The following is a 220,000-nucleotide window of genomic DNA, read 5'->3' on the forward strand; positions in this document are numbered from 1 at the left end:
TCCCATGTCTCAAGAATGAGCTAATTAATTAAACCTAAAAATTGCACTGTACTGTTAATCCACTTACATGAACTAAAATGGGCTGAAACTATCCCAAACACGTTTTTATCTTTCATTGTAGACAAATATTGATAAAAAATTATACTGTGATCTCAGGAGCATCAGGAAAAAAAAAAAAAAAAAAACTCTAATGGGAGCTGCTGACAGAGATATAGGAAACACAGGTGATCTGAGAAAGCTTATTAAATAACTTTATATGCATTTTTCACAATATATTTCACCTATATCATCATGCATCTTTAAAACCTAAAAACGTAAATTCTCGTTTCTTAAGATTTATTTGTATGTTCTGTACATTATTCTTTCTCTTTTCTGCATTTCACCTCTGCTGTAGTTTATTTCTAATAAACCTGACATTGTATATTTGTCAGTCCTGTCTTCCCGTGTCTTGTGTTTCCCCTCCTCTCGTGCCCTTATTTGGTCTTCCTGTTCTTGTTTGTCATCATTAGTTTATTAGTCCCCAGCCCTGTGTTAGTAATTATCTTGATTTCCTTGTGTTTATAAGCCCTGTGTTTCCCTGTCTCCACGTCAGTTGTTAATTGTCGTTTGGTGTCCTGCCTTCCTGTGTTCAAATAAAGTCTGTGTTTTGAAGAAACTCCTGGTCCCCGTGTTTCCCTGGCTCCAGCAGGACCGTGACAGAACAACCGACCCAACCGTAACCTCTTCCGTTTAGTTTTCCCGTTTTGTCAGTTTTTTGTTGTTCCTGTTTTTTGTTTCTCCCCCGCGGCGATGGAGGTCGCTGCAGAGTTCGTCACCCTAGCCTGCAGAGATCTCCCCTTCGTCGAGTTCGCCTGGGAGTTCTGCAGGCTCGCCGCGGCGACGGCCCACGCAAGCCCGCCGGCAGAGAGTATGGCAAGCCCGCCAGAGAATCGCAAGTGCCCGCCAGTGCCTGCTCCTCGCAAGTGCCCGCCAGTGCCTGCTCCTCGTGGAGCCCTCCTGCGTCTCCGCTGGTCCCGTCCAGCTCTCCGTCGTTCCCGCTTGTCCCGTCCAGCCCTCCTACGTCTCCACTGGTCCCGTCCAGCACCGCGCTTCCAGAGCGCCCCCCAGTGCCTGTGCCACGAAGGCGCTCCCAAGAGCCTGCGCTTCCAGAGCGCCCCCCAGTGCCTGTGCCACGAAGGCGCTCCCAAGAGCCCGCGCTTCCAGAGCGCCCCCCAGTGCCTTTGCCATGAAGGCGCCCCCAAGAGTCTCCGCTGGTCCCGTCCAGCACCGCTTCAGAGCGCCCCAGTGCCTGTGCCACGAGGCGCTCCCAAGAGCCAGCGCTTCCAGAGCACCCCAGTGCCTTTGCCACGGCGCCCCCAAGAGTCTCCGCTGGTCCCGTCCAGCACCGCCCTTCCAGAGCGCCCCCCAGTGCCTTTGCCACGAAGGCGCCCCCAAGAGTCTCCGCTGGTCCCGTCCAGCACCACGCTTCCAGAGCGCCCCCCAGTGCCTTTGCCACGAAGGCGCTCCCAAGAGCCCGCGATTCCAGGCGCCCCAGTGCCTTTGCCACGGCGCTCCCAAGAGCCCAGCGATTCCAGAGCGCCCCAGTGCCTTTGCCACGGCGCCCCCAAGAGCCAGCGCTTCCAGAGCGCCCCAGTGCCTGTGCCACGAGGCGCTCCCAAGAGCCAGCTTCCAGAGCACCCCAGTGCCTTTGCCACGAAGGCGCTCCCAAGAGCCAGCGCTTCCAGGCGCCCCAGTGCCTGTGCCACGAAGGCGCTCCCAAGAGCCCGCGCTTCCAGAGCGCCCCCCAGTGCCTGTGCCACGAAGGCGCTCCCAAGAGCCCGCGCTTCCAGAGCGCCCCCCAGTGCCTGTGCCACGAAGGCGCTCCCAAGAGCCCGCGCTTCCAGGCGCCCCAGTGCCTGTGCCACGAAGGCGCTCCCAAGAGTCTCCGCTGGTCCCGTCCAGCACCGCGCTTCCAAAGTGTGTTAGCCCAGCCCTGTGTTAGTAATTATCTTGATTTCCTTGTGTTTATAAGCCCTGTGTTTCCCTGTCTCCACGTCGGTTGTTAATTGTCATTTGGTGTCCTGCCTTCCTGTGTTCCTGCGTTCAAATAAAGTCTGTGTTTTGAAGAAACTTCTGGTCCCCGCGTTTCCCTGGCTCCAGTAGGACCGTGACAATATTAGGTATTGTTGGCTCTGTGACAGATTGTTTATGTTCCTATAGTCTTCCATGCTGATGGCCGTGCAGCAGAGTTGGAGGGACCTCTTGTTGAAGAACATATCCAAGACACTATGAACCATCTGACTAGTAAGTAAAACCTCAAACATTCAAAAGTTTATCAGATATAAAAAAAATATCAAATGTTTTTTGAGTCCTATATGTCTTACAAGGCCATCTCATTTAACACTGCATTGAGGACACTACAACCTACAGAGGGGTACAACTTAAAAAAGTTTTGAAATGAAAATTAATAATGGTAAGAAAGAACCGAGTACCATGACTGTGCCTCACTTCAAAGTGAAACAGTCTGTAATGGTCATCATACAAGATCGATGGTGAAGGTGGGGATTAGAAGTAAGATTTTCTAAACTTTAAATGTAGTAAAGTGTTTGTTCAAGTAGACTTCGTCTTATTCTTGATTTTATTGATTATAGGCACCTTCTCAATGATGACAACCTAATACTATTGATTGATTTCAAAACAGTTATGACGTAATGAAGCCTCGTTTACTGAAATCACGTGTCTTTGTTGAGTCGCGCACTCTGAACCACTGTTTCGAAACAAATGATTCACAAAAGATTCGAATCTTCACGAAGCAGCTCTGCGCCCGTCTCTATCCTGCGCATGCGCACTTTCACTCTGGGCTCTTCCTGTGTGTCAAACCGAAAGTAAACTAAGGAAAAGCGCATTTTGAAGATCGCCGTTAAATCCAAAACAAAGAGACGAGTTTTGAAGCCTTAAAACGGTCAGAAACATCACACTACAGTAAGTTCATTTATTGTCTTCTGATATTATGTTGTATTTTGTGTCGCTGTCAAACTCGATCTTTAAACATTTAAGCTTCAAAAGTTATCCGCCATTTTGTGGAGTTGTGACTCATGTAGAAATGAACAAATTCATCTTCAGGATTATAATGATATCGAGCTCTGTGGATTCTGCTTTTAGTTCAGATTCATTACAGTCTAAATTATACAGAGATGTAAACATTTAAATATCGCAGTCATTCAGGTTTAGTGATATATATTCTCTGATGATGTTCGATCCTCGAGTTTTTTCTCGGTTCTCGAGTTTACTTTTACAGCCTCGTCGCCCGCAAAGTGCAAGAAATGTGTGGCACACTGCACTTTTCTGACTTTTTATCAGTCGTTTCCATCAGGAGCGGGTTTAATATCTGAATGCACATCTTCCAGTCTTCTGTGAGATTCACTTGGAGGTGAAGGTTGATGGTGTGTTATTGTGCAGTCTTGAGTAATTGTTTATTTTTATGTTCATTTATATTGATTTTTGTAAATTCAGGATAAATTTAAGGGTCATTGTACAGAAACGTCCACTTTTGGTACGGCAAGATGCTTTGTATTTCTTTTTTAACATTTAAACTTAGACCACATTATTAGATTACCTTTTGACTTTATGAATACATATAAATTACAGCTTATTTATTTATTTAGCTTTTTGTGCAATTATTTCAAGACCACATGTCACTGGTGTTACCTTCTTTAGCAATATTAAAAGTTTTTATGAAATATTATTTCTTGATTTTTTTTTTTCAGCACATGTAGTCAGAGTTACAGAAAAATAATGACAATGGACGAAATAAGTAGATTGTGTTTTATTTATTTAATGTGACAGAAAAAAACAGTACAGTAACACAGCACGGTAACACCAGTGACATACATTAGACCTGATACACTGATCTTCACTGGTGTTACTCATAAGGTAACACAATTTTCATGAAAAATGCATTTTATAAAAAGTCTGCTGCAAGATATCAAGCCACCGGTTGTCAATCATGGTATACTCACTAAATTAAGTAGTTTAATCCATTTTTATTATTTTTTACAATTCCCTGACAATAAATAGGTCACACCAGTGACATCAACTAAAGCTTCATATGAAATCATGAGATAAATGAGAATTTCTGATAACTGAAAAGAGACAGTTGACTAAACATGGGCCTTTCTTCACAGATCTTCAGGAAACAGGAAGAAGGAAGTCTACACAAAGATGTAAACATGTAAATATGAAATATATCTCTTCTGTAGGCCGCGGCGATCAGGTTTAGTGATAGTTTGATTCTGACATGGCTACAAGTGACCTGTGCTGGAAGAATGAGTGTGAATGTGCACGGGCTACGTTACAGGCAAAAACTGAAAACGAGAAAAATGTCAATTTAGGTTGAATTTGAGATTTTCACACAAATGAGTTCATTAAGCTCTAGTCTAGCGATCCCATGCTCCAAATAGTAATTAAAGATCTAAAATTATCTTTATTTGTACGGTTTCTGAGAGATCTGCCAAATCTTTCCTTTGTTTTGTAAAGTTTGTCCGTGGAAAGCAAAGCACTTGCGTCTGACGTTTTGGTTTTTACATTTAACAAAAACACACCAATTCACGATCTCAACAAATTAGAATATGATGACATGCCAATCAGCTAATCAACTCAAAACACCTGCAAAGGTTTCCTGAGCCTTCAAAATGGTCTCTCAGTTTGGCTCACTAGGCTACACAATCATGGGGAAGACTATATGCGATTATAACGAGATTTTGACAATATTGCGATTAATCTTTACCTCATGTAAACGCAATACTTCGATCTAAATAATGCGATTAAGCTCATAATCGCAGCAAGCATAATCGTATTAACATAGGTGGCGTACGCCGATTTTAATCGAAATATACAGGCATGTAAACACCTTAATCGCAGTATTGCCGCTCTGACCAAAGTGCGCATGCGCTTGTGACATATATGAATAACGTGACACGCACCTGTAATAATACAGAGATTAGAAACGATGGAGGGGAAGAAACCATCGCATTCTGAGGAAAACACAACAAGCTGCCAGCAGTCTCTGTTCCTTACCCTCATCCAGAAACGGTGATCAGAACGCGACGGCAGCGTAGGCAAACATATTCCATCATATTTCGATGGCGCCGAAAAAGCATGGAATACAGCCATACAAAATCATTATGCATTAAACATAAATAAATTAAAACAGCGACCAGTAACACTGCTCTTTCTGAGTCCATCATTTGTGCTGTCCAGTGGGGTATGTGAATAATGTCAGTAAAAAAATTAACCACAATTCTTAGCGAATAATAAGAATAATGAAAATTGCATGTAAATGGGAGTAAGAGCTTTGCTCTTGACATGTAAACATTATAATGTGATTAAGTCCTTACTCTGATAATTGGAAATAATCGCATTATTCGTGCGCATGTAAACATAGTCATTGACACCCTTCACAAGGAGGGTAAGCCACAAACATTCATTGCCAAAGAAGCTGGCTGTTCACAGAGTGCTGAATCCAATCATGTTAACAGAAAGTTGAGTGGAAGGAAAAAGTGTGGAAGAAAAAGATGCACAACCAACCGAGAGAACCGCAGCCTTATGAGGATTGTCAAGCAAAATCCATTCAAGAATTTGGGTGAACTTCTCAAGGAATGGACTGAGGCTGGGGTCAAGGCATCAAGAGCCACCACACACAGACGTGTCGAGGAATTTGGCTACAGTTGTCGTATTCCTCTTGTTAAGCCACTCCTGAACCACAGACAACATCAGAGGCGTCTTACCTGGGCTAAGGAGAATAACTGGACTGTTGACCAGTGGTCCAAAGTCCTCTTTTCAGATGAGAGCAAGTTTTGTATTTCATTTGGAAACCAAGGTCCTAGAGTCTGGAGGAAGGGTGGAGAAGCTCATAGCCCAAGCTGCTTGAAGTCCAGTGTTAAGTTTCCACAGTCTGTGATGATTTGGGGTGCAATGTCATCTGCTGGTGTTGCTCCATTGTGTTTTTTGAAAACCAAAGTCACTGCACCCGTTTACCAAGACATTCTGGAGCACTTCATGCTTCCTTCTGACATTTTCTGTTGATTGGAAATTCTTAATTATTGCCCTGATGGTGGAAATGGACATTTTCACTGCTCTAGCTCTTTTCTTAAAGCCACTTCACTAATTTGTGAAGCTCAATTATCTTTTGCTGCACATCAGAAATATATTCTTTGGTTTTTCTAATTGTGATGGATGATTAAGGGAATTAGGGCTTTGTTTTCTCTTCTATTTATATTTCTGTGAAACAGCAAGCCATGGCTGGATAATTTCATGTTCATAATCACCCTGGAGTGCTCAAAATTGTGAATATGAATGGGAATATACTTGAGATTTTTCTCATAAGAATTTCTAGGGGCTAATTTATCTCAAATTAGAATGTTGTGGAAATATACTTCAGAGATATTTTACTCATAAGAATTTCTAGGGGTGCCAATAATTGTGTCAAACGTGTATTTGAGAAAAACTTTTATTTCATAAATGATATTTCCCCCCATTTTAAATTCTTATCCAATGAAACGTTAGATTTTTGTGAATTTTTTAAATAAAAGATCAAAAGGATTAACAATGCAGATTAATGTTCACAGCCTTCTTTAAATATATTTACCAAGGGTGTCGATATTTTTGGTCATGACTGTTTATATATAGGGCTGGGTATTGGTTAAAAATTTTCGATACCGATATCTTGAGTTCGATACTGGTTCCTGAACGATACTTTTTCCGATACCAATTTTATGAAATCATTTTTAACAAGATTACATTATCTCAAAAAAACTTTGGTTTTATTTTTTCAGCTTGTTGACATTTATACAGCCTCATCTCCTGAGCCACTGCACAAAGGAATAACATATATCCAACGCAATAAATCAGTGCAAATAATTTTAATAAAGTTCAAATAGTTTTTGTAATGATGGGTCAGAAGCGTGTGGATCCATTTGCAGCTTCACTATAATAATCTTTATCAGGGTCAAACAGGCAGAGGTAACACAACAGCAGTAGGGATATCAGAGGCAGAGAAGAGACGTAAACAATACCAGGCAGGAGTCAGGGCAGGCGGCAGAGAATCAAGAGTCGTCAACAGTCCAAGATCAAACACAGGGAAACTTCAGAGTTCAGAGGAAACGCTTAGAATGTCAGCCGGGGCAAAACAAGACTTCGCAATGATTGAGTGGGAGTGTGCTGCTTAAGTAGAGCAGTGAATGGGGAACACCTGTGCAGGTGATTAGTCTCTGTATGGGGTGCATGGGAATTGTAGTGTGAGAATGTCAGTACTCAGGTGAGGGTGCCCTCCGGTGGCCATCGGAGAGAGCCACAGAGGTCTGATTCGTGACAGAGCCCCTCCCCTGCGAGCGGCTCCGGACGCAAGGGGCACTTCGGCGCCGAGGTCGTCCACGAGCACGAGGTGCAGGTTGGTCTGGATGAACTTGGTGAAATTCGGTTGTGAGTGTGGGATCCAAGATGTCTTGAGCATTGACCCAGGATCGTTCCTCTGGGCCATATCCTTCCCAATTGACCAGATACTGCAACACTCGTCCTCGACGTCGAGAATCCAGAATCTCCTTGACCTGGTAAGCCTCCTCGCCGTCCACAATGATGGGAGGGGTACTCCCATCATCCTGGTCCCTCTCTCCTCTCGGACCACCGGCGGGCTTAAGCAGGGAGACATGAAAGGTGGGTGAGATACGATAATTGGCAGGTAAAGCCAAGCGATATGAAACTGGCGTGATTTGTCTGAGGATTTTGAACGGACCCACGTACCTGGGACTTAGTTTCTTGCTTGGCAATCGGAGTCGTAAGTCTCTGGTGGAAAGCCAAACCCATTGTCCAGGTGTATATTCAGGTCCCGCCCTTCTCCGGCGATCAGCTCGTTCCCTAGTTCGTCGAACTGCTCGTTGTAGATGTACGTGAGCAGCATTCCATGTATTTTCGCTCCGCCTTAGCCAGTCGTTGACTGCAGGTAGTTCAAAGGGTTCTCCTGACCATGGAAACAGGGGCGGTTGAAAGCAGAGCACACACTGGAATGGGGTGAGACCGGTTGAAGGTTTGCGGAGCGAGTTCTGGGCGTACTCGGCCCATATCAGGAACCGACTCCAATCGTTCTGGTTCTTATGGCAGTAGGATCTTAGAAATGGAGTTATTTCTTGGTTGAGTCTCTCTACCTGGCCGTTAGATTGGGGATGGTAGCCGGAGGTGAGACTGATATTGATGTTGAGTTGTTGACAGAAGGATTTTCAGACTCGAGACGTGAACTGCGGACCCCAATCTGAGACGATATCGTCGGGGAGTCCATAGAGTCGGAAGACTTGCTCTAGGAGAGCCTCTGCGGTCTCGAAAGCTGTAGGGAGTTTGGGCAAGGGTATGAGTCGGCAGGCCTTGGAGAATCGGTCGATCACGGTCAGAATGGTTGTATAATTCCTGGAGTTGGGGAGGTCAGTAACAAAGTCAATGGCAATATGAGACCATGGGCGCTGAGGAATGGGCAGAGGCTGTAACAACCCTGCGGGGCGTTGGTGAGATGATTTGGACATAATTGCAGGTTGGGCATTGTTGGACAAATGCAATTGTATCAGTCTGTAGGGATGGCGCAATCACTGGGCCGATGTGGTGGAAGTTGAGAGGCCCTTGACTTGCTGAACGCTTGAGAGAGATCTTGATATTCTGCTGGAAGATCTGATATGACTGGGGTCTCTGTCGTCGAAGGAGATTCGGGGTTTGTGGCATGAAGCTGGAACTGCAGGCATTTCTTTTGACAGGACTCTGACCATTGTTGAATTTGCTTAGTGGTCCAGGAAATAAGAGGGTTGTGTCTCTCTAGCCAGGGCAAGCCGAGGATCACTGGGTTCTGTGGTGAATCAATGGCGAAGAGACGTATGAGTTCGGTGTGGAAAGAGCAGACTTTTAGAGTGAGGTCTTGGGTGGTAAATTTGATCAGTCCTGTGCCCAATGGGCGTCCATCTAGCGCTGCCACTGCCACCCGGGATTCACATGGAAGAGGAATTTTGTGAGAATTAGCAAAATTGATATCAATGAAGTTTCCCGCTGCCCCAGAGTCGATTAGAGCCATCGTCTCAACCGTAACATTTCCATTAGCTAGAGAGATGGGTACATCTAAGATATTGGAAGAAGCACTCACCGCAGTAGTATCTTTGGTTGCTGGTCGAGTGGGGCAGTTGACTCGCAGGTGACCAGATAGCCCACAGTACAGGCAGAGGCGGTTTCGCATCCTGCGTTCCCTTTCCTCCGGTGACAAACGAGTGACTCCTACTTGCATGGGCTCAGGTTCTGGGGTCACAGTGGAGGCAGAAGTTTGAATGGGAGAGTGTCGTGAAGAACATCGAGAGCGCAGTAGATTGTCGAGGCGGATAGCGAGATCGATAAACTGCTCCAGCGTTTTTCCTTCATCACGACATGCCAGTTCAGCTTGAAGTTCAATCGATAATCCCTTACGATATAGTAACTTCAGGGGACCGGTACCCCAACCGGTCTGAGCTGCAAGAGTGCGGAAAGTGAGAGAGTAGTCAGCAGCCGTGTCCCTTCCTTGTCGGAGTGTGTGCAGTTGTTCGCCTGCCTCTTTGCCTCCAGCAGTGTGCTCGAACACTTCTCGAAACTGTCTGAGAAAGTTAGTGAAAGAGGGGAATGCCATGCTTCCTCCAACCCATACTGCCGTAGCCCATTCTAGAGCTCGGCCAGTTAACAAGGAACAGATAAATGATACACGACTATTGTCAGTGGTGTATAACAGTGGTTGTTGATCCATAAACTGAGAGCATTGTAACAAAAATCCCTTACACTTGTCCGGGGAGCCGTCAAATTTCTCTGGGAAGGAGAGTCGGGGGCTTGCTGAGGGAATGTTCAGGTTAGAGCTGACGGGCTGAAGCTCAGGTACTGGTGGGGTGGTTAGCCGAAGCGCTTGCAGTGTCTTCACTAGATCCTCAGTGACAGACGTGAGGCGTTGGAGTTGTTGTTGATGTGACATTAACATAATGGCTTGAGCTGAAACCTCGGAGGTGAGTTGATAAACGGCTGCTAGATCCGTGAGTGGCGAAGTCTTCTGTAATGATGGGTCAGAAGCGTGTGGATCCATTTGCAGCTTCACTTTAATAATCTTTATCAGGGTCAAACAGGCAGAGGTAACACAACAGCAGTAGGGATATCAGAGGCAGAGAAGAGACGTAAACAATACCAGGCAGGAGTCAGGGCAGGCGGCAGAGAATCAAGAGTCGTCAACAGTCCACGATCAAACACAGGGAGAGTTCAGAGGAAACGCTTAGAATGTCAGCCAGGGCAAAACAAGACTTCACAATGATTGAGTGTGAGTGTGCTGCTTAAGTAGAGCAGTGAATGGGGAACACCTGTGCAGGTGATTAGTCTCTGTATGGGGTGCATGGGAATTGTAGTGTGAGAATGTCAGTACTCAGGTGAGGGTGCCCTCCGGTGGCCATCGGAGAGAGCCACAGAGGTCTGATTCGTGACAGTTTTCAATTTACACATCTTTTAGGCTACATTTACACTAGTGCGTGTTCATTTTAAAACACATAGCTCAGACAGACTCATCATTTCTATTCATTTATTCTAGGTTGTTAAAAACTTCAGTGGGTGTTTTAGTTTCTTTCACCATATGTTTTATTGTTATTAAATTCTGGTGTAGTGTGTCTAATTATTTGAATGCATAAAAACTTAGTTTATTTAAATTTATTCTTAAAATAGCCTTATGAAATGCTTTATTTTTCCTCAGAAATTCTGTGTTCTGGTTTTCAAATGACGGCGTACATTAATTTAATTTATCTTTAAATTATTGAAAATCAAAGTTTATTTATTTATTTTGGCAAACTAAGGGGTTTTACTATTAAATTTAAAACGGAAGAAATTTGTGATCATTACTTAAAAAACATAAAGTTGTAATAATTTTAATAGTAGTCTAGTAGTAGCAGTATGTACATTCTGCTGAACAATAATAATGTATTTCTGCCGCAGTGTCTTCTAAGTTAAACCAAACTTTTATTTTGACAGGTTGCTGTGAATACCTGTACAGTTCTGTGTGTATATGATATGACGCTAGTTTTACTCAAATCAAACAGTAAAATGCTCATGAAGTGACTCTCAGAGCAGTTCTGGAGATGGGTTCATAGGTTTATGTCCACATTTAGTGAGACGAACATCAGTGTTTGTGGCTCATCATTGACTGAAGCACAGGCTCTACTCTCCTCCACAATGGTGACCCACAAAACTACATTAAACTAACAGATCTCTCTTGTGCAAAATAATACAGTTCAGTTAAATATTTACTCTCCTTATAGATAACACCTGCTGTTAACAAGCAGAATCACTGAATGAAAGAGAAACAAGAACTACAACTGACTTCAGCCACAGCCTTAGATGAACTCAACTGAAATCATTAAATCTCTCAAGATCTGATTAAACAACTTCACAAACAGCATTACCAGCTTCACACATTACAATTTGACTTTATTTCTGTCATATGTCTATAAAAATGATTTGAAAATTAACAGAAGTTTAGTTGTTTTATTGAAAATGTTTAGTTTGACCTCACCATTGTGGCGATCAGGGTTTGCTTTAGTTGGGCTTCAGATCTTCTTCACTACAGTCAGTAAACCATTGCTTTATGGATTCAGAAGAAAAGGATCCTGCACAAACTTCTCTTCAATCTCATCGTGTGTGTAGCGTTAAGATTTACTGCAATAATCATCACAATATTATGTGTCATTTGTGCTCTTATGTCTCCATATGCAGGTGTGAAGTCAGTTTGTCATCATGGAGAACAGAGAGAGATCTTCATCTCCTGATCACAGCTGTGTGTCTCTGAAGAGTTACGGATCCATGCAGATTCTTCCTCGTAATTTCAGTAATGATCCAGTGACCTCTGACCCCAGGTGAGACACAATTCAGTATATGACACAACAGACTGACTTGTAATAAATGAAACAGCCGATAGAACTAAAGGATGAGTTATGTCTGTGTTTATCAGGATCTTCAGGAGGAGGAAGAGGAAGAGATCTTCATCTCCTGATCACAGCTGTGTGTCTCTGAAGAGTGATGCATCCATGAATCGTCCTCCTCCTAATTTCAGTGATGATCCAGTGACCTCTGACCCCAGGTGAGATATAATCCAGTGTTAAGGTCAATTCATGCTGCACTGATAAACACTGGCCAGCGTGAACAATCACCGGATCACAGTTCATCATTTCTCAGACGCTCCACGAGTCAACAAGTGCTGCTTCAACATGTTCAATCAGAGAAACACACACTGAGCAACAGCAGCAGATTCAGACACACACTGATCCACAAACCAGAACAAGAGTGTGTTTCCACTGTTAGTGAACCACACACTGACTCACAATTACAGCTGCTGATAACCAGCAGTTCAGAACAGACTCATCTGAGGATTATTACTGATTCATTGGATGCAGTTTTATGACTCATTATATATGTTTTTAAATTAAAAAGTAAAAATGCTATTCCTCATTTTGTGCAAAAAAGGTTAAAAATATAAGCATTACATTCTAAAAAAAAAAAAAAAAAAAAAAGACACGTGACAATTTGATAAGTGCGACAAACATCTTCCCAAATTCACAATGAGAATCATCTAAGGTAACGCTTTATTTCGATAGTCCACTTTAGACATTCTACTAACAGTTAGTAACTTTGCAACTACACGTCAACTAGCAGTCATTAGAGTATTAGTAGACTGTCTGCTTAATATCTTCTAACACTTTATTTTGACGGGTCCACAACATACAACAAACTGACTATCAGAAACTGTGCAAGTATGTGTCAACTTATTCTACTAACCCTAAACCTACCCTACTGAGAGTTAGTAGACATGTAGTTGCAAATTAATGAGAATTAGTTGACATGTAGTTACAAAGTTACTTATAGTTAGTAGAATGTCTAAAGTGGACTATCAAAATAAAGTGTTACCTCATTTAAATATCTGCATGCTGTTGTCAACAAAAAGAAGCACTAAGATCTTCCTGCGGGTTTCTGCTAAAATAAAGTCTAAGAAAAGGCAACAACTCCATCAACATTCATAAATGTTAGTATTGTAATTTTACTGTTGTTCTGTAAAATAAAATAAAAAAAATAAGACAATAATAATGATAATAATAATTACCCTACAACAGCTCTATACATTTATTATAACATTCACAATAGTGTTCAAATTGGGATCTGTAATATGTTTTAAAAGAATTCTCTTCTGCTCAGCAAGCCTGCATTTATTTGTACAGTAAAAAATAAAATAAAATACATGCCTGATTCAAGAAGGGGGTCTCAAAAATGGCCAAAAAAATTATTTTAGTAACTTATTCATTTTAAGTTAAATTGTGCTTTGTTGGTATAATGTCTGATAGAATTTTAAAAAATGTTCAGTGTTAAGTAAATATTTTTAAATTGTTGTTTTGTAATTGTTTTTTTGTTTTTTGAAAAGCAGGACAAAACAGTAAAAAGCACATTTTGGCTATTTAATTTATGCAGTGGTGAAAAAAAAATATAGGAAATATAGGCTTGCATGGGGGAAAAAATGTGAAAAACTGTGTTCGGCCTTCGGCCCAGTGTTTCATTTTGTTTGGCTTCGGCCCTAATAGAAATTATATTCTGCTGCTCCAACAGACTGACATCTCTATCAATTTAGATTTTAATTTATACATCCTTTATTGTTAGATATGTGTAATCTGTTGTTCTTGTGATATTTCAGCAGAGCAGATGGAGAGCGAAGCATCTCTGGAGGAGCCTCTGTCTTCTGTCTGAACAACACGAGCGTTACAGCGTCTCTGAATAAACATGATCAACCAGTGAATGATGAACTACAGAGAGTCAAAGACCAGCTCAAAACCAGCATGAAGAACAAGTATGAGAGATTATTTGAGGGACTGAACCTCCAGGAGAATGAAAGCCTCCTGAACAGGATCTACACACAGCTCTACATCATAGAGGGAGAGAGTGAAGGAGTGAATGAAGAACATGAGGTTTTACAGATGGAGAAAACAGCCAGAACACAACACTCACAAGACACTCCAATCTACTGCAATGACATCTTTAAAGCCTCAGCTGAACCAGGATGTGAGGAGAAAGACCAGATCAAGACTGTTCTTACTAAAGGCATCGCTGGAATCGGAAAAACCGTCTCTGTGCAGAAGTTCATTCTGGACTGGGCCGAGGGAAAAGCCCATCAGGACGTAGATTTCATGTTTGTGCTTCCATTTCGAGAGCTGAACTTGATCCGAGATCATCAGTACAGTCTTCACAGACTTCTGCTGGACTTTCATCCTGAACTTCAAGATCTGGACTCAAAGATTTATGAGGAGTGTAAAGTTGTGTTCATCTTTGATGGTCTGGATGAAAGCAGAATCACACTGATGTTTTCAGACACTCAGAAAGTTTGTGATGTGACTGAGACTTCATCAGTGGGTGTGTTGATGTCAAAGCTCATGAAAGGAGAGCTGCTTCCCTCTGCTCTCATCTGGATCACCTCCAGACCAGCCTCAGCCAATCAGATCCCCTCCAAATACATCAACCGTCTGACAGAAATTCAGGGATTCACTGAGCCTCAGAAGGAGGAATATTTCAGGAAGAGAATCAGTGACCAGCATCAAGCCAGCAGAATCATCTCACACATCAGAAGAGCAAGAAGCCTCCACATCATGTGCCACATCCCCGTCTTCTGCTGGATCTCATCCACTGTGCTTCAGAAGCTCCTGGAAGAAGATCTGAGTGCAGAAATCCCTCAAACTCTGACTGAAATGTACATCCACTTCCTGCTGATTCAGATCAACATGAGGAACCAGAAGTATGAAGAGAGAGATCCAGAGAAACTCCTGCAGTCCAACAGAGAAGTGATTGAGAAACTTGCTGAAGTGGCTTTCAAACAGCTGATGAAGGGCAATGTGATGTTCTATGAGGAGGACCTGATTGAGAGTGGCATAAATGTCACTGACGCCTCAGTGTATTCTGGGATTTGCACTGAGATCTTTAAGGAGGAATCTGTGATTCATCAGAGGAAAGTCTACAGCTTCATTCATCTGAGCGTTCAGGAGTTTCTCGCTGCTTTCTATCTGCTTTACTGCTATTTAATGAAGAATATGGAGCCACTGCATGAATTCAGATCTTACAGATTTGAGAATGTACATGAATATGGATATGATATATCTGGTAAAGACTCTCTGTATGATCTACTAACATCAGCAGTAGATAAAGCTCTTGAGAGTGAGAATGGACGTCTGGATCTGTTTCTGCGGTTCCTGCTGGGCGTCTCACTGGAGTCCAATCAGAGACTCTTACAGGATCTACTGACACACACAGAAAACAGCTCAAAGACCATCAGGAGAACCACACAGTACATTAAAGAGAAGATCAAGGGTAGTCATCCTCTCTCAGCTGGTGAATCCATCAATCTGTTCCTCTGTCTGCTGGAAGTGAAAGATCAGACTCTGTCCAGAGAGATTCAGGAGTTTGTGAAATCAGACAAACACTCAGAGAAACTCTCTGCTGCTCACTGCTCAACAATCTCCTACATGCTTCAGATGTCAGAGGAGCCGCTGGAGGAGCTGAACACCATGAAATACAACACATCAGATGAGGGCAGAAGAAGACTGATACCAGCTGTGATCAACTGCAGAAAAGCTCTGTGAGTGTTTCATCATTAACTAAACTATCATATTTAATAATGAATCTGACACCTTTATAATAAATGTTGCTGAATGAGAGATTTTCTCCTAAATAACAGTCCAGAATCTTAAAGGAGTCACGACAGGTATTTTAATACAGTAGATAGTGAAGTAAAATGTCTGTTATCACCGCTGTAAATACAACACAGTCACATGAGAAACTCGTTCATTAAATCAGCAGCAGGTGGAGCAAAGGGACGGTCGACACCATTGATCAGTAAAGCTGCAATTCAGACATTTTCACTGTGAATGAAGATAAAATACTGACACATTACTGGTAATATTAATAGTAATAATAATATAGCATTATAACCTTTAATCTTCAGTAATTATTGATCATAAATGCTTAATTTTCCATTTGATTTCCAGGTGTGTCTCTTCATCCCCTCGTCTTGTATTGTGCATTTAAAGAGTGTTCTGTTCTGTAGTCCCTCGTCTACTGTTAAATGTCTTCCTTGTGTTCCTTTGTTGGATGCCCTGTTGATTGTATCATTAAAGATCAGTTCATGTTGAAGAACTCCACATCTCCAAGTTCCACTGGGCGCGTGACAAGATGTTTTGACTGTTGATGTGTGTGTTCTGCTCTCTTTCAGTCTTGCTGGCTGTAATCTCACTGCTCAGTGTTGTAAGAGTTTATCATCAGCTCTTCAATCCTCAAACTGTGTCCTGAGAGAGCTGGATCTGAGTAACAATCGCCTGCAGGACTCTGGTGTAAAGTTTATTTCTGATGGACTGAAGAATCCAAACTGTCAGCTGCAGATACTGAGGTATTAACAACATATAAGAGATTATTTACAGTCAACTGATCACAATGTTTATGTGTGTCTGTAGATGATCTGTGTGTGTGTGTGTGTGTGTGTGTGTGTGTGTGTGTGTGTCTGTAGAAGATCTGACTGTGTGTCTGTAGATGATCTGTGTGTGTCTGTAGATGATCTGACTGTTGATGTGTGTGTTCTTCTCTCTTTCAGTCTTGCTGTCTGTAATCTCAATGCTCAGTGTTGTGAGAGTTTGTCATCAGCTCTTCAATCCTCAAACTGTGTCCTGAGAGAGCTGGATCTGAGTAACAATCGCCTGCAGGACTCTGGTGTAAAGATTATTTCTGATGGACTGAAGAGTAAAAACTGTCAGCTGCAGATACTGAGGTATTAACAACATACAAGAGATCATTTACAGTCAGCTGGTCATAATGTTGATGTGTGTCTGTAGATGATCTGTCTGTGTGTGTCTGTAGATGATCAGACTGTGTGTCTGTAGATGACCTGTCTGTGTGTGTCTGTAGATGATCAGACTGCTTGTCTGTAGATGATCTGTCTGTGTGTCTGTAGATGATCTGTCTGTGTGTGTCTGTAGATGATCATACTGCTTGTCTGTAGATGATCTGTCTGTGTGTGTCTGTAGATGATCTGACTGTTGATGTGTGTGTTCTGCTCTCTTTCAGTCTTGCTGGCTGTAATCTCATTGCTCAATGTTGTGAGAGTTTGTCATCAGCTCTACAATCCTCAAACTGTGTCCTGAGAGAGCTGGATCTGAGTAACAATGACCTGCAGGACTCTGGTGTAAAGATTATTTCTGATGGACTGAAGAATCCAAACTGTCCGCTGCAGATACTGAGGTATTAACAACATATAAGCATTTACAGTCAGCTGGTCATAATGTTGATGTGTGTTTGTAGATTATCTGTCTGTGTGTCTATAGATGATCTGACTGTGTGTGTCTGTAGACGATCTATCTGTGTGTCTGTAGATGATCTGTCTGTGTGTGTCTGTAGGTTGTCTGGCTGTATGGTGTCAGAGGAAGGCTGTGGTTATTTGTCTTCAGCTCTGAGTTCAAACCCCTCACACCTGAGAGAGCTGGATCTGAGCTACAATCACCCAGGAGATTCAGGAGTCCAGCTGCTCAAACACAAACTGGAGGATCCAAACTATAAACTGCAGATACTCAAGTATGTCAAACACTAATACTGACATACTGAACGTGCGTGTGTGTGTGTGTGTGTGTGTGTGTGTGTGTGTGAATGATGCAGATCTACATTAATGTGTGTGTGTGTGTGTGTGTGTGTGTGTGTGTGTGTGTGTGTGAATGATGCAGATCTACATTAATGTGTGTTTGTGTGTTTATAGTGTGGATCATGGAGGAGAGATCATGATGACAGCTGGACTACGAAAGTGTAGGAATATAAACACACACACACACACCAGGGGGCTCTTTTACTCTCAAGGATGATTTAAGAAGCAAATCACTACATAATGTAAACAGAACAATAATATGTGGATTCAGCTTTAGAGTCACGTGGAAATATCTTTATTTTAATAAACAAGGATTTATATTTATTTAATTACTGTTTTGGACTCAGACATCATACATTGATGGTAATGACGTGTCTTGACACATGACTATTAATTTAGATCCATTTAAAAAAAGTCATTTTCATTTTAAAATGCTCTGTCCACACTAGAGTTTACAAGTGTTTTCCAAAAGCTTCTCATCCACACTGAAACATCAGAAACACTAAATTCATCTTACTGCACGTGTGAAACTATAAAATCTCACTGAGATGATACAGACGAACAGATATAATAAAGTTTTCACGCTGTTCTTCTGTCAGGATCATTTTATTTAGTAAATTAACCCTCTGGTTGTGTTCGGACTCCAGTCACACCTTTCGTGTTCCCGTCCAAAAATGACCGGGCTCCAAACAATTGCTTATAAATCTGTCATTATGCTATATTATCACTAAATATTGGATTCATTCTTTTGTCAACTTGTTTTCTTTCATTTAGGACTGGTTTTGTGTTTCTATTTGCATCTGATTAATCGTAGGCCTCATTTATCCGAGTGGGCCCCCTTTTTGGGGAAAAATGATTTTTATGAATAATTTTCACATTATGAGATAAAAAATTATGAAAATTTGCACGGTTTCTCACACTAGTGTGCTTTAATGATTAATCAAGAAGTTTGGTTTTAAAAGCTTTTATTTTGTACAAAATTGCAAAAGTCACACTTGTCGTGTTCGGTCAAAATGACCGGACTCAAAAATTGCTTATAAATCTGTAATTATGCTATATTATCACCAAATATTGGATTCATTCTTTTGTCAACTTGTTTTCTTTCATTTAGGACTGGTTTTGTGTTTCTATTTGCATCTGATTAATCGTAGGCCTCATTTATCCGAAAGTGGGCCCCCCCTTTTTGGGGGGGAAAAATCATTTTTTATGAATAATTTTCACATTATGAGATAAAAAATATGAAAATTGCGGTTTCTCACACTAGTGTGCTTTAATGATTAATCAAGAAGTTTGGTTTTAAAAGCTTTTATTTTGTACAAAATTGCAAAAGTCACACTTGTGGTGTTCGGTCAAAATGACCGGACTCCGAACAATTGCCCATAAAGCTCTCATTTTACTATATTATCGCCAAATATTGGATTCAATCTTTTTGTCAACTTGTTTTCTTTCATTTAGGACTGGTTTTGTGTTTCTATTTGCATCTGATTATTTGTAGGCCTCATTTATCTGAAAGTGGGCCCCCCCTTTTTGGGGTGAAAAAAGCATTTTTTATGAATAATTTTCACATTATGAGATAAAAAATTATGAAAATTTGCACGGTTTCTCACACTAGTGTGCTTTAATGATTAATCAAGAAGTTTGGTTTTAAATGCTTTTATTTTGTACAAAATTGCACAAAGTCACACTTGTCAAAAATGGCCGGCCATTGAAAGTGAATGGGGAAGAATGAAAATAAGAGAAACAACTACCGTAGTATTCAGGAGCATGTTGTGCTTGCAAACATAAAGGCCTTGGACCTGTGCGTGTGTGGATGCATGTATACTCACGCTATCACACACACACACACGTGCGCGCACACACACGCGCACGCGCGCACACACACACATCTATGCATACAAACTATTGTGAGTATTACACCTATTTCATCCTACCCTGAACTGCATGCAATATGCTTTTATGAATCTGATATTATCTCTCTCTCTCTCTCTCTCTCTCTCTCTCACACACACACACACACACACACACACACACACACACACACGCTCAAACTGCCTTGTCTTTGGCCTGCATTGACTTCAAAATAATATTTTTTCCATCCTTTGACCAGAACGTTACATCAACTTCAGCTGGTCCCTCAAAATCAGAAGATTGCTCCTCTTCAGTTGTTGCAAGGTTTTCAGCTTGTTCAGTGATGTTTTCCTCTTCCAATATATCTTGCAATGCGTCTTCACTGTAAGATTCATCTTCAGTTGTCCCTTCCTAGGCATTTGTATGCTCTAGCATTTATTTGTAAACTTTTGTCTACTCTGTGAGAACACGAAAGCCTCAAAACCTATTGTCATAATGTTTTTTCTAGAATGTGGTGAAAGAAAAGATTCTTTTGAAGTCAGTGCAGGCTAAAGACAAGGCAGTTTGAGCATGTGTGTGTGTGTGTGTGTGTGTGTGTGTGAGAGAGAGAGAGAGAGAGTTATAATATCAGATTCATAAAAGCATATTGCATGCAGTTCAGGGTAGGATGAAATAGGTGTAATACTCACAATAGTTTGTATGCATAGATCTGATATTATCTCTCTCTCTCTCTCTCTCTCTCACACACACACACACACACACACATGCTCAAACTGCCTTGTCTTTAGCCTGCACTGACTTCAAAAGAATCTTTTCTTTCACCACATTCTAGAAAAACATTATGAAGTTTGGTTTACAAATAGTAGACAAAAGTTTACAAATAAATGCTAGAGCATACAAATGCCTAGGAAGGGACAACTGAAGATGAATCTTACAGTGAAGATGCATTGCAAGATATATTGGAAGAGGAAAACATCACTGAACAAGCTGAAAACCTTGCAACAACTGAAGAGGAGCAATCTTCTGATTTTGAGGACCAGCTGAAGTTGATGTAACGTTCTGGTCAAAGGATGGAAAAATATTATTTTGAAGTCAATGCAGGCCAAAGACAAGGCAGTTTGAGCATGTGTGTGTGTGTGTGTGTGTGTGTGTGAGAGAGAGAGAGATAGATAATATCAGATTCATAAAAGCATATTGCATGCAGTTCAGGGTAGGATGAAATAGGTGTAATACTCACAATAGTTTGTATGCATAGATGTGTGTGTGCGTGTGCGCGCGTGTGTGTGTGTGTGTGTGTGTGTGTGTGTGTGTGTGTGTGTGTGATAGCTTGAGTATACATGCATCCACACACGCACAGGTCCAAGGCCTTTATGTTTGCAAGCACAACATGCTCCTGAATACTACGGTAGTTGTTTCTCTTATTTTCATTCTTCCCCATTCACTTTCAATGGCCGGCCATTTTTGACAAGTGTGACTTTGTGCAATTTTGTACAAAATAAAAGCATTTAAAACCAAACTTCTTGATTAATCATTAAAGCACACTAGTGTGAGAAACAGTGCAAATTTTCATAATTTTTTATCTCATAATGTGAAAATTATTCATAAAAAAAGCTTTTTTCACCCAAAAAATGAGGTGCCTACTTTCGGATAAATGAGGCCTACGATTAATCAGATGCAAATAGAAACACAAAACCAGTCCTAAATGAAAGAAAACAAGTTGACAAAAAGATTGAATCCAATATTTGGTGATAATATAGCAAAATGAGAGATTTATGGGCAATTTTTTGGAGTCCGGTCATTTTTGACCGGGAACACCACAAGTGTGACTTTTTGCAATTTTGTACAAAATAAAAGCTTTTAAAACCAAACTTCTTGATTAATCATTAAAGCACACTAGTGTGAGAAACAGTGCAAATTTTTATAATTTTTCGCTTAATATTGTGAAAATTATTCATAAAAAATGTTTTTTTTACTCAAAAAATGAGGTACCTACTCTCAGATAAATGAGGCCTACGATTAATCAGAAGCAAATAGAAACACAAAACCAGTCCTAAATGAAAGAAAACAATTTGACAAAAAGAATGAATCCAATATTTGGTGATAATATAGCATAATTACAGATTTATAAGCAATTTTTAGGAGTCCGGTCATTTTTGACCGGGAACACGACAAGTGTGACTTTTTTCAATTTTGTACAAAATAAAAGCTTTTAAAACCAAACTTCTGATTAATCATTAAAGCACACTAGTGTGAGAAACAGTGCACATTTTTATAATTTTTCGCTTAATATTGCGAAAATTATTCATAAAAAAAAAATTTCACTCAAAAATGAGGTACCTACTCTCAGATAAATGAGGCTTACGATTAATCAGATGCAAATAGAAACACAAAACCAGTCCTAAATGAAAGAAAACAAGTTGATAAAAAGAATGAATCCAATATTTGGTGATAATATAGCATAATTACAGATTTATAAGCAATTTTTAGGAGTCCGGTCATTTTTGACCGAACACGACAAGTGTGACTTTTTCAATTTTGTACAAAATAAAAGCTTTTAAAACCAAACTTTGATTAATCATTAAAGCACACTAGTGTGAGAAACAGTGCACATTTTTATAATTTTTCGCTTAATATTGCGAAAATTATTCATAAAAAAAAAATTTCACTCAAAAATGAGGTACCTACTCTCAGATAAATGAGGCTTACGATTAATCAGATGCAAATAGAAACACAAAACCAGTCCTAAATGAAAGAAAACAAGTTGATAAAAAATGAATCCAATATTTAGTGATAATATAGCATAATGACAGATTTATAAGCAGTTGTTTGGAGTCCGGTCATTTTTGACCGGGAACACGACAAGTGTTACTAGTTGAAATAAAACCCACAAAAAAATCCGAAAATTAAAAAAAAATTTATGAGAAGTACTTATACCCTATGTGAACAAAGTCAGTAAGTTTGAGTCCAATGCGATAACGTTAACTAGTATTTTCGGAAAAAAGAAAATCTTCTTCGGGTCAATTTGACCCGAACACAACCAGAGGGTTATCTCAGCATTCACTGATGTGTCCCGGTCGCACTCAATCATCATTATATGTTTGATCTTAAACGCAGCTGCGCTCATGTTTTGCTGCAGGACAGCAGCTGTGAGTGAATTTTCTGTTATCTTTGCAGGACTGTGAAATAAAGAGTGAACAAAGTAACATATCTTTAGCAACAGTGTGAAAGTGAACAGCACATAACAGACACAATACTGATATAAACACAGATATCTATCAGTACAACACACGTCACATGACTAAACATGCATCAGTGTTTCAGATATCTCAGTTTTCACAGTCCACACTACAACACCAAAACAGTGTTATCACCTTCATCCACTCGGGAGAACGTCTTCAAAAAGATCAGTTTTCACAAAAACAGCATCTCAGTGTGAACAGAAGACCGAAACAGAGAGAAAAAGATGTGTTTCTAATGAACATGTATTAATGTGAACAAGACCTGTGGCTTCCAATCAAAACTCTCCGTCCAGAGCAGAAAAATGACAGAAAAAGCAGCAAGAAGAATGTATATTATTTTCTATTTTAAATTGTTCTTATTTTAGTCAATTAATTAATAAAAAATTTACATTAGTCCACTGATGAAATGTAATTTATAGTTTGTGTCAGTACATAACAATAATCAAAACATTCTTAAATGTACTTCTGTGGTGGCTGGTCAATAGAAGGCGCCACGCACACAAGATAATAATAATTATTATAAACTATATAAATTGATATCTGAATAAAGATAAGCAGCTGGTTAACTTCAGCTGAAGCTCGTTTGATGTTGTGGTGTATAGAGACTCTTGTGATCCTCACAGAAACCTCTCCTGCCTCGTTCTTGTCAGAAACTGAGAAACTAAAGAATTGCAACACCATAAATAATGATAGCGGCATTAAAATACAGTTTCATGTTATTAAACAACATATACTTTTATATGCTGTGTCTGGTAATCCCAGGAGACCCAGACACGTAATTGATTTAAATGCTGACAAATAAACATTATCATAACAGTTTAGTCTAACATTAGCTTCTAATGACATCTGTAGTCTATTCATTAGCTTCTAGTCTAACATCTCCCAAACGACATTGTAATGGTATTCTTGATAATTGATAACTTACCTTCATAATCATGAACACATTCTTTAAACACTTATAATATTTTAAAGGCTTTATTATGTCACAACTCTACAGCTATGCAATAAAATTCACTTTAAAATTCACTTTTCATTCATGAATATATATATATATATATATATATATATATATATATATATATATATATATTAGTGCTGTCAATCGATTAAAAAATAATCACGTTAATCACAGTCATGGACTGATTAATCACAAATTTAAAATACTAGGATTTACCTGTAAACGTGTTGAAATAAAGAAATGCATGAAACTAGTTTAAGGAAGCAGAACCTTTCACACTTCCGCCAGGTATGAGACATAATCCTTATTATTCTTTTATCATTATTCTTTTGTTTTTATTCAGCCATTATCAGCCTTTAAACTGGCAATAAAACGTTTACCAAGCCACATCGCTTCAATCCCAGTATACATTTACCCAACTATTATCAAAAGTATTTATAAATAAATACAACAAAACATTCTTGCGACCTTACGTGAAGTATTATGATAAAATGCATTATGAAGAAGAATTGGATCTGTTCTGCAGCTGCATTAGAGCTAATATTAGCATCATGCTACATAAGACAATTTATGATATTAATAGTACACTTTTACTCAGAACTCACTTCAAACCACCATCGAGTGTTTGTAATAACTTCCTTTTACGATCACACGTGTATATTTGGGCGGCCGCGGAACATTATAAAAGTAGCCCAAAAAACCGCAACCCACGGTTCTGTAATTTTTCCCGCGACTGTATTTTCAAAATATCGGTAAGCCCCGCCCCCCTTAGTTACTGTTGCTCCCTCGGACAAACAAACGTAGTTGCTCACTGTCTTACAATGACAGCTGCAGAGTGTGAAAACCTTGTCCCACGATGTTGATGTCTCATACTGTGTGATAATGTTTGATTATCACAAGAAGAGCTTGAATGAAGTGTGTTTGACTCTAAATATATATATAAATATAAATGGAAAATACATGTTTAAAATATACATGGAACCAAGCCAAGGTCCGGACCTGAAGTTTGCATATTTAGAGAATTATGTAATTTTTGTATTTTACTTCTTGAGTAATCTATATTTATCATGCTTTAGTTTCCTCAGTAAATCACACATCTGAAAAATAATTTCATTATAGTTTTTCTGACAGATGTGCAGAGCTCCAGTGATGGGAATAAAGGTGTTATAAATAAACGGCGTTACTAACGGCGTTATTTTTTTCAGTAACGAGTAATCAAACGAATTACTGTTTCCTCCGTTACAACGCCGTTACTGTTACTGACAATAAAATGTTGCGTTACTATATTATATTATATTATTAGAATTGAATTTTTCAGTTCATCTGAATGGATGCGCAGTGTAGCTGTATTTGATGTACCATAAACTCTAAACTCTAGTGTGAAGCGCACACCTCGCCGTCACTTTCTCTCACATACACGCGTACGCAAAGAAAGATACAGAGCACGAGAGTCTTTCATAACATGCAGAAGTGACGCGCTACATGTAAACAATATTCTTTGTTGTATTTTTCTGTCAAAATAACGGAGTTACTTTGGAATTCTTCAGCTTTTAAGAACTGCCGCTTTCTCTGCTAGTGGGCGGGGCTTATGCGCAAGCAACAATCTCATTGGCTGGCGCTCACCTATTATCATCCCTGTTTTGATTTCAGCAAATCAATTCGAGCGAACGCAGACAACGTGATTAATATTCATGAACCCAGCAGCTCATTAATCCTTAGTGCGTTTTATATTGATGACAAATATGCATTCATACTTGGTTATTCTAATTACTAAAGTTCTATCATCATATAATATTAAATTATCATAATATTATATTATATTGCTTGACTGACTGATACTAAGTGTCAGTAGATAAATAGTGTAGGTTAATGTACAATGTTTTATAATAATAATTTATTCTTTTTAGTGTCCATTTCATTAATTTAACATATTTAATATTGGGGGCATTCAACTCTGCACACAATCATCAAATGATCATCCATACACACAGCAAACTCCACACAGATGAAAGGAATGTAAAACAGGACTATCTTGTGTGTGTGTGTGTGTGTGTGTGTGTTCAGTGTTCAGTGGAGTGTGTGTATGAGCACAAATACACTGTATACAGTCTGTCTGCACAACTGATGAACTTTACACTTACTGAACTGAACTGAATCAACACTGAACTGACTCGAGCTCTAGAATCACACTATTGGCTTGTTAGAGCTGCTTTACAGCACAATCTCAATCTGTTACTGCTTTGAAACAAGCTGTACTGTAGAAAGTGTTATAGAAATAAAGCTGCCTTGACTTGTATTCATGATAAACCCACAACCGCTGCTTTACACAACACTAGTCTGTAGGGTGACCATATTTTGATCACCGAAAACCAGGACACTCGGCCCGGCAATGAGATACTCAAATCTCAAAGTTTACTCAAATATGCCTTATTAATTTCAATACATTTAAAGTATGCCTCCTCTGTATGGATAGAAAATTGTTATATTACAAAATACTAGGCCTATCTATAACCAAAGACACAAATTCAGATAGGCTTGTCAGAGGTTACTCAACAACATGTTTTATTATGACAGGTTTCAAAAATAATGAATGAAATAATGATAGAAATAATGTCTCTTCTGTATTAGAAAAATAAATAAATAAATAATAAATAACTGAAAAATACCTCCAAATTGAACAAAAATATATGTATGAAATGACAATGCACCCTCCGCTGCATTCACAGCATCCTCAGATTTCCCGGGTCTCACAAAGAACTCCGTCAACTTTGTTGAACTACTCTCACCTCACACAAATGTTTTATGTTTTCAGTGTCCATATGAGCTTTGAGATCTGTGGCACCCCATTGGACACCGAAGCATATGTGCCAGGTTTGCACACGGTGCACGCAGCCTCCCACAGTTGCCAACTCTCGCGAGACAAATAAGTAACCGCAGCTTCAAAAACAAGCCCAAAACAAGCCCAATATTTTTTTGATGATTTATTATCATCAATATTATTTATTATCAATTATTTATTACCAATAAATGAGCCTGCAACATATTAAACTGAAACCACTCTTTTATCTGAAAAGCAAAAACAGAAGCTATTTTACAAAAATGAGCAAACTTCAACAAAAGTGGGAACAAAACTCGTCTCCAGTCACCTGTGAGCAGAATAGGATTGGAGAGATGGAAAAGGAGAAAAACACAAGAGCTTCAAAGGGGAGCCGTAACATAGCCACATATTTATAGCCTGAAATATATAGGGGTCATTCTATGGAAATGTAAATTTTTCTGTCCCTAGCCTTTACAGAAATATTACACTTGAAAAACACTTGGTTACAATTTTTTAATATATATTTTAAAATGAAACAATGTGTTATTTGAACAATTACACCTTCTTGAGCCGTCAATGTGGCAATATTTGTTTTTAATTAATTATAAAGAATTCCAAGCACCAAAACGTCTCGTCCCCACAGCCATGTACAGCGGGAAAGAGCTTTATTCTGAGGTCAAAAACAGGTTTTTCTTCCATTTAAAATAAAATAATGTATACATAACTATCAAATAAATGACATAAAAAAACAAAATGCCACATAAATATTATAGAAAAATATATAAAATATTATATTAAATTATAATATATATTATATTTAAAAAGAAAATGTTATATAATAATATTAAAAGATGATAAAAAAGATAATTAAGCTGTCATTTATGTGTATTCATGAAGTCAAAAGGTAATCTAATAATGTGGTTTAAATGATAAAAAAAGAAATACATTTTAAGACATCTTGCCATACCAGGCTATTCGAACCAAATGTATTTACTCAGTATTAGGATATGACTACTTGTTTTTTATTACAGCCCGTGATTATTAATACATTACAAAACATTATAAAAATTAAGCTAAAAGAAAGTCATCCCACTCCTTTACGTCTACTTCTATCATCGCTTGGATTACAGCGTCACGCGCTTCTTTCTGAATGTGATTTTTCTCCAATGAGGGGGAGGATTTGGCGAATTAAGCTACAGCACTTATATTATTGCACTGGTTTGCTATTAACTGCGAGCAGACAGAGTGTCAATCAATGCATTGGAGAATACGGCGAACATAAATAAAGAGACGAAGTTGCTTGTCAGATTTCCATAACAAGCAACCAGATTTTTTCAAATAAACCCAAAAAGCCGCACCCGCGACCAGGGATTTTTTCCCGCAACTTTACAAAAAAAGAAGCCCAAAGTCGCGTATAATACGCGGACTTGGCAACTGTGGTCCCGACCGGGAGAATAAGTGGGGAATTTCTTCTGTAACTTGTTGGTAAATGTGCATGTTGCAGGCAGAAGTGCTCGGACGGCTGTGTCTCGCTGCGAGTGTAAAGAGAGCCGCCCACACGGCAGCCTCTCAGGGATTACTAGTGCCGGTCAATTTAATGGTCCAATGAAAAATAATGAAAACCAGGACATTTTCATCACTTTATAAAAAACAGCCAAGACGGCCAGGATAGGACGTGAAAACAGGACATGTCCTGGGAAAACAGGACGTTTGGTCACCCCACTAGTCTGCACTGTTTTAGGCCTGACAGGGTTTTTCACAGAGTTTTGTTTGGGCTCCAGAAGTCTAGGACCAGCACTGCTAGTGAGATCTGAATCACGAGTCGCTCTTCAACAGCTTTCACTATATTAGTGAACACATTTGAGAAGAGTGAGGACAGTCTGGACTTTAGCTGTAAACACACACAGACATCTTCACTGTTGTGTTGTTCTTGATGTTTCTCTCTTCTTGTGTTCAGATGCCTGTGATCTCACACTGGATCCAAACACAGCAAACACTCGACTCATTCTGTCTGATGAGAACAAGAGGATCACACGAGTGTTTGAGCGTCAGCCGTATCCTGATCATCCAGAGAGATTTGATGAGTGTGAGCAGGTTCTGTGTGTTGAGAGTCTGACTGGACGCTGTTACTGGGAGACTGAATGGAGCAGAGCTGCTGATGTATCAGTGTCATATAAAGGAATCAGCAGGAAAGGAGAGAGAAGACTGTGAGTTTGGCTGGAATGACAAATCCTGGAGTCTGTGGTGCTTTAATAACAGATTCACTGTCTGTCACAATAATAACTTCACTGATATACCTGCTGACCGTTCATCCTCTAATAGAGTAGGAGTGTATGTGGACGTGTCGACCGGCTCTCTGTCCTTCTACAGCGTCTCTGACACACACACACTCACACACATACACACATTCAACACCACATTCACTGAACCCCTCTACGCTGGATTTGGGGTTGATTATGATTCCTCAGTGTCTCTGTGTGATATTAAACGATAGAGAGACTCTGTAAATCTTTCTGATGTTCACATGCACACAAACTCATCAAATCTCACATCATTACATTTGTATTCATTCATAATTAAATAGTTTTTCATTATTAATCTAGAAGTTATAAATCTAGATCAGACTCATACTGTTCTGAATCTTAAACAGATGAATAAGTTTGCTTTAATATTTCTATTGTAAACTGATGATCAAATGTAATAAAAGTGTATTAGTGACTGATTTAATGATGAAGTGGTTTCTGAATCTGATGTGAACTGATGACAGTATGAATAATGATGAATGTGATTGAGATCAGCAGAATGAAACACAGAATGAATACATCTCCTGATCGTCTGCTTTATTTTTCTGTCTGCGCTGATTTAATCATATTCATTACTTACTACAAAACAGAAGTCAGAAGAACACAGACTGCAGGAAAGCAGGTTGATGAATGATGGTTTGCATCAGTCACTGAACCACTGAGGAGACTGAAGGGCTGGCTTTAGTTCACCACTGACTATATTAAAATAATGTCATTAAAACCTCAGTATATAAGTCTGCAATAGTGCACTGTTCTCTTTCGGTCGACTCCCTCGACATCTCACTATAGGAAACGCCTCTTGTGTGGTCATCTGTGATGCCCTATACAATCACACCCACAGTCCTGCGCTCTCGGAAGCCCCACCTCTTCCTATATAAACAGCAGCGCTGGCTCAGTATGGCATCCTACATCTCTTCACTCGTGTCATCTAAGCTATGAGCCCTTGTTTTCATTTGCACTCAGTGTTACTTTGGCAAGACTAAACTGTCCGGAAAACAAGTTACCACTTGTTGTAGGACGTCAGGCTATAAGAACATTAAGTGTATTGAAACGCTTTACCAAGCACATAAAGTAGACAAAATCAGCTTACCAGTTGAGTTATGGCTTCTTCCACGAAGTCAAACAGGTCTAGAGCACCTTCCCGACCTTGTCCTGGTGGATGCGGATTCACTATCGCAGCTAAAGATCTGCATGTAGTATGTCCGGCGTATCTAAGCCTGGAGCATGCCCAAGCAGCATTACAAGCACCGATCTCTTGTAATCAATGCAGCAAACTGTCTCCTGGGGTGCTGCGCAGGAGAGCGGTGTTTGTGCAGGATGTGTGCAGCGATCCCGTACAAGGGAGAGACGCAACAGCATCCTCACAGGAAATGGAATCTCCCATGCCGACGACAAGTTGGGCGGACCAGCTTATTCCTTCAGATGAGCTGGGAGAACCCGTTCGCTTTCGAGATGGAAATCGAGTCATTCCCTAAGATCCTACCGGAAGATGATTCAGTTTCCATCACAGCATCGGGGGATATGTCAGATGATGATGAGGAGGACGAAGAGTCCCCTGGTTACCAGCTAGGGGTAGAAGTACAGCAGATAGTACAGGAGGTAGACTGGGCATTGATTGGCCGTCTGCTCTTCCTGCCGCAAAACGCTCGAGGCTAGATGGGAAGTTCCTTGTTCCTACAACCTCAACAGTTCATCAAGCACTTCCACCTTTCCAGGATTGTATGGATGATCTGACGAAATATTGGGAAAGACCACTGTTATCTAGAGTTCCAGTATATGGGTTTTCCTCGCTGGATATGGCAGGCATGCAGGAGAGGGGCTGGTCTCACATGCCGTCAATGGAGGCATCACTGGTGGGCCATCTAAATCCCCGATCGGCAGTAGGGCTATCTACGATCGCACCTAAGCTGCCTCAAAGATCTTATCGTTTTTCTGCTTCGATTTTTGAGAAGATTTATAAATCTTCAACTCAGACGGGGCGCGCTACTAACGCAATCACTCTTCTGTTGGCTTACATCACCGAACTGGAGGAAGAGATGACAAGGGCCTTGTCGCAAGGAAATGACGTCATTGAGCTGTGGACTGAGATTTGCACGGTAACGGATCTCACATTGCACTCATCAAGATGCCTGGCTCAGTCATATGAGCACACAGTGAGGGCGCTGTGAGGTTACACTTTTAGCTCACTGTTACCTCACATTGTGACCTCATCACGAGTATCCTGGGAGATCATGGTGACATCATTGTGAGATCAAATTGTTGACTGGGCAATTACGTTACCTAATGATTTTAATATTTAATTGCTATTTAATTTACTAGATGACTTAACTGTCACATATAGATAACTCACCTTATACAAGATGTAGAAGTACTATACATAATGAAATACATTACATATATATGAATACATTTTCTCACTATATATCTTCATATTTAGCTTTAAAGACTAATTAGTCGGGTTGCACAAAATGCATCAGAAAACCAGAATATAAATAACTGCTTCAGAATCTGTATGTTACGGGAAGCAGACCAGACACAGAGGAGGATGGAGTATACACAGAAGTTTATTAAGATGAGCAGACGGGTAAGTATTGCAGGATGGATGAGATGTAGTTAATGGTTTTGAGGACTGATAAAGGATATCGTTGTTGATGGTTGTATTGCCAGGAACTCGTGGAGGATTGGATGTACACACACCTCGGCTTTTGACAGACGGCTGGCTGGGATGATCCGGGAGAGGAGGTAAGTATCCAGACATTGGGTGAGAGTCCACTTCATGAAGTCGAGATCGGACAGTGACTGATGTGAGGTGTGTGCTTAAGTAGTGTCGATCTGATGAGTGTTGATGGGGTGCAGGTGGTTTGGATTAAAACTCAGGTGACTGTGATCACTGTGTGTGACTGGTGGAGGAGCCTGGTTGATCCGTGACACTGTACTTTTCTTACACTAGTTTTAATCATATTCATAAACAAACAACATCATGTGTTATATTTCTTTCACTTCAGAAAATACTTCTACAAGAATTGTTGGCGCGGGACGCCTCTTCATTCTGTGGGTTAGTACTGTAAAACCTAACAGTGAAATTCGCTAAATGAAATGAGTTAATTTAACTCAAAAATTTTAAAAAGTTAATTCAACTCAATATATATTTGTGATGTGAACTCAAAAGCTAATTAGGCTAAGCAGAACTCAATCTAAATAAGTTACTATAAATTATTTTAATCTGTTATTACCATACAGTCTATGATTATTACATCTAAATGGCAGACCACAAAATATTTAAAAGAAATGAGCTTAATTCATTATATCTAACATTGTTTTTCGAGAAGTCACGTTTGTACAACATAGGGCTATAGGTTATTATGCTTTATATCTACTAAACTAAAAGATATAATACCTTTCATAACTAATTAAATAACTAAGCCATAATATAATAAATACATAAATTAAGCATAGATGAATCCTTTTAAAGTAATTAATTTTACTCGAGACAAAATATTATCCGGTTTTTACAGTCGATGTCCGGGTGTTTTTCAAAAACCGCGCTTTTTTCCGTCAGTCACGTTGTCACGGGATGGTCGAGAGATGAGGCGAGGACTCAAGTGCAGGAGAAAGTGGGTCTTTTAATAATAAAGAGAACAAAAACCACCCGAAGGGGAAAACAGGCAGGCAGGCAGAGACCACAGCACATGTAAACGAACCCACACACGACATGAAACATCTGACATAAAACAACGACACAGCACAGGACTGCAGACACCAGGAGACTATATGGGGAGCCAAGCGAGGAGGACACAGGTGAAGGAACTGAAACAATAATGAGATAACAAGGAGGCGGGGTCAGACAATAGACAGGAGAGCACATGGCACAAACAACAAACAATAAGCCATGTGCTGACACACACAGTGACATCTGGTGGCCAACCGGGCACACCAGCAGGGCCGTGACACAACCCCCTTTAAGGAGCGGATTCCAGACGCTCCACACACTAAAACAGAAACCAAAAATGTCTGGGAGGGAGGAGGGCCGGAGGCGGATCAGGGGAGAGATGGTGGGCCAGGCCCATGTGGCGGCAGAGGGGACCTGGGCACTGAGGCAGCGCCCGGCGGGATGGGGACCCAGGGCAGAACCAGCGGCCACCACAGCAGTGTGTGTGGAGCTGCCACCCTGAAACAGGCAGTGGCTGGCTCCGCTGCTCGGGGCCTTGTGAGCGGGCGCCGCCGCCTCGGGAGGATCGTGAGAGGCCACCGCCGCTGGGAGCTCTGTGGCGGGCACCGCCTCGAGAGGAACGTGAGAGGCCACCGCCGCTCGGGAACCTCGTGAGCGGGCACCGCCGCCTCGGAAAGGCCTGAGATGAGCCCGCCCCTGGAGAAAAGCTCAGCGGACACCACCGCCGGGAGCTCTGTGAGCGGGAACCACCGCCTCGGGAACCTCGTGGCGGGCACCGCCGCTTCAGGACGATCGTGAGCGGACAAAGCCGCCTCGGGAACCTTGTGTGCGGACACCGCCGCTTCGGGACGATCGTGAGCGGCCACCGCCGCCTGAACCTTGTGTGCGGACACCGCCGCCGGGGATCCTGTGAGGATCGTGAGCAGCCACCGCCGCTTGAGGATCCTGTGAGGATCGTGAGCAGCCACCGCCGCCTCGGGAACCTTGTGCGGACACCGCCGCCGGGATGATCGCGAACGGCCACCGCCGCCTCGGGAACCTTGTGTGCGGACACCGCCGCCTGAACCTTGTGCGGACACCGCCGCCTGGAACCCTGTGAGCGGGCGCCGCCGCCTCGGGAGGATCGTGAGAGGCCACCGCCGGGAGCTCTGTGGCGGGCACCGCCTCGAGAGGAACGTGAGAGGCCACCGCCGCCGGGAACCTCGTGAGCGGGCACCGCCGCCTCGGAAAGGCCTGAGATGAGCCCCGCCCCCTCGGAGAAAAGCTCAGCGGACACCACCGCTTCGGGAGCTCTGTGAGCGGGAACCACCGCCTCGGGAACCTCGTGAGCGGGCACCGCCGCTTCAGGACAATCGTGAGCGGACAAAGCCGCCTCGGGAACCTTGTGTGCGGACACCGCCGCCGACGATCGTGGAACGGCTACCGCCGCCTTGGGAACCTTGTGTGCGGACACCGCCTCAGGAACCCTGTGTGCGGACACCGCTGCCTCGGGAACCCTGTGTGCGGACACCGCCTGAACCTTGTGTGCGGACACCGCCGCCTCGGGAACCCTGTGTGCGGACACCGCCTCGGGAACCTTGTGTGCGGACACCGCCGCCTCGGGAACCCTGTGTGCGGACACCGCCGCCTCGGGAACCCTGTGTGCGGACACCGCCGCCTCGGGAACCCTGTGTGCGGACACCGCCGCCTCGGGAACCTTGTGTGCGGACACCGCCGCCGACGATCGTGAACGGCCACCGCCGCCTCGGGGCGATCGTGGAACGGCTACCGCCGCCTCGGGAACCTTGTGTGCGGACACCGCCGCCGGGGATCCTGTGAGGATCGTGAGCAGCCACCGCCGCCGGGAACCTTGTGCGGACACCGCCGCTGGGATCCTGTGAGGATCGTGAGCAGCCACCGCCGCTTCGGGGATCCTGTGAGGATCGTGAGCAGCCACCGCCGCCTCGGGAACCTTGTGTGCGGACACCGCCGCTTCGGGGATCCTGTGAGGATCGTGAGCAGCCACCGCCACGGGGATCCTGTGAGGATCGTGAGCAGCCACCGCCGCCTCGGGAACCTTGTGTGCGGACACCGCCGCTTCGGGACGATCGTGAACGGCCACCGCCGCCTCGGGAACCTTGTGTGCGGACACCGCCGCCTCGGGAACCCTGTGTGCGGACACCGCCGCCTCGGGAACCCTGTGTGCGGACACCGCCGCCTCGGGAACCCTGTGTGCGGACACCGCCGCCTCGGGAACCTTGTGTGCGGACACCGCCGCTTCGGGACGATCGTGAACGGCTACCGCCGCCTCGGGAACCTTGTGTGCGGACACCGCCGCATCGGGAACCTTGTGTGCGGACACCGCCGCTTCGGGACGATAGTGAACGGCTACCGCCGTTTCGGAACGATCGTGAACGGCCACCGCCGCCTCGGGAACCTTGTGTGCGGACACCGCCGCCTCGGGAACCCTGTGTGCGGACACCGCCGCTTTGGGACGATAGTGAACGGCTACCGCCGTTTCGGAACGATCGTGAACGGCTACCGCCGCCTCGGGAACCTTGTGTGCGGACACCGCCGCTTCGGGACGATAGTGAACGGCTACCGCCGCCTCGGGAACCCTGTGTGCGGACACCGCCGCCTGGAACCCTGTGTGCGGACACCGCCGCTGAACCCTGTGTGCGGACACCGCCGCTTTGGGACGATAGTGAACGGCTACCGCCGCTGAACGATCGTGGAACGGCTACCGCCGCCTCGGGGAACCGTGTGCGGACACCGCCGCCGGGACGATCGTGAGCGGCTACCGCCGCTGACGATAGTGAACGGCTACCGCCGCTGAACCCTGTGTGCGGACACCGCCGCCGGGAACCTTGTGTGCGGACACCGCCGCCTGGAACCTTGTGCGGACACCGCCGCTGACGATAGTGAACGGCTACCGCCGTTTGAACGATCGTGGAACGGCTACCGCCGCCGGGAACCTTGTGCGGACACCGCCGCCGGGGCGATCGTGGAACGGCTACCGCCGCTTGGGCGATCGTGAACGGCTACCGCCGCTGGGCGATCGTGAACGGCTACCGCCGCCTGAACCTGTGTGCGGACACCGCCGCTGACGATCGTGAACGGCTACCGCCGCTTGGGCGATCGTGAACGGCCACCGCCGCCTGAACCTTGTGAGCGGACACCGCCGCCTCGGGAGGAACGTGTGCGGACACCGCCGCCTCGGGGCGCGAGCCGACCACGCTGCTCGCATTGACATCAGTGGGGTTCCTGCACGCCCGTATCAGCCGGGGCGCTCTGGGAGCGGGCTGGAGGTACTGGGTGCGGCAGGCGAGGCCTCTGACGCCTTTGATTGTCGCTGGGGCGCTGCAGCTTCGCCGGCCGCCACTGGGCGCTGCGGCTTCTGCAGCTTTGTCAGCCACCACTGGAGGCGCTGCAGCCGGCGAGCACTGCCTGAGGCCCTCCAGCCACCCTAGCTGGGGAACGTGCCAGGAACTCCACAAATTCCCCAAGCGTCAGGTGGTCCAGCCCCTCATCCTCCACCATTTGAGGGGCTCCTCAAGGGCACTATTGAAAAGGTCCTTGAGGGCCGCATCGTGTACCCCAAACCCTCTGCTGCACCACAGAACCTCAGGGCAAATTTCCTCACGTCAGTATCCTGCTGACGGAGGGAGCTCAGGGCCTGGAACTGGAGGATGCGTTGGTAGAGGGGGCTGCTGACGTTAGCGGCTGGTGGATGGTGTGAGCCCATTCTCCGCTGAGTCCTCATTTTGGCTGTGTCGTTCTGTCACGGGATGGTCGAGAGATGAGGCGAGGACTCAAGTGCAGGAGAAAGTGGGTCTTTTAATAATAAAAAGAGAACAAAAACCACCCCGAAGGGGAAAAACAGGCAGGCAGGCAGAGACCACAGCACATGTAAACGAACCCACACACGACATGAAACATCTGACATAAAACAACGACACAGCACAGGACTGCAGACACCAGGAGACTATATGGGGAGCCAAACGAGGAGGACACAGGTGAAGGAACTGAAACAATAATGAGATAACAAGGAGGGCGGGGTCAGACAATAGACAGGAGAGCACATGGCACAAACAACAAACAATAAGCCATGTGCTGACACACACAGTGACATCTGGTGGCCAACCGGGGCACACCAGCAGGGCCGTGACACACGTCCGCTCATCCCCGCTGCAGCTCACTCAGTCACGGGACCACAGCCGGACGGCTCGCGACGCGCTCACGGAAAATAACAGGTAAGCATTCAAACTTCTTTATTCCTGTTTAAAGCACTTTTGAACCGTTTTGTGTTTTGTAAACTTTATCTGAAGATTAACCAGCTCAGTTATCATGTGTGTAAGGCTAGCTAGCAAAAAACCAAGAAGCTAACGCGCCATTACAGCAAAGTTATCAACGGCAAGCGTTAAATATGCTGTGTTATACACAACAGTTTGTCAGTGGTGGTAAATTAAGAGAGATTTTTTTTGTGGTTTCTCACAGCCGGACAGAAACCCGCAAATTATATTTTTAAACCAGAGAGATGGCCGACAGATCTTCCTCATCTCTAACCGTCGCTCGCGCCACAGATCTGAAAGCGGGGTTAAGTTGGTTTTGTTTTCGATATTCGTGACACATTCGGCGATAAACGCCAATAACTTCAAAACGATTTGCCCTAAAAAAGTCTAAACGGTGTGACCGCCAAAAGGGCAAAGCTGATCATGTTTCACAGCCTTCTTTTACAGTATGTTCGCTCTGTATAATAAGCACTGTCCCGCACAAGCCGCGCAATGTGCATTAAGCCGGGAGAGCTCGCTATCAGCGGAGCTTTCAATAAGGGACCGTGGGGAAAGTGCAAGTTTTCTTCGTTTTTTGCTATAGCTCAGTGGGCGTTGTTTTTGTAATAGCTTCGTAGTTAAAGGGCCTATAGACATGAGACCAGTTCCATTCAATAGAGGGGGACAGTGGACATTTTTCACAACCTTCCGTTTTACCCCTAGTGGCTGATTAAGGAATTGCATGTCCAAAATTAACATTCTTTTTTTAATAACTTTCGTCAGCAGGAAGATAGAGACATGAGACCTGTGTCAATCAATAGAGGGGGACAGTGGACATTTTTCACAACCTTCCGTTTTACCCCTAGTGGTAGAAAAGGGATTTGCATGTCCAAAATTAACATTCTTTTTGTAATTACTTTTTACATCAGGGAGACAGAGACATGAGAATAGTGTCAATCAATAGAGGGGGACAGTGGACATCTTTCACAACCTTCCATTTTACCCCTAGTGGCTGATTACGGAATTGCATGTCCAAAATTAACATTCTTTTTGTAATAACTTTCGTCAGCATTAAGATAGAGACATGAGAACAGTGTCAATCCATAGAGGGGGACAGTGGACATCTTTCACAACCTTTCATTTTACCCCTACTGGTAGAAAAGGGAATTGTATGTCCAAAATTAACATTCTTTTTGTAATTACTTTACTCAGCAGGAAGATAGAGACATGAGAACAGTGTCAATCAATAGAGGGGGACAGTGGACATCTTTCACAACCTTCCATTTTACCCCTAGTGGCTGATTAGAGAATTGCATTTCAAAATTAACATTCTTTTTTCAATAACTTTCGTCAGCAGGAAGATAGAGACATGACAATAGTGTCAATCAATAGAGGGGGACAGTGGACATTTTTCACAACCTTCCATTTTACCCCTAGTGGCTGATTAGAGAATTGCATTTCAAAATTAACATTCTTTTTGTAATAACTTGGTCAGCAGGAAGATAGAGAAATGAGAATAGTGTCAATCAATAGAGGGGGACAGCAAAAGACATGCAATAAACTGCCATTATACTACAGGGCTGTTACATCTTGAATCTGACTTGTTGATGAACATTGTAAGGTGTGCAAGTTATCATCTTTACTGCATTACATATCCATAAGACTACGCCAAATGATTTCAGTATTTCAGGTCCTTAGGCTACATAAATCAAGTCAGCTATAAATTTTGTTACATTAAATGGAATGAGATGATGCAACATTACAAATCAAAATGACAACATGCAAGAGATTTTCTTTTGTTAAATTTAAACTGACATTTTGTTTTCCAGTTGTAAAGGTTAAAAAAAGCTTAAAATGACAAACAGTATTGTTTGGTTGGATTTGAGTCCGACTTGGCCAATTTTTTACTCTGACTTGAGTGGTGAAATACTCTGATTCGACTCCGCTTGTCTACCTAGTCATCATCAATATTGTCACCAGATATGTACAATACCACTGGGATCTACTGAACAAAAAATGAAAATACTATTTTGAAATAAGGTCTTATGTGTAAGTCGATTTTAACACACACCGGTATTATGGGGATATTCATAGGTATACATTCCAAGCTGTATATTATGCCCCACTACATTACATTAACCCTACCTTTCTACCCAAATATACAATTTTCAGAAAATATAAATCTGTATGATTAATATGCTTGTTTCCTAATAGGGACAAAAAAAAAAAAAAAAAAGTAAAAATTTTAATATCTGTGGGAACATTTCGACCCCATAACTAGGGGAATACCAGTATAACACATTACACACACTGTAACTGGACAAACAAGATGAGAGACGTGCAGATCCATTTGCAAGCTTTATTAGAGGGAGATGTGGTCAAAAACACAGACCGGGTCTAAACATAAGCAAACAGGTATAGCATATGCGAGACACAAGAATAATCCAAACCAAGCATGAGTCAGTAGACAGTGAATGTTATTCTGAGGGCTTGACAAGAGGGGTAATCCAAGAAAACAAGCAATAATCCAGGCGAGGAACGGCAAATCAATTGTTAATTCAAAACAGGCACAGGAATTTATACACAGGCAGGAATCAGGAAACGGGCAATAAGAAGACTAGACTAAATTAAGAACTGAGACTAGGAACTAAGACAGGGAAAACTAGAAAGGGCTTTGTAAAACAGGGAAAACTAGAAAGGACTCCGTAAAACAGCTATCACTTGGTGAACTATAAACGCAGAACAATACTGGAGATTAAACAGAAACACAGAATGGCTCAGTAAGGCAGCTAACACTAGGAGAGCGCTATACGCAGAACAATACTCGGCAGTTTGAAAGAGGAAGTCCAATGATTATAAAGCATGTCTGATTGATTGTAGTGTGTGTGTGTGTGTGTGTAATTGGTGCGTGGTGTGATTATTGAAATGGCTGCTGGGAAATGTAGTCCAGGGTATAGTGTGTAGTGTGAGAGTCTGTGTCTGGGATTATAACCTCTGGTGGTAAATTCATGACACACACACACAATTATTTTAATAACAATAATAATAACATTATATAATAATAATAATAATCACTTTTCCCTCCAAATCATGTCCTGCCACACTTTAACCTTGTTGAACTACAGAATTTTTTTCTGGTAAAGATTCAAGGCCCTTACTGCTTGTAAGCAAATTTACCAAAGAATATGGCAGCACATCCCAGTACACACTTATTAAAATCTGTTCATGCATTTGCTGTTAAGCTGCTTTGAAATAATATTTATTGTGAAAAGAGCTATAAAAATAAATGGGAATTAATCCACACAGAGCTGGGAGTAATGAAGTTTCTATTTAGAACCTATGCATCCCGGGAACACTTTTATGCTGAAATGGTTCTTTTATTACCGGACCTTTTTTCCTCAAATCCTTAACTGTCAAATAACATCATTACTGCTTTTATGGCGATAGCAATCCAACTACACAGAGTCTGAACACATTCCCTGCAGGTAAATGATTTTATTCATAATTTTAAATACAGGTTTAACTTTGAAATTGTAAATGTTTTCTAAACAAATGTGTTCTGTCCTATTTTTAGGTTTTTGATTACATTTTGTTCACAGTGTGAGCAGCTCTGACAAGCTGAGTATACTTCGCTCCTCTTCTCCATTAAGTAGCTAATTAATATTGTAAGCCCTTGAACACAAGATTTGGTGAGATTGTATTAATTATGTTTTATTAATTCTCAAACAGTACAATATGAAGTACGATTCTTAACATCGTAGGTGATAGTTTAGTGACATATTGACCAATTGTAAATGCAAGAATATTCAATTCTCACATATGTTTAGACAATACTTCAAGATGCGACAGATAGTTCATAATAAAACAGACTGGGTGGATGTGAAATGGACAACAGGTGTCTTGACCCACAACATACAGAAAGATGGATACAGCTGTGGCATTTATGTCATGCAGGTAACTACAATTTAATGTAGCCTTGAACAACACTCATTTTGCATAACCTCAATAGTGTAATATATAAATTTCCTATTCTGCTATGTCTAATTCATTTTGCAAGTTTATTTTATTACATTCATGTAACCAACAGATGGCTAAGGAGACAGTGGAGGCTTTTCCAATGATACCATCCTGTCAGAACTGCGTAAGGAGATGGCTGTAACAATCCTAGAATCATCAGGTATGTATTGTATGCACACAATCAATAATACTCAAGCACTGATCTTTTACTGTGGGTGTTCTTTTACTACATATATGGGCGTAAAATGCCAAGCCTCCTTCAAATTGATCAATAGAGATTTGAATGTGTGTATAGTTTAATTTTCATTATTATGAAGGCTTTAGAATGGTACTAAGAAGACACTGTTTATTTATTCTTCTTATTATGGGTCAAAGCACTAGAACCATGTCATATTTGCAGAGATCCTTTGTCAAGACATCAGACACCAAAGCCATAAACGTTTTCTCAAAGTTGATGAAAAGGATCTAAATTAACCCCATTGCTCAGGCACCCAATCAGACACTTTTCAGAACTGTAGTAGATATATTTGGTTTTTCAGTTTATACCTCTGTAATCATAATGGCTTGAATCAAAATTATTTTCAAATGAATACTTCATTCAAGGTCAAAAAACATTTTTCAAATTTCTATTTTTTATTTACCTCTGGAAATTCTGTTTCACAAACCTACACTATAGGGACAAAAATATTTGGGATACCATTTTCTAATTAATAGGTTTTACTACTTCTGAAATTTCCACATGTACAAATGTTACTGATAAAGCATATAATGATATTCCACATAGGTATTACAGCAATAGATTGTTCCCTTTTCTATTCTAACATGACAATGCCTCTGTATATAAGGCAAGGTTCCAAAAGAAATTATTGATTCAGTCAGAAAGCCACATCATAAATCCAGCTGAACACCTCTGGTTTGACTCTAAACGCAGACATTGAAACAGACTCATCACTAAACACCAATGACTTGTACATACACTATATGGACAAAAAGTATTGGGACACCACTTATTTAGAACAGAAATTTTGGCAACAAAGATGAAAACGAAATCTATGTATTTAAAAATTGTATTTCCATCTCTGTTGCTGAAGTTTTAAAATTGTCTAAAATGACTGTACCCATATGTACAAGTCATTGTTGTTTATTGATGATTTTTTGGCTCACGGTTTGCATTTAAAGTCACTCCAGAGGTGTTCAGCTGGGATTGGGATGTGGCTTTCTGCAGACTATTCAAGTTGTTCTGCACTGACTGAATCAATCATTTCTTTTTGAGAAATGATTCATGTTAGAATAGAAAAGGGTCCTGTCCAAACTATTTCTATAAAATTAAAAAAAAAAAAAAACTAAATTCTCTACATTAAAATTATATGCTTTACCATTCACATTTGTACTCATGGAAATGACTGAAATAGTAAATCATGTTCATTAGAAGAGTGTGTCCCAATACTTTTGTCGAAATAGTGTATCAAGTTCTTCTGAAGACCATTTAAAATACACACATTTCTTTTGATTGTTTAACATGAAATTAGAAAAGATGAACATTTTTTTAGATTTCTTTTTCCTCCATGTTGTCCACTAAAGTGACACAACAATGTCTATGCAACAATCAGGAAGTGTGAATGGAAGATTAACTTAGGTCATGCACGTAAATGCATTTGTAGGATGGTACTTCTTCAAAAAATGTATTCTTATTTTATATAATTGTTTTGCTAATACAGTCCAGAACGCTTGTAGTTCATGAAATATTAGCTTCTTTTTGATAATAGAGTTTAACGTAAATGTTAATATATTAAGAAGAGCATTTATACATACATAATCATATCATTTCATGTCACTGTAATTATCAAAATGATTTGGTAACACTTTACAAAAGGGAACACTTATTCACTATTAACTAAGACTTTTCCCTCAATAAATTTCTAATTTTCTGCTTATTAATAGTTAGTGCGGTAGTTGTTAAGTTTAGGTATTGGGTAGAATAAGGTCATGTAGAATAAGTCATTAATATGTGCTTAATTACTACTAATAAATGGCTAATATTGTAGTAATATGCATTCTTATAAGCAACTAGTTAATAGACCTTGAAATATAGTGTTACCAATTATTTTAATTAATTACATTTATTTAATTTGCATGAGTGAATAGTTTTTTGTGGTTTGGTTACTACTTATTACTCATAAAGTGTTTTCACTTCAAACATGGTGATGGTAGGTCTTAAGATCTCAAACCTTTAAAGAACATTATATTTAGTAGTTTCACACTGAAGCTAGGTTGTAGAAAAATGTGCACATAGGGGGAGATTCAGAAGGTATTTATTCCACATGAGTCATGACACAGAAAAAAACGTATTCACAGATAGAAAACATGAGGTTGAAACATTAACTGACAAAGTCAAACTGAAAGCACAAGAACGTAACTAGACAGAACAAATGAAATAATTAGCAACACCACAGGTGAACTAATGTAATCAAAATGTGAGAGAAAATATAGGTCAAATGACAAAGCATGACAGACAAGTCCAAACTAACAAAATTATGATAAGTAGAGTTAAGTGTTCATTATGCTTATAAAAACATAAAGCATAGACATAAACCATACATTGTTGACACAATTACAGGAGTATTTTGTAAATATACAAAGTATATGCTGCGTGCATGTGGATGGGATAAATGCACAACTCCACAAATTCCAAGTATGGGTTATTATTATACTTCACCATCATGTCGCTTTACTTCACTTCACTGCATATAACACAATCCTTGTCAACAATGTATGGTTTTATGTCTGTGCAATTACAAATAAAGGTACATTGAAAAAAAATATATATATATGTATTTTAATATATCTATTTAATGTAGGTATATATGCATACATTTATTTAATGTATTAATAATGTAAAGACTACAATATATAAAAGTACTACTTAACCATAAACTAACTTAGATCATGCTGTATGTCAAGATGTATCATTTAAAAAATATATATATATTAACTATAAGTAATTTTTATAGTTCTCCATGACCTAATGTATAGAGAAATGTGTATTTATAAAAGTTGTTAAAGTATAAAAATCATTGTCTTTGTCTTTACATATCACCTAATTGAACTATTTTGATTGCTGCACTATTTGTATATAGACTTTTAATATATTAACAGTTAAGATACTAACATATATAAATCATAAATTAAGTGTTAAGAATCATTTTGTTACTGTATAGTCTTATTAAAAATTGTAACACAATTTTTATTCCCTCAGGTACTGGGTACAAAATGTAAGACATAAAGTAGCTTATTGTTGATATTATTTTGATCATGATATGACAATCTTTCTATTCTTGTCATTAAAGGCCATTTCAGTTTGATTAAAAGATGCATTCATGCGGACACAATTGCAAACTTAATGGATCATATTGAAGCAGAATTACAGCAATTTATTTATTTATTTTTAGCACTCCCTTTTTGCAGAACTGTGGTGTTTTTGATGTATGTTTTGTTAAGCCTGGATTTTGCATTCCACACATATAGGTCAACTTGCCATCCCGCATGGCCATTTAATTAACTAGTATCTTCCTGATGCTTAAAATTCTAAATTGTTTTAATAACTATTGTGTCATGACAGAATAACGAATGAAAGGTCTATAAGAACTTTAAAAAAAAAAACGAAATTGTCTAAGATCAAAGATTTATTTGGCACCTGATTGTCTGTGCACATTTATGTATTAATTATGATCTTCCTGCTAGTAAATCTATCAATCTACCTCTCTTACTCTAACCATACGCTCATCTATACAGTGGTGAAAAAAATATTAGAACACTATAATTTTCAGAAGCTTTAAATTGTTTAAAGTCAGTTATCTATATCTTTATCTGTAGCTGTCAGTAGAAAATTTCAGCGTACATTTCCACACTTTCATTTAGCAATTACTTTTAATAATGCAGTCAGAATTTTGTGCTCCACACAGTGATCTGATCTCATCATCATCCAGTCTGTCTGAAATGACATGAAGAAACTGAACAAACTGAGACAGAATAAATCCAGAAGAACTGTAGCAACTCCAAGACGCTTCAAGAAAGCTACCTGCAAAGCTACTGAGAAACTATGCGCAAGTGAACCGAGGTCAAAAGCTGAGTTAAACACAAAGTATGGTCACACCAAATGTTGATTTACTTCAGTTAACAGAAGTTAATTGATAAATAAATTATATTTATGACAATTTTTGACATCATCTTCATTTTACTGTGTTTTTACACAAGTTCTATTGTACTGGACTGTATAGAACTGTTTCTAATTAGTTTACAGTACTAACAGGAAAATTCTGCATTACATAAATTTCGTCATTGTAAGGATGTAAATAAGGTATGATTTGTAAATGCAACTACCTTGTGCAACAGTAAGGATTAAATGTGAGGTTGTGTAAGTTGACCACTGTTCACCATTAAGTGAAAGTGAAAAAGTGAAAAAAAAGTGAAAAAAAGTGAAAAAGTGAAGTGACATACGGCCAAGTATGGTGACCCATACTCAGAATTTGTGCTCTGCATTTAACCCATCCAACGTGCACACACACACAGCAGTGAACTCACACACACCGTGAACACACACCCGGAGCAGTGGGCAGCCATTTATGCTGCGGCGCCCGGGGAGCAGTTGGGGGTTCGGTGCCTTGCTCAAGGGCACCTCAGTCGTGGTATTGAGGTGGAGAGAGCGCTGAACATTCACTCCCCCCACCTACAATCCCTGCCGGCCTGAGACTCGAACTCGCAACCTTTGGATTGTGAGTCCAACTCTCTAACCATTAGGCCACGACTTCCCCAACTGACACTGACACTATTAACTGACACTGCTGACACTATTAACTGACACTGCTTTCATATCTCCCTGGTGGAAAATGCCATTACTAAATTAAAGTACAAATTGCTTCAAGCTGCAATGACGAGCCCAAGTCACCAGTGCAACCGCCATCCTCCAGTGTCATTGGGAACATGCATTAATATTAACCATGTGACAGTCTGGTTTTAAGGGTTACAACAATTAAATGGTTAAACAACACGCACACAGACAACAAAATATAAACCTTTGATAATGCTTTACAATAAGGTTTAAAGGTACACTCCCCTTATTTTTAGAAATAGGCTCATGCTCCAACTCCCCCAGAGTTAATAAGTTGAGTTTTACCGCAGTGATATCACTGCGCCTGCTGCGCTTATGTTACGGCTGCACAGTTCCTTGATTATTACGCCGGAATGAGAGTATAGTTCCTAATCATATCGGCCTATAAAATCACAAAATGGAAGGTTGTGAAAAATGTCCACTGTCCCCCTCTCTTGATTGCCACTGGTCTCATGTCTCTGTCTTCCTGCTGACAAAAGTTATTACAAAAAGAAGGTAAAATTTTGGACATGCAATTCCGTAATCAGCCACTAGGGGTAAAATGGAAGGTTATGAAAAATGTCCACTGTCCCCCTCTATTGATTGATACTGGTCTCATGTCACTATCTTTCTGCTGACTAAAGTTATTAAAAAAAGAATGTTAATTTTTGGACATGCAATTCCCTTTTCTACCAGTAGGGGTAACACGGAAGGTTGTGAAAAATGTCCACTGTCCCCCTCTGTTGATTGACACTTTTCTCATGTCTCTATCTTCCTGCTGATGAAAGTTATTGCAAAAAGAACGTTAATTTTGGACATGCAATTCCTTAATCAGCCACTAGGGGTAAAATGGAAGGTTGTGAAAAATGTCCACTGTCCCCCTCTATTGATTGATACAGGTCTCATGTCTCTATCTTCCTGCTGACGAAAGTTATTGCAAAAGAATGTTAATTTTGGACATGCTATTCCTTTTCTACCAGTAGGGGTAAAATGGAAGGTTGTGAAAAATGTCCACTGTCCCCTCTATTGATTGATACAGGTCTCATGTCTCTGTCTTCCTGCTGACGAAAGTTATTGCAAAAGAATGTTAATTTTGGACATGCTATTCCTTTTCTACCAGTAGGGGTAAAATGGAAGGTTGTGAAAAATGTCCACTGTCGCCTCTATTGATTGACACAGGTCTCATGTCTCTATCTTCCTGCTGACGAAAGTTATTGCAAAAGAATGTTAATTTTGGACATGCTATTCCTATTCTACCAGTAGGGGTAAAATGGAAGGTTGTGAAAAATGTCCACTGTCCCCTCTATTGATTGACACTGGTCTCATGTCTCTATCTTCCTGCTGACGAAAGTTATTACAAAAGAATGTTAATTTTGGACATGCAATTCCCTTTTCTACCACTAGGGTAAAACGGAAGGTTGTGAAAAATGTCCACTGTCCCCTCTATTGATTGACACTGTTCTCATGTCTCTATCTTCCTGCTGACTAAAGTTATTACAAAAGAATGTTAATTTTGGACATGCAATTCCGTAATCAGCCACTAGGGGTAAAATGGAAGGTTGTGAAAAATGTCCACTGTCCCCCTCTATTGATTGACACAGGTCTCATGTCTCTATATTTCTGCTGACGAAAGTTATTACAAAAATAATGTTAATTTTGGACATGCAATTCCCTAATCAGCCACTAGGGGTAAAATGGAAGGTTGTGAAAAATGTCTACTGTCCCCCTCTATTGATTGACACAGGTCTCATGTCTCTATCTTCCTGCTGACAAAAGTTATTACAAAAGAATGTTAATTTTGGACATGCAATTCCGTAATCAGCCACTAGGGTAAAATGGAAGGTTGTGAAAAATGTCCACTGTCCCCTCTATTGATTGACACAGGTCTCATGTCTCTATATTTCTGCTGACGAAAGTTATTACAAAAGAATGTTAATTTTGGACATGCAATTCCCTAATTAGCCACTAGGGGTAAAATGGAAGGTTGTGAAAAATGTCTACTGTCCCCCTCTATTGATTGACACAGGTCTCATGTCTCTATCTTCCTGCTGACAAAAGTTATTACAAAAGAATGTTAATTTTGGACATGCAATTCCTAATCAGCCACTAGGGGTAAAATGGAAGGTTGTGAAAAATGTCTACTGTCCCCTCTATTGATTGACACAGGTCTCATGTCTCTATCTTCCTGCTGACGAAAGTTATTGCAAAAAGAATGTTAATTTTGGACATGCAATTCCCTAATTAGCCACTAGGGTAAAATGGAAGGTTGTGAAAATGTCCACTGTCCCCTCTATTGATAGACACTGTTCTCATGTCTCTATCTTCTGCTGACGAAAGTTATTACAAAAGAATGTTAATTTTGGACATGCAATTCCTAATCAGCCACTAGGGTAAAATGGAAGGTTGTGAAAAATGTCTACTGTCCCCTCTATTGATTGACACAGGTCTCATGTCTCTATCTTCCTGCTGACGAAAGTTATTGCAAAAGAATGTTAATTTTGGACATGCAATTCTAATTAGCCACTAGGGTAAAATGGAAGGTTGTGAAAAATGTCTACTGTCCCCTCTATTGATTGACACAGGTCTCATGTCTCTATATTTCTGCTGACGAAAGTTATTACAAAAGAATGTTAATTTTGGACATGCAATTCCTAATCAGCCACTAGGGTAAAATGGAAGGTTGTGAAAATGTCCACTGTCCCCTCTATTGATTGACACAGGTCTCATGTCTCTATCTTCCTGCTGACGAAAGTTATTGCAAAAGAATGTTAATTTTGGACATGCAATTCCTAATTAGCCACTAGGGTAAAATGGAAGGTTGTGAAAATGTCCACTGTCCCCTCTATTGATAGACACTGTTCTCATGTCTCTATCTTCCTGCTGACAAAGTTATTGCAAAAGAATGTTAATTTTGGACATGCAATTCCGTAATCAGCCACTAGGGTAAAATGGAAGGTTGTGAAAATGTCCACTGTCCCCTCTATTGATTGACACTTCTCATGTCTCTATCTTCCTGCTGACGAAAGTTATTGCAAAAGAATGTTAATTTTGGACATGCAATTCCTAATTAGCCACTAGGGTAAAATGGAAGGTTGTGAAAATGTCCACTGTCCCCTCTATTGATTGACACTATTCTCATGTCTCTGTCTCCCTGATGTAAAAAGTAATTACAAAAAGAATGTTAATTTTGGACATGCAATTCCCTTTTCTACCAGTAGGGGTAAAATGGAAGGTTGTGAAAAATGTCCACTGTCGCCCTCTATTGATTGACACAGGTCTCATGTCGCTATCTTCCTGCTGACGAAAGTTATTGCAAAAAGAATGTTAATTTTGGACATGCTATTCCCTTTTCTACCAGTAGGGGTAAAATGGAAGGTTGTGAAAAATGTCCACTGTCGCCCTCTATTGAATGACACAGGTCTCATGTCTCTATCTTCCTGCTGACGAAAGTTATTACAAAAAGAATGGTAATTTTGGACATGCAATTCCCTTTTCTACCACTAGGGGTAAAACGGAAGGTTGTGAAAAATGTCCACTGTCCCCCTCTGTTGATTGACACTGTTCTCATGTCACTATCTTCCTGCTGACTAAAGTTATTACAAAAAGAAAGTTAATTTTGGACATGCAATTCCGTAATCAGCCACTAGGGGTAAAATGGAAGGTTATGAAAAATGTCCACTGTCCCCCTCTATTGATAGACACTGTTCTCATGTCTCTATATTTCTGCTGACGAAAGTTATTACAAAAAGAATGTTAATTTTGGACATGCAATTCCCTAATTAGCCACTAGGGGTAAAATGGAAGGTTGTGAAAAATGTCTACTGTCCCCCTCTATTGATTGACACAGGTCTCATGTCTCTATATTTCTGCTGACGAAAGTTATTACAAAAAGAATGTTAATTTTGGACATGCAATTCCTAATCAGCCACTAGGGGTAAAATGGAAGGTTGTGAAAAATGTCTACTGTCCCCCTCTATTGATTGACACAGGTCTCATGTCTCTATCTTCCTGCTGACGAAAGTTATTGCAAAAAGAATGTTAATTTTGGACATGCAATTCCCTAATTAGCCACTAGGGGTAAAATGGAAGGTTATGAAAAATGTCCACTGTCCCCCTCTATTGATAGACACTGTTCTCATGTCAATATTTTCCTGCTGACGAAAGTTATTGCAAAAAGGATGTTAATTTTGGACATGCAATTCCGTAATCAGCCACTAGGGGTAAAATGGAAGGTTGTGAAAAATGTCTACTGTCCCCCTCTATTGATTGACACAGGTCTCATGTCTCTATCTTCCTGCTGACGAAAGTTATTACAAAAAGAATGGTAATTTTGGACATGCTATTCCCTTTTCTACCAGTAGGGGTAAAATGGAAGGTTGTGAAAAATGTCCACTGTCCCCCTCTATTGATTGACACTGGTCTCATGTCTCTGTCTCCCTGATGTAAAAAGTTATTAAAAAAAGAATGTTAATTTTGGACATGCAATTCCTTAATCAGCCACTAGGGGTAAAACGGAAGGTTGTGAAAAATGTCCACTGTCCCCCTCTATTGAATGGAACTGGTCTCATGTCTATAGGCCCTTTAACTACGAAGCTATTACAAAAACAACGCCCACTGAGCTATAGCAAAAAACGAAGAAAACTTGCACTTTCCCCACGGTCCCTTTTATTGAAAGCTCCGCTGATAGCGAGCTCTCCCGGCTTAATGCACATTGCGCGGCTTGTGCGGGACAGTGCTTATTATACAGAGCGAACATACTGTAAAAGAAGGCTGTGAAACATGATCAGCTTTGCCCTTTTGGCGGTCACACCGTTTAGACTTTTTTAGGGCAAATCGTTTTGAAGTTATTGGCGTTTATCGCTGAATGTGTCACGAATATCGAAAACAAAACCAACTTAACCCCGCTGATCTGAAGCGAGGTAAAGCAAACACACATTCCCTGTATTACAACACGCTTAAACTTTTTGTTAATCGTTATTTATTATCCGCTTTGTCAGTTTCATCTAGAATATCCATGTGATGCTGATCAAGTTTACTAAATCCGTCGAAGCCCCGGTGAACAAAGGGGCTGAGGACCGTTTATAATGGCTGTTTTGTTAAATTTAGTTAACATGTTACACTGTTATTTGCTCCTCACTGTCTTATTTAATATTCATACTAACAAATTGTTGTCGTGCTTTTGAAATCAATCCTTTCAGAGCAAAGGCAGCGAGGGGTGGTGTGATGTCACTGGCAACAGGAAGGCTGCAAAACTAATATGAGCCTAAAATGAAGTAAGTAGAATTCACATTAAACAAATCTATGGGCTTTAGTGTTGTACAAGATGTAATTTGTCACGTTATAAACAGTTATTTAAATACATCGTTTTTCAGTTTTTATTTTTTGATGAATTGCTATTAATGCAGATGTAATGATGACCAGCAGCACAAATGTTAAGTCTTCAGAAGCAAACTATACTTTTTTGTGAATATTAGATTGAAATTTAAACCTAAACATTGATCAAATCATGAATACACAGCACAGATGAAAAATCACAAACCTCAACTAACAAGAATGACATTATGACATCTAAAAACCAGTCATGTTTGATATAATGTTATATAATTATATACTTCACTAATATAGATGGAAAAATTATCTTTTATATTTCTACTTTCACTGATCCTAAAGTTGCCAAGTTGTCAGGTAATTGCCATTGCTAAGTTTGTAGTGGTTGAAAGTTGTCTTATTATGATTCATAAAAATAAGCTGTCCATAAATGTTGCTTAATTGTGAGTTAAATTTCTGTAACTTTGTGTTTTGTCTTCAGGAACAATAATGACATCAGTCATTCAACCTAGGATCCTGGCAGATCTACTACTATCTGAAAAGAAGACTTTTTTTTTTTTTTAGGACACAGGATAACTTTATATTTACTTGGCAACATTTTAACCTTTTAGCTGAGATCTGCAGAAATGACTGAATAGTTGAACATTTGAGTTGTCTTAAATGGATAGTCCACAAAAAAAAAATGTAAATTCTGTCATGGTTTACTCACCCTCATATTGTTCCAAACCAATTTTGAATTAATTTTATTCATCTTCAAACAAAAGTATATATTTTTGATATTCTTTCGTTTTTGTCTATCCATTGGAAGTCTAGGCAGTCTTTATTTTCAAGCTTCAATAAGTTTTTAGTTTAGGCTTTGACTCATAATAAAAAACCCTTAGCTCAAGCTTCTCAGTTAATGTTTGTCTTCTTTAGAAGACTTGAATGAATCCACTTCATGCATATTGATAAACTTGTCTTTAAGCTTAATATTGATTGCCTAGACTTTCAATGGATTGACAAAATGGTGAGAGAGTTTTAAAAAATCTTAATTTTTGTTCCATAGATGAATAAGATTCGTATGTGTTTGGCATGACATGATAGTGGGTAAATGGTGGTAATTTTCATTTTGAGGTGAACCTGTCCCTTTAAAGGGTTAGTTCCCCCCAAAAATTAGAATTCTGTCTATAATTACTCAGCCTCATGTCGTTCCAAACCTGTAAGACCTTCGTTCATCTTCAACACAAATTAAGATATTTTTAAAGAAAACCGAGAGCTCTCTGACCCTCCATAGACAGCAACACAACTGAAATGTTCCCAGACCCAGAAACACAGTAAGGACATTGGTAAAATAATCCATCACTGGTTCGACCTCAATTTTACGAAGCTATGAGAGTACTTTTTGTGCGCAAAGAAAACAAAAATAACGACTTTATTCAACAATTCTTCTTCTCCAAATCACACCTTCCAACATTATCAAGAGTACCTCTGCATGTAATCAGCTGTTGCTGACGTAGAACATGCATGCGCTGAGGCTTGTATACGTGCAGAGAAACGCACACGCATGCATTGTGATACTCTATAAGGGCGCACTAGGGTGACGCAAAGAAGAACTGTTGAATAAAGTCATTATTTTTGTTTTCTTTGCGCACAAAACGTATTCTCATAGCTTCACAAAAATTGCGGTTGAACTACTGTCACATGGACTGTTTTAACAATGTCCTTACTGCATTTCTGCACCTGGGAACATTTCAGTTGCATTGCTGTCTATGGAGGGTCAGAGAGCTCTCAAATTTCATCAAACATATCTTAATTTGTGTTCTGAAGATGAACGAAGGTCTTGCCGGTTTGGAACGACGTAGGGGTGAGTAATTAATGACAGAATTTTTATGTTTGGGTGAACTAACATTATAAGCACCATTTTTCTTTCTATTTTGTAATAAAGAACCTTAGGTTGTCACATTAAATAATGTAAATTAACAAATTCAATTCAAGCTCTAAAACATTCAGCTTTTATTCAGCCCTGAAAATCCTGCTGATAAACAACTCTGGAAGTTATGATGTGAAAAAGTACTACAGGGTTTTAAATGGGCACATACTTTATTGAATAAACACTTCCCCGATCTCTCACACCTTTATTGTCATTTATGAAAATTTAAATATGATGTCCGCTTTGTTTAAATATGATGATATTTGGTGACATACACTTAACATATATATATATATTTTTTTTTACTGCATTTAGAAAAAGGGAGCCTGATCAGGTACAGAAGGCAGCTGTCTCCATCTTTGCTGTTAAGGAGGAAGAGGGAACATTGTCTTTAAACCCACTGGATGTTTTGATTGTTTTTGAAGATGATGACTGCCAAGTCTTGGGTCAGTGTACTGGTGCTTTTTTTTTGTGGAACTAAAGTATTCCCGTAGTTACAGTATACAAACTACTTAAAGTTTGTATATAAGTGCTGTTAATCTTGAGGAAAGTGTTTTTAATTTTTTTACAGAAAAGTTATCCACTGTGTTTCATATTATTTAGCAGTTATTTATTATTATTAATTATATTTAACATTTAAAATGGATTTTGTTAAACATTTCCTTGTTTGTGTGGTCGTTATTTATTTGGTGAAAAGTCTGATAAGATAGCTTAAAGGGGTCATATAATGCCATTTTTGTACAAGCTAATATGATTCTTTAGGGTCTAAATTGAAAGTTTGTAATATACTTTAATTAAAAATTCTCATTAGTATTGTAAGAAAACACTCATTTTACCTGCTCAAAAACAGCTCTCTGTTCAGCACACCGTTTTAGTGCGTGTGTTTTTAAATGCTAGTGAGCTTTGCTCGCCCCGCCCCTCTGTTCTGTGGGGCGTTTTTGACACAACACAGGTGGAGTGTTGCCTTGACAACAGTTGAGGGTAAGATGTGCTTGCCTATACAAAAGTAAATATGTGATCAGATAACATAACTTATTCTGGCATAATATTGAAAAACATCAATTAGAGTATTTATAGTCTTGGATCATATGCATTTGCAGGATGTAAACACTATTTTGCAGGTATTGTGTTACCATTAATTTTCATGCAGTTATAACTGTTTTTTATTTATTTAAATTTTTTACATTACTTCTTCACAGACACCGTTATAAACCATCTACAAAAGTAAGCTTAGTGTAGTGTTATAATGTTAACTTCAATATCTGCGTACACAGTTTGTAATAACACAATAACCATAACGTTTTGTTCATTATAAACGTGGGATTATTAATTATATTGAGAACGTCTTAAATAGAAAACATGCATGTACCCTGAATGTAAACATTAGCCACATACATCGTGAAGCGTGCTAGCGATTTGCAAAGATTAATATAAAGGTTAGTTAAACGTTACACTCGCTTCTTCTGGAGGTTCAGCAGGAACACGAATAGTTGGTACCGATCCTTTTTTCAGGAGCAGCTTCTTAGCAAAACCAGCTTTATACTGACCTTCATTTATAAAGCAGTCTGGTGAAAAATGGATTTTTGTTAAAATTTGTTAAACAAATAAGGATTTATGACGACAGAGCATTACATTAACATCTCCCTCAGACATGCACATTCTGAACTAATACATTATAGTGTTTTTACACAATTATATTTAATGACTTGTGTGCAGTCTACTTTAAGTCTGTCTGGTTAAAGGTGAATATTGAGCTATTGTGTGAAGCGTTTGGGACAGTCACTGTATTCGGGGTAAAACTGACTGAATGATGTATATTGTGTAAGCTGCTGAAGAACAGAAGGAGAGCAGGGTTTCTCTGTCGTTCGTTCACACGCATCTGTCGGATTGGCCTTCAGCGGAGGTTTCTGTCACTGATTATAGGTTTGTTGTTTTCATCCTGCTTCACTCTTTTCTGCAAAGTGTTCTCCTTCTTGTTGTTTGTAGAAATGACCGTCCTAATGTTAAAGGACTGACAGTAATATTCAGACTACTGCTCATCTTTGGTGAATTTCTCTAAAGCTGCACAAACACTATAACTACTAGAAAGACAGTCACATCAGTCCTCTGCTCTTTGAGATGTTTTTACAACATTTCACATCCTTACATTTCAGCTGCAGGTAGATTGAAGCCGCAGGCCACTGCTGCATTAATAATGCTTACTATTTCAGCAAACTACACTAAGTATTAACTGAGTATTAATGACATTGATATTGATTACAGCACATAAGTCTAACTATATGTGACGGTTTTGTAAATATATTTATATTAGTATTATTCATTGTTATTAAAGTTCCTTTACCTTCATACAGAGCTTTATTCAGTCCAGACGAACCTGAAAACAGTGTTGCCAACTTAGCAATTTTGTTGCTAAATTTAGCAACTTTTCAGACTACCCTAGCAACTTTTTCTTCCAAAAGCACCTAGCAACAAATTTAGCTATTTTTAATATTTATTTGGCAACTTTTAGCAACTTTTGATAAGTGACTCAAACAGTAAAAGGCATGCATTTTCCGTCTAAATTACATAAAGAGGAAATTAAAGATGCTTAGCAGTACACACATCTTTTAACATTAAGTTAGCTGCTGTTTGCAATTGTTAAATTTAATAATCATAATAATAGTTGAATAATTGAATCATTGTTCATTTATGATACACCTCGTTAGTAGCTTGTACCTACGATTGTTGATCAGTTAGTACACTGTAAGAAAACTGGAAAATATATAATATAGTAATTTTCCAGGATATTATCCGTTATCCATTATCCGTTGTAACCCTGCACTCGAAAACACAAAATACAATACGTAATTTAAAATGCAGGTAAAAACCTGTGAAAAATCAATAAGGAAAATTCTATATAATAACATAGATTGTGCCCTATTTTACAGACTTTACTTAGAGTGGAGCACACTAAATAACTACTAATACACTGTTAAAAACTATAATTGTTCAGAATGTGTAGTTTTAGTTTACTAACTAATAAGAATATAAACATTTTGTAAATTTAATCATCATAATTGTAAGTTTATTAATTCATTGAATTATTGAACAATAATTCAATTTTGTATTTAAAAATAATAATATTTTAATATTATATTAGCATTTATATTATTTTACGAACAAATCTAAATTAACATATATAAAATATATTTTTTGACTGAGATTTGATGTAGTGACAATTTTGCGCCGTGATTACGTAATGACGTCATCGCGCAATGACATCACAAAGTCATTTAGCAACTTTTAGCAATAAATCGACCTTCCTTTAGCAACTTTCCCTGAAAATTAGTTGGCAACACTGCCTGAAAATAATGATTCAGTGCTGCAGACAGAGACTGAAGAGACAACAGTGTCATTGTTCAGTTCAGTTCAGTTCATCTCTGCTGGAATGAGTTGAATTCATCATTAAAACAGCTCTGTTTCAGCAGATCTCGTCCAACAGCGTCAAACCGCCTCCAGGTGTGTCGCGCACGCGTCACGTGATCTCGGGAACGCGCTCCGCAGGTAGAACAGGTAACACATCTTTCTGCTTCAGGAAACACTTCAGATCAAAAACAACAGCGATGAGAAGACATTAAACATCACACTTCATGGTCAGTTCAGTTATTTTATTCTGATATCGTGTCATATTATCGCTTGTGTGTCATTATATTGCTGTAACTCTCCGAGAAAGAAAGCAGATTCATCAGTTGTTCTCCTCGATATCTGTCTTATTTTCCACAAAAAACTTCAACCCAGTGAGGAAAACAGTATTACTGATCAGTTCTGAGCCCAGACAGACTGATCAATAAGTGTTTAACTGGACTGCTGCTGAATTTCATCATTAAATGAGCATTAATGATCACCGCGGTCAAGTGAGCCGCCACCTGGATTCAGCTGCACGTCTATTTGTGGTATTACGGTACGGAGACACGGAGCGGCCAAACAGCTGACTAAGACCTATGTTTCAGCGGTTATTAATTAAATGTGCCCCAAAACACAAACAATAAAATATACAGTTATATTATGTTCAAATATATTATACTGTGGAGTTTTCCATAAAAATAAAGTCTGTTAAAATACATTATAGCACTGATTATTTCCTACTATTTTCTACATGCATTATTCAAATTAGTTAATACAAAAATGTCAATAAATTATTTTTCTAAAATAATAACTTTTAAAATTCTTTTATAAAAACTTTGAAAAATACTTACTGTTCAAAAACTTTTAACTGGTAATGTATCATATTATAACGTGACATTGATCCCTTTTTCTGGCCTGTCAGCAATATGCTGCCGCAAATTAGAAAAACCTTTCTGCAAGATGAGCCTACCTTCTGAGATGACATCATGCCAGCGTGTATGAAGAGGGCAGGGTACATGGCAGGGTCTGGAAGCACAGAAAAGGGCACAGTATGAAAACATTGCAGTACGGTGTTCGTTTCTAATCAAAGAAAAGACCAAATGGGTGCAAAAAGAAAAGACAACTGTAAAAAGTTAATTAATTAATAACTTATATTATTAGAAAAACAACCGAAAAGAAAAAAAAATCTGATCCACAAAGGTCTTGTTAAATCTGAGCATGGTCAGTTAAAAACTTAACATATTTACAAATCTTTTATATCATTACGATATAATATAAATTATTTTTTAAAATAATTTTATCTATAAGCAATTTACATTTTTAGACACCTTAACGGTAACCCTCTCCCAAACCCAAAAAAACGCATTTAATAACGAATATAAAACATATGAAACATAATAGACAGAAATATGTAAGGAAATGACCATTTTAGTAACAACATAGCATTACAAAAAAAATATTTTTGGGTTGCTAATCCCATTCCTACCTTTAACTACAGCCATTTCTTACAGCAACGTAATGCTATAAATAAAAGCATGATGGACAGACAAGTGCAATCCCAATAATTTACTGCAAAATGTCAAAAACATTACCAAAAGTAGTCCAAATGATGATGCGTTGCAGCCGCAGGTGAAATACAATAGTTTTGTGTGAGGTGCCAAAGCATTAAAGTCTGTTACAATCTGCACAAAGTATAATATTTCAGCTTTTTTGTAATGAAAACCAAAAGGGTCCCAAGGCTTTTCTCTCTCTCTTGAATTTATTTTAAGTTTTTGTTACCCCTGACTCAATTTTATTTGTATTTATTTATTTTTATTTTTTTATTTTTTTTAATTATTATTATTATTTTTTTTATTATTATTTTTATTTTTACTTGCTTTTATTTTACTTCCCTTCACTGGCTTTTTGTCTTTTGTATTAGTGTTTATTTTTGCTCTTAATTGTGACACTGTACTTGATGTTATATTTGTTCAATAAAAAAAAATAAAAAAAATTTAGTGTGAGGTACAGAGCAGAATTTAAGTTGATGATCGATGGAAATATTATTCAGATCAGCATCCGGATCCACTCCGTGAAAGCTTGCATCATTCAAACGAACCTCACCAGAAGCACGGCATGACGCAATCTGTGACGAAGCAGGCGAGGACCAATGAGCGTTCGATGTTACTGCTGTAGTCATGTGAAGCGGCAAATTTTGAATTTGAATTTAAAGTCGCTGTGGATTGATGACACAGTTGCCAAATCCGCGTATTATACGGGACTTTGGGCGTCTTTTTTTTGTAAAGTTGCGTGAAAAAATCCCTGGTTGCGGTTTTTTGGGCTTATTTAAAAAAAATATGGTTGCTTGTTAGGAAAATCTGACAACTTTGTTTCTTTATTTATGTTCGCGGTATTCTCCAGTGCATTGATTGACACACTGTCTGCTCGCAGTTAAAATAATATGAATTATCACGGGCTGTAATAAAAAACAAGTTGTCATATCCTAATACTGAGTAAATACATTTGGTTCGAATAGTATGGCAAGATGTATTAAAATGTATTTCTTTTTTTTTCTTTTTTTAAACCACATTATTAGATTACCTTTTGACTTCATGAATACACATAAATGATAGCTTAATGATTTTTTTTTATCTTTTTATAATATTTTTAATAATTTTATATAATATTTTCTTTTTAATATAATATATTATAATTTTATATAATATTTTATAGTTTTGTATTATTTGGCTTTTTAAATTGAATTTATTTGATAGTTATGTATACATTATTTTATTAACAGGAAGAAAAACCTGTTTTTGACCCCAGAATAAAGCACTTTCCTGTTGTACATGGTTGTGCACAGCAAAAAAATGTTGGGAGATTTGTCACCATGGGTGTTAAAATTAACACTTTCCGGGTGAACATACAGGTCCATCTTTGCTAGTGTTAAAACAACACTGACGAAAGTGTTTATTATACCAACACTGTGTTAGTGTTTAATTTTAATCACTAAGGGTGGTAAGAAATTATTACTCGCAAGTATACACATTTAACACTTTATTGTGATTAATCCTACGCACCCAGTGTATTTATTTAATGTTGATTTAATGTAAATATTGTAAATACTTATTTTAAAATGGTAATGCAGATTAAAACATATACCTACACTGCAAATTTTAAAGAGTGAATTTAACTCCCTCAACTGGTGAACACTGGACCAATGTTCAGGTAAAAATATAAAAAAATAAACCCACAAAACAATACACTTTTACAATTATTAATTTTTAATTGAAACATTGTAAATCTTTTTCCCTGAGAAAAATGTTTTCACATTCAGTGTTTTCAATGCATGTAAAGAACATGTTCTTACAACAATTAAAACATCATAATGTCAAAGCAAATCAGTGCAAACATATTCTTATTTGGTCCATATGTACACTTAATGTCACGAGGTTTATAATGCTTACATTTATCAGCTTAAACAACAGCATCCCATTCATTAGCATCCAGGCAGAATGCATGTTAATGCTAACTGAACAAAGTCTCTGCTAATGGTGTTTGGACCTCCTTGTAAAAGAGTAGTTTTCAGCAAGATGAGATGTGTTTCTCTGCAGTTTTCAAGCAAGATACCCATGTAACGTTATGAAAGGTTTTATCCTTCATTTATAAATTTTAGCTTTAGGGAACCAAATCTTAGAAATTGGTTTTGATCTGATTAATTGATATTAATCAAAACTGTATAATTTATACCTTATTAACAACTCGTCCAGCGAGTATTAATAAAGTATACATTCAGCAATGCTTCTTATTACTGATAAGAATACAGAATTAATTGGGAAATTTTGCCTGAGCAACAGGTAACACGATCTATGGCAAATAGTTTAACGATTTGAAAATCAAGGCACCAGACTATTCATTAAAAATGAATCAAGCGTTTATTTACTATTCTAAGGCACAATACAAGTAACCAAAACACATACACACACATACACATATTATGGCAAGATCAAAGCAGTTTGAAGGAAGTTAAATATTCTCTTTTGTTGAGAAATAAGGACGACCTTATGGGGACGTCACAAACGGAAGACTCAGTTATTGTTATCTTTTAACGATTCATTCAATTCAACCAGCTTCAGCGAATAAGAGATTTGTTTGTTTACTTATCGTGCGTTGAATTGAAGGCTGTACTTCTTGAAGGGTTGCTGAAAGGGGACCCAGGACTTTTCCTGCTGACGTGTTGTTGTCGCGTGACGTCACTCGGGATTTCCCCTTCGGATTTGATGACTCTCTGGCAGCGCGCGAATAACGAGTTTTGAAGTTATCTTATGCAGCCGCTTGCAAGTTCTCTTTGGTGGTCAGACGTGGCAAGTGGTTGAAGTCTTTTGATGATCAGCTAGATGTTCACAGCACGATCGAGGGGCAACGCCCAGACTTTCAGCCAAGTCTCTTGCAAGTTCACCAGTTGTTTCACCCCGTTCTTTGTTTTGGTCTGAGCATTGTTCAAAGTTGGGGTGTCTGTTTTATGGGACAGGATTAAGTCCATCCTAGTCACTGTCTGACCCAATCATAATGTCTGTGTAGGGTGGAGCCCCGCCCCACAAGACTAAAACTTTGTGCATACATTATCTGCTCATAAATATGTCACCTAAGCCACAATATCCTAGCAGATTTCTACAAAGTGTTATAATCATACCTCATGAGGATAAAAGTCAACATTCATCTATTTCAATGTACTGGACTCATCATAACGTGAAATTTAATACCAAACATGAGATAGTTATATATATTGAATACCTATAATTTTTCCTACCAAATGGTTTAAGTCACAGATTAAAATATACTGAGTTCTGATAACTACAGTCAGATATATGAAACAAAATACCACATTCATATACAAATATCGTCTCTTGAGTATATTGCTTTTTAATAGCAGAAGTCCTGTCTGGAAGATCCTTTGTTCATACAATGTTGGGTGTTCTTTCCCTTTTGGAAAGAAGAGAAAGGCACATTCCTTTGGAAGGCAGGAAACCAGAGCTGAGGTCGTGAGGTCATGAGGAGTCTCACGTTGCTGTCTCTGGTGATCTTCTTTGCTGAGACGAAGTCGTAAGTCAGTCAGATTTTGTTTATCGGAAAAGTATTTTATGTTTGTTGGAACACAAAAATAGATATTTTGAATAATCAACAAAAGAAACTGTCATACATGGCATCTGTGGAAAGGCATGAGTACAAGTAAACATTTACTGTTCACTTATGGTTGGACTCCTCCTACCAAAATGATTGCACATAAATGGGACAGTACATAAATAAATTACAATACAAGCATACCAAAAACTTACATTTGATGCATTTTTTATTAAACATTTTTAGAAGGAGATCAGACTCTTTATTATTATTGTTTAATAATCAAAAAAATTAAGCATGACAATCAATAATCTTAAAATATGCAATTGTGGCTTACCCATGTAAGCTCTTCTCATCCCACTTAATGTATTGTTGGCTTCATACTCTTCAAGCACATCATCTCCTTTCGATTTTTCTGTTAAGCCAGCATGAACCATCTGTAACAATATTAAAGGAACAGTTAACTTAAAATTGTAATTCCAAACCTATATGATTCACATTTGCTGAACACAAAACACGTTCATGATTTAAAAAAAATAGTTTATGCGACTCGTGCCATATTTCAAGACTTGTGAGGCCACAGAATCACTTTGAATGACGAACAATTTAACTCACTCAGTGTTTTCCTTGAGAAGACCAACTTCCCTGTCCGCTCCGCATCGCCTGTGAAAGAAAATGTCTCTCTGAGAAACGTTTAGAGCGCACAACACATACATATCGCTATTAATCAATATGTGATGTAATAAAACACAAATTTTAAATGAGGTAAAACACTTACTACTTATGTTTCCCCTGTTAAAAGTGGCTTCCGGGTCAATGCACAGCCATTCAAATGCATCTGTGAGAAACGTTTAGGCTTGTTTAGGCGCGCACAGCATAAAAATATCGTCATAAAGTAATGTTATTTTATAAAATACAAAATGTAAATGAGGTTAAACACTTACGTTCGGTGTTTTCCATGATAAAACCAATTTCCTGAGGAAAAGTTTAGGAGTGCACATCACACAAATATCGCTATAAATCAATATGATGTTGTGAAATACATATAAATGAGATAAAACACTTAACTTTCGGCGTTTCCCTTTTAACCCTGGAGAACCCAAGAACCCTTTTCTTATTTGGAAAATTATGAACTATGCATTAAATTACTGCTATAAGTTCACTGAATTTGACCCCGTGGGTTCTCCAGGGTTAAAAAGAAACGTCCTCGTCTGGTCCGCCTCGCGAGTGGAAGAAATGTCTTTAAAAAAAAAGTTTAGGCGCACACACCTCATAAATATCGCTATAAAACTATATGATATTACAAAACACATATTGTGATTAAGATTAAACACTTAATTTCGCTGTTTTCCGTCCTCATTATGCTCCGCATCGCGAGTCTAAGAAAATGGCGTCTGTGAAAAATATTCCAGATGGGTCAAGCGCGCACACGAGCAAATGTCCCGGATGTGACTAACAACACTCAACAGAGTGTTATAAGAGTTTCTCTGTGTATTTACACCGGCCAGAGAGTGCTGTTTACACTAGCTAGTGTTACTCCCCTAAAGTTCAACACCACAATTTTAACACTTTACTCTAAAAGTCCTTAACACTAGGATTTCAACACTGGAGATTTTGCTGTGTGGGGACGAGCAGTTTTGTGGTGCTTGGAATTCTTTATAATTAATTAAAAACAAATACTGCCACATTGATGGCTCAAGAAGGTGTAATTGTTCAAAAAAACACGTTGTTTCACAAAAAAAAAAAAAGTCATATTGGGAACGTTATTGTTAACGTCCCAAATGTCCTCTTTGTAACGTTCTTATGTGACCAAAAAATAACCAAAATAGAACGTCCCCCTTAAGTCACATAAGTAACATTGAGCACCAGCACTTTCATAACCAAAAGAGGACGTTTTAGGAACATCCCTAATGTTCTGTAGAGGTTCGGGACTTTCGTCACCTTTAGGGAACTTTTAGGGAACGTTGCGCAAGGTTGCGAGAACGTCCCCTCCTACGTGGGTATTGCTTATGTATTATTATTATTATTATTATTATTATTATTTTCATCTGTTTACTCCAAACCGCGCCAGCGATACTTTCGGTTTAAGCTTGTGAGAGAAATATAGGTTTATAGGCTAGAGATTTAATGATGGTGATAATAATTAATAAAGTACTATACTTGAAACTGAATATAATGTGTATTGGGGAGAATATTTGCTCGTTATTGTCTAATTTCACCAGAAGATTTAAATAAGTACATTGGTTTACTGGATATACACGTTTTAATATTTAGAGTAAATGCAGTTATTCAAGTTTTAAAATATATATATTATTATGAAATATTAAATATTATTATAATAGCCTACTACGTATTAAATAAACACACACACACACACACACACACACATATATATATATAAATCAACAAAAGGTGCTCCAAATATATATATTTTTGTTGTTTAAATTGTTGTTGAGAAAAGCTGTCAAAAGTAAAAGTATCTTCAGCTGAAATGTAAACTGATCCTGGCCTGCAGAAACACAAACATTATGTGACTGAAATGTCATAAAAGAGTTTAAAGGCAAAATGGGCTTTTAATAAACCTTCTCTGTCAGTGCAGAAGAGAGGTGAAATTAGTCTTGAAATCAGTGCAACATGAGAAGAGAAAACAGAGAGAAAGTGCTGTGATGTTCAGTTTTCTCAGAGAGATAGAGAAACTAAAGCACTCATAATGCACTGGGCTGCTCGTCCTCGAGGCTCCTCTGTTAATCTGACTGTTAGTTAGCGGGATAGGAAAAGTACTATCTTGTAGTTTGAACAAGTTTTGAGTTTTGAATTCAGCTGAAACTTTCTCCTTTCTCTCAGAGGAACAGATGTCATGATTGCAGACACAAAACACACATTGATCGCCTGAAACACTCAGACTGTGCTTGAAGTGCAGAGGTGATTATTTATTATCATCTTTCTCATCACTATTATCTGAATTCTCAATTATCTGTGTGTTTTTAAAGTGTAATGGATATACTGTTAAATAATAAATAACTGAAGAACTAGTGGATTTGTTGTCTTGTGTAATTTGTTTTGTTTTGTGTTTGTATATACAGGCCTCACATCTGTCTGTCATTATGGAGATCAGAGAGAGATCTTCATCTCCAGAACCCATCAGAGAGACTCTGAAGAGAGACAGATCCATGAATCCTCCTGAATCCAGTGATGATCCAGTGACCTCTGACCCCAGGTGAGCTATATACTGCATTCACGCCATACCTTAATTACCGTAATTCCAAGATGACAACACGTAACTTTCAACTCGGTGCTGTTCACGTCCTCGGACTGGGGATTATTATTCTTTAGCGACAGTCAACAAAATGAAGCCGCGTGAAGGAAGAATGCTGTGTTACTGGCAGCTGTCAAACACATAATTACATTTCATTACATTTGTGCTGCTGCTAAATATTGCAGAACACAGAGAGTGTGTCCGGTAAAAATAATTACTCACTGTTTGTTTGTTGTTTGTTATTATTAATGACGGCGATAAATGTGTTATTGCTAACCTAAACACACAACAATATAATAATAACAGTATGAACACTTACATAATGTTTTTATTTGTTACGAAAATAAAAATATAATTTATTTAAGGACTGAAGTCACATAGAAATAATAAAGAAACCATAAAAAAACAACTATGAATTGGAAAACGTCAGTAATGTCAGGGTGTAATGTAAGATGCATGAATGTAAGGAAATGTAGTGTACTGCAGTGTTGAAGGTGCCAAAGCAAAAGCCAATCAAACCAAAAGTCCAAAACCGAATCTGATAGCAAACAAGTGTTTCAAACGGCTGCCAATCAAGGTAATTTGCGGGCTCAGCGGCAGTTCCATGAACAAACGTCAGGGGTCGTCACATATCTTATAGTACATTATAGTATCTATATATGTATCTATTTTCAGGTGCAGCGGTCACATGGTACAAGCCGTAGTTCTCAGAAAACTCCCAGTTCACAAGATGTAATTACGAGTTCTGCGAGGATGTGAACGCGTTTTACAAGTTGGTATCTCATAATTACGGTAATTACGATATGTCGTGAACGCACCTATAATCCAGTGACCTCTGACCCCAGGTGAGATACAGACTGAAGATGTTTGTGGCACTGCAGCACATTATTGTGGGAACAATACAGTGGAAAAAGGGAGGAAAAAAATCCACAAAATAAGGAAAAATGTCTTGTGCCTTTGGAAATCAGAATGAAAAAAACATGATTTTCATTTTTACAGAATACCATCATCGAAGACACACTTTGAAGCTAAACAGACGTTTATGGTTGCAAGCATTAAATCGACTGCACTGATGAATAAAGCATGAATTTAATAAAATCGATCTACATAATATTCATATATGCAGTTCGTAGAGGAAATAGTATATTAGCCCTACAGTTACAGCATGAAATAATATTTAAATAATATTTAAACCTAAAACATTTGCCTAGACTAGACAGCAGTAGTTGTCAGCGTGAGGGATGAGGCGAGGACCCAATTGCAGGAAGGAAGAGCTTTTTATTAATAGTAAAAATAAACAGAAATCAAACTGAAACTACTCCGTGGGGGAAAATAGACCAGCAGCTAGACTGGCTGGATTTGGCTTGGCAGGATAACCACAACACAAGAGGGAATATTCAACAGCGAACTGGCACAGGACTGTAAACAGAAGGAGAATAAATAGGGAGCAAACAAGGCAGGTAACAAGGGAAACACAGGTGGGGCAAATGAACCAATAATCAGGTAATAAGGTGGGCAGGGTTAGACAAGAACACATGGAAACAAAACAAAAGCCATGTGCTCACACAAAACAAATACACAAGCACATGGCCAGCAAAACAGATCACGAGCCATGTGCTTGAACAAAACAAGACATGAACACGCAGCTAGAACACTCATAAGCTACGTGTTCACACAAAACATGACGACGTGAAAGTACGCAGCCAATGAAAAACACAAGCTGTGTTCTACACAGCACAAGACAGACAAAAACACATGCGGCCAAACATGAACCTCGTGCTACACAGAACACAACACAACACCACACGCAGACAGAGGAGCGCACGGCCGAGCGAAGTCAAGACCTCACACTCATAGAGCAAGAGCAACATGGAGCGCAAGTTTACGAACCCCGACACCAAACCAAAACTCTACAAGACATGAGTGCTGGGATCTGAACACCACGCTTCAACATGAACCAAGAAAACACAGCACACAGACGACAGCGTGCACGACTCGAAGCAACACACTCACAAGAGAACAAGACATGACAGGAGTGTCAGAGCTCTGTCACAAAACCATGAATAAACTAGACCGAAGTGACCGAACCCTGACAGTAGTAGCAGTGTTTTCTCATGAGGAACAATTACTAGCACACTAACACACACACATGTACAGTTCACTGTTAGTATACAGCTGTTTGGCTGGTTTATAATAGTGTTGCAGAGCTGCGGTTTGTGTCCTTGTCACTAGTTCTTCAGTCTGTAATACTCAAAAATCATTCGACAAATAACAGTATTCAAAGTCCTGGACGTGATCACAACATACTAAATGATATGCTTATAGAGAGATTTGAATGCCTTGAGCTTTTCTTTCATATTGTCATGAATCCAGTCTGTGCACTTCCGTTCATTCACCACCAGAGGTCACTCGCTCATCATATTGACTTTCACACCACACATCTCAATGGACTGCGTTTCCCATCAGCCATCTCACTAATCACACGCTCACCTGATCACACGCACACAGCTGTAACCAATCACACACACTATTTAAGCCATGGACTTTCTCTCCCTCGTTGCCGAGTATTGTATGCATTATCGCTGCCCTACAGAGCCCCGTTAGTTTCCCTTGCCTTGCCTTGCCTTGCCTTGCCTTGCCTTGCCTTGCCTTGCCTTGCCTTGCCTTGCCTTGCCTTGCCTTGCCTAGCCTTGCCTAGCCTTGCCTTTGTCGGATTGTGTTTTCCCCTGCCTGGACTATCGCTGACGTCTTGGACTACCTCTCCTGTCTCGCCCCTTGGATACTGTTCGCCGATCATCGACCCACGCTTGTCTTAGTTTACTCTGTCTCACCCATGTTATACCTGTCTGCCATTGTTCGACTCTGCCTGTTATGACCACGTCTCTGTCCAATAAAAGTCTGCATATGGATCCGCACGTCTCACATCTCGTCAGCCCCGTAACACATATAAACATTGGATATCATAACATGCTTTCCCTTGGCTCACTGGTTCCTGCACAGTTTGTAAGGGGTAGGTTTAGGTGTAGGGTTGGTGTAGGGCAATAGCACATACAGTAAGTACACTATAAAACCATTACGCCTATGGAGAGTCCCCACTTTTCACAAAAACGAACGTGTGTGTGTGTGTGTGTGTGTGTGCATTTCTTTTTATCTGTTCTCTTTTTTTCTCAGTGAGTCTGAAGATGATCAGACTGGAGGCCTGGATTCTCTTCAACCAGTGAATGATGAACTACAGAGAGTCAAAGACCAGCTCAAAACCATCATGAAGTACAAGTATGAGAGATTTTTTGAGGGACTGAACCTCCAGGAGAATGAAAGCCTCCTGAACAGGATCTACACACAGCTCTACATCATAGAGGGAGAGAGTGAAGGAGTGAATGAAGAACATGAGGTTTTACAGATGGAGAAAACAGCCAGAACACAACACTCACAAGACACTCCAATCTACTGCAATGACATCTTTAAAGCCTCAGCTGAACCAGGATGTGAGGAGAAAGACCAGATCAAGACTGTTCTTACTAAAGGCATCGCTGGAATTGGAAAAACCATCTCTGTGCAGAAGTTCATTCTGGACTGGGCCGAGGGAAAAGCCAATCAGGATGTAGATTTCATGTTTGTGCTTCCATTTCGAGAGCTGAACTTGATCCGAGATCATCAGTACAGTCTTCACAGACTTCTGTTGGACTTTCATCCTGAACTTCAAGATCTGGACTCAAAGATTTATGAGGAGTGTAAAGTTGTGTTCGTCTTTGATGGTCTGGATGAAAGCAGAATCACACTGAGGTTTTCAGACGCTCAGAAAGTTTGTGATGTGACTGAGACTTCATCAGTGGGTGTGTTGATGTCAAAGCTCATGAAAGGAGAGCTGCTTCCCTCTGCTCTCATCTGGATCACCTCCAGACCAGCCGCAGCCAATCAGATCCCCTCCAAATACATCAACCGCCTGACAGAAATTCAGGGATTCACTGAGCCTCAGAAGGAGGAATATTTCAGGAAGAGAATCAGTGACCAGCATCAAGCCAGCAGAATCATCTCACACATCAGAAGAGCAAGAAGCCTCCACATCATGTGCCACATCCCCGTCTTCTGCTGGATCTCATCCACTGTGCTTCAGAAGCTCCTGGAAGAAGATCTGAGTGCAGAAATCCCTCAAACTCTGACTGAAATGTACATCCACTTCCTGCTGATTCAGATCAACATGAGGAACCAGAAGTATGAAGAGAGAGATCCAGAGAAACTCCTGCAGTCCAACAGAGAAGTGATTGTGAAACTTGCTGAAGTGGCTTTCAAACAGCTGCTGAAGGGCAATGTGATGTTCTATGAGGAGGACCTGATTGAGAGCGGCATAGACGTCACTGACGCCTCAGTGTATTCTGGGATTTGCACTGAGATCTTTAAGCAGGAATCTGTGATTCATCAGAGGAAAGTCTACAACTTCATTCATCTGAGCCTTCAGGAGTTTCTCGCTGCTTTCTATCTGCTTTACTGCTATTTAATGAAGAACAAGGAGCCACTGTATGAATTCAGATCTTACAGATTTGATGAAGACTCTCTGTATGATCTACTAACATCAGCAGTAGATAAAGCTCTTGAGAGTAAGAATGGACGTCTGGATCTGTTCCTGCGGTTCCTGCTAGGCGTCTCACTGGAGTCCAATCAGAGACTCTTACAGGATCTACTGACACACACAGAGAACAGCTCAGAGAACATCAGAGAAACCACACAGTACATTAAAGAGAAGATCAAAGATACATATGATATTTATCGTCTCTCAGCTGGTGAATCCATCAATCTGTTCCTCTGTCTGCTGGAAGTGAAAGATCAGACTCTGTCCAGAGAGATTCAGGAGTTTGTGAAATCAGACAAACACTCAGAGAAACTCTCTCCTGCTCACTGCTCAACAATCTCCTACATGCTTCAGATGTCAGAGGAGCCGCTGGATGAGCTGAACACCATGAAATACAACACATCAGATGAGGGGAGAAGAAGACTGATACCAGCTGTGATCAACTGCAGAAAAGCTCTGTGAGTGTTTCATCATTAACTAAACTATCATATTTAATAATGAATCTGACACCTTTAAAATAAATGTTCCTAAATGAGAGATTTTCTCCTAAATAACAGTCCAGAATCTTAAAGGAGTCACGACAGGTGTTTTTAATACAGTAGATAGTGGAGTAAAATGTCTGTTATCACCGCGGTAAACACAACCCAGTCACATGAGAAACTCGTTCATTAAATCATAGGGGTGTAACGATAAATCAATTAATTTAATGTATCGCAATTCTCTCTGAAATCGATTCTGAGCTTAGTTTTAACAGCAGATGGCACTGCATGCTTTAGAAACAGTTCAAAAAGGAAAGTTCAAAAAGGTTGAAGCGAATTACAAGAGTGTTCACAGTGGGTTGTGTTTACATTAATCTTGCAAACAGCAAACAGTATCCGAAGGGGCTTGACGAGAGAGGTTATCTGAAAACGAAGCAATAGTCCAGGCAGGGGAAAACACAATCCAAAACAGGCAGGGCAAGACTAGGAAAACTATCAGGGGCTCTGTAGAGTAGCTACGGCTAGGGGAGCGATAAACGCATACAATACTCGGCAGTGAGGGAGAGAAAGTCCATGGCTTAAGTAGGGTGTGTGAGCAGTGCAATCAGCTGTGTGTGCAATCAGTGCAATGGATGATGGGAAATTGAGTCCAGTGTGATGTGTGCTGTGAGAGTCAATGTGGTGAGCGAGTGACCTCTGGTGGTGAGTGAACGGAAGTTCATAGACAGGATTCGTGACAATAACCTTTAATCTTCAGTAATTATTGATCATAAATGCTTAATGTTCCAGCTGTTTGACTGCTGTTATAGTGAACTATTACAGTGAAGGCAGTGCTTGAAGTGTGTTTACTCTTTACTGTACAGCACTTGGCAGTATTTTACATTCTTATACATTTAAAGAGGTCTGCATTATGTCATAAAATAAATAAAACAATAGAAAAGGTGAATTACTGTGAATGGGAATATTATGAGTGATGTAGGTCTATTTTTTTTAACTCATATTTACTCTGTCACAGTGACGGCGCTACACCGGGGCTAGGGGGGGCTATAGCCCCTTCAGAATTTTGAATAGCCCCGGTTTATCCCCCCCAATAGGGTGACCAGATGTCCCACTTTTTCCGGGACAGTCCCATATTTCAGAACAGCCTAATCAAAGGTAACCAAGCTAGTCGTAGAACAAAATGACCATCCAATCACAATTCGTTATCGATTAACTTTCAGTAAGCGATTCTGGGATAGGCGGAATCATGCTGAATGGCACAACTGAAGTGCTCTCTCTCTCGCCCGCTCGATCATAGTTCCTCGATCCTAGTTAAGTTCAGACAGCGTGCGATCAGTTTTCCTTGCGCCCGAATTGTCAAATACACACACAGTTGTCAAATTGTCCATCATGTGGACTATCTGACCTAAATACAGTCGGTTATGGCTTAAGTTAACGTAAACAGGTGGGCGAAAACCGGATATGTGTCAGTATATTATCATTCGGGAGAAAAGGGATAGCAGCCTAATTAAATACCTGTCTGTGTCATTAATGTTAATCAAACAACAATAAATATTAAATAAGCCAACTATATACTATATTTTGTATCTCTATCTTAGGTTATTTTTCTTATGGTTTGTAATTTGCTTTCGAAATAAAATTAAAATACAAATTAAAATAAATACAAATTCTCAATTAATTTTCACATTGCCAACCCATCCTGTATTCCACCATGAGAAAGGGATAGCAGGCTAATTAAATACCATGTGTCATTAATGTTAATCAAACAACAAAAGATGTATGTTAATTAAACCTACTGTATTTGAAAAATGAATGTATTTAATTATCTTTATCATAGGTTATTTTTCTTATGGTTTATAATTTGTGTGTATTTGTAATTCGCTTTTGAAAAAAATAAAAATGTAATTAAATAAATAAAAATTCTCATATCATTGTCATATTACATATTACACGTCCCGTATTCCATCATGAGAAATCTGGTCACCCTACCCCCCAAGCAGTTGAGAGATGGACCGTTTTTTAAAGAAGACGACAAGAGTGCAGGTAGGAAACCCTGTCTCTGAGGGGGGCAAAGAAGGAGAAAAGAAAGATGAGTCAGAGAAAGAAAGTTTTGAGAGACAAACTCCCGAGCCAAGACATGAGGGAGAGCAGGAGCAGTTTGTTGCTGCTGATAGCTGCTCCAGAGGTGTGGCCGCAGCTAGCGCTAGCATAATTATCGCGCCGACAGATTTGAGCCAGTCACCAGTGGAAGAACCAAGACGCCCTCTTCTTCGACATTATCCAGCCACAAAAGATGGACTGCAGTATCGCTACTTTAATTGTAAATGGTATGAAGATTACAGCTGGCTGGAATATTCTATGTCAAAGGACTGTGCTTTCTGCTTCGCATGCTGCCACTTTCAACGTCCAGGAAACCATGGAGAGAAGACAGCATTTACCCAGGATGGCTACCAGAACTGGAAAAAGGTGACAAGTTCGTTCAAGACACACAATGCTAGTGTAGAGCATAAATATGCAGTGGCAACGTGGAATGAGTGGACTGCTCCGAGTCTGGCTCAACAATATGCAATGCTCTGAGTGATGGCCATGAGAAAATAGTCCAAGAGAACAGAGAGTATATGAGAGCAGTTGTAGAGTCATTACGTTATACAGCATACCAGGGACTTTCACAGAGAGGAGACACAGAAAACGATATGGCTGTCAACCAAGGAAATTTCCTTGAACTTTTACAGGTCATAGCCAAATTCAACATAACAGTTGCACAGAAAATATCAGACAATCCTAGAAATGCTAAATACACGCATCATGACATACAGAAAGAAATACTGGCCATTATGGCAAACATGATTCCGGATCAAATAAGTGCTGAAGTACAAGATGCTGGACTATTTGCATTGATGGTGGATGAGAGTAAGGACCTCAGCAAAACGAAACAAGTGTCTGTGCTGGTGCGCTACGTAAAAAATGATGAAGCTGTGGAAGAATTTCTTCATTTTACTCCAGCTGACGGGTTAGATGCTGAGTCGCTTTTCGCTACCATCAAAGAAACTCTTAGTAAATGTAACACTGATCACACTGCCTGTATTGCTTAGTGTTATGACGGCACTGCTGTGATGTCTGGTGTTCACAACGGGGTCCAGGAGAAAATCAGAGAAGAGGTCCCTCAGGCAATCTACATTCATTGCCACACACACTGCCTCAATCTTGTTTTAGTGGACTGCGTCAGAAACGTGAAGGCAGCAGGCGATTTTTTTTGTTTGTTTTTTTTTTTGTTATTGTGCAAGACATTTACAAGTTTTTCTCAGGCTCATTTGTCCATGCCCATTTCACTAAGAAGCAAAGGGAACTGGAGCCTTCACAGCAGCCCATTGAACTCAAAAAACTGTGTACCACTCGCTGTGGGCACTGCAAAAAACCCTGCCAGCCATCATTGCAACTTTAAAGGACATTATTATCATATATTACTCTCACTCATTGTTGCTGAATTCATCCTCCACCTTATCCTGTTTGAGGATATGTTCTGCTCTGCAAAGTTTTTGTCTGACACTCTACAGTCCCCTGATCTTTTGCTCGAGACTACCACTGACCTTGCACACTCAGTCATCGCCAGCTTAAAAGAAAAGCGCACAGAGGACTCCTGGAGAGTCGTGTGGAGCAAGGCAGAGGCCCTTTGCGCAAATGTTGGTGAATGAAATGACCCGACGGTTTTCTGCAGAAGCAGGTGCAGTTCTCATAGGAACGTCAGCCCTCAACTCCAAGCATGCTACATTCCTTCAAAAGGAGAGCCTTGTGCCCATGGCACAGCACTATGGAATCAGAGAGAACAATCTGCTGGCTGAGGTGCACCAAATGCACCGGCTTTTGGAAAGAAAAAACGTACCTGAGAAACAGAAGGGCAAACCCTTGACTGAGCAACCTTGCCTGCCTGTCCATACACGCAGAAAGAACCAAGGCCCTGGATGTTGAGAACATCATAGACTCATTTGCGCTAAACCACGGTAACAGATGTATCGTCCTTCTGTAGGCTACATGTAGCTAATCCATTACATAGTCACAGGTTGTGATGTGGTGATGTTCATTTTAATGTTTTATTTAAGTTTGAAGTATGCACAGTTCTTATTATGCATATAAATATGAATTGTGTTGTTAATGCTGAGTGCATGGGTGCTGTCCTGTGGTGTTTGCACATATTTGTTACACAGTAACCTCTACGTCATTTGAGCACAGTTTCCTAAATTAGGCTACATTTAATGCATTACATGATCACTAAGATTGTGATTGTGGTGTTCGTTTATTATTTAATTTAGGCCAAGTGTAAAATATGCACAATTCTGAATATTCATCTGAATTGTTTTGTTAATGCTGGGAGCATTAAAAGGTTGCATGTAAGGTGGTAACACTTTATTTTGATGGTCCCTTTTGAACATTCTGTTGACACAAAGTAATGTTGCAACTACATGTCAGTAAACTCTCATTAGAGTATTAGTAGACTGTCTGCTTCATATCTGCTAACTCTTTATTGTGATGGTCTCCCAACAGACACTCTATTGACTAAGTAAATTTCCAAGTACGTCAACTTATTCTAACCCTAACCCTACCAGTCTACTAATACATTACTAACACTCTAATGAGAGTTAGTCGAAATGTAAGTGCAATGTCACTTATAGTCAACAGAATGTGTTAAAGGGACCATCAAAATAAAGTGAAACCAAGGTTTTTGTCGTTGTCTTACACTTACACAAAAGCTTACACTTTTCTTTTTCTCTGTGTGTAAACAAACACATTTAAGTGCTTATCAAACAAAGAAAAAAAACAAGATAGTTGTTACAGGGCTGACGAGACGTGAGACGTGCGGATCCATATGCAACCTTTTAATGAGAAGAGACATGGTAATAACAGGCAGGGTCGAACAGTGGCAAACAGGTATAACACGGGCGAGACAAAGAGTAAACAAGGACAAGCGTGGGTCGACGATCAGCGAACAGTATCCAATAGGGCAAGGCAGAGAGATAATCCAGGTACGAATCAATAATCCAGGCAGGGGAAAACACAATCCGAAACAGGCAAGGCAAGGCAAGGCAAGACTAGGAAAACTAATAGGGATCTGTAGAGTAGCTAAAGCTAGCACAGTGATAAATGCATACAATACTCGGCAGTGAGGGAGAGAAAGTCCATGGCTTAAGTACGGTGTGCAAATGGGAATCAGCTGTGTGTGATCAGTGCAATGATCTGTGTGCGTGTCGTCAGTGCAATGAATGATGGGAACTGTAGTCCGGAGGTGACGTGCAACAGTTAGTGTAGTGCAAAAGTAACTGTGGTGAGTGAGTGACCTCTGGTGGTGAGTGAATGGAAGTTCACAGACCAGATTCGTGACATAGCCCCCCAAGGAGCGGCTTCCAGACGCTCCTATACAATTCAGGAGGGTGGTGGAGCGGAGGCGGAACAGGGGAAGGGATGGAGGGTCAGGTCCACGTGGAAGTGGAGTGGCCGGGGACCAAGGCAGAGAAGCCAGGGTGGAGTCAACGGAACTAGAGCCCACCAGGGTGGAGCAGATGGGACTGGAGCCCACCAGGGCGGAGCAGAAGACCACCAGAGCCAGACAGCAGACCACCACGGCGGCGCAGACAGAACAGGCGGAGCAGAAGACCACCAGAGCCAGACAGCAGACTACCACGGTGGAGCAGACGGAACAGGTGGAGCAGAAGACCACCAGAGTGGAGCAGACAGACCTGAAGACCACCACGGCAGAGCAGATAGAGCAGGAGCACACCACGACGGATCAGAAACCCACAGCAGAGACTGGGACCTAGGGCAAACTGAGACACAAGGAGGAGAAATAACATGCACAGACACAAGGACTGAGGTAGGGAACATGGGAAGTCTATGAATATTTTCCCTGGTGGCAACTGAACGGGCAAGCAGTCCATAACTAAAAACATTGGTGGGAAGGGGACAGACAAACTGTTCATCAACGATTTCTTTGGCAGTGACAGACAAGACAGACAGTTCACAATCAGTCACCATGGCTGGCTCAGAATGGGGCGAGAGTTCAGAGATGGCCTCCATAGCCGTGACAGGGCAGGACAAGGAATCACAGACAAATAACATTGACACCTCTGGAGGTTCTGCAACAGTTGCCGCCACCTCTGGAGGTTCTACAATGATACACTCTGGACAAAGGAAGAGTTCAGTAACGGTCTCTTTGACCGCAACACAACAGACTGAGAGTACATTGCTGGGCGCTACCACCATACAAGGAGGCGAGCCCCATCGCTTCTAAAGGTTCTGCAGCACGTGCCGCCACCTCTGGAGAAGCTGCAGTGGGTGCAGTCACCCTAACCCTAACTAACCCTGGACCCCCTCCTAAAATCTCACCCTACAGCACCATTATAATGGATGTGTTTGGAGACGACTCGCCAGCTTTCACCGGTCTAAAAGGCTGTGACACTAGTGCAAGCAACATAGATGTAGAGGAAGAAAAGCAAGTTGAAGCTGAAGAGGATGCAAGTTTTTCTTCCATGTCAAATGATTCATCAGACACCAGTTATGAAGGTAACATTATCACTTAAAATAGTGGGCTAATAAATAGTTATAGGATGTAGACCTGTTTACACTGACTACGGAGTAATCTACACAAATTTCTGGAGCAAATTGTATTTTAACAATGCATTCAATTTCTGCAGATAATCCCAACCCGCGTTTAGCCCCGCGGACAGCTCCAAAAAACACGACAGCATTACCTGCTCGAAGGACAAGGGAACCGGATCTTCAGACTATGTTACTGGAGAAGGAAATTATGAGAGTGGAGATGGAGACAGAGAAGTTAAGGGTAGAAAAGGAGAAGCTTGAGCTAGAGAAACGGAAACTTGCCTTAGAAATCCAGCTGTTAGAGCGAAGGGCCAGCTACACAATCGAGAATGACAGTGTGTTTTGAACATCTAAATAATCCTTTGATCTAAAGAAATGTTCTGTATGTTTTAAATCCGTAATTAAATCCTAAACGCATCTTGATATAAAAAAAAAATAATTTCATAACACACTATTTAATCAATAGCTAAATTATTTATTTTTACATGCCAGCAATCATTTTGTACAGCTTTAGTTTATTCACTTTGCTTATGCTTTGTAAGAGTAGAAAAACTTTCAAATGTTGAAATGTAAAAAAAGGGAAATGTAAAATAAAATAAATAAAGTGCATATTTATTTAAAGCAGATACATTTCGTTTTCTTTTTATACATTATAATATACGATCTTTATATGTTACATTTGCCCTATTGCAAGCTGATTAGCCGAATTATATTGCTTCGGATGAGACGAGCTGCCACATCCTCTTCTGCGACTTGTTCCCTGATGTGTTCCACCTCTGCCTCCACTGGTACTAAATCCTCCGCAGGAAGAGGCACTCTCTTGTCTATGCAAATGTTGTGCAAGACAGCTGCTGCACATATAATGGTGCATGCCCTCTCTGGCTCCATCCTGATTTCACTGTGCAGGCAATAGAATCTGCAAGGAAGAAAATGCAGTAGCTATCCCGCAGGGGTAAACTATAGATTACCATTGCCAGTTTAAGGTAGCTAAAATAAATAAGGGCTGGCAGCTTCATAGTTAAACTAAACATGAACCACACACCTGCGCTTGAGCACTCCTATGCAGCGCTCAATGATCGACCTCGTCCGTGAATGCACATAGTTGTACTGCCTTTCCTGCTCCGTTCGTGGTACCATGACAGGTGTCATCAGCCACTTCTTCAAAGGGTAGCCACTGTCACCAAGCATTATGCCAGGAAGCCGCCCCTCCTCACACAATTGTGCCAGTGCACTCTCCCTCAAGATGCGTGCGTCATGTGCAGACCCATACCAACGCGCCACCACATCTATCAATTTCATGTTTGCGTCACACACAACCTGTATGTTGATTGAGTGAAAGCCTTTCCTATTTACAAAAAGGTACTCATTTTTAGATGGTGCCTGAATGCGCACGTGAGTACCATCAATACAGCCAAAAATACCGGGTATGCCAGAATCTCTTCTAAATTTGTCCTTGGTACGTGTGGCCTCCTCCTGGGTGGGTAGACGAACATGTATTTGAGCCCGACTTTGAAGGGCCAGAGACACTCGTCAGATCGCCCGGCAGGCTGTACTTCTGCTTACATTTACCATATCAGCGAATGTATTTTGGAAAGATCCACTGGCATAAAATCGAAGAGATATCAGCACCTGCAGTGCTGGGGACAGCGCTCCGTTCCTATCTGTTACGTGCTGTAACTGCGGTGATAACTCGTTGATTAATTCTAACAGTTCAACCCTGCTGAAACAAAACCTTTCAATAAGTTCTCTGTCTCCATATATATCTAGAGGATTGGTGCGGTCTCTCATTACTCTTTCACGCCTGAAAGCCCGCCGATCGTGTAGCCTGTATATCAGACGCGCCATTGTCTTTTAATTGTTTTTATTTATTATATTTATTATCACTATGGAAACAAGTCAAGGCTTTTCACTTTACACCTACCTTTGACTAGGCGTAAGATTTAGTCTCAGACGTGCGCTACGCCCAAATGGTGCAACAGGTATTAATTCTACGCAGGACTTAAAATGCATTTTACGTCCAGCCTAGCCTTACGACCGGGTGTACGTCCAGCTGGTGAAACCGGCCCATGAAGATCAACAGTGACTTGACTTAGCTCATGAAGATCAGCTGCGACTTGGCTTGACTCGTGAAGATCAGCTGCGACGTGAGGATCAGCTGTAACTTGGCTTGACTCGTGAAGATCAGCTGTGACTTGGCTTGACTTGTGAAGATCAGCAGTGACTTGGCTTGACTCGTGAAAATCAGTTGTGACTTGACTTAGCTCGTGAAGATCAGCTGCAACTTGGCTTGACTTGTGAAGAAAAGCTGTGATTGGCTTGACTCGTGAAGATCAGCTGTTACTTGGCTTAACTCATGACGATCAACGGTAGCTTGACTGGATTAATGAAGATCAATGGTGACTTGACTTGGCTCTTTAAGATCGACGGAGACTTGACCTGACTCATGACTGGCAGTAAGGACATGATGGGGTGTTGTTGTGGCCGCCATTTTGTGAACGGGCTCCGCTGTCGCCGCTTTTAACAATACAGATTGTGTCAAAGCACTTAACAGTATCAAATTGGAGGATAGAGTGTCAGTAATGTATAATGATAGGATTAAACACTCAATTTTCAGTTAAAGGCATTTCATTATTGAATTCAGAGATGTCATTGTCTAGCTCAGTTTAGTTTAAATAGTATCTGTGCAATCAAATCGGCGATTTTTGTGTGAGGAGGGGGATCCTCATTTTGTCGGATCCCCCTCCTCACACACCAGTAGTAAATAACCGCCAGCATGTGCCAAAAAGATTTATGGCTTTGACGTTTTGACCTTTCCCCCTCCCCCACATGGCACACCCACATAGTGACCACCCACGTCATGTTGACCCCGTGACCCGTTAATGCGTTCCAGATGTGAGGATCGGCATGCGTGAAATTCCGACGTCATCCGGGGATGAGATATGTTGTTTGTACAAGTATTTTTATGTTGGTAAAACCATAAATGAGCTGTCGAGTAATGTTTTTGAAGATTTTATGTTCATCCGAGCGTGAGTTATTTTATCTTGATTTGGGTTGCTTGGGCTTTTCTCTTTTAAGTGTTTGATACCTGTTTGACTTGTCGGGCCACGTGCTGCTGCTCACTGTGGGGGCAGCATGACGGCCCTACGGTCACAGGAGTTGAGTAATCTCACGCGGCGCCATGGTGTGAAAGTGGCGTCCGCGGTGAGTGTGGAGGACTGTTGTCTGACTGTTGTCTGGTGAGGTCGTGGGGCATGAACACATCATGTCGGCCTCCAGGATGAACAGTGCCACAGTTGTTTTTCTTAGTTCGGTTGAGAAAGCAAATGAGTTAGTTGAGACTGGTATAGTTGTTGATAACTTTTTTACTCCTGTACTCCCGCTTTCTATGCCATCTAAGAAAGTGTTGTTGTCCAATGTCCCGCCTTTCGTAAGTGATGAAACTTTGGTGAGAATTATGTCCCGTTATGGTAAACTGGTGTCACCTATTAAGATGATACCAGTTGGCTGCAAGTCCCCTCTTTTGAAACATGTGGTTTCGTTTAGATGCTTTCTTTTCATGACTTTAAAGGAAGATGAAGAACTCGATTTGTCACTGCATCTTAAAGTTGATGATTGTGATTATATTATTTATGCCACAACGGAAAAAATGAAATGTTTCAATTGTGGGGAGGTGGGTCATTTAATTCGCACATGTCCTAGTAAAACAAATGAAAACAGGTCAGTGGCCGATGATAGTGGGGGTAGAGTTGGTGAGTCGGTTGAAGCCGGACCATCAAACGCTGCTCCGTCTGGGACAGAGTCAGGTAAAATAAAAGGGAGGGTTGACGTGAGTCTGTCCAAGACTGAGTGTGTGACAGCTCCGGTAACTAATCCTGAGACCGTGATTGAAAAAAATAATTCAGCAAATGCTGATACTCCGATTTCTAAATCCATTGTGCAGACGGACATGCAAAGAAGTGATGGTGCGGTTAATGTTTTGCAGTCCCATTCGCATTGGGATGGCACTGAAATGGAGGCAGAACAAAGCCAATTCAAAGTTCCAACAAAGAGAAAAAAGCTGGTGATTTTCAAGCTAATAAAGCAAAGAAGGCAGATGTGGAGGATGTCTATTGTGACGATGGAATGGAAAGCGGTAGTGAGTCCTCTGACTCGAGCGTTAGTTTGTCTCAGAGTGACTTTTCTACCCGCAATTATGAAGTTGATGACATTAAACTCTTTCTTAGGGACACTAAAAATAAAAGAGGGGTGCGTGTAACCGAGTTTTTTCCCGACGTGAAACAGTTTGTTGACAAAACTAGGCTTTTCATGTCAGAAAGTTTGTTTACAAACAAATAGATATATAGATTAAAAAAGATAGTGAGAACACTCTCGTCTGGTGATACAAATGAAGACAGTGAAAAAGCTTAATACTATGACCATGAAAGGGTGTGTGAGTGCAGTTTTGCTATGTTTTTTTTTTTTTCTTCTAACATGTGTGAGGTGAATATTACAACAATTAATGTAAATTGTTTAGGGGTAATGGAAAAAAAGTGATAAAGTTTGAGGTGGTTAAACCAAAAAAATTTGATGTTGCCATGTTGCAGGAAACCCACAGTGATTTAAGAAATGCTGCTGATTGGGCAGCGGAGTGGGATGGAGTCTCAGTTTTGAGTCACAACACCTCACTTAGTGGAGGGGTTGCCATTCTTTTCGCCAAAAGTTTTATTCCACACTCTTATCAGGTTGAAGAAGTTGTTAAAGGCAGACTTTTAAAAGTAAGAGCTACTTTTGAAAAATGTACTTTTGTCTTTATTTTTGTGTATGTCCCTACTTCAGCTGTGGAAAGGATGGTGTTTTAAATGTACTTTATTCTGTTATGCAAAGATGTTGTGTGGAAGAATACTTATTTCTGGGTGGTGATTTTAACCCTCTGGGGTCTAAGGGTGTTTTGGGGGCCTGGAGAAGTTTTGACATGCCCTTTGATATACAGAAAACAATATATTGATTTAAAGATTCTAAGTCACTTTTTGAGTGGAAAGGCTCTATGCGAGAGGGCGTGACAAGGGCGTGACTCACACCTGAGAAGACAAAGGCCCGCATAATGAGCTCCATAATGAGCCATTCAGTCAGGTGTGAGTAGTAAATAGGGCATGGCTTGTGACAAAAATGATTTATGACCCTTGATTTATGGCTTTTTTGACCTTTGTGACCTTTCCCCCTCCCCCACATAGCGACCACCCACATAGCGTGTTGACCCCTTGACCCGTTAATGCGTTCCAGATGTGTGGAAATCGGAGAAGCGTGAAATTCCTACGTCATCCGGGGATGAGATATGTTGTTTGTACAAGTGTGAAACCATAAATGAGCTGTCAAGTAATGTTTTGAAGATTTTACGGTGGGGGTTTGCCCATCTGTGGACCACGTGGCAGTGGTATCTGGTTGCATTCCGAGGTCTGGTGTGTTATGGACTCTTTCTCTCTCTCTATGGGAGATGTATGTAAAAGGATGAACAGATTAAATTTTAACAGGTCAGTTTTAAGACAGACATATATTCTGATGACTGTATAAAATGTAATTAAATAACACTCTAATAATGAATTGGGAATGAATTAAAACCCTCTTACATTTTTCCAAGAGAAAAATATTTCCTCCTCTCGCAAGGAACCCCATTCTTCAAATGAGAGGTTTACCAAAAAATTGTGTTTAGTTTAAGTTGGAAAAGTCCTCTCTCTCTCTCTCTCTCTCTCTCTCTCTCTCACTCTCCGTCTCTCACACGCACGCGTGCGCATTCAATCGTCCCAGTCTTATTTTCTTCTATTAAATGAAAATAAATAAATAAATTATGCAATTACACGCAATATAAAACATTTACACTAGTTTTAGGTAACAAAACATTTTGTAATGAGGAACGGCGACGTCGAAATAAGAAAAGGAAAACAATATATATATTTTAACAGGCCAAACGATAAGGGCCATTGTGGACCCGACACGCCCAGACATGACAAATTTCTGTGTTTTATTCACATTTATTTGTATATTTGTACTTGTATCACATAAAATTTAAGTTTCTACATTATATTTAGAGCCTTTAATATTTATAGTGTATCATCCCTAAACCTACCCAGCACAGTAAACTTTCTTATTTTTACATTTTCATAAACATCATTTAGTATAATTTAATAAAAAAATAAAATAATAATAAAAATTTATTTAGCTAAAGCTAATTTATTAAAATGTTTTAATTTAATTTATAAAAGTGCTTATGGGTACAATCATTTGGAGTATTACTACACTCCATAGACAAAATTATTTTTACTGTACACCTACCAAAATTCTGCATACAACCATTTTTAATAAAATATATATTTTTAAGCGTTCTGAATTATGAGGACTCAAGAAGTTTCATCATAAACCCCATTGTCATATCAGTGTAATACCTATATCATTATACAATTTTGTATCATGATAAGTCATATAAACAAGCATGTACTTAAACATTTCAAGCTAAAGAGACTTATCTCTATTTTAAAGAATATGGTAATAAATTATTATATATGTCATAGTAACAAACGTTACTGAAGTAAATCATTTATCATACATTTTGATGTATTCAACAATTAATTAAGTTCACTGAACTTATAAAACACATAATTCTCTTCTTTTAAAGAAGGTGGTAAAAATAAATAAATAATGTGATTATAAATAACATACTGTATAAAAATAACCATTTAGTTTTACATTATTCTGGGAGCGATGATGATTGTCCGAATGAGAGGTCGAAGTAGGAAAAGCCCCTCTGTCCCCTTTCTCACCCTCACCCTCTTTGTTTCTCTCTCTCTCTCTCTTTCTCACGCACACACACACACACACACACACACACACACACGAACGAGCGTGCTCATGTTGGTTTTTATGTTTTCTGGGGGATTTTGTACTGTACAAACTGTACACATCACACAAAATGTTCTGCATATGCTTTACTTTTTTATTATTAAATATCATTTTAAGCAATCTGAATTATGACGATTCAAGAAATTTCATTATAAATCACATCTACATTGTTATATCAGTGTAGCTTCCATGACACTATACAAATTTGAGTTCTGATAAATCATATAAACAAGCACGTACATACATAAACATTTCAAGCTAAAGAGAGACTTATCTCTATTTTAAATAATATGGTAATAAAATGTATAGGACACCATAGTAACATGTTACTGAAGCAAATCATTTATAATACATTTAAACATGTATTTAGCATTTATTTAAGTTTATTGACCTTATAAAACACATCATTATCTTCTTTTAGAGAAGATGGTAGCAAATAAAACTGATTATATATAGCACACTGTATAAAATAAACATCTACTATAGTTTTAGATGACAATATAAAACGCCTTACATTTTTCAGAGTGCTTAGAGGTAGGCTGGATCTTTATGCAATGACGTCTATTCCACGAATGAAATGTGTCCAACAAAATAGATAAATATAAAAATAAAACAAAAAACGTTTAAGTTATAAACTTTATTAAATATAAAGAAAACTCACAGATCCTCCCAGGGCTAAACATAGTAGTGAAATGGATTGAATGCTTCAAGGCCCACTCAGAGACCGGGAGGAGTCTCTACGGACCATAACAGCTCATGTGTCAAGTTAGTGTGCTACCCCTTTTCAGAGTGAACGAAGACATCTTAAAAAATTTATTATTATTATTATTATTTAGGTATACTCTTAAGAGTGTAAATAAGATCTTTCAAACTTAAAAGACTGTTTAGACGGAATCTTACAGGTTTTTAATAAAATATTTTACTTATCTGTTTGCAAATTTAACCTTAATTATGATTTTTATTCAACAGTACCTGTTCAAATTTTAGTTTATCATTTAAAATTGTACTTAGTTTATTTGATTTCAAAGCATTTTCCGCTTAAAAGGCTAAATAAAATTGGACTATTACTAGGGTGAGCCTGTGATCTAGTTCGCGCTTATATAGTTGTACATGTTCATACTTTTTGAACCGACCTTTATCAGCGTGATAAATATCATAGGCCTATACTATCAATATACTATTGGTTATCTACTGAATAATATATGTAGAAATATACAAAATGTGATGTATCCGTTTTGAAGAGATATTTTATGACTTTTGCAGGAACCAATTCTTTTACCCATAACGTTCCGGCTCATTTAAAATGTTTGTTTAAGTCAACTACAGACCACGACACGCATTCTTTGGAGTTGTAAACTACTCTTGAATGAATCCGCACATGTGAGGAACACCTTATGCGGAGCAATGGGGCCCCCTGAGAATATTTAATTACGCTTTAAAAGCACAGAACAAGCTAAATGAATGTCAGACGGTATGAAAATACCTACATTGTTAAAACCTATCTACAATATGTATTAAACATATGCTTTGTTGTTAAGACTGCTTATTAATAGTGGTAATACTGATGTTCAGTTTTAACGGTTCACAAGTCTCATAAATCTATATCATTTTCATTTATTCATTTATTACTTTTCTTATTTTTACAAAGGTTTCAATTCCTAGTAAATATAAGGTCAAAACATGATATTACAAAAGAAATCAGCTTGACAAATGTTTTTAAAAATAGGGAATGCCAACTCCAAACAGATCCTCACACCCACACCCACCCAAACACACACACACACACACACACACACACACACAGAGGCACCATTCAGGAAGGTCAGCAGTTCAGATCAGAACTTTTTCCAAAATCAAGTATTGTGCATTTTTATAAGACTTACTGTTTTAAAGCATAAACTTCCTTTAAAGCTTGAATAAAAGGCTACCAGTTGTAGTTTCATATCCGTTGTGTTCTAACAAAGTCATTAATCGGTTCTCTTTGATTTATAAGATTTACTTTTATTACTGCACAAAGGTTCCCGCTACTTTTATAAGTCTGATAAATATGTGATGAATACACGAGGAAGTGAGAATCAGGTTACCAATTAAGTTTGACACAATGTTTTTAAGAAAGACAATTTATTTATTTTATTTTTATTTAGGTATACTCTTAAGAGTGTAAATAAGATCTTTCAAACTTAAAAGACTGTTTAGACGGAATCTTACAGGTTTTTAAATAAAATATTTTACTTATCTGTTTGCAAATTTAACCTTAATTATGATTTTTATTCAACAGTACCTGTTCAAATTTTAGTTTATCATTTAAAATTGTACTTAGTTTATTTGATTTCAAAGCATTTTCCCGCTTAAAAGGCTAAATAAAATTGGACTATTACTAGGGTGAGCCTGTGATCTAGTTCGGCGCTTATATAGTTGTACATGTTCATACTTTTTTTTGAACCGACCTTTATCAGCGTGATAAATATCATAGGCCTATACTATCAATATACTATTGGTTATCTACTGAATAATATATGTCGAAATATATAAAATGTGATGTATCCGTTTTGAAGAGATATTTTATGACTTTTGCAGGAACCAATTCTTTTACCCATAACGTTCCGGCTCATTTAAAATGTTTGTTTAAGTCAACTACAGACCACGACACGCATTCTTTGGAGTTGTAAACTACTCTTGAATGAATCGGCACATGTGAGGAACGCCTTATGCGGAGCAATGGGCCCCCTGAGAATATTTAATTACGCTTTAAAAGCACAGAACAAGCTAAATGAATGTCAGACGGTATGAAAATACCTACAGTGTTAAAACCTATCTACAATATGTATTAAACATATGCTTTGTTGTTAAGACTGCTTACTAATAGTGGTAATACTGATGTTAAGTTTTAAGGGTTCACAAGTCTCATAAATCTATATCATTTTCATTTATTCATTTATTACTTTTCTTATTTTTACAAAGGTTTCAATTCCTAGTAAATATAAGGTCAAAACATGATATTACAAAAGAAATCAGGTTGACAAATGTTTTTAAAAATAGGAATGCCATCTCCAAACAGATCCTCACACCCACACCCACCCAAACACACACACACACACACACACACACACACACACACACATACAGAGTCACCATTCAGGAAGGTCAGCAGTTCAGATCAGAACTTTTTCCAAAATCAAGTATTGTGCATTTGTATAAGACTTACTGTTTTAAAGCATAAACTTCCTTTAAAGCTTGAATAAAAGGCTACCAGTTGTAGTTTCATATCCGTTGTGTTCTAACAAAGTCATTAATCGGTTCTCTTTGATTTATAAGATTTACTTTTATTACTGCACAAAGGTTCCCGCTACTTTTATAAGTCTGATAAATATGTGATGAATACACGAGGAAGTGAGAATCAGGTTACCAATTAAGTTTGACACAATGTTTTTAAGAAAGACAATTTATTTATTTTATTTTTATTTTATTTCTTTTTTTCTTTTTTAAACACAGCTAAACCAGATAAAAGATTCTTCTTTCTTTTTGACAAACCTACATTTAAAAGTATTTGATCTTAAAATTATTTGCTCTTATTTTCTAAGGTCCAATAGACGAACCTTCTTAACTGAACAAAGAAAACATATTTTACATTCATTCATCATATTTTATTCAATATTTTTGTTCGTGTATCGTGGTTTCATGCCTTTGTCTAACGCTTTAGGTGAGGCCTTCTCTCTCTTAGAGCGGTCAGCATTCAGTGTTTATAGAAATAAATGAAATTAAGAAAATTTCGACTTGAGAGCGTTTGACTAAGTCCGTATTACTTTTTAGGACAATTATCCATATCCGTAGGATGTTAAGTCTTGTTGATTTACACATACAACTGAAGCATATCTAGCCATCGCTCTGAAAGCCACACATTCAGTAAAGTTGATGTTGTACATCTTCTTGAAAAGGTTACAGACACAAAATATCGAGGAATTTTGTGAGAACAAAAAAAAAACCCTATGTATCTCAAGAGACACAGTTTCTAAGAAAATCGCAGTATGAATACAGACAATTACGCTCGTGGGCATTTGTGTATATTTTTTTCTTACGTCACTAGATTTAGACCTCTTGTTCAAGTTAGCTGATGACGATATTCACATTTTATTTGTCTTACCAACGACTCGTTTCTTTCAAAGTTTTCCGTTTGCTATTAAATATTAGGCCTATGCGTACTACCCTTATAAGCATAAGCATCTGCCTCTTGCTAAAATTTTGATGTTTTGTCCACTTTTTGGCAGATTTGGTAGAGGTACTATGTCGACTCGTTGTAATGTGACAGTAATTAAGAACCATAACGTTAAACTACATGCCCATGAAAAGGTCACAGACGTAGGCTTTTATAGAGGAAATATGTTTGCACAACAGAAATATGTATCGGTATAACAGATACCTAATACTGAAATACTCTCTTTTAAATATATTTAATGTTTTTAGTTTTAGTGTTGATTTGACGGCCCACCCCAATACCTGATACCGCGCTATACTTTTTTCATTGTTTTTGTACAGTTTTTTTAGTTGAAGACCATCCTCAGAGTTTGGTCAATCATGCGGCGAGTGAAAACGAGAACAAATACAGTATAAGATAATTAAAGGAAAGTCAAGAGAGTGTTTAAACGGACATTGTGGTGTACATATTACTGGTCTGTCTACAAAGAGGCCACGCAACACAAGGCCTCGATCTTACTGTTTTCTCTGTTACATGTACATCTATTTCATTTAGAGCTCATACAGTTACGCATTACAATTTGAAGATGGTGTGAAAACAATATTTTCTTTGTACGCATATCTAAACGTGACTTTAATAAGTAAATCACAAATGTCATGTAGTTGATTCATTGAAAGGTGCATGTTATTGTCCGTTTTAGACGGTCTGCACCAACACACAGACACATGATTTAGGTATTCATCTGACCAAAAGTTTTGATCTTGGGGAAACACGCACAACACCAACTGAGAGTTGTCATGATTGTCTGCTCTTCTTTAAGAAAACATGCGGTCAGCAGTTTTAACACGCCTTAATTCTCTTAATTTTTCACAATCGCAAATGTTTGTTTAGCTTAAATATTAGTTGTTGTTTGTTTTTGTCAGTTACAAAAGTGGCAGGCGTGATGCTTATATGTATTTTTAAATAATTATGACAAAGTTACAGGTTTCCGGTACTTGACGAACCCTTGACAGAGTGTTACTCGATCAGTCCTCTGCGTTGTCTTTTAATAAAATATTCCATTGAATGTCACTAAGACAAATTCTGTAAGAGCATTCATAATTGTATATAAATGTACAAATCTTTATAGAGACAATAAGAACAATACGGTCTAACATCACAAACACAAATGCTTGTTCTAACTCTTTCACACACCAGACTGGTCCCTGGTAAGTACCCTAAAACTGAGAGATATCTTGACTTTGCACATTCTTTCTGTTTGAATTTGTTTACCGCTCTTGTTGTATTTTCCCCATCTGATGGTAATTGTTAGGCCTTGCACTTTGCCCCCTAGATTTTTTGCTGTCTCTTTGTCTATATTTCTGCTAATTTGCTTGATTTAATAAAACACGGCTTCAGCCCACCCGTCATCTTCATTCGAGACATTTACGTTATATTATTAATATTGTCCTAGTTTAGATATCAGATACGAGACCTATTTCCGTCTACACACAGATTTTCTTTTTAGAAAATTGATTTGAAAAATATATTTGTAAATTGCTCATATGTAAGTAGCATCGTATACACATTTTAACTTTTAACATTTTATTGTTGAATATACATTGATTTCAAATTGCTGTTACAAACAAACAATAGCGATGACATTACAGGCGGTCTAGCCAGAAAAGAAAATCTCTGCAAACCAACATGTTTTGCTGTAATAGAAAATCAACCAACGATCCGACAATTTCACAGGTCATGGTTTCATAATTTTTTGAGACCAGTGACATGCATAAATCTGTTACATAAGTACACAGACAGAGTACCTCGTTAATGTCCATATCATCGTCACATAACATCCAGAATTTTTCTGGCGGTTAAAGAGACTGAGCCTCTGCGGTAATAAATAAACATGCAGACATGGGTTATTTTTCAAGCTTAGACAAATCATTTCTTTCTTGAGATTTTTTACACATTTAGTGTCGCCTGTACAGTCATGATTCGGATTGCACGCATGCTCGATGACCGCGGTCATCAGTTCGATCATTTGTCCTCTGTAACGCTGTTTAAACGCAGAGTCTATGGCGCTTTTACAGGACACGTTTTCCAGCGCCGCAGTCGCACTCCAGTTGCTCATCCTCAGCGCCAGAGTCGAGCTCCATCGGCTTTTGCGCGGTGTCAGACATCCTTTTCAGAACTCGATTCTTTCCAAAGATAAACTTTGTCTCCTAATCGATATAGGCGTTGTGCGTTTCCTAGAATCTTGATTGACTGTTTTAATCTCGAATGAATTTCAGTTTCAATTTCCGGTTTATGGTTCAGATCCGCCAATATTAATTGAAAAATTGCAGAGCGAGTCAGGCTCAGGCGATTTGGTTTCTTGTAGCTGATTCTGTCGATCCATGTAGATAACGTTTGACAAGATCTTAGTAGTGGTCTGTCAAAAGTATTAATCTAGAGTTTATCCGAACAGCGGCTCTTTGCTCGCAGGGGATGAAGCGTAGCCGTAGTGACGGATCTTTTGTACATTCGGGCGAAATAAATTGTTGAGGTCTTGTTTCTACGTTTCAGATATTGGTTGGTTGTTGAGATGGGGGCGTTGCACTCAAAAGCGGAGGGCTGCGGGTTCGTGTTTTGGTCAAAGAGAAATAGTTCTCGAAAGATATTTTGGTTCTTATATTAAGATATTTTAGGATTTTTGTTAAGACGTTGGCAAATTGTTTCAAGTAACGTAACGTACGCAGACTGAATCAGTTCATCTATCATTGAAAAAATATTTTAACAGTATGATCGAAATATAGATTCATTTTAACACAATGTCTTCAAATAAAGTGATCATAATCAGAGTCAGTCGCATCAGAGTCAGACTTGTCGCTGCTTTGAGACAAAAAGTTTTTGATTCTTTTGTCCCATCATGGGATAATTTTGGTCATATGATGCGTTTTGTTCCAACAGGATGTAATGCATATGTCTGTTACAGACAGGTCTTGTTTCAGGAGCTATCTGTTATCGATCAGTATTATTTAAATGTCTGAATGCATCAAACAAAGATAAATGTGTTTATGATGTTATCTCAAAATGATTAGATCATTTATAATAATAGTAGTTCGTGAAACCTCTGATTGCGGTATTTATCAATTTTCTAAAAAGAAAATCTGTGTGTAGACGGAAATAGGTCTCGTATCTGATATCTAAACTAGGACAATATTAATAATATAACGTAAATGTCTCGAATGAAGATGTTTTGAAGCCGTGTTTTATTAAATCAAGCAAATTAGCAGAAATATAGACAAAGAGACAGCAAAAATCTAGGGGCAAAGTGCAAGGCCTAACAATTACCATCAGATGGGGAAAATACAACAAGAGCGGTAAACAAATTCAAACAGAAAGAGTGTGCAAAGTCAAGATATCTCTCAGTTTTAGGGGTACTTACCAGGGACCAGTCTGGTGTGTGAAAGAGTTAGAACAAGCATTTGTGTTTGTGATGTTAGACCGTATTGTTCTTATTGTCTCTATAAAGATTTGTACATTTATATACAATTATGAATGCTCTTACAGAATTTGTCTTAGTGACATTCAATGGAATATTTTATTAAAAGACAACGCAGAGGACTGATCGAGTAACACTCTGTCAAGGGTTCGTCCAAGTACCGGAAACCTGTAACTTTGTCATAATTATTTAAAAAATACATATAAGCATCACGCCTGCCACTTTTGTAACTGACAAAAAAAAACAAAAAAAAAAAACAACAACTAATATTTAAGCTAAACAAACATTTGCGATTGTGAAAAATTAAGAGAATTAAGACGTGTTAAAAACTGCTGACCGCATGTTTTCTTAAAGAAGAGCAGACAATCATGACAACTCTCAGTTGGTGTTGTGCGTGTTTCCCCAAGATCAAAACATTTGGTCAGATGAATACCTAAATCATGTGTCTGTGTGTTGGTGCAGACCGTCTAAAACGGACAATAACATGCACCTTTCAATGAATCAACTACATGACATTTGTGATTTACTTATTAAAGTCACGTTTAGATATGCGTACAAAGAAAATATTGTTTTCACACCATCTTCAAATTGTAATGCGTAACTGTATGAGCTCTAAATGAAATAGATGTACATGTAACAGAGAAAACAGTAAGATCGAGGCCTTGTGTTGCGTGGCCTCTTTGTAGACAGACCAGTAATATGTACACCACAATGTCCGTTTAAACACTCTCTTGACTTTCCTTTAATTATCTTATACTGTATTTGTTCTCGTTTTCACTCGCCGCATGATTGACCAAACTCTGAGGATGGTCTTCAACTAAAAACTGTACAAAACAATGAAAAAGTATAGCGGTATCAGGTATTGGGGTGGGCCAAATCAACACTAAAACTAAAAACATTAAATATATTTAAAAGAGAGTATTTCAGTATTAGGTATCTGTTATACCGATACATATTTCTGTTGTGCAAACATATTTCCTGAATAAAAACTACGTCTATGACCTTTTCATGGGCATGTAGTTTAACGTTATGGTTCTTAATTACTGTCACATTACAACAAGTCGACATAGTCCCTCTACCAAATCTGCCAAAAGTGGACAAAACATCAAAATTTTAGCAAGAGACAGATGCTTATGCTTATAAGGGTAGTATGCATAGGCCTAATATTTAATAGCAAACTGAAAACTTTGAAAGAAACGAATCGTTGGTATGACAAATAAAATGTGAATATCGTCATCAGCTAACTTGAACAAGAGGTCTAAATCTAGTGACGTAAGAAAAAATATACACAAATGCCCACGAGCGTAATTGTCTGTATTCATACTGCGATTTTCTTAGAAACTGTGTCTCTTGAGATACATAGGGTTTTGTTCTCACAAAATTCCTCGATATTTTGTGTCTGTAACCTTTTCAAGAAGATGTACAACATCAACTTTACTGAATGTGTGGCTTTCAGAGCGATGGCTAGATATGCTTCAGTTGTATGTGTAAATCAACAAGACTTAACATCCTACGGATATGGATAATTGTCCTAAAAAGTAATACGGACTTAGTCAAACGCTCTCAAGTCGAAATTTTCTTAATTTCATTTATTTCTATAAACACTGAATGCTGACCGCTCTAAGAGAGAGAAGGCCTCACCTAAAGCGTTAGACAAAGGCATGAAACCACGATACACGAACAAAAATATTGAATAAAATATGATGAATGAATGTAAAATATGTTTTCTTTGTTCAGTTAAGAAGGTTCGTCTATTGGACCTTAGAAAATAAGAGCAAATAATTTTAAGATCAAATACTTTTAAATGTAGGTTTGTCAAAAAGAAAGAAGAATCTTTTATCTGGTTTAGCTGTGTTTAAAAAAGAAAAAAAGAAATAAAATAAAAATAAAATAAATAAATTGTCTTTCTTAAAAACATTGTGTCAAACTTAATTGGTAACCTGATTCTCACTTCCTCGTGTATTCATCACATATTTATCAGACTTATAAAAGTAGCGGGAACCTTTGTGCAGTAATAAAAGTAAATCTTATAAATCAAAGAGAACCGATTAATGACTTTGTTAGAACACAACGGATATGAAACTACAACTGGTAGCCTTTTATTCAAGCTTTAAAGGAAGTTTATGCTTTAAAACAGTAAGTCTTATACAAATGCACAATACTTGATTTTGGAAAAAGTTCTGATCTGAACTGCTGACCTTCCTGAATGGTGACTCTGTATGTGTGTGTGTGTGTGTGTGTGTGTGTGTGTTTGGGTGGGTGTGGGTGTGAGGATCTGTTTGGAGATGGCATTCCCTATTTTTAAAAACATTTGTCAACCTGATTTCTTTTGTAATATCATGTTTTGACCTTATATTTACTATGAATTGCATCTTTGTAAAAATAAGAAAAGTAATAAATGAATAAATGAAAATGATATAGATTTACGAGACTTGTGAACCCTTAAAACTTAACATCAGTATTACCACTATTAGTAAGCAGTCTTAACAACAAAGCATATGTTTAATACATATTGTAGATAGGTTTTAACACTGTAGGTATTTTCATACCGTCTGACATTCATTTAGCTTGTTCTGTGCTTTTAAAGCGTAATTAAATATTCTCAGGGGGCCCATTGCTCCGCATAAGGCGTTCCTCACATGTGCCGATTCATTCAAGAGTAGTTTACAACTCCAAAGAATGCGTGTCGTGGTCTGTAGTTGACTTAAACAAACATTTTAAATGAGCCGGAACGTTATGGGTAAAAGAATTGGTTCCTGCAAAAGTCATAAAATATCTCTTCAAAACGGATACATCACATTTTATATATTTCGACATATATTATTCAGTAGATAACCAATAGTATATTGATAGTATAGGCCTATGATATTTATCACGCTGATAAAGGTCGGTTCAAAAAAAAGTATGAACATGTACAACTATATAAGCGCGAACTAGATCACAGGCTCACCCTAGTAATAGTCCAATTTTATTTAGCCTTTTAAGCGGGAAAATGCTTTGAAATCAAATAAACTAAGTACAATTTTAAATGATAAACTAAAATTTGAACAGGTACTGTTGAATAAAAATCATAATTAAGGTTAAATTTGCAAACAGATAAGTAAAATATTTTATTTAAAAACCTGTAAGATTCCGTCTAAACAGTCTTTTAAGTTTGAAAGATCTTATTTACACTCTTAAGAGTATACCTAAATAATAATAATAATAATACATTTTTTTAAGATGTCTTCGTTCACTCTGAAAAGGGGTAGCACACTAACTTGACACATGAGCTGTTATGGTCCGTAGAGACTCCTCCCGGTCTCTGAGTGGGCCTTGAAGCATTCAATCCATTTCACTACAATGTTTAGCCCTGGGAGGATCTGTCAGTTTTCTTTATATTTAATAAAGTTTATAACTTAAACGTTTTTTGTTTTATTTTTATATTTATCTATTTTGTTGGACACATTTCATTCGTGGAATAGACGTCATTGCATAAAGATCCAGCCTACCTCTAAGCACTCTGAAAAATGTAAGGCGTTTTTATATTGTCATCTAAAACTATAGTAGATGTTTATTTTATACAACGTATTATATATATATATATATAACCAGTTTTATTTGCTACCATCTTCTCTAAAAGAAGAGAATGATGTGTTTTATAAGGTCAATGAACTTAAATAAATTCTAAATACATGTTTAAATGTATTATATATGATTTGCTTCAGTAACATGTTACTATGGTGTCCTATACATTTTATTACCATATTATTTAAAATAGAGATAAGTCTCTCTTTAGCTTGAAATGTTTATGTATGTACGTGCTTGTTTATATGATTTATCAGAACTCAAATTTGTATAGTGTCATGGAAGCTACACTGATATAACAATGTAGATGTGATTTATAATGAAATTTCTTGAATCGTCATAATTCAGATTGCTTAAAATGATATTTAATAATAAAAAAAAGTAAAGCATATGCAGAATATTTTGTGTGATGTGTACAGTTTGTACAGTACAAAATCCCGCAGAAAACATAAAAACCAACATGAGCACGCTCGTTCGTGTGTGTGTGTGTGTGTGCGTGAGAAAGAGAGAGAGAGAGAGAAACAAAGAGGGTGAGGGTGAGAAAGGGGACAGAGGGGCTTTTCCTACTTCGACCTCTCATTCGGACAATCATCATCGCTCCCAGAATAATGTAAAACTAAATGGTTATTTTTATACAGTATGTTATTTATAATCACATTATTTATTTATTTTTACCACCTTCTTTAAAAGAAGAGAATTATGTGTTTTATAAGTTCAGTGAACTTAATTAATTGTTGAATACATCAAAATGTATGATAAATGATTTGCTTCAGTAACGTTTGTTACTATGACATATATAATAATTTATTACCATATTCTTTAAAATAGAGATAAGTCTCTTTAGCTTGAAATGTTTAAGTACATGCTTGTTTATATGACTTATCATGATACAAAATTGTATAATGATATAGGTATTACACTGATATGACAATGGGGTTTATGATGAAACTTCTTGAGTCCTCATAATTCAGAACGCTTAAAAAATATATATTTTATTAAAAATGGTTGTATGCAGAATTTTGGTAGGTGTACAGTAAAAAATAATTTTGTCTATGGAGTGTAGTAATACTCCAAATGATTGTACCCATAAGCACTTTTATAAATTAAATTAAAACATTTTAATAAATTAGCTTTAGCTAAATAAATTTTTTATTATTATTTTTTATTTTTTTTTATTAAATTATACTAAATGATGTTTATGAAAATGTAAAAAATAAGAAAGTTTACTGTGCTGGGTAGGTTTAGGGGATGATACACTATAAATATTAAAGGCTCTAAATATAATGTAGAAACTTAAATTGTATGTGATACAAGTACAAATATACAAATAAATGTGAATAAAACACAGAAATTTGTCATGTCTGGGCGTGTCGGGTCCACAATGGCCCTTATCGTTTGGCCTGTTAAAATATATATATTGTTTTCCCTTTTCTTATTTCGACGTCGCCCGTTCCTCATTACAAAATGTTTTGTTACCTAAAACTAGTGTAAATGTTTTATATTGCGTGTAATTGCATAATTTATTTATTTATTTTCATTTAATAGAAGAAAATAAGACTCGGGACGATTGAATGCGCACACGTGCGTGTGAGAGACGGAGAGTGAGAGAGAGGACTTTTCCAACTTAAACTAAACACAATTTTTTGGTAAACCTCTCATTTGAAGAATGGGGTTCCTTGCGAGAGGAGGAAATATTTTTTCTCTTGAAGAAAAAATGTAAGAGGGTTTTAATTCATTCCCAATTCATTATTAAGAGTGTTATTTAATTACATTTTATAAAACCAACAGAATATATGTCTGTCTTAAAACTGACCTGTTAAAATTTAATCTGTTCATCCTTTTACATACATCTCCCATAGAGAGAGAGAAAGAGTCCATAACACACCAGACCTTGGAATGCAACCAGATACCACTGCCACGTGGTCCACAGATGGGCAAACCCCCACCGTAAAATCTTCAAAACATTACTTGACAGCTCATTTATGGTTTCACACTTGTACAAACAACATATCTCATCCCCGGATGACGTAGGAATTTCACGCTTCTCCGATTTCCACACATCTGGAACGCATTAACGGGTCAAGGGGTCAACACGACGCGGGGGGGTCGCTATGTGGGTGGTCGCTATGTGGGGGAGGGGGAAAGGTCACAAAGGTCAAAAAAGCCCTAAATCAAGGGTCATAAATCATTTTTGTCACAAGCCATGCCCTATTTACTACTGGTGTGTGACTGAGAGAGAAGAGTTACAAGAAAGAATGTGAGGAAAAAAGAAATGTGTATACGTATAACTATCACATAAAATAACTTGAGATTCACTTGTGAGTGCAGTTAAACAGTTTATTAGGAACAAACAAACAAATAAACAACAGAAGAGTCAAGACATCGTGGGTGCAATATCCAAAATATCCAAAACAGTGGCAGGAAACTGGAACCCAGGAAACAGCAGAAACTGCATGAGAAAACACAAAACAGACGTGAGCAACACAATGAACGGACAAAGACAAAGCAAACATGGTGACAATACATACACTACCAGTCAAATTATTTAAACAGTAAGATTTGTGTAGAACAGTAACAGTAAGAAGTGTCTTCAGCTCACCAAGCCTGCATTCATTTGATCCAAAGTACAGCAAAAACAGTACATTATATTTATTATAATATATAGGCCTACATATTTTTACTATTCAAAATAAATAAAGCATAGAACATATAACTATCTTCACGTCGTGCAACATTTAAATGCAATGAAAGGTTGCCTATCATATTTCAAAATGTTGCACTCGATTTTACACATTTTATTCTGGAGTTATAGTTTGGGACAAGTTCACCAGTAAATGCGTTCAACTTTGTCACAACAACACATTATCGAATGCCAATAAGAAACATTACTTACTCGGTATAAAGTATCTCCTCCTCCGCCGCCGCCGGCTCCAGCTGCGCTCGCGCTCTGTTTGTGAGATAAACAAAAGCTTTTTCCTCTCAGCGTGTCTTCTGGGGGTAAATACAAGGCTTTTTCCTCTCAGCGCGTCTTCTAGGGGTGGAGGTTTGTAATAACAATAGCGCGAGCAGCACGTGGGCGTGACCTAATTAGAGATAATGAGACCAGACGGAAAAACTGGACATGTCCTTGGTTTCATACGGATTACTTTATCACAGAATATTTGTTTTCGGTATGACTTGCTTCATTTAACAGTAGACATATCAAGCTTTCTATAGATATATTTCTCATGTCTCTGTGTGAAGTATTTGCTGAGTTAGTGACGTGTTTCAAAAAGCAGTTCGCGGAGACGGAGAAGACAGAGAGCGCACCCTGTTTGTTTTCTTTATTCTTCAAAATCACAAAGTTTAGTTTTTATTATGAGTGTATACAAATAAAAGTAGACCCCTTACAGATTCGAATGGTGTATTGCTCTTATCTGTACGATCAAAAATGGCAGAGTAATTCAAGCTCATTTCGGCCTTATCAGGAAAATCTGCCTCAAAACGCATATATGCGTTTGTCGACCCCAGAGGGTTAACTGTACAATGTCAAATTTGGATAGGAATCTTTTTGAGCCCCATTTGCCCTCTCGTAATCGTTTAACTCAACTTGTTAAGGCACATGAGTTATGTGACATTTGGAGGCAGTCTAATGGGACACAAAGACAGTACACCTGGACTCATGTTCGTGACAGTGTTATCTCTCTGGCTAGGTTGGATCGGTTTTATGTTTATGAGCATCAATGCAATATTGTAAGTAGATGTTTAATCACCCCGTTGGGTTTTACTGATCACAGTATGGTGCAGTGTTGTGTGTTTTTAAACTCAATTAAACCAAAGAGTGCGTACTAGCAGCTAAATGTAAACTTGTTAAGTGATATGTATTTTGGAGATACTTTTAAGGTGTTTTGAGGCAAATTTAAAACCACAAAGGGATCTTTTAATCCCTTACGACAATGGTGGGATTTTGGAAAAATTCAAATGAAACAGTTTTGTATACAGTATACTCAAAGCGTCACTAAAGAGGCTACTTTAGTTATGAACACCTTGGAGGCCGATATTCAAAAACTTCAGGAATTGGCTGAGTCAACTGGTGTCCAAAGTTATTTTGACACTTTGGCTAATAAGAAGACACAGTTTGGCTGATTTGCTGGGTTTTAAAGCACAGGGGGTCACTCTGGTCAGTTCACGGTTCCTGAGTGTGAGCCAGATGGATGCTCCTTCCAGGTTTTTTTTTAACTTGGAGAAGAAGAACGGCCAGAGTAGAGCCATTCATGCTTTGCGCTCTGAATCTGGTATATTATTGACAGACCCTGCAGGAATCTGCAGGAGAGCAGTTATTTTCTATGAAAATTTGTACAAGAATGAACTCGGAGCAGGATATGAGGGTGAAAGTGACTTTTTCGACGAATTGCCTCAGGTACCGGAGGAAGCCAATGCTAAAATCTCAGGTGCTTTGAGTGAGGCAGAGTTGTATAAGGCCCTCCAAGGAATGGAGTCGGGAAAGGCTCCGGGAATTGATGGTCTGCCAGTTGATTGGTATAAGACGTTCTGGGCTGAACTGAAAGAGGATCTGCTGGAGGTATTGTATGAAAGCTTGGCTGAAGGCCGGCTGCCTCTAAGCTGCCGTAGAGCAGTGTTAACCCTCTTGCCCAAGAAAGGTGACCTTACTGACATCAAGTGTTGGTGGCCCGTATCTCTGCTCTATAGTGACTACAAACTGCTCTTCAAAGCATTGACAAATCGGTTAGCAGGGGTGATGAGTTGTGTCATCCATCCTGACCAGACCTACTGTGTTCCCGGCAGATCGATATTCGATAATGTTTCTTTGGTTCGTGATGTATTTGAGGTCTCCAAGATGCTTAACTTGGATTGTGGTTTAATTTCTCTGGATCAGGAGAAAGCTTTTGATCGTGTGGAGCATTGTTACCTTTGGAGAGTTTTAGAATCTTTTGGTTTTTGCCAAAAGTTTATTGATTGTATCAAAGTTCTTTATAGTGGCGTTGAGAGCATTCTTAAAATCAATGGTGGTTTATGTGCTCCTTTTAAAGTCTATAGAGGTGTCAGGCAAGGGTGCTCATTATCTGGCATGCTTTAGTTGCATCCTCATTATGGCACAAATTTGCATGTGTTGATCCGCCCATTCATCTGTTAGCTAAAATCCAGGCTACTTTAATTGATTTTTTCTGGGATAAACTCCATTGGGTCCCACAGAGTGTGCTGTTTTTGCCTAAGGAGGAGGGTGGGCAAGGCTTAACCCTCTGGGGTCTGAGGGTGTTTTGGGGCCCCGGAGAAGTTTTGACACGCCCTGACATTTGTGCTTTTTTCAGTTGCTTATAAACATTTTAATGGCTAAAGTCTAAAACCACTGTATTCAGCACAAACTGGGCTACAATAATATGTGAGCAGCATGTACGTACGTGATTGTGTTTTTGAGAAAACAACATTTATGCGTGGTTGGAAAAAAACTACAATTTTAAAGTAACTGAAATAAGGCCATAAAACACATACAGAACATTTGCTCACAAGAATTTTGAGAAATGGATCTTGTAGCCTAGAATATTTGCTTCAAAATTATCTGAAAATAATCTAACTCACTCATTCAGAGAAAACAATATATTGATTTAAATTTTCTAAGTCACTTTTTGAGTAGAAAGGGTCTATGCGAGAGGGCGTGAACTTTCCTGGATAATGCTGTGACTCACAGCTGAGAAGACAAAGGCCTGCATAATGAGCTCCATAATGAGCCATTGAGTCAGGTGTGTGACTGAGAGAGAAGAGTTACAAGAAAGAATGTGAGGAAAAAATAAATGTGTATACATATAACTATCACATAAAATAACTTGAGATTCACTTGCAAGTGCAGTTAAACAGTTTATTAGGAACAAACAAACAAATAAACAACAGAAGAGTCAAGACATCGTGGCTGCAATATCCAAAATATCCAAAACAGTGGCAGGAAAACGGGAGAAAGCAGAAACTGCATGAGAAAACACAAAACAGACGTGAGCAACACAATGAATGGACAAAGACAAAGCAAACATGGTGACAATACATACACTACCAGTAAAATTATTTAAACAGTAAGATTTGTAATGTTGTTGTTTTTTTTTGTTTTTTTTTAAGAAGTGTCTTCAGCTCACCAAGCCTGCATTTATTTGATCCAAAGTACAGAAAAAACAGTACTTTATATTTATTATAATATTTAGGCCTACATATTGTTACTATTCAAAATAAATAAAGCACCCCCCCCCCCCCCACAATAAAATTAATAAATTAATTAGTAAGCATGTTGATGGGCTTATCAGGAGCAACTTGTTACGACCCTGGTCTAGGGTCAGGAAGCCAAGATAAATAAAGAATTCTGAGATCTGATGTTACTTTGTATTGGTGAATTTATTTTCTTATTTTAAGTCTCACTTGTAGTAACACAGTAAAAAGGCTCTCTCTTCAGGATTGGGCAAAGCCAAAACAACAAACTAAACGTAACACTAACTATACCCAGGGAGTCTAAATAATCTAAGTAAAGAAAAAAGAAACAAATGACAGCATTCTTCTCTGACTCCCTACCTAAACCAAAAACAGGAGAAAACGTAGTTTACAATAAAGAAAAACGGGACCCAATCCCTACAGCCTTGTTAGTAAACAAAAAAAAAAAAAAAAAATTTAGTTAAAAAGTCGAAACCAGGAGACAATAATCAACACTATAACAAAGATCAAAGTAAACTCAGTTATACACTACACAAATTATCCACTCAGAAAAGACCAATACTATGTCACCACAAAGACCAATCCACAACACACGACAATGCCAACAACTCTCTCTCCGATCTCTTCCACTTCCGTCCCACTATTTCAAAAGATGCTGGATTTCCCCGGGACGAATCAGCAGATGCGTCTTCACGTCCAATTAGGGCGGAGTCACCTAAGAGCGAGAGAGAGAGAAAAAGAGAGAGAGAAAGAACTACGTCCCCGGACGTAACAAACTACATTATTACATTAGCAATCACCAATATTGCTCACGTGATTTTATAACATAGATGCACACATGCTTTGCATGTATTATCATACAATACAAAAACAACATTTTATAACTGAGAAACTAAATTATTATTGTTAAGCTTATTATAAACATGTTTGAGCAGGTATTTGCAAACAGAGTAGGCTACTTCACAGTAAACATTGGTCTAAACTTTCTTAGACATTACTTTTATATCATTGTTTATAGAACATATAACTATCCTCACGTCGTGCAACATTTAAATGCAATGAAAGGTTGCACTCGATTTCACACATTTTATTCTGGAGTTATAGTTTGGGACAAGTTCACCTAGTAAATGCGTTCAACTTTGTCACAAAAACACATTATCGAATGCCAATAAGAAACATTACTTACTCTGTATAAAATATCTCGTCCTCCACGGCTCCAGCTGCGCTCGCGTTCAGTTTGTGAGGTAAACAAAGCTTTTTCCTCTCAGCGCGTCTTCTGGGGGTAAATACAAGGTTTTTTCCTCTCAGCGCTTTTCTGAGGTAAATACAAGGCTTATTTCTCACAGCGTTGTAGGGTTTGATACATAAATATAATTTAATTTAGCTCAAAGGGAATCATTTATGATTTTACAGGGAATTTGAACAGAATCACTGTTCTGCGGCTGATCACAAGATATTAAAATCCAAAATATAGTGAAAACACTATTAATAAGCACAGTAACAAGATTGGCAGATTAAGACATTAACTTGTAAGCACAAAACACAAGATACTTCTCTTTTCAATATAAATAAGACTTTATTTATATAAACCTAAGACATAAACTAATCTAACATGAACACACGCATTCACACATTCACACGTTGCAGAAAGAGAGAAAGGATGAGTTTAGAGAATGAGAATGTGAAATCCCAAGTTTATAGCAATATGTGCTATCGCATAGACCTGAACAAACCATCAATCACTTAATTAACCCTCGCATTGAGTTTCTCAATGAGGCTAAAATTTATATTAAATGCACCACTTCAGTTAGACCTGGAGTTACTTGCTTGCGTTGCCTTTGTGTTACAGGGATTCCCTTCTGTCATCGTCGTTGCAGGAAAGGGGTTTTCCCGAGTTGGTGATAGGCTGGAAGTTCAGTAGTCTTTGAAGGGATGTCTTGGGCATTGGCTGAGGATGCGGAGTTGGTCTGGTTGAAGTTTTGAGGCGGTCACAGGCTCGAGTTGAACTCGGAGACGAGGCGTGGCGGCAACCTTAACTTTTGAACACGAGACTCAACGGAAAGAAAAGAAACTAAAGTAAAAGAATAAAATGAGTAACGAGACTAGGTTGTTTTTCTTCTCATCGTGGTGTTAAGTAGCAACTGGCCTGTAGGCCAGAGCACGCTCAAAGAGCACTAAAAGCAACAGCGTCAAAACGCGGTGGCGAGAAGAGAGAATGGCGAGAAGGGAAGAAGATTTGATGGTGTCCTGAGTTTTTAAACTCGGCTTTTGGACACATCCCATCTGGTGTCTTGACCAATTAGATAGGCTATTATCTTAGCTAGGGTTGTTCTTTCCATCATAAATCAGCATGTTATCAGTCACATGGTCCGAATTTTACACACTCTTGCAAAGTATACTTTTGGATGTGATTTTTATAACCAGAATATGATACATTTGACAAAGAATCAATCGGAAGAAACGTGTCAAGCTAGAATTGTCAAGCTCATACATACCAAACACGAATACCTTAAAGTCATTCAATAGTTATTAAAAAGACATACATAATATGTGCTTAAAACATGATCGTCTAATGTGTGGATTACATACATAATATAGTGTTATGCCTAGCAATGTCCTTTTAGGATGATTTTATATGCATATGAAAAAGAAAGTCTCTGTGTAGTTCTATGTAGGACATAGGGACATGTTCGGTGAAGACCACAGAGAGGTTAAAAGGTCTCCTAAATAATTTCAGTCTTAGTCTTTGTCTTGTATGTGTGGGGGAAAAGTCCATCTAAAGAAGCTCGTGATTTCTCTTGTGGAACACATGTGATGGCCATTTCTTTGACCATTAATCTTGATTAGTTGTCCCAAATTTGACAATCTCCTTCCGGCATTGTACTTATCAATAAGTATTCTTTTGTCTTAATGTTGCGAGCTGTTCTGTGAAAGAGGCTTGTTGGTAAGGCTTGCTCCAGATTCATGGCGCCAGAGTACCATGGACAGATTTATGAGTCCTGTTGGGCTTCTCTGGAATTTCGGCTCCTCGTGTTTCGATGTTCTGATCGGATCTTAGTTTTGTCTGACTCGTTCTGATCCTACAGCGTGTTCTTCCAAAACTGAAAAGTATCCGAGATGAACGCATTGCTGCTTTGTTTACGGTGGTGTGGGCGTTTAAATGTTGCGTGTCTCGCGTGGAGATTTGTAATAACAATAGCGCGAGCAGCGCGTGGGCGTGACCTAATTAGAGATAATGAGACCAGACGGAAAAACTGGACATGTCCTTCCCAGTCAACACGTGAGATCACGTGATGATCACAGTGACATCACACCATTCTCATACGGTGATCCTCACAGAATGAGTAATATGTGAGCTCATTGTGAACTCAAAATGTTGAGTAGGTTGAGAGGTGGCAGTTCAAATATCAGTCGCTGGGGGACATTCTACTTCCTGTTTCTCAACATTATCACAGAGATATCACAGTGCTCTCACATGATGAGCTCATGAGTGCACGCCCAGCTAACAGATTTCTGCTATAAGAACCTTCTCCAAACATACAACTGACTTCCAAGACACAGCCTTATATTAAATCAACTGAAATAAAAGAATACATTAAATCTCTCATGATCTCAGCAGAGAAAGATTAAACAACTCCACAAACAGCATCACCTGCTCCACTCATTACTAACCAGACTGACTTTATTTCGGACATCTACAAAAGCGCTTATTGAGAATTAGATGTTTTTATTGTTTCGTTTGATGTTACCATCAAAGTGATTAGTGTTTGCTTTAGTTGGGCTCTTGACCCTTGACTTTATAGCATTATATTTTTTGGGGCTGCTGTAACTGTGTTTGTAAAGCACATTTGTCATGGTAAGTAACACCAAAAGACACTGCAACCAGGTGATATTGGTTTGTTGTTGTTGATAACAACAAAATCATCACCTAGATTCAGTATGCAGTCTTTGTGAAGTGTTAATAATCTGAACGTTTTAATTATAACAGCTTTTTGATTATACAGTATAGGGTCAAACAGTGTAATAATTTATGAATGATTTTAAAAGAATAAGTCACAAACATTTTGAGCTATGGTGTCATTTAAAAAGAAAAGAGAGACATCAAACATCGGTGTATGAATCTCAGCAATGGTGACAGTCAAAAGCTTCATGCTGCAATGCATGCTGGGTATCTAGTCTCTGTTCAGTGAGCGCACTTTGACCTTACATTGTGACCATAGTATGAGCTCACAGTGAGGGCGCTGTGAGGTTACACTTTTAGCTCACTGTTACCTCACGTTGTGACCTCATCACGAGTATCCTGGGAGATCATGGTGACATCACTGTGAGATCAAATTGTTGACTGGGTTGGTTTCATACGGATTACTTTATCACAGAATATTTGTTTTCGGTAAGACTTCAATTAACATTAGACATGTCAAGCTTTCTATAGATATATTTCTCATGTCTCTGTGTGAAGTATTTGCTGAATTACAGTTCATTTTAGTGACGTGTCACAAAAAGCAGTTCACGGAGACGGAGAAGACAGAGAGCGCACCCTGTTTGTTTTCTTTATTCTTCAAAAGCACAAAGTGTAGTTGTTATTATGAGTGTATACAAATAAAAGTAGACCCCTTACAGATTCGAATGGTGTATTGTTCTTATCTGTACGATCAAAAATGGCAGAGTAATTCAAGCTCATTTCGGCCTTATCAGGAAAATCTGCCTCAAAACGCGTATACGCATTTGTCGACCCCAGAGGGTTAATACATCTGCAAAGCAGAATAGCAGCCTTTCGTTTGCAGCGTATTCAAAGACTATTAGTTGGTACTGTTGATTTTAAATGGTGTGCTGTTGCATATGTAATTTTTACATAAGCTTGAGAATCTGGGGCTGGATAAAACTATTTTTCTGTTGGACCCCAGGAAACTGAACACTTCTGGTTTGCCAGTGTTTTATAGGAACATTTTTAAAGTTTGTAGTCTTTTTGTTTTCAGACAAACAGAAGACCCACAGTCTCTTTATTGGCTTTTGGAGGAACCTTTAGTTCGTGGAGCACGTCTGGACTTATCTGCAAATTGACTTTTTCCAGGACTTAACAAGGCACTCGTTGATAATAAAGTCATAACTTTGGGATAGTTACTGGGATAATGGGGTCGGAAGTGGGAGATTTCTCGCGGTTAACACTCAGGCATGGTTGTAAATGCATGCCTGATGGCCAGGTGTCAGTGGAGGATTGCCTGATAGCTGTGAGTGCGGCGGTCGGTGGCGCTAATATCAGATCCGCATCTCGTATGAATAAAGCCACCGTGTTTTTTCTTAGTGAAAGCAAAATGGTGGATGACTTGATTGAAACTGGGTTGATAATTAAAGACACTTTTGTGCCTGTATTGCCTTTGTCAAGCCCATCCAAGAAAGTTGTTTTATCGAACGTACCTCCATTTGTTAAAAATGAAAAGTTAGAGCAAATACTCCAGAGGTATGGCAAAATAGTGAGTCCCATTAAAATGATTCCACTCGGATGTAAAAATCCTGATATTAAACATGTAATGTCTTTTCGGCGTCAGGCTTTTATGATTTTGAATTGTCAGAATGATTCGTTAAATCTGTCGGTGAAACTGAGCATCGATGGCAAAGATTACACTATTTTTGTCAGTTCAGACTCTATGAAATGTTTTGTTTGCGGTGATTTTGGACACGTTAGACAAACTTGCCCGAATCGGGACAGGCCGGCAGGCCTTCCTGCTGCTCCGGCTGCAGGTGCGGAGAACAGCGAGAGGGCGGCCGGAGCTGAAAACACCTCACCCGGCTGAGGTTCTGATACCCCAGCGGCCGAAGCAACATCCACGCTCTCGCTGTTCTCCGCACGTGCAGCCTGCAAGGGTGACTTGCCCGAGAGGCCGGTGCTGGTTGCCTCTAAAGACGGCCTGGTGGAGACTGCTGAGGAGGCGGCCGGGCCGAGTCATTCCGCTGTGCCACAGGCAGAGACGAGCCTGGAGCAGGTGTGCCTGAGACTGATTCGTTTTGTTTTGAAAAACAAAAACGGCTTGACAAAATTGAGAGTAATACACCTATTGATGACTCGTTTAATCAGAGTCAAGATGACGTTTCATCTCAAGAACTTGTGGATTTAAAACTACAAATGGATGATTCCGACAAGGAATGTGAAGAAGATGTAGAGATAATGGAAAATGACGCGATGGATTCAGATCCAGCCTCTGGAGGTACGACTAAATTTTATTCTGTTAAACAGATTAATAACTTTCTTGATATTACAAAGGGGCTTCGCAAACCCAAAATTGAGTCATATTTTCCTGATTTGAAAGTGTTTTTGCTGTCTGGTACAATGGCTATGAGGAAAGCTTCCTTTGATGAGCTTGATAAACCCAAACGGTACCGTCTTAAAAAGCTTCTTAGTAATGTTAGAAGTTCCTTAAATGTGCAAGGCAAAAAATGAGTATGGCTTGGTTACCTGGAATATTGAGTGTCTATTTTATACTTTTCTTTATGGCACCTTTAAGAATTAGTTCATTGAACATCAATGGGTGTCGTGATGCTATGAAAAGGGCTAGTCTTTTTGATTATATTATGATGAAGAATGCTGGTGTGGTGTTTTTACAGGAAATACATACAGATGTGAATAATCAGACACAGTGGTTGAGTGAATGGAAGGGTCAGGCGATCTTGAGTCATGGCTCTAGTGTCAGTGCAGGGGTGGCTATATTGTTGGCACCTGAATATAAAGAGCAACCTGTTAGTATTTTTGAACTAGTTTCTGGTCGATTGCTGAGAGTTGATGTAACTATTCATGGCGTTGATTTTTCTTTTGTTAATGTGTATGCACCCAATATTGGGTCAGAACATGTTATTTTCTTTGAAAACTTAAAACATCTTTAAATCATGGTTTTCATGATAGGACCATTGTATTGGCTGGGGATTTTAATTGTACTTTAAGTCATACTTTGGATAGGAACCATGAAGAACCCCATAGTAAATCAGCTGATGTGCTTCGGTCCCTGATTGTGTATCACAATCTTGTTGATGTTTGGAGAGAATCATTTCCCCAGGTTAGGCAATATACCTGGGTGAAAGTAAATTCCAATATGGTATCTGGGGCTAGGCTGGATAGGATTTATGTACAAAAAAGTAAAAGAGGTCAATTTTATAACAGCTGTATATTTCCTACTGCTTTGTCTGATCATCGTTCTCTATCTATTGATGTCATCACTGTAGAGAGCACTTTCAAGTATTCCTATTGGAAATTTAATAGCAGATTATTATTAGATCACAACTTTGTGCACTCTTTCACTTATTTCTGGGAGATCTGGAGAGAGAAAAAAACACCGTATAAGTCCCTGAGCCAGTGGTGGGACATTGGCAAAATTCAAATCAAATTGTTTTGCCAGAGTTATTCTGCTTATATTAAAAGTTCTTTGGACAATAAGATGGCACAGCTTGAGCAAGAGATACTTCAACTGAATATTGAAGGGGCCATTGTTAACACCGCTGAGTCTTTGGAACGCAACAAATTTCTTTTGCGGAATCTATTGGAGGAAAGAGCCCAGGAGATGCTTATTCGCGCAAGATTTGTAACTTTTAATAGCATGGATGCTCCTACATCTTTTTTCTTTGACTTAGAGAAGAAGACTGTGGATAAGAAGATTTTGGGCTGTTTGAAACTTCCAGAGGGGAGGACGATCACTGATGGTCATGAGATTATTTCTTATGCATTGTCTTTTTATGAGGATCTTTACAGAGCTGAACCTTGTGATGAGGAGATGGCTGATTTTCTCCTTAAGGATTTACCTCATTTTTCGGAAGGGGAGAAATCTATGCTTGATAAACCATTGACTTTTGATGAACTCTCTGTAGCTGTTCAAGAGATGTCTTCTGGCAAAGCTCCAGGATTGGATGGAATTAACGCTGAATTTTATAGGCACTTTTGGCCTGTTATTGGAAGGGATTTGTTTTCTGTTTTTTTGGAGAGTTTTAAAAGAGGTACACTTCCAGTGAGTCTACGTAGAGCTGTGGTCACCCTGTTGCCTAAAAAGGGGGATCTTGAAGACATCAGATGCTGGCGTCCAGTCTCTTTACTTGGAGTTGACTATAAGATATTTTCAAAGTCTTTAACTAATAGACTGAAACTCTACATTTCTTCAGTGATTCATGCAGATCAGTCATACTGTATTCCAGGAAGGACTATTTTTGACAATATTTTTTTGACTCGGGACTTGATTTCTTTTGCTAAGGTACACAATCTTAATATTGGTTTTGTGTCTTTGGACCAGGAGAAAGCCTTTGATCGGGTGGATCATGGGTTCCTGTTTAAGTGCCTTGAGGCTTTTGGTTTTGGCCCATCTATTATTGCCTATATAAGACTCTTGTATACTGACACATATAGTATGCTCAAAATTAATGGTACCCTTACAAGACCTTTCAGCATAAGTAGAGGCATAAGGCAGGGGTGTGGTCTCTCAGGAATCTTATACGTCATTGCTATTGAACCTCTTTTAGTTGCACTAAGAAACAAGCTAGGTGGCATATCAACGGTGTGTCCGTCTACTTCAGAATTGATAACTGTTAGAGTTAGCGCCTACGCTGACGATGTTACTGTTATCATTAGATCTGCTCAAGATGTTATGGATTTGAGAGAATCTCTGGACATTTATCAAAAAGCCTCCTCTTCTCGAATCAATTGGCAAAAGTGTGCATCCTTTTTAATGGGTGAATGGGAGAATGGAGGCCCTCCAGTACTTCCGCAGAATTGTTCTTGGAGTCTGGAAGGGTTTAAAGTGCTGGGAGTTTTCCTTGGGACCGACCAATATATTCAGAAGAACTGGGATGGTATTTTTTTAAAAGTTTCTGGACGTTTACAGAGGTGGAAATGGATTCTGTCTAAATTATCATATAGGGGAAGAGTGCTCATCATTAACAACTTGGTAGCTTCCATGTTGTGGCATCGCTTAAATGTGCTTGACCCACCAAAAGATTTGTTGCAACGTTTGCAGAAGAATTTTGTGGATTTTTTCTGGGATAGCTACCATTGGCTTCCCCCTGCAGTTCTTTACTTGCCAGTGAATGAAGGAGGCCAAGGGTTGATTGAATTGGCAGCCAAGGTTAAGTCTATGAGGTTAAAGACGGTCCAAAATCTACTTTACCCTGTTGTGCTTAGGCCATGGGTGTCATTTGGTCTTGCTTTGCTCAGAACTTTTGGTGGGTTCTGCCTTGATAGGCAATTGTTTTTAATGTGTTCTTATGATGGGAATTTTTCAACTAATGTAAAATTTTATGGTTCTGTGCTAAATGTTTGGAAAGGTTTTAAACTGATTAGACATGAAAACAAGCACTTTGGCCTTGAAGAGCCACTGTTTTACAACTCTCTTCTAGGAGATAATATTTGTACATCTAAGACAATTGTTAAAATTTTTATGGAAAAAAGATTGACTAAAGTTTCAGACTTGGTTAACACTTCGTCTAAAACATGGAGGTCAGTGGTGGACATTTGCAATCAGGCTGGTTTTAGATCAGTCAGGATGGTTGAGCAGCTCATAGGTGGGTTGAAGGCAGCTCTTCCTTCCACACTCCTCCTGTTTGTTAATAGTTTTCTGTCCGGAGGCCCTTCTAGAGTGTTTTTTCCTAAGTTATTTGTGTCTCCTAAGGTTTGTGTTGAAGGTGGTCAGGAAGGAAAACTGTTGAAATTTGATAGATTGCAAGAGCTTGATTTCCAGGCTGCTGGAAATCAAAATGGATTATTTTCAACATATTAAAGACAGAAGTGATACAAAATGGAGAGTATTTTTAACAGTACCTGCTGACCTTTCTCCTTCTTGGAGGCTTTTTTTATAAGAGTCCTCTACCTAAACGATGTGGGGATTTGCAGTGGAGGCTACTACACTGTGCACTGCCCACTAATTCTCACATTTCTAAATTTAATTTGAATGTTTCGCCATCTTGTATCTTTTGTTCTTTACCGGAATCTGTTTTTCATGTTTTCACTGAGTGTTTTAGATTGACTCCATTATTTACATTGATAGAAGGTTTACTTGGGAACTTGGGTTTTGGTTTTAACAAGACACTTTTCATCTATGGATGTAAGTATTCAAGCGTGCACAGACAGCAGTGCACTGTAGCAAACTTTGTAATCGGACAAGCCAAATTATCCATTTGGAAGTCATGTAGACTGGCTGCTGAAGGGCGAAATATAAATATCATTCAGCTGTTTACTGCTTTGGTGGAATCCAGAATAAGAGTGGAGCACAGATTCTTTCAAATGACAAATAACTTGCTTGAGTTTGAGTTTAAATGGTGTGCAAATGGTGCTTTACTGTCAATTTGTGAGGATGGGGAAATAATGTTTAATTGGTGATTTATGGTTGTCTTTTTAAGCAAAAAATTGCAATGTGATGTGTGGGGTATAATGTAGTGGTTTTATTTGTTTTAAATAAAGTGGGTTAAAAGTCAAAAGTCTCTCTCTCTCTCTCTCTCTATCTCTATGGGGTCGGTGAGAAAAACAATAATGAACAAGCAATATTAAAAATGAAAGGAAATTAAGAGATCAGTTTTAAGACACACATATATTCTGTTGGTTGTATAAAAATAATTTCAATAAAATAGGTACCATGACTAATAATGAGAAGGGATAAAAAATGTTTAGTTTAACAAATAAAATGGTAAAAAAATATATAAATGGTCTTAAATTCTTCAGGGGAATAGAGAAAATATGTCTTCACGCTATTCCAGTTGGTCTCAAATGAACTGATTACAAAAAATGTTTAGTTTAAACTTTAATTCTGTATTTTTCTCTCTCTCTCTCTCTCTGCATGCGGGAGTGTTTGGGTGTGGGTGAGGGTGCTCACGGAGAGGTGCTTGAAAGTTTCCTTTTCTTTTTTCTATTTTGGATTTAAAAGGGGGAATTTGATACATAATATTTTTGTAAAGCTGCATTTAGATTTTTAAAGCCACGTGTTGGTGGTGTTCGCGGTGGCGTCGGAATGGCGTCACCTCTGACGGGGGGAGAACCACCTGTTTTCGCGGCGTCATGGAGTCCGGTGCGTACCTGCTCAGGGTGTATCGGTGGAGGATGTACTACTGGCGGTCGGAGAAGAGGTTGGATATGACAACATCTCTTCGGCGTCCAGGATGAATAAAGCGGTAGTGATTTTTGTTAAAGAGGATAAGTTAGTAAACCGCCTGGTAAGCAACGGGATTGTGGTAAGTGGTGATTTTGTTGTTGTTTCACCGCTTGTTACACCTACGACAAAAGTCTATATATCAAATGTTCCACCATTTATTGGAAATGAGGATATTGAACGTGCATTAGCTCAGTATGGTAAATGTGCTAGTGCGATTAAAACTATCCCATTAGGATGTAAAAATGAAGCATTGAAACATGTGATGTCTTTTAGGAGACAGGTGTTTATGTTTTTGAATGTGCCGGAATTAGATGTGTCTTTCAGAGTAGTACATGAAGGGAAACCATATATGCTCTATGTTAATACAGGTAGCTTGAAGTGTTTTGAGTGCGGAGATATTGGCCACAAAAAGTTGTCATGCCCGCTAATGAGGAGGCCGCAGGGCCTAGTGGTGTTTCTGTAGCCAAGGTAAATAAAATAATAATGCAGTCTCAGCCTGAAGAGGAGAGTCTCGCACAGAATGATGAATCACGTGAAAGCATAGACAGAAATCAAAACAAAGAAGATACATCGGTGAATGTGGTAGAGGAACATGAGGTTTTGGAATGTAGTGCAGTCATAGTGGCAGAGAAATTGGGTGAAGGTGCTCCTTGTGAAGTGGTTAGTAGGAAACTACTGAAAGATCAGATGATGTTGGAAAGAGTGAGGATATGGAATGAAGGATGATGATACATTGTCTGAGGTATCTGACATGTCTGAGTTTGGGTCACAGAATATAGATGATACATACTCAGTGCAAGAGATTAACGATTTTTTGGACTTGACGTTTGGAAAAACTGTTGAGGTGAAGGATTTTTTTCCGGATATAGACAAATTCATATGGTCAGTGGTGTCAATGCAGAAAGTTGTTAGCTACGAAGCCTTATGTAAGAAGAAGAGGTTCAGATTGAGGAAGATTTTAGCCAAATTGCGGAAAGAGAAAAGAGCTTTGCAAAAATAATATGTTCAAATGCACAGGGTTAATCTGATATTTTATTTTTTGTATTCGTTTCTATCAATCTTTCTTTTTCTATCTTTTATGGACATCTTAAAACTAGGTTCCTTAAATATAAATGGGGGTAGAGATAGGAATAAATTAGCCATGATTGCAGAGTTTGTTAAACAATTTGATATAGTTTTTTTGCAAGAAACACATACAAGTGATGATAATAAGATTCAGTGGGGAATGTGGTGGGAAGGAAGTATGCTCTTAGCCATGGTACAAATATAAGTGCTGGGGTAGCTATTCTTTTTCCAAAAATTTGAATGTTAACATTTTAACAGTGGAGGAAATTGTAAAAGGAAGAGCACTTTTAACTAAAGTAGAGTGTGAAGGAATAATTTTGTTTTAATCAATGTATATGCTCCTAATAATGGACATGAGCGTGTGGTTTTTATGGAATTGAGATCAGTCATTCAGAAGTTTGATGATGATAATGTTTGCATGGTAATTGGGGTGATTGGAATTGCACAACCAATTTTATTGTTGATAGGAATGGAGAGGAGCCTCATAATCAATCAAGCATGCAGTTGTTAAAAATTATAAATGAGTTTGACTTAATAGATTTGTGGAGAAATAGAAACATTGAGTTAGACAATATACATGGTTAAAGGTATCAGATAATCAAGTTAGTGGTGCAAGGTTAGACCGTTTTTATTTGGGGAAGATTTGGAATAATAAGGTAATGAATGTTTCTATTTTGCCTAATGGGTTTTCAGATCACCATATGATTAAAAAAAGTGGTTAAACCCTTTTATCTTTGGCATTTTAATGTTAAATTGTTACAAGACATTAGTTTCTGTGAAAAATGGGATAAGTGGAAACTCCAGAAAGACACTTTTGAAAATCTTGGTCAATGGTGGGATGTCGGTAAAGCAAATATTAGGATTTTTGTCAAAACTATACTTCATATTCTACTGCATTGATGAAAAGAACAGTTAAAAGTTTACAAAGAGACATTGCATTTTTGGAAAAAGACATTTTGAATAATAATGGGACTGTGAATAATGAAAAGTTAAATAAGAAAAAAGAAGAACTTGGATATTTTTTACAAGAAAAGGTAAAAGGAGCACTTATAAGATCAGGTTTTGTTCAATCAAAGATATGGATGCTCCTAGTGCTTTCTTTTTAAATTTGGAAAAGAAAAGTTTTCAACAAAAACAGTTGTGTCATATAAAACGTCCGAATGGAACTGTAACTTCTGACCCTATGGAAATGAGGAAAATGACAGTAGATTTTTATTCTAAATTATATAGTACTCATAATTGTGACTCTGGAAGTATTGCTGAATTGCTTTGTGATCTGCCTCAGTTGAGAGATGAACAAAAAAAATCACTGGATGAACAAATAACTTTGCAAGAGCTCACAGATGCAATGAGACAATTATCTCCTGGAAGATCCCCTGGAGTGGATGGTATACCTGTGGAGTTCTATCAGGCTTTTTGGGAATTAATTGGACGGGATTTTAATGATCTACTGATGGATTGTATCAAAAGAAAGACATTACCCACAAGTTGTTGTAGGGCAGTTCTATCCTTAATTCCTAAAAAAGGAGACTTGGGATTATTAAAAAATTGGAGACCAGTGTCGTTGTTATGTTCAGATTACAAAATAATTTCTAAGGTGTTGGCAAATAGACTTAAAAAATATTTACATGTAATAGTTCATAGAGACCAGTCCTATTGTATACCAGGTAGATCAATTATGGATAATTTATTTTTATTGCGTGATATGATTGATTTTAATCGAAGTAATAATTTTAATTTAGGGGTTCTTTCGCTTGATCAAGAAAAAGCTTTTGATCAAGTTGACCATAAGTATCTTTTCACTGTATTAAAACAATTTGGGTTTGGTGAGAATTTTATATCATGTATAAAATTGTTGTATTCTAATGCATTTGTTATGGTCAAAGCTGGAGGTGGTTTGAGTGCACCTATAATGATGTCCAGGGTATCAGACAAGGATGTCCTCTTTCTGGACAGTTATATAGTCTGGTAATTGAACCTTTTTTTGTGCAGATTAAGGAAGGATCTAACTGGAATTTTACTTCCAGATTTAAAGAGTACATTTAAAGTATCCTTGTCAGCGTATGCTGATGATGTTACCGTGTTTATAAAGAGCCAAGATGATGTGAGAGTTTTAATGGGAATTATTGGAAAATATGAAAAGGCATCCTCAGCCAGAGTGAATTGGGGAAAAAGTGAGGGATATATTATTGGTAAGTGGGAAGATGTAGGACCTCCAAATTTACCATGTGGTTTACAATGGGGCAGAGAAGGGTTAAAAGTATTAGGTGTTTTTTAGGGAATGAACATTTTCAGATAAGGAACTGGGAGGGATTGCTGGAGAAGGTGTCAGCTCGATTGTCTAAATGGAACTGGCTATTACCACAATTGTCGTACAGAGGGCGAGTCTTGGTCACTAACAACTTGGCAGCCTCGACACTGTGGCATAAAATGACTGTTATGGAGCCTCCAGTTGAGTTGGTTTGTAAAATACAACGGACAATCGTGAATTTTTTTTGGAGTGGGGCACACTGGATCCATGCTGCAGCACTTTATTTACCTGTCCATGAAGGTGGTCAAAGGCTGGTGGATGTGAGAAGTCGGTTGACAGCTTACAGAATACAAACAGCACAAAGACTTTTATATCACAAAGACTTAGCTTGGGCTCATACTGCAAGACTGATTTTGAAGAACGCAGGTGGACTTGGTTTGGATAAACATTTGTTCATTATGGACTTGGAGAAGGTGAGTTTGTCAGAGATCACTCCCTTCTATAAGTCAGTGTTACAGTCCTGGAAAACAGTTTCTAAGGTGGATCGGAGTAGTGATGACACAGGACACTGGGTTTTGGAGGAACCATTATTCTTTAATCCAATGATCCAAACAAGGCTTTTGTCTTCAGTGAGCGTATGTACAGTTTTGAAGCGGAATGGTGTTGTAAAAATGAGACACCTCTTGGATGATGATGGGTGGAAGCCGGTTGGTATCCTTAAAGAAATGACAGGATTGAAATCTGAACGTCTTGTATCAAAACTGATAAAGGAGATTTGGAATGTCTTACCAAGTGGCCACAGAGAGTACATCAAAAAGGTCAGTCAATGGACTTAAGAGATACAGAAAAGGAATTTCCAAAATTAAAGTGTCTCCAGTTATGCTGGAGGAGAGTGTGGAAGTAAACATGGACTCAATTATGTCTTTTGATACACCTCAGTTGGACTATTTTGAATCAACATCAAAGAAAGCAATTTACGATTCTTCAGTAAAAGTCATACATCAAATTTTTCTCAAGAGAATTAAAGTGGCCAAGATTGTTAGGATCAGATTTCCTCGTGAGGGACAGGTGGAGAGCCCTGTATAAGCCTCCCATAGAGAAGAGGACAGCAGATCTACAGTGGAGGCTTATTCACGGGCAATAGCTACAGACAGACATGTGGCGCACCTGAACTCAGCAGTGGGTGGTGAATGTAGATTTTGTGGAAAACAAGAAGATTTAGAACATTTGTTTTTAAAATGTGGAAGATTACAAGATCTTTTTAATTTTCTTAAGGATTTGTTTAAAAATTTGATGAGGAGTTTTCAGATAAAATATTTATTGGGGTGTTAAGTATAGGTATTCAATGAGAAGGATGACATGTTTATTAAATTATTTGTTGGGAACAGCTAAATTAGCAATATGGAAAACGAGAAAGAATAAAGGAAAACAACTTGGGACTATTGATGTGGACATGATGTTTAGAAAATTAGTTGGTGGAAGAATCAAAATTGAATTTGCCTATTATAAACTTGTTAATAATGAAGTGTTTTTTTGCAATATCTGGTGTTTTAGAGACATCTTATGTGTGGTTTTTGAGGGTCAGTTGTTTTTGAATGTTTGATTATTTTATGAGAATTACTATTGTTGTGAATTTGTATGAGAGGTAATTTGTGATAAAATAAAAAGTGTTTTGATCCTCTCTCTCTCTGCAGAGTGAGCATGCTCGGACCTGTCTGTGTGACTGTGTGTGTGTGTGTGTGTTTGTTTGTTTGTGTGTGAGATGCAGGCCCCCACCGCTCATGCCATTTATGTCCGCTGTGAGTGAGAAAGCTTTGCAAACATTTTAAAAATGAGATGTATAACATTGCTTTAATGTTTCCCTAATACGTCTGAAGTCCTTATTTTAACTTATTTCACATCAAACGATTTCTTATGTCTTCAAAATTGTAGTTTCCCCCCCCCCACACGTGGTGTGATGAAACATGCGAAGGCTTTCTGTATGTTTTTTAAAAATAAAACTTGTAACATTTCAGTAATCTTACAGTGGCATGATGGTTCGGTGGGCTACGTTGCTGTGACGCGATTAGATGATCCTTTTGATCACGTTTCTAATCCCGGCCGGCTTCAAAACTTTTTAAATTATTTATCTAAAATTACAACTAATCAACCTTTATGCTATGAATGCTGGTTATGTTTATTTCACAACCTTTCAGAAAATCATTCCAGAGAATTCAGACGTTCAGTTTAGCCTAACTGCACTGGCATTGTTGTTCTGTTTAGACAGATGCAACCCGAGAGCCGTGGACTTTGTCAGCGTAATTTTACGTTTTGTTTTAAGAAGTTTGTTTAAATAACAGTTCTATGTGTATGTACATGTGTTTCGGTTCTATCCGTGACTAAATAAATATTTCTAATTAGACATGCTCACGAACAATTTAGCGGTCCTAAGCTTACACAGGAACAAGCAGTCACAATTTATCAATTTTATGGAGTTTTACACATGTTGCTATCCTCTCTCTCTCTCTCTCTCTCTCTCTCTCTCTCTCTCTCACATTCACACACACGTACGCGTTCAATCATCCCGAGTCCTATTCTCTTCTTTGAAGTGAAAATAAATCAATAAATTATGCGATCACATATTAAACAAAGCAAAACATCGACACTAGTTTTAGGTAACAAAAATGTTATAATGAGGAACCAGCAACATCAAAATAAGTAAAGGGTGAAAAAAATTAATATTTTAACAGGCAAACGGTAAGGGCTATTGGGGTCCTCGACGTGTCCGGACATGTCATGTTTGAAGGCCATAAACATTATTTTTCAATGTTTTATTTCCATAGACATATTTAAATTAAATTTGCGGTTATTTGTATATCTTTTTCACAAAACAAATTGTTGCAAAGCAGTTTCAGAGAAAAGTAAAGTTTCTACATCATATTTACAAACTTTTATATTCATATTTACATTATATTAATGAATTGTATACTGTATCACCCCCCTAAGCATTCATGATGCTAACATATTATTGTAACTCAGTTCTACTGAATACACTATAATCAGACTTTAACCATTAATATATTTTTAAGACACTGAAAACACAAATGTCAAAACTTCTTCAGCACTCCATCAATTACATGTAGCATACAATATAAAAATAAATATTTCAAGCTATTTTTTTTTGTTTTTTTTTTAAGTAACAATCATGTTTCAGCAAAGCAAACCATTTATCACAGATTTTAAACAAGTATTTTAGTTTTTCACTAACCACACATAAATGCTGTTTTTCTTAAAAACACAAACATGTACGTTCATGCTGCTGGCATACTATTGTAGACCAGTTTGTGCTGAATACAGTATAATCAGACTTTAGCCATTAACATGCTTAAATACACTATATTATATTAAACCTGGATATTCGACAGGACGGCCATTTTTGCGTAATTTTGTGTGTATTTGGCCACTTAGGCTCAACAACAAACTACGAAAAATAACTCAATATGATACTCGCTAGGCGGCTTTGGATGTGACTGTGAGCGCTCAGCCTTGAGACCGCCTCTGGAGCGCGCAAGTACCGATTAGCTTAAAAAGACGTGCATTTTTGTGACGATGCTACCCGATTAAGCAAGTGACAATTCTGTCAACTGTCCCGAAATGCGAGCGGAAGTCTTGGATCAGCAACAGCGTGCAGCAGCTCGTTGTTGCAGACGAGATGCGCTGATGTGAAGCCGCTTTGAGAAAGTGAAAGAGAGAAGACGCGGTCCAGCTGAATCACTCACGCTGTTTTCACGCTAGTTTGTGTGGATTTATTTACTCATATAACCTACTTGCTATATTGAATAAATGTTTGCAGGAATTTCCCTCATTATAAACTTGAAAGCTGCGGGGATGAGTAAAACTATGTGATATACACACAATCCCCCACGAAATTCTGGACAGGATTAATTATAATTATTACAGAGATTTGTGAAATAAAATTCCTTTATTTATTTTTATTTTTCCCCCCAGGCCTGGAAATTGCTCTTGGCCTTTTCAGGTTTTTTTATGTACGAACCCTAATAAAAGCAACTGATGCACGCTGTTAATCACTTAAGCTGGCCCACCAATGTGATTGTCTGAATCCTCCGTTACATCTCCCTCCTCTAATCACATGCCGGATCCGTCACCCCACTTTGTTCCGGGACCTCGAAATTTACAAATTAAGCACTAGGTTAGGCTACTCATGAACTGAATATGCGCTCTGCAATAATAACGTGATCGGTGCCTATGGTCCACGCTGATGTTCCAGGGCAATTTTTTTGTTTTCATCTCCATAAACATATATAATCTATATAGCAGTAAAGCTAATACAGTGGCTGCAAATCTGTTTATCCTTCGGTTCCACGTCCTTTCCCATCTTCATAGAGAACGTCCACGCATTTTTAGATGAACAGGGAAATCTATTTAGAGCACCTTATTGTATTAATTAAAATATCGATATTTGGCACCAGATATCGATTCTCGTATCGCATGGAGAAGGATCGCGATATATCGCCATATCGATTTATTGTCCCACCCCCTAGTGTGTATGTGACCGTTAGTCCTCTTAGCAGCATGAAAAACAAGTGTTTTATACAAATACTGAATGGATTATATCCAGCCTGGAAAGCATTTTTATTAACTGCACAGATGTCTGGAGAATCTCTCAAAACTTATAATTTGTATACCCTCAGATGGCTTTGCTACAAAATTTTAAATATTCTTTAGCTGAAGAAACAGTCAGGAGCTCATCTGATCTCACACTGTAACAAAAAAAAAAAGAAAAAAAGTTGACCTAACTAAAAAAAATAAGGCAACCTATCGCAATCAACTTTTTAAGTTAACTCAACTGGCAAACGACAACTTAAAAACTTTAGTTCATCTAATGAATAAAAGTCAGTGTACTGAATCAATCTGAATGATAAAATGATCAGATTATCTCACTCTCAGGAGCTCATTTTATTGTAATTCAGTGTTCAGATCATGTCATTCTTTGTTCTCTGAGGATGGGCAACCCTCTCTACATGTCTGTATTGTTTTGTTAACCCCTTAAGCTCAGGGGCGTTTTGGGGATTTTCGCCTAAATTTGACATTCTCAAATTCAAATGTTTACCCTACACACATTAGGGGTGTCAAAATTAATCGATGCATTGCGATGCGGACTTGGACGATTCTGCATCGATGCAGTAATAGACCATAATCGATTATAGCCTATGACGTCATTCACATACACACTTGTCACGCATTAAAAATGCGCTCTCTGTTTTAAAATCTGAGCATGGCTTTTTCTCGCATAACAACACGTGTGTGTGCTGAGACAAACGCAGCGGGCTTCATTGCACAAAATATGCGCTGTGAGACACATACACATTGCTTAACAGTGCTTCCACTCCCCTGCAAACATACCCTTGCTGGGCCCATGCTGGCTTTTTGCGGGCACAGGGGGTTAGGGCCAGCCCACACCAAACCTAAACAGGCCGAGTGCGGGCTTGCCCAGCTAAGGCCCACAGCTTTGGGCTCACCGCAGGCTCTTTGTGAGCAGCCCACACTATGGGTCTGCCCACATTAATCCAATGATGGCCCAGTGTGGGCCAGACATGAGCCAGTTAAGAAAAATTTTGTGGGCAGTTTTCTTCCTTACCACTAGGGATGCTAGAGTGTTTTAGGTTTCCTCATGTAAAGCCATGTGGTAGAGAAAGATGAAGTAATACTTAAAGCAATATTGGATCTTTTTAATAAAATGTGGTTAGAAGGTCAACTGCCTTTATCATGGAAACAAGCTGTCGTAATTCCTATTCCCAAACCAGGAAAATATTCTTCAGTAGCAGGAAATTATAGGCCAATTGCTCTGACATCTAACCTTTGTAAAGTGATGGAAAAAATGATTGTTAACCGTTTATATTATGTGTTAGAAAGCAGAGGATTAATAGCTCTCTATCAGTTTGGCTTCTGGCCAGGTAGATCTACTTCAGATGCATTATTAAGACTGGGAACTGATGTAAAGAAGGCATTAGCAATTAAAGAGGTGTTAGTGGCAGTGTACTTCGACATTGAAAAGGCATATCATATGATATGATGTGGAGGGAAGGAGTGTTATTAAAGTTGCAGAGAATTGGAATTGTAGGAAGATTTTATAATTGGGTTTTAAGTTTCTTATTTGGTCGAACGATTCAAGTCAAGGTGGGTAGTGTATTATCTCAGATGGTGAATGTAGGAAACAGAACCTATATATATATATATATATATATATATATATATATATATAACAAGTCCTATATTAATGTAACCTGATGATCAATGATATGTTTGAAGGAATTCATCCAGGAATTTCAAAAGCATTATGTGCTGATGATGGAGCAATGTGGAAGAGAGGGAAAAATGTTAAATATATTGTACATAAAATTCAGGAATCAATAGAAGGTGTAGAGAAATGGTCTGTGAAATGGGGATTCAGATTCTCTGTATCCAAAATTTGTTGTCAGTTTTTTACAAAAAAAAAAAAAAAGGGATTGCAGAAAATATTAAACTTTATTTATATAAACAACCATTAGAAAGGGTAACAAAATTTAAATATTTAGGTTTATGGTTTGATTCTAAATTAACATGGAAAATCCATATTGACTACACTGAAAAGAAATGCAGTAAAGTACTAAATCTAATGAGAATGGGGGGCAAATAAAAAATCAATGATCACCTTATACTGTGCACTTCTACGATCTGTTTTAGATTATGGATGTATTATATATGGATCTGCATCAATCAGTATGCTTAAAAAGTTAGATCTTATTCAAGCACGAGCTTTGAGACGTATTACAGGTGCAATTAAAACAACTCCAATCTCAGCAATGCAAGTTGAAACAGATGAGTTTCCATTAGATATAAGACGTAAACAATTATCTGTTGCTTACTGGATCAATTTACAAGGGCATAATTCAGATCATCTTACAAAATCAATATTAGAGGGGAGTTGGGAGACAATAAACTTAACAGGAACAGGGTTTGCATGGGAAGTTAAGGATTGGGCTGCAAAAATGTCACTAAATAATATTACATTTTCATCAATAGTTACAATTTCCCCAATACCTCCTTGGTTTTTCAGTCAACCTGAAGTTGATTTACAAATTCATGAATGTATTAAAAAAGGACAGATTGACATTAATATCAAAAGCTATTCAACAGAATATATCAGAATGTCACAGATCAGCCAGGCTCCACCACCAATCCATCACAGCGATCCCAATCACCTGAGTATTAATTCAGAGCACCTGCACCTCATTGGCATCCAATCACCCAGCACTACTTAAGCACACACCCCACTCCAGTCAATTGTCCGATCTCATCAGTATGAAGTGGACTCTCTCTACTCTTCGCCTACTACTTACCTTATACTAACATGTTTGTATACTTACCTCCAGTTATCTCCATCGCTGTTTCCCGGATCCCCATTGTCTGATCCACTCTGCGGATCATCCACTCTCTCCTCTTCCAGAAATCTGGGGTGTGTACTTCTCCTCAGCATCCACGAGTTCCTGGAAAGCTACAAGCCACGTCGGTTTGTCCATTCTCCACACCTTCAAGTATTTCAAGACTCCACTTACCTCAATTGACCCCTTACCCTCTGCTGAATCAAATAAACATCACGTTGTATTATAATCCTCTGTGTCCAGTCTGCTTCCCTAACAGAAGATCAGACCTAAAGACACAGTGATTCAGCATGAGTCAACCAGATCCTTTCCAGGAACTCGTGGATAATCTCCGACGAGTTCTCCGTCCCGCACCTCCACCAACACCACCGAGCACTTCCACATCCACCACCACTTCTTCGATGCCTGTGATCGCCAGTCCCATGGCCCGACCACCGCCCTTCTCTGGTGTGGCGGAGGAGTGCAACGGCTTCCTTTTGCAATGTTCGTTTGCCATCGAAATGCAGAACTCTCTCTACACCACAGAAAGATCAAAGATTGCGTTCCTCATCTCTCTTTTATCCGGCAAGGCACTGCAATGGGCAGAAACGATCTGGGCTCAAGAAGGTACTGTCACCCAGTCATTTGCTAACTTTGTCGCTCATTTCAGAGAGGTTTTTGGACGCTCAGTGGATGATTCATCCGTCAGTGACCAGCTTTACCATCTCCGACAGGGGTCCCTACCCATCACGGAATACGCCCTCAAATTTCATACCCTTGCCGCGGCCAGTGGTTGGAATGAGCAATCTTTGGTCACGGGGTTAGAACCCCAATTACGCCTCCAATTGGCCGGTTATGATGATACCTGTGGATTGGAAAGTTTGATTCAACTCTCTATCCGCTGTTCTAATCGCATGCAGTCTTGCTTAGAGGAACCATTCCCATTGAGCCGTTGCACTCCTTCCCAACGTCACCCAGCGTCCAACCCTCCTCCAGAACCAGTCCCAGAACCCATGGTAACCGACAATATGAGACCATCATCTGCTGAGCGGCAGAGGCGTCTGATTCAAGGATTATGCCTGTATTGTGGGTACGGCGGGCATGTGATCTCAACATGCCCCATTTGTACTCCTCGAGTGCAATTCAACCCATACCTCAAAATATGAATCCTCTCTCTATTGTGGTAATGCTTATTGCACCCAACCTATCTGTTCCAGTCCATGCCCTCCTCGAACTCAGGGTCAGCCGGGAACTTTATATCGGGGAACCTCTGCCGCCAGCTCAAGATCCCTACAATTATCAACCCCAAGATCTACAAGTCCACTCCATAACCGGGAAACCTTTGAGCCATCATAATATCAGACTCGATGCTGGTCCTGTACGCCAACGAGTAGGTCTCCTACATGAAGAGGATATCAGATTACTGGTTCTGGAGGAAGCCACTACGGACATCATCCTCGGGAGGCCTTGGTTCGCCCTGCATGAACCCCAGATATTCTGGCGCAAGGAAGACGTCCTGAAGTGGGGTCACCAGTGCTTTCCAAATTGCTTTCCTCACTTGACCCAATCACCATCGCCAAACAAACCAATCCTAGATTTGAATTCCACCACCATCGAAAGCCCTTTGGAGAAACAATCCATTGATATACCAACCTGTTATACCCACTTCAGTGACGTCTTTTGTCCGAAGAAGACCTCCCAACTCCCTCCTCACCGGCCATGGGACTAAGCAATAGATCTTCTACCAGGTGAGCCAGTGCCCAAAGGGAAAATCTATCCTCTGTCACTTCCCGAATAGAAGGCCATGGAGGAGTACATCGAAGAGGCACTCAAGCAAGGCTACATCTGCCCTTCCACATCCCCTGCTGCTTCAAGTTTCTTTTTCGTGGCTAAGAAGGACCGAGGCTTGAGGCCTTGTATCGACTATCGGACCCTGAGCAAGATCACTGTCAAATTCCGTTATCCCCTTCCTCTCGTCCCAGCAGCCTTGGAACATCTCCATGGTGCCACCATCTTCACCAAGCTAGACCTCCACAGCGTGTACAACCTCATCCGGATACGTGAGGGGGACGAATGGAAGACAGCCTTCTTAACCCCTACCGGTCACTATGAATATTTGGTTATGCCGTATGTCCTGGTCAACGCCCCCTCCGTATTGCAGGATTTCATGCACGAGGTGCTCCAAGAGTATCTCCATCGGTTCGTCCTAGTCTATATTGACGATGTACTCATCTACTCTTGGAGCTTGGCCGAACATCACCACCACGTTGCGGAGGTCCTCCAACGACTACGACAGCATCAACTCTTCCTCAAGGCAGAGAAATGTTCTTTCCACCAATCCACAGTTCAGTTCCTCGGATATCATATTGACAGTAGTGTCATCTGGATGGACAAGGGGAAGGTGGAAGCTATCAGGACCTGGCCAATTCCATCTACCGTCAAGGAACTCCAACGATTCCTGGGATTCTCTAATTTCTACCGCCGTTTCATCCAGAACTACAGAACTCTTACCAATCTACTTCGCAACAAGCCCAAGTCTCTTTCCTGGTCCCCAGCAGCCAACGCTGCCTTCGAAAGTCTGAAAGAAGCCTTCACCCAAGCTCCTATCCTCATACATCCTGATCCCCAGAGACCGTTCATTGTAGAGGTGGATGCTTCAACCACCGGAGTCAAAGCCATCCTATCCCAGCAGCAGGGGAATCCCGAGAAACTCCATCCATGTGTCTTCTTCTCACGAAAACTCAGCCCGGCAGAACGTAACTACGATATCGGCAATAGAGAACTTCTTGCCATCAAACTGGCCCTGGAAGAGTGAAGGCATTGGCTGGAGGGAGCTCAACTCTCTTACCACTCACACACTTACCACTCTCCTGTTCCTCCCTCCACAGAGCCTGGCCCAAGTACGAAACCCCCTCTCCCACAGATTCTGGATCGCTAGCCGTATTGAACTAGCATTTAAAGAGCAGCAAAGCACTTTGAATTCGGTTGTGAATTCGGCAGTAAGAGATGCGATGGACTCTGTACTGATTCCAGCATTGCGCGAACTGCGTGAGGACATACAAGCGACCAACAAGTCTGTTAAAGAGCTAAGAGAGGAGTTTGAGGCCATAACTACCGCGGCGAAGCAGACACGTGACCGCGTTGATTCTGTGCAAGCAGATGCACGTGAGGATAGGAGGGCAGTCACGGACGTAAGAAATCAGCTGGAGCGACTCACCGAGAAGATGACGGATATGGAGGACAGGTGCAGGAGGAACAACGTACGACTGGTGGGGCTGCCAGAGGGGGCTGAGGGATCCGACGCGGCTGGTTTCCTCAGAGTTCATCTTCCCAAGTGGATTCCTTCCTTGAGGGGCCGTGACATTGAGATTGACCGGGCGCACGCGTGTATGACGGAGGGAGAGGCTCCGATCGGCCGTGCACTCTTATCTTCCGTGTACTGAGATGGCATGACAGATCAGATATCCTGAAGGGTGCTCGGCAGGCCTATCCGGTGAAATGCGCACAGAACAATGTCACACTACTATTTTTTCCCGACTTTAGTCCAGCTACAGCGATCAGGAGAAAGGCATTTGGTCCGGTTTTGAAGAAGATGACAGCGCTTGGCCTCCACCCCTTCCTCATCTATCCGGCGGTGGTTAAACTACGGCACAAAGGGGAACAGAAAAGCTTCGATTCCCCTCAGAAAGCGGAGGATTTTATCAGCTCCCTGTCTCAGCAGAAGTCATATGCCGTGGCTCTGCAGGGCGGCGACGGGGGAACAGCGGCCGCTGTCTCTCCGGTCCAACGGAAGGAACTTGATGGCCGGGATGGACATGGTCCTAGCTGCCCAGTAGGGGATGGTGGTAGGATGGACATGGACGCTTGCTAAGTCTATTTTTGCTTTTTCTTCTCTCCTCTACTACCGAGATATTGTCCCTATATATCCGGTACAACGATCTCGTTGCTGGTAAGACTGACACTCCTTTTTTTTCTCTCTCTTTTTTGGAGGGGACTAATTGAGAGTAGGTTTAATTAAAAATATTTTTTGGCTGTGTGGGCCTTTCGGGAGACATGTCTTGCGTTGGAGTGGATCGGTCACGAACCATCACTATTTTGTTGCTCAGTCAGACCTATGTTCTCGGTAATGTGCGGTCTGAGTTGTTCCTTGTTTATGGTTGTTGGTTGTTCAGGTTTTTATGTTGTTTTTACTTTTTACAACAGACATTTATACTGTTATTTATTTTATCTTATTTCTAAAGGGATTTTTCATCTAGGAGGTTTGGTATCTAAAATGCACATCAGCGTTTACATGCTACTTACAGAATGGAAGTGCTTCTGTTTTTCATTTATTGATTACAATTTTGGGATTATGAATATTCAATGCATACTCTATATATTTTATCACTGAATGTGAATGGTTTAAATTCTGCTGTTAAACGAACCCGTGTGTTAGAATATTTACACCGTAAATCTATTTCCTGTGCCCTAATTCAAGAGACGCATTTAAAACAATCTGACGTGGCACGTTTTCAGAATAAATATTATAAATTAGCGGGGGTGCTTATCCTTGTTAATCGAAAGTTAAATTTAACAATTGAACACCTTGGTAGTGATGAGAAGGGTAGATTTGTTTTTATCCGATGCAAAATATATTAGCATTGGTCTCTATTTACGGTCTGAATGAGACAGACAGTGCGTTCCTTACACAGATTTCCAAAACATTACTTGAGCAGACTGACTGCCCATTAGTTGTGGGTGGTGATTTTAATGCTGTCATAAATCCTGCTTTAGATAAATCTCAATCTGATACAACAGCCAATCCATCTTCTAAATTACTGAATAAATTTATCACGGAGCTCAACTTAATCGATCTTTGGAGAATTCAGAATACTAAAGCTAAGGACTTCACTTTTTTCTAATAGACATAAGACTTTCTCTAGGATAGACTACATATTTCTCAGCCCATCTTTAATTTCGTCAATTCCTCCATTTCTATATTACCAATTTTATTATCTGATCATTCTGCTGTGTTGTGCAGTGTTCCTCTCCGATGTTAAAGCCAAGTCCCTAGATGGCGCTTTAACATATCATTATTAAGTAATCAGACTTTCATTACTTCACTAAAAGAATATATTAAGGAATTTCTTGAAATCAATATGCCCTCTGATGTGGATCCTCAAATAATGTGGGAATCGACTAAGTGTGCCATACGAGGATTCTGTATATCTTTCTCTTCTACTCTTGCCAAAGCGAAAACTCACCAGTTTACACAATTAGAAAATAAAATCCAATCATTGCAAAACCTACAAAACAACATTTTACTGAGCAACAGGCTACACAGTTGTCCTCTTTAAAAGAAGAATATGATTTACTTTCACACTCAAAGGCAGAATTTATTTTACATAGGACTAGGCAAAAATATTATTTTGAATCAGAGAGACCTAGTCATTTATTGGCCCTTAGGTTGAAAGAATGCGAGTCTAAGGCATATATCAGCGCAATAAAATCATCGGATGATCAGGTCACCACGAACCCTGCAGCAATTAATGACATATTTAAAGGTTTTTACATGAATCTGTATAAAGCCGAAACAGATTTTGATGAACCAATTTGTAAGCAGTATTTAGATAAATTGGAACTGCCTCGAATCTCACAGATGGATAAAGAATCTTTGGAGGCCCCATTAAGTTTGGAGGAGCTGCACGTCTCTCTAAAAGGGCAAATCGCCAGGTCTAGATGGTCTCCCCCCTGAATTATATTTAGAAATTTGGGATTTGGTAGGGACACTTATGCTTAATTCATTTAATTTTGCAATTGAACATGGGGTATTTCATAGAGATCAAAAAACATCACTGATTTCATTACTTCTTAAAAAAGGGAAAGACCCATTAGATTGTTCCAGCTACAGACCGATTTCGCTTATCCCATGTGATCTTAAAATCTATGCTAAAGTTTTTGCTTTTCGTATGGAGAAGGTAATTCATAGTTTGATCAAGGAGGACCAAACTGGTTTCATCAAGGCGCAATGCATCTGACAATATCGTCGACTCCTTCATATTCTTGACTTTGCAGACTCCCACCCGACCCCTTGTGCAGTCTTTTCACTTGATGCAGAAAAGCCTTTGACAGGCTAGAGTGGAATTATATGTGGGCAGTTCTGCAATGTTTCGCTTCGTGAACACTTCATTTCTATGATTAAGACATTATACCACTCACCTGCAGCATCAGTCATAACTGGTAATATTATTTCCCCATTCCCTTTGCAGCGGGAACAAGGCAGGGATGTCCGCTTTCCCCTTATTGTTTTGTCTATCTCTTGAACCCTTAGCACAAGCCATCAGGAAATCTGAAGTATCGATTAAGATTCATGATCATAATCATAGTATTTCATTATATGCTGATGATATTATTCTATATTTAGACCACTTTGATGTTTCAGTCTCTAGTATAATTAAGGAATTTGATAATTTTAGTAGCTTATCAGGATATAAAATAAATTGGAGCAAATCTGCTTTAATGCCAATTAACAATGTTAAAGTTAATTCTTCTATTCCCTCATTTATCCCTATTAAGGAATCTTTCATCTATTTGGGCATTACCATATATAAAACATTCATAAGATTGCCAGAGACAATTTTAATAATATTTTAGTTAAGGTCAAAATGACATTCAAAGATGGAAGAATCTTAAAGTCTCTCTTCAAGGAAGAATCTCCACTGTTAAGATGAATTTGTTACCTCGATTTAATTTTTTTTTCTCTATGCTACCACTTTCTCCCCCTCCAGGTTACTTTAAGGAGATCAACTCCATAATTTCTAAATTTATCTGGAATGATAAATGCCCCAGAATCAAACTTACCACATTACAACATCCTAATAGCGCAGGAGGACTGGCTGTACCAAATTTTGAACTGTATTATTGGTCGTTCCAGCTTAAGGCTCTTCATAATTGGGTTGATCCTCAATCTACAGTTTCTTGGAGAGTGATTGAAGCTGACAAGGTTAAACCAAATAGACTCCAAGATATGTTATTTACTGGCACAGGAAAAAAGGGATAATTATAAATTTGGTCCGGTTGTGGCCAACTCTATTAAAATCTGGAAAACGGTGGAACGTCGGATAGGAGGAACCTTCAAATTTTGTAACAGTACACCTTTATGGCACAATTTTAATTTTGTATGCGGAAATCGTCCATTTGTCCAACCCTCTTGGTCCTCTTTGGGTGTAAACACATGCGGTGATATATATGATAACCAGGGCCTATGTTCATTTCAGACATTAAGAACCAAATTTTGTCTACCAGCATCCGCATATTTTGTCTTTCTTCAATTACGTTCTGCTCTCAAAGCGTATGGAGTTCCTTGGGCATCTCCCATCTCCTCTCATCCTATGCAAGATTGGATTGCACCATCTGTTGGTCGGCCGTCTGTTTCTTTAATATATAATAAGATTATTGATTGCATTACAAAACCTCTTTCTATTAAAACTATTTGGAATAGGGAATTATCTGACCTTAATTTGTCTGTCGACTGGGAGAGAGTGTGGTCTAATCTCAGTTTAACATCTAAAAATCTGGCTCATCGTCTTATTCACTTCAAAGTCATTCATAGAGCATACATAACTCCTTACAAAAGATTTAAAATGAAACTACAACCGAATCTCAACTGCCATATATGTAATACTACATCATCAGGTACTTTTCTGCATATGTTTTGGGAATGTCCTGTCGTCATCAGTCTATGGACACATGTAAACCTGGTTCTATCATCCTTACTGCATATTGATTGGTCTGTTAATCCAAGTTTGTGTCTTCTTAATGATGATTCTGGCCTCTGTATAACTTCAATGCAAAAGAGAATGTTGTTTGCTGGTTTTACAGCTGCAAAGAAGACAATAATACAAAACTGGTTTACACCGCACATGTGTGGAAAAACATATTGGATCCGTAGCCTCCTGCAAATAGTGACTTGTGAATGTACAACAGCACGAATCAATGGGGCCAAGCCTTCTACCATTGATGCTTGGCAGTGCTTTCTCTTTGATATACGTGACTGTATAAAGGAGTGACTTTTATGTTTTTCTTGTCCTTCCCTCTCTCCCTCCCTTTGACTGGACTTTGAGATATTGAGTATGTGTCTGTTGTTGTTGTTTTTTTTTAATTATTATTTTGTATTTTTATTTATTTGTTTATTTTTTTTTGGATGTTATGTATGAAAAATAAAAAATGTTGATAACAAAAAAGAATAGTGGACATAAGAATATAATATAGATATCATAATATACACCTGAAATCACTTCACACTCCAGCACAGGAGGTGGCGGTATGCACCTAAAAAGCTGGTATGCAACCCGCCATTAAATCCACGGAAGAAGAAGTTAGCAATAGCAAGCAGCAGCAGCCAGCATGGCTCACCTGCTGAACACATTGTGCTGTGTCCTGGTTGGGAAATGTGTCATTTCAAGCCCAGTCTAAAGGAGTTGTTTTTTCTATTTAAAAGTGTACATTGCTGATGTTTTTTGCAGAAATGTTAGATGTATGTATGGCCTATGTTTGGATTGATGCTTAGAGTTTAAATGTATTTAGAAGGGCTCTTTATTGGTGAGGTCACCACATCATGGTCCAGTTTGAATATGGATTTAAAGTTCTTTTCGACCTGAGACCATAGTCTGGACTATTTTTGATTATTCCTGGTTAGGAAGAGTCTGGTGTTTGAGAGCTGTGGCATGTTTTCATTACAAGAGGTTGGATTATTCATTTGCTATCAGCCAACTTCAGATATGGACAGTGTTTGGACATTGATGTACTACACATCAACTTTCTCATGACGAAATCCTACAATCTTACATTGCTTTGTTTTTTTTGTACTTTTGTGTATTCAGATGTTTGGCTATATGTAGCTGTATTAACCTGAATTGAATGTTTTATATTTTGTATTTAATAAATCCATTGATTTGAAATCCCTTTGACTACTGTATATTTTTGACAATATAGACATTAGTTATGTGGTGACTGCATCCATTTCAGATGGAAAATAACTGTTTTTCCCAAAGACTTAAGTTATAGTAGCAGGAAAATATTGATAGTGAAACAGATGTATTGTTGTAGATCAGGGGTGCATCCTGTTCCTGGAGTTCTACCTTCCTACAGAGTTCAGTTCCAACCCCGATTAAACAAAATTAATTATCAAGTGTTACTTCAGATCCTAATTAGTTGGTTCAGGTGTGTTTGATCTGGACCAGGTTGTAGATTAATAGTGTGGGCTAAGTGAGGGCTGCCCGTGCAGGGCCAGTACTAAGGGGGGCCTTTAATCAGTCCGTTCCCAGGGCACCGCTGCATCATAATCCATCCCTGACAGTCAGTTGTGTTTTCAGAACTGGACAAAACATCTGATATGTGGAAATAGATCTGTTCATTAGTGTGAATGCAGTCTATTAAAGCTGCTAGTGTCTATGATCTCATCAGTAATAATCAAATGCTGAGGAAAAAGAAAAACCCATAACTATGATTATCTGTAAACTTTCGATACTTAAAGCACTCCCAGAGACTGAAAGTGCTTTTTGTTTATAGTTTGTAATTGTCTTTTCCCCCTTTTATTACTTTATATTTGCTTGTATGTTTTGAAGCTTTACTTTTAATTCTTAACATTAATTAATTAATTAATTAATTAATTATACATTAATTAATATATTAATTAACATAATTATTTAAAAAAATTGCCTGCTTATATAATTTAATAAAATACACAAAATAAATTTGATATAATTGTGATGCTTCATGATATTGAATTGGAATTGAATCATTGACATGATAATCGTAATCGAATTGAATCGTGAAACCAGTGCCGATTCACACCCCTGACACACATACAATGGAGGAAATCAATTTAAAAAAAGGTTTCATTGTAAAGGAAACCCTTTGAACTACAAAATATGAGTGTAATTCATTATAAATAACATTATATATGTTTCAAATATTACAATAAACACAAAAAATAATAAATTCTGTTATTCATGATCTATTTGGTCCTGCTCTCTGCAACTTACTTTGTTTGATGTCACTAGATGCCAAAATGTACCAGAAAAAAAAAAAGAATCTTTCAGATAACAACTTCTAAACAGGAGTTATTGCATTATTAAATAAGCTAGTAAAATGGTCCTTTTTTGCATCTACAAGTGTCATTTGCAAAAACAGGTTTTATGAAATACATTACCCCCAGAATCCTATTTTACTATGTGCCATAAGCACTTTTCTTGATTATTGATTGAATTATGTTTCATTTTTATGTTTTTCTAGGTAGTAATATACAAAAATGGCATAAACGAATTGGACCAAATTTCACATTTTGTGTTTCCTACAATCAGTTTTATTCTTTCAGGAGACACACGACTGTATAAATTATAAAATAGATCTGGTCTATTACAATCTAAAATAGAACCCACATCCTCCAGCTTTATGTAATTCCATTTATGTGCATTCTGTATTGTTCTACTGTTTGGAGCATCAGCTCATCTTCACCTGAGCCCTGCATCACCTGCTGCCTCCTAGAGACAAGAAAACAGCTCCTCCGTGCTGCTACAGCTGCCTGTTACTGCTCTCTGATCTTCAGAACGTCAAACAAACAATAACTGTTCATCCACACAGCACTGTAATAATCCATGTATATTTACTGTATATTCACCGAAATGCATCCTGTACTGTACTACTGTACTATCAATCAACACTTCATCAGATTGTTAGCTGTGCTTTCACGTTTCAAAGTCAAGATTATCTCAAAACGGGAGAAAAGTGCTCATAAACCCTCACCAGATGTGCGTCTTCTCCTCTCCACGGCGCCGCTGATCGTTCTTCATTATCTGTAACTTTTCTTTTCATAACCACAGATCGCATTTATCCGTGACGCCGATGCTTTAGCCTTTCAGCGTGCTATTCTCTCCTTAAAACATTCATACAAACTACAAATCCCAGGCGCAACACAGCTTCAGCGCTGTCCTGGAAACTCTCTACCCATCCGCTCACCCGTCCCTCTGCTGACCCAATTTTGTCGCTAAATTTAGCAACTTTTCCTTCTAAAAGCACCTAGCAACAAATTTAGCTATTTTAAAAAATTTATTTGGCGACTTTTAGCAAGTTTTGATAAAGCACACATTTTCCATCCAAATTATACAAAAAGAGGAAACCTATGGAGTCAAAACAGTGCCGCATATATTTGCAAGAGAATTGAAGTATTGCAAAAGAAAATAAATTTTTTGCAAACGAAAATGAAAGTATTGAGAAAAATTGTGCTTTTTGTAAACAAAAATAAATAATTGCAAAATAAAATGAAGGGTATTGCAAGAAAAAAAGAAGTTTTGCAAACAAAAATAAAAAATTGCAAAGGAAAAATGAAAAGAGCAAAAGCAATGATTTTGCAACACGCCGATGAAGTCACTTCCAGGGAGGCATGCCCAAGCCTGTTGTACACGCCCCCATACCCTGACTCCACCCCCATGTCAAAACAGCGCCACAAAGTGAGACGCGCAGAAACGTGAAGCGCAAATAGGAAAACAGTATCGCAAACTCAAACTTGACTGAAGCGCAAAATAAAAGCAGCGTTGCAAATAAATTAGTAGATATGGCCATGGAAAATATGTATTGCAAAATCATGGCTTTTGCTCCATTTCATTTTATTTTATTTTTATTTGCAAAATTTCTTTTTTTCTCACAATACTTCATTTTCTTTTGCAATTCTTTATTTTTGTTTGCAAAAAGCACATAATTTTTTCTCAATACTTTCATTTTTGTCTCAGTTCCTGAGAATGAGAGCTTTCTTGTGGTATACTGTATGACTTGACTTTATTGTGAAAAATATAAAAAATACACATTCTTAGGAAAAATGATTTGCAATCGTTAAGCGGAAAATTTGCTTAATTTTACTGCTTTATGCATCATAAAACCACAAATGGTATTCTTTGTAAAGAAGAGACCCTAAGCCTTCAAATGATACCATATATGGGCTGATACCATATAAAGAAGGCTTTGAAAATGAGGCATAAACATTTTTAACACGAATTCTTAAATTTTATTTAATCTGTGTGTCTGTAGATGATCTGTTTGTGTTAATTCTTAAAATGTATTTAATCTCTTCCAGATTTTCTGGCTGTGATCTCTCAGATCAGCATTGTGAAATTGTGTCTTCAGCTCTTCAATCCTCAAACTGTGTCCTGAGAGAGCTGGATCTGAGTAACAATCACCTGCAGGACTCTGGTGTAAAGTTTATTTCTGATGGACTGAAGAATCCAAACTGTCAGCTGCAGATACTGAGGTATTAACAACATATAAGAGATTATTTACAGTCAACTGATCACAATGTTTATGTGTGTCTGTAGATGATCTGTGTGTGTGTAGATGATCTAACTGTGTGTGTGTGTGTGTGTGTGTGTGTGTGTGTGTGAGCGTGTGTGTGTGTGTGTGTGTGTGTGTGTGTGTGTGTGTGTGTGTGCACTTGTACAGCTATCTTTGTGAGGGCCGGTTTGAGTTTTAGACCATCAGAGTGAGGACAATCTTGTAAAGTGAGGACATTTTGGCCGGTCCTCACTTTCTGGGACTCCTTTAAAGGCCTGTTTGAGGGTCAAGACTGGGTTTTATGGGTCAGTTTATAATTGGGTAAAGGGTAGGTTTAGGGTAAGGGTTTGGGTGAGGCACTTAGTTCTGAAGGTTAGGGTTAAGAGCTAGAGATCGCATTGTGTCAATGTATGTCCTCACAAAGATAGCTATACAGTGTGTGTGTGTGTGTGTGTGTGTGTGTGTATGATCTGTGTGTCTGTAGATGATCTGACTGTGTGTGTCTGTAGATTATCTGTGTGTGTCTGTAGATTATCTGTGTGTGTCTGTAGATGATCTGACTGTGTGTGTATATTGTGCTGGACTAACTGAGACTTGTCATGGCACTTGTATACTGCTGCACTCTCGATGGTCTGATTAGTTCTATTGTTCTCATTTGTACGTCGCTTTGGATAAAAGCGCCTGCTTATTGATTAAATGTAAATGTATATGATCTGTGTGTGTCTGTAGATGATCTGTGTGTGTGTGTGTGTGTGTGTGTGTGTGTGTGTAGATGATCTGACTGTGTGTGTCTGTAGATGATCTGTGTGTGTGTGTGTGTGTGTGTGTGTGTCTGTAGATGATCTGTGTGTGTGTGTGTGTGTGTGTCTGTAGATGATCTGACTGTGTGTGTCTGTATATGATCTGTGTGTGTCTGTAGATGATCTGTGTGTGTGTGTGTGTGTGTGTGTGTGTCTGTAGATGATCTGACTGTGTGTGTCTGTATATGATCTGTGTGTGTCTGTAGATGATCTGTGTGTGTGTGTGTGTGTGTGTGTGTGTGTGTGTGTGTGTGTGTGTGTGTGTGTAGATGATCTGACTGTGTGTGTCTGTATATGATCTGTGTGTGTCTGTAGATGATCTGTCTGTGTGTGTGTGTGTGTGTCTGTATGTATATGACAGTGTTACTCATTGCGCGGCTCGCCAAGCTTTACTTTGTGGCTCGCATGGCAGTAAATAATACGATGATATGATCATGCAGTCAATACAGATATTTCATAAAAGCATTAAAAACAAGCAGGGCTATAACATAACCCATTAAAAAACCATGTCTAAACCGGACGCAAGTTGAGCGATCCGACAAAAGACAATAGAACCCATCAGAGTAGGTGAGCGGAGTGGACCCAGCCAGCAAACTTATGTGGGGCCCAGATGGGTGGCACCTGGGCTATCTAACTGGGCCCCAGACAGTTTTGTCCTTGGTTTCCATGAGGGCCCCACATGGGTCAGCCCAGATGAAACAATGAAATGAACACTGCTCAGTATGCATACTACAGAGTGCTAAAAATAAGACTGAAGCAGCACTGCAGTTCATTAGATAATTAAGTGATTAATCTAGTACTGATTGAGCTTTAGTGACGAACACCTGCTTAAGAAGAAAGAGACGAGCAGAAACACAACAGCTACTATTGACTTCCAGCCACAGCCTGCAAAACAACTGCAAATAAAAGACATTAAAACTCTGAAGATCTCAGCAGAGGAGGATAAAACAACTCCACAAACAGCATTACTAGCATCATTATTACTAACTAGACTGACGTTATTTCTGTCAGATTGTCTGGAGAAGCTCTTATTGAGAAATACAGAGGTTCAGATGTTGATGTTTTATTGAAAGTAAGAGTTTGGTTTGAAGTCACCATTATGGTGAATAACGTTTGCTTTAATAGAGCTCTTGACTCTTATGCTCCTCTGTATGCTTGTTTTCTATGCCACAATGCATTTAGAAAACATGTTGTGTGCAAAAACAGTTAGACTCAAAGGTTATCAGTTGATAATAGCTGTTCATTGATAATAGTACAGATTTTAATGTTATAAAGCAGTCTTTCTCATCGAGCTCATCACTGTTTGGAAGTGGCTTGTTATGATCAACAAATTAAGTTTTCACATTACTAACCCTGAGGAAAAAAAAAATGAAATTCTGAATTTGGGTTTTTAACTGTCAGCTCATTCAGGCACACAGACATCAAGAATCAGTGTACGAATCTCAACAACGGTGATGCAATTCATGCTGTAATGCATGCTGGGAGCCATGGTTGACTTTTGTGTGCTGCACCCAGAATGCATTGCAGCATGAATCATGTCACCGTTGTTGAGATTCATACACTGATTCTTGATGTCTGTGTGTTTGTGAGGCAGGAGCTCAAAGCATTTTGTGAAAAATATATTTTAATGTTCTTCTGCATTGTTGAATGTGTATGTGTACGTGTGCGTGTACACATTCAATTAATAACATTAAGTGTAATGTTATATTATAACACTTAATGTTAATTAATAACATTAAGTGTTATTAATGAGAAGTTATTATCACATCATATATACCATCAGAAATTAGTCTCTAGAATCAGGCCATTACTTGATGATTATATCTTCATCACAGTTTTTCTCGCTTGTCTTGCCATAACAAACACAGTTAAAGCAGCCAGAAAAAAACTAAAGTTAAAGCTTTAAGGGCCAACCACCCAACTAAAACAAACGCTATTCTCCATAATGGTGACAAATATACTTTTCAATTTAACCAGCATCTGTACCTCTGTAATTCTCAAAAACTTTTGTAGAAGTCTGACAGAAATAACGTCAGTCTAGTTAGTAATAATGATGCTAGTAATGCTGTTTGTGGAGTTGTTTAATCATCCTCTGCTGAGATCTTCAGAGATTTAATGTATTTTATTTGCAGTTGTTTTGCAGGCTGTGGCTGGAAGTCAATAGTAGCTGTTGTGTTTCTGCTCGTCTCTTTCTTCTTAAGCAGGTGTCCGTCACTAAAGCTCAATCAGTACTAGATTAATCACTTAATTATCTAATGAACTGCAGTGCTGCTTCAGTCTTATTTTTAGCACTCTGTAGTATGCATACTGAGCAGAGTTCATTTCATTGTTTCATCTGGGCTGACCCATGTGGGGCCCTCATGGAAACCGAGGACAAAACTGGCTGGGGCTCAGTTAGATAGCCCAGGTGCCACCCATCTGGGCCCCACATAAGATTGCTGGCTGGGGAGCGGTATGATTTTGACTGGAGCGAGGAGCGGATTTTTTAAAAGTCGGAGCGTCGTGGTTTTCACTCGCTCCAAGAGCGCTCCACCGCCGCTCCATCACGAGTACAATTCATGCCAGCGGCCCGTAATATAACTGCATATTTAGCAAAATACCTGCTGATTTTAGCTTGTCATGTGGTAGGAAAAAAAGTTTGCACACTTCCAATAAGCCACTTTGACACTCTCCTGTTATTTTATTTTCCTCTCTTCTTTTACAACCCATTCTCACTCCCAACTCGTCACATATTGAAGCTTGTTCAGGACCAGTTTGCGTCGATTTTTGACGCTCAAGGTACCCTTTAGCTTCACTTTTCGACGTGAAGGGTCCTCCGTTGTTTTAAATAGGAAACCCTTAGCGTCAATATGCCAACACGATACTGGGAATTTTATCGTCATAATTAAATGATATATTGGGTAATAATATTGCCATTATTGCATATATGTTGGGGTGTGATTTTTCAATATAAACAGTCAAAACAGTTTTTAATTATATTACATTATTTACACATTTATGAGCACATAACCCAACCCCTGCCTCTAAACCTACCATCTGTCAATAAAACACAAGATATAGCAGGCACATACAACTACCGTCATAATTTATTTAAAAAGTATTAATATTCCAAGTCTTCCGAGGCAAAACAATTGATTTGTGAGAGGAATAGACGCGATCACCGTCTCCGTCCGCCATAAAGCTCTTCCTGTATGCTGCAGGCTGTGCTCGAATTCAAAAAATACCGCCAGAAGAAACCTTATGTCAGCTTTGGTTGTGAAATGACGTTTGTGAAAAGTGTCTCGTGATCAATTGCGTCATGCTGTTGTGACAGGCTACTGGCTCTTGTGTGTCTCGTGACCGACTGCGTCATGCTGCGGGACGGGAGTATCTTTTTGAATGAGATGTGAGCACGTTAACGGAGCGGGATCATTTTCAGCGATTAAAACCTTGTGTTTTACTCTCTTCTTCGCATAAAGACTTTGTATGGCTTCAAAAGACTTGGAATGCAACACGACTTGTTTGTAATGTTTTTATACTGCTTGTTTATTGTCAGTTTTTGCAATAAATACCTGTGACTGCACTTATATTTGCCTGTGTGTGTTTTATATGGTTCAGAAGTGGGTAGGTTTAGGTTAGGGGTTGGGTTAGTGCTCCAATGAAAATAAAAATGTATATAAAATTATTTCAATTTTTTACAAATGCATGCAAACCATTAAATTAAGACAAACAACTGAAACAACGGAGGACCCTTCACGTCGAAAAGTGAAGCTAAAGGGTAACTTGAGCGTCAAAAATCGACGCAAAACGGTCCTGACCAAGCTTCAATATGTGATGAGTTCGGAGTGAGAATGGGTTGTCTTTTAAAATACGTTATGAACAGAACTGTGATATTTCAAACATACTGAAATACTTTAGACACGGAGCGGCGTTTCTGATATCAGTGAGCGAGGAGTGGAGCAGGAAATGGTGAACCCGGAGCGGAGTGATTATTAAATGCTCGGAGTGCGGAGAGGAAATTGTTGGCGCTCCACTCCGCTCACATACTCTGGAACCCATTGATGTTGTCTACCCTGGATGTGGCGCGGCGCGATGCGACACGATCCCCATCAGTATGATGTCTCATTCTATTTATGACGAACTGTACTGACTCCAAATGTGCGCCGGATGGTTAGATAATATATACATGATGGGCTAGTATAGAAAAAAAAATAACTTGAGGTCTTCCCAGCATTAAGGTAATCCTGCTTTTTTTTTTTAAATCATCTTGTAGTTACAAATTTGACTGGTAAATGATAAAGAATGATAGCCCCTTTTGCATATCAGGGATGACAGATTGATAAAAAGACATGCTATTTATGACTGGATGTAACTTTTGATACTTCGCGATTGACTTTGCCCTGTCAGTGCAGCTCCCATGAAAAGAATAGTGAGGACCACTGTTATATGATCTGTGTGTGTTGTGTGTGTGTGTGTGTGTGTCAGAGCCGATCCTCCCTATACGCAGAATACGCAAGCTGCGTAGGGCCCCCGAAACACCAGGGGGCCCTTGCTCTCAAAGATGTTTTAATTTTAGTTTCGTTTTTGGATTTGGCCAGCGGTTATGAAAACATGAATGATCATTTCTTTTAACGCGGTGCGCTGTCACCCTCTCTACGTAAATATCAGTCAAATCATGTAACGTGAATGTTGTACAGTCAAAAGCTTGAGAAAGCGTTTCGAGCCGCGGAAGAGATACTGTATCCCGAGCACTTTCCGTGAGCGCGAATCGAGACGGAGCGAAACACGGACAAATGCGTTTCCCCCTGATCTGTGTGTGTCTGTATATGATCTGTGTGTGTCTGTAGATGATCTGTCTTTGTGTGTGTCTGTAGATGATCTGAGTGTGTCTGTAGATGATCTGACTGTGTGTGTCTGTAGATGATCTGTCTTTGTGTGTGTCTGTAGATGATCTGAGTGTGTATGTAGATGATCTGTATGTGTCTGTAGATGATCTGACTGTGTGTGTCTGTAGATGATCTGACTGTGTGTGTCTGTAGATGATCTGACTGTGTGTGTCTGTAGATGATATGTGTGTGTCTGTAGATGATCTGACTGTGTGTGTCTGTATATGATCTGACTGTGTGTGTCTGTAGATGATCTGTCTTTGTGTGTGTCTGTAGATGATCTGAGTGTGTCTGTAGATGATCTGACTGTGTGTCTGTAGATGATCTGACTGTGTGTGTGTCTGTAGATGATCTGACTGTGTGTGTCTGTAGATGATCTGTCTTTGTGTGTCTGTAGATGATCTGACTGTGTCTGTAGATGATCTGACTGTGTGTGTCTGTAGATGATCTGTCTTTGTGTGTGTCTGTAGATGATCTGTCTTTGTGTGTGTCTGTAGAAGATCTAACTGTGTGTCTGTAGATGATCTGAGTGTGTCTGTAGATGATCTGACTGTGTCTGTATATGATCTGTGTGTGTCTGTAGATGATCTGACTGTGTGTCTGTATATGATCTGTGTGTGTGTGTGTGTGTGTGTGTGTCTGTAGATGATATGTCTCTGTGTGTCTGTATATGATCTGAGTGTGTCTGTAGATGATCTGAGTGTGTCTGTAGATGATCTAACTGTGTGTCTGTAGATGATCTGACTGTGTGTCTGTAGATGATCTAATTGTGATCATCTGTCTGTAGATGATCTGAGTGTGTGTCTGTAGATGATCTGTTTCTGTGTGTGTCTGTAGATGATCTAACTGTGTATCTGTAGATGATCTGACTGTGTCTGTAGATGATCTGACTGTGTGTCTGTAGATTATCTATCTGACTGTTGATGTGTGTGTTCTGCTCTCTTTCAGTCTTGCTGGCTGTAATCTCACTACTCAATGTTGTGAGAGTTTGTCATCAGCTCTACAATCCTCAAACTCTGTCCTGAGAGAGCTGGATCTGAGTAACAATGACCTGCAGGACTCTGGTGTAAAGATTATTTCTGATGGACTGAAGAGTCCAAACCGTCAGCTGCAGATACTGAGGTATTAAGAACATATAAGCATTTACAGTCAGCTGGTCATAATGTTGATGTGTTTTTGTAGATGATGTAACTATGTGTGTCTGTAGATGATGTGACTGCGTGTCTGTAGCAAGGGTGTAGGTTTGCTTTCGAGATTGGTGAGGATATAAACCCAACCATAACCCCCTTACAGAGTGTCTTTTTGAAACATTATGTTTAACAGACAATAATTACACAATTATGATTTTGTGAACCAACACCAACACATGTCTTAATCACACATCACTTTATTTTAATATTAATCGAATTGGACCCAGGATGATTCTGAAAGAATACTTTGCTGTTGCTGTAGTAACGAAACTCACACACATCTGATTGACAGATAAACTGCACGCTCAGTGTTGTTTTTTTATTTTGTGGATATTTCAGCTAACAGCTTGATTTTCAGTTGAACAACATTAATTTAAAGTTAAAGACTGTCCGCTGCGACTCAGGATGCTGTTCCAAATCCTGCTGCACCACAGAGTGCCATTTACATTTTACCAAAAAAAAAACTAAAAAAACATTATGTTTGTCACAAATTATTCTTGATGTTCATGACTTTATCCTATGCTGAAAGATTGTGTATCTTTCCGCACAACGTTTGTCTTTCTGTCCGTATGCTTTATATAGGGAGCTAATAATATATAGCGCTTTCTCTTTCCATTTTCTCTGTTTTGTCAAACAAACACTGTACTTCAACTCATCGATGCAACTTTATTCATTCCTGAAGTGGGCTTTTATATTAGCTGTTTTGGACTGCTGTCTTGAATTGGGTGCAATACCTGTGAGTTGTATCTGTGAGCGCTGTGCTTCTCGTCCGGTGTGCGACTACATTCCACACATATTAAATGCGCGTCCCTGAGAGGCTCAGTGAGAGAACGCAGTTTTCTAACGAATTTACTTTAACTTGTTAGGTAATATCAATGATATGACGTTTTAGATGCGTCTGAAATTACAAAAACAAATACATATATTTCATTATTTGATCAAAATTATTACTAGGGACAGTTTGGTAATGGCTGGATATTGGTAGGGACACGTTCCTAGCGTCTCCCCCTAATTCTACGCCCCTGGTCTGTAGATGATCTGTGTGTGTGTGTGTGTGTGTGTGCACTTGTACAGCTATCTTTGTGAGGGCCGGTTTGAGTTTTAGACCATCAGAGTGAGGACAATTTTGTAAAGTGAGGACATTTTGGCGGGTCCTCACTTTCTGGGACCCCTTTAAAAGCCTGTTTGAGGGTCAAGACTGGGTTTTATGGGTCAGTTTATAATTGGGTAAAGGGTAGGTTTAGGGTAAGGGTTTGGGTGAGGCACTTAGTTCTGAAGGTTAGGGTAAGGAGCTAGAGATTGCATTGTGTCAATGTATGTCCTCACAAAGATAGCTATAAAGAGTTGTGTGTGTGTGTGTGTGTGTGTGTGTGTGTGTGTGTGTGTGTAGATGATCTGTCTGTTTGTGTGTCTGTAGATGATCTGTCTGTGTCTGTAGATGATCTGTGTGTGTGTGTGTAGATGATCTCTCTCTTTGTGTCTATAGATTATCTGTGTGTGTGTGTGTGTCTGTATATGATCTGAGTGTGTGTCTGTATATGATCTGTATGTGTCTGTAGATGATCTGTCTCTGTGTGTGTAGATGGTCTGACTGTGTCTGTAGATGATCTGTCTGTGTGTGTCTGTAGATGATCTGTCTGTGTGTGTCTGTAGATGTTCTGTCTGTGTGTGTCTGTAGATGATCTGTCTGCACAGCAAAATCCCCAGTGTTAATTTAAAACTCTGAGTCTGGACTCACTGGACTCATATAAACACTGAAGCAGTGTTAAAAGTAACACTGAAGCAGTGTTAAAGTTAATGAGATAATTAGGTGATTAATTGAGTGATGATTGACCATTATTGAAGACACCTGATGTTAACAAGCAGAATCACCAAAGGAGAAAATCAAAATTTGTATGTCACCATTTTAGTGGTCAGTGTTTGCATTAGTTGGGATCTTGACCCTTAAATTTTTAACATTAGATTTTGTTTGTTATAATAGAATTATAACAGCCAGACAAACCAGAGAAAAGATGATCATGTGGTGTTGATTAGGTTTTGAACTAGTCATCATGTAGTAACCTGAATACCTGAGTTAAGTTTTCTTTAATGATTACGTCAACGAGGTGAAAAATACAAGATCTGGCATTTTTGGCATAATCAGACAGATGTTTTCAGAAGTTACTTCTACATAAAATCAGTTTTAAAAATATTTAATTTAGACACACAGACATCAAGAATCAGCGTGAGAATCATACGCTGATTCTTGATGTCTGTGTCTGACTAAAATATATATATATATATATATTTTTTTTTATCAGAACAGCTTGCAAGAAACCATTACAAAATGTATAGAAAATACAGTATCTTTCGCTGTGGAATCACAAAGCTGTTGTAATCAATAAAGATAATATAACTCAGAGATCAGACTCTAAATAAGTTCAAATAATGATTATGTTAAAACATAATCATCACCACCTGATGACTTTTGCTCTTGGCTTGTCTGGCTGTTATATCTCAGTTAAAGCAGCCAAACAAGATTTAAAATTAAAAAGTCAAGGGTCAAGATTCCAACTAATGCAAACACTGACCACTAAAATGGTGACATACAAATTTAGATTTTCTCCTTTGGTGATTCTGCTTGTTAACATCAGGTGTCTTCAATAATGGTCATTCATCACTCAATTAATCACCTAATTATCTCATTAACTTTAACACTGCTTCAGTGTTTGTATGAGTCCAGTGAGTCCACACTCAGAGTGTTAAATTAACACTGGGGATTTTGCTCTGTGTGTGTGTGTGTGTGTGTGTGTGTGTGTGTGTTTGTTTGTTTGTATTTGTCTGTCTGACTGTCTCTGTAGATGATCTGACTGTTGATGTGTGTTCTACTCTCTTTCAGGCTTGCTGGCTGTAATCTTACTGCTCAGTGTTGTGAGAGTTTGTCATCAGCTCTTCGATCCTCAAACTGTGTCCTGAGAGAGCTGGATCTGAGTAACAATGACCTGCAGGACTCTGGTGTAAAGTTTATTTCTGATGGACTGAAGAATCCAAACTGTCAGCTGCAGATATTGAGGTATTAACAACATATAAGCATTTACATTTAGCTGGTCATAATGTTGATGTGTGTTTGTAGATGATCTGACTGTGTGTCTGTAGATGATCTCTGTGTGTGTGTGTGTGTGTGTGTGTGTGTGTGTAGGTTGTCTGGCTGTATGGTGTCAAAGGAAGGCTGTGGTTATTTGTCTTCAGCTCTGAGTTCAAACCCCTCACACCTGAGAGAGCTGGATCTGAGCTACAATCACCCAGGAGATTCAGGAGTCAAGCTGCTCAAACACAAACTGAAGGACTATAAACTGCAGATACTCAAGTATGTCAAACATTAATACTGACATACTGAGTGTGTGTGTGTGTGTGTGTGTGTGAATGAATGATGCAGATCTACATTAATGTGTATTTGTGTGTTTATAGTGTGGATCATGGAGGAGAGATCATGATGATAGCAGGACTGCGAAAGTGTAGGAATATAAACGTGCGCGCACACACACACACACACACACTCACAGACACTCACGCACACACGTTTGTTTTTGTGAAAAGTGGGGACATCCCATAGGTGTAATGGTTTTTATACTGTACAAACTGTATGTGCTATTGTCCTACACCAACCCTACACCTAAACCTACCCCTTACAGGAAACTTTCTGCTATTTCAGATTTTCAATACACTCCATTCTGTGTGATTTATAAGCGTTTTGAAAAGTGGGGACATGGGGTAATGTCCTGAAAGTCACCTTCTCCTTGTAATACCTGTCATACCCTTGTCATTATACAATTTTTTGTCCCCATTTGTCACAAAAACGCGCACACACACACACACACTCTCTCTCACACACACACACACACACACACACACACACACAGATTGTTGTTTGACTGTATCACTGAGCTCATCTCATAGACATTCACTGTTTTTCTATCAGGTTAATAAGGTCTATAAGGTCTTTTTTAACTAGTTAGCAGTGATGGTCAGCACCAGGGGGCTCATTTACTCTCAAAGATAATTTAAGAAGAAAATCACTATATAATAACAGAACAGTAATATGTGGATTCAGCTTTAAAGTCACGTGGAAATATCTTTCTTTTAATAAATAGGAATTTATATTTATTTAATTACTGTTTTGGACTCATCGTGCATTGGTGGTAATGACGTGTCTTGACACATGACTATTAGGGTGTATTCACACCTGTCTTGTTTGGTTCGATTAAAACGAACTCTGGTTTGTTTCCCCCTTTGGTCCGGATCTTTTGGGCAGATGTGAATACAGCAATCGCACTCTGGTGCGAACCAAACAACCGAACCGAGACCCAGCTGAAGAGGTGGTCTCGGTTCAGTTCCAAACGAACTCTGGTACGGTCCGTTTAAGGTGTGAATATGAACCGGCCTCGAGCCGACCCAATTGCAGAAAGCACGCTCAGAAATGCACAGCTTACGCATATAGTTCTGTTGTTTGCATTTCAATCGCTTAAATCACTTGTTTTTAAACCGAGTTTTCGTGACCATAGCGCCTACAGCAACGTGACATGAGTGCACTAAATAGGCTGAAGCTTGCCGCAAAGCCCCAGAAAAAGCTACAAGAATGTGTCTGGGGAAGATAAGGAGATATTTTAATTATTTATTAATAAACTAGTGTTTTCTGAATCGGAGTCACAAAGATGAAGTTAAAAATCCTGACTCGCCATCTCCTCATTGGACGCTTCTTTACAAAGAAATGCATCTTTACAGATTATAATGAAAGAGTTTTTGTTTTGGATATGAATTATTTCGTTTTGTAGTAATTCAAATCTTTCTATAGATATAGGCCTATTCGTCATGTCTGTAAGGAAAATATTCAACAGAGTTTCGGTTCATTTATGTGAAGCGCTCCTGTTCAAGACTGGGATGGCAAGCGCATCCTAATAGTTTTCTTTATTTTAGAAAAGCACTACGTTTATATTGATATTGTGAGTGCACACAAATAAAAATAGTTCCGAACGATGTATTATTATTACCTTTTATGAGCAACAATTATGGAGTATTTAATTGTTTCCACTGATGTCCTTCAGCTTCCACTCTCCGCACAGACGATTGGATATGCACCTAGTGCACATTTACCTAGGTTAAATGTTTAAACCAACATTTTGATATGCTTTAAGTATTTAACCTCGTTAACTTCAGCTGAAGCTCGTTTGATGTTGTGGTTTATAGAGACTCTTGTGATCCTCACAGAAACCTCTCCTGCCTCGTTCTTGTCAGAAACTGAGAAACTAAATAAATGCAACACCATTAATAATGATAGCGGCATTAACGACAGTTTCATGTTATTTAACAACATATAATTGTATATGCTGAGTCTGGTAATCCCAGGAGACACACGTAACTTGTACATGTAAATGCTGACAACTAAACATTATCATAACTGTTTAGGGCAGGCTAACTTTAGCTAGCGATGCTATCTGCTAAACAACATATTAATTATCAAGAATACCATTACAATCTTACCTTCATAGTCATGAACAAATTCTTTAATAAAAACTTATAATATTTTAAAGGCTTTATTTTGTCTCAACTCTACAGCTGTGCAATAAAATTCACTAAGATTCACTTTTCATTCATGAAGATGATCTGATATGATATATATATCAGGGCTGTCGCAATTCGTCAATTTTATTCGACTATTCGATTTTTTTAAATCCTTGACTTCATTTTGCTTGCGTCGACTAACCGGCAAAATACTGGAAGTGGTGCATTTCACGGACGAGAATCAATAAAACACATTATTATATTGTTTTCCAAGGCTGCATGATATATTATTAATCCCATTTAAAAACCATAATCAATCATAATTGTGAATTCACAAACGCTATGATTTAATTAAATAAGTATATGCGCTGCAGTTCTGATACAGTATATGTGCTGTAATTATTTGCATACGGCTCCGTTCACAGCGGCTCCACAGAAACTGTTATCATTACATGTGTGGAGCGTCTCAAACTCATCTCTGCATGTTGTTGTGCGTTTGGGTTTATTATAACGTTCATCTGGGAATGCAACGTGCATTTCAACAGATTTGTAAGGTTTTCGCGGTTTCAAAATAAAAGCTCAAACCCTTACTCTGAGTTTACAGGTTTTGATATCCACATATTCATTTAATTACAGCGGCTATAACATTTCTGTTCTAAAGAAATGACCAAATATTAAAGATAAAGTGGACATTTTAATTAAATGGTGCTTGGTCAATATTAAACAAGGATTAGATCACACAGTAACTTAGTGTTACAAGCACTTTGTCTGTCGGATTGCCTCTTCAAGATGAATCGCTTTATGTATTCCACAATTGTAAGTCGCTTTGGATAAAAGCATCTGCAAAATGACTAAATGTAAATGTAACCCAGTCAACACGTGAGATCACGCGATGATCACAGTGACATCACACCATTCTCATACGGTGATCCTCACAGTGTGAGTAATATATGAGCTCATTGTGAACCCAAAATGTTGAGCAGGTTGAGAGGAGGCAGTTCAAATATCAGTTGCCGGGGGACATTCTACTTCCTGTTTCTCAACACTATCACAGAGATATCACGGTGCTCTCACATGATGAGCTCATGAGTGCAGGCCCAGCTAACAGATTTCTGTTATAAGAACCTTCTTCAAACATACAACTGACTTCCAGACACAGCCTTAGATTAAATCAACTGAAATAAACAAATCAACAGCTTCACTCATTATTAACCAGACTGACTTTATTTCTGTTAGACATCTACAAAAGCGCTTATTGAGAATTAACAGAGATTTAGATGATGATGTTTTATTGTTTTGTTTGATGTTACCATCAAAGTGATTAGTGTTTGCTTTAGTTGGGCTCTTGACCCTTGACTTTATAACATTATATTTTTTGGGGATGCTGTAACTGTGTTTGAGAAGCACATTTGTTATGGCAAGAAAACCCGAAACGAGATTGCAACCAGGTGATATTGGTTTGTTATTGATGATAACAACACAGTCATCACCTAGATTCAATATGCAGTCTTGGTCTTGTGAAGTCGTGGCCTCATGGTTAGAGAGGCAGACTCATAATCCAAAGGTTGTGGGTTAGAGTCTTGGGTATGTGGGGGGAGTGAATGTACAGCGCTGTCAATACCGCGACTGAGGTGCCCTTGAGTAAGGCACCAAACCCCCAACTGCGCTGCAGCATAAATGGCTGCCCACTGGTCCGGGTGTGTGTGCACTTTGGATGGGTTAATTGCAGAGCACAGATTCCGAGTCACGTCACTTTCATAATCATTTATGAAGAATTATAAAAGCATAAGACACAAACATTATTAACTATTCTGATTCTTGATGTTTCTCTTTGTGTTTAAATGACAGTGTATGAATCTCAACAATGGTGACAATCAAAAACTTCATGCTGCAATGCATGCTGGGTATCTAGTCTCTGTGCAGTGAGTGCACTTTGACCTCACATTAGTATGAGCACACAGTGAGGGCGCTGTGAGGTTACACTTTTAGCTCACTGTTACCTCACATTGTGACCTCATCACGAGTATCCTGTGAGATCATGGTGACATCACTGTGAGATCAAATTGTTGACTGGGAAGTGTAATTGTAAATGTAATGTGTAAAAACAATCATCTGGCCGTTGGCGCCCCCTGCAGGCCTGTGTTGTAATGCGTAATCTACATTAGCGCTTTTTTATGAAATTCTGTTTTCCATTAGTTTCCAGATTCCATTTTAATGGTTCCATTTTTGTTTTTCCATAATTTTTATTATTTTTTTTTAAGTATTTTTTTTATTTCTTTCTTCTTTTTTTTTTCTTCCAGAAATATTGCACATTTAAATTTTTCTCCTCAATAAATTCTGGTAAATAATATTTCTGGTAAATACTCCTTTAAAAAGTGTTTTTTGATGATAATGTTATTATTAGTAGACTAGAACATGTAGATATGTTGTCATTCTTACACTATAATACTGAACTGATTTCAGTGATTTGGACTGAGATGGACACTTGCTTCTTACACTATGTTGCACTTTAGTTTTGCTTTAAAAAAAAAGGATTTCATACAAATTTCATAGAGATAAGTCAAATGGTTGATTTTTTTTTTTTTTTTTGTGAAATTAATTGTTTAGATTAATCGATAAATTAGTTGATAGATTAATCAAAATAAAAATAGTTGTTAGTGGCAGCCCTAATATATATATAAATAATCTCTCAGTTGTTGCTGTTGCACTTTATTCATAAATTATGAAAATGAAGTATTTTTAGTTTAAAGTGTTGGCCCCCTTCCTGATTTTTACATTTTTTGCATATGTCACACTTAAAAGATTCAGATCATCAAACAAATTGTAATATTACACAAAGATAATGCAAGTAAATACAAAATGCAGTTTTTAAATTATGATTTCATTTATTAAGGGATAAAAGCTGTCCAAACCTACCTAGCTCTACGTGAAAAATTAATTGCCCCCTCCTATTAAATCATGAAAGAACTGTGATTAACCACATTATTTTAGAAAGCTGAGTTAAATTTCACGAGCCAAACCCAGGCCTGATTACTGCCAGACCTGTTGAATCAAGAAATCACTTAAATAGAACCTGTCTGATAAAGTGAAGCATGTTTAAAGAGCAACACATCATTCCGCGATCTTAAGAAATTCATAAACAGATGAGAAACAAAATAGTTTACATGTATCAGTCTGGAAAGGGTTATAAAGCCATTTCTAAGGCTTTGGGACTCCAGCAAACCATGGTCAGAGCCATTATCCACAAATGGAGAAAACTTGGAACAGTGGTGAACCTTCCCAGGAGTGGCCTACCAAAATTACTCCAAGAGCACAAAGACAACTCATCCAGGAGTTCATAAAAGAACCCAGAACAACATCTAAAGAACTGCAGGCCTCACTTGCCTCAATTAAGGTCAGTGTTCATGATTCAACAATAAGAAAGAGACTGGGCAAAAACAGCATCCATGGGAGAGTTCAAGGCAAAAGCCACTGCTGACCAATAAGAACACAAAGGCTCGTCTCACATTTGCCAAAAATATCTTGATTATCCCCAAGACTTTTGGGCAAATATTCTGTGGACTGATGCGACAAAAGTTTAACTTTTGGAAGGTGTGTGTCCGTTACATCTGGCGTAAAACCAACACAGCATTTCATAAAAGAACATCATACCAACAGTCAAACATGGTGGTGGTAGTGTGATGGTCTGAGCTTCAGAACCTGGATGACTTGCCATAACTGATGGAACCATGAATTCTGCTCTCTATCAGAAAATCCTGAAGGAGAATGTCCGGCCATCAGTTTGTGACCTCAAGCTCAAGTGCACTTGGTTTATACAGCAGAACAATGATTCCAAACACAGCAGCAAGTCCACCTCTGAATGTCTCAAGAAAAACAAATTTAAGGTTTTGCCCAAATCAAAGTCTGGACTTAAATCCAATTGAAATGCTGTGGCATGACCTTAAACAGTCCATTCATGCTCGAAAACCCTCCAATGTGGCTGAATTAAAACAATTCTGCAAAGAAGAGTGGGCCAGAATTCCTCCACAGTGCTGTAACAGACTCATTGCCAGTTATCGCAAACGCTTGATTGCAGTTGTTGCTGCTAAGGGTGGCACAACCAGTTATTAGGTTTAGGGGGCAAGCACTTTTTCACACAGGGCCATGTGGGTTTGGATTTTGTTTTCCCTTCATAATAAAAAACTTCATTTAAAAACTGCATGTTGTGTTTACTTATGTTATCTTTGATTCATATTTACATTTGTTTGATGATCTGAAACATTAAAGTGTGACAAACATGCAAAAAAATAAAAAAATCAGGAAGGGGGCCAAAAATTTTTCACACCACTGTATATATAAAACAGTTAGTTCCATTCCTTGATTCTGATTGTCAGCAGCTGTGTTTTATTCACGATACAGCACCCTCTTTCAAAACTGTTTTAACTCTTATAAAAACATGTTTTTTCATAGTAACTCTGCACACAATCATCAAATGATCATCCATACACACACCAAACTCCACACAGATGTGATGAATGTAAATCAGGACTGTTTTGTGTGTTCAGTGTTCAGTGGAGTTTGTGTATGAGCACAAATACACTGTATATATAGTCTGTCTGCACAACTGATGAACTTTACACTTACTGAACTGAACTGAATCAACACTGAACTGACTCGAGCTCTAGAATCACACTATTGGCTTGTTAGAGCTGCTTTACAGCACAATCTCAATCTGTTACTGCTTTGAAACAATCTGTACTGTAGAAAGCGTTATAGAAATAAAGCTGACTTGACTTGTATTCATGATAAACCCACAACCGCTGCTTTACACAACACTACCCAGTCAACACGTGAGATCACGATACGGTGATCCTCACAGTGTGAGTAATATATGAGCTCATTGTGAACTCAAAAAGATGAGCGGGGTTCTTATTTCTGTCAGACATCTACAAAAGCGCTTATTGAGAATTAACAGATTTAGATGATGATGTTTTATTGTTCTGTTTGTCCACGTTACCATCGTGGTGAGTAGTATTTGCTTTAGTTGGGCTCTTGATCCTTGACTTTATAACATTATATTTTTTGGGGCTGCTGTAACTGTGTTTGAAAAGCACATTTGTTATGGCAAGGAAAACCAAAAAAAGAGACTGCAACCAGGTGATATTGGTTTGTTACTGATGATAACAGCGCAACCATCACCTAGATTCAGTATGCAGTCTTTGTGAGGAGTTAATAATCTAAAGTTTTTATAATAACTCTGTGATTATACAGAATAGGACCCAGCAGTGTCATAATCGTTTATGAAGGATTTTAAAAGCATGATAAGATACAAACATTTTGAACTACTGTGTCATTTAAACACAAAGAGGGACATCAAGAATCAGTGTATGAATCTCAACAATGGTGACAATCAAAAGATTCATGCTGCAATGCATGCTGGGTGCCTAGTCTCTGTGCAGTGAGTGCACTTTGACCTCACATTAGTATGAGCACACAGTGAGGGCGCTGTGAGGTTACACTTTTAGCTCACTGTTACCTCACATTGTGACCTCATCACGAGTATCCTGTGAGCTCATGGTGACATCACTGTGAGATCAAATTGTTGTCTGGGTAGTCTGCACAGTTTTAGACCTGACAGGGTTTTTCACAGAGTTTTGTTTGGGCTCCAGAAGTCTAGGACCAGCACTGCTAGTGAGATCTGAATCACTAGTCGCTCTTCAACAGCTCTCACTATATTAGTGAACACATTTGAGAAGAGTGAGGACAGTTTGGACTTTAGCTGTAAACACACACAGACATCTTCACTGTTGTGTTGTTCTTGATGTTTCTCTCTTCTTGTGTTCAGATGCCTGTGATCTCACACTGGATCCAAACACAGCACACACTCGACTCATTCTGTCTGATGAGAACAAGAGCATCACATGCCTGAGAGATCATCAGCCGTATCCTGATCATCCAGAGAGATTTGATTATGCTCTTCAGGTTCTGTGTGTTGAGAGTCTGACTGGACGCTGCTACTGGGAGACTGAATGGAGCGGAGATGAGGCTGATATATCAGTGTCATATAAAGGAATCAACAGGAAAGGAGGGAGTAATGTCTGTGTGTTTGGATTCAGTAACAAATCCTGGAGTCTGTGGTGCTTTAATAACAGATTCACTGTCCATCACAATAATAACATCACTGATATACCTGCTGACCGTTCATCCTCTAATCGAGTAGGAGTGTATGTGGACGTGTCGACCGGCTCTCTGTCCTTCTACAGCGTCTCTGACACACACACACTCACACACTTACACACATTCATCACCACATTCACTGAACCCCTCTGTGCTGGATTTGGGGTTTATTCTGGTTTCTCAGTGTCTCTGTGTGATATTAAACAGCCTCCTGTGAGAATCATCAGTGATCCACACGTCAGCAGGTGAGTGAAATATACTGTGTGTCTTACTGACAGATGTTTCAGACTGTGGCTAATAGTTCAGGGCTCTGTTCTTCATTCATCACTGAATTAACTCACCCAGTTAATGTGAGACCAGATCTTCTAATCGTGATAATTATTCTAACAAATTTAGTTTTTAAGTGCTTGCACATATTTGATTTGTATATTTGCTTGGAGTTGCTGTTTTTACTGAAAAAGACAAACAAATAGATACTAGAAACCAGGGGCTGAGTCTTGATTTATTCTAGTTATTAATATTAGTCCACATTCTGTAGATTGAGGCTTTCACACAGTAAAGCTTGCGTGTGCAGTTTGCTGTAGGTTAGCAATAGCAAGCTAGCTTTGAAAAAATCCTACCCTCCTTTCAGAGCGCTCTCTCTCTCCAAAGCCACGCCTCCTTCAAATAGGGGTCTGCGATAATATCGTAATTGTTGTTTTAACGATGTGCGATTTGACATTATCGAGTATTTTGCAAAAACCATTCAAAACACCCCTACATAGAGTCTAGTGCGTGTGCTTTCACTGCACGATTCAGTCTATTAAAGGGTGATTCTTAGACTATGGGCACTTTTATGTTCTTTGGTCATATTTTTAAAAATACATATAATTTTGGACAAATTCCTCTTTCTTTGTCAAACTAACAATAAAACCACCTTAAAAACTTTTTACTACCTTTCTATTATGATTTTTTCATACTTTTCAACCTCCTTATAGGTGTCAAAATCACGGTTTTCTCCTTGTCGCACACCCAGACTTTTAAACTTCAACAATGAAAATACAGTTTAAAAATATGACTTATCTGGTAACTATTAATGTACCTGAATTAAGCACTAGTAAAATAATTCAAATACATTATATTATTTAATGTGAGACCACTATCAATATTACTTTTTATACAAAATATAGCTGTCGCATAGTATTGATGTCATTTCCACCACAACACTGTAATGTCCCTTTAAAAAGTTTGTGTGAAAGATTGTTTAGGTGGTTTCTATGGAAATGTTCAGTGACATCAGAGCACATGTTGGACATGGAGGGAATTTAAATTTTCATCAACAACATGTGAAGAAAATTCAAGGTAAATATTGCTTGATCAGTAAATATATTTATTCTACGTCATTTCCAAACATGCTGTACCTTCAAGGGTGTTTTTAAAAAGCTAAAAATGTTAAGTTAAATAAGAGTATTTTGCATACATGAAATGCTAAGTATTAATTCAAAGCTAATCAGTGAAGCTATCTTCCATTTTTTCATAAAAAAAAACTACAGAAATGTCATTTCCACCACACTGCCTCTGTGGTGGAAATGACATTTATGGTGACAAAGTACAATTGATATGTTTAATGACTCTGTGAATTGAGTTTAATGAGTGTGATGAGTTTAAGACTTTTTCTAATAAATATCTCTTCTGTTTCTCTACATTCACGTTAATTCATTGTCATTTCCACAACACCCTGTCATTTCCACCACCACCCTGTCATTTCCACCACCACACATTTTTAAAATATATTTAAAAAGTTCTCATCACACATTAAAAATGCATCCACAATTTATGAGATCATGCTCTACTTAATATAAAATTCAAGTTATTTATTTTCTAATAAGCTCTTACCCAAACCAATATTAAATTTCAGAGTGTGACAGGTGTACAGTTCAGCATTTGGTCCTTAGGGCAGTTAATTTATCTCATTGACAACTGTATAATTATTGTACATTGTGGAAAAACTGGTAAAACTAGTTACAAATATGATCTTAGACAATTCTTGAGTGGCATAAGTTATTCAATATTTAAATAACAGCTGTATATTGATATGTGGTGGAAATGACATTTGTTCATTGCAGGTCGGAAAAATTTAAAATATTAACAATTTCTCTTGTAATCTAAGTTTGTCCTCTTACAGACCTTAAAACTAGACAAATTATTTAAACTTATGAGACTGTGTTACGTGACATTTTGAACAAGTTTTTTTTATTCAACTTCACAAGGCTAAAAGTGCCCCTAAAATGCATTTAGAATGATCACAAATTCAAGATATGGGGGCAGAAAATGTATAGCCTATATATATACCACTTCATATAGTTAATTAATTTCACACGAAGAGTGCCGTTTAATTACAAATATGATATCGATTTTTACAACAGTTCAATCGGGAAGTCGTGGCCTAATGGTTAGAGAGTCGGACTCGTAATCCAAAGGTTGCGAGTTCGAGTCTCGGGCCGGCAGGGATTGTAGGTGGGGGGAGTGACTGTCCAGCGCTCTCTCCACCTCAATACCATGACTGAGGTGCCCTTGAGCAAGGCACTGAACCCCCAACTGCTCCCCGGGCGCCGCAGCATAAATGGCTGCCCACTGCTCCGGGTGTGTGTTCACGGTGGGTGTGTGTTCACGGTGTGTGTGTGTTCACTGCTGTGTGTGTGCACGTTGGATGGGTTAAATGCAGAGCACAAATTCCGAGTATGGGTTACCATACTTGGCTGTATGTCACTTCACTTTCACTTTCACTTTCAATAAACAAGAAGTTAATTAAGAGACTTACGTTTTAGACTTTTGCAATGAATCGCTTATTAACAATTTTCTTTTTAGATTTTTTTTTTTTTCATGTTATAAATCATTTTAAATATCATTATTCAACGTTTTATGTTTAATATATTAAAACATTATATATGCATTTGAAATTGCAGGTTAAATGCATTCATGTCAGCCCACAAATTATTTATCCTTTTTGATAGAAAAACAGGTACAAATCAGGTTGGCTGAAGGAGACAATATACTGCAGATATACATATGACCACAGCAGCGACACTCAAATCTGCTGCTATAAAACACATAACAATAAGATTCAACGTGAAAACTGTAACAGTGCACCTGTAAATGTAACAGTGTAGTAGTACTGGCCAATAAACTGTAGATGATAACGAGAAAGCTTCATGAATTTCTAAACAGCATTTATTAACATGTATATCATAAACATTAAAGCAACATACCTTTTGATAGAAAAACAGGTACAAATCAGGTTGGCTGAAGGAGACAATATACAGGTGCATCTCAATGAATTAGAATGAATTTTTTCTTGCAAGTTATTTCAAAAAGTGAAACTTTCATATATTTTAGATTCATTGCATGTAAAGTAAAACATTTCAAAAGTTTTTTTTGTTTGTTTTAATTTTGATGATTAGAGCTTACAGCTCATGAAAGTCAAAAATCAGTATCTTAAAATATTAGAATATTTACATTTGAGTTTCAATTAATGACCATCCCTAGAGTATAAATTCCGGGTCTCTCTTGTTCTTTGAAACCACAATAATGGGGAAGAATGCTGACTTGGCAATGATCCAGAAGACGAACATTGACGCCCTCCACAAAGAGGGTAAGTCACAGAGGGTCATTACTGAAAAGTGTGGCTGTTTGCAGAGTGCTGTATCAAAGCATATTAAATGCAAAGTTGACTGGAAGGAAGAATTTGGGTAGGACAAGGTACACAAGCAACAGGGATGACTGCAAGCTTAAGAATACTGTCAAGCAAAGCTGATTCAAACACTTGTGAAAGCTTCACAAGGAGTGAACTGAAGCTGGAGCATCAAGAGTCACCATGCTCAGACGTCTTCAGGAAAAGGGCTACCAAGCCACTTCTGAACCAGAGACAACGTCAGAAGCGTCTTACCTGGGCTGTGGAGAAAAAGAACTGGACTGTTGTTCAGTGATCCAAAGTCCTCTTTTCAGATGACAGTAAATTTTGCATTTCATTTGGAAATCAAGGTCCCAGAGTCTGAAGGAAGAGTGGAGAGGCACAGAATCCATGTTGCTTGAAGTCCAGTGTTAAGTTTCCACAGTCAGTGATGATTTGGGCTGCCATGTCATCTGCTGGTGTTGGTCCACTGTGTTTTCTGATGTCCACAGTCAACGCAGCCATCTACCAGGAAATCTTAGAGCACTTCATGCTTCCTTCTGCTGACAAGCTTTATGGAGATGCTGATTTCATTTTCCAGCCGGACTTGGCACCTGCCCACACTGCCAAACGTACCAAAAGCTGGTTCAATGACCATGGTGGTACTGTGCTTGACTGTCCAGCAAACTCGCCTGACCTGAACCCCATAGAGAATCTATCGGGTATTGTCAAGTGGAAGATGAGAGACACCAGACCCAACAATGCAGATGAGCTGAAGGCCGCTATCAAAGAATCCTGGGCTTCCATACCACCTCAGCAGTGCCACAAACTGATCACCTCCATGCCACGCCGAATTGAGGCAGTAATTAAAGCAAAAGGAGCCCTTACCAAGTATTGAGTACATATACAGTAAATGAACATACTTTCCAGAAGGCCAACAATTCACTAAAAATGTTTTTTTTTTTATTGGTCTTATGAAGTATTCTAATTTGTTGAGATAGTGAATTGGTGGGTTTTTGTTAAATGTGAGCCAAAATCATCACAATTAAAAGAACCAAAGACTTAAACTACTTCAGTCTGTGTGCATTGAATTTATTTAATACACGAGTTTCACAATTTGAGTTGAATTACTGAAATAAATGAACTTTTCCACAACATTCTAATTTATTGAGATGCACCTGTACTGCAGATATACAGTATTGTTCAAAATAATAGCAGTACAATGTGACTAACCAGAATAATCAAGGTTTTTAGTATATTTTTTATTGCTACGTGGCAAACAAGTTACCAGTAGGTGCAGTAGATTCTCAGAAAACAAACAAGACCCAGCATTCATGATATGCACGCTCTTAAGGTTGTGCAATTAGCAATTAGTTGAAAGGGGTGTGTTCAAAAAAATAGCAGTGTCTGCCTTTGTACAAAATAGTTTTGAGTTTGTACAGTCAAACGTTTTTGTTTCTAGGATTTAGCAATCCTGTGAATCACTAAACTAATATTTAGTTGTATGACCACAGTTTTTTAAAACTGCTTCACATCTGTGTGGCATGGAGTCAACCAACTTGTGGCACCTCTCAGCTGTTATTCCACTCCATGATTATTTAACAACATTCCACAATTCATTCACATTTCTTGGTTTTGCTTCAGAAACAGCATTTTTGATATCACCCCACAAGTTCTCGATTGGATTAAGGTCCGGAGATTGGGCTGGCCACTCCATAACATTAATTTTGTTGGTTTGGAACCAAGACTTTGCTCGTTTACTAGTGTGTTTTGTCTTGTTGAAACAACCATTTCAAGGGCATGTCCTCTTCACCATAGGGCAACATGACCTCTTCAAGTATTTTAACATATGCAAACTGATCCATGATCCCTGGTATGCGATAAATAGGCCCAACACCATAGTAGGAGAAACATGCCCATATCATGATGCTTGCACCACCATGCTTCACTGTCTTCACTGTGTACTGTGGCTTGAATTCAGAGTTTGGGGGTCGTCTCACAAACTGCCTGTGGCCCTTGGACCCAAAAAGAACAATTTTACTCTCATCAGTCCACAAAATGTTCCTCCATTTCTCTTTAGGCCAGTTGATGTGTTCTTTGGCAAATTGTAACCTCTTCTGCACATGCCTTTTTTAACAGAGGGACTTTGGGGATTCTTGAAAATAGATTAGCTTCACACAGACGTCTTCTAACTGTCACAGTACTTACAGGTAACTCCAGACTGTCTTTGATCATCCTGGAGGTGATCATTGGCTGAGCCTTTGCCATTCTGGTTATTCTTCGATCCATTTTGATGGTTGTCTTCCGTTTTCTTCCACGTTTCTCTGGTTTTGCTCTCCATTTTAAGGCATTGGAGATCATTTTAGCTGAACAGCCTATAAGTTTTTGCACCTCTTTATAGGTTTTCCCCTCTCCAATCAACTTTTTAATCAAAGTACGCTGTTCTTCTGAACAATGTCTTGAACGACCCATTTTCCTCAGGCTTTCAAATGCATGTTTAGCAAGTGCTGGCTTCATCCTTAAATAGGGGCCACCTGATTCACACCTGTTTCTTCACAAAATTGATGACCTCAGTGATTGAATGCCACACTGCTATTTTTTTGAACACACCCCTTTCAACTAATTCAACTAATTGCCCAATTGCACAGCCTTAAGAGGGTCCATATCATGAATGCTGGGTCTTGTTTGTTTTCTGAGAATCTACTGCACCTACTGGTAACTTGTTTGCCACGTAGCAATAAAAAATATACTAAAAACCTTGATTATTCTGGTTAGTCACATTGTACTGCTATTATTTTGAACAATACTGTACATGTGACTAGAAAAATAGAAATGACACTTTCACTCGACTCATATTATAATTAATTATCAGACATTTTAAGACAGACACAATGACCACATGAAATGCACTCGTTCCCGCTCATGAACGCACGAAGAAATTCAATACATTTATAATGACCTCAACAACCGTGTTAAATTAACAGCCACAGGAGGAGAGCCTTCGAACACCCACAAATACAAACAAATCCCTTATTTTATGAAATGCACACATCTTTACTCTTTAAATTAAATGTTCTTTTTAACCCTGTTACACCCACATAGCAATTGTCATCTGGCCCAGCTCTGGGCCAAACACGCAGTTACACTCGGCCCACATGCAGCAAAGAATTACGGCCCTTGTGTGGCCCAGATCTGGAATACAGACATGAGCCACACATGAGCCATAACTGGGCCAAATCTCAGCCAAATAGTAACTTATAACCAGCCCAGAACAAGTTGTAAGAGTGCTACCTAATCTCAGCCTTCAGTAAACCACATAGAGACCAGTCTTTAACCAGAAACCCCAAAAATGAGCCATTAAAAAGCCAAAAAAAAACAACAACTCAGCCACGGATCCATCAATAGGCAGTAAAACACACAGTTACACCTTTAGACAATTAATCATCTATAATTCATACTTCGTTAGATTGTGAAGGAAAGACTTTCTGGCTCAGCTGGCACTCGAACCAGAGATCTTCTTGCTGTGAGGAGACAGCATTTCCCACTGAGCCACTGATGCTGTGCTTAGCCACAGACATTAAACACAGGTACAGACATTTACAGGTACAGAACTCTGTTTGGATGGATGCTGAAATGTACAACATACACAGCAAAATCTTCAGTGAACACTGCACACAATGTTAAAGGAAACACTAAAGTAGTGTTGAAGTTCACGAGATGAATGATCAAATTAAATAATCATATAGCTTATTGTAACCCGCTGCACCAAGTACTGCAGGCACGATGGGTTCTGAATATGGACCAGTTTTCAGAAGTTCAGGTTCGCCTACGGAGGATAAGGAGCTCAACAACAACAATGAATCACTCAAATAACGCAGAGTTGAACATCTTACCATGTCTGTCAAAAGCAAATGTTTAACTAAGCAATTGAAATGCACCAAATCAGAGGAATGAGGAAAATAAATAAAAAATACAATAGGTGACTTTCTCAAAGAAAAGAAAAAATTTTTTTTTTTAAATGCAAGTTGTTTTGACAATAACGCTTCCTTTTCTTTTTTTTTCTTTTATAGATTTCAAGGACTGTAAATGAAAACTCAGAAAACTTAAATGGGAATTACAATCACCCTCCAACCACAAACTTCACATCAGTTAATGAAGTTAACCTTTTGTGTGCTCCTTCTTAGGTATCACTAAACTTATTTCTGTTTACTCTGGAGAAAAAAAAAAAAAAGAAAAAAAAATCCTTTGTATCCTTTGTTCAGTCTTCAAAAAAAGAAAAAAATTAAACCTGTATCAATAACTCAGTGTGCTCACCTTTTTGAGTGAAAGCTTGATTCCAGAAAACTTTAAAACTTAACCCTTATTTGACACCCTCTTTGAATTGTAAGGAATACATTTCCCTTTCTTGTCTCAATTTTGTGAAATAAAAAAAAATTATAAAAACAAATACACTTGATCAAATTAGGAAAAAAAAACCCAAATAAACTTGAATAAACTCAGATATGAATGCAAAGCTCAGTTTTCAAAAAGTCTTGTGATTCAGTACTTGGTTCATTCACAAACTTGTGAATGTAGCTGAATTCAGTTAATGACAATGAAATTGTTAGTCACTCAGGCTGTTTCTCAATTCCAAGAACGCAAAGAACGGACTTGTGTTCTCGTGGAGACCGGTCTTGCAAGGCTTCCTCGGAAGAACGAACTCGGAGGGACGCGAGAACACAGAACACATCCTTGTGAGAATTGAGATGTACTGCGTTCTTGATTAACTGACCACATAGTCTCAGCATAAGCAGCGGCCAATGAACAATAAATATAACTTAACATTACAAACAAATGTCATAACTTATTAAAACATTTCATACTATTATAGATATTATTTTCATATAATTGTATATCGTTTTATTTTACAGCGTTATATGCTTAACTATGACTATTTGTTAAGGTTCATTGTCCCTGATAGCACACGTACATCTCTGAGACGTCTATTTGACGTCTGCATTTACATCTGCAAGACGTATTTTTTAGGCTGTTTGCTCATCTGCAATACGTCTATAGGACATCTCCTTTTAGATGTCAAATAGACGTCTTTTAGATGTCTTTAAGATGTTTATGATTTAGAGTGTATGTAAAACTGACATCTTACAGACGTCTGTCAGACGTTTATAGACAGCAGATGCTTTCCAGATCAACAGATCTTTAACAGACATCTTGCAGATGTACGTGTGCTATCTGGGGTAATATGCCAATAAAAATACTGCAGACTTTCTCCGGGTCTTACCACTTTATTCAAATGTTAAATGTGTAAACGATAAAGGTTTACTTTCAAGAGCCGTCAAGTATTTGCGAGAGCGAGTTTAGCTTACAGGCTTCCGTACAGCAGCCGCCCGCAACGTCTTCTGGGATTTCTAACGGCTCGATTCTCTCAAGTCTGCACTCGATGCATCCTCGATATCAAGAACACATACGGGAACATTCATGCGTCCTCTGTACTTGCGTTCTTGAGAATTGGAACTGAAGTTCGACGGCTGATGATGACGTAAAACGAGAACACAAGGACGCAAGATCGCTGAAGAACGCATATTGAGAAACAGCCTCAGTCTCTCCCTTAAGATCCTTCCAAAAGAGAACTGTGAAATGCGTTGTTTGTGCTACCAATTCACTTTCCTACCATCCAGTTTGACAACAGCAATGTAAATGTCTCTCAGTAGCACTTGTTAAGAACTCCTTGTGGCTCGCCAGTCCTCACTACCTCCGCAAACACGAGAGTTTGGACGAAATCCGGGAATCCAGAGACTATTCCGTGAAGCATCGATCTCCATACAGCGTCAACTCCGAGCTTGCAGCACTCGCTCAACGGGGCAACGATGAAACCGAATCAGAAGTAGGAAAAAAACAAACAAACCAAAAAAAAAACCTGACAAAACCATCATTAATATCATTTTCAGAACAAACGCATATCACAACGTTTAACAAAGTAACAAAATGACGATCTAATGTTTTAAATGAACACATAAGCATAAATGTATCACACGTGGTCTTGCAACATACATTCACAATTCATGAATGAACTCAATTACAGCATCTTTTTTTTTCACACTTCCTTATATGAACCTTTCACACAGATTAACACGTTAACTCACCAAGACCATGGATGAGATTGACCATTTTAATCCCTTGTAGCTCCAAACGAACTCAGTTTCTACTCGGTTTTTCATAAACTTCATGAAATTAATTTGCCAATCGAAAACATCTTTTGCTTCTGAAGGAAACACTTCTAATTAGTGGATAACACACCATATGTGTTAAACGAGGCCTCCTCTCTGCAATCGCATAATACCAACCGATTTAACAGTCTCTGTTTACATCAAGCTTTGCTTCTAGTCTCGATACCGCGTCTCTGGTGAATATTGCTGTTTTTAATCTTGATTAATCAATTTTTACATTTTAATCGGAGAGACCTGAAACACCTCCTTCACTTCCGTTCCAACGAAACAAGAGAGAGAGCACGCACTAACCGCGTGCGAATTCCAGAAAGGAAAAAAAAATGCACTATCCAACATTCTCACTCGTGATTGGTCAATCCTTCAATATACAAAATACTCTTATTGGCCGTTTCAGAGCTCATGAAAATAACTACTCCCAGCTCAGTTGAGTGTTGGTAACCTGGGTTACATTATGATTAAGCATTTGGTAAATTCAACTGCTTCAAACATATTAAATCTCTGAAGATCTCAGCAGAGGATGATTAAACAACTCCACAAACAGCATCACCCGCATCATTATTACTAACCAGACTGAAGTTATTTCTGTCAGAAGTCTACAGGAGTTCTTATTGATAATTGATTGAGGTTTAGATGTTGACATTTATTTCATTTTAAGTCACCATTGAGGTGGGCAGTGTTTGCTTTAGTTGGGATCTTGGTCCTCATACTTTTTGTCTTAGCTTTTTCTTTGGCTGCTGTAATTGTGTGTTTGTAAAGCACATGTGTTGTGGCAAAGAAAATCAAGATAGAATGAGCTGAGCCAGAAAGTCTTTCCCTCACAATCTAAAGAAGTGTGAATTATAGATGATTAATTGTCTAAAGGTGTGATTGTGTGTTTTACTGCCTATTGATGGATCTGTGGCTGAGTTGTTTTTTTTTTGTGGCTTTTTAATGGCTCAGTTTTGGGGTTTCTGGTTAAAGACTGGTCTCTATGTGGTTTACTGAAGGCTGAGATTAGGTAGCACTATTAAAACTTGTTCTGGCCCAGTTATAAGTTACTGTTTGGCTGAGATTTGGCCTAGTTATGGCTCATGTCTGTGTAGCAGAGTGAGGTATAGCCCCGGTATTAGGCATGGGACGATAACCGGTTTCAAGGTATACCGCGGTTTGGAAAATTTGCGGTTTCAAAATCACATAAATTTTCCGATATAACGTTCCTGCGGTATGCGCAGTTTTTTTTACGTGTCGTCAAAGATGGAAAGTGCAGGACTCAGTTGTGAGTGAAGAGCGTAACGAGTCACACAACTCCTCCTCCTCCGGATAGCGGTCAGTGAGAGTCACCTGTGTGTAGGATGATGGCCGAAGGAGGTGAATCCCTGGAACTTTTCCCCCGTCGAAAAAGGCAAAGTCTGCCGTATGGGAATTTCTCGGGTAGCGTAGACTAATGTTCCGTACACAGCGATGTTCCGTACAGATGCCGTTTTGGAATAGCAGACTAAAGTACTACGTTTCTGCGATTTAGTACACTAATTAAATTTAGCTGGCATCACGTCTATAATTTTAAGCCTCCTGCCATTGTTTACATCTGTTCAAAATCACATAATTTAAAAAAGAAACAAACTGCTGGCTCAGGTGTCTTTGCCACTGTTTGAGTATTATACGGAGAGAGACCGTGTGTGTGTGTGTGTGTGCCACACTCGCGCTCTCCTTATGTGTATGTGCACACATCTTTGTACCTCACGCTCATAACTTGGACTGAAAGATGAATGTGTAGAAAGTGAGCATGTCTCCAAAAACCTTGTTGAGCTGCAGGTTTAATGACTGCATTTTTTATTTTTTACAGATATTGTTTTGATTTATGTTTTTGATTATTGAGCTATAGGTTTAGGTTAAGTGACTGCATTTTTTTTTTTCTTCATTTAGAAGGATTTTTTTTACAGAAAATAATTTATTTATGTTCTGATTATTGTTGAGCTGCAGGTTTAGGCTCACTTAAGTGACTGCACGTAATTTAATTAACAAGAATTCAATTATTTATATTAATTATTTAGCCTGACATGTTTACCGTTCCAAAATGTTCTATATGTTTCTTAAAAATAAAATGTATTATGTTCAGTGGAAAAAACGTTGTTGTTTTTTACCCAGACATTTAAAAATAACATATTTTAGAGCTGTAATCGTAATACCATGAAACCGTGATATTTTTATCTAAGGTTATCATACTGTCAGAATCTCATACCGGCTGCTCTTTGCCATTATATTCCCCTGGCCCAGCTGGCCCAGATGACGATTGCTATGTGGGCATGAACTGACCAGCACACAGAATATGAAGAATATCAAAAACTTTAGGAGTCAGCTGTCCACGGCAGTCCTTAAGATACCACCACAATAGCACACTCAGCAGAATAGCGTCTAATTATCATTATCAATAAAATCCCAGAAAATATCGACATATTATTTCTTGTCAATATCGCACACCCTTACCTCCAAATCACATGACTGCACATAGACCGAGCCAGAGCCAATTCTCACTATTAACAAATCATTAACTGCAGCTTTTGCTCCACTAAACTCCTAATTTGCTGCTTATTAATAGTTAGTGCAGTAGTTGTTGATTTTAGGTATGGGGTAGGATTAGGAATGTAGAATATGTTCATGCAGAATATGTGCTTTAAGCAGTAAGTGCTTTAAAGCATATGTGCTTTAAACAGCCAATATGTTAATAATACGCATGCTAATAAGCAGCTAGTTAATAGTAAGAATCGGTCGCTATACTAAAGTGTTACCATATAGATCACTTTACTAATTGATTGCTCTCAGGCTGTGAAGAGACCAGTGTAACACAAAATAATTATGAGAAACATTGCCTATCCTAGCTGTAAAACTTGGTCAGTTACTGTAAAAATCTGCAACTGGTTGAAGTTTTAAATTTTCTAATCAGAGAGTTTTTAAAACAGTGCTTGCAGTCTAACCCAGAATTCAAGAGTTCATTGATTATAACTCAGTGAAGATTGAATAATGTTTGACTTGTCCAACACTGATTTAAAACTTGTTGTTGAGAATATAGAGTTTGTTTAGGTTAAATATTGCCTGCATTAAAAATAACTTGTTGTCACAATGGCAACGGTGAATGGATTAAAAATAAATACTGACCTTTTCTTACCCATCTCTACACTATATTTGTATATAAAGTATAGTACTAAAATGCATGATTGTTTATGAATGTGTTTGTTATTAGTGATGAAAACACAAACACTTTTTAAGTATTTCTTCTGTTGTGTTATTAATGATGGACGTCACAGGTGTAATTTGCTATATTAATTTATACTAGCTAGCTTCCCTTTCCCTGTGAAACTCCCCGTCACAAAAATATGACTTTAATATGTGTTAATGTGGTTTTAGATCTGCTGAATATACATGGAGTTCTGTCTATTTTACAGAGTCTTCTGATGGTGAATTTTACACAAAGGCAGAAGTTGTTAGGAGGGTCAATTGTGACGTTTTATTTTTCCTTTTTAGCTGTAGTTGTAGTTGTTTTTAGACAGTTTGTGTGTTGATGAGAAGTGTTTGCTTTCTTTCATCACTGAGGACCAGACTCTTATTCTTTCAGTTTGTTCTTTATAAAGTTGTGCGTCAGACAAACTTATATCTCTCTCATTCTGTCTTCAGGTGCTGTAACCTCAGATCTTCTGGGCTCAGTATTGAGCCTCTGCTGAAGTGTCAGGCTTGTGTTCATATAGCAGATCCAGATCAGTGGGTTCAGATCGAGCCGTCGCTCCGTACAGATGAAGGAGTGTCAAAGTTCAGGGTCAGCACTCGACCGGGCCGTTACGAGTGTGTCAGGACCAGGATGAGATGGGTCTGTGATTGTAACGTGACTCTTCAGTATCAAACTGTAGACGGTCGGTTCCTCAACGCAGAGCTGGAGAGACTGCAGAACAACCGAATCGCTCCAGTGATGGATGTGACGGTGATCTCAGGGAAACTGGAGGAAGCTCATCTGCCACATTACATCTGTTTAGGAGAGTCTGAAGCTTCCCTCAGAGATGCTGTGAAAGTCCTCAGCGTAGAAGATGAGGGAATAACTGTAGAACCTGTTCAGCTGACACGATTCCATGCCAAGATACTCCAACCATCCTTCTCTATTAAAACATTAATAATAAGCTGGATAATGGGATGGAACGAACACTGCGATATTCTTCTCTTCATGCGCCCTAAAGCTCCTCTCATTCTACATGTCTACCTTTTTCCATTTGATGATGGTGCGAAAGAAAAAGTTAAGAAGGAGGAAGAGTCAAATGTTTTGATCCCACATCCCAGACCTGACAGACCATTTCGGATGAAAACGCCACACGTTCTTGATGTTCCTGGTGCTTCTGTCCATCCCAAAGAAGGATCACACTCAGAAGAGAAACTGACCCAAACTTCTTCAAGATCATCACACGTCTGGAGAACGATCTTCTAATGACTCTTAGAGAGGAGGACAGGGAGGAGGTTTGGACTGCAACACTTGTGAAAGAAGAGCTTGTTCAGATTCATCCACAGAGAGACGAGTCGCGTCTGAAGAGTGAGGCAGATAAAGCAAGATATTTTGATGAACACTGGTCAGATCTCATTCAGAAAGTTACAAATGTTAAGATCATTGCCGATAAACTTCTTCAGCAGCAACTCATTCATCAGGAACAATATTCAGAAATCAAAGAGAGTTTAACCAGTCAGGACGGCATGAGAAAGATCTGTGACATTGTACGTAAACAAAGTGATGCTGTGAAAGCTGAACTCATTTCAATTCTTCAGGAAGAGAAGCTTTTCCACTTTTAAACATTGGTCTGATTCTACATTTAGAGCTCAAAGAGCATCTTTTTAAACTTCTTCAAAACCTCAGAATGAATGCTCATCCTCTACATGATACAAGAAAAAGACTGCTTTATCAAAATATGCTTGGTCTGCAATGACAAAAAGTCTTTTAAAATATTAAATGATAGAAACATTACAAATAAATATTTTTTTGTATGTTTAAGCAAGTCTTCATGGCAGATAAATCAGTTCACTGTTAAAGCAAATCTATAGCAATAATGTTATTTATATTTGTCTAATTGTGTGTTTCATGCTTGTTCATGCTTTTATACATCAGCAGTTCATCAACATTTTGGATTTTTAGTTTCAGTTTTAGTTTAGTTGTTTTACAACATCAAGTTAAACTAAATAATGGAATGAAAATGAGAAATGTTGCCTTGGGAACTGGCTGAATTTAATTTTTTATATTTTTTTATGTTTTACTTTTTATTTTATATATATATATATTATTTGAAGTAACAAAATGTTTAATGATTTCAATTTTAGGCTTAGTTAACTATAACAACAATAATTAATGTTGTATTCTGTTCAGTCTAATAAATGTTCTTTTTTAACTTCACTTTTTAACCAAGAATTTAACCATTTTTGTATATTTCACTGATGTTTCTCACATTATGTCCTGCCTGCATTGCTTCTGTCACTTTCACACAGCCTGGAGAACTGCACAGGACCTTCTGGGACAGTCCTCAAATTCATTCTTAGAAGGAATCATTTATGATTTAAAAAAAAAAAAAGAAATTATGAAAAAAATTAATAAATTAATCATTTATACAGCGCTTTATTGTGTATTGCTGTACACCCAAAGCACTTTACAATCATGTGGGGGTCTCTTCTCAACCACCACCAGTGTGCAGCATCCACTTGGATGATATGACGGCAGCCACAGGACAACGGCGCCAGTGCGCTCACCACACACCAGCTACAGGTGGAGAGGAGAGAGAGATAGAGCCAATCAAGTAGATGGGGATTATTAGGAGGCCATGATTGATAAGGGCCAGTGGAGGGAATATGGCCAGGACACCGGGGTTACACCCCTACTCTTTACGAGAAGTGCCATGGGATTTTTAATGACCACAGAGAGTCAGGACCTCGGTTTAACGTCTCATCCGAAAGACAGTGCTTCTTGGGAGTGCTCACCATGTGATCTGTGTGGGTCCTAATGCCCCAGTATAGTGACCCCCTGCTGGCCTCACTAACACCTCTTCCAACAGCAACCTAGTTTTCCCAGGAGTCTCCCATCCAGGTACTGACCAGCTCAACCCTGCTTAGCTTCAGTGGGCAACCAGTCTTGGGCTGCAGGCTGTGGCAGACCACCCTAAAAAAAAACCAATGTCATTGATGTCCACTCAGACTTATAAGGCGAGCGCACTAACAAGGAGGCTAAAGACTCCTAGCAACTTTTCTTCCAAAAGCACCTAGTAACAAATTTAGCTTTTTTAAAAATGTATTTGGGAACTTTTAGCAACTTTTGATACGTGACTCAAATGATAAAAAGGAACATTTACCTTTTAAATAACACAAAAAGAGAAAACCAAAGATGCCTAGAAGTACACACATCACGTGAATTAAGTTAGCTGCTATTTGCAATTGTTTAATTTAATAATAATAGTAAAATAATTTAGTTATATTCGTTCATTTATGATACACTTTGTTAGTAGCGTGTGCTTGCGATTGTTGGTACACTGCAAGAAACCTATCTAGAAAAATGGAAAAGGTAGTAATTTTCCAGGATATTATCCGTTATCTGCTGTAACTCGAAAACACAAAATACAATGCAACGTAATTAAAAATGCAGGTAAAAAACCTGTGGAAAAATCAATTCAGAAAAATCCTCGCTCTCTTCCCCTCACCCGCCCCCTGACAAAAAGCATAATCAGCAAGGCAGATAAAAACATACTTAAATAAGTACAGGAATTAAGTGTACGAGGGGTTGAAGACCAAGGCTGCGTCCGAAACCGCCTACTTCTCCACTATATAGTAGGAGAAAAGCAGCAGGCGAGCGAATAAGTATATCCGAAACCTCAGGATTCATAAAAGAGTAGTCGAGAAGTTCCCGGATGTCCTGCTTCTGTCCAGATCCTTGAGTGCTCATCGATGGATACTTTTCAATCCCAGAAGCCCACGGGAGATCAGTACATCATCATCGAGCGTGATGGAGAACAGCGATGACGGTGTTTACAAATGTGAGTATTATAAATCAAAAACACGGTTCCCTTTATTAAAATTATGTTTGTTGAGCTACTGTATAGTAAACTGTTGATTTGCTGCAGGTGTAAAGACGCTAGACAGTGTAAGGTCTACGCACTTGGTGTCAAGGCACCGGTCTGATCTGGGTTTGTTTTTGTTGTGTCCTGGGGTCCGTTCTTCGTACATCGCTAACTCAGTTAGCTGGATTTGATTGTTGACGATTTCTCTTGATCTCGGATCATTTGGTTCTTCGAAGCTCATCCTAGACTTGTTGTCATAGAAACGGGTCCGTAAGCTTAAACCTGCTTGGGAGCAGGTTTATTTAATGTAAACAGAATTAGATTGCATCTTTTTAAGCAGAATTGATACTTAAAAGCTGTCCCAGCCACCGTTACTTTATTACAAGAGTACCCTACATGGTCCAGGGACAATAATTTAAAATAATAATAATTTAAAAATTAATTTTAAATAATATAATAATATAATATAACTATGTTGTGTAGTCTATAATACTATAGACACAGCCAGTTTTACTCATTGAAAGATTTATTAGTGATGAAATAATTACTTTATAATTGTATTGGAGTCTTACACACATGCTATAAAGTCTGAATTGTGCATGAATTTGAGTGATGACAGATATTATGGGAGGGGCTTGATGGAGCGCAGAGATGCAGATAACGGGATCTCTAAGAAACTTTAATTAATGCTGTCACATAAGAAATCTGCTTCAAAGATAAAATTAAATGAATTGCTAATTACAACATTGACATAAAAATGTAAAGCCTGTACAAATACTAGAAATCGTGAATATAAATTATTGGGAATCATGTTAAAAATTACAAATAAATTAAAAACTGTGCAAATTTCATTTATCTATTATAACATTTATGTAGTTTTGTTCGTTTGGCTGTTTCCTTATAAAGGTCCAGAAATTTGTCAACTTTTTCGTCAGGTGTCTTTTTTAATGATATGATGTCATTACGTTGCTGTCTTGCCGTCAGCCAATCACTGCGTTGCTGATCGTGGTTTCGAGGATCGATACATCTGCCCTTTTAAGGGAACACGAGAACGCGCAGTAATCTTAGATAACTTAATCCAGATATTTTAATCTAATACGCAAATTCGTTTGAAGAACCAAATTAGCCAGAGATCAGTTATCAGGATTAGAAGATCTGGAATCTTTCAAATCATCTCAGATGTAATAAGCGACATACGAAGAACGGGCCCCAGGTCTGTCTGAAGCACATGGCTGTCAGTTGGTATTTGTGTTCGCCATGTGCTCTATTGTCTATTGTTACCCCGCCCCTCTTGTTACCTTATTATCTTGTTAGGGTTAACACCTGTTTTAGATCATTAGTCACCCTTTATATTCCCCTCTTGTTTTCTGTCCTGTGCCAGATTGAATTGATGCTCTGTTGAGTTAACCTGGTGCTTGTCACTGTTGACTGTTCCCATTGTTCCCATTGTTCCCATTGTTCTCAATGTTCTCAAGCCTAGTATTGCTTAGTTTCCTTTGCGTTTATTTTATACTTTTGATATTAGGGTTTTTCTTTTGGTTAGAGGTCTGTGCTATCTAGTTCCTTGTTTTTTGAGTTCCTGCCTTTTAGTTTAGTTTTAGTTTTTGGTTTTCTCCTTTTGCTCCCCAGCTCCCCCTTTGGCTCTGCCTGCCTCCCTCCCATCCCTTGCGGCCCAGCTCTACCTGCTTCCCTGCCTTCCTAGTTCTATCCATCCAGCTGCTCAGCTAATATCAGTCTCGTCCACCAGCCTCAGGAGATCCCAGTTAAGTCAGCTAGGCTTCTGCCTTCTTCCGCCTGGAACCACTCTCCCTGTGCCCTGTTATTCATTGGAGAGCTTATCTGTCTCGTAGCTCTTGGACTGTTGCTCTCTGCCAATCACTCAGAAACCCCTTTCCTAGACGCCTCCTGCTGAGCTGACATTCTCTTCCATGGACCTGGCTGGAATCTCTCCTGGTTACCCTCTCAGACAGTGACTAGTTCCTGTTTTGTGTTTGAAACTCAAATCTCTGTTATCCCCGCAACTGATTCCTCTTCCTTTACCACCCTGACACTTTGCCCAGTGGAGGAATCCAATGGTGGATGAAGGTTTCTTGCGTGTTCTGTCTTTTCAGTGCGCAAAGTTATTAAATTTAGGTTAAATTCAAATCTGACTCCATTTTAGTATCAAATCTGACTCCATTTTATTATGACCCCTGCTTTAGTTTGAAATGCCAATTGATTATTTGTTCATTTCTAATAATTATTATTATGACATTTGATTTATTCTAGTTAACTCTTTACTATTATTGTACTCTCATGTCGCTCAAAGATATTGCTTCAGCTGTTAGCGTATCTTACGGTCACATTCTCATCAGTCTTGGTTATTAGACAGAGGTAATTGGCTAATACTTTATCCTATACTTGCTCATTCTAAAAGTACCTTTAATTAGCCCCCATAGATTTGTACACACTTGAATAAAGCAACACTATTTCTAGTCAGAGGTCACGACCACTACTACAGATATAAGCCAACATTACTTTCCCTGATAGTAGCTTTGATATGGTCACGCCATGGTTTCCCCATGTACACTTAGCTAGAATAATATTACAATAAACAGAGGTTAGGCTCACCCTATTTATGTTGGTCGAACAAAATCCAATTCACTATAAGCCCTTACAGTCTAAGTACACTTGATCTAATACCAAGTGTTAGCCGGATCTCTAAAGATACAGGTGGTGCGCCCTACGCTCCATCTCAACTGAATCTGAGTCTGTTACTAACCTGACGCAGGGAATGCAGTAACAAGGATACAACGAGTCAATAATTACAGAGTAAATCAGGATAAAATCAAATTTAACAATTTATTATCAGTCAAGTAAATATGTATTATGCCAATTATACAGTCAATTCAAAGATATCAAATCAATACAAGACATCACAATCTCAAAGATGAATCTAAGAGTAAGATGCATACCTGACTTGAGAAAAATATATAATATGAAGTGTGTGAACACACTTCACATCATGGGCTCATTCCGGCTACAGAAGGCCCTGATCCTTTTGCAACATTTCCTTAAGTACCTCAGACCAAGACCAACGTCCCCCGAGATGGAGACAGGAGCTAACAGTTGGAATTTGCATTGATCAAGTAGAGTTATCACCTTTTGGGACAGAAGGTAATTTGCACAAAAGGCAATGGAAACTGACCCGCCCTCTACAGTGTGCAAAACATCTCTAAACTCTTAGGATCTGTATTACCTTTGAGTTTACTTCTTATAAGAATGAGACCGTTGTACCAGTCGCCCCGAGACAATTCACATGATACCAAACATGACTGTGAATATCACTTGCATTAATGTAGAACATTACAATCTACTATTGACCATTCTGAGCAGACTGAGTAGAAGGAAGGAAGGGTGACGGGGTTTAAGAAGAAACAGATGGAAGTGGCCTGCACCTCCTCCACTCTGTGGGGCGTCTCGAAGATGCCGTGCATGTTTGTATTGTCTGTTTCTCAGGAGATCAAAGTATCTGAGGTTCTTTCATCCTTACAACAGTAACGTTACAGTATATTTGTGATTCTGCTGTAAAAACACACTTTATTGTGTATAGCAAACAGCGGAGCTCCAGTAAACACACGCACGTCTCCAAAGTCCATTTACATAAACCATACATCTTAAAGACGATTACTAAATATTTAATATGAGACAGGAACATGTTCTAAAAGCATTACAGATGAGCACATCACAACATGAACAGAGAGATCCCAGGGCACGTAATGTCAAAAAAATTGATTTATTACCCCTCATAAAGATAAGACCCCCCCAACCCTCCCTCCCACCCAAACTGGGCACCTGTTTTGCCCACCCCACCCATCTAAATGAGCATCTGTTTTTACTGTCCAGTGATCCTAAGGTATTTATGAATGTTTTGGGAACCGTGTTTTTGTGTGGGCCATTGAAGACTATTATGTGTTTAAACTTTAAATTGTGAAACTGTGTTAAACGGGACAAAGGGAAGTTTTTATTAGAGTTTTTCACGCACACATATCAACAAAAAACATATACGTAAAATGAGCAACGACTTGCTAGTGTTGTTGTAACGAACTCTAACTAGTTTAAAAACGTTTTAAGTTAAAAAAAAAGAAGTGTACGTGTTGGTTTATTTAAAACAAACAAAGCATCTGACACTTTAGTTAAAACAATCGCATAACATTACAAGCTAAATAATGTCGACTCATCTTACCATCTTCTAAAACAAAAAAAAAGCAAAAGCATCAGAAACGAACGTTTACAACGTTCTATCATTACAGATTAAAAGGTAGCTTTTCTCACAAGTTACAGCAAATAGCTCTGACTTATCTTACCCGTCTTCTAAAACAGAAAAAAGCATCAGACACGTTCGTTATGTAAGCTACTTGTCAAAATCTTGTTACAAGTTAGGAAATAAAAGAAAGAGAAAAAATAACTGCGATGTAAAATAAATAAAGAAAGAAAAAAAAGAAAAAGAGCAGACTATCTTACGCAGCCTCCGGCAGATAACCGCACACTAGCGCGTCAAAACTCAGAATGCGTTTCAGTGTTGCCAACTAATTTTCAGGGAAAGTTGCTAAAGGAAGGTCGATTTATTGCTAAAAGTTGCTAAATGACTTTGTGATGTCATTGCGCGATGACGTCATTACGTAATCACGGCGCAAAATTGTCACTACATCAAATCTCAGTCAAAAAATATATTTTATATATGTTAATTTAGATTTGTTCGTAAAATAATATAAATGCTAATATAATATTAAAATATTATTATTTTTAAATACAAAATTGAATTATTGTTCAATAATTCTGAACAATTATAGTTTTTAACAGTGTATTAGTAGTTATTTAGTGTGCTCCACTCTAAGTAAAGTCTGTAAAATAGGGCACAATCTATGTTATTATATAGGAATTTTCCTTATTGATTTTTCACAGGTTTTTTTACCTGCATTTTAAATTACGTATTGTATTTTGTGTTTTCGAGTGCAGGGTTACAACGGATAATGGATAACGGATAATATCCTGGAAAATTACTATATTATATATTTTCCAGTTTTCTTACAGTGTACTAACTGATCAACAATCGTAGGTACAAGCTACTAACGAGGTGTATCATAAATGAACAATGATTCAATTATTCAACTATTATTATGATTATTAAATTTAACAATTGCAAACAGCAGCTAACTTAATGTTAAAAGATGTGTGTACTGCTAAGCATCTTTAATTTCCTCTTTTATGTAATTTAGACGGAAAATGCATGCCTTTTACTGTTTGAGTCACTTATCAAAAGTTGCTAAAAGTTGCCAAATAAATATTAAAAATAGCTAAATTTGTTGCTAGGTGCTTTTGGAAGAAAAGTTGCTAGGGTAGTCTGAAAAGTTGCTAAATTTAGCAACAAAATTGCTAAGTTGGCAACACTGATGCGTTTACGCCGCTGAGTCCAGACCACGCCTTCCGCCACCCCCCTAACAGCGTGAGGAGAGACCGATGCAAAGATTTAAAAGAATTAAAGTAATGTTTTAACATTAGGACGAACATTATTTTAATAAATCTTTAGCATTTCTTAATTAATGAAACAATTCGGCACTCATCCTAAAGCTTTTCATTTTAAAATTAGATTAGTCTAGTTTTTACCTTTTAAACAAACAGTAGGCCTACCTAACCCGCAGGGAAATGCTGCTTATTTTATTTTATTTACTTTAGTTTAGTTATTCGCACTTAATTTAGTAATTCCTTTATTTACTCTTCTATTTTTGTCAAGTTTAAGACTTCTGACGTGTTATATAACCCAGACTTTTTTCACTTTTAAAAATTAGGTTTTTATTTTTTCTTATAAAAATCGCCTCTAAGCCACAGGAAAAGGTTGTTTGTCTTGTTTTATTTGATTTTAGTAGTATAATACATTTATTTACTCTTTGATTTTTGTCAATCTTTAAACTTTCTAGCCTGCTATAACGGTTCAAACGCATACGCGCGCATGTGAGCGGAAACCGGAATGAAAGCAAATGTTTTGAACGGCTTTGGATTTTTTAGCCATAATTAGATGCCTACACTTTTTACATTATCGCACGAAATGTAAATACTTCGTCTCACGCAGGGGGCAGCGAAATGAGAACGACACTGTGTGTCTGGACGAATGATTAACAACGCGACCGTATCAGATCAAGAGAGTTGCTGTAAAACATCTAAAGTTTCTGGAGACGCAACTCATTTGCAATCTAACGAGTTTTTGAGGGGATCTGGCATTATAAACTTTGCTATTGCTGTTCATTTATCAAAGGATGCGTCCCCTTTTGAAGTTTTTATATGACACATAGCTGGTTAAGTTAAAAGTTTAGGTATAGTTTAGGAAGAAAATACTCAAACTTAAATACAAACATACACAAACAATCCCCTACATTTAAACTTTTATGATGTCTCATACAAACCTTTTACAAACTTGTGAACTTTTAGAATCACACAGGGTATCTCTACAAGATGATGAAAAGCAGCATGATTAAACAACAATATAACTATTGTTTTAACAAATAAGTTAAGATTTGTAGTTTTTATATCTCTCAAACCTAAAACATTAACCTCTAAAGCAAGGATTAGAAGCAGTCAAACGATCCAGTGATGAATACAGAGAATTTCTTCATGAATTAGACTGAAAATTAATTGTCATAGGTTGTTCGCAACAAAAGTAATTCCTAAACAAGGTACTACAAATGCCTCACAGAATCTTTACAACAGATTAGACTCTTTCTCACTTTAAAATTGTATTATTTACTGTGGTGTTTAAATGCGGCATGTTTATTTTCAAAGTATGATGTTTTATTTTTATTAAAATAAAAACGACTGATCTATATAGGTTTATTTTACTAAGAATTGATCAAATAATTGACAGAGGGAATAATTCCAATAAACGATAAGTCCAACTTATCAACCCCCGCCTGATGTGTCTGACGGTTTGTGACAAATATCTTACTGATACAGTTGATGTTCATTTATCAAAGGAAGTGTCCCTTTTGAAGTTTTTATATGATACATAGCTGGTTAAGTTAAAAGTTAGGTATAGTTTAGGAAGAAAATACTCATACATAAACAAACATACACACACACACTAAAATACAAACATACACAAACAATCCCCTACATTTAAACTTTTATGATGTCTCATACAAACCTTTTACAAACTTGTGAACTTTTAGAATCACACAGGGTGTCTCTACAAGATGATGAAAAGCAGCATGATTAAACAATGATATCTTTATCTTTTGTTTTAACAAATAAGTTTTAGATCTTTCAAACCTAAATCATGATGCTCTAAAGCAAGGATTTGAAACAGTCAAATGAACCTCTGATGAATGTTTTAGTGTGTGTGTGTTTGTTTTTCATGTGACTGTTTGTGGTTTATTAAACTATTTTTAGCAGTAATATTGAACTTTGCACATGTTTTACACATACTTAACATCTTAACACAATTGTATCATTAAGATATTTGTCACAAACCGTCAGACACATCAGGCGGGCATTGATAAATTGGACTTATCCTAATCTGCTGTAAAGATTCTGTGAGACATTTGCACCACCTTGTTTAGGAATTACTTTTGTTGCAAACTACCTTATGACAACTAATTTTTAATTCTAATTCATAAAGAAAATCTCTGTAACTGACTTGCATTCATCAGAGGTTCATTTGACTGTTTCAAATCCTTGCTTTAGAGCATCATGATTTAGGTTTGAAAGATCTAAAACTTATTTGTTAAAACAAAAGATAAAGATATCATTGTTTAATCATGCTGCTTTTCATCATCTTGTAGAGATACCCTGTGTGATTCTAAAAGTTCACAAGTTTGTAAAAGGTTTGTATGAGACATCATAAAAGTTTAAATGTAGGGGATTGTTTGTGTATGTTTGTATTTAAGTTTGAGTATTTTCTTCCTAAACTATACCTAAACTTTTAACTTAACCAGCTATATGTCATATAAAAACTTCAAAAGGGGACGCATCCTTTGATAAATGAACAGCAATAGCAAAGTTTATAATGCCAGATCCCCTCAAAAACTCGTTAGATTGCAAATGAGTTGCGTCTCCAGAAACTTTAGATGTTTTACAGCAACTCTCTTGATCAGATACGGTCGCGTTGTTAATCATTCGTCCAGACACACAGTGTCGTTCTCATTTCGCTGCCCCCTGCGTGAGACGAAGTATTTACATTTCGTGCGATAATGTAAAAAGCCTGCGTCTAATTATGGCTAAAAAATCCAAAGCCGTTCAAAACATTTGCTTTCATTCCGGTTTCCGCTCACATGCGCGCGTATGCGTTTGAACCGTTATAGCAGGCTAGAAAGTTTAAAGATTGACAAAAATCAAAGAGTAAATAAATGTATTATACTACTAAAATCAAATAAAACAAGACAAACAACCTTTTCCTGTGGCTTAGAGGCGATTTTTATAAGAAAAAATAAAAACCTAATTTTTAAAAGTGAAAAAAGTCTGGGTTATATAACACGTCAGAAGTCTTAAACTTGACAAAAATAGAAGAGTAAATAAAGGAATTACTAAATTAAGTGCGAATAACTAAACTAAAGTAAATAAAATAAAATAAGCAGCATTTCCCTGCGGGTTAGGTAGGCCTACTGTTTGTTTAAAAGGTAAAACTAGACTAATCTAATTTTAAAATGAAAAGCTTTAGGATGAGTGTCAATTGTTTCATTAATTAAGAAATGCTAAAGATTTATTAAAATAATGTTCGTCCTAATGTTAAAACATTACTTTAATTCTTTTAAATCTTTGCATCGGTCTCTCCTCACGCTGTTAGGGGGGTGGCGGAAGGCGTGGTCTGGACTCAGCGGCGTAAACGCATCAGTGTTGCCAACTTAGCAATTTTGTTGCTAAATTTAGCAACTTTTCAGACTACCCTAGCAACTTTTTCTTCCAAAAGCACCTAGCAACAAATTTAGCTATTTTTTAATATTTATTTGGCAACTTTTAGCAACTTTTGATAAGTGACTCAAACAGTAAAAAGGCATGCATTTTCCGTCTAAATTACATAAAAAGAGGAAATTAAAGATGCTTAGCAGTACACACATCTTTTAACATTAAGTTAGCTGCTGTTTGCAATTGTTAAATTTAATAATCATAATAATAGTTGAATAATTGAATCATTGTTCATTTATGATACACCTCGTTAGTAGCTTGTACCTACGATTGTTGATCAGTTAGTACACTGTAAGAAAACTGGAAAATATATAATATAGTAATTTTCCAGGATATTATCCGTTATCCATTATCCGTTGTAACCCTGCACTCGAAAACACAAAATACAATACGTAATTTAAAATGCAGGTAAAAAAACCTGTGAAAAATCAATAAGGAAAATTCCTATATAATAACATAGATTGTGCCCTATTTTACAGACTTTACTTAGAGTGGAGCACACTAAATAACTACTAATACACTGTTAAAACTATAATTGTTCAGAATGTGTAGTTTTAGTTTACTAACTAATAGGATATAAACATTTTGTAAATTTAATCATCATAATTGTAAGTTTATTAATTCATTGAATTATTGAACAATAATTCAATTTTGTATTTAAAAATAATAATATTTTAATATTATATTAGCATTTATATTATTTTACGAACAAATCTAAATTAACATATATAAAATATATTTTTGACTGAGATTTGATGTAGTGACAATTTTGCGCCGTGATTACGTAATGACGCCATCGCAATGACATCACAAAGTCATTTAGCAACTTTTAGCAATAAATCGACCTTCCTTTAGCAACTTTCCTGAAAATTAGTTGGCAACACTGAAACGCATTCTGAGTTTTGACGCGCTAGTGTGCGGTTATCTGCGGAGGCTGCGTAAGATAGTCTGCTCTTTTCTTTTTTCTTTCTTTATTTATTTTACATCGCAGTTATTTTTCTCTTTCTTTATTTCCTAACTTGTAACAAGATTTTGACAAGTAGCTTACATAACGACGTGTCTGATGCTTTTTTCTGTTTTAGAAGACGGTAAGATAAGTCAGAGCTATTTGCTGTAACTTGTGAGAAAAGCTACCTTTAATCTGTAATGATAGAACGTTGTAAACGTTCGCTTCTGATGCTTTTGCTTTTTTTGTTTTAGAAGATGGTAAGATGAGTCGACATTATTTAGCTTGTAATGTTATGCGATTGTTTTAACTAAAGTGTCAGATGCTTTGTTTGTTTTAAATAAACCAACACGCATACACTTCTTTTTTTAACTTAAAACGTTTTAAACTAGTTAGAGTTCGTTACAACAACACTAGCAAGTCGTTGCTCATTTTACGTATATGTTTTTGTTGATATGTGCGTGAAAAACTCTAATAAAACTTCCCTTTGTCCCGTTTAACACAGTTTCACAATTTAAAGTTTAAACACATAATAGTCTTCAATGGCCCACACAAAACACGGTTCCCAAAACATTCATAAATACCTTAGGATCACTGGACAGTAAAACAGATGCTCATTTAGATGGGTGGGGTGGGCAAAACAGGTGTCCAGTTTGGGTGGGAGGGAGGGTGGGGGTCTTATCTTTATGAGGGTAATAAATCAATTTTTTAGACATTACGTGCCCTGGGATCTCTCTATGAACACACATCTGAGTGAGAGATGTATGTGTTATTATGTAGAAATCACGGCTGTCAACACTGCTTTAGATGAATGTAAGTACTGTAAATAAACAAATCTACATGGAGTAACTAAACACAAGTTATTTATTTCATTAGTTCATTAGTATTGTAGATAAACTGAGGAACATTTGTGTTGGATAAAAAGCGAGTTAACACAGGAGCAGCTACCTCAACATGTAAATACAGTATTGATCAGATAAATCACAGGTGACTGACTCTTGTCTGATGTTACAGGACAGATGAGACACACGTGTGTTTATCCGCTGAAGAGTGACTGATGAAGGAATGCTGCCATCAAAGCCTCTCAGTGAGTACACTAATGAAATGAATGAAACATCTTTTAAATCTTAAGTTGTAGTTTATTGTAATTACTGTAATTTCAAACAGAGCTATTACAGCACTTTTCTGATTCTTGATTTCTGTGCATTTGATGCAGAGCTTTTGTGGAAAAAAAAGAAAAGAAAAACTTAAAACAAAAATATAAAGTAAGAAAAAGTACGAAATCAGTTTGTTACTTCTAATACAGAAATCAAATGACAGCGTGCTGTTAAAATAGCTGTTTTTGTATTGTGTTTGTGCATCTTTGCAGGATCTGAAATGTCCGCAGACTGGTGTGAGCCGTGAGGACGGAGAAATCCACAGCAGCATCCTGGAAATGATCCAGAGCCATGAGACGCTCCGTCACTGCACCTGACCGTACTGCCTCATCTGGACCGGATGCTGCTGGTCTCTTCTTGTCCTGCTGGTTTCTGTTCATACAACATCAGTCAATAGAGCCCGAGTTTCAGAAGCTTCAAAAGCATCATCAAATAAGTTCAATCTTCTGAAAGTCAGGCTCGATTGACTGATATCGTAGGAACAGAAACCAGCAGCACAAACTTGATCAAAATCACCTTTTGTGTTGCTGAAGGACACACTGATGGTGACGACTGCAGAGATCGAACTTATAATTACATACAAGCTCAGGGAAAGATGGTAGTATCTTTAACAATGAACAATCATAATGACAGAAAACAACTATAATGGGTTTGCGTACATCATAGTATGAGATTACATACACAGGAAAAAAATAATAAATATCTGAATAATAAAATTCATATAATCATAATGCATTAAAATTACATTTGTTGTTTTTATTTATACTGTAAGCCTCAGGGATGAAACGTGAGAGACATTCAACAAGAAAAAGAGGAAAACAAAACGGATTTAAGTTTTGCGTGTGGATGAACAATTTTGCGCATAAAATTAAGAGATTAATAACATATTCAAGAGAAACGATTTTATGTTTTTCGTAATAAAAAAAATATCTTTAAGGATTAAACTGTGGGTTTTATTAGTAGAGTTAAAAAAAATATATATATAAAAAAAACTTAACCCAAAATGTATTGGTTATACTACAATCACAAGAGCAGCTGTTTCTTCTACAAGACCAAAAATGAGCAAACTTCATCAACATCAAAATATTTACAGATAGATTAATTAAACCTGTCGCTCATATCTTTTAAGTTGTTGCTCTTGTTATAACGTCATAAATCACATGATAATGTCAACATGGTGGATCACATTCATACTCAACGAGATCTGACTGTAGAGTATTTATAGTTCATTGTTTCTATTGTTGTGTTTTCCTTCATGTAAGCTTTTATGTACAGCGCTTTGAGAAAGCAACTTTTAAAGGCCCTATATAAAATAAATGTATTATTATTATTAAATACAATAATCACTATAGGTTCACAGTGATACATGTTTAAGCTTATTTAAAAGATTGTAACAACTAATAGAATATGAAAAATTAACAAAATAAATATTAAATTGTAAAATACACTTTGTCTGAATTACGTTTTCTTTTCTACCAGTTTTTTAAGAAGAGCCACAGATCTTTCCTCCCTCTCCCGTCTCTCCTCTGCTTCTCTAAGCTATATCTTCTTTAAGCAGTGACAGAGAAGAATCCTCCCTGCAGCTCCCTCTGGTCTTGCCTCTGTTCTCCGTCTTGTCTGTTGTCTCTGTCCCTCTCAGCTTGGTCCTGCCTTGTCTTCTTGGATGGAGGAAATTAGGACTGGGGGTGACACTGAAGCAGATTGCCCCAATACCTCATCCATTAGCACACACCAGGACCAGGTCGCTGCAGCTGGTTTCCCGTCATCTGTCCCCTGGCCCCATGCAGGACATTTACAATCCTAATGAGTACAGACATGACATGTTGTGATGTTTCAGTTTCAGTTTGGGTCCCCAAACTCGGTTCTGGAGGGCCTGCGGTGTCCTGCAGAGTTTAGCTCCAACTTGCCTCAACACACCTGCCTTGAAGTTTCACGTATACCTAGTAAGAGCTTGATTAGCTGCTTCAGGTGTGTTTTATTAGGGTTGGAGCTAAACTCTGCAGGACCGAAGCTGCCCATCCCTGAGCTAGGGTCTACATAACAATGAGAAATAATACCTTATATTTTTTCTTTAAATTATCACATTTCTTCTTTGCCTGGATTGGGGTGACTGTGCCCTGCAGACCCATCTTCTCTAAGATAAGTCTAGTCAAGTAAAAAAATATGAAAATATCTGTCCCATTGTGCACCTAAAACCTAAAAAATATAAAAGGCAACAACATCATATATGTGACCCTGGACCACAAAACCAGTCATAAGGGAAACTGAATCTGAATATATAATCTTTCCATTGATGTATGGTTTGTTAGGATCGGATAATATTTGGCTGAGATACAACTATTTGAAAATCTGGAATCTGAGGGTGCAAAAAAATCTAAATATTGAGAAAATCACCTTTAAAGTTGTTCAAAGGAAGTTCTTAACAATGCATATTACTAATCAAATATTAATTTTCAATATATTTACAGTAGAAAATTTACAAAATATCTTGGAACATGATCTTTACTTAATATCCTAATGATTTTTGGCATAAAAGAAAAATCAATAATTTTGAGCCATACAATGTATTGTTGTCTATTGCTACAAATATACCTGTGCTGCTTATGACTGCTTCTGTGCTCCAGGGACACATATAAACTAGTGAACTTTCAGTCACTTCCACCCGTTCAGCACAGAGTTCCTCCCTTCTGTGAAGAGACTGTCCTTCTCGGCTTGGAGACGTATGAAGGTCTCTGTTCTTCGGTCCCTGTCAATGACACACTGTTTGTTATCGTTTATAAAGACATTGAACTGTCATTACCAGTGTTGGGGGTAACACATTACAAGTAACATGAGTTACGTAATAATATTACTTTTTTCAAGTAACTAGTAAAGTAACGCATTACTTTTTATTTTACAAGAAAATATCTGTTACTTTTTCAAAAAAGTAACGCCAGTTGCTTTTTTCCCATTTATTGACTGACAGTGCGCTGTGTGAACATGATGTTACTGTAGTTCTAGACTAAATGTGATTGTGCATTAATTCATCCCACGCGCAAAAAAACTGATTTAGTATTCATCAAAATGAATTAAAACAGTGAAATGCAAACTCAGAATATGACGCAAACCTGCAATAATTGAATATGTTAAACAACACGAATGTATCTAATCCCATTTTATGAACCAATGCCTTTGCTGCTGACCTTTGATGATCCAGTTCAACCATACTAATAAGCAAAAATGACTTTAGATAAACTAACAATTGTGCTTCATTGTTTTTTCTCACTCTCTGAGCCTGCTTCTGCCTCATCTTCAGTGGAAGCACAGACTGGGGTAAGTTGACCCACCCCCTGTATCTTGGCATCAGTACACTTTTACTGTCATGTGACGTGTATTTTGGAAGCACCCATCATTTCTGCCAGACTGTGAAAAGGAGAAACACATGGGGGATGAAGGCACCCATTTACTTTAAAAACTGTAAAGCTTTAGCATAACAGATGTAATGGTTGTTACATCAAAGCAAATGTATCCAGGTCTAAACATATATAGATGATTTAGCAAACCTATAAAACTATGCAGATCATTCAGCTTTATATTAGCGTGAACTGGTAAGCTACGGTAGATATTTTTGTCTAAAATGGCAGCCAAATGTTGTGGGGTAAAATGAGTCAGCATCATAAGGCACTGTAGTTAAGTTAAATCTCTGAATTATAAACTGGTATTTTAATGTGGTATTAGTGGTTTAGTTTATCATATATACATATTATTTGTAGTTTATTTGATAGGGACAGTGTACAAGTGCATCAGATCCTTCTCTGATAAGAACCAGAAGATGCTTTTCATCACATTATAATCAGATATCTTTCCGTCTGTAGTCGCTGATGGCCAACAAACTCTGTTTAGTCTGTTTTTAGGAAGATTACAACTTTGGTGTTCAACATATTGTTTCAGAAATGTAAACAATTAAATATTGAAATTTAAACTTCATTTGGTTGGTTTCATGCTGTTAAAGTTAACTTTATGAAAGGAAATATGACAGTTTGTAAGTTGAAATGACTGAATTAGTTTTTAAATGATTATTTATTTCACATGGGTTTGAATCAGATTTGGTCAGATGGTCATCTTACCCACCGACTCGACTCGGGTCAACTTACCCCTAACCCGGGGCAAACTGAGCCATGGGGACACTTTTTTATGAGAAATCATATTTTAGAACCCTTTGTCATAGATACATTCTGATCTTTTAAAATGACAGGAATACTTTCATTAGGATCGGATGCTTTGATTGTTCTTCTGCATCATTTTCCTGATCTTGACCACACAAGTAAAAATGGCTAATCTTACCCCACTCTCCCATATAAGTATTAGACATTTAATTTAATATTTTACAGCGTAAATCTATATTATCTACTAAGAAACAACTCATTTAGAACATTTATATTATTTTTCAACTATTTACAGGCCTACTATTAATATGGTTACAATAAAATGTGTTATAGATTACTAGTATCAAGACAAGTGATGGTTACACTTTATTTTGATAGTCCTGTGTTTCTTGCCAACATGACGACATAACAGTATATTTTGTGGGATTTACATTGTAGTTATACTCATTGTTCACATTGTTTTGAGTGAAGAACCTGCTGAGATCTGAATGCGGTTCAGTGAGGATCGTTCTTCAAGCTCAGCTTCGTTTATTTACCATTATATCAATTAAAATCATTATATTTACATAGTTAAGATGACATGTACAGTGAGTTAGTGTGTTTTCTAATCAGGCACTGAATGAAGAGCACATTAAAGGTCCTGCAGAGCGATATTCCCAAAACCACAGGGTTTCGTGTCACATACCTTTTATATTATAAACAGTAATTTCAGATAACTGGGCAACTGTCTACTGTCCACTTAACTGATTAATTGATTGTGAAGGACTGTTACGATTATGTGAATCGACTGTCTATTGTGTTTCTGCTTTTGTACAGCGTCCTTGAGCTTGGGAAAGGCGCTATATAAATTAAACATATTATTATAATCATGTGTCCTATCACACAGGTCAAATTTGCAGTTAGACCTTTTTTTATTTTTATTAAATGACAGATTTTTGTGAGAAATTCAAATGTGCAAATAAATATGAATAGTGTACACAATTATTAGTGAATGAGACCCCCTATTCCCACTATTTTAAAGCTATATTAAGTTGTGCAGCTATTCGTATTCAAAAGATTAATAAATATGGAGTATTTTTTTTTGAAGAAGAGAAACTGCCTTTTATTTCACCTAACATTTTTGCATATCTGAATTCCTTTTAAAGATGTGTTCCTGTCTATATGTATACTGTATATAAAGCCATGCTAATGTAATGCTTACCTTACTACATATCGGACGTAAAGTTTTGCTGAGCAATCCACTTTCTTGCTGTTTTGAATATGGAAGCTTTTTCTTCTTGTGTATTCGTGTTCAGTATGCTGCAGAACAAAAGAAAATAAAGCTTTAATGGCATATTTTCAGGACCAGGCACTAGCATTCATTTGTGAGTGAACAAACAATGTTCATATGGCATATATCAATTTATAATGTGAACATGCTTCTCGTTCTGCAGAATGACTGCAGAAACCGGCTGCAGAAAAAAAATAAAATCATCAAACATTTTACGTTCAAATGGTACAGAATAGTTATGTAGACAAATATGAATTGTGGAAATGTATGGATTTCTTAAATTTTAAAGGCACACCATGTACCTTACTTACAACATTTATATGAATGTTAAATTACCAAACAGTGTAAGATGTGCCAGATGCACGCTTGTGGCTTTCCAGAAGATGTCTCAGTTCTTCTTCTGAAGAAACAATTCCTGATGTATTCTTCTGATGATGTACATATTCTGAAATTTGATGGGAGCCAGTCTGATAAAAAAAAACAAAGTATATTAATTTGAAGAGGTTCATACTTTCGTCTACACAATATTTGTATTCTATATATTTACTCAGTTGAGGAAAGAAAAACCCAAATAATAATAATAAACACCAATTAATTCGTTCAGATTGGGTCAGTACTAAAATTAATCATGGTTTATTATAGTAAAAGTGTGGTAACCATGTTTTAATTTTTTACCGGATTTATTACCATTGTATAGGTTATCCAGTTTTACTACAAATAACACGTTTAATCTATGGCTAGTTTACCACAACCGTTATTATTTTGTGGTTGTAAAACCATGGTTAATGTTCGTAAGGAGACTGGCTACAACTAACGTTACAGTAAAACGAAATTACTATTGACGGTTACTGCACGTTTTACATTTCTTCTGGTAGTTTGTTTTCGAAAATCTTTTTTTTTTTTTTTAAACCTGTAAGACTGTTTTGTTCTTCATTATCCATCATAGGTATGCTTCTCCTTCATGATCCATCTGAGCTGATCCTGGATTGGAAATAACCGCGCAAAAAAAACAAAACAAAAAAACACTGAATTCTGCGCATGATCTGTGACCTCTTGATTTTTTTTTTTTTTTTTTTTTTGGAAAGGGGGCGTTTTCCCAACACCTCCAGAAACGCCCATTTTACGTCATGGTAATGAAACCCTTGGAATTTAGTGAATCCCATTCCCAAAACCACAGGAAGCTCCGAGAGTCAAACTTTTCCGTTACGACCGAGAAGACGCCGGAAGTTAAAAACCTTCATAAAGGATCATATTTGACGGTGAGTTCAGTGATCAGGCTTTATTTAATATCGTGTCATGTTGTTATATGATGTTCAGTGTATTTATAAGATCCTAACTCTGCTGTTGTTCACTGAAAAGAACACAAACTGACGCTCGTGAAGCGGATCGCATCGAAAGTGAAAGTAAATATAACGGAACCGCGTTAACCGCACAAATACCACAGAAAACATTAGATTTTACCATGCTATTGAGCTCTGTGTGTGCTTTTACCCGTGGATTTCATGATCTAATTGTGTGATGGATAATTTCAATAAAAGTAGTGTTAACCTCTACCGCACGCATTATGATAGACCTATAAAACAAATATTTGACTCGTTTTCTTTTCTTGGAATGGCTGAACTTGAAGTGCTGTATAAAAAAAAAAAAAAAAAGGGAAAAAATATTACTTTAAGGTACTTTATGATTTGTTGCCATACGGCAACAACATACAACAGTGGATCTAACCAGAGAGAGCAAATCCTGGCAGCGGCAGGTCGCAGCGCCACTTCCGGTGGCATCCCCAGGGTTTTTCTCGCTGTTTCTGCTGTTTGCTCGGTAAAAACTACACTGTTCTCAGTGGCGCGCGGTGGTGTTTTTATTTATTTATTTTTTAATGATGCAAAGTTCCCACAATTGTATTACTATTATTATTATTATTATTATTATTATTATTGTTATTATTATACATTTTTATGTATCAGCTGTCAGAGTTTGTGCCAGGAGTCACGATCGTTTGTCGCCGTTTCTGCTGTAAATTACAGTTTTATTTTTAACTAAAAGATTTGATGATGCATATATACCAGCAAGCAGATGCGATCAGAATATGAACCCAATAAGCTAAATTGCATAAGTATTTTCCCATAAAGAACATACACACAGATAAGGAGCGCAGCTGCCACTAGCCAATACTGTATAGGCACACACGCGCGCGCGCGGGCATACACAAACATTTAAAAAAATAAAAATAAAAATGTATTTAGTGTAACACTTTAGTTATTAACTAGTTGCTTGCATATTACTATATTAGCTGTTTATTAGTACTCATAAAGCACGTACTATGCCTTATTATGCGTGATTCTATCTTACCGTACCTGAACAGTAAGGAGTTTATTGAGGAAAAAGTCAATAGTAATAGTAATAGTATATACACACACACACACACACACACACACAATATATATATAATATATATATATATATATATATGTATATATATATATTAAAATAATCATGAGACCATTTTATTGATTTTTTTATGTATTTTTATCATTAACTGATTTTTTATTTAGGATCTTTTATTTAGGATCTTTATTCACTCTTTATCATTGATGGGAATAACGGCGTTATAAATAAACGGCGTTACTAACAGCGTTATTTTTTTCAGTAACGAGTAATCAAACGAATTACTGTTTCCTCCGTTACAACGCCGTTACCGTTACTGACAATAAAATGTTGGCGTTACTATATTATATTATTAGAATTAAATTTTCAGTTCATCTGAATGGATGCAGTGTAGCTGTATTTGACGTCCCATAAACTCTAGTGTGAAGCGCACGACTCGCCGTCGCTTTCTCTCACAGACACGCACGCAAAGAAAGATACAGAGCAAGAGAGTCTTTCATAACATGCAGAAGTGACGCGCTACATGTAAACAATATTCTTTGTTGTATTTTCCTGTTAAAATAACGTTCCTTTGGAATTCTTCAGCTTTTAAGAACTGCCGGTTTCTCTGGTAGTGGGCGGAACTAATGCGCAAATGACAATCTCATTGGCTGGCGCTCACCTATTATCAGCACTGTTTTGATTTCAGCAAATCAAGTGAGGGGCTACTGAATCAATTCGAGTGAACGCAGACAACGTGATTAATATTCATGAACCCAGCAGCTCATTAATCCTTAGTGCGTTTTATATTGATGACAAATATGCTTTCATACTTGGTTATTCTAATTACTAAAGTTCTATCATCATATAATATAAAATTATCATAATATTATATTATAATGCTTGACTGACTGATACTAAGTGTCAGTAGATAAATAGTGTAGATTAATGTACAATGTTTTATAATAAGAATTTATTATTTTTAGTGTCCATTTCATTAATTTAACATATTAAATATTGGGGGCATCCAAAGTTATTTGACATTTGAACATTTTTTAAAAAGTAACGCAATAGTTACTTTCCCTGGTAATTAGTTACTTTTATAATGATGTAACTCAGTTAATAACTCAGTTACTATTTGTGAGAAGTAACTTGTAACTATAACTAATTACTTTTTTAAAGTAACGTGCCCAACACTGCTCTTTATTAATCCTTTCCTTTGAACTGTATACAGTGAACTGTTGGATCCTGAAGGATGAGAAATTCTTAATCAAATATGGCGACAGTAGCCCACTTGTTTTTATCCACAAGTGCTGTCCAGAAGAAGAAGAAAGTATGGTCAAAATTGGTTTATATAATAATGTTACAGTATAATAATTAATGCCTCAGACTTGTAGGCCTAGAGCATTTACAGTACATGACATAAATTATATTTTCTAACAATGAATGCTTTCTATTAATATTATAAATGTATTATTACTGTTTTTCATTATAAAATAACAGTAAAAATTGTTTGCAACAAAACTTACGAAAATTACACATAGTTTTGCAACGCATAAAAAAGGTATTACAGTTAAAAGATTTTGCTACACTCACCATAGTTTAAGCATGCTATTTGTAGTAAAACCGTGGCTATACAAATTGTAATAAAAAAAACATTTCATTTGTCGGTGATCCCACATTTGCCCATTTTCATTTTTGTAGCTATTACAAAAATGCTATACTTAATTGAACTGCCCAATTTCCATTCATCACTTTATTAATTTGCATGCATGATATGAATGTGAAATAACCTGCCAAAATTGACATAACCTCAAAGCCGCAAGGATAAGATGACTGGATTTCTGATGTTGGTGTGTTGTACGGCTTCGCCTGCCATCAGTCAAGGCAAGGGAGGCAGAGTCTCATTAGAGGGGAAAAAAATGGATGCGAAAATTATCGATATTACAAATAAATCTACACAAGTATTACAAAATGTGGCATTAAAAAGTGTAAAAGTTACTAGTTTTTATAAAGTAATTCTGTCCAACAGCGACACCCGCTGGTAAAGTTAAAAAGAACAGCTGAACATCAGTTGACAAATAAAATGTTTGTATTGTTACTGCCTTTTGTTATTATTTTGGAATAAATGTAAAAATATGTAAAAACACTTGATGAGATTTATTGATGAGATTTGAACTTGATGAGATTTATTGGTTTTGATGAACAGAATATTACACAGTGTAAAAATACAAAATATAATTGTATTTGGCCTTTTTAATGTAATGTTTATTTAACCAGGGAAGGTAAGGTTTTATATATATATATATATATATATATTAGTCATACACGAAGCCGGACGGTGCAGAAAGTGCAAGACGGACTCATATAGAAGCAATAACTTACAACTTACCAGGAAATCCCTAATATGGACAAAAGCGTCCAGCTATCACTGTGTTTTCTGAATAAAAGGCAGAAACCTTTGGAAACGTGAAGACATTAAACACGCGATTGCCACAATATATGGTTTATTTGTGCTTTTTTCAGTCATCTCCAGGTAATAAATAAAGTTTATGAACAATTCAGTGCTACTTGACATAGCATTTATTACAGTACAGAAACTATTCTGCCTTATATGTGATAAAAATGAAAAAAAAAAAAAGTGTTTGTAGTGCATTAATAAATCATTTATTGTTTATTTCCTATATTCCTAGTATGTATATACTGTATATATATATATGAAATGGTATGAATACTTTTGCAAGGCACTGTGTGTATGTATGTATGTGTGTGTGTGTGTGTGTGTGTGTATATATATATATAATATTTATGTCCCCCCTCACTTCTGAAATGATGGGTATGCACCTGTATATAGTATACACGTGTTTATATACTGTCTATACAGCTAAGCACTCCTTATGTGTATGTTCTTTATGTGAAAATGCTTATGCAATTTAGCTTATTGGGTTCATATTCTGGTCGCAGCAGAAACGGCGACAAACGATCGTGACTCCTGGCACAAACTCTGGCAGCTGATACATAAAAATGTACAATAATAATAACAATAATAATAAATAACACACCTGTGGGAACTTTGCCTTAATATTTTAAAACACCATCGCTCGCCACTGAGAACAGCGTAGTTTTTACCGAGCAAACAGCAGAAACGGAGAGAAAAACCGTGGCAGCTGCCAGGAACGACCAGTGGCAGCTGCCACGAGAAATATGGCAGCTGCCAGAGTTCATGCCAGGCATCTGGGGATGCCACCGGAAGTGGTGCTGCGACCTGCCACTGTCAGGGAGAGCGCCAGCTCTTGCAGGTCTAACTTAGAATAAGTGTAAGTTTGCTTATAGTTAATATTTTTCCTCAGAAATGTTTGTGGTGATTCAACTGGTGTTCTAATAAGCTTTAACACGGTACTTATAACCTTATACATACTTTCCAACAACTTCTGCTTTTATTTATTCCATTCTTTTTAGCTGAATGCTTTATATTCTTTGAATTTCAATACATTTTTCATGAATATTATTTAAATTTCAAATTTATACAGTTAAAACAAATCTAATACTGTATATCATGTATCATAAAACACTGACATAAAACCAAAAACACTGCAGTTCATGGAAATTCAACATTACGCAATCTTATGAGAGGAAGACTATGAACTTGAGGCTGAGCACTTAAACACTTAAGGCAGTATTCCAGGAAATGTATTCCAGGAAATGAAGGTTTATTTAAAAAAAAAAAAAAAGGTTTTGCAGGAAAAATACAACAAAAGTTCTTCTCGGACCGAGGTATTAATAACATCAAAATGGAAAAAGCCAAAAGAGAAAAACAAAACTCCACGAGGGGAGAAAACAAAGCCAGGGAAAAATAACAATCAAAGAAAGGAACTCAGGATACCTTACTTGGGCTAGCTTAGAGAGGCTTAAGTGAGACCAGGCAGGAAACACAGGGTACAGACTCAAAAACCGAGTGAGGAACCAAGGGAAAAATACACAACTTAAATACACAGGGGGAAACAAGGCACAGGTGAGCTGGATAACGCTAACAAGGCCACACGAGGAAGAACTAAGGCAGAGGAGAACACAGGGGACCTCTAGAGGCACGGAGACAAACTACAGGAGGAAGGATGCTGACAGGACCCCCTCCTCTAGGAACGGCTCCTGACGTTCCTTCCAGAACACCCCTGCCTCCGGGTGCGAAACTCCCGGATCAAACTTGGGTCCAGGATGTCTTTGGCTGGAACCCAGGAGCGCTCCTCCGGCCCGTAGCCCTCCCAGTCCACCAGATACTGCAGTGAGTTCTGGACCCTCCGGGAGTCCAGTATCCGGTGGACTGTGTAGGCTGGCTGGCCATCAATGATCCTGGGAGGTGGAGGGGGTCTGCGTGGGGGGGCAAATGGAGAAGACAAGACAGGTTTTAGCAATGAGACATGAAACGTGGGGTTAATTCTAAGTGAACGGGGAAGAAACAAACGATAAGAAACAGGGTTAACTTTCCTTGCTATGCGAAAAGGGCCAATGTATTTCTGGGAAAGCTTCCTTGATTCGACCCAGAGAGGCAGGTTCTTGGTGGCTAACCAGACTCTTTGACCAGCTCGGAAATTAGGGGCCGTCCGGCGGTGGCGATTGGCCTGACGTTGGTATCTCTGGGAGGTCTGAAGAAGGGCACGCCTAACCTTCCTCCAGGTCTGCCGACAGCGTTGGACAAAACGCCGGGCCGAGGGAACGTCAACCTGTGACTCTACCTCAGGGAACAATGGGGGGGTATACCCGAACTGGCATTCAAAGGGGGATAGCCCAGTGGCCGAGGACTGGAGGGTGTTGTGGGCATATTCTGCCCATATGATGTAGGTAGCCCAAGAGGTGGGATTATTGGCTGCCATACACCACAGGGTGGTCTCCAGATCCTGGTTAATTCTTTCCGTCTGGCCATTAGACTCTGGATGGAACCCAGACGATAGACTGGCTGTGGCCCCAACCAGCTTGCAGAAGGCCCCCCAGAACCGGGATGAGAACTGGGGCCCTCGGTCGGAGACAATATCGAGGGGAATTCCAAACACTCGGAAGACATGGTTCATGAGGAGCTCTGCTGTCTCTTTGGCCGAAGGCAATTTGGGCAGGGGGATGAACCGTGCAGCCTTAGAGAACCGGTCCACAACCACCAGGATGACAGTGTTGCCCTGGGATGGTGGGAGTCCTGTGACAAAGTCAAGAGAAAGGTGCGACCATGGCCTACGGGGAACAGGTAAGGGATGGAGCAGTCCCTGAGGTCGCTGACGTGTAGACTTTCCCTGGCTACACACGGGGCAGGCCTCCACATAAACTTTAACGTCTTCCTTGATGGATGGCCACCAAAACCGCCGCTGAAGGAAGTCAAGAGTGCGAGCATTTCCCGGATGGCACGTCAAAGGAGACTCATGACCCCACTGCAAGACCCGGGCCCGGGCAGATTGAGGGACGTACAGGCGTTCTGCGGGACCACCTCCTGGGTCCGGCTCTCGGGCTTGAGCCTCTTGCACCACCCTCTCCAGTTCCCACTGAAGGGGTGCAACAATCCTAGACCTCGGAATAATCGATGCCACAGGTTTCTCCTGTGTCTCGGGAGAGTAGGCTCGGGACAGGGCATCCGGCTTGAAATTCTTGGTGCCGGGTCTGTAAGACAGGAGAAACTGGAATCGATTAAAAAACAAGGACCATCGGGCCTGCCGAGGATTCAGCCGCTTAGCCTGCTGGAGGTATTCCAGGTTCTTGTGGTCTGTGAGAACCTGGAAAGGGTGCTGAGCCCCTTCAAGCCAATGACGCCACTCCTCCAAGGCAAGTTTAACCGCAAGCAGCTCTCGATCCCCCACGTGGTAGTTGCGCTCCGCATCCGACAGGCGACGGGACATGAAGGCGCAAGGGTGTAATTTTCCATCCTCACCCCTTTGCGACAGGATGGCCCCTACGCCCACCTCTGAAGCGTCCACCTCCACGACGAAAGGTCTTTCTGGGTTGGGGATTGAGAGAATGGGAGCGGAAGTGAAGTGGTGCTTGAGCTCCTTGAAGGCCCCTGCTGCCTCCGGACCCCAGTGAATCTTGCCTCCTCCTCCCTTGGTCAACGCAGTCAAGGGGGCCACCACAGAGCTGAAGTTCGTAATGAACCTCCTATAGAAGTTTGCGAAGCCGATGAAACGTTGAACCTCCATAACTGTGGCAGGAATAGGCCAGTTGAGGATAGCTTCAACCTTCTTAGGGTCCATCTCCACGTGGCCAGGAGTGATGATGAACCCGAGAAACTGAGCCTGGGTAACATGAAACTCACATTTCTCGGGCTTCACGTAGAGATGATTGTCAAGGAGTCTCTGGAGGACCCTGCTGACATGCCCCTCATGCTCCTCCAATGACCCCAAGAAAATGAGGATATCGTCAAGATACACAAAGACGAATAGATTAAGCATGTCCCGGAGAACATCATTTATCAGTGCTTGGAATACAGCGGGGGCGTTGGTGAGCCCGAACGGCATCACCAGATACTCATAGTGGCCCGTGGGGGTGTTGAAGGCCGTCTTCCATTCGTCCCCTTGTCGGATCCGCACGAGATGGTAAGCATTGCGCAGATCCAGTTTAGTAAAAATGGAAGCTCCTTGTAGTAGCTCGAAAGCAGTGGCCATGAGAGGAAGGGGGTATCGGTTCCGAACCGTGATCTTGTTGAGGCCCCGGTAATCGATACATGGCCTAAGACCCCCGTCTTTCTTCCCCACAAAGAAGAAGCCTGCCCCAGCCATGGAAGTAGAGGCGCGGATGATGCCGGCTGCCAAGGATTCCTTAATGTAGGTATCCATAGCTGTGCGCTCTGGAGAAGATCCGACCCCTGGGAGGGCAAGAGCCAGGGAGTAGCTCAATGGCACAGTCATAGGGGCGGTGAGGTGGTAAGGAGGTGGCCCGGGACTTGCTGAATACTGCCTTGAACTGATGATAGGAACTGAGGACTCGAGACAGATTGATGGACTCTTGAAACTCGGAACTAGGGACTGAGGGACTCAGGCAGGTGAGATGGCAAGTGGAACCCCAGTTTAGAATGGTGCCAGCGGACCAGTCGATGCAGGGATTATGTCTGCGCAGCCAGGGGTGGCCCAGGATAACCGGATATTCGGGAGAGTCAATAAGATAAAAGGTCTCCTCCTGCTTGTGTTGATGGATGGTAAGTTGCAGGGACTGAGTGGCCTCTGTTACTCTGCCTGGTTCCAGAGGTCTGCCATCCAATGCTGTAACTGCCTGGGGATGAGGAAGAAGTTGGGTAGGGATCCCAAGTTCCTTAGCCAAGGATAGATCCAGGAAGTCACCTGCGGCGCCGGAATCAATCATGGCCTGGACCAGATGCTGGTGGCCCTCCCAGGACAGAGTGGCTGGGACAGCTAGAATGGCGTTAGTCGGAGGAGCTCTAATTTTCCCCATCACAGCCCTCCTGCAGCTGGGCGGGGATAACCGTTTCCCGAGAGCTAGGAACAAGTGGAGCGAAAGTGGCCGGAAGCACCGCAGTAGAGACAACGTCGCTCCCTCATGCGACGTTCCCTCTCGCTGGGAGACAGCCTGGAACGACCCAACTGCATGTCCTCCGGGGAATCATGGAGCTGTTCAGGAGCCGGAGAAGCCCTGGATGCAGGAATACGAACTGGGGAAACGGGCCTGCTCACAGGAACTTGGGACTGAAATGCCTTGCGGCGAGCCACCCTCCGCTCTCTCAGACGATTGTCAAGGCGGATGGCCATCGTAATGAGGGACTCGAGATCAACAGCTGGCTCTCGGATGGCTAACTCATCTTGAAGGGGCTCGGACAGCCCTCCCTGAAAGCAGACCATCAACGCCTCATTGTTCCATCCGCTACCTGCCGCGATGGTCCGAAACTCGATGGCAAAATCTGCCGCGCTGCGGGAGCCTTGACTGAGAGTAAGCAGGCGCTTGGAAGCTTCCCGACCACTGACTGGATGATCAAACACTCGCTTGAACTCCTCTTCAAAGGCCGCGTAGGATTCAACACAGGCATCCTGGGATTGCCACACCGCGGAGGCCCAGGAGAGCGCCTTGTCTGAGAGAAGAGTAATTATGTAAGCAATCTTGGAGCGGTCTGTAGGAAAACTTGAGGGCTGGAGCTCGAAGGTCAGGGAGCACTGGGTGAGAAAACCCTGGCAGGAATTAGGATCCCCTGCAAAGGCCTTGGGAGGTGGTAATCAAGGCTCTGCAACTGAAGTAGGCCTGTTGCCACTCGGGGGTGAAGCAGAGGGAGGTGAAGCGCCCAGGAGCCGTTCAAAGAGCTGGCGGATGGAACCCATCAGATCAGCGAGGAGTTGAGAGTGTTTGGCCATTAGCTCCTCCTGATGGCTGAGAACGGCTTCATGGCGCTGAAAAGATGACTCGTGTTGGGCAACCACTGCCAACAGGTCCTTTGAGGTGAGTGTTTCTGGGTCCATGGCTGACTCGGTTTTTCTGTCACAAGCCGGGCTTGAACTTGGGTCTCTGGTGTGGTGGTTGTGAGATCTACCACTGAGCCACGAGAGTGATAATGTTGGACCCAAACGAAACACTTAAGGCAGTATTCCAGGAAATGAAGGTTTATTTTTAGAAAAAAAAGGTCTTTGCAGGAAAAATACAACAAAAGTTCTTCTCGGACCGAGGTATTAATAACATCAAAATGGAAAAAGCCAAAAGAGAAAAACAAAACTCCACGAGGGGAGAAAACAAAGCCAGGGAAAAATAACAATCAAAGAAAGGAACTCAGGATACCTTACTTGGGCTAGCTTAGAGAGGCTTAAGTGAGACCAGGCAGGAAACACAGGGTACAGACTCAAAAACCGAGTGAGGAACCAAGGGAAAAATACACAACTTAAATACACAGGGGGAAACAAAGCACAGGTGAGCTGGATAACGCTAACAAGGCCACACGAGGAAGAACTAAGGCAGAGGAGAACACAGGGGACCTCTAGAGGCACGGAGACAAACTACAGGAGGAAGGATGCTGACAAATGATGTTATTGTTACAGCTGAACAGATTGCAGCTGACCTTGCTAGCTTGCTAAACTATTGCAATAATATCATTCCACTATTGCACAGAGTTGCCGCTTGGCAACACATACATTTGATTGATTTACCAAAAACTAATTTCATAAAAACTTTTTTGAGTAGTGAATATGTCATTATAACTTATCTGAGGTGATCTTTATGATTTTTTTGTGCATGTGACACGGGCTGGTCCTTGTTTTTTACTGAGGTTTTAGTTTGCTTTCAGCAACTACTGACAAGAGACAGCAGTCTATCAGAAATAGCTCCACAGAAAAAAACTGCATGTCACGTGACTTAACCAAAGCACATCATTGGCTAAACAAAGGTCTTCTCTTTCCAACAAAACAAACAAGAATGTTCTCTTAAAGACACAGTGGCAAGGAAATGAAACAAAGTGTATGTTGCCATATGGCAACACCATGTGGTAGAGGGTTAATAATCTTTTATGAGGGGAAAACATAAATTAAAAGACTATTAAAATAATGTTTGCATAAGCGTGCAGAATTTAACATTTTTTCCGATATTAAATATCGTCCAGTTTGTCTTTCTCTCTCACTTACACTCTTTCCAGTTCTGATACTGAATCATGAGATATATGAATCTCTTCATGCAGATATCAGAGCCTCTGTTTGGACCCCCCCTATCTGAGGCTTGTCCCCCCTAAAAATATAATTACAAGCGACTCTATGTATTGAAAATAATATAATGGACATATATTTAAAATAATTGTGTGATTAGTAAAACAAAATAAACGCAAAAAACCGTTTTAAGTTCAGAAATGTTTAGATCCCCCCCCCCTCCCTTTCCTCACAGTGGTTTGGTCCACTGCCTGCTTTCCTTCTTTACCGATGCACACACGAGTCCGGTGAGTGAGAGCAAGTTAGTTATGTGTAAGTAGGCTGTCAAGGCTATTTTATTCTCTTTAAACATCGGGTGAAATGATTATTTCTCTTTAATACAGATGATCATTAATAAATTAGTCATGACAAAAACAATATGACATCTGATGTATTTTCTATGACCAATTATAAGGTTAACAAGCTTAATACCGTAGCTTGTCACCCACTACAACTAGCACGGCGATAAGCCTGTGTGTGAACTGATAGTAGGCTAATATTGTAGACCTACGTGTTGGGTTTCGTTCAATATGATGTCAAGTGGCAGATCAGTACGGTTCTAACCCTGCAGAGAAACTCCGGGCTGAGAACGGTTTGTAATCGTGCCGCGCCGTACCAGGCTCACGTGGAAAAACAACTGGAACCATACCTGACCAAAACCGTTCGGCCCGATATGACCGCGTGGTGAACCATGAACTCATATTTAAACACGGTCTCCATGCTATGTGCATGCTGTGTACACATATCTATCCTTACAAGTACAATTTTGGCTGTATTATTTGTGTCCCCTTCAAAAATTGCTCTTGAGAAATTTTACGTTTATTGTCCCCCCCTACTGTCAGATGAAATTTACGCCCCTGCTCTTATGTCTCCATATGCAGGTGTGAAGTCAGTTTGTCATCATGGAGAACAGAGAGAGATCTTCATCTCCTGATCACAGCCGTGTGTCTCTGAAGAGTGACAGATCCATGGGTCCTCCTCCTGACCTCAGTGATGATCCAGTGACCTCTGACCCCAGGTGAGACACAATTCAGTATAAGACACAACAGACTGACTTATAATAAATGAAACAGCCGACAGAACTAAAGGACGAGTTATGTCTGTGTGTTTATCATGATCTTCAGGAGGAGGAAGAGGAAGAGATCTTCATCTCCTGATCACAGCTGTGTGTCTCTGAAGAGTGACGGATCCATGATTATTCCTCCTAATTTCAGTAATGATCCAGTGACCTCTGACCCCAGGTGAGATATAATCCAGTGTTAAGGTCAATTCATGCTGCGCTGATAAACACTGACCAGCGTGAACAATCACCGGATCACAGTTCATCATTTCTCAGACGCTCCACGAGTCGACAAGTGCTGCTTCAACATGTTCAATCAGAGAAACACACACTGAGCAACAGCAGCAGATTCAGACACACACTGATCCACAAACCAGAACAAGAGTGTGTTTCCACTGTTAGTGAACCACAGACTGTAGAGCTGTGTTCGGTGCATCGATACGATGATGTATCGTCACAGAGGTTTGATTCTGTCTCTGTATGGATATTGTGGCACGTGTGCAGCAGTGGACCGCGCTTAATTTGAATACAAGAACACCGTTTAAAACACAGTAGAAAAGTGCAAGGTTTCTAAAAAATAATGAATAGAGTATAATATATAGGCAACAACAAGGTTTAATCTGGCCGCAGAGGAACACAGCTGGGTTGCCTGATATAACGAGACGTCCCTGAAACAGAGCTTCACACTTGAGCAATACAGAAATATCTGCTAAGTGTGTTACTTATCTTTGTCAACCTGGCAACCATGTGTGCACTCGCTCTCTCTTCACTGAGGATAAACACGCTTGCTTTCTGAAAACACCGGTTAGCTTGCAGTTTAGCGATCTACACTTAGATACTCTATTCTCAGAAAAGTGTAATTCACCAAGTGTTCATGTACGAGAGAGCTCTGGCTTTAATTGTTTTAGAAACAATGATGTTACGAGCTCCTTGTTGAGAGAGTAATGTAGCTCTTGATCGATTAAGCTATTTTACTGATAAAACTGTGGTGCAGCGCTGAGAAGTTTGTGTTGCTGAATGTCTCTGCGTATGTTACGTGATCTGTGTGAGTGACTGAGCGTGAGATACAGTGAAAGATAGTTACAACTCTTCTAATATTAATTTTTTAAACTTAGAGAGTGTGTTAATTTGTGCAATAAAAGGAGTTCATTCAGAGCCGCGCAGACGTGTTCATGTGCATTCGGGGCATTTTGTGCAGATAGCCTATAAGTGGTAATATTAACGTTGTGTTATATAAATAATGAAGCGTATTCTATGTGAGATAAATGAGTTAAATCCCATTGATTAAAAACCTGCTATCATCTGCTTCGTTCTACTGGTCCTCTGCAGCGCGCGCAGCTCAACACAGAAACGTTATAACTACGATCATATAAAGTTATAGTGAGAGCACTATTATAGGAATCTTTTAGGATTTTCAAAATTTGTCTCAGACGACCAAATCGTGGCCAAAATCGCACCGTGTGAGCCGGGCTTTAGATTCACAGAGAAGCATTTAACCGTATGTTTACTCTGCGCTGAGGAGAACACGTCTCTAAAGCATTAAACAGCAGACGCGTCTGTCAAAGCACAACAGAACAAACCGCAGTAAACGCTTGTGCTTTCGTCTGAAGAGCTGAATATAAAGCGCTCTGATGTTTCAGACGACTTGCTCCTGCATCTTTCACACAGCAGCTGTTTTCATCAGTTTATCCAGAGAAATGTGTTATTCACTGATATAAAGTGATGAGACGGACGGATGCTTTCTGAGCACAGCGTTCAGACGAGACTAATCCATAATCACACTCACTGACCAGTATTATTATTATTATTGATTTGATCAGTTATTGTTGCAGCTCTGCTTATAATAAATGAAACAGCAGACAGAACTAAAGGAAGAATGATTTCTGTGTTTATCAGGATCTTCAGGACGAGGAAGAGATCTTCATCACCAGATCACAGCTGTGTGTCTCTGAAGAGTGACGGATCCATCAATCATCGTCCTGACCTCAGTGATGAAGCAGTGACCTCTGACCCCAGGTGAGGATAAACATGTAGTGATGATTGAACTGATTTATGGGAGTCAAAAACACACTCAATGCACACAGACAGAACTCGACACAATAAACACGTGCTCCAACATTAACATATAATATATTTATTATACAATACATATTACTTCAAAGATAAACTGAAATTATACCGAAAATACAAGACATCTCTATCGATTTAGATTTTAATTTAAGCATCCTTTATTTTCAGATATGTGTAATCAGTTGTTCTTGTGATATTTCAGCAGAGCAGATGGAGAGCGAAGCATCTCTGGAGGAGCCTCTGTCTTCTGTCTGAACAACACGAGCGTTACAGCGTCTCTGAATAAACATGATCAACCAGTGAATGATGAACTACAGAGAGTCAAAGACCAGCTCAAAACCAGCATGAAGAACAAGTATGAGAGATTATTTGAGGGACTGAACCTCCAGGAGAATGAAAGCCTCCTGAACAGGATCTACACACAGCTCTACATCATAGAGGAGAGAGTGAAGGAGTGAATGAAGAACATGAGGTTTTACAGATGGAGAAAACAGCCAGAACACAACACTCACAAGACACTCCAATCTACTGCAATGACATCTTTAAAGCCTCAGCTGAACCAGGATGTGAGGAGAAAGACCAGATCAAGACTGTTCTTACTAAAGGCATCGCTGGAATCGGAAAAACCGTCTCTGTGCAGAAGTTCATTCTGGACTGGGCCGAGGGAAAAGCCAATCAGGATGTAGATTTCATGTTTGTGCTTCCATTTCGAGAGCTGAACTTGATCCGAGATCATCAGTACAGTCTTCACAGACTTCTGCTGGACTTTCATCCTGAACTTCAAGATCTGGACTCAAAGATTTATGAGGAGTGTAAAGTTGTGTTCATCTTTGATGGTCTGGATGAAAGCAGAATCACGCTGATGTTTTCAGACGCTCAGAAAGTTTGTGATGTGACTGAGACTTCATCAGTGGGTGTGTTGATGTCAAAGCTCATGAAAGGAGAGCTGCTTCCTCTGCTCTCATCTGGATCACCTCCAGACCAGCAGCAGCCAATCAGATCCCTCCAAATACATCAACCGTCTGACAGAAATTCAGGGATTCACTGAGCCTCAGAAGGAGGAATATTTCAGGAAGAGAATCAGTGACCAGCATCAAGCCAGCAGAATCATCTCACACATCAGAAGAGCAAGAAGCCTCCACATCATGTGCCACATCCCCGTCTTCTGCTGGATCTCATCCACTGTGCTTCAGAAGCTCCTGGAAGAAGATCTGAGTGCAGAAATCCTCAAACTCTGACTGAAATGTACATCCACTTCCTGCTGATTCAGATCAACATGAGGAACCAGAAGTATGAAGAGAGAGATCCAGAGAAACTCCTGCAGTCCAACAGAGAAGTGATTGTGAAACTTGCTGAAGTGGCTTTCAAACAGCTGATGAAGGGCAATGTGATGTTCTATGAGGAGGACCTGATTGAGAGCGGCATAGATGTCACTGACGCCTCAGTGTATTCTGGGATTTGCACTGAGATCTTTAAGCAGGAGTCTGTGATTCATCAGAGGAAAGTCTACAGCTTCATTCATCTGAGCGTTCAGGAGTTTCTCGCTGCTTTCTATCTGTTTTACTGCTATTTAATGAAGAACATGGAGCCACTGCATGAATTCAGATCTAACAGATTTAACGTCTCTCTTTATAACATACTAACATCAGCAGTAGATAAAGCACTCGTGAGTAAGAATGGACGTCTGGATCTGTTCCTGCGGTTCCTGCTGGGCGTCTCACTGGAGTCCAATCAGAGACTCTTACAGGATCTACTGACACACACAGAGAACAGCTCAGAGAGCATCAGAGAAACCACACTGTACATTAAAATGAAGATCAAAAATGATGATGTTGATGCTTATTTTATACATCCTCCTCTCTCAGCTGGTGAATCCATCAATCTGTTCCTCTGTCTGCTGGAAGTGAAAGATCAGACTCTGTCCAGAGAGATTCAGGAGTTTGTGAAATCAGACAAACACTCAGAGAAACTCTCTCCTGCTCACTGCTCAACAATCTCCTACATGCTTCAGATGTCAGAGGAGCCGCTGGATGAGTTTGAACTCAAGAAATACAACACATCAGATGAGGGCAGAAGAAGACTTATACCAGCTGTGATCAACTGCAGAAAAACGCTGTGAGTGTTTCATCATTAACTAAACTATCATATTTAATAATGAATCTGACATCTTTATAATAAATGTTCCTGAATGAGAGATTTTCTCCTAAATAACAGGCCAGAATCTTAAAGGAGTCACGACAGGTGTTTTTAATACAGTAGATAGTGGAGTAAAATGTCTGTTATCACCGCGGTAAACACAACCCAGTCACATGAGAAACTCGTTCATTAAATCAACAGCAGGTGGAGCAAAGGGACGGTCGACACCATTGATCAGTGAAGCTGCAATTCAGACATTTTCACTGTGAATGAAGATAAAATACTGACATACATTACTGGTAATATTAATAGCAATAATAATATATCATTATAACCTTTAATCTTCAGTAATTATTGATCATAAATGGTTAATGTTCCAGCTGTTTGACTGCTGTTACAGTGAACTATTACAGTGAAGGCAGTGCTTGAAGTGTGTTTACTCTTTACTGTACAGCACTCGCCAGTATTTTACATTATTATACAGTCTGCATTATGCCATAAAATAAATAAAACAAGAGAAAATGTGGATTACTGTAAATGGGAATATTATGAGTGATATAGGTCTAGTTTTTTAAATTAATATTTACTCTGTCAGCTTTGTGAACAAATTTATTTCACAAATTAATTTGTACATGACACGTACATAAATTATTCAACACAACGTAACCTAAGTTTTGTCTTTTAATGAGATATGTGTCATATATCCATTTACATGTTAATCTTTTGAGGAAATGACTCAGACTCAGATGTGACACATTTCTGTGAAAGACTGCAGAGAACAAGCCCTGATTCACAACATTAGTCTCCAAACACAGAAATAAGCTGCAGTTTAGCTTTGCAGCGTCCAAAACTGATCAATTATATTCACAATAAGCAGAATATGTGGAAGACTGAATCTATGCAGGACTAATAGTGACAGTTAAGATGTTAATAATATGATCACGCTTTGATTCATAATTCAGAACAACTTCAGAAAGTCGTTGTTGCTGCTACAGTGAAACTTTAAGGTTTTTTATTATTATTGATTTACAGGTGCATTTTTTACCTTCATAGTCATGTTTTGTCACATTCTTAACATTCCATTAAGTGTATTATTCATATAATAAATAAAGCAATAAATGATGGCAAATGGAAGTGATGGGCTACTTGTAGATTTAAAAATAAAACCAGCAATAGGTGACAGCAAGTCACTGTCTTAATGAGCCAGGCGTCATTCATTCATTCATTCATTCAGTAACGAAGCGACATGCTGTAGTTGTGAATGGGTTATTAATCACTAGCCACATTTACACTTTTTTTGTCATTCCGATTAAAATCATTCCGATTGAAAGATTCGGTGGACTGTTCACATGAGACGTTATCTAATCCGATATGGTGTTTACATGCCCCGGCACTTTCAATTCTGGGACAGGCTAAGTAGCCTATGACAAAAAACACACAAACAAACAATCACCGGAGGAAAAACACCCGTATTAGCGTTAATATTTTTGATAGCTGCTTGCACTTGTTAAACGGACTAATATGTTCATTTGAGCGCTGAGTCATGTGGCCAGAACACGATCACATTACTGCCGTCTTCTATCGTAACACACACAGAACCAAACTGATTTCTCATTTCTAATAACTTGCACAGATATATATACCAGATAAAATAATAAACACAATATAGCTTGATCTCAGCCAGCTGATCAACACATATCATCATATCGCCCTAATTTATTAATGTTAAAGCATTAAAGGATCAAAGACTACGACCCTCTGTAATGCAGCTCTGAAATGAATTGTATTCTGATATTAAAAAGTTTTACTGTACTTAAATAGAACAAATACACAGTTTCTTCAAAAGAGTTGCTGAACAATGAATCAAAGGAGCGTTGCTTTATGAACACGGAGAGTCTCACACATAACATTTCCAAACGCATTTTCCTACAATATTCATGGTGTGAGCACTTATAAATTCAAGCAGATCGGAAATTATGAATCTGTAACAAATAAATACAAATGACAACAAAGGCAAATGTTGGTCAAGTTGGTTATTTTCATTGAGCTATACTTTCACTATCATCGTGTTGTTTAAGCCGAAAAGCAGAGAATTGCGCTTCATTTTGGATGTTTTTCACTCCGGACATGAGAGCAGATAGTTCATAACACAGCGTTCTCCATTCTAATGTGTTTTTAACTGTATCTTTGAAATATTAACTTCTATCCACTATTACCCAGTCTCTGCTGTAGTGTGGTGTCCCCAAATCACAGAAAGTACTGCGTTGCCGACAGGGGCAGACTTATAATAGGCGAGGTAAGCGGCCGCTTAGGGCCCCGGGGAATCAGGGGGCCCCGTCTGATATTGGTGAAACATGTTTGGCAAATGCATGAGTATTTATTTGTGTTATGGAGAGCGTCAAATGTTCACTCACCACTCAAAACGGCGAGTTTTTGTCAGGTGCGGAGTAGGGTTGTGACGGTGAGGAAATTTTCCCACCGGTTAATCGACGTGTGACAACACCGGTAATACCGGTATCACCGTGGTGGGGGTGGGGGGTGAGTTTGAGTTTTCCCTCTTTTCCACGATTTCCTTCGGTTTTAAATAGCCTGTAAGCGCCGTGCGCATTTTACTTTCACTTTTAAATTAACAACATAAACAAACGTTACTGCGCATGCGCGCTTTTGTGGCCCTAACTTAACTTCCGGTAGACATCCAAATACAATCAGTAACAACAGCTAAGTCCCTCTAGAGTAGGGGTCGACCGATATGTGTTTTTCAGGGCCGATGCCAATACCGATTATTACAGACCAAGTGGACCGATAACCGATATTTTTAACCAATATATTATGTCTAATGTAAAAATGAAAATTAATGTCAAAATTAAGAATAACAAGGGCTCTGACAAAAACTGCCTTCCCTGGTGTTGATTGCACTTCTTACTCTTGTCATCCTCCATGCATCCATGTACAATAAGGGTAATATAAAGAGAGTTAAAAGTGGGGCCACTGCACGCTTCATGATTAAGCCTATGAATACTGTACTACAGCTAAACCGCTTGGGGAAATGTAAGTATTTGGCTTCAATAATTTACATGTTAGAAATGTATGTGGAATAGCATAACCTCTCATAATTATAATATAAAAGTGTAAATAATTTAATTGTCTTCATAGCTCCATTGTAGAAGTTGTGAAGAAGACTGTAACTATTTTAATTAAAGTATAACACTAATAGCCTGTTATAGGCACACTTGGTTCAATAGCCTATTGAAATGTCACAATTTATGTCGTCCTAATCTTGGCCTTTGTGACAGTATCTTAATCTTGGCCAATGTGACAGTAATTTCGATTAGTTTTAATTTACAGTGCAGTGCAAATGAAGCCATAAAACATTAATTTCAGTTATCTTTTATTCAAATGAGAGTTAAACTCAATTTTTTGGCAAACAAATGGGTTTACCATTAAAATTAAAACATGGAATAAATAGGGTATTGCGTGATTATTCTTTTAAACAAAAGTTGTTGTTGTAGTAGTAGTAGTAGATAAACCGAACTTTTATTTTGACGGGTTGCCATGAGGACCTCTTAAGTTTCTGTATAGCCTATGTATGTGATATGACGATCGTTTTACTCAAATGAAACGGTCAAATGCTCATGAAGCAACTCTCAGAGCAGTTCTGGGGATGTTGGTCATGTATTTATGTCCTCATTTAGTGAGACGGCAGATGCTGAAAACACCGCGAGCGTCGCGCACTTCAGTGTGTGTGTGTGTGTGTCTGTGCCATTCATATATACAGAGACACGCAGAACATACAGAATTCATATTTAAATAAGTCTTTTTGCAGCTTAATATTTACAGATACTAGTCCATAGCGCGAGTCGATTTAAGTGTACTGACCTACTTTTGATTAATTCATCCAAACTTTGACGAACTCTGTGACTCCGCGTTATACAGTAAATTCCCTTTATATGACTGGATTCCGCGATTCCGTCTGTGTTTTCCCCATCGCGGAAACCATAAATAGATAATATTGAGGTGTTTTGCAACTTCAGTGTAGTGGATTGTGATTCATTGCAACTTGAGCAACGTCTGCTGCTGCCTTTGAGAGACAACTGATGCGTGATGATCACTGAAACTGTAGCAAGCGCTTTCAGTGCGAGAGTACCTTAGTCTTCCACATTGATTGGTCTGACTCGTGACTCCCAACAAATCAGATGCGCGTGGGCGGAGACTGCTCGAGGCCACAGAGTGGTGAGTTCTGACAGGCTGCATCAGAGCCAAATCGCGCGTTTCAAAATTAAATAATTATATCGGCACATCGGTTTTGAAAATGACCGATACCGATAATCATAAAAATGCTTAATATCGGCGCCGATAATCGGCCAGGCCGATAATCGGTCGACCCCTACTCTAGAGTAGATTATGTTTTGATAACAAGCAAAATATGTTTGCTGTGTAAATCAGACGGACTGAGATGCAGCGATAACTACTTGGACGGACTTATTAAAATGCAAATTCATTCTCTCCCAGCAGGAGGCGCTTTAAAGCAGGAGAACTAGAGGTTTCCCCGGAAACGGCTGCTGGGCTGTAGTTACACAAGCAGCGCTGAGCTTACGAACGCTGCTTTATCAGGCATATAACATGCAAGATGAAATGAAAATGACATCGAACTTTTTCTAAATACAGTGATATAAAAACACCTGCGCCTCGTTTTGATTTTTAAACGTGCATTATGTGCCCATGTTTATTCAACTAAGCCTTTTGGAAAATCGGTCAGTTTTGATATAGTGGGGTCACCACAAATAAATAAATGTATGTGAAACACATCCCACAGCACAACAACCTGAGCCCAACTTCATTACTCATCACTTTAACTGTGTTTGTAGCCGCACCACTAACAAGACCGATAAACAAACACAGACCGGAAGTTAACTTCAGTCCAGTTAAAATAATGGGGGGAAAAAATAAACATACACAGTTAAATAAAATAAAAATCAGCAAATACTCTGGAACCAAATAAATGAGAAACGAATGTTTAAAAAACGTCTATTATCACTTACCCAGCCGGCACATGACCGACCTTCAACATTGAAATATGGTTGAAATAAGGTCAGTTGTTGTTTTAACGTTGAAACAACGCTTAATGTTTAATGCTGAACGGTTGAAAACCAGCCGGCACATGAGCAACGTTGAAATATGGTTGAAATAATGACAGTTGTTATTCAACATTGAAACAACGTTGAAAAAATGTTTAATGCTAAATAGTTGAAAAAGGTTACCAAAAAGACTTGTAAATCAACGTTGATTTGTTTTTTACAAGAACTGTATGTTGAATCAACTTAATGTCATACAAAATACATTTCTGCCTTTTAAATTATTATTACTAAATTATTTAAGCATTAGCATTTTACAATATTTTGATCGTTAAACCTATTCTATAATCTAAAGGTATATGTTAAAATATAACTGCGTTTACCTTATTGCTTTGATCATGATTGGTTAATCTGGCTGTCATCCAGGAAACTGGCCAATGAAACTGTTCGTGCCATTCTAAGTTTGAAAATATGACCGTTTTTATTGTCTTTCTGAGTGAGGCGATTGACTGTGTGTGTGTGTGTGTGTGTGTGTGTGTGGATCGCGGAACGTACCAAAAGAAGGGGGGCCGAAGAAGGGGGGTTGACTTGGACACTGGCACAATGGATTAGAAGTGGCATTATAATGCATTATAAATGTACCAAATCCTTGTTATTGTACTAAATAACGTGTGTAAGATTGTACATTTTACATCCTAGTCTACATTTTAATATTAGAAACACTTAGTATTAGATGCCAGATATTAGCCTATTTATTATATTTATTATAGAGATCACGGTTCTCCCAAGATTCTGAAGCAAAACATTAAACAAATACAAAATAAATTCACTTAGGTTTCTTACAAAATGTTTTATTTAAATGAGTGTAAAATGTTATAAATGAGCCTATCAAAATAAAAATATGTAAAAGTTATTTGAAATATATGAACTTCTCTTGATTGAATGAATTAGACATCAGATACATTTTAACAGTCACGGTTCGCTTCTGGCATAACGTAACATTTATAATCGGGGCGGCGCCAGAGAATTCTAAACGCAGGTGCTCAGGGGATAGATCAGTGACAGGGGAGCTGGGCAATAGTAAATATGACCAAAACAGGTTGTTATTATTATTATTATTATTAAATTAATAATAAAATCGCTGTAGGTCCATTTCAGGTATTTATGAGGACTGTAGGAGTAGGCCTATTATCGCGCTTAATTTATGACATGGGGGCGCCCGCGCAATCTTTTTTAGGGCCCGAGCACCGAGGTGCGAGGACCCTCTTGGAATTGCTCCGTTTATTAGGGCCCAAGCCAGAATGGCGCAGGCCCTCTTGTTTTACTAAGGATTCTTATTTATTTTTATTTATTTTTTTTTCGACTAACCGGGGCTTTTTGGGGGACTTAACATGCTCAAAAACTCTTGAAAATTTACACACACGTTGGAATCTGCGGTCATTAGGACGCCGCAGAGGCTGGGACCCGGGCGTGGCACAGGGGCTCTACAGCTCCCCCTGGAACGCGGTCTGAAAACTTGATGTGTAGCTCACACATAGTTGCACGTATTCATATGAAACTCGGTACACATATAGATTTCATTGAGCCGAACAACTTTTGCACTGCATGTCATAGGCTCCGCCCAACAGGAAGTCAGCTATTCAGGGTTGTTTAAAAGGCGCATGCTCTGGAATTTGATATACTCCTCTGAGGACTATCATCCGATTGCCACCACACTCGGTGAACATGATCTCAAGACATTGGGGATGCTAAATTGCGGAGGGATTTTTGATATCTCGAACGGTTTGCCCGTGGCGAGGGGATGAAATTATGGCGAGAAATGAGAGACAAAAAGTCTAATAACAGCCACATAAATTGTCTGATGTTGATCAAACTTCAGGGGTTTGTTCGTTGTACGATGCCGATCGAATAGATGTGACTATTATGAGTAAAAGTTATAGCGCCACCAACTGGCACCAGGTTTTCACAAAAGTGGGAGGGGTTAGTTTTAGCTACAGACACCAAACTTGGTACATAAATTGTTCTTATTATGCCGGACAACTTTCTAATTCATAGTCATTAGCTACGACCTACAGGAAGTCGGCTATTTTTATTTTAATATTTGTTTTTTGAGAAAACAGGCCGTAAATAAATTCATACTCCTCCTAGCAGAAACAAGTAGTTCACACCAAACTTTGTCAACATGATGCCAATATACTGAAGAGTTTAAATTGCGGACGGATTCAGGATATCTCGAACGGTGTGGCAATGGTGATTTATTAAAGTAACAGTAAAAAAAATAGCAGTAATTTTCTTATATCTTTAAAGTGCAGATTCCAAACACTTCAAAACTTTTTTACATAAATATAACAAATCATTCTGAGGAAACATGCTTAGTTTCAAAAATGTATCATGCTCAGGGGCCACAAAACAATTAAAACTATCACTGAAATTGGTTTAAAGGTGAAGAGTGTAATATCAAGGATGAACACAAGATGGAGGCATGACCTTATTTTTCATGAGTTGTCTGAGCTGGAAGTTCTGCCTGTCTTTCTATCAGAATGAAAAATAAAGCATAGAATCAGCTGAAACGTTCTGTACTGTCAATATTCTTTTACATACACACACACACACACACACACACATATATATATATATATATATATACATAATTATCTATCTATCTATCTATCTATCTATATATATATATATATATATATATATATTATTAGATACTTTTTAAATAGTTATAGAATATAAAAAGTATTGGTAAAAGTTTACATTAATGTCTCTTTGGTTAACATAAAGATGAAGAGTGTAATACCAAGGATGACCACCAGATGGAGGCATGACCTTATTTTTCATGAGGTGCCTGTCTCTGTATCAGAATGAAAAATAATGCATAGAATCAGCTGAAAGGTTCTGTAGTGCAAGTATTCTTTTAAACACACACACACACATATATATATATATATATATATATATATATATATTTACTTATTTTTTTTAATTGTTTTAATAGTTATAGAATATAAAAAATATTGGTAACAATTTGCATTAAGGTCTCTGGTTAACATAAGTTATTACATTAATTAACATGAACTAAAAAGGAACAATATATTTTAAAATAATTTATTAACCTTATTTAATGTTAGTTAATACCAAGAGTGTAATACCAAGGATGACCACCAAATGGAGGCATGACCTTAATTTTCATGACTTGTCTGAGCTGCCAGATCTGCCTGTCTGTGTATCAGAATGAAAAATAATGCATAGAATCAGCTGAAATGTTCTGTACTGTCAGTATTCTTTTACACATATATATAAATTGCATTTTTGAGGGCCTAAACATGCTCCAAAACTCATGAAACTTTGCACAGGGGTCAGAACTGGCGAAAATTTACATCTGATATGGGTTTCAGAAGTGGGTGTGGCAAAATGGCTCGATAGCGCCACCTATAATATTTCAAAAGAGTGCGCCTCGAGCTACGTTTTATGTACATGCACGAAAATCGGTACACACGTGTAACACACCATTACCTACAAAAACGCCTCTTTGTACAAAATCCAAAACCCAACAGGAAGTACGTTATTTTGAATTTCCTGTTCGATTTTTGTGCAGTTTTTGCAATTTCCAGGCTTCGTACTTTGACAAACTCCTCCTACAGTTTTAATCGGATCGTCTTCAAATTTGCTGAGTGTAATCATAAGGCCTTTGCGATGTTAAATTGCGAAGATCTAGAGTTTTCGTCAAGGGGCGTGTCCCTGGGGGCCTGACAAAGTTTGATGTTTCGCCATGAAACAGGAAGTTGCTGTAACTCAGGCAAGCAATGTCCGATCCGCCCCAAACTTCACACGTTTTATAGGAGTTCAGTCCTGAACACATCTGCATGCTCATATTCAGATATAGTCATAGCGCCACCTGCTGGCAACAGGAAGTGACATGTTTAACACTGTAATGGACTCCTAGGTGCATATTAAAAAGTGTCAACAAGTGATAAATATGCTGGCAGCATGCTACAAGCATACTAAAACATGCTAGCAACACTTAGCTAAGGGTTAAAGCATGCTAGTAATGCAGTGAAACAGGAAGTTGCTGTAACTCAGGCATGCTGTGTTCAATCTGCCCCAAATTTAACAAGTTTGATAAGAGGCCTGTCCTGAACACATATACATTCCCGTATTTGGTTATAGTCATAGCGCCACCTGCTGGCAACAGGAAGAGACATGTTTTAGACTGTGATGCACTATTAGCAACACATTAAAATATGCCATTGTGTGCTAAACATGTTAGCAACATGCTCAAACATGTTAGCAACACTTAGCTAAGTGCTAAAGTATGCTACTAACTCCATCAAAAAGGAAGTTGTTGTAACTCAGGCATACAATGTCCAATCTGCCTCCAACTTCACATGTTTGATTACAGTCCTGGCCTGAAGACATCTACATGCTCACATTCGGTTATAGTTATAGCGCCACCTACTGACAACAGGAAGTGACATGTTTTACACAGTGATGCACTTTTAGCAACACTGTAAATTATGCCATTGTGTGCTAAACATGCTAGAATAATGGTCAAACATGCTAGCAACACTTACTAAGTACTAAAGCATGTTATTAATACCATGACACAGGAAGTTGTTGTAACTCATGCATACAATGTCTTATCTGCCCCAAACTTCACACCTTTTATAATAGTCCTGGCCTAAATACATCAAAAGGCCAATATCCAGTTATAATCATACTGCCACCTTCTGGCAACAGTAAATTACTTGTTTTACACTAACTTAAACATGCAATGTCCGGTCTGCCCCAAACTTCACATGTTTGGTAAGAGTCATGGCCTGAAGACACCTAAAGGCCAATATTCAGTTATAATCATAGCGCCACCTTTTGGCAATAGGAAATGTCATGCTTTATAGTAACTCAAACATACTACTTTCAATCTGCATCAAACTTCATATGTTTGATAAAAGTGCTGCCCTGAAGACATCTACATGCCAATATTCAGTTATAGACATAGCGCCACCAGCTGGCAGCAGGTTTGGCACATATAAATAACTTTGACATATTCCTCTATGTTTGCCTTTTTAAATGCATATTGATCACCGTTCCCTCTCTCCCTGAAGCAACCGGTCGGCGGTGAGCCCGGGTGTGAGGGCCCATTCATCGCTGCTTGCAGCTTTAATTTTTATTATTTTTTTTTCTTACAGCGGAAAGAACTTAAAATACTTATTCATTTTTGGATGTGCTTTCTGTCATCTCATGCAGTCTCTGTGGATGGAGCGCGTCGCAACAATGAACCGGCTCACAGACATAAACTAAACTGAAACAAATCTATAGAAAGCTTGAAATGTCTACTACGAACTAATTCAGATAAAAAACAAATCTTCTCTAATTATGTAGTCCGTATGAAATTGTGCACGTCCATTAGCCTACTGTGGAGATGGAGAGTCAGCGCCGGCGTTTGCAGCCGACATTAACTGAGAAAGCACTAGTTTAGTAATAAATAATTAAAATGTCTTCTTTTCCCCCGATGCATTCATAATTATTACTTTTGACGGTGCTTTGCAGCCAGCTTTATGCGCACGCTTGAGCGCGGAATGTGGGCTATAATAGCCTACGCCTAAATGCTTATTAAAAGATGGTTTATTATATTAATCTGTTTAATATAAACGTTTCACTAGTTTACTAGAAAAATCCATATTCAGGGGCTGGCCTAGCCTACTTGGCACAAGGAACCGATCCATTTTTTAAATAAAATGCTGTGACATTACGAAATGCGACTGCAAATCAAGTCACGTAGTATTCCATTGCACGAGTTATGCATGTGTAATCAGTCCGTGCCCAGGGCTCCGCTGCGTCATCATCCGTCCCTGACAGTCAGCTGTGTTTTCAGAGCAGGACAAACATCTGATATGTGGAAATAGATCTGTTCATTAGTGTGAATGCAGTCTATTAAAGCTGCCAGTGTCTATGATCTCATCAGTAATAATCAAATGCTGAGGAAAAAGAAAACCCATAACTATGATTATCTGTAAACTTTCCATACTTAAACAAAAAGCATTTTCAGTATCTGGGAGTGCTTTATCACTTGTAATTGTCTCTTCCCCCCTTTATTACTTTATATTTGCTTGTATGTTTTGAAGCTTTACTTTTAATTCTTAACAATAATTAATTAATTATAATTGTTATTATTGTATTAATTATATTAATATATTAATTAATTAGCATAATTATAAAAAATGGCCTGTATATATAATTTAATAAAAATGCACAAAATAAATTTGATATAATCGTGATGCATTGTGATATCAAATTGAATTGAATCGTTGACATGATAATCGTAATCGAATTGAATCGTGAAACCAGTGCTGATTCACACCCCTGACACACATACAATGGAGGAAATGAAGGAAAAAGGTTTCATTGTAAAGGAAACCCTTTGAACTACAAAATATGAGTGTAATTCATTATAAATAACATTATATATGTTTCAAACATTACAATAAACACTAAAAAGGCACTTTTTGATTTAAATAAATAAATTCTGTTATTCAGGATATTTTTGGTCCTGCTCTCTGCAACTTACTTTGTTTGATGCCTAAATGTACCAGAAAAAATTATCTTTCAAATAACAGCTTCTGAACAGGAGTTATTGCATTATAAATGAAGCGAGTAAAATGGTCCTTTTTTGCGTCTACAAGTGTCATTTTGAGTTTCCTTTGCAAAAACAGGCTTTATAAAACACATTACCCCCAGAATCCTATTTTACTATGTGCTATAAGCACTTTTCTTGATTATTGATTGAATTATGTTTCATTTGTATGTTTTTCTAGGTAGTAATATACAAAATGGCATAAACGAATTGGACCGAATTTCACATTTTGTGTTTTCTACAATTAGCTTTATTCTTTCAGGAGACACAAGACTATAAATTATAAAATATATCTGATCTATTACAATCTAAAATAGAATCCACATCCTCCAGCTTTATATCATTCCATTCATGTGCATTCTGTATTGATCTACTGTTCAGAGCATCAGCTCATCTTCACCTGCTGCCTCCTAGAGACAAGAAAACAGCTCCTCCGTGCTGCTACAGCTGCCTGTTACTGCTCTCTGATCTTCAGAACGTCAAACAAACAATAACTGTTCATCCACACAGCACTGGAATAATCCATGTATATTTACTGTATATTCACCGAAATGCATCCTGTACTGTACTACTGTACTATCAATAAACACTTAATCTGATTGTTAGCTGTGCTTTCACGTTTCAAAGTCAAGATTATATCAAAACAGAGAAAAGCGCTCATAAACCCTCACCAGACGCGCATCCTCTCCTCTCCACGGCACCGCTGATCGTTCTTCATTATCTATAGCTTGTCTTTTCATAACCAAAGACCGCATTTATCCATGACGCCGATGCTTTAGCCTTTCAGCGTGCTATTCTATTCTTCAAAACATTCATAAAAACTACAAATCCCAGGCGCAACACAGCTTCAGCGCTGTCCTGGAACCTCTCTCTACCCATCCGCTGACCCGTCCCTCTGCTGACCCAGAGCTGTCAAATATCACACCTCTGAATGGCTGCTGGGCTGGACAGACATGTCTATCTGACCTACTGCAGCTCACTGAGCAGCACAGAGTTATAAAACATGAGAGAAGCTGGCCTGAGCTCTTATGTTTTGGAGAGTGCATGTTTGGCAAAAAGTGTGTGTTTTTTGCTCTGGTGCACGTCTGCTATAAACAATGATTTCTCAATGATGCAAGCACACAGAAATGTGACAATGGTCTTGTTTGAAAGAAGAGATCCTAGTCTAAAACATAATATAGAGTTTGTGGCTGTCTGCGGCTGACTGAAGCAGTAGTACGAGTAGGAATGTCACCCAAACAAAGTTTGCTAAGAGGTAACAAATTTTACATCGCAATTCTATTGAAGATCATTTGATCTGTGATCGTCACACAATGAAATAATCTACATAGACACCTTCCAGAGAATGAGAGCTTTCTTGTGATATATGACTTGACTGTATTGTGAAAAATATAAAAAAATACACATTCTTAGGAAAAGTTATTCACAATCGTTAGGCGGAAATTTGCTTAATTTAACTGCTTTATGTATCATAAAACCAAAAGTTTTATTGTACTGCTTACAATCCTGTTAGGTCACTGAGATCTCAGACTACACATATGCTATGGGTTCCCAGAACAAGATTAAAATGTAGAGGAGATAGAGCCTTCTCTGTTGCTGGAACACTCTGCCTCTATCCATCAAAACTGCTTCTACAGTGTTTGCATTTAAATGTTTGTTAAAAACTCATCTTTTCTCCCGTGCTTTTAATTGATAGGTGATTGGGTTGTTTTAAGGTTATGTTTTTTTTTTTTTTCTGTTGTATTTAAGCCTATGCAATACCACTGCAGCGATTAGGTTTGTCCATGTTTTAAATGCTGTAATTAGGTTTATGTTTTATGTACAGCACTTTGGTCAACTAAAGTTGTTTTAAATGTGCTTTATAAATAAATCGATCATAAAACCAAGTGGCATTCCTTGTAAAGAAGATACCATATATGGGCTGATACCATACAAGGATGGCTTTGAAAATGAAGCATAAACATTTTTAATGTGAATTCTTAAATGTTATTTAATCTGTGTGTCTGTAGATGATCTGTTTGTGTTAATTCTTAAAATGTATTTAATCTCTTCCAGATGTTCTGGCTGTAATCTCTCAGATCAACATTGTGAAATTGTGTCATCAGCTCTTCAATCCTCAAACTGTGTCCTGAGAGAGCTGGATCTGAGTCGCAATCACCTGCAGGACTCTGGTGTAAAAATTATTTCTGATGGACTGAAGAATACAAACTGTCAGCTGCAGATACTGAGGTATTTAAGAACATATAAGAGATTATTTACAGTCAGCTGGTCACAATGTTGATGTGTGTCTGTAGATGATCTGACTGTGTGTGTGTGTGTGTGTGTGTGTGTGTGTGTGTCTACAGGTGCATCTCAATAAATTAGTGGAAAAGTCGTGGAAAAGTTCATTTATTTCATTAATTCAACTCAAATTGTGAAACTCGTGTATTAAATAAATTCAATGCACACAGACTGAAGTAGTTTAAGGGTGAATCCCATTTCTCTGTCTTACCCCTTCCCCTACGTCTTACCCTAGCCCTTGTCCCTCGAAACCGAGTGGTAAGCGCTGGGGTGGCATACCCTATGAAATGAGACACCACTTGGTTACGGTTACGTCATCATACACCGTCGCTAGCTGGCTGCTACGTCACCAGAGCCGACAAGTGTTGATCACAAACTTTGATCGTTTTACAAACTTGTTAAAACTGTAGACATGCATGGAGTCCTTTCAAGGCTAGTCTGCGGGACTGTTGTGCAAATCAGCAATGTAACGTTAGCGTCGCAAACTAGCGATTTTTTAAAAACGTTTCAATTAAGAACATGGTTGCAAATATATATGTACAGGACTGTCTAGAGCACAAAACAAGACTGTCGTAATTTTTAAATAAATTATTTAAGCCGAAAATACTTGATTGTTGCCGGTTGCACAGTGTGTTCTGGGTACCCTTGGTTTCAAGTAAGCTCGCGAAAATGCTTGGTTTTAAGGGTATCTACCCCTTCCCTTAGCCCTACCCCTCGATCAAAACGAGAATTGGGATAGCCCTTACTCTCACGTGAACGCGCAAAACTAAGGGGAAGGGGTAAGGGGAAGGGGTAAGACAGAGAAATGGGATTCACCCTAAGTCTTTGGTTCTTTTAATTGTGATGATTTTGGCTCACATTTAACAAAAACCTACCAATTCACTCTCAACAAATTAGAGTATGGTGACATGCCAATCAGCTAATCAACTCAAAACACCTGCAAAGGTTTGCTGAGGCTTCAGAATGGTCTCTCAGTTTGGTTCACTAGGCTACACAATCATGGGGAAGACTGCTGGTCTGACAGTTGTCCAGAAGACAATCATTGACACCCTTGTAAGGATCCACCCGCTAGCCCAAACAACGGAATCAAGCGGCCTGGACGAAGGTTTAATGCATGTTCGGTCTTTTACTTGTGCTTCTGAATTTATCAGGATTTAGTTTCAATTTTAGTCTAACTCCGTGCTTGATCTGACTCCAATTTCAAGTGATCATTAAATTTAGACTAATTAAAAATTGATCACAAATATCGCTTATATATTTAATTTAGATATTTGATTATTCTCGACATACCATATTTTCAATTATCCGTTCACTGGGGACCTAATGTCTCTTTTGAGCCTATAGCGTCGGCCGAAGCGCCGGTCTCACGATCACAAACTCGCCAGTCTGATGTTAGTCAGAGGATGCAGGTAGACTAATACCTAGTTGTCTGCCACCAACTGCTTGCTTATGACAAAAAGTGTAGTTTATTTAGTCTTTTCCCGAACAACTTGCTAGCACCAGTGATAGACAGAAATCTGAGGTCTCCGATGACGTGCCTACTGCTCCGTTCATTCATGAGCCTTCAGTTTGATCTATCCTGGCCGTAGATTTGCGGTAACAAAAGCCTCCTCACAGTCTAATAGTCATAATGATTTCAGGACAGTTCAGAATAAATCAAATATAACAATTTATTATTAGTCAGGTAAATGTGTCGTGCCAATTACATAAAACAATAAGCCAATTCAAAAATAAGAAAATACATAATATCAGTTGTTCAAAGATGAATCTAAGAGTAAAATGTTTACCTGAATTCAAGAAGAAGATACATAGTATGGAACATATTAAATACCCTCCACACTACGGGCTGATCTGGCTACAGAATCGCGATGACTTATTTGCAACTTTCCCTTAAATACTACCAGAACAAAAGGCTCATAAACATTTATTCTCTGCCCCAAAACAGATTAAATCTGTGTATGGGGGATGAGAAGCCTCAGGAAGAGATGTTCTCGTGCCCCAAATGGTCACACCGGTAGAGCAATGTTTATCAGGTTTTGAAATGAGACCGCCCACAACAGAGGTACAGAATTCACTTAAGTTTCCAATATTTCCCATCATATAAGTGACTGCTGTGAAATTGAG

The 220,000-nt window shown here is 38.7% G+C and overlaps 2 protein-coding genes and 1 pseudogene across 5 annotated transcripts; all 3 read left to right on the forward strand.

The window, feature by feature from the left end:
• Nucleotides 1-2,840: 2,840 nt before the first annotated feature.
• LOC131529264 (NACHT, LRR and PYD domains-containing protein 12-like) lies at nt 2,841-29,593 on the forward strand. The gene is given in 12 exon segments (XM_058758892.1): nt 2,841-2,961; nt 4,164-4,210; nt 11,770-11,909; nt 12,005-12,133; nt 13,733-15,661; nt 16,295-16,468; nt 16,670-16,843; nt 17,140-17,313; nt 17,470-17,643; nt 17,822-17,868; nt 28,528-28,765; nt 28,767-29,593. Coding segments are annotated over 10 exon segments (3,456 nt in total). The 5' UTR covers nt 2,841-2,961; nt 4,164-4,210; nt 11,770-11,790; the 3' UTR covers nt 29,065-29,593.
• Nucleotides 29,594-56,215: 26,622 nt separating this feature from the next.
• On the forward strand, nt 56,216-168,729 carry LOC131529236 (NACHT, LRR and PYD domains-containing protein 3-like). 4 transcript variants are annotated; one of them, XR_009268029.1, is made up of 12 exons: nt 56,216-56,546; nt 64,243-64,320; nt 64,482-64,615; nt 67,826-69,679; nt 134,512-134,685; nt 141,319-141,492; nt 144,439-144,612; nt 144,739-144,906; nt 145,008-145,054; nt 152,923-153,499; nt 160,974-161,087; nt 166,776-166,850. XR_009268029.1 is itself a non-coding variant. In XM_058758856.1 (11 exons), the coding sequence occupies exons 3-11, from the start codon at nt 64,503-64,505 to the stop codon at nt 167,569-167,571; spliced, it is 4,077 nt and encodes a 1,358-aa protein (XP_058614839.1). In that variant the 5' UTR covers nt 56,216-56,546; nt 64,243-64,320; nt 64,482-64,502; the 3' UTR covers nt 167,572-168,729. The 4 variants fall into 4 exon arrangements, 3 of the variants coding, with proteins under 3 accessions (XP_058614839.1, XP_058614841.1, XP_058614840.1); XM_058758856.1 differs by lacking the exon at nt 160,974-161,087 and having other exon boundaries at nt 166,776-168,729; XM_058758858.1 differs by lacking the exon at nt 166,776-166,850 and having other exon boundaries at nt 160,974-161,272.
• Nucleotides 168,730-187,752: 19,023 nt separating this feature from the next.
• The window catches only part of LOC131528930 (NACHT, LRR and PYD domains-containing protein 3-like), a 65,086-nt pseudogene continuing 32,838 nt past the window's right edge, over nt 187,753-220,000 (forward strand).

The sequence above is a fragment of the Onychostoma macrolepis genome, chromosome 21, assembly GCF_012432095.1.
Source record: "Onychostoma macrolepis isolate SWU-2019 chromosome 21, ASM1243209v1, whole genome shotgun sequence".
NCBI classification, from domain to species: domain Eukaryota; kingdom Metazoa; phylum Chordata; class Actinopteri; order Cypriniformes; family Cyprinidae; genus Onychostoma; species Onychostoma macrolepis.

Bases quoted from the DNA above. Each gene is read 5' to 3' on its own strand.
- LOC131529236 (XM_058758856.1), top strand. From the start codon at position 64,503: ATGGAGATCAGAGAGAGATCTTCATCTCCAGAACCCATCAGAGAGACT. The intron at 64,616-67,825 runs GTGAGCTATATA...TTTTTTTCTCAG, and splicing joins CCAGTGACCTCTGACCCCAG to TGAGTCTGAAGATGATCAGA. The intron at 141,493-144,438 runs GTATTAAGAACA...ACTCTCTTTCAG, and splicing joins CGTCAGCTGCAGATACTGAG to GCTTGCTGGCTGTAATCTTA.